General features: G+C 43.8%; 5 protein-coding genes, 1 non-coding gene and 1 pseudogene across 13 annotated transcripts; 3 read left to right on the top strand and 4 right to left on the bottom strand.

Annotated features, from left to right (window-relative positions):
• Positions 1 to 18,399: 18,399 nt before the first annotated feature.
• LOC118586468 lies at positions 18,400 to 18,503 on the top strand. Its single transcript, XR_004945352.1, has one exon. It is a non-coding gene; the product is annotated as a small nucleolar RNA U13 (small nucleolar RNA).
• Positions 18,504 to 99,459: 80,956 nt separating this feature from the next.
• Positions 99,460 to 102,080, bottom strand: Olfml3 (olfactomedin like 3). The gene is made up of 3 exons (XM_036190608.1): positions 101,829 to 102,080; positions 100,968 to 101,253; positions 99,460 to 100,709 (listed from the first exon to the last, which is right to left on the bottom strand). The coding sequence occupies exons 1-3, from the start codon at positions 101,976 to 101,978 to the stop codon at positions 99,889 to 99,891; spliced, it is 1,257 nt and encodes a 418-aa protein (XP_036046501.1). The 5' UTR covers positions 101,979 to 102,080; the 3' UTR covers positions 99,460 to 99,888.
• Positions 102,081 to 104,155: 2,075 nt separating this feature from the next.
• Hipk1 (homeodomain interacting protein kinase 1) lies at positions 104,156 to 155,312 on the bottom strand. Of its 3 annotated transcripts, none has more exons than XM_036189888.1 (16): positions 155,269 to 155,312; positions 141,261 to 142,338; positions 133,116 to 133,239; positions 128,345 to 128,464; positions 127,565 to 127,651; positions 125,947 to 126,131; positions 125,517 to 125,679; positions 123,639 to 123,864; positions 119,738 to 119,859; positions 118,799 to 118,933; positions 116,138 to 116,280; positions 115,581 to 115,763; positions 114,799 to 115,005; positions 112,252 to 112,490; positions 109,825 to 109,955; positions 104,156 to 108,940 (listed from the first exon to the last, which is right to left on the bottom strand). In XM_036189888.1, exons 2-16 carry the CDS (start codon positions 142,334 to 142,336, stop codon positions 108,452 to 108,454), a joined length of 3,630 nt encoding a protein of 1,209 aa, XP_036045781.1. In that variant the 5' UTR covers positions 142,337 to 142,338; positions 155,269 to 155,312; the 3' UTR covers positions 104,156 to 108,451. The 3 variants fall into 3 exon arrangements, with proteins under 3 accessions (XP_036045781.1, XP_036045780.1, XP_036045782.1); XM_036189887.1 differs by lacking the exon at positions 155,269 to 155,312 and adding an exon at positions 154,866 to 155,007; XM_036189889.1 differs by lacking the exon at positions 155,269 to 155,312 and having other exon boundaries at positions 142,154 to 142,304.
• An 18,722-nt stretch (positions 155,313 to 174,034) lies between these two features.
• Dclre1b (DNA cross-link repair 1B) lies at positions 174,035 to 182,557 on the bottom strand. Its single transcript, XM_036191419.1, is given in 5 exon segments — positions 174,035 to 174,310; positions 174,312 to 175,348; positions 179,483 to 179,665; positions 181,195 to 181,360; positions 182,063 to 182,557. Coding segments are annotated over 5 exon segments (1,620 nt in total). The 5' UTR covers positions 182,252 to 182,557; the 3' UTR covers positions 174,035 to 174,265.
• A 91-nt stretch (positions 182,558 to 182,648) lies between these two features.
• Ap4b1 (adaptor related protein complex 4 subunit beta 1) lies at positions 182,649 to 211,609 on the top strand. 6 transcript variants are annotated; one of them, XR_004945187.1, is made up of 12 exons: positions 182,725 to 183,209; positions 184,905 to 185,129; positions 185,588 to 185,718; positions 186,095 to 186,242; positions 188,410 to 188,906; positions 190,090 to 190,173; positions 191,033 to 191,136; positions 192,900 to 193,107; positions 193,324 to 193,605; positions 194,023 to 194,375; positions 200,139 to 200,274; positions 211,553 to 211,609. XR_004945187.1 is itself a non-coding variant. In XM_036190003.1 (11 exons), exons 2-11 carry the CDS (start codon positions 183,097 to 183,099, stop codon positions 194,451 to 194,453), a joined length of 2,223 nt encoding a protein of 740 aa, XP_036045896.1. In that variant the 5' UTR covers positions 182,708 to 182,771; positions 183,019 to 183,096; the 3' UTR covers positions 194,454 to 195,739. The 6 variants fall into 6 exon arrangements, 4 of the variants coding, with proteins under 4 accessions (XP_036045894.1, XP_036045896.1, XP_036045895.1 ...); XR_004945186.1 differs by lacking the exon at positions 211,553 to 211,609 and adding an exon at positions 211,074 to 211,332; XM_036190003.1 differs by lacking the exons at positions 200,139 to 200,274; positions 211,553 to 211,609 and having other exon boundaries at positions 182,708 to 182,771; positions 183,019 to 183,209; positions 194,023 to 195,739.
• Bcl2l15 (BCL2 like 15) lies at positions 209,495 to 217,616 on the top strand. The gene is made up of 4 exons (XM_036190005.1): positions 209,495 to 211,116; positions 211,553 to 211,674; positions 215,274 to 215,498; positions 216,796 to 217,616. The coding sequence occupies exons 1-4, from the start codon at positions 210,981 to 210,983 to the stop codon at positions 216,811 to 216,813; spliced, it is 501 nt and encodes a 166-aa protein (XP_036045898.1). The 5' UTR covers positions 209,495 to 210,980; the 3' UTR covers positions 216,814 to 217,616.
• A 17,458-nt stretch (positions 217,617 to 235,074) lies between these two features.
• LOC118586230 lies at positions 235,075 to 236,274 on the bottom strand (annotated as a pseudogene).
• Between the last annotated feature and the right edge of the window lie 555 nt (positions 236,275 to 236,829).

Below are 236,829 nucleotides of genomic sequence, written 5' to 3' on the forward strand. Positions count from 1 at the left end.
CTACAGCCCAACTTCTCTTTCCTGCCCTTCCTCAGGCCCAAAATGCTCAACCACTTCAGCGGCCTTAATTCCCATTACTACAGGTCAACCTCTTCTGCATGCACACAGGTATTTACTCATTCACTTACTCAGTAAACATGCTGAGTACCTTCTGAGCATTGGACATGTGAAGGCCAAGGATATGCCAGTCAATACCATAACAGCTAACATACGCTAAGAACTGATGATATGCCAGACTACATTGAAAGTATTTCACAAGGCATTATCTCATTCAATTCTCCTTTCAATCCTATAAAATTAAAGAGCTTGCCCAAGGTCACATAACTGAATCCAAATAATTAAAACTCATGCTCAACCATGATGTTAAGCTGCCTTCTAACGGAGCAGGGCTCTCAAGGAGCTCACAGTCCAGATGAGGAGACAGCCACATAAGTAGAAGTCAGTGTCTCTGTAACATGGTAAGGGCAATGCTAGGGATACACCAGAGATGTGAGGCCTCCCAGAGAAGGACTGCCTAATCCAGACATCTATACATTTGTACTTCATTGGGCATCTCTACAACTAACTTTGAAACCTCAGTCTCATCTTATCCATGACAGTGCCCTGCAATGGCCTCTTGGTCCCCAACATCAGTAATTCCCTTCAGGAGCTACTAAAATGTCATGGGATCTGCTCATCATGTGCCACCCTAGTTGATCACCCCATATACGTGCTCTCTGATGGATGATGCTGGGAAGGCAAAGCCTTGGTGTACCCTGGCAGCTGTGCTGGAAAGTAGCATGGAACTCTACAATGGCAAGCATACTCATACTCCTGTACAGCATGTAGCTCCACATAAGACCTGTGCCGTTAGACTCAAAGAACAGACAGCTGGATGGACAGCTTACCAGAGGTCAGGTAAGACAGTGTTTGGGAGACCTGGGGGAGTTCTTCAAGCTCAGGCACTCCCACAGATCCACTCTGTCCCCAGCCATCACGCATCTCCTTCCCCACAGTACCAGAATGTGATTCTCCTGCTGTAGGGCTCTCAGCTGAAGCCAACCAGCTCAGAAAATGAGTGTTGTGGAGGGCACTGAGAGGGTACATGACGCTGTGTCCTGAAGTGGCTCTCCTTTACTCTTGTAGATTGGGGATGTTTGGTGCCACACCAGGGACTACGCAGACACACAAAGAGCATCCACGTAGGCAGGCGCCTCAGGCTTTCCTGAGACATGTAACGTTTCTCCTCTCTGTGGCTTCTTCCTGAAAACCCTGCCGGAGCTAGGTGTGTGAAAACTCCTTCAGGATGGGGCATTGGGGAATGAAAACTTGTGGCTAGAAATGATAAGAGTTTCTGGATATGTGAGTCCCTAAGATGACAGGGAACTTGCTAATCACCAAAAAGTAAGGGACAGAGACATTTTGTATCCTGGCCTTTCATCTCCCTGGAGAAATTACTGACAGTGACACACAGCAGTTAAAATAGATTGTGAAATCAAAGAGCCATACAAGCTTCAGACATTGTCTTCCTTAAATTACCCATAATGTTCTCTTTCACATAATCCAAATATGCCCGGCTCTCTTTGCAGAGGTGCCCATATGCCTGTGGCTGCCCTTGTGCCCTTTGCTTACTAACCCTCCTACCAACGAAGCAAGGGTACAATTGAATTCTCCAGCTTATTGAATCCCTGTGGCCACCTGCCATGAGATGTTGTTTCCTGCCAGATCTGTCTAGTAGGGGTGGATTCATCTCTTTGATACCAATGTGTTTGGTAAACTCAGGAGCCAAGGGTCAGAAGATCTGGGTTAATTCCTAATTCCTGACTTCTTGGATTTCTTTGATCTTGCTATGGTTTGAATGTCCCCTCCAAAATGTGGTGTGTGTGTGTGTGTGTGTGTGTGTGTGTGTGTGTGTGTGTGTGTGATGTTGGGTACTGGAGTCCCAGCCTTATGCGTGCTATGCAAGCCTTATCCCACTGAGCTACATTCCCAGACTCCCCTGTTGGAACTTAACTGCCCTCTTAATGCTTTTAAGAGCTGAGACCTACAAGAAGTTATTAGGTCCATGAGAGTTGTGCCCTCATGAACAGATTAGTGTGGTTACCATGGGTGTGGGCTGATTATCTTGGGGATGGATTCCTAATAAAAATGTGTCTGCTAGACTTTCTGCTCCACCATAAGTGGTCACATGCCCTTCCAGCACAATATGACCCAGCACAAGGACCTTAAGCAAATGCTCTCTCCACATTCTTAGGCTCCCTGGCTTCCAGAACCATGAACCAAATAAATTTCTTTATAAATTCTCTAGTCTGGGACACTGTTGCAGCATCCAAAATGGACTAAGAGGACATGAGTCTTTTTTGGTGGATCTCTTAGCCTCTCAGAGCCTCCTTTCTATCCCTGGGAAGTGAGTTTCTGACAGCAGCTATGCACCGAGGACACACTGTCCCTCAGCACCTGCATAGCCTCCCAGGACTTTGAAGGCTTCCCTCTGGTCACCTCTCACAACTGGGGAACTTAGGAACAAAGGGAAGAAGGCACTGGGCTGCTCTGAAGCAGAGAAGTTGGTGGGGAGGACAGGAACAGGGATGCATGAGGGAAATAAATCAAGTGGCTGCGTAATTAATTTAGAATAACTTAAGCGCTACGCATTGAAGGGAGACAAAAGTGGTGACATTTAATGAATTGTCGGTCGATATCTCACTCATTCCAGCTGTCTTGTAAAATGTCAGCTATTTCACAAGTCCTTTTCCTTGCCGCTGAAAGGTGTGTGTGTGTGTGTGTGTGTGTGTGTGTGTGTACGTACAACAACCAGTAGGCCTGGCTTCTGCACGGTGGGTTAGCTTAGACACAATTTCAGAAGCAGGGGGTCCTGCCAGTTGCAGGGGAGAGAGACAATGCCCAAGAGAGCTCTGTGAGCAGCTGTTGGTTGTCTCCCCGCCCCGCCGCCACCCCCAACTGATTCATTCTCCAAGCCCTTCCCTCAATTTCCTGCCCGTCAACTATAATAATGCACAAGGTGTTTGTACATGTTCGTCAAGAAAGACAAGGTGGGGCTGGAGAGTGAGCTTTGTAGCTAAGAACACTTGCCACCGTGAGGACCTGAGTTCTGAACCAACGTAATAAGCCAAGGGTGGTCTCACCTGAGCCTGAAATCCCAGTGTTGATAGGAGGTGGAGACAGGATGATTGGTAGGTTCAAAACTCAAGTTCCAGGTTTAGGGAGAGATTCTGTTTTAAAGTAATAGAGATCAGTGGTAGAGGAAGACTCCCAACACCCTTCTCTGGCCTCTGCATGTACAAGCACAGTGCATTTGATGCCAGCAAATACATACATATCTCCGTCTCTCTGTCTCTCTCTCTCTTTCTCTTTCTCTCCTTCAAACTTCTAACTTCTCTTTTAAACAGAGCTTTGTATTTTCCAGAGAAAACCTTAGCTGAACTCCAGTGGGAGAAAATCAGGACATGGTTGCTCCAGAGAACTCTGGGCTCAGAATTCCCACTAGAAGCCGACCGGCCCTTGGTTTGGTCTTGATTCTGCTTCAGAGACCAAGCTGGTAACATACCAGCTAGATTTTCACTTTAGGAGAAAATGTGAAGACATGTGGTACCGAACTGTTCTCATCTCAGACATACAATCTCTACCCCTGAAAGGGCACTCCCTCCTCACTTTGGTCCCCAGCTGAGAGTTAGTCTCTCTGACTTCACAGGCTGCTTGAGGAAAAAGGAAACAGCTGAGTTCAAACAGAAACCTGGCTGCTGTTTGGTCAACCTGCAAGTTGGAGTGGCCTGGGCAGATGTAGAAGTTCCAGCAACCATGGCTTATGTACCAGAGTGCAGCTTCTCTGGCTAGTGAAGCAAAGGGCTGGGATATTCCAGGCCACTTAACAGCTCAGCCTCCGCTAAGCACAGCTGCAGGGAATACACAATGCCACATAGAGAACCAGCCACACCCTTCCATGATCAGCTCATATCCAGGTGTGCAGGGGGCCCACGCCGGCCCTGCAAATAAAGCCAGTCACACTGGAGCTCTATTTCCCAAGGACACACATTAGGGAGTCCGGCTAAACCACCTGAGTACTCATCCCACTGCCTCTCTCCAGCCTGAGGAACCAGTGGGTTATCACTAAAGAAAGCAGCCCCAACCTGTTCCCCTTGAGCTCTCTCTTTACAGGACTCTGATCTCCGTCACGGGATCCATCTTCACTGTCACCCCAGTTCACACACACCCTTACAAGTCAGAACCAATGGTCCGGTTCTCAGCCTCTCTCCAGTCCTCAGACCCTTTCACATCACCGACCACGTGGTGGAGAAGTGACGCACATCCTGGCTGAGTTCCCAAGTCCCCTTAAGCAAGGCCCTAAGATGTCCTGTGCAGCCTGATCCCAGCGTGCCAACAGGCCTCCCTTCTGTGGACTCCTGCAGCATCATCCACTTGGTGTAACTCTTGACTCCCCTCCCTCCGTCTCCACGTGCCGTATTTATTTAGTCTTTCTTGTTTTCCCTTTCATCCTTTCTCACTATCCCAATCTGTCTCCAGGTCTCATGAACTCCCTTCTGGATTAGTCCTGCAATCCCTCCCTCTTGGAATTTCAACTGCTCACCCTCCTCTATGCCAGTCCAGGAGCTGCAAACTCCAGTACCTACAGGGCATGAGCAGGTGACATAGATGTATAACCTATAAAATGTCTGCATTTATGCCTGTGTGAGGGTTTCAGATCTCCTGGAACAGGAGTTATAGACAGTTGTGAGCTGCCATGTAGGTGCTGGGAATTGAACCCAGGTCCCCTGGAAGGGCAGCCAGTGCTCTTAACCACTGAGCCATCTCTCCAGCCCCCAAATTATTTTTTAAATAATAAAGACTGAGCACACTAGTCATATTTGTCCCGTGGATAATAACTGTGTACTCAAGCCTCCCTGCACTTATCTGGTAGCTCAGCCATCATAAGACTTTGGCATACACCTCTCCATTAACAGGGAAACTTTACTGACTACCCTTTTGCCCACAGGAAGAGAATGGAATAAGAGAATGTCTGCAGAGAGCTTTAAAAATTAGCAAGGACTTTGCCGTCTGAGAAACTGGCACGCATTTATCTTCCATTCAGAGAGCGTCACAGGTCTCCATACTTGTTTCTCAAGCCTGTGACCCCTCTGTAATCAAGCTTGTCCTCCTCTACCCAAGAAACCCAGTGCCACTCAGAGACTGGGGCCTAACTCCACCCGCCTCTCTGGGGAACCCAGAGGGCACCACTGTTCCTCCCCCCACAGCTGAAGCTGGCCCTGACTCCACACACCTATTCCATCTCTTTCTCATCACATCTGTGCTCTACCAAGAATCCTGTCAGAGCCTTCTCATCATCTGGCTCCTTCCCGCCACTGCCCTGCACACTGGGGTCATGGGAGATTCTGCTAGAGAGCAGACTCCATGGATGGAAGGGGACTGGTGGTCGAGGACCAGGCTTCACAGAGACTGAGGGCTAGCTCCGGCAGCAGTGCTTGGACTTCCTGTGCACCTAACCACCGGAAAGCTTGGTGGACATGGGACTCGCGGCCCACAGAGATTCCAAAGCCGCAGTTCTGTGTGGGAGCCTAGCAATCTGTATCCCAACTCCTGACGGCAGGGTGAAGTCCAGGTCCATGCCTTCAGGTGCATTTGGTCTCAGAATTAGAAACTGGACTTGAGTGTGAATGGTCATTCCTGAGAAGGCCTTTACCCAGCCCTGGTTCCCATGGTGATACACTCTGAATTCTTCCCAGCAGGTAGTCACAGGAGAGGGGGGACTCGGGTCTACCCCAGGCTTAGAGTGCGGTTACTTTCCCCACCCTGGCATCTGTCTGGCAGCCCTTGTTCACAGCACAAACAGAAGAAGATCTTCAAGGCAGAGATGCCCTCTCTAGCAGCTCCGTCCAGGGCCCTGAAGGTCACCTCTTGCTCTCACCAGGGCTATACACCTCAGCCTCCATGACAGCAGGGTGAGCCATTAACTTCCCACAACCACATCCCTACTTCTGTCTTCCAGATTGGAAAACAAGGGGCAGACAGTTGGTCACGACTGGGAACATCTGTTTATAACCCACGCTGGGGCCAGACAGGAACGTGAGGAAGTCAGGGAGTGCCGCCCTGGCTTGGCAGCTCTTTTGGCTACCCTTCAGCTGCCCATCTTCTTCCATCAATCCTCACCTTCCCACGGACCACAAGCATCACCCAGGCTCCAAGAAACAAACCCTGGGGGATTTTATGAAGCAGATGCCGGGCGATGAGGGACCGATGGGTTGAGGAGCTAAAAGCGAAAGTGGGGGCCTGGGCGGACACTGGTTTCAGCCGCTGAATCCACAAATGGGGGTTTAGCTGAGCCCTCCACCTCTAGGCCCATGAGAAAATATTCCAAGCTGCCCAAAGCAGCAACCTCTTTGGAGCTCCCAGCTTCCTGCTGGAGAACGCCACACCGGTTCTGCAGGAAGTTTACACAGAGGACCCACCCTAAGGGACTACCAGTCTCCTTGGGTCTCCTCTCATGGTTGTAGCCCCATTAATATTCTCAAGGCCGGGCCCAGAGCCTCTGACTCTACTTCACCTTCTCCTCAGCCCAGTTACTCATCAAATCCTAACCATCCCATCCAAAGAAAGTTCTAGACTTGTCCCCATCATCTTCTGGACACCACAACATGCCTTAGTTCAGGCCTCTTCCTTTTGGCCCTGGGCAGTGCGGGGGTGGGGGTAAGGAGTGGGGGGGTCTATTAAGGGGTCTTCAGATCCCTGATATTCTACTGCTTCCTCCCTTGGCTCCCATACTTAGGAGTCATCCATGTTTGAAAGAACTGTCAGAAATGGTACATTTATCTGTGATTAGTAACAAATGCAATGGGTTAGATCAGTAGTTCTCAACCTTCCTAACACTGCAACCCTTTAATACAGTTCTTCATGTTGTGGTGATTATTTTCATTGCTACTTCAGAACTGTGATTTTGCTACTGTGATGAATCTTAACTAAACATCTGTGTTTTCCAGTGGCCTTAGGCAACCCCTGTGAAAGAAGCCCCCCCAAGGGGTCAAGATCCACAGGTTGAAAACCTCTGCGCTAAGTGTTTGAAACTAAGCTTCAGATCTACAGGAAAAAATTCATGACAGGGTTTTCCTGGCAGTAGAATGTTGGGACTCATTGACTATGTTCATACAGGCCTGGTTGGTGATTTCTCTGGAAGAAATGTCTAGTGTTGTCTTTCTTAGGCCTTCCCAGCAGACTCTCCCTATGGCATTTACATACAGAGCCCTGTGTGCTAACTTCCTCTCAGGCTGCTTTCACCAAATACCTATGCATTTCCACTTCTCCAGGAGCTCACCAAAACTCTTCCCTCCTTCCAGAACGTTCTTCCACCCCTCCTTTGCCCATCAAAGCTCTTCTCACCTTCCGAATTTGCTGTGGTTTGAACATGGCCCGCTCTCTCTGATATCCATGTCTAGTGATTTTGGTGGCCATTGTGGTAGTGTGGTTAAGTGGGTCCTTTGAGAGATGCCGTCATAAGGAGGGATTGCCTTTCCCACAGGAGTGAGTTCATTCTCATGACAGCAGGCTCATGTAGCAAGGGTGGGTTTTTACAAAGTGGAGTCACCCATTTTACCCTGCTTTTCCACCACGTGATGACACAATAGAAGCTCCCCACCCCCACAGTCACAGCTGCCGGATCTTAAGACATTCAGTCTCCAGAACCACGAGCTGAAATAAATATACTTTCATAATAAATTATTAAGTTTTGAATATTTGGTATAGCACCTGGAAAATGAACTAGGAGAATGTTCTTGCTCAAACATCCCTCCTATGTCTGCCCAGAGTTCCGTACCTTTCAGATCAAAATGAATAGCTCCTTTTTGTCCCTCTCTACGTCCAATGCTTGTGCCTTTCTTCTAGAGTATAATCTAGTTAGGCTCTCTCCCATCAGAGAGCTGCTTAAGAACTGAGGTCTCCAGACTGCCATGCATAAGTGCATGACATGGAATGGCTGTTTAACTAATGCTGGTTCTCTAAAGAGAGCTAGGAAGAAATGAGTAGACAATGTCTCCTATAGGCCAAAGCCAGCAGCATCACAGCAAACACAACCTGTCCCGCCCTGTGCACAGAGCACAGGGTCACTTTCAATTCTCTGAGTATGCTCCTATGGACTCCAGAAAGCCCTTAGAGCCAGGAGGGCTACCGTCTACCAGTGATACTAATCATATCAGCTGCCATCTGTTGAGTGATTATGATGTGCCAGGCACCATGCCCAGCCCTTCCCATACATTACAACGATCACTTCTGCTATCACCCCTGAGATATCTCCTGCAGTATCATCTTATCACATATATGAGGTTGCAGAAGAAGTATGGGAAATTTCCAGGCCATGAATGAAGCTAAGATTCCAGCACAGAAGAGTCTGGTCCTACCCACTCTATCCTGCTTCCACAGGCCCGGATCCTTCTGTCCACACCCATCAGTCCTGAGCCAGTAGCACAGATGGCAGGCTCATCTCTTGCCAGGGACAGCAGAAGTCTCACAAGAGAGATTGGGCCCCTGCAGAAGGGACAGCTCACTGACCAGGCTTTCCCTGCTCTGGTCAAATCACAGTTTCCCTCACAGATCCCTAACCCTTCCCAGAAAACCCGGCTCAGGCCACTGAGCATCACCATAATGAAAGCTCCTCTTCTGGCCCTTGCAATCCTTCCTCTCTCTGCAGGATGGTACCTGAGATATGGTGCTTCTCATGAAGGATGCTTTCAATATTCTGGCCAGTCCTACTAAGAAGGCTTGAATACAAACTGGGCCAGCGGAAAAGGGTAATTAGGCAGAGTTTTCCTGATGAAGTGGGAGGATCAGCAGGTGTAAGCTCAGGGACCTTGGTCCTGGTGTTCATTTAATTAAGTATCCACATTCGGTTCACACATTGGCTGCCAAGGCTTGGGGGGGAAATCCCAGCCAACCTCTTTCCTCATAACCTCTGGTGGGAACAGAGGAAAAAGAATGAGTGTGTGCTGCCTGTCTACCCCCCCCCCCCCACACCCCCCAAATCAACAAGACAAAAACAGAGCAGCCAGAAGCCAGCCTCTTCTTCATGCTCAGCCTTTGATTACTAAAAAGAACAACCAAAAAAGAACAGAAAGAACCCTGGGGAGACAGGCTCTAGACTCCCAGGCAAACAAAAGGATTGGAGGAATGGAAAGGCATGCCTGAAAATCAGTTAGGCAATAGCTTCCAGTCATCCCATTTAAATCCTAACAAGGCCGCTGCTCTGAGATAACAAAGGCCACTGTGTTTAATGAAGGGTATAAATGGTAGAAATATGAGACAGGAGCTTTTGCAAGCTGTTAATGAGGTGGATAGGAAACCTCTAAAAATAAGCCAGGACAAGTTGAAAGGGTAATTAGGGGTGCAAAAATAAACAGAGGGTGTCAAGCTGAAAGAAGTTCAAGGCAAAGGCTCCTCCAACATGTCCTCAGTAGGTAGGGCAGGAGAGGGGTAGCCCAAGAACACGGAGTCAGAACGTAGATCCTCTCTAAGGACAAAGGAGCTCCAACCAGCTACAGCAACCTGCTACAGCAAGGAGCGACAGCCACCACAGAGCAAGCTCTGCCTTATTTATCAAAGTGGCCCCAAGGAGACCTGAGCAAGTATTAGGTGATGGGAAACTCCAAACGCCAAATAGTAAAACCCAACCCGGTTCATACCTTTGAACTGACTGCTGGCAATTGTGCCTATGTGGGTGGGTGCATGGCTGTACAAACACACAGGTGCTTGTACCACATATTCAACCCACACAAACAAATCCCCACCTACCTATTGAGATTTCCAGCCAAGGTCAGTTGCCTATGAATAGAGAGTGGGCAGTTGCAAACCCTTGAGGAGGATTTGAGATGTTCCTGTATGCCTCCCACTTCCCACCTCCCACCTCCACAATGTCTTTCTCCCCTTCTCCATTACTGCCACATTAGAAGGCTGTTCTGAGGTCAAGTACATTTGGGACATTCTTGGTGTGCCCTAGTCTAGGAGATGTGTATTAATGCATCAAGAACAGACATCTCCTTTTGTTTAATTCAGCATTTCCCAAGTGATTTCGGCTATGTAAAATTTTCCCACAAAATACCATTTACTAACATCCTTATCCACTGCCCACTTCCAATTAGTAAAATTGGAGGCATTACCCTAAGAAGGGTGTGGGGATAGGACTGAGGAAGGTCAACTGTGGGGCTTCCCTTTGATTCATGAGTGGGCAGACAGGTTAGTGGGTCTCATCCAGACAGGATAGAGAGGAGTGAGGCCAGTGATAATGGGTAGAGTGGGAGAGGAGAACCCCACCCCCACCCCCACCCCCAAAGGAAATGAGAAACTCTGGGGATAAACGGCCCATCATTCACTTGCTCTCTTCCAACATGTCTGCAAATGTCAAGCAATGCCAGTCCCGGTGACTACAAAATGGTACTCTCTTTAGGAGAAGAATTGTTCCCGCAGATTCTGGTCCAGGGCACATAGCTCTGCCCTGAGAATTCTGAGTCCTTTCTGTTGCTAAGGAACTGAAAGATGGACTCATCCCAGGCTTTTACAGTTGCTCCTGTAGACTGTGTGACCCAGGCAAAGTAACTTCAGCCTTTTCCATCACTTAGCTCATCTGTAAAATGAGAGCGGCATCAGTAGCTTCCTCACGGAGCTGCTTAGAAGGCTTGACAGAATAAAGGCAAGTAGTTACTTTTTTGTATGTTCTACATAGTACAAGGCATTTATAATGACCAGAATAAGAAAGTGTTTCTTTCATCTACACTTTTATTGTGTGATTTCATACACTCTCAGGGTCTTAGGTACATGGAGATGTGAATGGATCTGAAAAATGTTTGCCTAGATTTTGCTCTTGAATTTCCAGTTTATGCTTATTACTATGCTTAGGCTTAAGTATAAGAAAGCAGAAGACAATGAACTTCAAGGACCCCAGAAGACCTGGAGAGCAGAGAAACCGGCTCGGCATGAAGCTCTCTTCTCTCAGGAGCCATCAGCTCCAAAGACTTGCTTTGTTCTTATCCCATACCTCACAACCTTCCTCAGCTTACTCCCTAACTTAGCAGGGTTTAGAACCTAACTCCAGAGCCTCCTCTAAACCCTATGGCTCTTTGCCCAGATCTTAAGAGTGTTTGGATGAGCCTATTCATTCATAAGTCTGGCTCCCCAGCATAAGAGATCCATCCCAAACCCCATACCTGAGGCATTACAGAGGGCGATGTCTACGTGATACACAGAACTGTCTCTTCCAACATCACTGGACAGGACAAATAATCCACATTGGTCAGTTTTGTTCTTCTGCTCACCTGCCTGACACACAGACTCTTTTCTCTGTTCCAGTATTTTCAGGGATGCTTTTGTCTAACTTGATCACATTTATGACTTCAAGCCATGCCTCTTCTCCCCACAGACGACAACTTGAAGGTATATAGTCTGCTCTCCGTTCAGAAGCAGTAAGTGTCAAGAAGTCATCACAATATTCAAATTAGGTCCATTCCTCTTTTATTCCATGAGATTCTGCAACTTCTTGTCTTCAACTTGGGAAGTAAATGGTGAATTGAACCTTGGCTGTACCCCTGGCACCCAGCACAGTTGCAAAAAGCAGGGAGGCAGAATTCACAATAATTATCTGCACAGGGAAAAAAAAACCAAAGGAGAAAGGAATAGCTCTTGAGGAACAAACAACAGCATAGCATTCTTATTCAAGCATACATTAAGTACTACTGCTACAAAGAGCCTTGGCTGCTCTGAAAGGACGGTGTCCTTGGGACAGTGCCTGTTCTTAATAGTTGAAAGAAATTGTGAGTGCCGTCTCCATAAATTTCCTGCTGTTTAGAATGCAGGATTAGCTTCCTCAATCTGACTTTCCTTCTCTCCAACAGTGATGCCATATTACATGAAGAGATGCAGCTGACAGGCAGGAGGTACGTCCTTCCCCATCTCCTCTCAGCCATAGTCTAACCTTAGCTACTTAGTGGAAAGGGGTCTTTTTGTTTTGTGGGGAAGGCAGAATAAGAAATGTCTTAGAGGAGCTTTTGAGGGTGTCATGGTCCCAGCAACTTCCCCCAAACAGCCCTTTCCCAACAGCCCCAATATCTATCTTTGTCAATCAGGGAGTTAGCATCGGCACTAGAAACTCAATGAGACAGAAAATTAGGACTAGACCACAGTTTAGCAAGGACCATTAGTTTCTGAACTTGATTCTGAGTAATCAGAGAGCTCCAGCTACAGGCAAAATGGGCTCTTTGCACCAAAATTATATAATCACTCTGCCCTTATTTTCTGATAGACAGGCCTTCCAGACAGAAGCCTGTCTCTCTGCTGCTATTCTGTAGCTAATGTCATAAGCAACCAATAGTTTTCTACATTCTCAGTTAATTCAGCCATCAAGCCGCCAATGGATTTACCTATGCATGCGCAGGGCTTATATGTGCCTATTATTTATTTCTCATCAAATATCACAGGCTGCAAACTTCCTGTCCTGTAGAATGTTTTTTTATTATATATCATTCCAGGGACATCATAGCTTGTTTTTAGATTTTAAGGCTTTATCACCTGAAGCCCCACTTCCGATACCAATTTCCTTTCTAATGACAACTCTGGCTATATACTCAGAACAACTAAAATGAAAAAATTTAAGTATTTGTATTAGTCAGGGTCCTTTAAGTAATGTAACTGACAGAATGAATATGTATTTATTTGGGGACTTAGTAGAGTGGTTTACAGGCTGTGGTCCAGCTAGTCCAACAATGGCCGTCTGCCAACAGAAAGTCCAAGACTCCAGCAGCTGTTCAGCACACTAGGCTGGATGTCCCAGCTGGTCTTCAGGATGCACTGGAGTCCTGAAGAAGTGACTCCAGCACCAGTGAAGGAATGGACTTCCCAGCAAGTGTAAGGGCAAGCAGGCAAAGAGCAAGGGCTTCCTTCTTCCATGTCCTTTATATGGGCTGCCAACAGAAGGTGTGGCCCAGATTTAAGGTGGCTCTTCCCACCTCAAAAGATCTGGATTAAAGGTGGCTCTTCCCACTTCAAATGATTTAATTAAGAAAAATCCCTCACAGGTATATCCAGCATCTTGGGTTTTAGTTAATTCCAGATGTATTTGAGTTGACAACCAAGAACACCCATCACATCACAGTATTCAGTATGTAAGCTATGTGAGAAAGTGTGTGTGTGTTTGTGTGTGTGTGTGTATGTGTGTGTATGTGTGTGTATGTGTATGTATGTATGTGTGTGTATGTGTGTGTATGTGTATGTATGTATGTATGTATGTATGTATGTGTGTATGTGTGTATGTGTATGTATGTGTATGTATGTATGTATGTATGTATGTATGTATGTGTGTATGTGTGTGTATGTGTATGTATGTATGTATGTGTGTATGTGTGTGTATGTGTATGTATGTATGTATGTGTGTGTGCGCACACGTGTGCGTGCATGCATGCGCACGCACACGCACTTTGTCATGTTCAAGGAATCAGGAACTCTAAGTCAGAACAAAACCAGGTGTCTCCTCATTCCCTGTCTCTCTGTCTATCCACCTTTCTCTTTCAGAGACTTAAGAACTGCGATTTGGTTTCTAAGTTCTTCATTGGTTTCTGTTTGTTCCAAAGCCCTCTCTTCTCTAGTCTTTCAGGAAGACAATAGGGGAGGGCAGCTCGCTGTCTTGTCAGCAATTTACACAACCACCCGACAGCTGCCACAGCCCAAGCCTGAGAGACAGTCTCATGCGGTTGTCTATCTGTGGCGGGAAGTCCTGGGTAGCTTGCTTGGTTGAAACTCTCCAGAGACAGAATCTGACTGACATTTGTATGACCCCGACCACACAAATGACTGGTTAGCCAGCATATTTGGTTGCTGTTGTTTCTGAAAGTTGTCCATGCCTAGTCAGCACTGGCAGTCATGTGAGAACCATGCAGTCTGTAATTCTGTCCTTTTTCTGGAATTACAGCATCCAAGAATTCATCATTAAAATATAAATAGCAGAATGTCTCGGCGTCTGTGTGCACACATGTGTGCATTTATTTCATCTCATGGAATCCAAAGTGCCCCAAAACATGTTATATCTCTCCACACCCTGGCCCTCCTTCTCTGTCTATGACTGTGATCTCAGTGGGTGACGCCATCAACCCTGTGGTTATCTAAATATAATGAGTGTTTTGCCCTTCACTCTTTCTTTTACTCCAACCCTTATATCTAATTAAACATCAAGTCTTATTGATTTTACATCCCAAATATCTCTTGAGTCCATCCCATTCTGTGAACCCTCCAGCACTATCTTGGATCAGGCAATTATATTCTTGACTGGTTTACCCTAGCAGCCTTCTACCTGCTCTCCCCTCGTTCATCTTTCTCCTTCCAGATATTTCCCACACAGCAGTGAGACAAACCTGCTTATGTGACCCCCTGCTTAAAGCCTTTCGGCAACACTCCAGTGTGCCCGCCCTCTAGGCTGTGGCCTCTGTCTGCTGCTCCAGCCCTCCTGTTCGACTTCACTCTCAGAGAGATCCTTTCTGAGCAGGTTTTCAGCTCTCAGAATCCCCATTTTCACTTCTTTAGCTGCACCATGCCCAGCACCCCTCCTTGACCTTCTTCAACTGAATTAGTATGCCTTCTGTGCGTTCTCCTAAGAAGCTTATCATTATTATAGTTCCTATCATTCTGTATTGCAAGTGCCTATTCCCTTGCCTGTCTGTGTCTTGGGAACTTTTTAGGTGGATGTGGTGGCAAATGCCTATAATCCCAGTACACAGGAATTCCACAAAGGCAAGAAGGATCAGAAATTCAAGGTCACCATCTGTTGCATAGCAACTCCAAGACCACTTCTGGGAGAGGGAGAGGGAGAGAGGGAGAGAGGGGGAGGGAGAGAGAAGGGGAGGAAGGGAGGGAGGGAGGGAGGGAGAGAGAGAGAGAGAGAGAGAGAGAAACTACACAGAAAAGTTGTCTTTTTATCATTATACTTGATACATATGCTATTCAATATTATAAAATAAAACATACATATGCACGCACACATATATGTATAACCTGCTCCATGCAGGTACTTCATCATCACAGTGACTGTTAGCATCTGTGGAGGGCCTTCTTCTTCTTCTTCTTCTTCTTCTTCTTCTTCTTCTTCTTCTTCTTCTTCCTCCTCCTCCTCCTCCTCCTCCTCCTCCTCCTCCTCCTCCTCCCCCTCCTCCTCCTCCTCCTCTTCTGAAAGATACAAATTGTATGTCCTTGGATCATCACTAAAGTCTTCCCAATCCTGGCACAATGTTAAGAAAAAGTAAAGAAGAAACGACACTCTTATTTACTTATAAGGAAATGTGCCTTAAATATGGCAAATGTCTTATCTGTCGGCAAGTGGCTGTGGTTGGTTTCTGTTAGGAAAACCCCATGGTTGGAAAGCAGGTCCCATTTCTGGCAGCAGAGAAAGGGCTAGAGGCAGTGTGTTGTAGAGAAAAATGGGCTGTGAGTGGTGAAGTCTGAGAACTTAGAAGCTACTGACATCATTAGGAGGACTGTGGAGAGCCTGTACCAGGATCCTCTAACTGCCACTTGGACACAAGGGAGGGGGTGACTTTTTGTTCCAGCCATTAGCATAGGTATTATGGTCCTTAAGTGGTGATTTCTAATGTTCCTAATGGCAGTGCGCATAGCTGGGGCTGAGTGCGGATTGGATACAACACAGCAGGGCTCAGTAAGCAGCTAAAAAATCATTGACCAGGGAAAAGTTAGGTGCAGGGTGACCTGATTTTCTAGAGAACAGCATGTCAAGGTAGGCCTAGCAGAGGGAGGAAATCAAGGGCCAGGCTGGATGACAGAGTAAATACAGAATGGATTAAGCGGCAGCTGCCTGTGAGAGGTGAGGTCCGTCTGCCTTACGTCTTAACGGCACTGTCCCAGCTATGTGCCTTTCCAGCACCACTCAGAGCCTCCTACCGAATCAATAAGACTACCACCAGTATTGCTGTTGTGTTATTATTTTAGTGCCAGGAAATCAGAGAATAATAGTAACAAAAATATTTCACATACAGGGGGTAGACAGCCTCAGGAATAAAAGACATTAATTAAATTAGGTTATATCCAGGAAACCCACGCTAATGGCCAGTGCATGATGGCAGAGGCACACTTCCATTTGCATTGTCCGTTGTCCAGGAAGGAAAAGAAAAGCTACACCAATAACAAATGGCTTACCAATAGACAGCTTTGCCTATAGGCAGATCTCAAGCTGAAGCTCCTTCGCTGGGTCCAAGACTTAGGGCTGGATGAAAAGCTCCCTAAATGCTTGACAGAATTGTTCTACAGATAAACATGTGTTCGCATAATTGGTCTAACCATGAGTAAATGTAAGACCTGTGTTTCTCAGCACTGTGCCCAAGCCATCCCTTATATCTGATCTGCCAGCTCTGTCTGTCACCGTTGCTCTCTCCACCTCACCCCTACCCTCTTAACCATCCCCTTTCCTCTTCAGATTACTGCATGGAGCTGTAAGCCAGCCTCTGCCTACTCTCCACTCTCCTTGTGATAGTATGACATATATGTTTTGTTTTCCTAACACAGATCTTGGATCGCAACTCCCATAATAACTCTTGTTATTTTCCTGAATGACTAGAACAATGAGCATGTGTTTTGTTGAAGCGTAATAATTGGCATCTCATCCTTAGGGGCTGAAGCGATTTCAGAGCAATAAAAAGAGAAAAACAGTCCTTTTTTTAAAACAGTATAGAGGGTAGTTTGGGACCCCAGAAGTGGCCCACAGAGCAATCTCTTTCTCTCTAACTTATTCCTTTCTCTCTACAAGGTGAGCCACAGAACTTACAATTTCTCTTCCCCAAAAGAGAATCCCAGGCCTTCTGCCTTGGAACCAGCCATACAGAAATCTTCCAACAGCAGGCCAATGGACCCTCATTTCAGAAGGGCCATTCCCTAAGCCCTGGAGGAAGGAATGCTGCTCAGTGAAGCCAAGGAGATTCTGGACACACATCCCTGCCAGGCTCACAGCTGTGTCTGTTAGCATTAGCTCCCACTCTCTGAGTCCAATCACCTTCCCACAATGGCACCTATATTTCAGTCCCACTTATCCAAAGAAATCTTTACAAAATCCCAAAGGACAAACCTGGGAGAACTTCTCATCAGCTTGACACACTGAGACTTACAGGAAGATGAACAAAAATTCATTTAGGTGACAAGATGGCAACCCATCCCAACTCCAGGATGAGATCTTGTGCTCAGGATGCTTCTTGACTTTTATCTCGTGTGTCTCTTCATCTGGCTGCTTATTTGTATCCTTGAAAATATTTTTACAATAAAGCAGTAAATGTCTTTCCCCAAGTCCTTTGAGCCTCTCTAGCAAATTAACCAACCCAAAGAAGGAGTCATAAGACCCTCCATCTGTAGCCAGTTGATCAGAAGTTTGAAAGGCCCAGGCTTGCAGTTGGTACCTCAGCTGGGGCAGTCTTGGGAGGTCTGCTGCTATCACCAGACCAATAGCATTGGAACTGAACTGACTTAGAGGACCCCCTGCTACCATCTGCTCCAGGAGTGGCTGCTTTTGGCCAGCAGAGAGAAAGTCCTGCACGTTTTGTGTCATAGAAGGATCTGTGTTGTAAGCATATCATGTGTGAAACTGAGTTTAAGGGTTGCTTTCCTTTATAGTACCGGACCCCTACAATTCATTCTCACCACACAATAGTCTTGTATTTGTAACTTATTCTAGAACCACATTTTGGGGGAAGGGCTCTGGAAAGATGGTTCAATGGTTAAGAGCATGTATTGCTCTTGCAGAGCACTTGAGTTCAGTTCCTAGCACCAACACCTGGCAGCTCACAACTGCCTGTCCCTCCAGCTCTAATGGATCTGATACTTTATTCTGGACTCCAGAGCATTGCATTCATCAACACACATCATCCCCATACATACAACACAACACATACACACTCTGTTTCTCTCTCATATATACATACATACATACACACACACACACACACACACACACACACACACACACACATTAAAAATAAAAGAAAATTTAAAAAGTAAAATGGCCCTCAGATATGTATTAGGGAGAATCTGAAACCCCAATTCTTGTGTTTTCTTTTTGTAGACTATTTCGAAGAAAATCTCAGGCATACTTAATAGCACATCACTCATATATATCCATGCATTTTTTATCTCCAGCTTCTACAGGCTTTAACCTAAAAATCATGGTATTATTGCACCTAACAAAATAAATAATAACATTATTGAATACTGACCTCTATTCAGAGTTCCTGGGTTCGTTCCAAAGATGCTTTGGAAAGGATGTCAATGAGATGGGACTCAGTGCTTGGTTTCCTCCCTCAGGCTTTTACTCTGTAACAGCCCTCCTCCTCCTCCTGTGTGTTCATGTCCATTGTTCTCTTGGAAATATAAACTGAGATCCTTCTTGTGATTCATAAATGTGATGATTGAGTTTTTGTGTCACTGTGACGATAGACTTCTCTCAAATGGTGTTACAACAGCAGGGCATTACTTGTCTGACATGTTAAAAAAGGAAAGAAATAAAATATAAGTCAGATCCAGTCTGGGCTTAATTCCCACCCCCCACCCCCAACAGACTCTTATTCTTGCAGATGGCATAAAAGCCCAAACCTTCACCACACCCTAGGCCCCTCCTGAAGGCTGCCTGGCTACCTCTCAGAGGCTCTCCAGCACAGTCCATCCCAAACCTGTTTTTACCCAGGATTCTGTGCTTACCTTTCCAACTGCCCAGAATGCTCTTTATCCTCTCCACATCTTGTAGAAGTGGCTTCATGCCCAGTGCCTGATAGGAGATAGATGACTTCCCTGTGACATGTTATAAATGAGCTCTTCTTCCCCCAGGCTGCCCTGCATCACATCACCTTGTTCCCATTTCTTCGTGGAGTTTATTACTGTCTGAAATTACATTCTCTTTAATGTGTTTGCTTCTCTGTGTAATGGTATGTTAGAATACAAGTCCCTTAGCTAAACACTGAAGAAATAAATGTGAACTGTTGAGGCTAGGTAACCACCTATAAAAATCTACAAAAGGAATGGTCATGAATCCTTCCCTGATTCATAGTGCCTTCAAGCTAGATCAAAAACTCCAGGGAAACAAAGGGGGGATTTATGGGGGATTTCCCTGGAAGGAGTTGTTGCAGTCCTGAGAGGCTAGTGGGTATTGCAGAGACAGGGCCATTTAGAGACCTTACAATCTGCTTTCCATGGTTAGTGGGATGGGAGATGTACATCAGATATGAGACTGTATTTGAGTCTTGCCTGAGAAGACTAAAGTGTGTATCCTGGGGAAACAGCAGAGCAGGTACTGTCCTGGACTCTGTCTGCAGCTACACAGCCTGCTGTGCTAAGAGAGGTCTGAGTATTTGCTATGGACCCATGTAGACTGTCTCAGTCCACTTTGGAGTCATTAGATCTGAATACTTGAGAATGAGAAATCAATAGAGAACAGAACTCTTGGTCTCATTGTGGTGGAAGCTGGGAGCCAAAGATCGAAGTGCCAGCAGGTTTGGATATCTCATGAGTATCCAGTTCCTACTACCCAAATGACACCTCAAATACTTTGGAGGGAGGAAAGGGGTAAAGGCCATTTTCCACATGGCAGAAGAACAAACTAGAGAGAGAGCCTGTTCCAACAAGTCCATCTCATAGCAGCACTAATCTTGTTATGGGGCAGAGCTCTCACATCTGCAGAATTGGGGATCAAATTTTCAACATATAAATGCTGCCATACATACAAACTATGCCCTGAGCCATGCAAGAAAAACCAGAAAAGGATTTTTGGGTTCTGGGTTCCAGAGATACAATGACCCAGCTAAGACCTGTTCTTCCTAGAAGCTGAGGAAGCAAGTGCAAGCATCACTCACCAGGAGCGTGCAGAGAGGCAGAGCCTGGACCATCTGCAGGCCCCAGACACAAAACCCCTCAGCCTGCTGAGAACAGTACGCTCCCTTGCCACTCCCCACACACATAAAATCTCCACCCACTATAGGAAGTCAAATACCAGCCAGGAAGAGGGGCAGGTAAGGAGGTAAATAAGAGAAAGCAGAAGCTGGCTATATCTGTGTTCCAAGAGTCAGAAGGTGAGCTACTAGAGACCATAATTCAAAGGTGCTGACTCAACTTCTGGATAGAATTGAAGGATCGTTTTAAAATAAATAATCCTTTCCAGAGTTCCTGAGGGGAATCGGCATGAGTTATATAAAAAATTCCTTTCTCTTTATTTTATTTCATGCTTTAGATTTTTTGAGACAGGGTCCCAGATTATGCTAGGCTGACCTCTAACTCACTATATATCCAGAGATGGCCTTGAATTGTTGATTCTCCTGCCTCTACTTCCCAAGTCCTGGGGTTACAGGTGTGCATCAGAGTACATGTATTCAAAATTTCCACAAACCGGTTGCTAACCCTGCCCCTCGACCCCCAGCCCTCTGCTGTTCCATGTCCACTCCCACTGGCTCTTGCCTGTGATTTATAGTTCCCACGCATCAACCAGATCCTCCACCGAAGCTGTTTTCTGAGCTTTTTCTGACCAGAGCACCCGGATTCAGGGACCAGTAGGCTGACCCTGGGGAGGCCTGGCTGCCCAGGTGTGTACCGGCTTGCCCGCCATCCCTCCTAGCCTTGTTCATTCAACATCAAACAGTTCAGAACTGAGTAAGAGATCTCCCTTGGGAATAGCTCGTGTCAGCCAGAGGGTGCTGCTCTGTTTAGCTACCACAGAAAATATCACTGTTAGATAGGTTCACCTACCCAGGGCAAGAAACTTGAGTGATTATATGTGGCCAGGAAAGTTCCTCACTGGGCAGAGACATGCCCCCCCCACAGCAGTTCTAGAGGCCTCTCAACATCTTAATATCTCTCTCTGCTGCGTAGTTGGAGGACCTCTTATAAGCAGAGGACATAATGGCAAGAGACTTGGTTCCTTCTTCAAAACTGGAAGCCGGGGTGTGGCTCGGTGGTGGAGTGCTTATTTAAGCCCTACGTTCAAACACTGTAAAACAGAAAGAAAAAAAAAATCAGCTTTTAGCTGGGTATCATATGTGTTTTCCCCTGTCAAAGTCCAATTCTTATGTTTCTGCATAATTATTTTGTTTTTACTGTTATTATTATAATGAGAGAATATTTGGAAAAATGATTAATGTGCTTTTTCTCATGCCTTTCAGTGGATCTGACCTTTTTCCCATGCTTGGTCCCAAGTATCCATCCGTCTGGGGAGAGATTAAATTGTTATAGAATGGTGTAAAACGAAATAAGAAGTTAATATTCTGCTATTGACATTTAAAGTGAGATTTCTGCGAAAGGCATTGATTGACCCTTGAGTCCAGGCAATTACCCTGTGAGGGGAAGAACAGAGGTTGGCTAAAATGACAGGCAGAGGTGCAGTATCCAGACCTAATCCAGGGTCTGCCACTTGCCAGGGTGTGACTTTAGTTTTTCTAAGACTCAGTCTCCTCATCTGTGAAGTGGGAGAAGTAGAAGTACTTAGCCCAGAGAGTAGTTAGGAAAAGTTAACCCACAAGAAGTGTGCATTCAACAAACACATGTTTACTTTCTTCTAGAGGCCAGTGCTGTGGCATTTAGAAAGAATATAAAGAACAAGGTAAATATTCCATAAACTCAGACTACGCTTTCCAGGATTGCTTTTCCTTCCCCTAAGTGTATCAAGCAGCAGCTCTTCCAGAACCAGTACAGCGAGGAAGCTAAGGCTACAGTAGATGCTACGACAGCTGAGCTATCAAGTTGATGAGCTCGAGAGTCCTGATTAGGGCAACTGAAGCCAGAAAGACCCGTCAGTGCGTGTGGCGCCATTCCCCGAAGTGGGAAAAGCTGAGCTGAGCATAGGCATTCACCATTCTCCTGCAGTGTGAGCAGCCGCCAGGATTTCCTTGCTGCCATGCAGGACTGGCTGGACCTTGGGATGTGAAGCAGAAGACGCCCTCCCTCTTCAGATGCTTTTGTCAGGGTGTTTTATCACAGCAGCCGGAAGGTAACTAACACACAGGAGGATGTGAGGAAAACCTCCCCATTCAGTCCTGAGGGACTGTGAGAAAGAGAGGGGCAGAGAAACACTGTTCTCCCATCACACACATCACACACATACCGCGTGATATACCATATACACACACAACATACACATATGCCACACACACCATATGTTTATATCAGATAAAATATAGTCCATATACCACAACATACCATATATACATACCACCATATACACATACCACATACACCACATATCATGCACACAAGATACCATACACTACATATATACCATATACAACACATGCAATCCTGTACCAAACAAACATGTCATAAACTAAACATGTACATTTCATGCACACATACCAGCATAACACATACACATACAAGACATATATACGATATGCTACATACCACATATATGCAGGCATGTACCAGACACCAAACCACATATTACACACACACACATACAAACACACACACACACACACACACACACACACACACACACACACACACACATATAATCCCATCCCACATACTATTGGGACTAAGCTTCTGAAATAACCAGAAAATGGAAAACACTAAGTACATTGAGACCTCCTTTGGCAACGCCTGGACACAAGGGCCACACAGCCTGCCAAGCAGGAGGGTCTAACCCTTCCTGGAGCTGCAGCAAAGAAGACCAGAAGCAGAGCCAGGACATGGGAATCAGAAAATGAAGTCATGAAAATTCAGAAGCCTACCACCCAGCCCCAGACACTCTGGAGCCTGCCAGGAGACAATGTAAGGACCTGACCAGTCTGAGAGAGACCAGATCACAAGTCCCTCTAGGGCCAGGACACGTGACCCAAGATGGAGCCCAGGGTCTGGGGAAGCAAGCATTTCTACAGGAAGGTTGGCTGTACCCTACAGGTGTTGCTTAGATTGTTGTCTTGTGAACTGAACCTGCATTTTACCGCCAGCTACCCTGAGGCTGGAGAAAAACTAGAGATTCCAATTCTCTGTGGATTTCCAAGGTATGAGTTTTATGGCTTTGATACAGCTTATATTATTATTTTACTGTTATTATATACAATCAATCCTCTGTGGAGTTCAGGAATTGCCCTTCCCATCCACAGAGCCATCTGGCAAACAGAGACTCCCACCCCCAGCCCATGGATGATTGCCCCAGAATGGACATGTGGCTAAAGCTGAAGTCATCAGAACACCTGAGAATCTGAGTCAAGAAAGATGAGCTGTCTGTTTCTAAGACACGTTTGTGAGATTTTTCATGAGCAGAGATTCCTACCCTGGGGCAGCAGCTCCCTACAGAGTCTCCCACCTCCCTACATGCAAGTATGTATGTGAACATTCTATATGCAAATGACCATACACTTGATATGCCAGAACGATTTTCACCAACTGGCTAAATCATCACTAGGGTTACTAAACGCTAGAATACTCAGAGGAAAATGATTATTGTAAGAGTCTCCCAAGAACTCTAATTTGGTATTCTGCTGAGGTCACAGCTGGTGATGAGATGGCATTCTCTCTGTGTGCAGACTCACAGATAGCTGGAACTCCTAGAGTTTGGGGTAATGGCATATTATTGTCAGTGTATTAAACAGTGTTACTTTGAATTGACTGTAGGCTTTGGTAGGTTAATAACGCTGGCCTTTAACTAAAATTTACATTTACTATAAATCACTATAAATTTAGTTTCAGGATTATTTACCTTTATAATTTTATGATTCATTATGGTTGTTGTGTGTTGTGATCTTTTGGGCCTATAATTTGTTAATAACTAGACTTTGAAAATATTATGTTTCAAATAAGGATCAGCCTGACTATTTAATGCAGATGTGTATACATCCCTCCTTGCAATTGGATTAATACGGCGATAATCTATGTAACATAGAGGTTTTTTTCAGCTCTGAAATTTGGGGTGATTGAAAGGTTTCAAGGTTTGTGCTGTTCTTCAATGGGTAACAGTGAAAAACCTAAGGTCTCTATTCTAGAGGCAGGACCCACATACCTGAGCGGGAAGATTTGTCCCTCTTGCAACGACGCTGTATTCAATGAGGAACCTATGCACAACAATGGGCCCATTAGGTTATAGTGGAGCTGACAAATTCTTATTGCATAGAATGATGGTTGATCTCCGCTGCCAACTTGATTGGATCTGGAAGCAACTAAAAGTCGGGCTGCGAAGCATAGAGATTTTCTCGATCAGGTTATTTGAAGTGGGAAGACCTATTCTATATGTGGCAGATCGATGAGCAGGAGGCCCAAGGAAAAACAAGGCTTTTGCCTGCTCGCCTTTGTGTCTTGCGGCCAGTTTACATACTCGTATGCTGCAATCCTTTGCTTCCAGCAGTACCCACTTTGGGACTCCAACATAGATTGAAGACCAGTGACGTGCCAGGAATCCTCCAGGCCTTCAGCGCCAGGTCAGGACAGATGAAGCATCAGTCTCATAGACCAAGTGGCTATCAGGTTCTCAGCCTGCCTAGTATGAAGACAGCCAGTATTGAACTATTCAGACCACATCGTGTAAGCCGATCAATAAATCCTCTTTTAATGTGCATTCATTCAATGTCAATGAATCCTCTTTGAAAATGCATTCATCCCACAGTTCTTTTCCTCCAAAAACCTTGACTAATGCACATTAAATGTTAGAATCCAGGCCAGATGAGTGTCCAGGCCACAACCCCTGCAGTGGTCCTTCCCTCTGACAGACATGGACAGGCACCTACTGAGGGCATTGTCTATGAATCTCCAGGTTTCTGGATTTCTCACCTGGAAAGGCAAGTCTGCATCAAAAGAAATATTGGTAACCACATATTCTGCTCCCCACCCCCTTCCCTGCCTCCTGTTGGGGCAATTAGAGAACCTGGCTGCAGCCTTCTTCTGTGAAACACGCCCGCACCCCCCCCCCAAAGAAAGCTGTGAGAAGAGACCTACTCCTGCTGCACGGGCTCCACCTACACCCCAATTCCTCTCTTGAGTCCCCAGCACGTTATCTTTCTCTGGTGCTAGGGCCTGAATTCTCCTCAGAGCCCCTGCCATGCTGTTTTCTGTCTGTTCTTAGTGTTAGCAACTCTTTTTAACAAATTCCTTACCCCTAACTATCCATCTAAATGTCCTTCTCGAACCTGAACCTAAGACCTTTCATGCACAGTGACTTTGTGCTGTCATAGCTCAACTCACCACTCATGCACTGTGGTGTGAACACGCCTGCCGTGCTGTGGGTCACATGCAAGTACGGTGCAGACAAGCTTTGTACGGTCCAGGGCACTTGATAATAAATGACCGTCACTGGTTCAGGTGCTGACTGTGTCCACTGTGTATGATGCAGGGGTGAAGGAGGAGAGAGGGTGGGAGGACTCTGCCAAGGGAGCAGGGAGCAAGCGGGACGAATTTGGGGCATTGTGCTGTGTGCAGGAACTACAGGAAAGTGCCCAGCTAGATTCAGTGTTAGCCAGGGTCCCACCATTGTGTGAGGCTCCTCCACTTGGGTCGAACTGTAACAATTTCTGAAACAGCAGCAATTTTGTTTTGAGAACTAAAGGATCTTCCTTTTCTAGTTTCTTGCTCACCCACCCTCACAGCTGATTCAGAGACAGTCTGAGTGCAAGCCGGTGCTGGGGACTGCTCGCTAACCTCTTCCCTCCCTCTGCAAAGGGACCTCCACTCAGCCACAGGGGCCTGACTCTCCTCTCCATGCCTGCCTCTCTGTCTCCGGAGTTAATAACCTCTAATAAGTCTCTTACCCCAGAGGACAGTCTGCCTCAGTGTCTCTTTGAATCCCCAACTAGAAACTTTTCATCCAGGATCCTCTTCAGTGTTCACAGATTTTCCCTGAAACAGTTGCAATGGTGAGAACCTAATTACTAGGTTATTACACGGAATTACAGTCACATTTCTACCCTACTTTGATGAATTTGGGGTGTTTCCAAATTTGTGAATATTATATTCCAGAAACTCTCCTATTATTCCCTCAGGGAATCATACTCACTGAAAATTTTTATTGTTTGTTTTTGAGACAGGGCCTTATCCATCCAAGCTGGATTTGACTTTTGAAACTTGCTATGTAGCCAAGAATGATTTCGAATTCCTGATCTGTCTGCCTCCACCTCTTGAGTGTTGGGATTACGGTTGTGTATCACCACATCTGCTTTATGCAGTCCTGGGGAGTAAACCCAGGACTTCCTGCATGCTAGACAAATGCTCCACCAACTGAGTGCCTGTCCAGCATGTGGGAAGCCCTGGGTTTACTTCCCAGGATTACCTCCCACCACCTGAGCCCCAGCTAAAAGTCGCTTTTATTAATTTCCCCTGTCAGCCTCAATTCCAAGTTTCTCAAAGGTTCTCACTCCTGCTAAGCTCACAATAGACATTTTTTGTTTTGTTTTGTTTTTCTGACTTCCAGATCTAACTGGACAACCTGTGAGCCCAACCACCAGCCTGGTCCCCTTCCCCCACTCCCCTGTCACCTCCCTCGAGTTCCGCTAGCTGCCAGATTGCCCATTGTATCAATCTAGTCAAATAGACGATCTACCACATAAACAGCACCATAAAGAGAAGACCCTGGGTTGGGGATTTAGCTCAGTGGTAGAGCGCTTGCCTAGCAAATGCAAGGCCCTGGGTTTGGTCCTCAGCTCCAGAAAAAAGAAAAAGAAAAAGAAAAAAAAAAAAAAAAGAGAGAGAAGACCCATTGGTTTGGCTGACCCTATAATGGTGACTGTTTGTTCTCTCTCTCCTCTCTGTGACAGAGTATCTAACAGAAGCAACTCCAGGGAGTGGGAGCTAGTCTGACTCATTGTTCAGGAGTTATGGTCCATCGTGGCAGAGAGGACATGACAGCAGAGAGGCTGATGGCTGTGGCAGCAACAGAAGCAGCTGGTTATCCCCAGCGAGCAGTCAGAAAGCAGAGCTTGGGCTGGAATTGTCACAATATGGTCCTTTGTCCCTCTGTCTCTCTGTCTCTCTCTCTGTCTCTCTCTGTCTCTCTCTGTCTCTCTGTCTCTCTGTCTCTCTCTCTCTCTCTCTCTCTCTCTCTCACACACACACACACACACATACACACACACATACACACACACATACACACACACACACACACCATAGATTCTAGGGCCCAATTCAAACTTAACCAAACATAAATTTTCCTGAGTGGCCCAGTCATTCAGGATGGGGAATCCTTCTTGGTGTGCTGGTTAATTTTCATCAACTTGACACAGACTAGAGTCATTTGAGAAGAAGGAACCATAATTAAGGAATTGCCTCCATCAGATTGGGATGTAGGCAAGCGTGTGGGGGAATTTCCCAGATTAAAGATTGATATGGGAGGGCCCAGCCCACCATGGGAGGTGCCATACCCTAAGCAAGTGGTCCTGGACTCTATAAGAAAGCAAGCCAAGTAAGCTACAGAGAACAAGCCAGTGTGCAGCATTCCTCTGTGGTCTCTGTTTCAGTTCCTGCCTTAAGCTTCTGCCCTGGCTTTCCTCCATGATGGACTCACAGGAACAGAAAGGCTAACAGAAGGACGGGTTCCCTCGCTCTTGAAACACTGCTGGCATGCGGGTTATTCTTCCTGATTGCTTCAGCATCTCACTGAGACAAAAGACAAGGAGACAGAGCTAGGCCCTAGACTCACTGGATCACCAGGAGCAGCCACAGCTGTTTATCCAATGTGTCCCAATCTAGCAGAGATACTCGAGACAATGGAAGACAAATTTCCCAAGAGTCAAAGGAGGAAGAGACCTGTGGGGGGACACAGGCCTAGTCCAGATGAGAGCTGACAGTGGCTTCACTGGCGAGGTGGTCAGGATAGGGGAGAGGAGCAGATCTGAGGCACAAGCTCTCTCTCAGACACGGGAATGGGAAGGGATGGTGAGAGAGGAGGGGCAAGGACAGCTTCCGGGTTTCTGTAGCTTGAGCAGCAGCTCTGTGTGGTGGTGTCACTCACCAAGAGAGAAACACTGGGAAAGAAGTAGTTGCAGGGTCCGGGGCTGGAAATCAAGAGCTTCACTCTGGCCCTGTGAAGTCTGCATGTCTGTGAGGCGTTCAGGAGAGCAGAGATGTCAATTAAAGGTTGAACATGCCGGCTGGGAGTTCAGAAGAGAAGCTGGGGCTGGGGATGGAAATGTGTGAGTCACCAAGCACAGCAATGTTATTTAAAGCCCCCAGCGGGCTAGAACCACCTACAGAGAGAAGGTAGATTCCTGCCCTGCCAGGCTCCCTCCACACTGTCCTCCCCACCTCTGGTCATCTAAAATGCATATGCAATCATGACATTCTCCTTCAAATTATGCAATAGCACTCAAAGGATTTTTTTCCCTTCCTCCTTGTGAGATGAAATTTTACTAAAATTGTGTTTAAAATGCGAAAGGAAAGCTGTGTTAACACGTTGTACATTGACCTAGTTTCTAGGAAGAAATTATATAGCGCTGATTAAAAGCCAGTACAATATTTGGAAAGTTAAGGAGAAACAGAGAACGCAAAGAAAAAATAATGAAGGCAAGCAGATAATTAAATTATTGCAAATGTGTTGCTTTTAACATTACTTTCTCAGAGTTACTAAGATAATTCATATACTCGGCTGAAGATTTTAATTGCTTAAAAGGCCACTGGCCACTGTGTGACCTTGTAAGCCATGTTGACCACCTCTGTCTCCCCTGGCTTTCCCTGTAAGATGAGGATAATGGTGTTTGCACTGGCTCTCTGCAAAGGTTGCAGAGAGGGCCAAAGGAGATAACAGAAATACAAACACCAGAACCGCTTACCAGAGAGGGGGAGGCTCTAAGCTCCTTATGTTGGAGAACTGTGACCTACTATGCTTATGTCCTCTCTGCCCAGAAGAGTGCACAGAGTGCTTTGCGGGGGTGTTATCAGAGACAGGGAAAGGGCTGCAAGTGCCCCTTATTGCTTCCAGAATAAACCTCAGCTGGGTTCCCCGAAGAACATCTAACATTAGGACTCTAATGCAACACTGTCTGTGAAGCTATCCAGAATGGGGGAGTGAGGGGACAGGAAGAGACAAAGAGAAGTAACAGGGCAGTGAGGACCAATTGGAGACAGAGGAGGGATGGAGGAGACAGTAGAGCGGTGGAGGAGGCAAAGGAGGGATGGAGACAGAGGAGGGATGGAGGAGACAGAGGAGGGATGGAGGAGACAGAGGAGGGATGGAGGAGACAGAGGAGGGATGGAGGAGACAGTGGAGGGATGGAGGAGACAGTAGAGCGGTGGAGGAGACAGTAGAGCGGTGGAGGAGGCAAAGGAGGGATGGAGACAGTGGAGGGATGGAGACAGTGGAGGTATGGAGGAGACAGTGGAGGGATGGAGGAGACAGTAGAGCGGTGGAGGAGACAGTAGAGGGGTGGAGGAGGCAAAGGAGGGATGGAGACAGTGGAGGGATGGAGACAGTGGAGGGATGGAGGAGACAGTGGAGGGATGGAGGAGACAGTGGAGGGATGGAGGAGACAAAGGAGGGATGGAGACAGAGGTGGGATGGAGGAGACAAAGGAGAGATGGAGACAGAGGAGGGATGGAGGAGACAGAGGAGGGATGGAGGAGACAGTGGAGGGATGGAGGAGACAAAGGAGGGATGGAGACAGAGGAGGGATGGAGGAGACAGAGGAGGGATGGAGACAGAGGAGGGATGGAGGAGACAGAGGAGGGATGGAGACAGAGGAGGGATGGAGGAGACAGAGGAGGGATGGAGGAGACAGAGGAGGGATGGAGGAGACAGAGGAGGGATGGAGGAGACAGTGGAGGGATGGAGGAGACAGTAGAGGGATGGAGGAGACAGTGGAGGAATGGAGGAGACAAGGAAGGATCAGTTCCACCAGAAGCTTGTGAGTCATTTCTCAAAGTGCCCACCTGGAAGGCAGGTTGCTGAAAGTTTACCCACCAGCTACAGCCTCTCCCCTGCATGATGTTGTCCTGGAGTTCACTGGCCAACCTCCCCTCTCCCCAAATGAACATTTCCCGTGGCTTTGTTGATACTCAAAGGCAGAGGCAGGGTGAGCTTGGTGTGGAAGGTCCTGGGTACTGAGCTGGAGCATGGTCATAGCCTTCCAACACAGCAGCAACTGGCATCAGAGGTGGATGAGGAGATGCCACGTGGTCGTCAAAAGCTGTCTGCTACAAACTCCAAACCTTCCAACTGCCATTCGCTGTCTGCTACAGTTTGAACATTTCCCCCAAAGTTGGTATGTCAGAAAGTGAATCTTTATATACCACAGTGTCATATTGTTATAGGAGGTGATCAGCTCTTGATGGCACATGAATGGACTAATGTCATTGTCACAGGAGTCAGTTAGTTATCCCAGGAGTGGATCCAATAACTCAATGAATTCAGTTCTCTCTCTCTCTCTCTCTCTCTCTCTCTCTCTCTCTCTCTCTCTCTCTCACACACACACACACACACACACACACACACACACACACACACACCACTTATCTCTTTCTGCTATGTTATTACACAACATAAGGTCTTCACCAAATGCAGCCCTTCAGTCTCAGACTTTGAAGTCTCCAAAAGCATGGTCCAAAGAGATGTCTGTTGTTTCTAAATCACCTTGGCTATGTTACTCTGGCAGAGCAGCACAAAATGACCTAAGACATCTTCCCCTAGATCCTCAGGGAACTGTCCTGCCATTGAGCTGTGCTGAAAAGGCAGCTCCATGGAGTTTTAGATCAAGGCTGTCCCAAGGGCAACCAGAATTTCGGGTTGCTTGGTAGGGTCTCTGCAACCCACATAGCCAACAGAGTAACTATCTGAGGAAGGCAAGAAGGTGGTTCAGTTCAGCGTGACTCAGTAGCCAGTGTTGGTTCAAACTTTGAGAGTCTGACTCCATGTAATTTATTTTAGGCATATTTAATTTCACAATTTTGTGAAAACTTTCCTGGTGATAATTAATTCAAACCCACATGCACACTTAAGACATGACTACACAGAAATGCTTTGTAAAATACATGTGACATCTTCCATAAAGATAGGTTCTATAGATTGACAAGCTCACCATAAAGGTCCAGAGAAGGATCCACTGTGGTCTTGGCCATACAGATAGTGCAAATGTCACCAGGCTATTAACCACATCCACTACCAGTCTCCTGGGTGGACCACAAATTATGTATCTTTTCCTTTGAAGGGACAAGTCTGTGTGTATAACATTCCTGGCTCCCTTGGTGCTTATCTGTGAGCACAAGGACTTCTGTGCCCCCCAATAGTTGCTGACCGATAACTCATAATTAGTTACAGATTGGGTTCTCTCTCTGGGAAGTGTTAACTGAGAACACCCAAGAGAACGAGTCAGTCCATCAGTGGCAGGCATCAAACCCAACAGGACGACCAGGAAGGATGGGACCAGGGTAAAGTGGGCCAGCAGGCAGGTTGATCGGGGCCATTCTTCCACTGAGTATTAAGGGGTGACTGTGTATTAACCAGACAAAGAAGACGAACTGAAGGGTGAGTGAAGGAAGACAATAAGAAGAAAAGGCAAGCTGGAGAGAAGTGCCCGAGAACGCCCCTGCAGACAGGTGGAATGAGACACCACAGGCAGAACAAAGTCCCTTAAAGGAGACCCAGAACCACAAAGATAAGGCTGCACTGCTGCTCCTGAGGCAGGTCATGAGGCTGTCCAACATGTGTCCCTCTCAGCAGACCTATCCCCTCCAAATAAAAGGGTCTAAGCTAGGGTTTCAGATACCCAGAACTCAGCCAGACTCCATATTTGCCCCATGTTCTCATGAGAGCCTGCCTCAATTCCCTCTGCAACTGTCTATCCTGTAAAACTTTGCTCAAGGCTGGGTGTGGTGGCATATGCCTATAATCCTAACACTTGCATGTAGTGGTATTGTGTTCCCCAAAATACTGTGCACCCTAGTAAACTTATCTGGGGTCGAAGAACAGAACAGCCACTAGATACAGAAGCTAGAAAATGGTGGCACTCATGCCTTTAATCCTAGCATTCTAGAGGCAGAAATCCCTCTGGATCTCTGTGAGTTCAAGGCCACATTGGAAACAGCCAGGCATGGTGACACACGCCTTTAATTCCAGGGAGTGATGGCAAAACCAGAAAGATATATAAGGTGTGAGGACCAGAAACTAGAAGCATTTGGCTGGTTAAGCTTTTAGGCTTTGAGCAGCACAGTTCAGCTGAGATCCATTTGGATGAGGACTCAGAGGCTTCCAGTCTGAGGAAACAGGATCAGTTGAGGAACTAGTGAGGTGAGGTAACTGTGGCTTGTTCTGTTTCTCTGATCATTCAGTGTTCACCCCAATACTTGGCTTGGATTTGATTTTATTAATAAGTACCTTTAAGATTCATACTACACTTGGGAGGCTAAGATAAAAGGGTTTCCATGAGTTCAAAGTTAGCCTGGACTACATAGTGAGATCCCAATTCAAATTTAAAAACACTATCAGCTCAGACAACAGACCTTTTCTGACTCCACCATCCTAAATAACCTTGTCATCTGTGGTACTAGAGCATCCTTTGAGTTGCTGCTTTTCCCATCTAATGCCCTGACTTTGAGAACTCCCTGAAAAGCACAATTAATTATTTGTCTATTTAACAGTTATAGTTCGAGTTCTGATTGTGTGCTAGGTGTTGGAGACATAAAAACAAATAAGGAAAATCAGGTATGGAGAGATGTGCCTGTGGTCCAGCAGGAGCCAGTTTCAGATGCAGGGCAAAAATCTCGTCTAAAAAAAAAGAGAGAGAGAGAGAGAGAGAGAGAGAGAGAGAGAGAGAGAGAGAGAGGACAAGGAGAAGGGGTGGGCAGCAGAGTCGTTGCTCTCACAGAACTTACATAGAACTTGTTGGATGGATGTATGGGTGGGTGGAATGATGGATGGATGAATGGGTGGGTGGGTAGAATGATGGATGGATGGATGGATGGATGGATGGATGGATGGATGGATGGATGGGTGGATGGGTGGATGGATGGGTGGATAGGTGGATGGGTAGAATGATGGATGGATGGACAGATGAATGGATGGATGAATGGGTTGATGGGTAGATGTTAGATGGACAGATGGGTAGATGGATGGATGGATAGAAGGATGGATGGATGAATAGATGGGTGAGTGGGTTGATGGGCAGATGAATAGGTGGGTGGATGGGTGAGTGGATGGATGGATAGGTGGATGGACGTGTGTGTAGATGGGTAAATGGATAGGTGGGTGGATGAGTGGATGAATGAAACAGTGACTGAAGCTCTTAAGATGGCATATCCCCCTATATATTCTCTTATAGAGGCATAAGGGAATAAAAGATCCCCACATCAAGTTTTAGTTAACTCAGTCTTAAGCCAGATATAACTCCATCTCTGGATGAGTTCTCCTTCATTATGGAACAAACCATCCTGTGACTGACAAACTTAAGACGATTTCCCGATGTCATAACTTTAGACAAAGTCCAACAGGAATGACTTGTTTCTGCTCTCCACTCTCTGGGGACACAGCTAACAAAGCTGAAAGCCAGGACCTGGCTGCCCCTGAAGGGCTTGACTGGGGACAGACACTGCTCCCCCCCCCACCCCCACATGCATGTGGCAAATGGATTACTGCCTGTGTGTCTCTCCACAGAGCTAGCTGAGCAGCCTCTCAAATGGCAGTTGGCTTCCCCTAAGCAAATCATCTGAGGGAAGTGGGTGAGAAATGTCATTAGTAACCTCTCCGCGGAGCTTACACACTGTCAGCTTCACCATATTCTAGAAGGTCACAAGAAATGTGTTGTTCAACCTAGCCTATATTTGTGGGGACAAAAACTATACATCACCTCGTGAAAGGAGCAGTTGAAACGAAGCTGTGAAGCAGGAGTAGCAGTGCATGCCTTTAATCCTAGCACTTAGAAGGCAGGGCTGTTCTCTGTGAGTTCAAAGCCAACCAGGTCTACATACTAAGTTCCAGGCCAGCTGGGATGACACAGTATGACCCTGCCTTAAAAAAAAAAAAAAACGATAGAAGTAGTGAGCATATTGGTTCATTTTATTTTCTCCTGAGGAACCACCTCTGTCCAACTCCTCCTCTGTAAACTTTCTCCTACCAAGTACGACAGAGACCCCCCCAACATCTCCCATACTAACAAGCAACCACCCTTTGCATTTTTAAAAGGTCATATTGCCAATTCCCACAGAAAATAGACGCAAAGGGGTTGAAATGACAGCTCTAAAGAAATTATAGAAATCACACGAACTGACAAAGCAGCAGAGATGGGGGCCCATGAGATCACCGTGTTCTGGTTCTGTGTCCCCGACCTCACTACAAATGCCTGCTGATGTTCTCACTCTGGACCCACCCACACTTCCTGCCTGGTGGATATGCTGCTGAGCTTCTGGGGCCTTAGCCCAAGGATATCTATCTGCTTGACTCTTCTACATCTGATAGAATTTCTGGTCTCTTCTAGAACCACCTGGAGTTATGAACTGTCTGGTTTCTGCTGTTGTCACTGTTCTGATTGTCGAGGCAGGCTCACCCTAGCCCAGACTGGCCTTGAACTCCCAATCTTCCTGTCTCAGCCACCCACGTGCTGGGATTCCAGGTGTGAGGTACCACATCCTGCTGAGCTATTCTGCTTTAGGCCCCTGCCCACACTGGCACTTCTAAGTTGTACCTTGATCCAGGGATAGTGACAAAGGATGTCTTGGCTCCAAACAGCACCCAAAGGTTTTCCCCCTGGGTTTTGGGTGTCCTACCTGAGGACCAAGCAACGTTATTTCTTTCTTAGAAAACTTCAGTAGCCCTATAACTGATCTACCTCCTAACAGCCTTCCGTCTGACACGGGCTTTCAGTCAATGGGGAGAACTAGGCCTACCATGTTCTCACTCCCTTGTGGGACTTCATCCATGCTGTTTCCTCTACCTGGAAAGCTTACCGCTCTGGCTGCCCACCCCTTACCAGGCCTCATGCTACTGGCTTTCAGGAGTCAGCGTGAACTTTTCCAGAAGTCTGTCTGCCTTTCCCCTACTCTATAGGACTTGCTCTTACTTTTCACACATGGCTTTATGTCTCTGCTCTATCTATACTGTTAAAACATTGAAGGTCAGCTGGGTGGTGGTGGTGCATGCTTTTAATCCCAGCACTTGAGAGGCAGAGGCAGGTGAATCTCTGAGTTTGAGGCCAGCCTGGTCTACAAAGCAAGTTCCAGGACACCAGGATTGTTACACAGAGAAACCCTGTCTTGAAAAATACAATTTTAAAAAAGAAAATGAAGGTCTAACCTAGACCCTATTCTTTTTGTTTGTTTGGTTTTGGTTTTGTTTTTGGAGCTGAGGATCGAACCCAGGGCCTTGCGCTTGCTAGGCAAGCGCTCTACCACTGAGCTAAATCCCCAACTCCGACTCTCTATTCTTAATGCATTTGGTGTATAGTATTTGCAGAGTGAACATTATCTGATTGGGTTGGTGAGTGATTGAGTGCATGAATGAACGAACAGAGGTCCTTCACGTCTGTCTCCCAGTGTCTGTGGTAGTCCTCTGGAAGGCCTTCCTTGGTCCTATTCTCCTGTGACACACAATTGCCTGAAGAACTCTGACTCAGGGGACAGATGAGTGCTAAGCAGGGTTCAGCTCTTCTGTGACCATTGCTGTTCTGGAGCACCTTCAGAGATGAGTCTTGTTAACTCTGAAATGTGGCACCCCAGCACCCCAATCATCAGTAACCACTGTGACCCATGTGTCAGGCCCCCAAAGAACAGGGGATCAACTGCCTTGTTTTTTGTTTTTTTTTTCATCCTCTCTATGTGACTATTTGAAGCTGTCATCCAGGTCTGCAGGATGACCATTGATTTTGGCCACTGTCCTTTCCTAACAGTTCTTTACAAGGCTATATGGCCCCACCTCTAATATCAAGTAAGACAGTCCTTCACCAGAGAAATCCAAAGCTAGAAAGCTGCAGAGCCCTGAAGGCTGTGACTACCATTGACGTAAAATAAGAGCTTGGGGGCTAGGGGTGTAGCTCAGTGGTACAGTGTTCGCCTAGCACACACAAAGCCCTGTGTTCAATGCCCAGGACTCGAATAAAGATCCTACTTTAGAACAAATAAGAAAAAGAAGTTTATTCTAAGCTATGAAGGATGATGGTCCAGGAACACACATGGCAGTCACTCTGAGTCACTGTAGAAGAGGTTATGTGAACTTTAACAGATACAGAACAAAGGAAAGGCATACATCAGTGGGTGCGTTCATCAGTTGCAGGGGTAGAGGAATCAGGCGGGCTGGTGGCAGCAGACTGGAGGGGTCTCTGGGTGTCACCTTTCTGTCACTGTGACAAGCACCTGGCATGAGCCATTTAGCTGGAGGCAACACTGAGATACTGACATTTCAGACCACGCCTGACTGGCTGGCTGGCTTTGGGCCTGAGGGGAGGAAGAAGACCTTGGTGGCCTCAGGCCTATTCAAGCAGAGCTGTTCACCTCACAGCATGCAGAAAGCAGAGGAACACATCTTTCTAGGGCACGCCCCCAGTCATCTACTTCCTGCGATCAGCCCTGCCTCCTTCTTTCTCCTACCTCCAACAATACCGACAGATTATTAATCTACAAGGAATTTAGTCATTGATTAGGTCAGAGCCCTTAGGATCCGATTACTTCCCCCAAACCTATCAGCTGGTCACTAAGCCTTTGGGGCGGGGAGATGGGGAGGACCCTTGGTATCTAAACCAATGGTAGTTAGGAACTGCTTTCCTATACAGCATTGACTCCACACTCAGGCTGACAAGTTTGAAAGGTTCTGGGTTTGGGGTTAGAGGGGGACACAGCTGTCCCTTTGGGCAAGAGATTTATCAGAAGAGTTATTTACTCCACAGCCAGGCAGGCAGACAGGCATGGCAGGACCCCTTAGGAGAGTTCAGGCTCCTGAGACAAGAGTAGAGGTCCTTTCTTACAGGATTTAGAGAGAGGAGATTGAAAAGTTTCCTTTTTTGGCTTGCTGGTGGTCGTTGCTAGGGGTAACCAGGGGATGGCAAGTTTAAGAATGTCAAGTGATGGATAAATATCTTTCCTGGCAAGCTGTTACTAGGGGTTGGAAGGGCAGGGAGGGCAGGAGCAAATTGCTTAGTTCTAGGAATCAAATTACATCAGCTTCTAGAATTGTCACAGTTCAACAAAAATGGAAGAGCTTTACAAACCAGTGTGGCTCCAGCTGACAACAGCACCAACACCTGACACCAATTTCTTGGTGTTTGTGTCTGTCTGCTTCCTTTATTTTGGCTGAAAACGCAGAGATCAGTCATTATCCTTAACTTTTTCAGTCACACCTTGGATTCCCACAACAGCTATGCCCAAGATGGGGGGGGGGGGCAATTCTCGATGCTGAGGCGGCAGTGCCCTGGAGCAGAAGACATTGGTGTCTGCTTTAGTTGCCACTGTCAACCAGAGCCACACCATTGTGTAGAGCTCATGAGAACCAGCTTACTCCCATCAAGCAAGGATGGTAGTAACAACTCCAAGACCACCTTGCACATCAGAACAGAGGCAGTGGTCAGCCAGGCCACACCTTGACCAGGACTGCTTAAGTATTCAGAACTTTTGATCCTTACCCTAATTTTTTCTCTACTTAAGCCTAAAGTTTGTGTCCCTAGACCCGTCAATTTGTCCTACCTCCCAATGTACCCACCTCGACTAAATCTCCTCTCCCGGCTTGGCACCATTAGTCACCTCTCTAATAAGCTTAGATGATGATGGGTGGCCCAGTCAGCATTTTGAGGACGCTGGCAGGGCTAAGGATTTTTCCATAAAAACTCCAGTTACAAAACCATAACACTCCTCTATGGGCTTCAGATGTTATCTTACAGCGCTATGAGCTTTAGGCTTCGTGGAGGTTAAGCTTCATAATACATTCTGAGGAATTTATCTATCAGTCATGAAAATGTTAGGTCAGACATAAAAAGGATTTGCCTAGAAGAGTTCCTAAAATAATCCAAGATAATTTTGACTTTGGACCTATAGCACTCCATATTTCCATAGCCACAATGGTCTCCAAGGTCAAGTCCAAGGTCAAGCAGTCCACCAGATCTTTAGATACAGCTTCTTCAGAGAACCTCAACTCATACTACCTCTCTCTGTTTCCTAGGACCATATGTGTATGATGGGAAGCCTGAGTTCTAGAGTCCCACTACCTGAGCTGGGCTGGGATCCACCGGTGACTTGGGCAAGTCATAGGAACTTTTTTTTTTTTTTTGAGATAGGTATGTTACTACATAGCCCAGGTTGGCCTTAATCATGGGTTTTTCTCATGGGAGAGCTGGCCCTGCCCCTTGCCTGGGCAGTGTGGGAGAGCTGGCCCTTAGAGCCTGTGGGCTGGCCCTGTCCCTCCCTGGCTGCAGCATTTGGGGACAGGGGGAGACTGCACCTTGCCTAGGCAACACAGTAGAGCTAACCCTAGCAGCATGGGTGTGGGAGAGCTGGGTCCTGAAGGGGTGAGCACAGAAGAGATGGCCCCACCCAGAGCTGGCCTTGGTGTTGTGGGTGTAGAAGAACTAGTGCCACCCCTTGCCTGGGCAAAGTGGGAGACCTGTCCCCAGTGGCATAGGTGCAAGAGAGTGGGTAGGCTGACCAACTCCGCTACCATCCAGGCTCAGATCTAGAGCTTTGAGTCAGTCCACCCCATCCATGAACTGCTGGAGTGCATGAAGAACCAATGCTGGAGGATCTGAATGACACAGAACAAAAACAGGATATCCAAGAGGAATCCTGGTAAGGACTCAGTATTGATAGTGAAGCAGAAGCCAGAGGCCTCGAACAATACCAATGACTCATTCGTAGCAATGAACATTTGCAAGTAAAGCTGTTTGGGCAAAGGGGTGCACTGTGTGCCACACAGTGACATGCTGCAGCTCCCACAGCGAGATTTCTTTTCCTTTGTTGGGGGAAGGTGCAAGGGCAGAGGGCAGATATGGAGGGATGGGGAGAAGGGTGGGATTGGGGTGCACTGTGTGAAATTGACAAAGAACCAATAAAAAGTTAAACAAAACTAAACATGTGCTCTTCCTGCCTCAGCCTCCCAAGGGCTGGGATTATAATTATTTGCTGCCACCTCTCAGTGTCAGGGAACTTTTTAATCCTTTGGTGCCTTCTTAATATTATTATAGAGCTAAGTAAGACCGTCAGTGTAAAGGAATTTAGAAGAGCGTAGGTCCTCAAATCGATGACAGCTACTATATTTGCACATATAGTATATGGAGGACCAACTGAGCATCCTTCACTCAATTCTTCTTTGTCTCACTCCATACCCTCTGCATCTTCCTTCAAAGCCTGTCCTCTGTTGGTATATTCGATACTTTTCTATGGCCATGATAAAACACCATGACCAAAGCAACTTAAGTTGGGAGGGGTTTATTTGGTTTGTAGTTCAAAGAGATACAGTTTACCATGGGGGATAGCATCGCAGTAGGTGTGTGAGGCAATTAATTGGTCACACTACATCCACAGTCAGGAAGTAGAGAGAGGTGAATGGTGGGGTTCACTTTCTCCTTTTTACTCACCTGGGCCCTCCGCCAATGGGATGATCCTTCTCATATTCAAGGTAACCTTTCTGCAAACACTCTTCATGGACACACCCAGGGGCATGTTTCCATGGTGATCCTAAAGCTAATCAACCTGACAATGAAGATTAGCCATCACAGGATGGAGCAAGACTCAACCATTTTCTTCTTGGTCCTGCCATTCATTGAGTGACTGTGTGTGAGGTCTTCCTACCACTGCGTTCTCAGCTGAGAACAACTCCTGTATGTTGAGGGAGAGGCATGATGAATTCTTTCCATTCTATTTCTGCTTTCCCCAGAACAGACTCTACAGTCTGCTTTTCTCTGGATGACCTGAAAACAAACACCTCTGGCTACACCAACAACTAATCTCTTTCTTTCCAAAGACTGCAGTAAGTATAGGATAGAGAAGGGATATGTAGTATTCTCATTAACACAGCCTGAATCCTGCTCTGTGGGAAATTATCCTAGTCTTAGGCTACATGAACATTCCCATCCTTATTAGCTTAGTTTTTGTTGCAAAATATCACCCCTTTGGCCCCCAAAGGCTTTCACCTGAAGCAGAGGCTGGTAACACTGCTCCCTTGGCATTATTTCACTGTTCCTCAATTTCTCCTTTACTAATGGTTGTTTTTCTTGCTGCATATCCCACCATCTCCCATCTTCCTACTTCCAAGCTCAGCCCCTTGTGGGAACTCCCACTCAGCGTTGCTTTCCAGCCTGAAAGGCACTGTTTGGTCTCAGCTCACTGCAGAGAAGATGAACACATCCTAAACCCAAAGATAAATCACCCAGGTTACCAGCTCCTGCCAACTATCTCTCAGACCTGGTGACCTCCTCCAAGGCCCAGCCTACCCCACCCCTGGTCTCCTGGAACCGTAGTTCCATCTTGTCCCCTGGTCTACCCACCCAGAATGTACCCAAGCCCACGTTTCTAGACAAGGGCACCCAGGTTTGGATTTTCCCCTTCTTGTTTTGTTTTCACTTTTATGCTGTGTGGTATTAATGAAGCCATCTTCAGGCAATGCTCAATCCCCAGGCCTGACTATAACAAGATCTTCCCACAACTGAGCAATACAATGCCCCCCACCCCCACATCCCATTGAGAACCTTCTCAATTATATTGTGATACCACAATTTCTCTAATTTTTTTGAGCACGCAATAACAACAAATAAAATTCCTTCCAGCGAAAGAGAATGCTCACCCCCACTTCACAACCCGCCCCCCAATTCTGGTGAGAGTTAATTCTACCTAAGTCTCAAACCCCACAGTTGTGGGAGCAACTAATAACCAGGCGCCTGTAATGGGCTCTCCAGCTCACCCCACCCCACCATCCGCCCCAATTTCCTCAATCTGCTCAGCAACTAGAGCCATTAAATCCAGAAAACTCATTTGTAAAGAAAACAATGAGAAGAGCAATAGTTTCTCCGTTGGATTCTAATGCAAAGTCCCACCAGGACTGGGGCCCGTTGTAAAGACCGGAGAGGGGTGCCTGGAGAGAACCGGCTATTAACATTCAAAGCTCCAGCACTTTGGAAGCTGACCTGCTGCAAAATGGAAATTTGCCCTAGCCCACGGGGGCCAGCACTCAGGTTCGCATTATTTATCCTGCAAACCGAGTTGCTAACAACAAGCATTCATGGGCTTGCTCCCCCGCTGATCAGGGGGAGCTGCGGGGTTTGCCGAGCCATCCCAGGACACGTGCCTGGGTTACTTGGGAGCGGTGCTATTTGGGAAAGGAAAAAGCTAGGAATAAAGCTGGGGAGTGGGAAGAGAGGAAGAGGCAGAAAGGCCAGAGGGGAGTGAGCCACCGGGAAGACAGGCTGGTGGTCTTTGCCCAGCCCCTCCAGACAGCTGACGTTGCCTGCTGGGAAACTCTGATGAGCTCTGTTCCCCATGGATGGGGGCGGGACTCGGAGATTGGTAGATTCACCTTGAGTCATCCGGTGAGTCACTAGCAGGAGGCAGAAATAGATCTTAGGGTCCACTGTTCTTGTCACAGCATCTTGTTTCTGCAACCAGGACTCCTAGGAGGGGAGGGATCCAAGTGCTCCGTGCAGCCAGGTTGGTTCATCTGGTGAGGTGACTGTCTGCTTCCATTCCCAAGGCAAATGACTGATTGCACACCAAGACCCAAACACATTTTCCTGGCCAAGTCAACCACTCTCCTCACATCAAGTGCACCTGTTTGCCACCCCCATCAAGGCCCAGCTCATTTGAGCCACACATCAAGTCCACCTGGAACTCTCACTTCTCACTGGGAGCGCACACATCCCAGAAAGCCGTCCTTGATTACATCCACTCAGTTTTTGTCTTTTCTCTAACTGTAGTCTTTTAGGGCTTAAGACAGAAAGGCAATTGTCTACCTGACATCCTAGGTACCTTCAGCTCAGTGTGCTCAGAAAACAGACTTGGTCTTATTATGTACCCATTCATGGTTTTGGTCTGTTTTAAAATATAGGCTTTATTATTATTCAAGTATAGTTGTCATTGGAAAAAATATAGTTTGTTCTCACAGTTTTCTAGAGAAAGCAATGTGCCCCACACTATCCAGCTCCACATGGAGACACCCCGTGGGCATTCAGGAAGAGACGGGAGCAGAGGGTAAGTCCTCCTAAAGCCTTCCACAGCATGGAACAGTTGAGTAAGAAGGTGTGCGATTAGCTAAATTTCAGCTAACTCTGGAGCCTAGAGACTGTCTCCAATTGCCTCCTGGCTGACTGTGGGGTGACTAGAGCAGGTGAAGCATGGCCGGAATACGAGAGCCTGATTTTTAAAAAAGTATTTTGGACCATGGACTCTGTATTGGTTGATTTGTATAAGAAAGGTGCACACACAGACCTGGGCAAGCAGTTTACCGTGTCCAGTACCAGAGGGACCCTGAAAGGAAGGTTTTCCAAGAGACAGCAACGTCCCCAGGGGACAAGGCATTTGTTGAAAGAACATCACGACTTCAGCAATTACCTTTGGGGTTGCTGCAACCATTTTATGATCCTAGGAGAAGCCAGTTCCTGAGAAGCCAACGGTTGCACTCCCAAGCTGAGCAGCCCTAAAGGGCCTACCTCCGATGTTCTCACGCCAGGAGCTAGCAAACGCCTTCCTGCCTTAGCCACTTCTGTCCCATCGTCATACTGTCCGCCGCTGACAATATCCTGAGACGATCTTTAACCCTTCAGCTTACTCGAAAATTCCTAACTCCGACCTGTGTTGCTGATCTAGAATTGCTCTTCAGAGAATGAGTTTGTTGCTTGAAATGACACCAGCCCCGGAGTTGAGTTACAGGAATAGCAGACAGCATGGGAGTGGCCCGGCACTTGTGTTCCCAGTTTTGTGGAATTTGGCCTCATGGTTTCTGAACCTTTCCAGAATCAAATAGAAAGTGAAGGCAGGGGTTTTAAACCCAGCTGAGAAGGGGGGAGTATCCTGTGTATATCTTTTTTTCTTTCCTGACTCCTGGATCTTCACAGCTGATATTTTCTCTTGAAGATGCAGTTGGCCTCAGGTGGGTGATGTGCTTAGGAGCGGGACATGATTCAGTGTGGGTGAGGGAATGAAATGTAATTTCTATTCAACTGCGGGAGCAAGTGAGTAGAATTGGGAACCATTAGCTTAGAAAAGAGAAGACAAGATTTCTTAGGGCTGCGGGACAACAGGCCTGTGGTAGAGAGCTTAGACAGAGCACCCGAGGCCTGGAGTTTACATCTTCAGCACTGAGGGGAAACACACACACACACATACACACACACACATACACACACACATACACATGAACATGCCCCCACACACTCACTCACGTACACACACATTCACACAAACACATATACATGAACATGCATACACACACACACATACACACACATACACAAGACAATATTTCTAGACTTGAACTGGCTATTATCCAGATATGTGTCCTCTGCCAAATCACATCACAATTCTAGGCTTCAGTCTCCTCAACCATGAAACAAGGGAATTGAACTAAATTATTTCTGGTCACTTTAGTTTCACTTTCAAAATCCCATGATTCTAAATCTAAACAGATCATCTCAACCTTTTAACTAAGTGTCAAGTGCATGTGACCATGTCCATTATTACAGAAAAAGACTGCCACTCAAATCTAAAGAACCAGTAGTAGATGATTTTGTTCTACCAAGATACAGAAGTTAGTGCTGGCCCTCATACTAATATCATCATGAGGAGCTGGAGTTATAGCCCAGTGGTTAAGAGCACTGACAGCTCTTCCGGAGGACCCAGGTTCAATTCCTAGTACCCACGAGGTAGCTCACAACTGTCTGTAACTCCAGTTCCAGGGTACCTGACACCCTCACACTGCTGCTGCAGACGCAATCAGTTAAGACAAGGTTGGCCATATTGGAGTAGGGTCTGTCTTTAATCTAAAATCACTGGGGTCCTGACTGAGCATGGTAGTATACACTTGTAATCCTAGCACTTGAGGGCTGAGGCAGGCAGGTTTCTGTAGGTTTGAGGCCAGCTTTTGCTAATGAGTTTAAGGCCAACCTGGGACACATAATGAAATCTCATTTGATGTTTATTTATTGTCACTTTGAGTGGACTTATAATCAAAGGTATCTGTCAGTGAGGACACTTCTAGAGAGGTTTAACTGAGGAGAGATGAGTCACCATGAATGGTAAATGGATGTCACCTCCTCGTTAGCTAAGGTCTCAGAGCTAATAAAAAAGGAAAACAGGAGGCTGGGTGGTGGTGGCCCAAAGCTACACAGAGAAACCCTGTCCAAAAAAAACAAAAACAAAAACAAAAACAAACAAAACAAAACACACACACACACACACACACACACCCCACACACACACACAAAGGGAAAAACATGACCATCAGCTTCTTTCCTCTCTGCTTTCTGACTGTGGATTCAGTGTGGCCAGCCATGTCGTTTCTGCAGTTTTCCCACCATGCAAGATTGCACTGTCTAACTGTAAGACGAAATAAAGCCTTCCTTCCTCCCCTTGCTCAGGTATTTTATTACACCAATGAGAAAATTAATTAATACACCCTGTCTCCAAGAAGTAAATAATGACAAATAATTCAATAAAGTACCGTGTCTTGATAGGTAGGGGGAAGATAGACAGAGACTGAATACCTCGTGAAGACAGAGGCACAGACGGAGACAGCTACGTGTCTACAGGCGCATCAACTGAAGGATGCAGCTCCAAGCCCAGGAATTCCAGACTTGCCAGCAAGCTCCAAAAGCTGGAGAGGCTGGAAGGAGTCCTGCTGTAGGAAGAGCACAGCCCCATCCTTACCATGATGGCGAGTTCCCAAGTCTAGAACTGTGAGGCACCAAAGCTCTATGTGAACCACCCAGTTGATAGCACTTTGTTACAGCAGACCTAGGAAATAAAGGTAGTCACCAACAGCTAGTATTTATTCAAATGCTTATTATGGACCAGGAGCTGCGTTAAGTGCTAGAGTGCGGCTCACTCAATCTTTGCTGAAATCTCGGGATGTCATCAATATTTTAGCCACATTTTATAAGTGATGATATACAAATATGCCCACAACCACCTGTAGTGGGTAGCCATCCCAGCATTGGCCTGGAAGTTCCAACCCCCACTGAGGCTTTGGTAATGGTCACGCCCACAAGGCGGGGCAGAGGAGGAAGCGGAAGACGAAGGATCGGGAAGTACTCACTCTCTTGGTTCCCGGACTCTGGACGCTGGAGGTAGACCGAGCAGAGTTCTCCAGAGAACAACGCCGGATTGTGCTATACCCTTGCCAGACCCTGTAACCTACCCCCTCATTTGTAAGTACCCCACAAAATAAACCTCCCTTTTAACTACGTGGAGTGGCCTTAATAATTTCACCAATATCTGGCGCCCAACGTGGGGCAAATTCCAAAGGCCCAGGCGGCTCCCTCCCTTAGCCTCCTCCCCGGCTGGCGGGTACCTAAACCCGCCTGCAAAGTTCCATTTAACCAGGGGACGCCTACACGGTTCCATTCCCGAAAAAGGGAGCAGTTTGTCCTGTCTCAGTTCCCTAGCTTAGCCCCTAGACCAGCGAAAACCGCTGTGAGTGAGGCATTCCCACTCCTCCCTGAGTGCCGGCTCCCCGCCATCTTGGCTCCTGCCTTCAGCTGCCGCCAGCCAAGGTTGCCAGCAGGCCTTGCTTTGGAGCTATACCAACGCCTCCTGCTGGCTGAAGAGTGCTACTGCACCTCCCAAAACCACGGAAAGGTAAGCTTCTTTCAAGTAAAAGTACCTGATAATTTTACAACTTAAAAACGACTAACAAATTTTGAGTAATTCTTGTAATATGGCTGACAACATTACCTCACAAGAATTTAATAACCTTTTTGCCTGTATGATGAATGACATTTTCCTGGAAATATACGACCTCCCTAAGACATATCTGGCCTGTACCATTTTGACATTCATTGTAATAATTCACACAGTGTTCAAACACTGGTTTAATAATAAGAACAAAGATGAGTCATTATTGGGACTGATACAGGCTTTAAAAGATAACAATGAAGGCTTACAGAAAAAGATTCTCTTTCTGGAATCTGCTAACCAGGATTTACAGGCTTTAAAAGTTAGCAATGAAGGCTTACAGAAAAAGATTCTGTCTATGGAATCTGCTGACCAGGACTTACATAAAAAGATTCTCTTTCTGGAATCTGCTAACCAGGAATTACAGGTTTTAAAAGATAACAATGAAGGCTTACAGAAAAAGATTCTCTTTCTGGAATCTGCTAACCAGGAATTACAGGTTTTAAAAGATAGCAATGAAGGCTTACATAAAAAGATTCTCTCTCTGGAATCTGCTAATCAGGATTTACAGGTTTTAAAAGATAGCAATGAAGGCTTACAGAAAAAGATTCTTTCTCTGGAATCTGCTGGCCAGGACTTACATAAAAAGATTCTCTCTTTGGAATCTGCTAACCAGAATTTACAAAACAAGCTTGTACCCAAAATTGCTTTTATTGATAATAAATATGAGTATTTAATGGATAGAACACTAACTCTCCAGAGTGAAGTTGTAGCTACTCAGACAATATATAAGGAAGAAAAATTATCATTACTTGATAAGATAAGGTCCATAGAATCATGTGTTTCAGAAGAACATAAAAACTTCCATGATTCCATGAAAAATCTGGAATCCCTTACAAGAGAGGAGGTTTACTCCCTGGAACAGACCCTAGGTGCTCGTTTACAATCCCTGGAGGAAACGCTAAATAAACATGACAAGGGACCTAATAAGCAGAAGGGCAAGACCATACAGGTTGTAACATCTCCAAATGGCTCTCATACAATGGCTTATCCTGTTATCATCCATGAGAAGCCAGCAGATGACACACACCCCGAGCCATATACGACATATACATTACAACCAATTTCAACAAGGGACTTTAAAAATATAAAGGAAGCAGTAGTTACATATGGGATACACTCCACATACGTAAAACAGATGTTAAATTCATGGTCTACCTCACATAGAATCATTCCAGATGACTGGCATCAGTTAATTTCATCTGTTCTAGAATATAGCCAGCAGTTACAGTGGAAAAGCTGGTTGAGAGAAGAGGCAAGAAATTTAGAACAACAAGGTAAACTCAGAGGTTTTGAGATCTCCCAAGATCAAATACTTGGTGAGGGATGTTTCGCTGACAGGAATGTACAAGCCATTTATGATGAGCATACAATATCCCTATGCCGTACAGCAGCTCTAAATGCTTGGGAAAAAATTCCAGAACCTGGAAAAGCAACTGAGGTATACACAAAGATATTTCAGGGACCACATGAATCCTTCACTGATTTTTTACAAAGGCTGAACACAGCTATAACAAAAGCTGTATCAGATAAAGAATTAAGAAAAGTATTAACTGAGTCCTTGGCATTCGACAATGCTAATGCAGAATGCAAAAGAATACTTACACCATTAAAGATCAGATCAGCTCCTTTGGAAGAATGGATTCAGTATACTAATAGTGTTGAATCTCTTAACTACAGTAATGAGGCTTGGATAGGAGAGACAAATCCCAGGGGTGTAAGAAGGCCCCGTGGTACCAAATGTTTTAAATGTGGTACACCAGGTCATATAAGTAAAAACTGTACATGGGGTAATCCTAGAAGTAATACTCCTTCTAGGAATAGCCTAAACAGAAGACCCCAACTACCTCCTGGATTATGTAGAAGATGTGGCAAAGGCCGACATTGGACCAGTGAGTGCAGATCAAAAATAGATATACGAGGCAACCCTTTAGTAGCGGGAAACGCCTCAGGGGGCCTCTTGCAGGCCCCCAAATCAAATGTGGTAAGAACATTCCCAGCTACTGTGGAAGACATTCCTCTCCAGGACAACTGAATAAACCAATGTCTAATTTAAAAACGGATACTGCAATGGATGATAAAACAGCTCTGATAGATGAATCACAGTTTACAAAGAACACAATAAAACAAATATTTTGGCAGACTTCCATAAATGAACAAAGGCCAAAGCTTAGAATTCGAATTAATGGCTTGGTTCTGGAGGGCCTGGTAGACACAGGTGCGGATGTGACTGTAATTACACCAAAATCATGGCATCCAAATTGGCCTCTTCAAGAGGTAGATGTCCAACTTTTAGGAATTGGCACCCTATCTCAGATAAAACAGAGTTCGAGATGGGTTGAATGCATAGGGCCAGAAGGACAGAGAGGAATGCTGAAGCCATATGTAGCAAATGTAGCAGTAAATCTATGGGGCCGAGATCTGTTACAACAGTGGAATACCCAGATTAAAATTCCTACACTCTCAGAAAAGGAATACAGGCCAATGCATGTTTCTAGGAATAATATCATAACATGCTATAAAAACCAGTCACCAAACATTCAGGCTGTACACAAACAGAGCACAACTGCTGTTGAACTCTCAGAAGTACCAACTGCCTTACCTTTAAAATGGCTAACTAATAAACCTGTCTGGGTTGGACAGTGGCCTCTGACAAAAGAGAAGCTACAAGCTTTAGAACAGCTGGTTCAAGAGCAGTTAAATGCTCAACACATTGAAGAATCTACCAGCCCTTGGAATTCTCCTGTATTTGTTATTAAAAAAAAGTCTGGTAATTGGAGAATGCTGACAGATCTGAGAGCTATTAATAAAGTAATTCAGCCAATGGGCTCCCTACAGACTGGGATGCCCTTGCCCTCTCTGCTACCCAAAGAATGGCCTATAATAGTTATTGACTTAAAAGACTGTTTCTTTACCATACCCTTACAAGAAAATGATAGAGAAAAATTTGCCTTCACAGTTCCTAATTATAACAATTCTCAGCCAGTCAAGAGATATCAATGGAAGGTCCTCCCACAGGGAATGTTAAACAGCCCTACCTTATGCCAATACTTTGTGCAAAAACCATTGGAGTTAATTCGTGTAAAGTTTCCACAATCCATAATTTATCACTATATGGATGATATCCTATTAGCTGATCCAAAGTTAGACACATTAGAAAGCATGTTTGAAGAAGTAAAAAAAGTTTTGCCTCGCTGGGGACTGCAAATTGCTCCTGAAAAAATACAAAGAGGAGATTCTATTAATTACTTAGGATATAAGATAGAGTTACAAAAAATTAGACCCCAAAAGGTACAACTGAGGAGAGATCGATTAAAGACCCTTAATGATTTTCAAAAGTTGTTAGGAAGCATTTCCAACTTATTGGGTATCATGGGAATACCCAAAGATGGACTACAAAATTTGGCTAATACTCTAGAAGGGGACAAAGAATTAAATAGTCCAAGAGAATTATCAGTTGAAGCTGAGAAGGAATTGGCTCTAGTAGAAAAGACAATTCGAGAAGCACATGTGGATCGTGTGGATCCAGAACTTAAATGTATTCTTGTCATATTCCCCTCCAGACATTCCCCCACAGGTATTTTGATGCAGAGGGAAGATATTATATTGGAATGGATATTCCTACCACGTAAACCAAATAAGAAATTAAAGACTTATATAGAAAAGATCTCTGATTTGATTCAAAAAGGTAAATTAAGACTTCGTCAGTTGACAGGAATGGACCCAGCAGAAATTGTAGTACCTTTAACTAATGAGGAAATTTCGTCACTATGGAAAGATAATGAATACTGGCAGAGAGCCTGCAGTAACTTTTTGGGAGAGATTAACAACCATTATCCCAAAAGCAAGAGAATAGAATTCATAAAGAAGACTGAATGGGTCCTTCCTCACATTGTACGACACAAGCCAATTTCTGGAGTCCTCACATTCTATACAGATGCAAATAAATCAGGGAAAGCAGGATACAAATCAGGAGACTTAAGTAAAGTGGTACAAAGTCCATACAGCTCTGTACAAAAGGCAGAACTGTATGCCGTTCTTATGGTACTGATGGACTTCACAGAACCCCTCAATATAGTCACTGACTCTCAATATGCAGAGAGAGTTGTTTTACACATTGAAACTGCTGAATTTATTCCTGATAATACAGAATTAACTTCATTATTCATACAATTGCAGGAAATCATCAGAAAAAGGGAACATCCTATATATATAACACATATCAGATCCCATACAGGTCTGCCAGGACCTCTAGCACAAGGTAATGATGAGATTGATCAGTTACTAATAGGTAATGTGCTAGAAGCCTCAGAATTTCGTAAGAAACACCATGTAAATAGCAAAGGTTTGAAGAAGGATTTCTCCATTACTTGGCAACAAGCTAAGGATATTGTGAAAAAATGTCCTACTTGTTCCTTCTATAACCAAACTCCATTACCTGCAGGAAGCAATCCAAAGGGTATACAAAGAAATGAAATTTGGCAGATGGATGTGTTTCATTTTGCAGAATTTGGAAGATTAAAGTATGTACACCATACCATTGACACCTATTCAGGATTTCAGTGGGCAACTCCTATGAGTTCTGAAAAGGCTGATTCTGTGATTACACACCTATTAGAAGTTATGGCCATCATGGGAATACCTGTACAAATTAAGACAGACAATGCCCCAGCATATGTCTCCAATAAAATGAGACAGTTCTTTGCTTATTACAATATAAAGCATGTTACAGGTATACCACACAATCCCACAGGCCAAGCAGTCATAGAAAGATCCAATCGAACTTTAAAGGATATGCTAAATAAACAGCAACAGGTAACAATGACTCCTAGAAATAGATTGCATAGTGCTTTATTAACCTTGAATTTTCTCAATGCTGATGAGAAAGGAACAACAGCTGCGGAGAGACATTGGACGACAGACAAAACTCCTGAGCTAAACCAACCGGTTTATTTCAAAGATGTGTTGACCTCAGAATGGAAACCTGGATATGTCCTACGTTGGGGAAGGGGTTTTGCTTTTGTTTCCACAGGAGAAGAAAAGCTATGGATACCAACAAAATTAATAAAAATTCGATTCGAACAGGAGAAACCCCTTGATGAGGAGAAATAAAAGATCATCCACCAATATGACATCTCTTCAGGTTGTAAGAAAAAATTAACAATCAAAGGTTGGGGTAGGGTTCTGTTTTTGTCTTTCCAGGATAATGGAAATACCCATCTTCCAGAAATCATAAGGCCTTGGATATCCGGATGTTTACAGCAGAAAGAAAGAATCTATTGGTACCAATCTACACAGGGTAAGATATCACTGTCTAACATCTATATCTCTATCAATCTAGAATAGTTGTGGTTCCAATTTAATCATAAACCAAGCTGGCTTTGGAGATGGAACTGGCTCACTCCTTCTCTAAACCCAAGCATATTGATAAAAGAAAAGGTTGAGAGATTCTTCAGTCCCATATCAGAAGAGCCCTCTGGTGTGAGACAGAAGGAAACCAATTATAAGGGACCATTATCTTCAAGCTTCTAATTCTCTCCATGCTTACTCTTGCTTTCTTGGAACCCTTTCTTACATGTCATGACATCTTTAAATCCAAGCCTTCCATTCTGATAAAAAATAAGTTTCTTCCAATAGCAATCTCTGAAGTCTCCAGAAGGAAGATGGGGCCCCAACAACAACAACTCTACCCAATCCAGAATGATGCCATGGTAATCATCATCATACTACACTTCTTGCCAAAATTTCAGACAGTCTTACCCATTAGTCTGAGAGTTGCTGCAGAATCTACAGTTAGTCTAACTGAGATTTAACTATCTGAGCTTTCTCACAATACCCAACAGAGATACCATCGCTCCCTAAACAGCAGGAAGCAATTCTAAGAAAACGACGCCCCTTCTCCCTAAGGTTCATATTTCTCAGGGTTATGGATAATGGTTCTAGGGTTGGGGGTGGAAGAAACTGTTAAACTCAGTACTCTCCTTAAGGAAAGAAAATATGTCTTAAAAAAAATGGGAAAAGAAGAAATGGAATGGATAGGTATAAGATATTATGGTAGACTGTCATATACATTAGTAAACAAATTTAGTAATATAGCAGCCTTTGCACTGTTATGAATTCTTATATGTTGATAAAATTATAAAATTTTTACATTCCTATTTAAGATAATTTGTATATTGATACAAATACAGAACTATGTTTGTTATATTGTACACATATTTTTACTCTTATGTGAAATATTTGTATATTGATACAAATGTGAATTTATATCTGTCATACTGTATGTATGTTCTACTTCTGTTTAAGATATTCTGTATACTGATATATATTTAGGATTATTATCATATTGCATATTGCACTATACATTCCTACCTCTGTTAAAGTTATTTTGTGTATTGTCACAATTTAAAGTCATTGTCCTTTTACTGTACATTTGCTTACAGACTGTTTGCCTTATTTATAGGAAGCTTAGTCCTTAGGTTGTTTAGGTAGATAAGACTTACATAGTTATTGTCACCTATGCTTGTCATCTCTATAATTATGTTAGTTAGGTTATCCAGATTTATAAATACATAGGTCAGATGGACAGGTAATCTTCAAACACTTCATGGACCTAGAGAACATGGCATTTAAATAACTTAGAATTCTGTTGACATGAGACATAATTGCTCCTGGCAGCACCAATTTGATCCCGAGAGAATGTTGGGCTTCTAAGACATTTCCATTTGGAAATTTGTCTTTGTCTTCTTGGCACAAAATGGCCTACTGGGCAAAGAACTGCCCTCGCCTCAACTGCTGACAGTACAAATGCTGTCCTTTCTGGACAAGCGGGACACAAGGAAAGCGACCACTATACTTTGCCAAGACAGGGTAAGATGGTCTTTCAGAATTCCTGCTTCTGAAAATGGTCTGCCAGATACTCTAGGCCTGTAGCCAATTTGAATGCACCAACGATACTGAGAAACGTTAGGTGACTGTCCAGGCTGCTAGCTGTCTCTGTCTACTCTTGCAAGACTCCCGAAAGTTGCTTGCGTCCTTCTCCCATTTCTCAGATATTATTATATTCCTTCTCAGGTCTTTGATGAGGTTGGAGATTAGCAGTTATAGTTACAACTTAGTATATATACATATATAATATCTTAGATAGGATATATTATGTATTAGACTCAGGTTCTTTAGGATAGGACACCTTTTGGAATGATCTTTGTAACACGCCACCTACCCATGCCCTAGACTTCCCTGGATTTTACTATGTGTTTTTTGCTTGATATTGTTTGTACTTATCGTAATTCCAACTTATCTAGGTCATTATCCCTCATTACTCCTGGACAATATTTGACAACCATCTCTTTGTATATAGTCTTGTATTAGGTTACAACTTTCTTATTTAGACAAAAGGGGGAACCACCCATGCCAGGGGTGGGGTTCAACTTTAAAAACTGGGATCCCATTATAAAGATCTTAGCGTAAAGGAAGTTGGCTGTTTGAAGCCTCTATAGACACCACACTTTCTAGACTTGCTGTTTCATTTTGCTTGATTGTGATGTGTTTGTTGAAACCATACAGTAAAATGCCTCTGATTTAGCATGTCCAAAACCATAATCTTCATTTTCCTTACTAGCTACCTTCTTCAGTTTCCCACAGAACATTTTTCTTCCCCCTTCTCTCCTGCCACAGTCGGTGGTTCTGTGCACTGACTCACGTCATCCTTTCTTTGACTTCCTTCTCCCTCAAATCCTGAGCCCTCTGGCTGTATATCAAATCCTACGATGCCTCACAATCCCATTGCCTTGGCGCTAGCTCCCAGTGTCCCTACTCCGAGCTCAACGCTCTTTGAAATCTCCCTGCCAAACCCTCCAAAGGGTTGTCATCACTCTTGGAGTAAAGCCAACTCTTGGGTGGGTGGGCACTGCTCAGTTGGTAGAGGACTTGCCTGGCATGTACAGGCTATTAATTCAGTCCCTAGCACTGCATAAAACTGAACATGGTGGTACACACCTATAATCCCAGGACTGGAAAGTCAGAGATAGAAGGATTACAAGTTCAAGGCCAATCGTTACATAGGGAGTTTGTGCATGGCCTGGACCACATAAGATCCCGTCTCAAAAGCAGGAAGAAAGAAAGAAGAAAAGGAAGGAAAGATGGACAGAAGGACAAGAGAAACAACTTTTTGCATGGTCCATGAGACTCCTTTGGCCTCGCCTCTGCCCTACCCCATTGGTAGTCCTTGAACATTTCTTGGGCCTTTGGTATGAAAATCTTGTCCTCATCTAGCTGCCTCCTCATTGTTCAGGCCTCAGAGTCCCTTCCTGACCCCTGTGTTTAAACTAGCCCCATTCCCTGGCTCCAATCCATTCTACTACCTGGTTCTAGCTCCTTCATTCTCTGAAAATCAGCATATTTTTTATGTACTTACTTTTTGGCTTGTCTTCCACGTCCCTCCCTGAGAACAAGGATCTTTTCAATCCTGGTCCATCACTTCCTTCTAATGCCCAGATGACAGTCTGGCTCACAGGTGCTTCTCAAGGCTGCCTGCAAGAAGAAACCTTGAGGTTCCAGCCTGAGCCTGCACCTTTGTGTCTGTCTGTCTCCTGTCTCTGCTCCTTGTTCACCATTGAGGTCCAAGCAGGTGTTCATCAAACCCTTATAGGCTGCACAGAGAGGCCTTTCTTCCACAGTTCCTGTTCTTCTTGGTATAGAATTTTCTGGTAATTCAAGGAGTTTCCATTCAGAAGCACATACATAGGAAAGACCCAGAAATACATACTTACCCTGATTTCTTTTCTCTAGCGGACATCTCCACTCAGGAAATGGGGTCACCCTCCACATGCACGAAGCCTTGACCTGCCTCAAATGTGGCACCTGACTCACCAACTAAGCTCAGATGTGTAAATACTTCCAGGATTTTTAATTACTTCCAACACAGAGAACACATTCAGAGCCCCTTGCCAGTCATTCAGCATCCCTTACCACCCCAAACCGATGAAGAAAATGAGCTTTTCTGCCACAGGAGACAAAGGAAAAAAACAGAACCATTTTTTAAAGTGAAGTCTGTACTTGGTGTCATTCTCAGATGCATTACATCTTTCGTAATCAATGGAAGTGGGTTTGTATTTCTCAAAATTGATTTCTCCATTCCTCCCAGCACTCTGTTTTGCTGAACCACTGACTTTAAAATTGTTATTACATTTATGTTTTTATTGGAAGGGACACATGTGTGAGGTCAAAAGACAATTTGCAAGCGTACTCCTCTCCCTTCACCAGGTAGGTCCCAGGAATTGAACTCAGATCTTTAGGCTTGCCAGGAAGTGCCTTTACCTTCTGAGCCATTTGCCAGCCCTGGACCACTGACTTTGAAACCTCTGTCCCCAGCTCAAAAGCCCCCAGGCAGGCAGGCCAGGCCCAGCAGTAAGGCCCATGGAAGCAGGTTTCTTGAGGCCCTTCAAAAGCCTGCAGGAAGCAGTGAGCTGAGAAAAGCCAAGCCTCAGAAGATGGGCCCTGGACATGGGCACTGCTATTCTGAGACTAAAGTCACATGGGGCTTATAACCCCCGATCTATTCACCCCCCTCCCATTTGGGCCTAATTACTCCAAACATGGATGGAGGGGGGAAATGATTTAAAGAAGGTTAACTAAGCTTGGCATTCACCTCTTAGAAGCAACAGAGAATTTGGGGCAATATTACCTCTCAGCAAAATCACTCAAATTCTTCTTGGTTTTATAAAAGGTATTGGGAAAAAAATCTGCCTTTCTGTGCATTTTGGTCAGGGTTCTCTTTTTAGCAAATAACAGCACCCATTTGGCTTACACAAGGGAGAAAAATGAACTGTGTAGGAACAAGTGTACCTCATAGAGCTGAGGATAAGGGAGGAGATGTGGTCTCAGCAAAGCTCCAGATGTGGAGCTGAAGTCCACCAGGAACCCAACCAACCCACCCCTTCTCTATCTTTCACTCTAGAATCATATCAACTCTTTTATGGGTTTGAATGTGACATGTTCCCCTCATTTTCATACGTTTGAATTCTCAGTCTTTGTGAGAGGGTGACATATTGAAGGCTACGGAACCCTTAGGAGATAAAGTCTCATTAGAAGGAGTGGATGACTGGAGGCAGGCCAGGAGATTTTGTAGCCAGGCCCTGCTTCCTGTCTGGTCTCTGTTTCCTGGTCCAGGGAGGTGTGAGAAAATGCACCCCTGTGGCCATGCCTTTTCTGCCATGCTGGCTTGTATCCTCAAACTGTGAGCTGATGTAAATCCTTAATCCCTTAAATTGCTTCTTGTCAGGTGGTGAGAAAAGTAATGTAGACTGCTGTCTCTGCTTCTCCCTGCAGTGTTAGCAATCAACCCCAAGTTCAAATGTCAGTATTTCTAAGCCCACACAAGATCTCTCTCCGTGAACCACAGTTCTGTGCAGAGGAAGAAGACTCTGGTGGTCTCAGCTTGAGTACAAATCTACTCATGATCCAATCCACTGCTGGCCAGGTAAACAAACAAGAATATGTGTTGGGAAGTTGTCACAGTGACTAGATAGACCAAACTGGGAGGGTTCTCAGGCAAAGGTTACTGAGATCTGGGCAGCACTCTCCCAAATGTCATTAACATACAACCACTAAAAAAACTATTTTTATTATTTATTTGTCTGTGTGTATGCATGTACAATGCACATATATATGCAGGTGCCCACAGAGGCCAGAGGAAGATGTTGGAACCCTTGGAGCTAGAGTTACTGTTAATTCTGAGATTCACAAGAGAAAAAACCAGTTCCACAATTTTGAGCCAATTTGAAGCAAGCTTTAATTAAATACTAAACAGGATGGACCTTGGTCAGGACCACTCCTGGTCTCCAGGTGAGTGACTCCAAGACACATGCCGTAAGGGCTTTTAAGGACAAAACCATGCGGCCACTGTATTTCCCATAGGGCTCTGTGGTGGTATTGTGTTCCCCAAAATATTGTGCACCCTAATAAATTTATCTGGGGTCAGAGAACAGACAGCCACTAGATACAGAGGCTAGAAAATGGTGGCACTCATGCCTTTAATCCTAGCATTTCAGAGACAGAAATCCCTCTGGATCTCTGTGAGTTCAAGGCCACATTGGAAACAGCCAGGCATGGTGACACACACCTTTAATCCCAGAAAGTGAGCCTTTAATTCCAGGGAGTGATGGCAAAACCAGAAAGATATATAAGGCGTGAGGACCAGAAACTAGAAGCATTTGGCTGGTTAAGCTTTTAGGCTTTGAGCAGCACAGTTCAGCTGAGACCCATTCAGATGAGGACTCAGAAGCTTGCAGTCTGAGGAAACAGGATCAGCTGAGGAACTGGCGAGGTGAGAAAGCTGTGGCTTGTTCTGTCCCTGTGATCCTCCAGCATTCACCCCAATAACTGGCTCAGGTTTGATTTTATTAACAAGACTCTTTAAGATTCCTGCTACAGGGCTCTGCACAACTCCCAGCATTCCAGGGAGTTCCCTGCTTCTTGGGCATGTGGGGCTTACAAATTAACTCTGGGTTTTACACAACCGCCTGACATGGGTGCGGAGAACTGAACTCTGGTTCTCTGGAAGAACAGCAAGCATGAGTCATCTCTCCAGGCCCACTTTCAGCCAATTTTTTTTTTCATTCTGCCTTGATTGCTATTCCCACACCTCTAACCCTGTTAAATGTTAAAAGTGCCTAGAAGATGGATGGGATGACCCTAGACCTTTAGAACTTGATGTTTATCCTCAGACACTGAGTACTGGGAGAGTGGTCCTGAGACTGGATTAAGGCTAAGATACTATGATGACAACAATAACAGTTGGGAGGGAAGTAAAGGAGAAACAGACATGGGGGAGGAAGAGAATGGACTGCTGCACTCTCAACCACAGGCTTGATAGTAAGCATCTGAGGGACTCTGGTCAATCCTTTCCACAAGCAATTCAGGGACACTGGCAGCTATAATTGCTGATCACCCCTAGAAGTCTCTGTGAGTGTTTAGCTTGATTATACAAAATATTACTGATTATTTTCATTTACACAAATAGCTTTCATTTATAGCTAATCACCATGCAGCACAAAGATGATTATGTGTTGATTAACTTTGCTTTAAGATTAATTTCAACATTAAACTTCTGCACATTTTTTTTTTTTTTTTTTTGGTTCAGACTTCTTTGTCATGTGTGCAGAATTGATTGTGTACTCAGAGTTAAAAAGAATTAGAAGGAACATCCTCTCCTGGGATACCAGGTTAGAATCCAAATGACTCACACAGCCTTCTCCTAGAAGTGAGGACAACTGAGTATTTGAACAACAGTTCTAAAGATATATAAATACAGGGGCTGGTGAGATGACTCAGTGGTTAAGAGCAGTGTCTGCTCTTACAGAGGACCTGGTTCAATTTCCAACACCAACTTGGCAGCTCACAACCATTTGTAACTCCAGACCCAGGAGACTTGGCACCTTCCTCTGGTCTCTGTGCATAGCATGAACATGGTACACGGACATTCATGAGAGCGAAAACATGCATATGCATAAAATGAAAATAAAGGACTAAAAATTTAAAGAAAAATATCTAGATATCCTTTTCAAGGACTTTGGGATGAAGGCATACACTGTGATCTACCTAATGACATTTTTAAGGGGCTAAACAGAGAGATGAGATGCTGTGCTGATCATTAATTGATATGCTGGGGTCAGCTTGCCTGAGACAGTAGTTGACCCATGACCCTTAAGAAAGTTGCATGTGAGACTGTGTAGGAGCTACTGACATTTGTTAGATGTGGACTAGCACCAACTGATACTTTGTAACAATAATGCAGACACAAGCTAGCACCTATGAAGCCCTTTCTTTCTATAGGCAGTGTGTTTAATCCTCATCACCATCCCAAAGGATGAGTGCTTTGCATCCTCAAAAGAAGACGACAGAGCTTTGAGATCCCTGGTGATGGCTGTACTGGTAATCAGAGTCTGACTTGAATTCAGGTCTGTTGGGCAACAAAACTCAAGGGATTTCAGTTATAGTTATTTCCAAGGTTAAATAATCTTTAATCTCCAGGATCTCAGCTTCCTCGTTTGTGAAGTGTGATAATAAATAAGCCTTGGTTTCTTTCTGCTGGGTGCCAGCTGCTTGCTGTTGAAATGGGCAAGTTCATGGAACCTGGGAAAGTGGCGCCTGTCCTGGGCTGGATTGCTAGATGCAAAGCTGCCATTGTGAAGAACATTGATGATTTGTAACCTAGACTGTCCTTACAGCCATGCTCTGGTGGCTGGAACTGATCGCTATTCTAGAAAAGAGACAGCTGTGGTGGGCAAGAAGAAAACTGCTGAGAGATCAAGTCCTGTGTGAAAATGTCTAACTACCATCACCTCATGCCTACAAGGTACTCTGTGGAAAGCCCCTTGGACAAAACTGTTGTCAACAAGGATGTCTAAGAGACTCTTGGAGAGCTCTGAAACCCAAGGCCAGGCAGGAGGCCATGGTCAAGTATAAGGAAGGATACAAGACAGGGAAGAAGTGGCTTTTCCAGAAACTTCAGTTTTAGGTATATTTTTGTTTCCATCATTAAAAATTTAAAGGTGGAGGGGATATTTTACTTAGCCAGAGTGGGAGTGTGGGTCAGTGGTACAGCATGCAAGTTTCAGGCCCTGGGGCCCACAAAAATAAAGCATATAGACTGGAGACAGTGGGTCTTTGTGTGACTGAACAAGATCATACACAAATACCATACAACACAAAGTGGTACCCAGTGCAAATTTGCTAGAAAGTTTCTATTTCCCTTGAAGTTCTTTCTCTCTTCCCTCCCTCTCCAATTCCCTCCTTCCTTCTTCCCCCCTTCTATTGCTTCCTCCCTTTCTCCCTTTCCATTCCCATTTTTCCTCAGCCCCTTCTATCTTTCTACACTGAAGCATCTCTACCCCCAGCCACTGCTCGGTTTGGGAAAGGATTAACCAGAGAGCCTGCACTTTAGTTAGTCATCGATGAATCACTGGAAATGACTTTGTCCCTCTGGAGCCAGAAGGAGACTTAGAAGTTTCTCGCTTACCCAGAGCTGGCTGCACACCCAGCAGGGGCTCAATGCACAGTTGCTAAATGATAGATGACACTGTTGCTCCAGGTAGTGTGCTCACTGGATGAATGTGAGCCATTTCTCTTTATGGAATCATTTTCCTACTGTGTCTGGGACACCAAACTGGGATTCTCCTACAGAGAAACAGGACACCTGCTCTCTATGGGATGTGATGCATAAGTCATGGCATGTGTAATCAGAAGGTCTAGATCTGACTCACAATGGTGACATTGTTTTGCTCTGCAACCTTGAGAAAGTGGTTTACCCTCTCTGAGCCTCCATTTTTTCACCTCTAAGAAGAGGGTAGTGGGGATAATGTGTTAGAGATGTGTGAAATGTGGCGATGGATACTTTGTACACAATGTGTTTGTGATTGGTTGCAACTATTAGTTGTGATTATACTTGTGTGTTTTTCTAGTAGTGGGGAGAAAACAGAGGTGAAAGCCAGTGAGTGAGCCCCTAGAGATGGTCTTGATATGGATGTACAGAGGACTCACCTCCTTTCTTTAGGACACTCACTCATAGTCCCTCAGAGTTTTCATCATTCAAAAAAAAAAAAAAAAATACACAGCCAGGTGTGCACCTTTAGTCCCAGAACTCGGGAAGCTGAGGCAGGAAGATCTCTAAGGTCAAGGCCAGCCTGGTCTACAGAGTGAGTTCCCAGGACAGCCAGGGCTACACAGAGAAATACTGTCTTGAAAAACCAAAAAAGAACAAAACATAAAACAAACAAAACAACAACAAAAAGACAAAACAAAAAAAAACCACATACATCACTGAGAAGAACTTCAAGAGTGCGTGTGCTCCAGAGAAAGAGGCCACAGTGATGCCAGGCAGATGTGAAAAGGCCAAGAGCCTGGGCCCAGGCTCTGCAGGGACAGAGCCATCCTCTGTGGGTCACCCACAAAGCTCACTGAAGGAGAGAGGGGCTAGAGCCCATCACCCAGAGACAGCAATCATCCCACAACCCAACCCACATGAATCCCACACTCAAGCTCATTCCCCAGGGCCCATCCACTTACTGTAACCTGAACGCAGGAAGGCAAGAAGGCCGGTACAAAGAGGACACCAAGTGAGAATTGCCTGGGAACCCCTGTCCTACAAAGGTATCCTCAGACCTCCACAGCCCTAGCTCAGTGTCAGAACACACCCACACTCAGAAGCCAGTATGGTCCCCGAGTAAGCCAAGAACTTAGAAGACCAGTGTCTTAACTACTTCTCATTTTGGTATAATAAAACCCCCTGACAAAAGTAACTTAGAGAATAAAGGGTTTATTTTGGCTCAAGTTTCAGGATGCTGTCCATCATGCAGGGAAGCCCTGGAACAGAAATTTGAGGCAGATGGTCAAGTTCCATTCGCAGTCAGGAAGCAGGGCTCAGCGAATGCTCATACTCAGCTAGCTCCGTCGTTTATGTGCAGTCCAGGACCCAAGCCTAGGGGATGGTGCCACCCACTCGTAGAGTGAATCTTCCCACCTCAATTAACCTGATCAAGATAATCCTTCATAGGTATGACTGGAGATTAACCTGCTCAGTCACAACCTGAAACATGGGTCTGCCACAAAAATGCCAAATAACTAATGGCAAGTCAATCTCTTGGAGCCTCAGTTTCCTCCTCAGTAAAAAGGGAGAAACTACCATTTTCCCTGAGTTCTTCACACTGCTGATATGAAGATAGACGTTTAAAACAAGAACAACTCAAAAGCCATGAGAACAAAGATGCTATTTAAATGTCTGGTATTGGGGCTGGAGAAATGGCTCAGAGGTTAAGAGCACTGGCTGCTCCTCCAGAGGTCCTGAGTTCAGTTCCCAGCAACCACGTGATGGCTCACAACCATCTATAATAATAAGATCTGGCGCCCTCTTCTGGCCTGCAGGCATACATGCAGACAGAATACTGTATACATAATAAATTTAAAAAAGCTTTTTAAAAAAAAGTCCTTAAAAAAGTCTTTATTAAATGAATGAATGAATGAATGAATGAATGAATGTCTGGTGTTAGGGAATTGGTGAGACAGATGAAAGCAATAAGCTGGTGTACAGGGTCAATAACACGTTAAAGAATGAAAGAAAGCCGGTTCCTCCTGGATTAGCTTGGCCTACAGTGGGCCCAGTTTGAATTCTCCACTTCTCTGTAGTTGTTTTTCACTTTATATTCTTTTTACTCTCTGTCTCTTCGGGGGCCTGCCACCCAGCTCCCAAATAAACCACATGGATATTATTCTTTCTTAAGAATGCCTGGCCTTAGCTTTGGCTTAGTTCTAGTCAGCTTCTCTTAAATTATCCAGCCAGGCAGCATGGCGTATGCCTTTAATTCTAGCTCTTGGGAGGCACAGCAAGATGGATCTCCATGAGTTCGAGGCCAGCCTGGTCTATAGAGCAAGATTCATGACAGGCACCAAAACTACACAGAGAAACCCTGTCTCAAAAAACAAACCAACAAACAAAATTATCCCATCTATCTTTTGCTTCTAGGCTTTTATCTTTTATCTTTCTCTATTCTACATATTTTTCTTTACTTCTTACTTCGTGGCTTTGCTATGCAGCTGGGTGGCTGGACCCTGATATCCTCTTTCCCTTCTCCTTTTCTCACTCCTCCATCTTTTCTCTCTTCTATTTATTCTCTCTGCATGTCAGCCCTGCCTACCCCTTTCCTGTCTTGCTATTGGCCATTAAGCTCTTTATTAGACCAATCAGGTGTTTTAGACAGGCACAGTAACACAGCTTCACAGAGTTAAACAAATGCAACATAAAGAATGCAACACATCTTTGCATCATTAAACTAATGTTTCATAGCATGAACAAATGTAACACATCTTCATCTACTATTCCACAAAACTTCTATCTGTAATCTGTAGTTACTGGCCTGCCTATAATCTGTCTGGTGTGTGTGTGTGTGTGTGTGTGTGTGTGTGTGTGTATGTGCGTGTGCGTGTGTGCGCGCGCACGCACACCTGATGTCTGTGAGCTGAGTTTGTCCCTTACGAAGAATTTTGCTCTGTATTTATTGAACAGCATAGAAAACACAGTATGGAAAAGGAAGAAAGAATTCTTTATAGAAATCTTTAAGAGTTTTACAAGAAAAGTTACTTCACTGATCCCAGTTGACCTTGAATAGCACTTAAAATTCTACACAAATGTCATCAACCTGTATCCATATGTTGCTTTCAACATTTATAGGATATTTGTTTTTGTTTAATGTTGCTTTCAACCTGTTAGCCATCAGCTACATCCATATCCACCCACACATACATTATTCTGGGTCAGGGACATTAAGAGTAAATTAAATTAAGATTAAAGCCATGTATTTAGCTTAAGTTGCAAAATCTGATTACATGGGAAATCTAAGGCACAGCAAGAGTGGTTACATTGCTCTCTTAAAGGCAGGCTGAACACCCAGTAGGTTATCAGGTTGAGTACATAGTTTAAAATTATCTCCAGGCAGATTATTAATTTGATGACAAGATAGAGAAAAGTTCAGTCTCTTTGGGGTCAAGAGATATTTTCAGAAAAGTATAACTTTACCCAAAATCGAGTTACCTGGAAGATGGAACCTCAACTATGACCTGTGGACATGTCTGTGGCAGCATTGTCTTGACTGGTAATTGATGAAGGAGGGCCCAGCCTACAGTGAACCTGAGCTGTTTAAAAAACAGTACATAAACATGAGCCTGCCAGCAAGCCAGTAAGCAGTATTACTCCACGGTCTTTGCTTCAGTTCCTGCCTTCTGGTTTCTGCCTTCAGTTCCTGCCTTGGCCTCTCTCAATGATGGACTGTAACCCATAAAGTGAAATGAATCCTTTCCTTTCCACATTGCTTTTAGTCAGCATTTTATCACATCGACAAAGAAGCACACTAGCACAGATAGACATACTCAAAAAACAATAGTGGTGTCTTAAAAACATGGCCATAAATAGATAATTTAAGAAACATTAAAAAAAAAAAAAAAAAAGCAAAACCTGATAGATGGCTCAGCAGTTAAGAGTACTTCCTACTTGTCTAGAGGACCTGAGTTTGGTTCCCAGTACCCACATCGGGCAGCTCATGAATACCCATAACACTAGTTCCAGAGGGCCCAATTCTCTCTTCTGACCTCTGGAGGCACCCACACACATGTAGCATACTCACATGTAGACACACCCATATACATAAAATAACATAATGAGTTATATCACAATACTATTCATATAAATTAAAATACATGCTTATAAAACAATCATTTTCTGAGGATTCAACATTAAATAAACACAATAGAGATGGGGTGAGGACTTGGTTTAAAAATGAATGAGTGAATGGCAGGGGTCTTGGATGGATCAATGGCCTAATGTGCCATGAAGCAAAGAGTAACCCAATCGCGTGAACCTGAGACCCAAGGGAAAAAAGCATTTGTATTATTGCATATCAGCTTTATAAAGTAAAGGAGAATGGACACTCTTTTGGGATGTAGCCATTCACTTATTTATTCATTGAGTAAACATTTGCTCAACATCTAGGGCAGGAGGCTGTAGGCCTAGTACCCGGCAGGTGGAGTTTTGTCCTGTTTTAAATTGCCTCCTTTACATTCTCTTGTTTGCAGACTACAGAAGGTAGTATCTCTGTGTGAATTACCTTTACATTCTCTTGTTTGCAGACTACAGAAGGTAGTATCTCTGTGTGAATTACCTTTGTGTCACTGTGACAGTACCTGGCAGAAGCAGGCAGGGAGGATGATGGGCTTTGGCTCACGGTTTCAGAAGTTTCAGTTCATTCTGGTGAGAAAGGAGGGTGGAGCAGCTCGTCCATGGCAGCAGGAGGCTGAGGTGGAGGACAAGCTGTTCACATAGCAGCAGGCCAGGCAGTGGGGAGTGCAGGCGGGAACTAGGGGTGCGAGCTAATATTCAAACACCACCCATTCTGATCTACTTCTGCCACCTTGTTCCATAGCCTCCCCCAAAGAGTACCACCAACTAAGGAACAAGTAACCAAGCATGAGCCTGCATGGGACATTTCAGAATCAAGCCCTGACACTCCATTCCCATGCCCAAAGGCTCGCAATCTCTTCCTAATGAAAAAAAAAAAAAATGCAGTTAGTAGAAGTTCCCATTGGGGCTGGAGAGAGGCTTAGAGGTCAAGAGCATTCGCCACTCTTGCGGAGGACCTGGGTTCAGTTTACAGCACATGGAAGTTCACAGCAGTCTGTAACTCCAGTTCCAGGGTGTCAGACACCTTCTTCTGACCTCCAAAGGCACCAAGTATGCGTGTGTTGCATGTACATAGGTGCAGAGAAAACATTCATATATATAACATAGAAATAAATAACAATTAGGGGAGACAATTCCTATAGTCTTACCAATTCCACCTCACGAACAGTCTTAACTAAGCACATGTCTATCAGCATTTAGGGCTTCCAAATTCCCACCAGAATTATAAGCTCCACTTCACAGCATCCAAGGGCTTCTCAACCACCTTTCCACGGTTTTTCATACTCTTTCTGCACATCAGTTCCAAAGGCCTAAAGATCACGTGGTCAGGTTTAACCTCGGTAACAGCATTTCCTGTGCCTGTCTTCAGTAGCAGCCCCCTTTGTGTCTGTGCAACGAAATGCCTGAACAACCTAAGGAAGGAATGAAGGGTTGAGTCTCTCACGGTTTCGTTCAATCTTAGTGGCCAGGGCAGGGGGGAGCAGCTCAGTCCATGGTGGCAGGCAGGAAAAGAGCCTTTCCTGTGCTAGCAGAACCAGAAGCAGAGAGCATGGGACAGAACAAGGAGGGAGGAGCTAATGTTCAAAGGTCACCACCTTTAACCTATTTCTGACAGCTAAGGCCACCTCTTAAAGGTTCCAAAGGTTCCATACTCTCTGAAAGCATCATCAACCAACTAGGTGGAAATCATCCATGCATGAGCTCATGGGGGGACATTAGAGATTCTATCCATAACAGTCAGGGGTCCAGACAGACAACCACAGGGACAGATGCTGCACTAGCCTGGGAAGGGAGTGGGCTGGACAATGAGATGCTTGAGCAGAGATGGAAGAAACACCACAGACTAGAAATCACAAGTTCAGGGCTACTGAAAAGTAGTGTGTCAGAACAGGCCAGTGACCCCCCCCACACACCCCTACCATGGAACCCAGAAGAGCTGGACCAGGGACACAGGAAGAAGCCCACTGTGAAGGACCTAGGAGAACGAGATAGGGAGTTTGATTTTCCCTAAATACAGGAAAAGTTGCCACAAACTAATGAAAACGCCGTGTTCAGAAAGTCATTCAAGCCTGCACTCCAGGCACTGTGTGGAGAATGGTTAAAAGAGGGGAGGCTGGGGATGGGGAGCTCATCCAGGAGCTGTAGGAGCTCTGACCCATACACTAATGTGTAGGTTAGAGATGGAGAAGCCCAGGAAGGTCGGAGGTAGAATCCAGAATTGTGTTCGTGGTGTCTGGCTGGGTGTCTTCCAGATCTTCCCCAGCATGAGGACCACAGGAGGAGGGACAGTGTGGGCAAGACACTGAATGCAGTTTGGGAGGGGTGGGGTGTGGAGAGCAGGAGCAGTGTATACACACACACACACACACACACACACACACACACACACACACACACACACATGACCAACTAGAGAGGGCTCTGAGCTGGAGTGTCTGCACCTGGAGCACTGTGACAGAGAGCCACGGGGAAATGGGGCCTCTAGAAAGAAGAGGGGAAGAAGGAGGGGCAGTCAGAGAAGAAATCAGGATGAAGGAGCCAGGTGCAGCGGCACACACCTGTAATCCTGGCACTTAGAAAGGGAAAAGATGACTTGAGTCCCAGAGTTTAAGGTCAGCCTGGGCCCAGTTGTTACTGAATGAATGAGTCAATCAATCAATCAAATCAAACAGGAGAAAGGTTTGGGGAGGAATCAGGGGCCGACAGGCAACACAGCCAAGTCAAATAACACCTGTGGCAATGCTTTATAATAAAAAACAAACAAACAAACAAAAACAAAACAAAAAACCTCTTACGTTCTAAGAGACTGGCGCTTTGTGCTGGACCTCATAGCTAGAGTTAGTAAATCACCTTGAAGTCACTTAAGACTATCCCATTGTGTGCTCAGCCTGCTTGTGTAACCTGCTTTCAAATGTAACAGTTAACCTCACTTGCCTTGGATTTCCCATGTAATCAGCTTGTACAACCTGAGCTAATGCATAGCTGTAATCTGAAATTACGCATTCTTCCATGCCCCTGACCCAGAACTATGCATGTGCATCATTTGCTGAAAGCTGCAAATACAAAGGTTGAAAGCAATATTCTAAAATGAATATTCGCCATAAGTGTTGGACACAACCTGTGTATATTGGTAAACAACAAATGATGTTTGTTGGCGTGGTCAGTCAGGGTCAGTCGGGGTCAGTGACTTAATCCCGTGTAAAATTCTGTTCAAGATTTCTGTGAAGTATCCCATTCCTTCCCCATGTGATGCTTTCTGTGCAGTTCAATTACTACAGAGCAGAGCCCTTTGTTAGGACAGGAGACACATGGAGCCTGAAGACGAGATTTAAAATCTGGGCTCGCTCTTGGTTAAATGACTCCAAGGGGAAGCACTCTTACTTCGTCCTTTAACGTGACACTGATGCATTATTGGTGACTTGGAGTTCACCACTGATGCATTTAATCCATGCAGTCATCAAGACCGAACTTGTAACGACCCAAAGGGCTCTGGTCACAGTAAGAAATGGCTCCCACCGCAGAGTGTTGAGAAACAAAGTAGATGCTTCAGGAGCAGAAAAAAATTTCCAAGAAGGGTCATGTGTGACAGATACATGGCTAGAGGGTCCACAAAGTGTGTTTAAAAGGATAAGAATACCTTGTGTGGATCCACAGGAGAGTACTAGGGGGAAATGGAGAGAGTGGAGCCATCGGTGAGAAGGGAGAGTGGATGGAAGGAGATGCTGGGAAGAAACCAAGAATGGCCCTGCTGGAGGGATTTGTGTAAATGGAAGAGGAACACTTCTTCCCTGGATGCAATGAGAGCTTTCCCAAAATGATATTCCCTCCACAGCTACTCACGCCTCTGACATGAGACAGGCACCGCTGAGGAGATTACAATCCCTCATTTCCTCCTGCAGGCTTCCTCCAACAGTGCCAAGAACATTGGATGCCCAAGAGCCAGGAGGGAGGGCCAACGTGGAGAGCCAGTAGAGGTGGGACTGGGAAAGAGAGCCCGGATTGCAAGGACACAGGTGTCCACAGCCCTCCTAACCTCAACTCAGTGCTCTGCAGAACCATGAGGCCACTAGCCTGGAAACTGTCCTGGCTTTGTAGTTTAAGGCTGTTCTCACTGTCCCCAGTTCCCAACTCTGGATCCACCTCTCAACTGTGTGTGCATGTTCTCCTGTGTCTAGGTACATGTGCATGTGCATACATATTCAGGGGCCGAGAATGACATCGAGCATCTCCTTTGATCACTCTCCACCTTCTGTATTGAATCAAGACTTGTTGCTTAAGCCCAGAGTTTGCCAGTCTGGCTAGTCTCACTAGCCAGCTTGCTCTGGGAATCCCCTGCCTCTACCTCCCATGTGCTGGGATTATGGTGGGGTGCCACCACAGCTGCCCAGCATGTACATGGGGGCTGGGGATCTGAGCTGTGGTCCTTACACTTGTGCAGCAGGTGCTTTACCTGCTGGGCCAGCTCCCCAACCCCCCCACCTCTCAGTTATTCAACTTAACCTGCCTTGGGACTCGAGGGTCCTTCCTCATTTCCGAGTTCTCACTCTTGGCTCCTGTTTAAGAGCTTTGTCTTCTGTTGTGTTTTATACCATCACTTTTGATGATCTTGGGATATATTCAGGTATTAATGCCCCTTCCCTATTCAAAAGGGGATTTGGGTTAGTTAACAAAGACATACTGACTGACATAATTTTATGTCAGCTTGATATAAGCTATAGTCATCTGAGAGAAGAGAACCTCAATTTAGAAATTGAGAGCATTTTTTTTAACCTTAGTGTTTGATGGAGTAGGGCCCAGCCAGTTATGGGTGGTAGTCCCTCTGGGCTGTAGCAGGAATCTTAAAAGTTCTTATTAATAAAAACAAACCTGGAGCCAGGTATGAGGGTGAACGCTGGAAGATCAGAGAAGCAGAACAAGCCACAGCTTCCTCACCTTGCTAGTTCCTCAGGTGATCCTGTTTCCTCAGACTAGAAGCCTCTGAGTCCTCATCCAAATGGATCTCAGCTGAATTGTTGCTAAAAGCCTAAAAGCTTAACCAGCCCAAAGCTTCTAGTTTCTGGTTTTCACGCCTTATATATCTTTCTGCTTTCTGCCATCACTCCCTGAGATTAAAGGCTCACTTCCTGGAATTAAAGGCATGTGTCACCATGCCTGGCTATTCCAATGTGGCCTTGAACTCACAGAGATCCAGAGGGATTTCTGTCTCTGAAATGCTAGGATTAAAGGCATGAGTGCCACCATTTTCTAGCCTCTGTATCTAGTGGCTGTTCTGTTCTTTGACCCCCAGATAAGCTTATTAGGGTTCACAGTATTTTGGGGAACACAATACCACCACACTGGGCTTGGTGGTTCTGGGTTCTATGAGAAAGCAAGCTGAGCAAGCCAGTAAGCAGCACTCCTCCATGGCCTCTGCATCAACTCCTGCATCCAGGCTCCTGCCCTGCTGGAGTTCCTGTCTTGACTTCCTTAGATCATGAACAGTGATGTGGAAGTGTAAGCCAAATAAACCTTTCCTCCCAAAGTTGCTTTTGGTCACAGTGTTTCATCACTGCATTAGTAACCTTGAGACACTGTGGCATCGGGAGTTCCTAAAAATGAGATAACGAATAAGAATGTAAGCAAAGTTCAAGGAAGAAATGTGATACAGCCAATGGTTAGGTGAAAATGCCAAGAATGCATCCCACTAGCTTCCATACATTTAATTTTAAATAGTCATACATCCAGTTGTGAGTTTCCTAACAGTCATTGTGAGGAGAGAGAGAGAATGATGTATGCAATTCATGGTGCTTTTTCTTTCTTTCTTTTTTTTTTTTGAAGTACTGAAACACAAGACCCAAAAATTCAAAATAAGAGAGGCTAAGAGAACCTCTAAGTTATGAGTGAAGGAAAACTCCAGTTGTAATTAAGTACCAGGCCTTTAGGACAGCAGAACCATACTGGAACCTTCTCAAAACAGCTATCTCCACTAGAGGAAACTGATGGAATACTTGATAAATTTCAAGATTTAGAAAGTCAGGAGAAAGTTTGAGCATAAGTGAGTTCTTAGTTAGGGTTTCTATTGCTATAAAAAGACACCATGACCATGGCAACTTTTCTTTTTTTTTTTCTTTTTTCTTTTTCTTTTTCTGTTTTGTTTTGTTTTGTTTTGTTTTTGTTTTTGTTTTTTGAGACAGGGTTTCTCTGTGTAGCCCTGGCTGTCCTGGAACTCACTCTGTAGACCAAGCTAGCCTTGAACCTACAGAGATCCACCTGCCTCTTCCTCCTGAGTGCTGGGATTAAAGGCGTGTGCCACCACCACCCTGCTTCATGGCAACTCTTATAAAGGAAAAAAAATCTAACTGGGACTGGCTTACAGTTTCAGAGGTTTAGTCCATTATCATCATGGTAGGACATGGCAGTATGCAGACAGGCATGGTGCTGGAGAAGGAGCTGAGAGTTCTATATCTTGATCCACAGGCAGCAGAAGGAGACTGTGTATGTACCACACTGGGTGTAGCTTGAGCATATGAGACCTCAAAACCTCTCTCCACAGAGTCACACTTCCTCCAACAACATCACACCCATTCCAGCAAAGCCATACATTCTAATAGTGCCACTCCCTATGTGCCAAGCATTCAAACACATAAGTCTATGAGGGGGGCATACCCATTCAAACCAACACAGTGAGTAAAAAATTGCATGGAAATTAAGCATACAATTGAAAACAACAGTTAACCTCAGCATTAAAAAAAAAAAAAAATGGAACTGTAACAGGAAGAGAAGCAGACAGTGCTGCTAGGAATGGTGTTCACACAGTGATTGATCATCAAATGCTGGTAACATGTCAATAGAAACGTTGATAAAGCTCACACTGTAAATATTAGGAAGAGAAGAAAGTGACTGTGAGACAATGCTCACTGTTTCAATCTACCAAATCCTGGGATAATTTACAGCTCAGTGGGAGTGGGAAATCAATAATGTCTAAAAAACAAAAATCAAGAAGTAGCAATCTAAACTTGCTATTTAGAGATATGAAGGACACACATATATTTACACACATATATGTATGTTTACAAAAGTTGGAGTATATTTATAATCCCACTTCTTCAGCCAAGAACAGAAAAGCAATCCATTCCCTCTGGTTAATTTCTGGGAAATAACAATTCCTGGCAATCTAAACTTGTTATTTAGAGATAGGAAGGATGTATACACACACACATACACATATACATACATACATACATACATACAATAAAAGCTTTCTAAAGTTGGAGTATGTTTATAATCCCAGCACTAAGGACACAGAATCAGAAGATCCTGAGTGTGAGGCTAGCCTAGGCTACATAATAAGAGCTTGTCTCAGAAAACAAAACAACAGGGCTGGAGGGGGCTCAGAGGTTAAGAGCACTAACTGTTCTTCCAGAGGTCCTGAGTTCAATTCCCAGCACCCACATGGTGGCTCACAACCATCTGTAACAAGATCTGGTGCCCTCTTCTAGCCTGCAGTTATACATAATGTATACATAATAAATAAATAAATCTTTTTTAAAAAGAAAGGAAAAAAAGAAAAGAAAACAACAAATTAAAAAGCTAGGGCTAGAGATCTGCTTCCAGGATAGCTCACCAACATGGCTGGCAAGTTATTGTGGCTGTCAACAGTAGACCTCCATTTTTTGCCACAATGACCATGTGTTGTTTCTTGAGTATCATTACAATATGGCACTTAACTTTCCCTCAAGAGGACAATATAAGAAAAAAATACAGTAGAAACCATAGTGTGTGTGTGTGTGTGTGTGTGTGTGTTGCAGAGGGGCCCTAGGGGCCAAAGGCAGTGCTTCTGAGCTTCCTGCCCACTAGGCAAGCACCCTACCACTGAACCACACCCTCAGCCTCTGTAACCACAGTATCTTCTATAGCCCAGCCTCAGAAGTCACACTATTATTTCTAGCACATATTAGTTAACACACATCAGCCCTATGTAGGACATGACTGTACAAAGGTATGAATTGCTAAGAGGCATGAATCCTTAGCATCAATAACAAGTACTCAAAAAAGTAGAAACTTGCCTGGTGATGTTCTTCTTTTTTAGATTTATTCACTTTATTTTATGTAATGAGTGCTTTGCCAGCGTGTGTGTGTGTGTGTGTGTGTGTGTGTGTGTGTGTGTGTGTGCACGCGTGCCATGAGTGCCTAGTCAGATGAAGGCATTGGATCCCCTGGAACTGGAGTTATAGGCAGTTGTAAGTCATCATGCAGGTGCTGGGAACAGAACCTGGATCCTCTGCAAGAGCAACAAGTGCTCTTACCCACTGAGTCATCTCGAACCCCCATTCTGAACACTCTTCATGACAAGTATATGAGGAGGTAGGACAATTACATAATAGAAATCTTAATCAAAAGTCCTTAGCTAGCCAGGAAGTGGTGGCGCACGCCTTTAATCCCAGCACTCGGGAGGCAGAGCCAGGCGAATCTCTGTGAGTTCAACACCAGCCTGGGCTACCGAGTGAGTCCCAGGAAAGGCACAAAAGCTACACAGAAAAACCCTGTATCGAAAAACAAAAAACAAACAAACAAAAGACCTTAGCTAAACAAAGACCCAAAGTATGTATATAGGCACCCAATTCTTTAAAGGCTTTTTTAAAAAATGGATTCAATTTATGGACTCCAGAGGAATAATGGGAATGCGTATATTTTGCCCCCAGTAACACTGCTTTTTTTTTTTTTTTTCAACTGAGCATTTGGTGAATGTTGGTGCAGGGATCTCAATGTTCTGCTATCTGACAAGTACACGGAGTTCAGCTCCTCCCTGTTAGCAGTTAAGGGCAGACCAATATTCTTTAATAGGCTGAGCTGGAGATGGGCTGTCAGCCACCTACGAAAGTTCAGGAGCCTGGCTAGGGCATCTGTTGGGCTGGCAGGAGAAGCTCTTCCAAGGAATACCTGTCCTAGATACAGACAGCCTTGGCATTTAGGGTGTTCCAACTCTAAATCCACACCCTTCTTTTTGGGCAAGAACAGAAAAACAGTTCATTCCCTCTGTTAATTTTGATGAACCCTCCAAACTCTAGAGCTCATGCAGCCTCTACAGCTCTGTTCTTCCACCATGCAAACCAGTGTCCAAGCATCTCAGACTCTCCCTGCTTCCTTGTGGACACTTCCCAGCCTGAGTTTATTTACAGAGGAGGCTCATGGAGACAAAGCTATACATGATACTACACACCTGTGATTTCAGCGTGTGGGAGCCCGAGGCAGGAGGATCTTAAGTTAGAGGTCAGCCTGGGCTACATAGCAGGACTCTGTTGCAAAAATAATCAACAATCAAACAGGAAAGGAAAAGTGAGTGTCAAGAGGACTCAGAGGTAGACGAGTTGACCCCACGCCAACTCCACGGTCTCTTTCAAATGTAGCTCACACGGTATCCACTTGCCGGAGCTCAGTGGGTCCCGTCTGAGATTTCAGCTCTCCTGTCTAGAAGCCCTTCTTCTTTCCATCATTGGAAACTGTGCCTCTAGGAAAGGGTGGTTCAGGGCAAAGGAACAACCAGAAACCATAGTCAAGATTTTTGTGTAAAGGCCGTTATCTGCTTCCCATCCCTCTGAAAAATGCCTACACATTTCAATCAAAGTCTCAGGTCCCGGGAAAGTTAAAAATCTTTGCAAAGGGACACGGATCACAGCCCACGTGATAGATGTGGCCCTCCAAGGGTATTGTTTGGACCTCACTGTGTTTTGGACTTTTTTTTTTTTTTTTTTTTTTTTGCCAACCTTTAGAAGTCAGAAGATTTCGCACACAAAATCAGATTTGTGGCTTTTAAAATACTTGGGGAAATAAGACAACCCTGAGCCCCCATTCCCTGGTGGGGAGAACTGGCAAGCTATTGACGGCAGCTGCCTTTCAGATGGGGCATGGCTCTGCATGGTCCCCACCTGGAGCCAATTTGTTTTTGATGACTCGGCTGCTCTACCCCAATTTATGTCTTTTGTTTGTGATCCTCATACACCGGCGAGTATTTCTTCCCCAGCAGTATTGCTTGTAAGGCTTTGGCCTTGTAGTGGACTTCAGCCTTGTGAAGCAAACAAGTTTCTGCACCTGCAGCACCCTGAGCATGAGTGGGCGGGGCCTTCCTGAGGGGCTGCCCCCTCTGACTCCTCCCTCCCTTCTGATTGGCAAATGAACCGATGGCTAGCAACCTTCATTTTGAGCTGGGACTACACCAACACAGCATGGCAGAGGCGGTGGCAGGGAGCCCTTACCCTCATTTCTCTCTAGTAAGACCATTCTCCAGCACCGAAGGTGACACTTCATCCTCACCAATCAATAGCTGTGCATTTTCTCTTGGGTTCAGGAATCACACTGCTTTCCACTCAACAAACTATGACCTGGCTCCAGCCAGGAGACTCTTAGCTGAGACCTCCCATTCTGTTTCTATGTAGTAACTATATAGTTACTGCTGCCGCAGTAACTGTTCTCCAACTCCTTGGACCCACCGTCAGCTGCCCGATTCAGCTCTTAAAAATACAATGCCTGTTCTTAACGCCTTCCACGGGATGCCAGAAGCTGTGCAGATTTCTCAGGGAGAAACTTTAAAATTTTAGACTGTGAGGTGGGCTTAGGCCGGCCATTCAGATTTTTCGTGGACAGACACACCATCGGAGCAACACTCCCTGCCCTGAGAAATGCAAGGAACTGATCTTCACTCTCAGGTGGGCCAAGGCGTCCCCAGCTTTCTCAGCCCACTTGCTTCCTCAGAACCGGGCACCCCTTGTCCTTTTGGCTAGCTGTTGAATCATTGCAGCTGGAGGTGGAGAGGAGCCTAGCCAGGCAGGGAGTCCCATGCCAAGAATGTCTCCTGGGTTATCCAGACTGCTCCAAACGAGATCTTGAAAAGCAGGACTGTGCCTTTTTCTTGGTATCTCTAGCATTCAGTAAAGAACATGCTAGAAACTCAATGAAATGTCTCTTCAGAAGGGAATTCTGTCTTTCTTGCCTTTGTAAAACCCAAGCCATTAAACTACAAATGGTCTCCCCACAATGCTTATGCACTGCCCTGGCCATTGTCACAGCCCAGTCCCTTCTGTTTGGTTTGTTCTTTTGAGACAGCGCCTTGTTATATAGCCTAGGTTAGCCCGGAGCTCACAGCTCTTCTGCCTTAGCCTCTCCAGTGCTGGGGTTCCAGGCACGCTCCCCACTCACAGCTTCCATCTAGTCTTTGCTGATTCTGTGTGTACAGGCTAAGTCCCCTCCTGGTGTAAAACCTAAAAACATACTGGAATTAATTTGTGTAACCACATTTCCGTTCATGCCTCCTCACTGCCTAGAATGATGCCTCCCAAGGGTAATCCTTATAGATCTAAGGGCACGGGCTTTGGAATCAGATTGGCATTTTGGTCACGGCTAACTGTCCCATGTGGCATTGGTTAGTCATTTGGCCTCTAAGCTTCTCCCTCCTGCTTTGCCAAATGGACCTGGCAATGATGATGCCTAGCTCCTGGTGCCCCTGAATTGAAATGAGCCACCACGCAGCATTTGCCCCTTGCTGAAAAGCTCTGTAAAGACAGTGGTTCCCGTTAGAAGCACTTGGGGATCTTCCTCAAACTTGTGTAAAATTCAGTCCTTTTACAGAGGGGGTTCTCATGGGCTCCCCCAGGATGCACACACAGAAACCCGGGCTAGCAATAAGTTTCGCATTGCAGTCTAAGAATTTTTGCACAGCATAACCTGACACTGAGAATTCAAAACTGAAGCACATTCTGGAGAGTTTGCAGAACCAGAGATGCGTCCTCTGGCCCCAGCTCTTGTTTCCTAAGCTGGAAGATGGACAGGGGACTGAAGGCACTTGCCCTCGCTGGCCTTGAGTGTCCCCTCTAGAAGACTTTCTTCACGTGGTGGGCTGCAGGGACCTCAGCCTTTTGATCTTCCCACAATGGCTGTGGGAGGCGGCTGAGGAAGAGCCAAAGGCCCCTGCTCTGTCGCTGGTGACTCTGCCTGGTATCGGGCCAACCCATGGCTGTGTGCATCCTTCTTCCCTACCCAGAAGCCAGCGGCTCTTTGCACAAGAGGGAGGGTAGCAGACTGCGGCAAGGGGAGGCCTCCTGGGCCGAGAGAGAAATCCAGTCCAGGGAAAACAACCTAACGATCTAACTCTCAAGCTCACATCTTTAGCAGATGGGGAAATCGCAACAGCAGGGGAGAGCCAGCCGCAGCAGACAGGACCTAGCAGTAAACAGAGAGAGGGTCTGTATCCCCTTCTACAGCCCCAGGCCCACGAAGGCAAAAGAGCCCTGTTCAACCTGAGGAGCCTTTGGGGTTTGCTGCAGAGACGGTCTGCAAACCTGGTTCTCAGCCCAGCCTCTGACCACATACTGGTCTCTCCTCTTCCCTAGCAGAAGCCAGCTTCTGGGAGTCACCCTGGCCACAGACCCAGAATGGAACCATCCAGATATTTCCATTGTTGGTTTCAAAGAGACCTCTCGGGCTCCCTCCCTACCAGTAGCATGTGGCAGCTTTTCACACACACACACACACACACACACACACACACACACACACACTCACACACACAGGTCTCAGTAGTAAACAACTTAGCTGCCCACCATTCTCTTTCTTCCAAACCTAAGAACAGGCCTAAATGATCATAAGGAAATTAGTACACTCATTCTGCAAACATGAGCAGGGATGGGTGACATGTGGCAATAATCTGGGAGACAGCAGCAGCCCTGCCTCGGGGATGCCTCCCTGAAGCTCTTTCTCCACTGGAGACGCAGTACACAGAGCTGTTGAGCTTGAATGTTATTTTTCTCACCCCAGGAGACTATGAAGAAAGAAGAAGAAGAAGAAAAGTAATGTTAACCAAACCCAGCATTCTAGAATGTCCCAGGGGTAACTCTGCAGGGGCACAGAGCTGCTGTCCCTTCAGTAACTGAATGGAACTGCTCTAGGGAACTCATCAGAAGGCTCTGGGTTCACCTGTGACAGCGCTGGTGGAGGCAGGCCAGGCCCACACCACTCCCAGAAAAGTGTGAGGTTAATGGATGAATTAGCTGAGCCACCTCACACAGGGCAGTTCACCACCACTGAGAGAGAGAAACGGCAGGGGAGCTCAGAGAACCAAGCAGAACTCCACAGCTTCCTTCCTATTGAGAAAGGGAAGAGTTTCCAGGGGGCAGCTAGGCAGTGTGTGCGTCAGAGGTCTTACTAGATTTGACCTCTAGGAATTTAAACCACGACAACAACCCGGTTTGTTTTCTTTGCATGGATGGCTTCTCATCAGTGGACAATGCTCAATCCCTGTTGTCAAGTTGACTAGATCAGAATCACCTAGGAAACCCATCTCTGGGTGTGTCTGGGAGGGCATTTCCAGAGAGGTTTGAGAAAGGAGAACTCATCCTAAATGTGGGTACACCATCCCATTGGCTGGAGTCCCAGAGCAAATAAAAAGGAGCCCACAAGCTGAGCAAGTCTGTTTCCCAACCGCAGACACAGTGTGACCTGCCACCATGCCTGCCCCTCCATGATGTGACCCAGGATAAACCCCTTCTTTCTCGAAGTTGCTTCTGATAGGTATTTTGTCACAGTCGCAAGAAAAGTCACCAATACAGAGTGTTATTTGCAATAAACATAAACGCCCAACAGTCAGGGATGGGCTGAGTGAAGGATGGGATTTTTATGCAGCAGAACACTAAGCAGCCATAAAACTCTCTTGAAGAAAAATTACTGATATGGAAAATTTTTTCCTAGTGTACACAGAAATACAAAAGCATCTCCTAAGACATTGTTTCTGAATATTTCCAATGGTATATATGCAAATAAAACAAAAATAGGTATAAAATGACTAGAAAGGCATATTGTTGTATAGGGGGGTGTTTCTTTTTTCCTTTCACATTTCCACATTTGGCATGTATTGTATTTTTAATTGGGCTATTTTCTTAAAAAAAAAAAAAAAAAAAAAAAAAAAAGTAACAACTTGTCTGTCTTCCTAAAGGCAAACAAATTTTTTCCTATATATATATTTATCCTTTTAGGGCAAACTTTTCATTATGTTGCCTCCTGAGAAGGGGCCAGAGCCGGCAGATGCCAAATGATACATGTTGACAAAAAAGAGTCCCAGGCAGGGCCAGCTATTAGCAACATCAGGGCAAAGTAAAAAGATGGGTTCCCGTTTTTAAAAACTAGGAATTCCCAGACCACACAGCCTGGAGTCCTTGTAAGCTGGGGACCTGAGTACGCATGTTACTATGTGGTTCACATTCCGGGGAAACTAACCTTGGCCACTGGCCTGATGCAAAACACCCTGGCCCAGCCGGCAAGGGGTTGTGGATGGATATAGCACCCAGAGATGCTGACACGGTGCCCGCCCCATGGCCTCCTCACGTGTCCCTCTGCACACATCTGAATTCTGCACAAGTCTAGCTTTCCAGCAATCAGCCCCCAGAACAGGGCCACACTTTATCATATACAAGCAAATCAGAGCCAGAGAGATTACTTAAACCCAAGATCACAACCTCTTATTTTTCTTAAAGGCAGGTGCTTATTTGTTTCAAGAATACCAAAAGAATGTCAAGTCACTTTCTACCTTGAAATTAATGACTGTCCTTAGCTGAGAACGAGATGTGGGTTTTTTTTTTTTCTTTTTGTAAGTGGTTTGATTATTTTTCTCTCCAGAGTCCTCAAGAACCCTGATTTATAGAGTTTCATGGTCTTTCTCTGGCCCAACATCCTTTTGTTTCCCCCCAAGTCTACCCCCCACCCCTACCCCTGTTTTTAGCAGAGAAATTCATTAACAATTTCACCACAGAGCGTTATTCATTTTTGTTGTCTCAGTGAGAGGTTTTTAATATCAGGAGTTACTGTAAATCACTCCTCAGTTGTGATCATGTGAGCAGGAGAGCCATCTAACAAGGTCCACAGGGCAGCTTCCCTGCTCCTAACCCTGCTCAGCAAGGCTGGAGGAGGCCCCTTGTCTGAGGGGAGCAAACTCATTACCTCACCCCTAGATTAAATCATGTGCAAAGCAAATCTCTCCCTCTGCAGCCCGGCAAGGTACTGCATGCCGCAGAAATACAAACAAATCAGCTTCAAACCCAGCCAGGGCTGGTGAGAAAACAATCGGAGATGCGGAGATGCTTCCGCAGAAATGCGGACGCGAAACTCCTCCTGAGGCCAAGCACAGAGTCAGGTCCGACAGAGCCTCCATGTGCCCCTGACTCCAACAGCCAGAATCTTCTGTCTTCTCTCTTTTCTTTTATTCAGGGGTTGGGGGTGGGGGTTCAAGTTTCTCTGTGTAGCCCTGGCTGTTCTGGACTTGCTTTTTAGACCAGACTGGCCTCATACTCAGAGATCTTCCTGCCTTTGCCTCCTGAGCGCTGGGATGAAAGGCTTGCGCCACCACACCTGGCTCTTCTCCCCTTTCTTAAAGGCAGTGGGTCTCAACCTATGGGTGGTGGTCCTTGGGGCGGGTGGTGGAACGATCTTTTCACAGGAATCACCTAAGACCATGAGAAAATACAGATATTTACATTATAATGCATAACAGTAGCAAAATTACAGTTAAGAAGTAGCAATGAAGATAATTTTGTAGCTGGGGGTCACCACAACACAAGGAACTGTATTAAAGGGTCACAACATTAAGGAGGTTGAGAACCACTGCTTAAGGTCAACACTGGAGGTTTGCCTGGTGACCACCATTCCAATGCCTGTGAATCTTCCCTCTCTCTGTCTCTCTCTCTCTTTGTCTCTGTCTCCCTCTCCCTCTCTCTGTCTCTCTGTCTCTGTCTTTGTCTCTCTCTTTTATGTGTGTGTGATATAGATGTGCCCATGTGTATTCAAGGTGTGTGGTCTAGTGCCTTGTTCTATTTCTCTCTCTCTCTCTCTCTCTCTCTCTCTCTCTCTCTCTCTCTCTCTCTCTCCCTCTCTCTCTCAGACAGTTTCTCTATGCAGTCTTGGCTGTCCTGGAACTCGCTCTGTAGACCAGGCTGGCCTGGAACTCGCAGAGATCTACCTGCCTCTGCCTCCTAGGTGCTGGGATGAAAGGCATGCGATACTACACCAGCTCTGACTTATTTTCTTGAGACAAGTAATCTCACTGAGCCTGAAGCTCTCCACTTTGGCTTGGCTGGTTAGTTTTATCAATCTGGCACAAATCTGGTGTTTTAGAAAGAGAGAACTTAAGTTGAGGGATTGACTCCATCAGATTGCCTGTAGGCAAGTCTATAGAGCATTTTTAAGACTGATGTGGGTGGGCCCAGACCACGGTGGCTAGTGCCACACCTGGGAAGGTCGTCCTGGGTGGCCTAAGAAAGCTAGTTGAGCGAGCCATCAAGAGTGGCATTCCTTTATGGTTCTGCATCTGTTCCTGCCTCCAGGTTCCTGCCTGGAGCTCCTGCCCTGACTTCCCTTTATGTAAACTGAGCTGTAAGATGAACTAAATCCTCTCCTCGAGTTGCTTTTGGTCATGGTGTTTACCATAGCAATAGAGAGCAAACCAGGACAGCTGTTTAGCAGGCTCCTGGGACCTACCTGTCTCCCCATCTCCCAGTGCTCTGGAAGCAAGAGCTCTTTCCCACTGAGCACCTGGCAGCCCCTCATTCTACTCTTAACCTTTCCTTTTTTCATCTTACTGAAAATGGGCAGAGGTCTGGAGAGATGCCTCAAGAGGTCAAGAGGTCCTGAGTTCAATTCCCAGCAACCACGTGGTGGCTCACAACCATCTGTAATGAGATCTGGTGCCCTCTTCTGGCCAGCAGGTATACTTGCAGACAGAGCACTGTATACATAATAAATAAATAAATCTTGAAAGAAAGGAAGGAAGGAAGGAAGGAAGGAAGGGAGGGAGGGAGGGAGGGAGGGAGGGAGGGAGGAAGGAAGGAAGGAAGGAAGGAAGGAAGGAAGGAAGGAAGGAAGGAAGGAAGGAAGAAAATGGGAGGAAAGCTGACTGCTGGAAAACAGTGTGAAGGACATCTAGTTTCTCTCTGGGCTGGCCAGTTTCATGCCAACTTGGCACAAGCAAGAGTTCTTTTAAAAGAGGAAATTGAGAGAATGCCCCCGCCAGATTGGCCTGTTGGCAAGACTTTGGTACATTTTCTCGATGGATGACTGATGGGAGTAGGCCCAGCCCACAAGGGGTAATACCATCCCTGGATGGTGGTCCTGAGTTCTATAAGAAAGCAGGTTAAGGAATTCATGAGGACCAAGCCCGTAAGCAGCACCCCTCTATGGCTTCTGCTTCAACTCCTGCCTCCAGGATCCTGCCCTCTTTGAATTCCTTCCCTGGCTCCCCCCAGTGATGGACTGTTCTGGAAGTATAAGATGAAATGAACCCTTTCCTCTCCAAGCTGCTCTAGGACCTGGTGCTTTATCACAGCAACAGAACCCCTAACTAAACACCTTCCTCAGCCATCGGTGAGTCCTCTGTACTGCTCTGCCCACCAATCTTCTGGCTTCTGCTGGAACACCCCAGGACCAGCAGGTGTACTCCCAACATGTAACAAGGCAACTGGGTGCATGGCTGGCTTGAACAGACCTAACCTACCTTTCCTTCCTTTTCTTTGCTCCCCCCCCCATTTGTTTCTTTCTACCTCCTCCTCTCCCTTCTCTCCTTCTTCATTAAACAGGACCTCAGGTAGCTCAAACTTAATATGTGGTGGACCCTGGCCTTGAACTCCTGATCCTCCTACCCCATGCTCCCAAAGTGCTGGGATTACATGTGTACCTTAAGTCTTTTGTAAAGATTTAATTATGTATGTGTATGTGCAGTTGTGTGTGTGTGTGTGTGTGTGTGTGTGTGTGTGTGTGTGTGTGTGTATGTAGGTGGCCATGGAAGCCAGAGGAGCTGGATGTTTGTGTGTTTGTGAATCACATCATGTGGGTACTGAGAACTGAACTCAGGTCCTCTGCAAGAGTGGTATGTTCTGTTAATCATGGAGCCATCTGTCTAGGCCTCCCTGCATTTAAATAGTTGAAAGGGTCATGAGTGGGAAAGATGCTATTGGCTGAGGAGGTAACTAGCATTTCCAGTTGACAATTCAAGAGGGGGGGCGGGGGGAGACTGGAGAAGGATCCACTGCCAATGCATAGCCTCTCAGCTCCACTCAGCTCAGCTTTAGTGGTTTTCCTCCTACACTGTGAGCTGTCTCCTCCTCACTCCAGCAGCTTGTTTCCCTGCTGTTTTCCCAGCATGCCTGGGATTTTCCAAGGCAAGGTCTCTCCAGTTCCAGGTGCTTTCTGTATCCCTTACATGTCCTTTTGCTTTGAGAGGCTGAATCAGGAAGGTTGCTATGAGTTCAAGAACAACCTGTCTCAAAAAACACAAAACAACAAAAAACTGTCCCTCCTCTGATAATTAGTAAAATAATAGCACTCCACATTCCCCCGGCTGGTGAAAATCAACACATAACACTAAATGGAGGAGTATTGGGAGCAGAGAGTCAGGAAAGAGGCAGTACCCTCATTTTGTGGCAGTGCCCAGGGAAGCCACAGGCCGACAACACCTATACCACAGGCAGGCTTCCACTTCTTGGCGGTTTTGATAGTTAGTGTTGTCAACTTGATAAAACCTGGGAATCTTCTGGGAGATGGGCCTGTGGGGAGGTTATCTTATGTTCATTGAGGGCGGATGACCCACCCTCTGGGGATGGTGCCATTCCCTGGCTGGCATCCCCTGAATCTACCAATGGAGGAAGGAAGTTGAGCAACAGTACACATTCATTGCTCCCCATTTCTGATTGCAGATGTGACAGATGCGTCAAGTTCCTCCTGTCATGGCTTCCCTTGACATGACGGACTGTCCCCTGAACTGTGAGGCAGAATAAACCCTGCGGGAGTTGCTTTCGTCAGAGTATATTATCTCCACAACAGAAAAATACCTAAGAAAGGGGTCCAAGGAATGACCCTCAGTGGGCACTGGGGACAGACAAGGTTGCTCATCCAGCACGTGCTAACAGGGAGCAATGGTAATGGCTGGAATGTATGGCAGTAGAGAAGAGAGCTGGTTTATTAATACACTGATGGTTACAGTCAGTGAACCAGGGACCAGAGACAAGCAGTTCACCTGGGCTTAACCACATAAAGGTACAAGGAGAGAACAAACTCCAGAAAGTTGTCCTCTGAGCTACACACACACACACACCACCACCACCACCACCACCACCACCACCACTGCCACCACCACCACCAAATAATAATGATAATAGTAATAATAAAGTTTTTAACAAGTCAATGAAGCAGGCTACATGTTTCATTATGGGCAATCTCAAAACTATCATGGTAAAAAAAATGTACAACTGTGTCTATAGATACTTTTTACATGACTTCAAGACACACGGTGACCAGGAGGTGGAGGCAGGAAATCAAGAGTTCAGGGCTGTTAGCTGCTTGCAGAGTTTCTGACACATAGAACTTCATGTGCCCACTTTCTGAGTTACTCAGAAAAATCTAACTTGTCTTTTTTTCTTTTTCCTATCCTTTTCTCTCAGATATTTGTTCACAGTCTGGACATGCTCTCCCTGAGGCTCTGGGTTTTCTCTTTCTCTGAAGCACTTCCCCCAACCCCTGCCCCTTGTGTCCTATGGATGCTTGCTGACCACCACTGCTGAACATCCATCCTAGCCTGACTCAAATGCCATGGCTTTCCCTATTCTTCTCCATCTCTCCTTCCTCCTTGCTGCTGAGATTTACAGCTTCCCTGACCAGTTGTGTACACACACACACACACACACACACACACACACACACACACAGAGGTATATGCAACAAACATATCTTTTAAAGGCCTGGGAGGGACTTGGAGAAATGGTTGTCTGTAAAGTACTTTGTCCTGGGTTCAATCCCCAGTACCCACATAAAAGTTTGGTGCTGCAACACAAATCTGTAACACCAGCACTGGGGGAGGAGAGAAAGCCAGACCCCTGGAGCTTTCTGGCCAGCCAATCTACCTGACCAGTAAGCCCCAGGTTCAAAGAGAGACCTTGTATCAAAAAGAGAAGGTAACTTGCTGTGGGATGTCTTTCTGTATGCTGTGAATATGTGTTGCTCTGATTAGTTGACAAATAAAATGCTGATTGGCCAGTGGCCAGGCAGGAAGTGTAGGCGGGGTGAGCAGACTAGGAGAAGGCTAGGAAGAGGAAAGGCAGAGTCAGGAGACACCAACTGTTGCCAGGAGAAGCAAGAAGTGAAAATACCGGTAAGCCACGGCCACGTGGCAACGTACAGAGTCCTAGAAATGGGTTAAGTTATAGGAGCTAGCTAGTGAGAGGCCTGAGCCATCAGGCCACACAGTTTGTAAGTAATATAAGCCTCCATGTTGTGGATATCGCTCTGCATGCTGTGGCTATGCCTCTATGTGTTTAATTGCGTCCGAGCGCCCGCGGGACCCAGCGGGACCCAGGAAAACATCTGACTACAGTAACTGATGCCAACTTTGGGCCTACAGTACACAGACAGCACACACACACCCCGTACAAAAGACTTGGGGATGACCCTGACTTAATGACCTTTGGTGAGCAGAGTGGGAAGGTGGGAGTGAGGAAGAGGTTAGCCATATCTAGATATTGATATCTCTGTGTAAGATAAAGATCTGCAGCAAGATTCACAAACCAACATATTAAGGCTGAGTGGTTCCAAGTCTCATTTTATTATTTTGTGTATGTTCATGATTCCTTCCTGGGTGCCCTCTCTGGGCATCTGTGAATCACCTTTTCTCCGGATAGCGGCTTCTTCACTGCCCTCTCTTCCTTCTCTTCAGCTCTTGATAGCCAGTGTGCCCATGCTGGCTGAGAGTCACAGGTTTCCGGCTCTGGAGGGAGCCCTTTTGAGAGGCAATGGTGTGTGGCCCTGGATATATAAGTTCAGACCTTTGTATCCTCATCTGTAGGCTTACGGTATTAAAGGTATTAAACAAGGCACGTTATTCACCGAGGATTCATTGATATTCGGTTTTAATGTGCTTACCTTGATTCAAGTGAGTTCCCACAGCAATGCAGCCTTGATGGTTATTTGTTCATTTGCTGTTGTTTGCTGGGATATTTCTTTTTAGCACCTTAGAGGCTACTTACAGCCCCACAAAATTAACTTAGTCCTGTTTTGCTATCAAACATGCTGCAGTAACCCACCCCACTGGCATGTGCAAACTCATCCTCCTTCCTGGGTACCCTAACCTTTCCTGAGACCACACCCCCCCAACCCTGTGGAGCCCCTTCAAATACAGCCTCCTCCTCCTCCTTAGAATTCTCGCCACACGCTGTCTCTTTCTCAGGGCATTTATCTTAAACTGCTGAGGTGGGCTAATTAGCAGAGAGAAACAACACTTTTTTTGCTAATCACCCCACTCTGAGCCTTTGAGCCCAACCCCTCCTCTGTGATCTTTAAGCTTTTGTAGGCAAAGAACTGTGGTGAGTCCTCCTCAGCCCCCAGCACAGAGCCTGGCTCTTGTCAAATGCTTGCAGATGGGATCAGCTGATTGGAGGATTGAGACGAGGCCTGCCCCACAGCAGTGTGTCCAGCTGCTCCAAGAAGCCAACAGTGCTGTTGTCCATTGTTTCTCTGAGTGGCAGGGGCCGGAGGTGAGTGTCCAGCAGAAGCTGTGGCCGGAGACAAAGAAGAATTCACAGGTGAATTCAGAATGTCCAGGGGATGTAAACATGGAAAAAAGAACCAAACAAGATAAAAAAACAAAACAAAACAAAAACAAAAACAAACAAACAAACAAAAAACAACTCTCTGCAACAGCAATGGGCTCTTTTCTTATCATTTCCTGGCTCCCTGGCCGCTGCCCACTGACACGGTTCTGTGTTGAGGGGGAAAAGCAACTGCTTCTGGAAGAATGTAGTCCCAGTGCCACACTCAGGGAGAGCATCCTCAGAGGGAAAGGACAGCCCTGGCGAGCCGAAGACCCTCCTTCCTTCCTTTGTGCCTCCCACCTGTGACATCCTATTGTATTCATTTTCTAATGAGCCAGACCACGGAGCACTAAAGGATGAAAAGATTTTATTACCCCAGACTACAAGAGACCGGCTCCCCACAGAAAGGGACAAGGTCACAGTCTAGTCTGAAGAACTGTATCTGTAAACAAATCATGATGGATGAGGAGGCAAGAACGTGGGTATCAATGTCAGGAGAAACTCTTGGTGAGGTCAACCCAGAGTTCCTGCAGTAGCCCAGTTCACAACAGTGGTGTGAGCATGGAAAAGAGTCTTCATGGGGCTCCTCAGCTCGGGCTAAGGGGCCTCCAGAGGTGACCCATTCCCTACCCCAGGCAAAGCAGGAGTAAAACATTGTCCCACCACATGACACCTGTCACACTTTGTGCCATGGTATGCAGACAAGTCAATGTTGGATTTCTTTTTCTTTTTCCGGCAGAGTGCTTCCTATGTTGCCCCAGGCCAGCCAACCACAAACTCCAAGCTCAAGCGGTCCTCCAACTACACAGCCCTTAGAGAGGAAAATCAGCCTGGTCTTTTCCAGGCTGCAAATTGGTAAGAGTGTTTTTCTGCCTCGCTTGCTCTCATTAAAAACCCTCAGAACATAAATCACAACTTATGGCCAATAATTTGCCTGTAATTTACAGGCTTTCAAATGAATGGTGAAGTTGGGTTTAAATGAGATTATTCCTATCTCAATTTAAAATCCACTGACACAAGTAGTATGTCCCCCATGTCTCCCCTTACTACTTAATTATACTAAGTGTTTCCGGTTTACATTTTTTCAGCTTGCCGTACATGTCTAACAAACACGTGACAGTAAAACATTTCACTTCAATTACAACTAAAGAGGGCTGGAAAGGACAGAGTGGGGAAGAAAAGCAAATCCGCCAGGTCATAATTAGAAACCAGTGGGGAACTCACATCTGTGGATATTTACTCCCCCACCCCACCCCACCCCTGTGCTGGGAGGGGAAGATGCCTGTAAATCCAGGTCACTGAGTAGCAATTCCAGGGCCCAGAAACCATTGTGTCCTCAGCCACTACCATCATAAAACACGCTCCTGCCTCATAAGTCAAGAGTAAATGAATACCACACATAGAAGGAACCAGACAGGGTGTGCCAGCTAGGATACATTTCCATGGCTTGAGGGTAGGAAGGGGTGGACCAGACGATTTTGAGTCCTAGCTTTAAACAGGTGGTGTCTTTATCTCTGGAAAGCTCTGCCATCCTTCTTGTGATCAATAAGGGCGCCTGGCACACACACGTCAGCTCTCAGTCTTTCAAATCCTTCCCGCTTCAGTTCTGCTGCAGACTGGAGTGGACAGCCGCTTTACAAAGTGAGACGGATTTCTCAAAGTTCATCTGCTGATTGCAGGGAGAGCTGCCAGGTGACAGTGACGGGCGAGGGGAGACACCGAGCAGAAACGCAGAAGCAGCTACATTCTGCATGGCCTAATTGGTTCTGATGGCATTTCGGCATGGTGGCACAGTCCAGTAATTGAACTTGGCAATAACTGAGTCATCAACAGAAGTTAAGTTGTGACTGTGTCACTGGGAGCTGGTCATCAAGTCATTTACAAAATACCACTCACGCCAGAATGCACCTGATTCTGTCTGAACACTCAGAGCTAGAAAGACAGATGAAGCACGGTCCCTGCCCTCAAAGGGCTCTGTGGACTTGAGTCAACAACAAAAGATGAGGGACTCAAAGCAGATGATCCCTAAGAGCCCTTCCCGAGAGTGAGGATGTTTCATGCATTGGGGCCTGAAACATGAAATAGTAGTTACTTTTACATCACTGTGATCAGAATCCTTAGCAGAAACACCTTAAGGAGTACTTGGGTTCATTGTTGCCATGGGGCCAGCTCACGTTCATGAGGCTGCAGAACAAAAACAGACAGTGGTCCATAGTAGGGGGCAGGCTATTAACCTTCAATGGCCCACCCCTGGTGACGTACTGCCACTAGCTAGGCAACACCCCCTAAAGCCTTCACAGTTCCTCCAAAATAGTATCACCAGCTGATGAACAACCGTTCAAAACGTGAACTGTGGAGGGCATTCCACTTCCAAGCACAGCACCCAGCCATCCCAGGAGCCCCCAATCCTGGTGATGGAACCTGTGTTGCAAGTGAACAGGCTGAGGCACGGAAGAGTCGGCACCTTGTCACGGAGCTAATGAGGAGCTGAGTCAGAACCCTCATGATCCATCAGCTACTGAGGCCTTTTGAAGGCCTGTAGAGATGGCTCAAGGGATGAAAGCATCCGACGCACGAGCCTGACAACCCGAGTTTGATCCCAGGAAGGGGTGGTGTCCTCTGCAATCCCAGCATGCCTGGGGTGAAATGGGAGGGGAAACCAGACAATCAGCAGAAGCTTGCAGGAACACAAGAGATCTTACAACACCAAGGTGGAAGGAGAGAACCAACGCCCAAAAGTTGTTGTCTGGCCTCCACAAGGACACTGTGGCGCGAGCGCGCGCGCACGCACACACACACACACACACACACACACACACACACACACACACACACCATACACACATCACACACATAATAATAAAATTTCTTTTTAAAGAGAAAGGCCATCTTATTCCCACCATGTGCTCTTTCTCTACTAACTCTCTCCCTCCAAAAAAGAGTCAGAATACATGGAGAACCACTCATTTAATAACTGCGTGGGTTTGCAGGTCTGAAAAACAAAAATTCTGCAGCTACAAAATAAAACTCATGTGCAACTGGACAATAATAAATATATGGAAGATGAAATGCAACTACAATAGCATTAAAACAGCTATCAGGGTGGGGATTAGCTCCGCGGTAGAGCACTTGCCTAGCAAGCGTAAGGCCCTGGGTTCGATCCTCGGCACAAAAATAAAATAAAACAGCTATCAAACCAAACAACAGGATTAATTAAAAAAAAAAAAAAGTCAATAGTGATGACCACAGGGACACATGCTGAACAACTGTAATATCTTAGAAAATGTTATAGATGAAAAAATCCAGGTTGGAAAAACTATGAAACTACACCATGCACATGTACACACACACACACACACACACTCACCTTTGGCAGAGTTGGTGCAGGCACAGAGATGTGACATACTATGACCTGCCTTGCTTTCTCCCCGATGGCTGGTGCCAAATGCCATCACCTCCACTGTTATGGAGACCTATGATGGGGACAGGTACCCTGTCTTTGGACAGAACAATGTGTAAATGGAGAAGGGTGGCAGCTTGAAAGCCACTGGTTCAAAGCAGATGGTTTATAATGCCCCACAGGGATGGCCACAAGCACACTGCCCAGCATCAAGACAGCAAGTGACATAAGCCTGGGGATGAACATTTATTGAGTACCTACTGGGTGCTCTGCTGGATATTTAATATGTGCTAACTCATCCACTCCTCACATCTAATCTCTGAGACAAGAAATGCCCACTGATGCTCAGAGAAGAGCCTTGTACAGGAGTGTATGGCTAGCTCATGGCGGAGGAAGGATATGAATTCAACCCAAACTCACGAGCAGCTGTTTACACCCCATCACACTGCCTTCAAGACAGATTCCAATCCCCATGGTTATCAGCCATATAATCTTTATATAACAAATGAATTCCTATAGTCCCTAATGTCTCAGGACCTGCCTGTCTTCTGGGATTATGGTGAAGATCAAAGAAGAAAACCATGGACATGTTGCTATTTTAAAAGGCCCTACACAATGACAGTGATATCTATTTGCAGAATACTGGACATACTGCTCCTCAGAGATTACTTCACTTAATTCTCATGACAATCTGTCACACTGGAATCACATCTCCCCGTAATTCCATGAGACGCAGATGAAATAACTTGCTCCAAAGTCACACTCTAGCAGGTAGAAAGAGAGTGATGTGAAGCCAGGCTTCACTACTCCAGAACTCCAGTGCTTCCTTCTACCTTCTGTCATTTCATCGTTTTCCTCCCTTGGAGCCACAGGCCATAGACAGGCATAAATAGGCTAGTCTTGTCTGACATGTCATCACCATAGGAAGACTGGCATGCCCTGCAGTTAAGCTGGGATCACTTTTAGTGTGTATACACTGCTTGTCTTTGTATAACTGAACAGAAAACTCAAGAGCATGTACTGCTGGTCTACTATGTGTCATTCCTGAGTCAGGTTCGGAGTTCCGGGGACAGCATGCTCCTTTGGGTACTCTTCTCAAAGGCTCACAGTGTATTGTGAGTGTTAAATACATACATACCAACACCTACTCATTCAGGAAGTACTTACTGATCCCCTCCTCTGGACTCTGCATTAGGCTCTGAGGACACAAAGATGAATCAAATAGCTGTGATAATAGGCTCAGAATGAAAGCAGACGCACCTGACTCTGTGTGCCTAAAAGCGGAAGTGATCAGGAAAAGGGCCCAAAGGAGGTGATAACTGAGAGCCACCACATTCTGTCTGCACTGTCTGAGTTTGTATATGCTATATTTACCCCACAGTATGAATTCTACTGAGTAGATATTATTTTATGAACTTAAATAATTTGTATTAAAGGGCAGGATCTGCCCTGAAATCTCTCCAAGTTGCTCTGACTCCAAAGATGGTAGTATTGATTATATGTAGATTGCCTCTGAAAACAATAAACTCTAGCTATGTGTTGTGGAATATTATTTTAAGTATGTAAAGATGTGTTACATTTGCTTATGCTGCATTTGTTTAATAATGTAAAGATGTGTTGTGCCTGCCTAAGTCACCTGATTGGTCTAGTAAAAAGCTGAATGGCCAGTAGAAGGTGGGGCTGGAAGGCAGAGAGAATAAATAGGAGGAAGAATCTAGGCTCAGGAGGAAAAGAAGGAAGAGAATGAGGGAGAAAGAGAAGCAGTCACCAGACAGGCAGACACAGAGTAGGACATGCAGAATGAAAGGAAGGTTTAAAAGGCCCAAGGTAAAACATAGATGAAGAGAAACAGGTTAAAATAAATTATAAGAGCTAGTGGGACAAGCATAAGATAAGGTTGAGCTTTCATAACTAACAAGAAGTCACTGCATCATGATTTGGGAGCTGGTTGGTGGCCCAAAAGGCCAAAAGACCCCCAATGTGGGGTCTGAATTTCCACATAGGGCCTGAGAAAGCTGGGGGGAAAAGATATGGCCCCTTTAAGGGGCTTTGCCATACAGCGAGCACTTAAGTAGCTGGCACATTAAGTAGAAACAAAAAGCTAAGTAAAAACTTAGCCTGCCACACTGCAGGCACCAACTTCCTAGAGCTGGGACAGTTGAATGCAGCTCCTGGGTAGACACAGCACACAACTGAACGCAGCTCTAAGCCAGGCTCACGGCATGGAAAGCTCAGCTTTCACAGACCTGAGCAGGGCAGAGCCAGCCACCAGTGCAAAACTACTTAGCAGTTAAGGTTTGGCTCACCTGGTCAGAAAAGGCTGGAAACATGCAGTTATAGTAAAGACAGGTCCAGATGGAGGGAAAAAACTTTAAGCAGATTACAGTGTGTGTAAGTGCTTAAGGAAGAAAATATGTAAAGACAGGAAAAATACATAGTTTAAAAATAATAGTCAAATATTTAAAGAGAGAGTAAAGTAATATAAAAGGAAAAAAGCCACCTAAAGATGGGAAATACACAGGGAGTGTGGATCATATATGGTGTTGCATTGACTTTAAATTTTTGAATGCTGATATGCAAATGGCAGCTGCTGAGAGACATGGGATTGTAAAACTGCTGAATTAAGCCAGTCTAGATGCTTTAGGGACGTCTTAACTTTAAAATGGAATTCAGAAAATGTATTGCACTGTGGAAGAGGTTATGTTTTTGTTTCCACGGGAAATGAAAAGCTGTGGATTCCTTCGAGATTATAATAGAGATCAGATTTGATCGGGTGAGACCTCCTGAAAAATCTTGGCTGCACATATAAAGAAATAAACCAAGAAAAACTACAAGACATGTGACGTATATACTGAACCCTCTGCATGGGAACAGCTCTGAGACTGGACAATGAATGTTATTAGTTTTCCCAGGACTTGAGCATTATCTCAATTTTCTCATAGTCCCCTAAAGATGCTGTTGTCCTCAGACAACAGGAAGCAGTCTCGAGAACACAATGCCCTCATTTCCAAGAGGTGGGGTGGGTGGTTTTTGGTCATTCAGTGGGTTATGGATGTTGGTCATCATTTAGGAGGGATACAGGAATATAGTGTAAAAAGGCAACTATTAACTTCAAATATTTTACATTGGTGTGGATTTGGGTATACTGATACAAATTTAAAGTTATTTATTGTTACACTATATGAGTGTTTCTGCTCTTGTTTGGGGTATTGTGCTTATGCAGCTCATTTAAAAATGTAATGTATAGGGGGCTGGAGAGATGACTCAGCGGTTAAGAGCACTGGCTACTCTTCCAGAGGTCCTCAGTTCACTTCCCAGCAACCACATGGTGGCTCACAACCTATACCTATAATGGTATCTGGTGCCCTCTTCTGACATGCAGAGCACTCATACCAAAAGAAAGTATTCTATAATTTAAAAATACAGGTTAGTAGTTAGTCATCTATAATAATCAAAACTGTAGTAATAGTAGGTGTGTTTTCAAGGTGAAATAGATATATTTTAGATAGATTGCTGTGGAATATTAGTTTAAGATGTGTCGCATTTGTTTATGTTGCAAAATATTTTTTAATGAAGCAAAGATGTGTGGCATTCTCTTATGTTGCATTTGTTTAATTCTGTGAAGCTGTGTTACTTTCCCTACCTAAAACATTGATTGGCCTAATAAAAAGATGAACAGCCAATAGCTAGGCAAGAGAGGGATAGACAGGGTTGCCAGGCAGAGAATAAATAGAAGGGAAAGAGAGGAGTGAGGAAGAGAAGAGGAGAGAAGGAAGCAAGAGGCCAGTCACCCAGCCACCCAGTCAGCCATGGAGTAAGAAGTAAAGAAGGGTATATAGAATAGAGATAGGTAAGAGCCCAGAGGCAAAAGGTAGACATGATAATTTAAGAAAAGTTGGCTAGAAATAAGCTAAGTTAAGGCCAGGTATTCATAATTAAGAATAAATCTTGGGCTGGAGAGATGGCGTGGAGGTTAAGAGCACTGGCTGTTCTTCCAGAAGTCCCTAGTTCAATTCCCAGCAACCACATGGTGGCTCACAACCATCTGTAATGAGATTTGGTGCCCTCTCCTAGCCTGCAGGGATACATGCAGGCAGAACTCTGTATACATAATAAATAAATAAATCTTAAAAAAAAAAAAAAAAAAGAATAAATCTCTATGTATTTATTTGGGAGCTGGGTGGTGGGCCCCCCAAAGAGTAAAGAGTAAAAACAAAAACAAAACAAAAAACAAAAAAAACATGGTCTTCAAACACTTCAAAGACCTATAGCATATGGAACTTAAAATGTTTTGTTAACATAGGGCTTTTCATGACAGTGAGACACATCTGATCCTGGCAGCAGCAATCTACTTCAGAAAAGATAATGGGCATCACCAGGTGGTGGTGGCACACACCTTTAATCCCAGCACTTGGGAGGCAGAGCCAGGTGGATTGCTGTGAGTTTGAGGCCAGTTGGTCTACAGAGTGAGATACAGGACAGGCAACAAAACTACACAGAGAAACCCTGTCTCGAAAATACAAACAAACAAACAAACAAACAAACAAACAAAAAAGGTAACAGGCATTAAAGAACCTCCATATGGAGTTTGCTTTCAAACTTGCCTTGACTGCTGACAGTATTTTGTACAAACTGGACAAGCAGTACACAAAGGAAAAAGACTGCTGAACTTTGCCAAGATGCGGGACAGTCCTTCAAAATCCCAGCTTCATAGAAAAGGGTGCCAGATATTGTGGGCCTATAGACTGAAGATGGATGCCCCAATGTTGCAGAGGAACCTGGGGTGGCTTTCAGGCAGCCATATATCTCTGTCATTTCTATAGTTTTGGAAGTGGCTTGCACTGCTCTTCCTGTTTACTCAGATAATATATTCTTTTGGGGTCTTTGATGGAGTTGAAGACTAGATAGTTATAGTTACATTTTTCCTTAGTTATGATAGAAGGTAAATTAATTGCAAAACTTTGGATTCACCAAGATAGGATAAATAATGGAGTATTTTCTCTGAATTTTCCAAATACAAATGAACTGTATATTATAAATGTAATTCTTACTTGATAGCTGTTCTTTTTTTTTTTTTAAGATTTATTTATTTATTATACATACAGTGTGGTGTCTGCATGTGTCCTTGCAGGCCAGAAGAGGGCACCAGATCTCATTACAGGTGGCTGTGAGCCACCATGTGGTTGCTGGGAATTGAACTCAGGACCCCTGGAAGAACAGTTGGTGTTCTTTAACCACTGAGCCATCTCTCCAGCCTGATAGCTGTTCTTATTGTATATAGTTTTACTATGTTAAAGTTAAAACCTTTTTTTTTTATTTAGACAAAAGGGAGAAATGTTGTGGAATATTTAACTATGTAAAGATGTGTTACATTTGTTTATGCTGCATTTGTTTAATGCTGTAAAGATGTGTTGTGCCTGCCTAAAGCACCTGATTGTTCTGATAAAAAGCTGAATAGCCAATAGCTAGATGGCAGAGAGATAGGTGGGCCTAGCGGGCAGAGATAATAAATAGGAGGAAGAATCTAAGCTGGGGGGTGGGGTGGGAGAAGGAAGAGAATGAGCGAGAAAGAGGAAGGTGTCCATGGTCAGACAACTGTCAACCAGACAGACACAGAGTAGGACATACAGAAGAAAGGCATAAAAGCCCCAAGGTAAAACATAGATGAAGAGAAACAGGTTAAAATAAATTATAAGAGTTAGTGGGGCAAGCATAAGATAAGGCTGGTGTTCATAACTAACAAGAAGCCTCTGTGTCATGATTTGGGAGCTGGGTGGTGGCCCGGAAGGAAGCCTTTTACAATGATGGGATGGAAAGACACACCACTATATTAGGTTTTGTCACTTTGATCAAATACATGAGGCTTCAGTCCATGGTAAGCTAGCCCTGCTGCTTTGAGCCTGTGACAAGGCAGAGCATCATGTTGGGATCATGTGATGGAGTAAAGGTGCTTCCTACAGTGGCCTAGAAGAGAGAGGAAGGGGCAAGGAGCCCAAAACTCTCTCCAAGGACCAACTCCTTGGGAACCAAGCCTTCAACACTTTGCAGGGGCATTCAAGATGCAAACTATGTGAACTAGAGTGAGGCCTCAGTGGCTGCTCTTCCAGAGAACTGGTGTCCAATTCCCAGCATCCACACGGTGGCTCACAACCTTCTGTAACTTCAACTCCAGGGGCTACAACACCCTTTTTTTGGTTTCAAGGGCAGCAGGCATACAAGTGGTGCACAGAGAAACATGCAGGCAAAACACCTATACACTTAAAACAAAATTTAAAGATCCAAACAACCATGAATGAATTATAGTAAGTGACCAGGCCATGTGGAAGGCACTGCAGAGGAGGCATAGCTTGAATGGAGCTTGGCTTAGGAGTCACGGGCCTGCTGGGTGGTGGTGGTGTACGCTTGTAATCCCAGCACTTCGGGAGGCCAAGGCAAGTGGATCTCCATGAGTTCGAGGCCAGTATGGTCTACGGAGTGAGTTCAGGACATGAGAAACCGTCTGGAGAAACTAAAAAAAAAGTGAGAGTCGCGGGTGTAGCACAGGTTCTTTGCCTGGGTTATGCTAAGGAAGAAAATTTAAAAGGGCGTGCCTCTTTTCCCAGTAGCTCAGGCATGGTACAACTGTTTTGGTTGGGAGTAAGGTGCAGATGAGAAATTGCGAGGTTATAGGAAACAGAAACCCAGTCAGACTGCGTTAAACAAAGCCAATAAATCCAAATGAGGAGGCCTGCAGGGATTCAGACATTTTATGAGACCTACGAGGCAGAATGTGTGTCGCCCTCTCCCTACCCCAGGGGTGGCTGCAAGCAGGCTGTGAACACTGGCGAGGGCCAGCCCTTCTCCCCTGCCTGCCTCTCTACAAATGTCCACTTCGGCTGCAGTCTGGTTCTCACTATCTCTCTGTAGCAGACAAAAGTGCCTCCAAAGAGAAGACAGTTTTCAGTTGGGGACAGGGAGTGTCCAAACGTCTCTGATCAGTCATTTTTTTCAATGCCCAGAAAGGAGAACCTGACCTACTCCCCCTGAGCAGCACAGCTGTGGGCAGGGAGTAAGGGAGTCTGTTCTCAGAGAGGCAAATATTCAAGAGTGGATCCCAGAGGTCCTGGGGACTGTTTGGAGAGGTGGGTGGCATTGGCAGTTTTGGTGGAACACCTCCTTTTTCCTGCCTCTCTCAGTTGCCCTTTAGATGATACACTGGCATTGATGTTTCATTCTCCTGCACAGTTATTAAATCCATAAATAAAGACTTAATCTCTGAAGCTCTGCCTCGTGAGTGTAGATGTTAAAGAGGTGGAGGAAACAAGCAGGAGAGGTGCCTCTGCAGTTAGAGCACTGGCTGCTCTTTCAGAGGACCTGGGTTCAATTCCCAGCACCCACATTGCTGCTCACAACCATCTGTAACTCCAGTTCCAGGGACCCAACACCCTCTTTTGGATTCTGTGGGCACCAGCATGTAACTGATACACAGATATACACACAGACAAAATACACATACACACAAAAGAAAGTAAAACAATTAGAGAGAGAGAGAGAGAGAGAGAGAGAGAGAGAGAGAGAGAGAGAGAGCGAGCTTTTACTAGCCTTGGTGGCTGCAGCAGAGAACATGACATCCTCTCCCAGGCTGCTGGGACCAAGAAGATCCCAACAAGCTAAACAGGTCTTGCCCTCCAGCTGAAGAAATGGCAGACTTACCAAGAGGAGCACGCTGCAAAGCAGCCAGACAGGCTAGATAGGAAGCCCTAGAGACCCAATCTAAAGGCCAGGAGGAATACTAGAGCAGTCTCTGCAGTTCTCAAAATGAACGTGTTTGGAAGTAAGCCAGCTAGACAAACAGGGAGCTGTGAGGAGCCTCAGGAGCAGGCACTGTACACAGACAGGAATCAAAAGGGGGCCTGGAAAATCTGAGGCTGAAGGGGGAAGCAGGGGAAGGGCTCTGCTTCCTGTTTAGCTCAGAGGCCCACCACGGAGGAGGCAGCTGAATCAATGTCATCCTGCTGTCTTTGCCGTGCTCCTCCCCACCCTGGGGCTCCTGGGCCTCCACTGACACGGACAGACAAGCACTCCAGCTTCTCTGGCAGGCACCAGGGAGGCAAGCACAGTAAAACCAAACAAAAGGGAGAGCTTAAATGGTAAGACAGGAAGTTTAGGGGTCTGGGGTGAGATGAGGAGGTCCTCCCAACCCTGATTCCCGGCGCCAGAGCACAGCTGCGCCAGTTGTTGAAAGGACAGTGTCTCCAGAGCTGCAGTCCTTCCTGGTTTTTAATGGTGATGGTCTTCGAAGCCTGGGATTGGGGGAAGATGGGGACCTTCTCTGTGGGCTTCCAACCTCGCTCTTCTCCACAAGGGTCTTTGCCCGCCATGCTCTTTTGGTCAACTACAAAGCTCATGGCCTGTTTCAGCCAAGGGAGGGCCGGGGAGGTCTCAGGGGTCGGGTAACTAAGGCTGTTTTTGATAGCATTCAGCTGCCGAGACAGTCTCCTTGAGCTGCAGATAACTTAGTTTAATGGATTTGGTCAGTTTACAGGACCTGCCCACACAGTCCATCTCACCTTCTCAAAGACTTCCAAAATAGCCCCAGCCACTGCTCAAGAGCCAAAAGAAAAGGAAAAGGACCGAGTGGCAAGGCCCCAGAGGTCTCTGCCCTTTCAGATAAGTCTATGCAAGCCTTTCCAGGGAAATCTGAAGACAAAGCAACGACAAGCAGAAGCCAGTTGCTTTGTTCTTTCCCACTGAGATTCTGAGCAAAGAAAGACGTAACACACCTGTGAGAGACAGGAGGCCGCAGTCTGTGTGAAACGTGAAAGAGACAGTCCACGCACTTGTTCCTGCAGTGATAATTACATACGCCATCTGAGCTAGTCTCATTAGGGTCACCAGAAAGCCACTCCTAAATCAACAAACCTCCACAGACTCAGTCCCACCCTCCAGTGGTTTCTGCCTAGGCACAGCCACACTGGGAAGGAGATAAGTACTACCGCCATGTGGTCTCACACACACACACACACACACACACACACAGAGTTACACAACACAGTGTCCTCAGACAGTGCTCTCCTCAGTCCCTCTCACACCCAGAACCCCACACAGCTGCGTGCACACGGATCATCCATTTGTACACACACAGCCTCACGCAGGACCCGTCTCTCACACTGTCGCTTGGACTCTTGTGCAGACAGACGGACGCACAAGCACATCACACGTGCTCACTGCCACAGCACCACACTGCACCTTCCATTCCCTGGCCCTGGTCTCGAGGCCTCCACAGAGAGCTCCCTCCTCCACAGCCCTCCTATGTGCCCTGCATTGCAGCCAGATGTTCCGTGGGCAGACCCCTCTATGGGCTGACAGGCGGTGATTACTGTTGCCAGCCCCACATTAGGAGAGAATTGAATGGGAGAGAGCCCCCTCCCGCCTCAGGCTCCCTACAATAGTGCCTTTGTGAGGTGCTCCTGCTGCCTTTCTTCCCTCTCCCTAACCAACCTACGTCAGTTGCAGCTCTGCCTGAGGAGAGAAGACAAAAGGAAGATCACAGGCCCTGACTGATCCACCCCATCCTGGGGAAGGAGGGCTGTACTTTAGAGAGAAGGCTGTGTTCCTGTCCCCCTTCCTCCCCAGTAAATAATCCAGAAGGCTGCCTGAGGTAAACTCCCCCACAGAAGCCAGGGCTTCTATCCATCCGCCAGCCTTAAGCTTGTGAGTTGAACATGGGGATGAGGCCTGGGAAAGGGACATCATGCAGAGCCCAGCAGATCCCCAGAGACTAGAGTCCAAAGCCTGGCTCCTCCAGTCCTTTCTGCCTTCTGGATTGCCCCCCTGCAACCTGGTGTGTGAGGTTAGGGGGATTAGACCAGCAGGGGTTGTTTGCAGGACTCCAGGGCAGACTTCAGTTGGCTTCCAGAACTGGGGTAGGAGGGTGCGCAGAGGAGGGTGGAGGGGAGGGTATATGTTGGGAAACTGGTGAGACCGACATCTGGGATGGTCACTGCCCCTCCTCCTGGTCCAAACCACAGACGCTGTGGCAGCAGGAAAACCAGAGCGGTTCAGACCAAGGATTGTGCAACCCAGACCCGGGAAGAGCCCGTGCTGGAGAAGGGAGCGGGGACTTGAGCTCAGAGACAGAATCTCACTTCAGAGGTGAGACTAGACACACTTGCATGCCTCGCGATGGTCTCCACACTAGCCTTCAAACCCAGTAAGATCTACTTCAAAGTCCACCAGGAGCTGGAATTGGAAGCCCTGCCCCTGGGCTCCTGGTCCAGCAGTCAGAGGCTCTCTGCCATTGGTGGTTCTCTGTGGCTGCTGTGGAGTGCTGTAGGCGTTGGAGGGGGAGGCCTTTTGTCCAACCTTCTACAGTGCCCCACAGTAAAATGTGTAACTAGAAAAATTCCCAAGGGAGTGAGGGCAGCCCAGGCAATCCCTAACATGGCAGGAGAGGAACTCTGATCTCAGGGTTACCCCAAACACACACAGGAGAGGAATGGCCAGTTTTCCTTTTAATGCAATATGTTGCCATACAAAGGGATGTGGGGGAAGCCCCCACTCTTCCCCACATTGGAGGGGGGAATGAAGGAGGACAGAGTTGTCTCCGTGAGTCTTTCTCTCCCTTGGGTCATACTGCTGTCTGGGGTTGACCCTATCCAAAGGTCAGAGCTCTGGGTTTGGGACTAAAATTTTTGGACACAGAGCAGGAGAGAGAGCAGGAGTGAAGATTTAGGGTGTTTGCTGTTTTGGTTCTAAAAGGTTACTCAAGATCCGGAGTTCTGCATAAAACAAAAAGGCTGTGAGAAGTTGGTGGTTGTTTAAAAGTGAGGGGTATGAGCCACCACTGGCCTTCATTTGAAGAATGAACAGCAGCTCTAACAAGAATATAAATGTGTGGAGATAAGAGAATCAGAAGCACCAGCTGCTTACACTTCCTCCTCTTTCTTCCTCATCTCCAGCTTGTAGACAATCTGGTAGCCATCATCCCAGGCATACAGCTGGCGCTCGCGGGGGTTATAGCGAAGGCTGGCATGAGCACCATATCGTCGTGGAAAATAGGAGAGTGCTGCCCGTTCAGGGGTCAGAGTACCACTGGCATCAAAGGAACACTGAATACGGGCCCGGCTGGCAGGGCGGGTATTATAGACAACGTACAGGGTTCCACAGATGACAAAGGCGGCCTCTGCATTCTCTCTGGGACATGGGGTGTCCCACTGCTGCTCTGTGTCAAGTGTCTGTGGATCTAACTTGGCTAGACACAAATGCCTGTCATCGTCCTGAGTGGCATAGACAGCCCAAAGGCCCTCCTCATCAGCTGCCAGGTCAATATATGTGTCTACTGTCAGCCCGTAGGGGGGTATCAACTTCTCTGCAGGGAACACTGAGCTGTCCACCACAGTTCTGTTTGCCAGGTGAAATTTGATCAGCTGAAGAGTATTCTCCAGTTCACCACCCCCTCCAGGACCTCCAGGAGGCCTTCGAGCATAATACAGGAAGCCACCATAGACCAGCTGCCCTGAGCCTACCCAGGGGAAGGGCACCCGAACTCGGGAAGCTTTCCGGGCCGCCATGGCAAGGGTGAAGTCACGCAGCCTTGGGAAGACGAAAGCTGTGTCGTTCTGTGTGCCGTCCAGCACGTAGATCTTCTCTGCTGGCCCCAGTGGGTCCTTGGTCCATAGACCAGAGGGGCCACCAAACCTCTTCAGGATCTTCATTGACCTCACCTGAGAGATTGTGTAGCCACAGTCTGGTGGAGAAGGAGCACAGGAGAATACAGACCCAAGAGTTAGACGTCTTACAGCAGGAACCCCCCCAGGGTTCGTGGAGGGTTAAGAGGTGGGGGTACCGATAAGGCATGGGCCTCTAGAAACTCTCTATGGACTTGTCATTAGGGGTTTCCTCCAAACATATTCTGGAAGATAGAGCCATGGTGGCTATGGACAAGGGGAAGAGAAGCAGGGAAGAGGAGTTCTGAGAGTGTTTAGGCCTCCTTGAGATCACTTACCAGTCACCATGTCATACTTCTCATTTCTTCGGCCCTTGCCTTTGGCCCCAGGGCCTCCAGGCGCCTTCTCCTCCAGCTCCACACAGGGCAAAGCTGGGTTCTGGGTCTCCAGATAGTCCACTTCCCGTTCGAGACGGTCCACTCTTCCTGAGATGGTGTCTGCCTCTGTTCTGAGGGCTTCCCGCTCCTTCTCTGCCACCTCCAGTAGAGGCAGCATCTTGTTCTTGAAGTCCCGCAGCTCAGCTGCATGCCGACTACTCTGGTCCTGGCACTGGGCCAGCCGTTCCTGAAGGGGTGGGGGAGTCAGGGGGAGGGCGGGCTGCTGGGTTATAATTCCCAGGCAAGCGGAGGCCCGACCAGGGAGTCAGGACCGGGAAAAGGAGCAAGCTCAGCTAGGCTCCAACAGCCCCTGCTGCTCCCACAGCAGAGGAGACTAGTTGTCAGGCGCTACCCATCCAAGGAACCTGCCTTAATTCACCTAAATCAGAGTCCTTCAGCCTGCTCTATCAGTGATCTGAGCCTCCAAGAAATCAAGATGCTCCAGACTTCAAACTGTTTAAAAGGGGGTGGACATGGGGTACCCAGAAGAGACAGACAGGGAGTTGCAGGCAGATTACCTGGGAAACTTTAACACTATAGGCATCTAGTTCTGAGATACAGCCGATTCTGACTCTCTTAATCCCAAGGGGAAAGTGCTGGGTTTGCTTGAGTGCAATTGTTTGATGTTGGGGAAATGGGAGTCTGTAATGAGGAGGCTCCTGGTCACTAAGCTGTGAACCTTTCTGCAGCCTCTTAGCGGAGCCCGATCTTGTCACTCCCAGATCATTCCTGTCTAGGCTAGAAGAGAAGCGAATCCCTCACCTCTAGGGCAGCTAGCCGGCGTTCCATGTACTCCACCAGGTGGTGCTGCTGTCCCTGGAGGGGTCCCGTCCATGACAAGAGGACGAAGAAGAGCAGAGGAGCCCTGGGCCCCATGGCCGCCTTAAGTAGGGCCAGAGGAGGAGTGTGCATTCGGCGGCCTCTTTCCCTCCAGCCCGTTAGCTTTGGAGGCGGGGTGGGGGCGGCGCCTCCTCTTTCTGATCTCTGGGTGTCTCTCACTACTCTGGAATATTTTTCAGTCTCTTTACAACCCCCACCCCCTCCTTCCCGCCTGGATTGATCAAACACAGATGGCCCCTTTGCACAGTCGCCAGAAGCCTTAACCAGCAGCAGCTTAGGTTTGTAAACTCCTTGGGATGGGGAAGGGATGGCAATCTAGAGGCCTCTGGACAGTCACACAGGGCTTGAAGAGAGGAAGCGACAGGAAGCTGCGACCCCGGGGTCACTCAGCAAACCCCATTCGTTTTAGGAGGGCTTCCAGTGCTGACTTAGGAAGAACCCGACACCCTTCATTAATCCTTCCCTTCTCCAGCAATAACAGAATGGATTTTCTGCCCTGCTCAGTGAAGCCAGAAACACAGGAGATGAGGTTTGAGGGGGTGGGGGGTTGGGGGTAAAGTGAAGTCAAATTTCTACAGCTCATTGGCGCCACCTTGCGCTGAGCATCTGGGGCCATCTCTCATAACAAATAGAGAAATCAGAGTAGGGCTTCACCCCTGTGGAAAAACTCTACCCAAGCAAGTCAAATGGGTTGAATTTGTAGGTTTTTCTTTAAAATACAGGGCTCCCTCTAGAGTACCAAATCTCTGACTTAGCCCAAGGAAAGAAAATTTTAAGATAAAATTCAACAATAAAACCAGAGGTTGTTGAGAAGTGGTTTTGTTTGTGGTGGTTTTTGTGTTTGTTGTTGTTTTAAACTAGCTGACTTAAATTAGAACCTGAGAGCTATTTAACATGACTTTCCAGGTATTCCCTCGCCAAAACGGGAGGGTGCATCAGAGACAAGCTAATTTACATTCAGATTTAGGGGAAGTAACCTGAAAAAATACATACAATGTAGTCTAAATCAAAACATATATATTCTGACCTTCCTATTACTGGGAGAGAACAGACTATTAGTCATTTCTCTTAGTTAGGGTTCAGTAGGGTATTTTAAAGTATTACGTATTTCTCTTTTTAATTATTTTTAAAGTTATGTACACTTTTGCATGGCTGTATGTAGGTATGTGCATGTGATACAAATGGAGACCGGGGGAGGGCATCAGATCTTCCAGAGCTGAATTTTAGGAGGTTGTGAACACTGAGTTACAGGAGCTGCCAGACATGACTGCTGAAAACTGAACTCCTGTCCTCTGCAAGAGCAGTCCACACTTTTAACGGCTAAGCCGCCTCTCCAGCCCCAGTGTTTCTCATTTCTACCCAGCTAGAACCGGAAATTAGTCCAAAGTAAATTAACTGGCCACTGTAAAGTTAGGCAGGAATATACATTAAAAGAAGTCAAGCTGGGTGGTGGCGGTGCACGCCTGTAATCCCAGCACTCGGGAGGCAGAGGCAAGTGGATCTCTGTGAGTTCAAGGCCAGCCTGGTCTACAGAGCTAGTTCCAGGACAGACTCCAAAGCTACAGAGAAACCCTGTCTAGGGGGTAGGGAGTGGGGGGGGGGGTAAAGAAGTCAAATAAACATCATCTACTCAGGGACCTGCAGTGATTAATCTAGACAAATTCCTGTTTCTTTTCAGGAGAAAATTTTGTTCACTTTGGAATCAAGAGAAATTTGATCAGAGGGTCTCCTTGTTTTTAAAGATTTCTTTATATGTCTGTGTGGGTGTGTATGTAGGGTAGAACCCCGGCAGCTGGAGTTATAATTAATTGTGAGGCATCTGATGTGGGTGCTGGGAATTGAACCCAGCACTCCGAAGAGCAGCAAATGCATTCCCATCTCTCAGGGCCCAGGTTGTTCTTTAAAGAGGCAACAAGCTCCACCAGGGCCAAAGGAGAGAAACAAAAACATCTTTCTCTAACTTGTTTTCACTCTACTGCTTTAAATGGTTGATGACACACACTAGGAAACAAAGTTATCTCAAAAGCCACCTGCCTTTTCAAAGGGCCAGAGTCAGGAGTCCAGGAGACACTTTCCTCTTGGCAAATACTTCCTACAAAATGGTATTCATTTCCATATGGAGCCTTGTACAAAGATATTCTAATGTAATAGCATTCTACTCATCTTCAAATAGAATGTTTACTCACCCCAAAGATGCTATTTATTGATCCCCTTTATGCCTCAATCAGAAGTAAAAACAGCCACAGTCAGAAAATTTACCCATTTTATTGATGCATTGCAATTGCTCTACTTTTTACCATATTATGTAGAAAATACTGAAAATACAAGCTACTTTGTAAAACCAAAGACAAACATTGAATCCAAAGATAAACTATGTTTTACACAATGGACCCTTTTCCCATAGTTAGTATTAAATTTTAAATAGCTATTTCTTTTGTTAAAATGGTTATTTTACATACTCCCTAAGTATACCTGCATTACAAACATAGCTCAGTAATTCTCAGAACTACCTGTTTCTAGAAGCTTGTTGTAAAAGGAAGCACACAACCAGGAAAGGGAGAAAGGAAAAAAAAGATTAAGTCACACACAGTAACTAGCATATCAAATACATTTAATAAAGTAGGAATTCCATTGCAATATCAAGGATTCAAAGCAGAAATACTAACATTACATATAATGTACATATAATGTACTGCTACATATAGTGAGATTATTTTTCAAGCTGAATTGGAACCACACATTATATAAAGTTTAGCAACAAACAACCATGGAGACATGGAGACATGCTGCACCATCCATCAGTTTTTTTTAAAAAAAAAAAAAGTCAAAATACAAAGCAGGCTTGGCCATTCCTGTCACTGAGAGGCAATTTCATTTCCTATCCTAAAACAAACCATCTCAACTAGTAGATCTCTGCATAATAATGCAGAATAAAACACAAATTTCTGTGCTTGCCTGGCTAAGGGCAGTCAAGCTAAGCCCCTCTAGTGGAGGATAGTGGATGAGCAACCACAAAAGCAGGCTCTGAAAGGCCAGAATTGTTTGAAATGGGCTTCTTACTCCTGGGGTTGGCATTTCAGCTGAACATGACAATGATAATCAGCTCCTAGGAGCGACTGGGAACTCTGGAGTGATTACATGTCCTGGTGTGCCTAGGTGGCTCTAAGCAACCCTTTCCACTTACTCTCATCTGGAGAGAAGCTGGAAATGCAAGTTCTAAGGGAGGGTTTATTTAAAGCCTTAAGCTGATCAAGGTCAGGCAATGCTGACTCAGGTCAGCTGCTCACTGTATTCACAGGGCTTCCTTCCATGCCAGCAGGGCAGGCAGTCACTGTTTACGCCCCAGGACAGAAGGAATGTAAAACCACGTCCAGCACATACATACTCAGCAGAGGTGGGTCATCTTGGGAAATGTGAAATGTCAGTTTGTAGACTGACAGCTTCCAAGCCTGTAAAGTCACACTGCTAGCCAGATGTTAGAGGTGATGATGCAAGCACTTGGGCGTTCTCTTTTCCCGTGGACTTAAGACTCCCATCTTCAGTAACTGCTGCTTGGGTGAGGGGGCAGGGAAGGGGTTGGTTTGTTTTTTTCCTGCATCTCATCCCTGCAAAAACAATAAATTTTGTCCCTTGCTGAGGGAAGATAAAGTACAAAAATGTTCCAACTAGAAACTAGAACTGTATTTAAACAAGAAAACCAGAATGCTTGGGGAAAAGGAGACACAAAGATCACACACACACTGACTTAAACTGTTTAACACTAGTGACAAACTACACGAACGCGTGGTTATCTCAACCAGCAGGCTGCTCAGCGCACAGCTACTATAATGATTACAGAAAAGACAGAAAATACCCCATGCTCCTGGCAGGCTGTACTGACTGCCTGCCCCGCCCTGGAAACTCTTACTCCCCGTGCTGAAAAAACTCCAAATTCGTTGACAGCTCCTCGGTGTTTCACCTGGTGCAGAGCTTGCTGACCAGGCTCCATGAAATCTCCCATCTCCATCCTGCACCTCCCTGACACCATCTCTATACAGAACCAATCCTAGAATTAGCGTTCAAATGTAACTTTCAACTCTGGTGGAACACATCTGTAGTTTAGGGTTAACCTCCTCCCCCGCACATCCTTCGTGGGCAGGAATGTCCTCATTCCCAGTACCTTCAACTTGGCCCAAATCCATGGAGGAGTTGAATACTAGGACAATTTCACAATTTGAAGGGCCCCAAGAATGTACATGTTGTTACAAAGAAACCTCAAAACCCTTGGTGATTCAAGAGGCTTTGGTTTCTTTTTAATATTCTTCACTGATTCAGAAGCCTTTCTGTGAGCTTCTTGTCACCAGTAGTTGTACAAAACCCTCCTCAGAGTATGGGGACATGTTAAGCAAAACAACAGGCTCTTTGGTATAAACACATCTGTTACATGCCTTTAACAAAACAAGCAAAGTTTACTAGTAATGTCACCTATGCGCAGGAAGGACTGCCACACGAGGAGAGAGGAAAAGAACCCCATCCTAAGTGATTGCACTTACTTTCAAATATGCATATGGAGGGCTGGCTCACTGCTCTCACCTGCTCCCTGAACTCTTATGAAGCCAGGTAGCAAGGCACAGTGAGAGCCACACGGGGGAATGCTTCCATGAGTGCTGAGCTGAGGATCCAAAATGGAAGAGGACACAGTGGCAGTAAAGAAGGAAAGCTGCTGTTTTGATTTTTCACTGTTGGCAGGGAGACTGAGAACAATGCATTTACACAACACAGCTACTAAACCTGTTCTGTTAAATCCCAGTGGACAGCTTGGGGTCCGCTGGGGCTTGCTGGTCCATCCTAAGGCAAGCTCACTGTAAACTCTATTAACCACTACATTATCATATAAGGCACTACAAGAAGGGAAGAGAGGAGAGGGGGAAGGAAAAGACACACTGAACAAACAACTCCTCACCAGACACACCTGTGCAAAACAATCCCAAGGGTCTCCTCTCCTTGCAGGCAATGCCCCTGCTCACTCAGCACTACAGTAATATGCTCTAATATAATTGCAATTAGTTCACATACATTCCAACAAGTATCAGTTCATTTTGGTTTAAATACAATGGAGACATAATCCATCTCCGGGGTAACACTGGAGGATCAGATACACACTAAATACACAATTCAAGTGTAATCACTACACAGTTGATTACAAATAACATTTTGGGTTAGAGGAAAAATTGTTATATTTTTCTAATCAATATGTACATATTTAATTATGCAAAATATTAAAACACCACCATTACAAAACTTCTAAAATATTTTTTCAATTCAGTAATAAACTTTTAAAATATTTTTTGCAGTTCCTACATGCACTTATTGTATAAGTCAATAAGAGAGCATTCAATTTGCTGTTGGCATACAAAGGAAGCTACTTGAAAGTATAAAAGCTATACACAACTTAATCTGGTTTTAGTTTCTTTAGCTTCCCCTCAAATAAGTCATATAAGACAGAAGGGAGAGACGAGGAAAACACAGAGGTGTGTTATTGAAAATTCATAGAAATCTTAGGCAAAGCTCACCATTGCCAGTATCTCATTCTAGAAAGATTCTGCATTCTATTGTATGCAAAAATCAAAAACAAAAACAAAAAAAACCCAAAACAAAACAAAAATAACTACCACCATACCCATCAACTCACTGGCTTTTCTAGTAGGAGAATTTAAGAATTTAAGTTGAACCAACAACAGAGAGAAGGAGGACTTTAAAAAAATAAGAAAGAATTCATGCTTCCATTTAAAAAGAATCCTTGGTGGGCACAGATCCTCTCACTGTGGTCCAGCAAGTGGTGGGCTGCCTTTTTAACACCACTCTGTAATGAACACAGAAAAAACTGCAAACATTTCAATACTTAGCCACTTTTGACAAAAGTGGTAATAACTGCTCAATAAGGAAACATAACATGAAAAAAATAACGAAATCACTTTAAGTTTTAATGTATTATTAGCAAAGATCAACTTTTGAGGAGAAATGCCTGACAGGAAACGTACAGCCTCGCTTAAGCTGCTTTTAAAATAAAAGGCAAGAAGTCTTGTTTTTTTAAACAAACAAGTAATGACTTCTTCTCATCTCTTACAAGATTTCAGATCCTTCTACCAGCATTTTTCCTCTGACCAGCAATCTTAATAAAAGAAAGTTAAGTAACAAAGGGCTTCACTTGTTTTCAAAAGCATTTCTAGAAATCAAGTCAAAAAGACAAAGTGTATGTCAGAGGGTAACTTCAGAGTGGTCTTTCTTCCCTGGTGACTGCAGAAGATGGGCTTCTGAGCTCCTCCAAAGTCCAAAAATGCTGTCACAAGAATAAAGAATTAAAAACACGGCAGACTTGGGAGACTACACCAATGCAGTCAACACCAAGAGCGGTTCCCCAGAGAAAAGCCTTCTGCTTCAGTGGGCCCCTGCAGAATGAGCTGCTGGCTAGGAACTTTCAAGAGAAGATGGAGGTGCTCACCAGAGCCCATTAATAACTCAGGGCCATTTGCAGGCAGCCATGAAGCCCCCCTGGTGCTCATCTACTACAAATAAGAATACTGACTGATCTTGGTAGGACTCAGCGGGTATCCAGTGTAAATTGTTGAGCCTCGGGAAGACCCAATGTAGGACTGGGTGGCAAACTGGTGCTGGTACTGAGCAGGGGCCACGCTGGCAGAAGTGAGGAGGTTAGGCCCAACACTGACAGGAACCTGGTGCACCAGAGTGCTAGGGTGAGTGGTATAAGCTGCAGCATGCCTTGAGGAACCCTGGGGGGAGAAAAGATGAGCAATGGAACTTGTGGAACCCAATGCAGCGGCAGAAGTGGGAGCAGCATACGTATACAGGTGAGGCTGGCTTGGCAGGTGAGCAGGGGCTGGGGCCAAGTGTGGATGCCCCGTCGAGTGCAGTGGGCTGCCATGCTGGAAGGCGTAGGGGGCTTGGGAGAGCGGGGCCACAAATGCCTGCTGCCTGCGGGGAGCAGGGTTGCTGCTTCTTTCCTGCGAGGTTGCAGCTGACGATGACTGCTGGTTCTGGAAGGAGGAAGAAGGGAATGAGGAATCTGGAGGTCACTCTGGTTCATAGCACCAAAGGCCTTGAGGTTCTGACGTGTACTGTTTCTGGACTGCCTTGGAACAGAATCACCCAAACTGGCAATCGATGCTGTTAGAAGAGAGCCAACTATGCCTCTGCCTCTTGGAAGAACAGATCCTAACTCTGTTCAAGAAGGCAACAGTTTGCTCCTAAGCATGACAGTGTGAGAGGAAGAGGAGAATCTTGAGTTCACAGGGGTGTCCATGCCCACACTGTCAGTAACTTAACACACCCTATCCTGGAGTCAGCGGCTTTTCTTTAGCCTTCCTTGCTGTTTTCTTCTGCTCTCCTCTCAGCTTTCCACAGCCCTCTTAGTGTGGAACCTCAGTACACACACTAACTCAGCTTCCATCTGCACCTGCATGTGTTCTCTACTCTCCCCCACACACGGCTAAATCCTCCTTCTCACATGAGCACCCAAGTTTTGGTTGAGAAAAGAGGGAAGAGAAATGGAATAGAGTACACCTTACTATCCCATCAGAGGATCACATGGCAGGGCAGGATTAGAACCAGCTGATTAAGGTGGCTTCTCTGTCTTGACTCAGGTAAACAGTATAAGGCTCAAGTTATTTACAGCCTGGAGATAAAGGAAGAGAATCTGGTCCCAAAGCACGTATGGTGATGCAGTACATAGCAAACGCACTCACAGATCAAATGAAGAGATGTAGCACATGCAGGTATGACGTAGGCCACAGAACACCAGATGTTTGACACAAAAGCAGCTTCATTTGGCTTTATTCAGCAGTCCAGCCAGAAGCAAGGTTCTCCAGAGAGAAACGACAGGGGAGACCTCAAACAGAAGGTAGCAGCCCCTAGCGCTTACCTGGCTAAGGTTGAGCGGCTGCACTGTGCTGGTCCCCCCTCGCTGAGCCCGGTACCCTGTGGGGGTGATACAGCATCCAGATGACTGCCCACTCACTGAGGCCACTGGCTTGGTCTTACTGCTAAGGAGACCTGAAAAGGGGTCAAAGGTTAGCATCATTGAACTAACCCTAGAGTCTCATATAAGTCCACGTTTGTCTGAAGTTTGCAAGAGTTAAGGTCTTAGTATCCCTTACTTCCTTAATTACATTTGTGCCTGAACAACAGAAACTATATTAGCTATTCCTTTTCTGTCTTGCCACAATGCCCACAAAGACCCTTAAATGAGTACTTAAGGAAAATTACCTAATCTATTACATATAAGGAAACACTAGAAAAACAGAGGAGACACACTCTGTATCCCCAATGAACCTATAGTTTTTGTTTGTTTGTTTGTTTGTTTGTTTGTTTTCCAAGACAGGGTTTCTCTGTAGCTTTGGAGGCTATCCTGGATCTCGCTTTGTAGACCAGGCTGGCCTCAAACTCACAGAGATCCACCTGCCTCTGCCTCCCGAGTGCTGGGATTACAGGCGTGCGCCACCACTGCCTGGCAAACCTATAGTTTTAGGTAGAAAAGGGATTAAGGAAATAAATGACAATGGGGAGCTCAGAAAGATATTTGTAATTCTTAGAATATGTAAAGGTCCAAAGAGTCTAAGATGAAGGCAAAATTCTGTCCTTTGAGGTACGTCTTCACATTCTAAGAAATTAAAGGATAGAAGAATACAAAAGTTGGCTTCTTTCTGTGTTCCCTGTAGAAAAACTGGAATGTGGACTACATTATTAGGGATCAATATTATTCATGCTTAAGTCCTAATAATTATATTCAGAAACCTGGTATTTGGATGTTCTACCTTGTCTCCAAGGCAGCTGACTATCTTTGTGGAGGAGAGAAGCATCTATCTTGACTTAACACAAGTTCTTAAATCAGAACCCTCTTATGGTACGTAGCATAACCCATAATAAAATACTTTTTATGTGTAAGGCCCAGAGGGCTATTCTGACACTAAAAGCCATCCCTCTCCTTCTGCTGGGGGATATTCGCTCACATTGTGATCCCCGGGTTTGCACTGTGTTAAATAAAATTAACCTTGGGTCAGGAGGCTGAGTTAGCAACTAGCTGACAGAAAATAATCAGAGAGCATCAGTGAGCATCTGGGAGAGATAGAAAGACACAGAAAGCAATAGGGATGGATTTGGAGTGGCACAGGTTTGTTTTTTTGTTTTGTTTTGTTTTGTTTTTTGGTTTGGTGGAGCGGAAGCACGGGGCTTTTGGAGATGCTGGCAAGGAGAGATGTTAGCTTTTTGCTTTAGTGGTAGCGACAAAGCCAGTGCCTGTGGGAACAGAATTCCCGCCAGGCTGTGGCCTGAGCAGCCAGGCGGCTGCTAGAGAAGCAGGCTGGTTAACTGTGGAGTTGCAATGCCGGCTGAAATAGCAATAGACTAGGATCTAGCCACTGTGCCTAAGTTAAAACCACACCCCCTTCCTTTGTAATAAAGTTGCCAATAGGAAGCCGCTGCCTAAGAAGACTATCTTTCCTGGGCCTCTTTGCATCAAGAGGTGAAGAAAGGTTTTTCTCCTGCAAGCTTCTGATAGCCTAGCAACCAGGAAGGAACACTTGCAGTGGGAAGTCGTATGAGTAAAAGTAAGCTTCTGTTATGAAATCAGAACTTGTTACTGCACAACTAACATAACTAAGTTAAGACCCTAAGCTCAATACCCAAGAGCAAAATCGATGGAGGTAATTAGGTAAAAATGAAACTAGCCAAGTATCTCTGCTATGACTGAAAGTCTACAGAGGATGTTAAAGTCATTTTAAAAAAAGATTTATTTTATTTTTATGCATGTGTATGTGTGTCTATGTTTGAGGGTGTCCAGAGTCCAGAAGGTAGTTGTTTCCCCCAGAGCTGAAATTATTATAGGTAGTTGTACGCTGTCTGATGTGGGTACTAGGAACCAAATTCAGGCCTTCTGGAAGAATAGCAAGCACTCTGAACCACTAAGCCATCTCCAGCTCAGTCATCTTTAATATTATCAAGTCCTTCCTATTCTAGATCATCAAATTCAAATCACCTGTAGCAGGTCAAACCGCTTACTAGATTCTTTCTGCTTTTAAGATATGTCTTATTAACTTTTTCCCACCAGAGGTGGGAATATATCTAAAACATTATACTGATACCAAACACAACCTTATTATCATATTAACCCAAGCAAATAAACATAGGGAGATAAAGTGATACAAACTTAACTATTTTTACAGGGACGAACTGATTTCTGAATTAAGCACTATTTAAGAATATCTATGCTTAGTCCTAACCACTGGCATAGTATAACTAAATATTAAACATATACACATCGAGGAAAATTCAGTGCTAAGACCCCTCTCACCTGAGGCCTGGGTTGCTACAGTGCAGTCGCCAAGCTGTGTTTTCAGTGGAGGCACAATGATGGTACGGGTGCCAGTGCCGTCCGTGGTGGTTCTGCCAGGCCCTTCCAGTGGCCCACTGTTGCCCCGGAGAGCACTCAGAGTGTCAGTGGAATATGGGCTGCTCAGGGAAGAGTCGGAGTCTGGAGAATCATTCACAGTCACATAACTGATGACATTAGACCTTGCCTTCAGGCCCGAGCTGAGGAGAAGAAAATACAATTATAACTGCCCTTTTAGACAATGTGTCTCACGTGGTCTGTGGTTCTCTCCTAACAATGATGACAGTAACTCCAACAGCAAATGGCTAAGAAGTATTTACTCTGCATCAGCACTGTTTTCACATACTATATGAGCCAAGGGATCCTTTCAACCCTGAACAATAAATTGGTACTATTACCCCCATCTTGTAGATAAGGAAATGAAAATTAAAAGGGATTCATTCAAGGTTACACAAAGAATAAACGGTAAGGACAGCACTCAGACCCAGGACACAACGATTCTGAAGTCCACAACTACTCCATGTTGCCTCTCAGTCATTCTCATTTAGAGTTCTTTCAATAACATTCTTCAAGCACTGCTTTTTCTCCCTTATCATTTTCTTAAAGTAAAATGTTCCTGACTATCTTTAATCTAACTTCTCACTATAGGATTTGTTTTTGTTTTTTGTTTCTTTGAGGCAGAGTCTTGCTATGTAGCCCAATATGGCCAGAAACTCAAAATCCTCCTGCCTCTGCGTCCCAAATACTGGAATACTGGGTGCGTACTGTACTACCATGCCAGCTTCACTATGTTTTGAAAAAAGATTCCTTCATGACTCTCACTTTACCATCTTCAGCTTCCTTAATTTTAATGGGATTGGCTCCAGGCAAAGAAAACATGCTGGCTATACCTCATATATAATTTTTGCTATTACCCTGTTACCAGGTTTTGTGGTTTTTTTTTTCTTTTCCCCAAATCAGTTCAATGACCACTCTCAACACCTGACTTGCAAGTTTACCATCTTTCATGCAGTCCTTTTGAACTAGAGGCTCCAAATGCTTTCTAACTTTGGTTTTCTAAGTTCAAAGGTCATGTAGCAGGTGGAGAGGCGGCTCACTGAGACTAGTGTTGCTCTTTCAGGTCTAGAGCTCAGTCTCCAGCACTGACGTCAGGCAGCCCATAACCACTGTAACTTAGCTTCAAGGGGTCCTGTGTTCTCCTTCAGTCTCCACAGGGACCCGAACCCATACGCACATGACAATAAATATATAACAAATCTTTATTTTATTTACTTATTTATTCATACATTTTTTAAGGCAGGGTCTCACTGTGTAGCAGCCCTTCGGCTGGCCTAAAAATTTCAATGTAGATTAGGTTGACTTTGAACTCATCATTGAGATCTGCCTGCCTCTGCCTCCTGAGTTCTGGGATCAAAGACATGTGGCACCAACCTGGCAATAATAAAGCTTTAACCCTCAGTTCTAACTCTTTAGTCTCTTAATTTAATTTCATATGTGAGTCATAGGTAAAAAGGTTATTGTTGTTCAACAATGTGTCACCACAGGTTATACCTAACACTGAGAGCTCTCTGTGAAGAACGTAACACAGATCAATCGAGGCATTAGCCATTCACACTGTGGAAGGTATCTTGCATATCTCCTAAACTTACTGGTTCCCTGCAGTAAACTGCCTAGTTAAGGACTTGATGAGGCGGCTTGAATGAGGGGTTGGTTCCCAGTTGATGGCTGTGTGTGGGAAGGTTATAGAACCTTTAAAAGGTGGAGCTTTTCTAGGGAAAGCACACCACTGGAGCAGGCTTTGAGATTTTTAAAGCCTGGCCTCACTTCCTGTTCCTCTCTATGGATCAAGTGTGGCCGGCCAGCTTCCTGTTCGTGTCCACACTCCTGCCCTTGCTTCATGTCTTCCCACCATGACGAAATGACCACATTATCCTCTCTGAAACTCTAAGCCAAAAGTTGCTTTTTGTCATGGTGTTCAATCACAACATAAAAATAACTAGTACACTTGCAAAAATGCTAGGATAAAAAGAAACAAGCTGATATTTAAGTTCTTCAGCTTTCAGAAGATATAAGGGGAAGGGTCCTACCTTCCCCAACACAGTCTTCCCAGATGAAGATACACATGAGTTTCAAATAATCTACCTATTCACTCCAATGAACTGTTCTTCATACACTCCTGTTATGGCTCGTTTTTGGGAGAGCTCCCTGAAGGCAAAGACCATGTCTGTAGTTTAACATGTATTTCAAGCCAGAGTTGCCATAGCAATGCTCTCTAATGTGTCTGAAAGACTGATTTATTTGATGAATAACATTACAGAAAACTTGACAGGGCTCAGTTTTGAGAACTTCTGAATTTGACTGACATGCTTACAAATTATTTTTGTTTGTTCTTTTTGTTTTTTTCAGTCAAATTTGCCCTTGAATAAAGCTATCAGTCAAAGACCAAGGGTATATACTGACACTAACAGTCAAAGACAGACACTGCCTGGCCACCATTGCCTGGCCTACCTATTGGGCTTGTATTTGTTGTCCTCTTCTTCATCAGTGTCGCTACGGATAGTGATGACGCTCACAGGAGGGCTGGGGGTGTCTGGAATGATGATTGGCTGATGCTGATCTTGGACAGGGACTAAGGAATTATAAGAAGATGTGGTACGTAGAGGACTACTCCCAACCAGAGAATAAACTTGGGAAGGCAGAACTTCCAGAGAGGATCTGTAGAAGAAGTTCACAAGTTAAGACATTTGGTCCTTGCCCTTACCCTCCTAACTATACATCTTTTCCTTTGACTTTCTAATTGCTTTCTGGTTTTTTTTTTTTTTTTAACCTAATCATTAAGATAGAACATTTAGTTATAAAAGTTCTAATGAAAAATCTGGCCAGTGCTCCCAAGGATAAGAACGGCAAAATACAAAAGAATTTACATTTTTATGCACCTTTGTCCCCAGGTTAAGCTTCACTCTGTAAAAAGTAGGCAGAAAAATGAAAACATGTCTGACCAGATGGCTCAGTGAGTAAAGCCGGATGACCTGAGTTTGATTGCAGGGACTGATATGGTAGGAAAGAACTGACTCCTGGACTTTGTCCTCTTACTTACATACATTTGCCAAGGCATGTGCATCAGAAATAAAGGATGACCATATCAGGACACATCTGCACAGATGAAAAGGTCAGCTCATGCTCAATTTGGCAGGCACTTGCTTCACAAACCAATGCCTATATACTTCAACACCCTGAGTGCTAGACAACATACTCTCAAAGCCTTACCCATAGCTCTAACACAGACTTACTTGGATGAGACTGGAGCAGATTGCTTATTCTTCTTTGAAGGGAGGGAACTAGATTGCTGTTGTCTGACAACATGGGCAACACCAACATTCAGAGGCTGAGCAGTGGCCAACGTCACATGGTTAGTCAGCAAAGATGGCTGCTGCATGATAGTGCTGTACTGGTTGCCATGGGAGTGGGCGTTCCTGTACCAACATAAGGAAACACAAGAGTGACTCCCCATACAACTAAAAATCCCAGACCAGGGTATTAGAGAGAGTAAGACACTAAGCATAGCTGTGTCTTACTTTTACAATCAGTCACTGGGATTATAAGGCTTTAAGAACTCACTATGTTCTCTCTAATCACTTAAAGCTTTGCTTAAATGTGAAGTAAATGATTCCTGACCACAGAACCTGCATTTTTCATATGACTCCTTTTCTAGACTGGTGAATCCTTTTCTCAAAAGATTTCAAGTATCAAATGTCCCTCATTCTCTTTTTAGTCTCTTCCTAGAAAGTATCCCTACTCCACAGGATCCTACCCACACCTATTTCCCAGAGAAAGAGAGTGTGCTTGCCTCCAGTCTGCTAGCTGCTGACCACTCCCCATGGCCTCTGGAATCACTGCAGTAGGCTGGACAGAGTTGTGGAGAGCTACCCCGGGCAACTGCTGCCAAGTTGAAGGGAGGAGGATTTGTTGTGTTCCTCCAGGCCAGGCTTGCTGCAAGGAAACACACATAGAAAGATCCAGACTTGACTCATTCTTAGCTTTTTATTTTGTGTTTCAGATGAAAGAAAAATTTGTATCTTAAAAAAAAAAAAATGTTTGTAGATTGTTAACTTGCAGAGATAAGATAATAAAAAGGAAGACATACAGTGCAGAGGGCTTACTCATGGCTGCAAGAGTTGTGGATGAGAAGAAGCAAGCTGCCTCCTTTGCTATCACCATAACCTGAGCAGCGGGTACTAAGAAACCAAGGTCCCTGCAGGTATAGGTTTCTGTGCCATGAGAAAAGAAACTTGAAGGTTCAGGTAAACTTTGGTGAATAAAAGCCTATAAAATACATCCCTAGGAAGGGTTGAGAGGGCTCTCTCAGGATTAAAAAATAGAAATTCTAAAATTTGAAAGCCAATCAGATAAGACAACAAATCAACCCATAAACATAGGGCAGAACTGCCCCTTTATTAGGAGGGTAGAAAAGGCAGCAGCAGAAATGGTGACCAGATACCAAACCCTTTGGTAAATAAGCTTATGGCAGCAAAAGGGCTACCCACGTTATTTATAGCTATATGATAAAAATAAAAATTAAGTCAATGAGCAAATATTTCTTAAAATAATTTTAAAAGCACCACATTATTCTTAAAAGTTGACAAAAAGTATCTGTTTTATGTATCATTAGTAAAATGTATTTTAACACAAAACTAAAATAGGGTGCTCCTAGTTTTTAAGAAACAATGATTGTGCTTGCGATAGACTGAGTAACAAAATATGTTTTCTGTACTTCTTACAGAAACTCTGGCATTTTCTGCAAAAATATATAACAGATTTGGAAGTTTCCCTTTTAAACCTGAGTTCAGTAATGCAATTACCTACTAGGGTACATATGATTCTATTTCATGAATTTCAAGTTGCAAGGCTATCAAAACAGTTTTAAAAATATTTCTGCAAGTAACAGATCCACTTGTTACAAATACTGGTTCCAAACAAGAAGCCCTCTGAGCAGAGAAACTGCAAACACGTCTGCTATCATACGCAGAATTGAAAACGAAACAGAACAGAACAGAAAACAAGAGAAGATGTTAAGTCACACCATGCGTCTTTCCATAAGCCAACACCTGCACAAGACAAAGCATGTAGTTTAATACAAAGCAAGAAATAACATTCCAATGTGAGGCAGAAATCTGGCGTTCCAAGCGACGAACTGTTTTGACAGAGGAAGAACAAAAATATGCAAAGCTTAACAAATGGCTAGAGCAAACTTAAAAAGAGCAGCAAAGGTGAAGGGTCAACTGACATGTCCAATCTCAAAACTACAAGTGAGCAAGTTAAAATATGGGCCAACCACGTTGGAACTATATCTGACTCCCTAGCACTTGGGTTTTATGCGTTTGAAACAATCCATAAGTGGCCAAGACTTTTAAACTGAAAACCAAACAAGTTCCATCCAAGTATGTTTCTGTGTTTTCATTCATGAGTATTTGATAACAAAAATAATTTAAATCCACTGTGAAAGACAAGAAATACAAGGAGATTAAATAGTATCATTTAGGCTTAGAGAGGCTTACCTAATTGTACATTGCAAATAATGAAATGCTGAATTTAAAATAAACAATTCTAACTCGCCCAAATAAGCCAAAACAAAACACATCCAAACTCACTCTGAAGGTTACAAGTCATGAAATACACTTCAAAGCAAGCCATATTTGTTTTTTCCATCTCTAAGCTGGACTCATCTACAATTGCAGCTATCAGCACTGACTTCTCCCTCAGGACTTCTAATAACAAAGATACTGTATTTGCAAGTTTGTCAGCCATATTTCCATCTTTGTATGAGAATTTATTTATAAAATCTTATCTCAAAAACATTCCTACAAAGAAGTTCACTTTTAATTTTGATCAACAATATGATCTATAAGTGTGTTTTAAAGGGAACATCTTTAAATGGAAGATAAAAGGCACCACTGATCATGAATGCCAGAAGCATTATCTTCAGACAGTCACAGAAGGAAGTTAATGTTAATGATAAAAACAATACCTGAAGACCATTTTAAACATTTCTGTATATTAAAATAACAAAAGGAGGGCAGCTAGCTTGACAGGGAGTTCAAAGTCTGGCATCTGGATACCTGTGGCAGGGCCAAATGGAAGGCCATTTTCTTCCATCTCAAGGGTCAAAGAGAAGAGAGCAGAAACAGGTGAGAGTATGGATGCTCTCCTGAGGCTACACAGAGAGCTTTAACCACACTAGGCTGGCAAAGAAGAACCACACTGATCCTCAGAGTCAAACAGTGCTTCGAAAAACATCGGGGAGGAAATAATGAGACATTAAAGATGTAGCAAGAACATAGCCACAAGATGGCACATGCTTCCATGCCCTCTGTAAAGACTAAGCTAGTTCTGTTTTGTTTTGTTTTGTTTAATGAGAAAACCAGAACAGAACAAAAACAAACAGGAAAAAAATAAAAAAGAAAGAAACCAAAGAAACTCCGTTAGTAACACAATCAAGTGAGGGAATTACCAGTACAGCAGCAGTCTGTTCAACCAGCGCCGGCCGACCGGCTGCGCAGCTCAGGGTAAAGGGCACCGCATACTGCGGTGTGATGGTGGCTACTTGAGGATGGAGAGTTGCTACCATTAGTGGTGTACAGCTTCCCTGAAATGTAGATCAGGCAGGTGAGTGAAATCAACACCGAGGCAGCTTATCTGGATTCAGAAGGGCTCTCATTCCCCCCAAGTTATTACTGACAATGTACTAATTCTCTATCACCTGAATGGCATCTACCAAACACAACTTCCTTCTCAGCTGTGTGCAGCTTTGGCCCACTAGGCCCAAAGTCAATGGTAGCAGGCAAAAAAGGTGTAGGAATCTTTCTTGGACCAGATTCAGAGCATCCATTCTATAAAACATAGGCATTTCATTTATGAAGAAATCTTCCTCCTACTCAAGTTTTAGATTTGAGAATTTCTTCTACATCACGGGCCACAGACATTAACATATAGATGTTGTCTATGACCTTAGTTTCTCAATCATCTGGCAAATAGAACACTTTAAAGTTTTTCTACTAAACACACAGAATGAAGGATCATATTTTAGGAGGTAGCCTGATGTGATCTAGCCTTAACTGTTAGAAAATTCTAAGACTAAACAGAAAAGAACACCAAAGGGCAAGAATGAAACCCTAATTTTACAGCAAAAAACTTACGCATGTTTACTATCCTGACGACTTCTCAAGTCTAAAATGTCATCTCTACCAGTCTAAGGAGATAACAGAAGAGTTGCAAAAGACAGGAATAAGTATTCTGTTCTAGTATAGATGCTTCATTTTAAGACCTCTGAATCATGAGCAAGAAAGATCTTATAGTCAAAGCAAATACCTTTTTTTTTTTTTTTTCAGGATAAAATATCTGATTCTCAATAGTGCTTCAGCAATACTAAGCATATTGTTCTTGCTTTTACCTGAGTAAGTACTCCTGACTGTATCTGTAGTGGCTGAGCAGCGGGCGCCTGGGGTACAATTGGCACAGCATTATCCATCCTCACAGGGAATCCAGAATGTTTTGTTGTTGCTTGTAGCCCAGCTGGTGGAAAAAACATCATAGCTAAGTTGCTTTGCTGGGTCTAAGAATACTGTGGGTAGGTGGTTGTGGTTGGAGGAGGGGTACTTTTAGCTTTTTTTTTCCCCATCGCTAAGGTTTTTATTCTAGACACTTAAGACAAAGAAAGCCCTTTCATTCACAGAAGTCATTGGAATTAAGAAAAGGAGGCTCTGTTCTCTTCAGGTTAAATTAGTGCAAAGGCATTTCATACAGGGAAGGCTGACTTAGGGGAATGTAAACTCTTAATGTTACGATACTATTACATCCCCATTATTAGTTCAGGCAAAAGCCAAACAATCTCCACTCTGAGCCACATTGATCTCTCAGTCACTAGGGAAGTGGGGAGGAAGACAGTGCTTTTAGGACTGTAATCCATCAAAACCAGAGACTCAACCATAGCTTTACCTCAAGAATTTACAGCCTATTGCGTAGAATAACTTAAAGAATAGTTTCCTCCTCAAAAATATTACCTACTTCAAAAATTAGTCACATGTTGTATCTAAACATAAAAGTAAAGCCAACAGAAGATGAAGAACTAATGGCTAGAATAATAGGCATGTTGGCTTAGAGAAACCTATTTCTGATTCTAGAAACGCATTCTTGTTGGTAGCCTCCTCATCTGACTCTTCTAGTTAAGGGGCAGCTGAGAAAATGAACTGCCGCTGGAAAAGACTTATCTCAATTTATTATACTTTTGTCAAAAACTCCAAATAACTACTTCCTGTGCACAGCAATGTCTTGTGCTTTTTGTCAAGACTAAAGAGCCAGGGGATTTCCTATGACTTACCCTCCAATCAGCATTTTCACTAGAGTCTCAGTTCCCATCATGCCTATCTACTAATGCTTGCAATTCTGCTGAGTGAAGAAGATCTTCAATCTGAGTGAAGAAGATCTTCAATCTGAAGATGCTAAAACCACCACCAGTGTTAATCTCCCTCTGCCTCTTCGCCCACTCCCACTTGGCAATGCCTTCTTCTGTAACCCTGACTAGTTTACAGGGCTGTGCTCTTACTCTTCCAATCCCCCAAATGCTGGGATTACAGCTATGGGCCACTATCCCTGGCCTTACTGTTGCCTTAACATTACTATCGAAGTATCAAGGGAGCATAATTTATAGGACATAATTCTGCTAATTTCAGTCTTCCAATTTTCTATGTCAGTAATTTGTGAGGAATTTAGTAACAATTTGTGATTAAGAAAAAAGCATTCTAGGAATGTTCAAAGAGTGACTAGTAAAATCATTTAAAACTGCTTAAAAATGCTTTTTTTTTTTTTTTTAAAAAAAGTGCTACTTAGATAAAAAATAACAACTAATAAGGATATTAAAATTTAAAAGTTGTCAACCATGCTACCTTAGGCAATATTATCCAATAGGAAAGCCAAGTCATGCAAAACTCCTTTCTACAGTCTCTGATACATTATTAACTCCAGGCAATGTTGTGTAAGAGCTTTCCAAAAGCTGCAGGGACTGAGGAAGCAACCTTGGGAAGAAATGTTCACTATAGGAGCTCATCTATGGCCCCCAGAGTGATGAAGTAAAAGGGGGGAAATTACAGACTAGTTACCACTGGGCAAAATATGTACACTAGTCAACTGGAGTAGTATGCGAAGTAATTTCCAGTACTGTAAATTACTATAAATTACTATAAATGCTTGACAGCTGCATTTCCTTACACTGAGGCCATTTTGTAAAAGACACAAATGTGAGCAATCTGAAATAGAGGACTGTTAAATAGAATCAGCAGATGGCCAAGGTTGGTAAGTGAACCAGCAACTTTATACAACTGTCTGGGTTTAAATACCAAAAGGCAGTATGGAATATTTCAATGCATATGTGATGAACCCCACTGCCTAGGTTCCAATCATACATAAGAATGAACTGTGAACTATAGAAGGACTGCCTGGCAAATACAATAATGCATTTCAAGTATCACCATTACTGCCTTATTTGCAAACTCCCCCAAAGCATATATTTATCAAATTATACCAAAAGGAGTTCCCCCACACTCCTCTGCTACTGCCTCACTTTACATTTTTTCTCTTAAAAAACTCAAAAGTTCCTTATTTGTCTAAGTATCACCTGAGAAGCCGCAGAGAACCTCAGAATCTCACATCTGAGAATTGTTCTGCAGAATTTACTTTGGAAAGGGTGGAAGGAGGGATGGCTAATTTTCTAAGTTCTATAGAAGCATCAGTTTATGAAAATACGAAGTTTAGAATTACTCCTATGAGATACATATAGAAAATAATTTTGTAAGTTAGGCTAAGTTTGCATTTACGGGTTGTGAATCTGCTCCTCCGCTCTCCCTGCGGTCTCTCCCTGGTTTACATCGCTATCGCTCTCCTGGCCTCCCGGTAAGCTCTCAGTCTCCCCCAGCCCCTCATTTCCTTCCGCTTGCTCCGACTCTGTCAGAAACCAAACAAACAAAAAGTCACAATCAATATTTAACTGAGGTAAAAAGATAAAGATGCTACCTGCTTCTATATAAAAAGCTAAGAGAAGCCTAGATCCTGGTTTATTCTTACAGTGATACCAAGTTTTTCTTTCTCTTCTTTCAAAATTAGTATTTTAGGTTTGCATACAAAGTAGTGGGTTTCATCATGGCATCCTCATCCACATGTCAGGATACTTCCTTCTCCTTCACCCTCCCCACTCCCCTGCTGGTGGTTCTCTCTTCTCCCAGCTAGTCTCCCCTCTGCTTTCCAGTCACATGTACTCCATTGCTCTCTCTACTTCCCACCTCCCCTAAGGTCTCTCTCTTCTCCCCACCACCATCCCCTTTCCAAACTGAAGACCTACAGACACATATATAAATACACACTCACATGGCAGAGGGACAGGGAAGATTTTAAATCTAGGGTCCATACATAAGAGAAAATATGGTGTTTGTTGTCTGAGCCTGGCTTATTTATTGTTTTTACTTTTACTTTTTTTGGAAGACATCACCTTACTATACTGCCTGACAGGCTCCCCAATCTTCCTGTTGGGATTACAGATGTGAGACACTACACTGGCCAGACTGACTTCCTATTGGAAAGCCAAGTGTATTGTCAGAAAAGACTCAAAAATAATTTAACCTTCCAAATAGCTTACCAAAACAATCAACACACATTTCCCATACTTTGGGGGCGGGGGTATTAAACAGACTGGATTATAAAATAATAATGAAAAAATAAGGAAGCATGGAAATGTGAAAATTAATCTTATTGGAATATGGAGTTTGAAGAATATGAGTCATAAGCTGAAGCAGATGTCTTAATGCCTTCCCCACAGTACTTCAGCTGGCTTGTAGAATTTTTCAGTTAAAAAACAACAGTCTGTATTACTGAATAAAATTTTTTAGTTTTTATATTCTTAATTGTTTATATCCTATAATAAAATAACATTTTATTTTAGTTTAAAATGGAATGAGATTAGATTCAATATATAACAATTCTGATTATAGCAATTTAAAGATGTATATATTCTACATACTGAGACATATACGCTTCTACAAGATAAATGATATTTTGCTTCAATGGGCACAAACACGTTATGAGGCAATTCAGTTAAGGAAACACAAACCGAGTTCCTCTAATCTGTCAGGCAGTATCATAATTAGAGAAAAATTTCTGTAAAGGGAAATCTACTTTGTGACAGCTCCCAATTCCAACATCATCCAAGTTTAAACTTGTCAGAGATCAGAACTAAACAACTAGCTCTCCCTAGAGGGGGCAAGTCCAGTGTAATACTAAGTAAGGACAGGAGTTCCCGAACTTACTCTGAAAAGCAGGTGGACACACTATAAATGTTTGTGGGAACGGATCTGTCTGAGTGCAGATCTGGGTGGTTCCAGGTTGTAAAGGAACACCCTGCTGGGCAACTCCAGGAACTGGTGCAGCAGATGATGGGTACAAAGCTGACTGGTAGTTCAGTAGTGAGACATCTGAATTAGCCAGAGAAAGAGTAGCAGCTGCTGCAGTAGAGCTGGAAGCTAGAACACTGGCCTAAAAACAAAAGGATTGTGCACAGACATTAGTATAACATGGAGATAAACAATATGCATACAGTCTTAAAATTTGTTTTAGAAAAATAACTTTTGAGGCTGGGTCTCAGGTAGCCCAGGATGACACCAAACTCCTTATGCATCCAAGAGTGACTTATGAACTCCTGATCCTGTCTCCACCTCCTGAGTGTGGGATTTATTAGCAGGTACCACCACACGTGCTTTATGCAAGCTGGGGATATAATGTAGGGGCTTTATGCATGTTGGCAAGCACTGTGTCAACTGAGCTCTCCCTAGCCTCAAAAAAAGAAACTTAGAACAAAGAGTTGATTTATTTTGTTTTGTTTTTTTGAGACAAGGTCTTCCTGTGTAGTCCTGGATGGCTGAAATTCATTATGTAGATCAGGCTGGCCTGAAACTCACAGAGATCTGTCTACCTCTACCTGGGATTAAAGGTGTGTACCACTACATTCGGCACTTAAAAAACAAAACAAAACAAAACAAAAAACCACATTTATTCATTGCACCATAAGCAAGCAGAAGTCAGAGGACAATCTGAGGGAGAGTTGGAGCGCTCCTTCTACCATATAGGTTCTAGAGATCACACTCAAGGTGCCAAGCTTGGCAGCAAGCACCCTTACTCATGATGGAGCCATCTTGCCAGCCCATAACAAAACTTTAAATGTAATATTAGCTATCTTTGAAATAACTCTCTACTTACGAAATTTTCCAAGGCTGGGAATACACAGCTTAGTGATAAAGTGCTTGCCTAGCAAACAAGAGGTCTGAGAGTCAATCTCCAGTGTAAAGACAATTAATAATAAGGAAATACTATGAAGGTGAGTAAGTACCTAAAGAGTGGCAAGTGGTTATTCTTTGGTGCTGTACTGGCTGTAACTATATAAAACTCAGCTACTTCTGCACAAAAATTGCTTCCTAGGAGATTCCACTAAAATTCATAAGCATTTCTATTTAAAAAGTAGACAAAACTAAGAAATTGAGAAGCTTACATTTTTAGAAACAACAACAAAAGATTAAGTATTTATTAGCAAGCAAATACAATGCCACCCTTCTAAGATCATTATTCAAAGAACCCTTGAATAAAGAAAGTAAAAGCCTACTGGAAAGAGTGGGTTAATTGATTAACTTAGTAAAAGTAGCAGCAGCAACAGTAATTCACTATTCAGAGCCCATATACGCAGACTCCTAAGCGTATGGGGTAGGCCTGTGGTTAAATGCTATCAGCACAGGACTGACACATGTCAGTCTAGCTGGTCTTTTATTACATTTGCCAAGTAGAAAATTCTTTTTTTCTTTTCTAATTGGGAGATCGAATCTCAGAATTGACCTTTATTATTACTGAATGTGTATGTACATGATAATACTTGTGAGTATGGGCATGTGTGTTCCACAGTCTGGAGACAACTTTTGGGAACCAGTTTTCTCCTTCAACTGTGAGTTCTCATGATGAAACACAGGGAGGGCATCAGGCTTGCATGGCAAGTACTTTTTTTTACCTGCTGGGTTATCTTGCCCAGGCCCTGGAATAGAAAGTGCTGAAGAAGCAAAAAAAAAAAACCCACCAATACAAGGACTGGTTTCTTTGTCTTACTTCCCCACTTAGGCTTGTTTCCACAGCCATTCCCTCAGTACCTGATTGTGCACTGTGTTGAGCTGGTTGCTGAAGCTCATGGTTAGATTTGTGCTTGTATTTGGCGCAACATGTGTAGTGAAGGGACTCTTGATCTGACTCACTGTGTCATACATGTGAACCCTCCGCTTGCAGATCTCCATGTTCTGGAAACAAGACTTAACACTGAAAAAGATTAAGAATTTATTGAATGAATGCTGAAATTTAAACAATAAAAAAACTCAAAACAAACATGGAACATAGTATTTCTTCCAAATATTTTCAAGAAAAAAAAAAAAAAGAGTCAAGGGTTTTTATGGTAACAAGAAGAAAAATAAAGACCTCTCTAAGTCACACAAGTTTTCAGAAAGTCACAGCTAACTTGATAGTTCCCTGTATAGAATGGCAACTAAACCATAGCACATCATGGCAAAAGGATTGTACCATACTCACTGGTTACTGTGTGGAAAATCCAGAAGGTGAGTCATTGTCACAAACTGATGGTTAAGAGTTTTCAGAGGAGTGATTCTCTTATCTGCATCAATCGTCAGCATTTTCTTTAAGAGATCAATGTATTCTCTCCGATCTGCCTTCTCTGCCAACATGTCTGTTCCCTCTAAGTCTGTAGACATGTTTACCTTCCAAAGAAAATTAGAAATATTATTATTCCTCTACTTAAGTTAAATAGTAGATTAAGGATTTACTGTGTCTGCCTTTCTCTCCAAAAGAGAGAAAGCAGATATTTAATAATAGCATTTCAGAAAGGAGAAAACCTGGGGAAATGAAGTATAATCATAGAATAATCATTTCCACAGGAAGAAACTCTTCTGTTTATGTGATACACCAGAACCATTTGGCATTAAATTTTTGATTCTTGGCATTAAATTTTTGAAACAAGTTAAGCAAAAAATCTTGTTATTATTGAAATATACAGGTTTCTATTGTTGAAAAGATTAAATGGCATAGTACAAAGTGTTTGAATTAGGAATACAATAAGCATTCGCAGTAACTATGAACTCTTAAGCAATTTTTATTTAGTATAGAGAAAGTGGGACAAGAAAGAACCCTTTATAAATACTACTCTAAAATAACTGCATGAAACAAGACTCAGCGAGCAAAAGCAAGGGTGAGACAGACAGGCTGACACTTGTTAAAATGCCTGGGGTCAGAAGTGTTTCAGACTTCAGAGCCTTAAGATTTTGAAACATTTATAGCTGGGCAGTGGTGGCACACGCCTTTAATCCCAGCACTCGGGAGGCAGAGGCAGGCCAGCCTGTTCTGCAGAGCGAGTTCCAGGACAACCAGGACTGTTACACAAAGAAACCCTGTCTTAAAAACCAAAGAAATTTTGGAATATTTGCACAGACTTCACCAGTTGAACAGCCCTGACACCAAAATCTCAACTTTGAAATCTGCAAAATCTGAAAGTTTTTTAGTACCTCTTAGTGCTCAAAGAGTTTCAGATTTGAGAATATTTTTTAGTTTGTTGTGTTTGAGTTAGAGAAGCTCAATCAAATATCTTTAAAGTATCCACTGTTAGCATTCAGACCTTGGAGACTCTGCCAATAAGCCGGCAATACCTTGGCCCGCCCAGCGTCCTGACAACATCATCCTACCTAAAGTCCCTTTAAGAGAAAACCTCTCTCTCTCTCTCCCTCTTCACCCACTCACAGGTCGTGGAGGATGCACCTGCACCTGCATGCTCTCTCTCCTCTCTCTCTCCCTTCCCCTCTCTTCCTCTTCTCCTTCTCTGCACCTCCTCTCCTCAACCCCGTGAGTGAGTGCCGCCTGCATCCTGTCATTGTGCGTCTTTCCTCGTGGCTCCTACCCACCGTGACCACCACTGCCGCTGCCATATCTGGATGGTGTGTCTCTCTCACTCACAGTGGAACCAGCCCCTCAGCTCCAACTCACCAAGGTCTCTCTCCTGCCGTTTTACAAAATCCACTGCTAGGATTCAAATGTTCTTTTTAACACATGGCGTTAAAATATTAGCGTGTATAACCCTCAGAAGTGTGTCTCTGGCCGAAGCACCACATAACTCCTGCCTTTCTAAGCTTGTCACACTTACCTGAGCCATGTCATCTAAACAATTAAAGATGTACTTCCGGGCTTCTTTTGACTTTATTCCAGTCTCCAATTCATGTTCTTCGGGTGTCTATAAAACATGGATTTTTTTTAAAAACTCAACATTATTTTTACATTTTTATTTTAATCTGAAGCCAGAAAACAGACTGTACTGTCACCTTGTCAACTATAGATGGCAAAGAGAGCAACCTGAACTTACAGTGGAGAGCTGTGACCCTACTATGGGGCATCCTTTCAGAGGTGCTAAAACAGGTGTGGCAGCAGTTGATGCCGCACACCACTGAAGGAGGTCAGGTGACCGGATGTTACCATTTCCTCTTACGCTCTGGACATGGACACCCTACCCCACCCTACTACAGGCTCAGAGGCAGAGTATCAGGAGATTAAGTGATTTCTTACACTGAAGGGGTAAGCTCAGAATTAAAAACAGACCCTTATTTCAGGACAGTCCCTCAGGCAGGCCTGAAGGTGACCAGTTAGAAAATTAGGTTGTCTTACTGTGCGGTGAGAGCTCTCTGTCCCAGTCACTGCGCTTCTCGAGCCCTTCTTCCCACCACTTCCTGAGCTCGCATTTCCCTCAACTGCTGGCCTAAACATGCGGCACAACCTCCGCCAGCTTAACTGCCTAAGGACTAATGGGTATAATAAAATCACTTTTCAAAGGGTTTTCTCCTTCAAACACACCCCCTTCTCCCTACTTTCCTTCCTTAAGTCAAGAAACTACTAACTAAAATCTAAATTTAAAGTTGTAAGGAAGACACACCTTAAGCCGCCACAGTGGGTACCCCAAATTAGGATCTCTGTTAAAAAACCTGGTTGTTTTTGTTCCGGCACTAAGAAGATATTCAGCTGGCAGGCCTTGTGTTTGTGAAATATAACGAATCTGAAAAATTAAAACCAAACATCAATTACAAGTGCAAAATATCAAAAGCTTTTACACTGAAATATTAACTCTAGCCAGAAAAGGGGTGTATTATGATGAAATTAACTCTCTGATCAACACAATTGAAATATACCTGTAAACAATCTATTCACAGAATACACAGTCACAGAAACATCCAAATATTTACTTAGTAACACTGTGGAGTCTATTTCAAAGAGAACTCACTTTTGTAATATTTTTAGTGAAATCTTTTTTTCTCTCGTGTCAGACTTTTAATAAAAAGTTTAAAGTTTAAAACAAAACAAAAAAACTAGATTTCTGGGGCAGACCAGAATAGTTTCCAACTCAGAATAAACAATGAAGACAGCCTAGACCAGTGCAAGAGCAATAGAAAGCAGTGACTATAACTGAGAGGTACTTGGGACATATGCAGTCAGAAGGTATGTCCTGATGGATGCAAGTCACACACATATGGAAATTGCAAATTACATGTTTCTTCACAGACTATCAACTGTGGGGACTAGAGAGATGGTTTCACAGTTAAGAACATTTGCTGCATTTCTTAAAGTTTATTTTGTTCAGTGATAGGATTCTCAAATATGTAGAACAGTGCTATGTACAAGGTTGGCACTTGTATTTGTTCAACAAATAAATTAAGACACTTTAAAAAATAAATATATGCATTTTAATTTAAAGATTAAAAAAAAAAAGAACTCTTGCAGAGGACCTGGGTTCAGTTCCCAGCACCCACACAGCATTTTACAACCACTGTAACTCCTGTTCAAAGGGACCTGATGCCCTCTTCTGACCTCCACTAGCAACAGAAATACATGTGGTTTACAGACATACATGTAGATAAAACATTCAAACCCTAAAGCCAAAAAAAACTTTTTAAAGAATTTATTAATTGTATTATACAGTTATCAGTATGTAATTTTTTAAATGTCTTTCTTAATGTACAGTCTACCTGGGGGCAAATAATAATGTTTTACTCATCAATGAGTTCTTACAGTAACTCAAACAGGATGGCCAACCTATAAGGACAGATCAAGACCTTAAGTGTAAGAACTTAGAATTATAAAGCTATTAGAAGAAAACTGGGGGTTGGGGATTTAGCTCAGTGTTAGAGAGCTTGCCTAGCAAGCTCAAGGCCCTGGGTTCGATCCTCAGCTAGAAGAAGAAGAAGAAAGAAGAAGAAGAAGGAGGAGGAGGAGGAGGAGGAGGAGGAGGAGGAGGAGGAGGAGGAGGAGGAGGAAGAAGAAGAAGAAGAAGAAGAAGAAAAGGAGAAGGAGAAGGAGAAGGAGAAGGAGAAGAAAACTGACAGGGAGGCTGTATAATACTGGATTTTGCAATTCTTTCTTGGATATAAAATCAAAAAGTGCAAAAACAGGCAAACTAGGCTTCTTTTTTAAGAAATAATTTATTTTATTTTATGAGCAGTGATTGGTATTTTGCCTGCATGAATGTCTGTGTGAGGGTGTCAGATCCCCTGGAATTGGAGCTACAGACAGGTGTCAGCTGCCATGTAGGTGCTGGGAACTGAACCCAGGTCCTTTGGAAGAGCAGTCATTGCTTTCAACCTCTGAGCCATCTCTCCAGCCCCCAAACTTCAAAGTAAAAAATATTTGTGCACCAAACACTATCATCAACAGCTAAAAAGGCAGCCCACAGAATGGAAGAAGGAATGTGAAAATTTCATTCAGCAATAATTAACAGTTAGAATAGAAAAATCTACAACTCAGCAACTAAAACCCAACCACAGTTTAAAAAAAAAAAATGGGCAAGGATCCAAAACAGACATAAAATATCCAAATGTCCAAGAAGCACATGGAAAATTATCCAGTGTCATTAACCATTAGGGAAATGCAAATCTAAATCACAGTGAAATAACACTTTACACTCACAAAAATGGCTAATTTTAGAAAAAAATAACAATAAACAATGTTTACACTGTGAAGAACTAGAACCCTCAGGCACTGCTGGTAAACTGTTGAGATCTCTGTCGAAAATACTTTGGTGGCCCTTCAAAAAGGTAAGCACTGTTACTATATGACCCAATGATTCCACTCCAAGCTATATGTTGGAGTTTTTGCCCATTTGGCAGAATCATTGCCTAGTATGTACAAGGCTTTATGTAGCACTTTTAAATCAGAGGGGAAAAAAGAAAGGAAGGAAGAAGGAAGGAAGGCAGATTTTGATATTCCGATTTTTTAAAAAAGATTTATTTGTTTGTCTGTTTATTTGTTTGTTTATTTATTTATTATGCATACAGTGTTCTGCCAGCATATATGCCTGCACACCAGATTCATTACAGATGGTGTGAGCCACCATGTGGGTGCTGGGAATTGAATTCAAGACTTTTGGAAAAACAGTCAGTGCTCAACTGCTGAGCCATCTCTCCAGCCCCAGACTTTAATATTTGTATACCAGTGTTCACAGAAGTATTATTCAAGATAGGCAAAAAAGAAATCATGTGTATTGCTACTAAAAGATAAACAAAATGTGAGATATATATATATATATATATATATATATATATATATATATATATATATATACACACACACACACACACACACACACACACACACACACACACACACACTGGAATATTATTCAGCCATAAAAGTGATGTTCTGATACAAGTAAAATAAATCTATCACAGAGCACAACTTCCTATGTGATGAATATTTATGATATGCCAGAGTAGGCAATTTACATAAGAGAAAAAATAGCTTAGTATTTGTATAGAGGTAAGAGGAACTGAGGAGTTTGGAGGAAAATAGGCATTGATACTGATACTAAGCGTCATTATAAAATGACAGAATGTCCTAAAACTGGTAACAATTGCACATTCCTGTAAATATACTAAAACCCATTAATCTGTACACTTCAAATGGTTGATACATATAGTATGTGAATTCTAACTCTATAAAGTTATTTTTATAAAAAGCAAACAAAAAACCTCACCTGGACCCTGCTGTATGAATCCTTTTTTATAACCCAGATGTACCAAGATAAACTATCCCCTTCCTGGTCCCCAGCAGCATCCTATTCATTCAGCACAGGCAAACTACTTCCTCCTATGGCCCATCAACACATTACACAGAAATGTTCACAAGGCCCATATCCTTTTTCTTTACAAGGAAAGCTGATTGCTATCTCAGCTTCCACTTCCTAGGAAATTTGCACCAATCTGCTGCTAAGCTTGAACTGGTGCCACTGAATAGCTGGACTACGAACTGCATTCCTGGAGGCTGTAATTGGTTGGAACAGCATCCATGAATCCCCTCAAGCTGTACAAAAACAATGTGTGTATATTTTTGGGAGTGGTGGATCTACAGCTTCATTAGATTCTCAAAGTGTTTAGAAAGGACTAAGAATCCATGTTTGGTTTAATTCTGATTATGAATTTGCATCATTTCCTATGCCTCATTACTTTTTTCTTTTAAATTAGAAATTCAGGTTTTTTCCTTACAAGGAAGGAAAGATTAAAAACTTCCAAAGCACAACATAACTGGTTACTTGTAACATGAGCAACTTATTTTATAATTTATTCCAAGTCAGTTCAAAATGAACAGAATTCTAAGCTAAGAGAAAACAATGTTTTGCTCCTTCTTTACCTTCTAATTACAAATAAATATTTATTTCTCAAAAACAAGACAAAAAACATATATATTTGGCGTGTGTCCAGGTGGTGTCAGCTGATGATGGACTGGTGAAATGCATGTCTCTATACTCTTAAAGAGCTGCCAATATTGTGTAGTCTTTTTTTTATTTTTAAGAGCAAGAAATGGGAATTCAAATTATTTCCACAGCAAAACTTTCTTCAATGGACCAATTTCTTAGAAAACAGTCTTCTAAAACTTGTCAGTTTTAACACAGTAGCAGTATTTTACAGCTTTATGAATAAGTCAAAGTGGCACCTACCTGGAATCTCAGTACTTGGGAGAAAGGACAAGAGTTCAAGGCTAGTCTCCACAACATAAGTTCAAAAAATGTTTTATAACTCAGATGACTGCTCTCATAAAACCTATTCAGAAGAGACCTAATCTGCAGTACAGCTTCTGGGACCTAATGTGTTCAGTTACTGGGTTCTGAGCTATGTATAAAAAAAATCATGACGGTTCTGAGTGAGCCAAAGTTTACTCCCAGAACTCCAGTTAAACCTTCCTTTACTTCTTTACTTCTGTCTTTCAACTCATGAGACACGGTTGACTAAACTAGAGTTAATCAGTATAGAGCTAGAAAAATGCCAATCATATATACTATAAATAAAACCTTTCTTTATCACAGAGACGAAAACACAAGTATAGATCAAATGGATGGTAGAAAGAATTATTTTTGTTTTTGTTTTTGCTTTTCAAGACAGGGTTTCTCTGTGTGCCCTGGCTGTCTTGGAACTCACTCGGTGGACCCCATAGCTAAGAAATATTTTTAAAAGAATAGATTAGTACACATTTTTGGTAGGTGTTAATATAATAGACTATTTGTCCATATCTATATTTTGCACTTAGGACACCCTTGACTTTTTCAATACTGTGTGGTCTGTCTTGGCAAACTGCTATAAAAGCCCTCTTTGTATGTGTGGCTCTGTGCAGTCTGAGTTTATGTCGCTGTCCATGTCATTCAAAGAAGCCCTTTTCCTTACCTGATCATACTCTGAAGCACCAGGATAAAGAGGCCATCCCAGGAACAGCTCAGCTATTACACAGCCCAGAGACCACATGTCAATAGCTTCACAGAATGGTAATCCAAGAATAATTTCGGGGGCTCTAGAAAATACAAGGATAAGATAAAATAGCAAACATTACTTGGGGAAATTAACTATGGATGGTGACTAAATCCTGCTGCAGTATCAGCAACAGGCACATTTGTTTAAGGAAACTAAAAACCACCAGTATATAACTACTCAGTCAGAACTCAAATTCAGAAGCTTTAGCCAGGCAGTGGTGGGCACATGACTTTAATCCCAGCACTTAAAGACAGGCAGATCTCTGTAGGATCTCTAACTTACAGAGTGAGTTCCAGGACAGCCAGGACTACACAGAGAAACGCTGTCTTGGGGGGGAAAAAAATTCAGAAGTTTTGAACTGCAAAAGGCTAATATAGAATGTAATGTGTATCCCACAATCCCAGCAGAGTTCATAACAGTGCTCCAGAATTGAACACATTAATATCTCTGTAATAATACAATGAGTAAGCATATTAAGTTGGCTAAATAAAGACATTAACCAATCTTGTAATAGTTCAAGGCAGGTCCTGATGATAAAGGAATTTATATTAAACTTGGGAACATGTCTGTTTTGAGAGCTTTTTAAATATTAGAATTACAAATAAAAGATCATTGATTTTTCTTCTGAGTACCTTAGTTGTTTTTGCTACCTTCATGACAAAAATAATTTCTGACAAAACAATATTTGCAAAAGACTCAAGAGCCAACCTAAGAGAGTTTGAACCTCAGGCCCATCATTTAGTAGCTGTCACCGTTAACTTACACTCTGTGCCTTGGGTTTCTGATATACAATGCAGACAGCGGGAGTACTCACGCAAGGTTGTTACAAAGTGTAAATAAATTAATAAAGTCTTGGCCCAGTACTTGGCACATAATAAGCATATGCAAATGTTAGATATAATAATAACTATTATTATTACAGTACTATTATTTTAACCCTTGAAATATGCACTTTTAGAAATTTGATTTTCATTAATGCTTCAAGTACAATAATCCATAAAGCACTAAGAGTGCTCTATAGGTGAACATAACTGCAATGAAATTACTACTCCCATTGATAGAGTAGGAAACTGAGACAGGGACAGACTTCCTAAACTAGTCAGGAAGTGATAGAGCAAGGACGGCTCTCAGCACTGACTCCAGAATTAAATTCACCAAACTGAACTACATATTCGTCTTCATTCATCTATTTGGGATGGTGGCATGCACACATGGGCTTTTCTCCAACAATGACTAAAATGACAATGAATACTATGTGCAGTGGATAAAAGGGTAAGCCAAGCCTGTGGACCTGAGCTCTAGTCCCATAATCCACATGGTAGGAGGAAAGGACCAACCTGCAAAAGTTCTCCTATAACCTCCATATACATATTTCCCCCACAAAATAAATTAAGAAGAAACAAAACACTAAAATCTCAACTCCCCAAATTAGGAGAAAATAGGTTCAAAATGAAATGACAAAGACTAAGAGTACACCTCAGTGGTAGGACATGTTCTTTCTTAGCATATGCAATGGGCTGATTTGATCCTCAAACAACAAAGACAGGTAGAGTGAATGGCAACAGGTAACACGAATATCAGTAATGATAATGATAAATGACAGTGTATACTTTTGTTTGTTTTGTTTGTTTGTTTGTTTTCGAGACAGGGTTTCTTTGTGTAGTTTTGGTGCCTGTCCTGGACTAGTTCTGTAGACCAGGCTGGCCTCAAACTCACAGAGATCCACCTGCCTCTGCCTCCCGAGTGCTGGGATTAAAGGCGTGTGCCATCACTACCTGGCGCATGTCAGCAATTCTTAAGTGGCACATGTTTTCACTTTCTAACGTCTTACAAATGAAGATATATTTCAGTTTAGTGGCAATGCTGTTACTTTCATATGACATATAATGCTGCATCCTGGAGCCAATTAGGGCATTTTAGAGTCAATGAGATCAAACACTGTCTCTATCTGACAGATGAAGAAACTGAGGTTAAATTAGTTGTATGAGGCTATACTACCAAATGATGGTACCTAGACAGTCTGGATCTAGGATCTGAACTCTGATACCTTCATTACTTTCTCTAAAAATTTCCTTTCCTTCTGATAAATCTAAGAATTTTGGGTCTGAAAATATATTTGCGATACAACTCCCTCATGTAAGAGGAAAACAAAAAAGCAGATCCCTCCATGAAGAGCCATCTAACTGGGTATATATCCTCACAGACTGCCTAGGTTTTCCATATGTTAGTTTCAGGTAATACATGATTATTGCTATGCTTTGTGTATGTATGTGTTGAGCTGTTTGAGCAAAAAGAGTAAAAAGATGCATTGGTTACTACTGTTGTTGAGTTTTGGCTGTCTGCTGTTTTGGTATTTTGAGACAGGGTCTTACTATGTAGCCCCACTTGGCCTTGAACTCATTTTATAACCGAGGCTGACCTTGAACTTGGAATCCTCCTATCTTGGTCTCCCAAGTGCTGGGACTGTAGGCGTGCATCACCATGTCTTGCCTAGGATATTTTTCCAAAGATAGCTTCTACAAGTAATTAAACAATAACCCCTTAGGAAATAGGTAGGTTGTAAGACTCCATGGATTCTAAGACATTTTCTGACCCTTACCCTGAAATAGTAGAAGATATAGGCCTGTTCAGACTCATTCTGCTAGAAAGCTAGAGTAAATCAAATAATATCACCAGTTTTTGCAGCATTTGATATGAACTTCAGTTTTGTTCACTAAAAAACAATCCTACAGTCTCATCAAGAGAATCACTGCAAATTTGAGGCCCATCTGGTCTACATAGTAGTTCCAGGACCTTTCTTGAGAGAGAGAGAAAGAAAGAGAGAGAAGAAGAAGAAGGAGGAGGAGGAGGAGGAGGAGGAGGAGGAGGAGGAGAGAGAGAAAGTGATTCCTCGTGATGTTGAAAGTTAACTATAACCATTTATGACTGATGGAATTTCAAAATTCAATTAAATTCCAACCATTATGGCATGTTCTTAAGATCACACAAGCCTAATAGGAGAATTAATAAAGCTGAGAATAGGAGTACCCAGGAAAAATATAAAAGCTTTTCTAAAACTGAAAAGAAAAGCAATGTCTTACTTTTAGTGAGCAGCAACATCAATTTCCAAGTTCATGGCAGTGCCAGAAATAGCTGGCAGGGGAGTGCACGTGGCTTGGTGCCGAAATAAAAACTGGGCTGAGCGCATTCCAAGGCGTCCGCTGAGGACCCAGAGGTCTTAGCAGCCCTGCCCATAGGAAAGCATTTCCGAAAAGGTAGATCGGGAGGGAATGGCCAGCCCGCCCGCCCAGTTTTTAACTTCTTTAAAAAAGAACAGCATTAGGTTTCAAAGGAAAACACTCATCCCAGCCTCATTTTACAAAACCAAACAGTGAAGGCTGGCTGGCATCTGCTTTTCATCCCCGGGTCTCCTGGTTCTGGAATGACGACAGAAGCAGCTACGGACTCTCAGCTCACACACGACAGTAACTCTTCCCTTACCCAAAGGAAGTACTAAAGAAAACCACAAATACAAGTGGATTTGTGGGGGAAGGAAGGAAGGAGAGAATCAGAATAAGAATGAGAAAAGGAAAAAGAAAGAAAAGAAAGCTGCTGCAGTGGGAGCTTCTCATCACTAAACCTGTTCATCTGCACCTCTAGTTAGTGAGGATGAAGTGTTTCCCCTTTACTGAACAACTACAGCACCTCCAAATTGAGATTGCAATTGTTGAATTATTCTCATTGTATTGTCTTCCTGGCCTTCTTTAGACTCTCCAGTCTTAATATAAGTCTCTGGAGGGTTTGGAGGGGATGCTCAGTGTAGGGAGCATTTTTAACATGCACTAGCCCTGAAAGAAAGTCTACAGACTGGACCCTGGTTCTACTATCTGTGTAAGAAGGCTGAGCCAGGCACACACCTGTTATCCCAGCACTTAGGAAACAGAAGCACAAAGATTCAAGGTTCAAGGCCAGCCCAAGCTCTGTCTCAAAATAAAAAAAAAGTAGGAAGAAAGGAAGGGAAAAAAAATGAAGGATGAGTTAGACAATCATTCATCTGGTCTGTTTCCAGTCATACCATTGTAATAGACATAAGGCAATAAAAAGACTATCTACTCAAGTGTAGGAGAAAGCTAGAGGACAACAACAAACTTGGCAGTATTTATTGCCATAGGAAAATGCTGCTAATTGTGCTTTGGAAGTAGTGGGACTCCCTTTAACAGTGGTTCTCAACCCCTACAGGATTTGCATATTAGACCTGCCCTGCATATCAGATATTTATGAATCATAACAGCAGCAAAATTATAGTTATGATATAACAGCAAAATCATTTTATGGTCAGGGGTTACCACCACATGATGAAAGGTATTAAAAGGTTGAAGCATTAGGAGGATCAGTTGAGAACCATTGCCTTAGAGGACACAACCCCCATCCTTAAAGCACAAACACCCAAGGTACTAATTACAACAGCCAAGTGGCAGCAACAGCAGGCCCTGCACGTTCATCTCCCAACTTTGAACTTCTTGACACCGAAAAGCTCCTCCAAGGTCATAAAGCCCTGGTTCACTGGCACCCACAGCAAGCTGAGCACAAATCATTCTCTGGTTGTTTTCATGAACATTCAGTTTCTTTCTTCCCTTTGCTGAGGCACCAAACCTACTTATTTACCAGATTAGAGATGTTACATAAAGTCCAACTTCCTGCATCTGTGGCTTAGATTGAAACTGTAGTTTCACTGTTACAGGAAATTAGATTGTTTGTGTAGGATAAATTAAGCTATACTTTTCTCCTCTAGGCAGTGTCCATCCATAAATAACAAAGTGATCTGAGCTTGAAACAAATGCTAGCTAGTTTATTTAGAAGAGTAAAGCACTGGACTGTAAGTGTGGCAAACCCCTGTCCCTAAAACTCAAGCCCAAAGACAGTAACTCCCCTTGGAGTCAGTCTACATTTAGCAGGCTAAATCACATTCCACTGCCTATCATTTAAGCATACCGATAGCTAAGTGTGGCAAATTCCTGCCAAACGGCAGCATCTGGGCATGCCTAACATTGGGACAAAGCAATGTAAACTTAAAAGAAGGTTAAGAAGGCTGGACTTGAAGGCAGCTTCACCAGCCAAAAGTGTTTCACAGAGCTTTGCAAAAGACAAGAATGTGCAGTGTTGGTGAATTCTAATGTGGCAACGGAGCTGTGAGGCTGCTGAGGCCCACTGAGGACAAAGCAGTATGGATGAGGGAGGGCTGCCGCACGGCTCTTTCACCTGATCACACTGGCTATCAAGCATTACTGCCAGACAACAGGGCGTTCAGGTAAATCCCAGGCTGAACCACAGACCCTGAATACTGACCGAGCTGCTTGCACAGTGATGGCTCGGGAACAAAATGAACTTTTAAGAAATACACTTACTTCCCCTTGAAATTATTCTTAAAGTCAGCAACCAAATTTATAAGTAGCTTTAAAGAATGCTTTAAAACTTAGGCCGGGTGTGGTGGCACACACCTTTAATCCCAGCACTCGGGAGGCAGAGCCAGGTGGATCTCTGTGAGTTCGAGGCCAGCCTGGTCTACAGAGCGAGATCCAGGAAAGACACCAAAACTACACAGAGAAACCCTGTCTCGAAAACAAACAAACAAACAAACAAAAAAGCAAAAACAAAACAAAAAACTTAGAAAACCTTATTTTTTTATAAAATGAAAACCAAAATTAAAGTATAAGGAAAGTACAAAGAAAAAAAGTAGCCTAATACTAAAAATTAGTCACATGGATTGCAAATTAGAGAAGGCTAGGCAGAATAATTTGTCCCACAAATTACTTTTAGTCTTTATGTCAAGATCCTATCAAAAATGATTTCATAAAATAACCTGCATCTCCTTTTGTCTAAAACTGCCTGGTTATCTCTGTGGGGACACCAAGAGTTAATGAACACCTGCAAGACTCCGAGCTGATAAGCTCCGGCCTGAGCTAGTGGGCTCTCACCTCCCCAGCCTCAGAGAAAGGCAGTAATGGGGCAGTGCCAGCTCTTCAGGCCGCCTGGAAGCATGTGGCGCACTTGTACTATGTAGGGGACTAAAGGGAGGATCAGAAGCAGATGTAGTTGGAGCCTAAATCTCCCAAGTCATAAACAAGTAAACTGAAGTGAAAATTTTCAAAATTAGCCTAGGTTGCCTAGAGCAGGATGAGACCGGAAACCACAGGCCCTGCGAACTCCTTTGCCTCCTTTCAAGTAAAACATGTCATAGTTTTATAAAACTATAGATTTTTTTAAAAGTGAGAATGGATTAAAAGACTATCAGTAGCCTATCAGTACTGCACTACTCAAAGAAATTTGCAATGTCAATGTTATTTTTATTAAATCCTATGGGTTTGTTTGTTTGTTTTAAGAAAAAAAAAAAAAAAAACAGAAAAATCTATCCTATAGACCAGTGGTTCTCAACCTTCCTAATGCTACAACCCTTTAATATAGTAGAATAGGGTCCCAGAAATCAACTCTTAGATACACAGTCGAATGAACCTGACAAAGGTGCCAAGACCATCCAATGGGGGAATAGAGAGCCTTAGAGCAAAGGACATTGTTTGAACTAAACGGTCACAGGACCACTTATACAATAAAAACTAACATGGTGCGGTATCCCGTGCCTATAATCCAAGCACTCAGGAGGCTGAGCCAGGAAGGAGACTGCTGAGTTCAAAGGTAGCTTGAGCTACCAAGTGAGTGCTGGGTCAACCAGAGATATACAGCCAAAACCTTGCCCCCAAAATAAATTAACTCAAAATTAGGTAGTTAAACACAGGAACTAAAGTCTAAGACTTGTAGGGGAGACCAGGAAAAAAAGGCCACAGTGACGGTTAAGAGTATTGACTGCTCTTCCAGAGGAGCTAGGTTCAATTCCCAGCACCTTCATGGCAGATCACATCCACCTGTAACACCAGTGCCAGAGGACTGGATCTAGCTAGCATCTGTGGGGACCAGGCACACTCTTGGTGCACAGACATACATACTGACAAAACAGTCGTAACACATAAAATAAATAAAATTTAAATAAAATAGATATAAATCTATTAATTCTAATATTCAGGCAGATCACTCTGAGTTCAAGCCCAGCCTGATCTGCACAGCAAGTTCCAGGCCAAACAAGGCTACATAGTGAGACTTTGTCTCCAAAAAAGACACACACACATACATAAACACACCTAAGAAAATACATATAAATACATATTTGTGTTACCTATTTTTGGTGGATGCTTTTTATTTTGGGGTGGGGGGCACTAAACAGCCTCATGCAGGCTAGGCAAATCCTGTATCTGAGCTACATACCCAGCGCATGCTTCATTTCTTGACTGAATGCTTGTACAATCAATATTCAATTTACATATATTAAGTATCAGATTCTTTAAGATTAATAACTAGATAAAATAAAGATCTGAGAAGTAAAAGCACATTTTAAAAGCCGTGGTTATAGTACACACAAAATCGTATATACCAACATAAGTACTATTACAAGAATTTAAATTATAATAAAGGGGCCTTGTACTAGAAGTACTAATCTAGAAATATAAATCACTAATGTACCTTAGGTCAAGCTATCCTAGGATAACTAAGTTCAAAGTATTGTAGAGATGCTCAAACAGAAGAGCACAGCAATTATCTAATACAATTTTTGCTATAATAAAAAAATAAATCAGAATAAACTGTTGCTAGGGTTAAACATAAAGATGTTTCCAAGACATTTTTACATTCCCAGGTAAGAGCTAAATAAAATCCTGCAGCATCTGCCCCGATGGATTATCTTGTTCAGTCAGTTCTTCAAGTGGACAAAGGCAGGTGTAATGGTAGTCAAGAATGAACCAGATACTAACACAATTCAGCTAGCAACAACCTTCAGAATTAACTTTGCTACTACTAAATAGGATTTCAGCAAGAAAAGCATGGTACTTATAGGAATGCCACATATACATGTAAGAAGCTAAAAGAAACCCTGCTCTCATCTTGGAATCTAGAAGTAAGTAGACTCCGGATGATATAGTTAGAACTCTAGGCTATGCATGTTAAACAGGAGGCAGATCTCCAGTATTTTGCACTTGCCTGTAGTAGCGTGACTGCAGGTAGGTTGAACACACAGCTTTGGAAACGTGACTAGCAGAACCAAAGTCAATGACCTTCACTCGGTAGGGTTGGCGAACTGGATCAACCAGCATTATGTTTTCAGGTTTAAGGTCAGCATGAATCAGACCCAGACTCTTCAGCTTCATCAAGGCTGTGGCCACCTGCTGCAAGATTGGTCTGATGTACTTGAGTGGCAGTGGGCTGAACTTGTTCTGCTTTAGGAAATCATACAGGTTCTGCTCCAACATCTCAAACACAAGGCAGGTATGATTCTTGTGCTGAAAACACTCGTAAGAACGGACAAAATTATACTCGTCAGCATTTTCACTGCTTAGGCGGGAAAGGATGCTCACTTCAATCTGTCCTTGTCTGGCATAGGAGGGATGGTTCTTCAAGATCTTAATAGCCACAATTTCCTTGGTGCTCCGCTTCCAGCACTTTGCCACCTGTCCAAATGTCCCTCGGCCTAGGAACTCCAAGACTTCATAGCTGTTGGTCATAGAGCAAAGGATCTCGTGCTGGACCAGCTGGTAATCCCCTTCTCCGCTAGAACTACTACTCTTGGTGGTCACAGTGGTGGTCGTGGCAGCAGCACCCACCACAGTTCTGTTTTGCAGCATGAGAGGGGGATGTTCTTCTATGATCTGCACACTACCGTTGCTGTCGACTTCCTCACTTTTTCTTTTCAATCCACATTTTTGATATGGCTCAAGCAAAGAAACGTTGCCCCTATGAGTCAGGGCCTGGCTGCTTTGGAAGGTTGCCGTAGCGGCACTGCCTGAGCTATCAGCAGCTGTTACCACAATATGCTCCACTGCAGGAGCAGGGAGGAGGAGGCCCTGGTCGTAAGCAGGAATATTGAAATTGGCTACCTGGTGAGAGGAGCTGGCTTGCCCTTGTGTAGCTGGGAGGGTTTTGCTGTGGGTATAATATTTGTCGTTGCTGCTCTGTCCTGAAACATCCCAGCCAGAGGGCTCTATTTTCAGTTTCTTCGCACTGCAGAAGGCACTCGACGACACTGATGGGGGGGAGAACACCTGCAGCTGTGATGCCATACCTACATGGAGAGAGGAAGAATGAGACCACAGGGCTCGAAATGCAAAGCTTACCACCGCATATACAAAACACTTGCAGTGACAAAAGACTGATACTGGACTGTCCCGCCTCTCGAAGGCTAAATCTGTCTTAACCGACATTCACAGGCAGAGTGTCCATAATGTACCAAAGTGAAGGCTGTCTACCCTGCACACGTCACACGTAAAATTGTGCTCTGCTGTCCAACACTGGAGAGACTGCCACCGACCAAAGTCAACCAGGTTGACAAGGCGGGAGTATCCTCCGAGGAAAAGAACTTTCTACCAAAGTTATCCTTAGAAAGACAGGGTCAGATGGTGAGATACTCAGTGGGTCAAGGCAAGTGCCAACAACCTGAGTTTTCTTCTGAGGCACTCATGGAAGAAGGAGACAGGAGACTTTCACAAGTTGTCCTATGACCTCCAGTCTTACCATGACATACACGCCCAGACACATACATGCACATCTATGTAAAATCATGCTGGACTACACCGTGACATGAGTCAGAGAGAAAGAGAGAAAGGAGGAGGAGGGAAAGAGGGAGAGGGAAATGTGAAGAAGGCAGACATGGGAAGAGAGGTGAGAACAGTCCGCTGTCCTGAATGTCCCGCAGATGCCTGAAGTTCAGTAAGCCAAGGACTAAACTCAAAGCTATGTTTTCCTAAGACTAAAGCCCAAACATTTACACAGAACACATGCCACATCATATATCTGCTCTCTTCTCACTGGTTGGACCTTCAGAGGCCTTGGGGCTTTACAGTAGTAAACTCCTTTCCTAGCTCTATACTTGCCCTCTTTATAACCCAGTAAGTTATCTTTAAAAAACAAAAATAAAAATTTCTATCTCAAATCCAGATCCCTCTCTCTCCTTCCTCCTCCTTCTATCCCTCCCACCAAATCTATAAATCTTATCCAAATGTCCACTTGATTCTAAGACAGACACCTCAAATTCAACATGTCCAAAATTAAATTTTACGAGCCTCCAGTACACTTTCAATTTTCTATCACAGTTATGGTATGGCACCAAACACCCAGACTCACGCCAAAAATCAGGGAGCAATGAGCCTCAGCTTCCTCATCTATAAAATGGTAACAGCAATAGCCATCCCATGGAGCTGTTCTGAGAACTTAGTATTTAACACAGGTGAAGTGGTGGCTCCTGGCACATTCTCATCATCTGGGTTTACCCCTCTCCCTTTCTTCACAAAGTACTACTTGTCTGATCTGTATCCTAAGTACAGTTCAAATCAGCCATTTTTCTCTACCATTCTAATTCACAACGCAAACAACCTCCAAAGAATTGTCTTAAACATACTCAGGGGATTCTTTGCTTTTATTTGTTGTTGGGGTTGTTTTCTGTTGTGGCTTTGGTTTTGAGACAGGACCTTTAGGATCCAAGCTGTCCTCAAGTTTTCTACATAGCTGAGGAGGACTTTGAACTTTTACATCTTTGCTTTTCAACAGCAAGCTAGATAGGTAACTGTTCTCTTTTCTTAACCATCTCTCCTCCCACTTCCCCCAGAAGTTTTCCATTACTTTGGTTATAAAGTTAAAGACCTTCAAAACAGGTCTTGTGGCACAGGCATTTAATCCCAACTACTCAAGAGGCTGAGAGATGGGAGAATCACAAGTTGAAGGCCAGCTGAATTTAAGGCCAGTCTGGGTAACTAAGTGAGAGACCCTGTTTCAAAATAAAGCTGAAAAACAACAAGAACAACAAAAAAATGAGCAGGTGGGTGTGGCAGGATCTAGGGAGCTAGCTCAATGGTGGAGTGTTAGCTTAGCATGTGTTGCTTAACATGTGCAAGGCACTGATTCAATCCTCAGTACATGGGGGTAAAGAAAAGCTTCATCAAGGGGCTAGGAAGATGGCTCCATCAGTAGGTGTTTGCCATGTGAGCATGAGGACCTGAATTAAGATCCCTTGCACCCACAAAAACAAGCCAGGCACAGCAGTATGCATCTGTAATCCCAACACTGGGAAGGGAGACAGGATTCCTGAGGCTTGCTGGCCATCCAGTCTAGCTGAATCAGTAAGCTCCAAGTTCAGTGAGACCCTGTCTCAAAAGAATAAGATGGGGAGCAATTAAGACACACACACACCCACCCACCCCTGTACCAGCAAACACAAACATGTACACAGACTCAAAACCGCTCAAAAAAAACTCAAAATGTTCTTGCTGACCAGCATCCCCCACTTTGATCTGTCTCCTCCTGCCTCAGTATCATCCTAAGGAAGGAGATTATAGATTAGAGACATGCCATCATACTCAACTCTTCAGTTCCTGCAAGGCCACTCCATTTTCTCAACATCAGGCTCCTAACACAAGCCTCTTCTCTCCCTACACACACACACACACACACACACACACACACACACACACACACCACAGCTATCCCTTTATGCCTTCCACTATAAATTTGCCATTCTTCTCTTGTAATTTTAAATTATTTAGTGCCACATCCCTGCCCACAGTATAAATTCCATGAGGACAGGTACCATCTGTTTCTTCCTCACTTTTATCACCCAGCCCTTCCAGATTCTGTTAATGTAATATAAACACAATATTTGCTGGAAGAAAAATTTGACTCCTGCCTACCAACTGCATTATCTACAACTCTCTAATATAAACTGTAGTATTTTCAAATGCTTGGCTTTGGTTTTGTTTTCTTTACATACCCTTCTCTTTTGATTGCATGGTTCTTAAGATATGGGTGAAGTCTCCATTCCAACTCACATAGTACAGTTTTAAGAGTCATAAGGAAATAAACATACAATTAGAAAGGAAGGAAACGTGACAAAGGATGTTACAAAACATGAAAAAGCATTGTGTAGGGGCAGGAGCAGAAGTCAGAGATAGTGTCTGCCTAGCACAGGGCCTTTGATTTGATCCCAGGCACTGCATATAAAGGAGAGAGGCAGGGGAGCAAAATGTGTGCACTTCTTTGTGCCTGATTATAGCTTAAAACTATCTGCACTGTAGTCAGCTGCAAAGAAGAAATGTATCTTCAACCTTCAATTACTTTTTTTTTTCTTTTCAAGTCAGGGTTTCTCTGTGTAACAGCCCTGGCTGTCCTGGAACTTCACTCTGTAGACCAGGCTGGCCTTGAATTCACAGAGATCCACCTGCCTCTGCCTCCTGAGTGCTGGGATTAAAGGCGTGTGTCACCACTGCCCCGCTATAACCTTCAATTTCTAAAATGTGGTTTGGATTTACTTTAAGCAAGAATTTCCATAATTTATATGAACCTCAAAGAGGAAAAAGAAGCGCGTCGGTCCTCAGCTTGGGGGCGGGGCACAAATTAAAAGCTAAGGCCAGTGCACTTCAATTTACGAGCTGCTCATGAATATACAAAGCATTTTGGCCTACCAACATCACCAATGTAAAACTGAATATAATAAAGTCTTGGGGCTGGAGAGATGGCTCAATAGTTAAGAGCACTGATGATTCTTCCAGAGGACCTGGGTTCAATTCCCAGCACCCACATGGGGGCTCACAACTGTCTGTAACTCCACTTCCAGGGGATATGACACCCTCACACAGACAGACATGCAGGCAAAACACCAATGCACAGAAAATAAATAAATCTTTTTTAAAAAAATCTAAAAAACAAACAAAACAAAACTGAAACAAAGTAGTTCCTTTACAAAATTTGCCTATTAAAATATATGCAAAGTATTACTTGCCATCATAAAATTGAGCCAAACTTAAAAAATAAATCTTCCAAATTTGTTTTCCTTATTGAATATAAATTTAACAATTCATCCGAAAACATGGAGCACAGTACTAATGTAACTAAAAGTAGTGACAATTTTTAATATAAAATTTACAGTTTGCAGCGGCTATAGAAGGGTGGAGGATCACGGGCCAGTGGTGGTACATACTTGTAATCCTAGCACTTTAGATGGTTGGAACAGGAGGATCAGAAGCTGAAGGCCAGCCTTGGTTACAGTGTGTGAGACCAGCCTAGTCTTTATGACCCTACCTCATATAAACAAAAACAAGGGGTTAGGGATTTAGCTCAGTGGTAGAGAGCACTTGCCTAGCAAGCACAAAGCCCTGGGTTCGGTCCTCAGCTTTGGAAAAAAACAAAATAAAACAAAATGACAAGGTCATAAAGTAATTATTGGAAAGAATTCATGAAATACTTGTTTGTTTATTGTTTGAGTTTTGTTTTTTCCGAGACAGGGTTTCTCTGTGTACCTTTGCGCCTGTCCTGGAACTCACTCTGTAGCCCAGGCTGGCCTGGAACTCACAGAGATCCACCTGGCTCTGCCTCCCCAGCAGGGCTATTGTTTGAGTTTTTAAAGACAGTTTCTTACTGAGCCCAGGCTAGCCTCAAATTTACTATGTAGCTGAGGATGACCTTGAACTCCTTCTCCTCCTCCCTCTCCCTTCTAAGTGCAGGAATTACAGGCATGCACCACCACTCTCGGTCAATATTTTTATAGTGTTTATAACTAGACAGTCTTTAAAAATACATTTACCAGAGTGATGTTTGTTGTGATCTGTTTTTGCTCTTTTACTCTTTTGGGGGGCCGCCACCCAACTACCAAAAAAATAACACATGGAGGCTTATTCTTTGTTATAAAAGCCTGGCCTTAGCTTGGCCTGTTGCCAGCCAGCTTTCCTTAACTTTAAATTATCCCACCTATCTTTGGCCTCTGGGCTTTTACCTTTCTCTATGTTTGTATACCTTTCTTTCTTACTCCGTTGCTGGTTGCATATCTGGGTGGCTGGCCCCTGAAGTCCTGCTCCTTCTCTGGCTACTTCTCCTTTTCTCCCAGAGTTCTCCTTCTATTCATTCTCTCTGCCTGGCAGCCCTGCCTATCCCTTTCCTGTCTAGCTATTGGCCATTCAGTTCTTTATTAGACCATCAGGTGTTTCAGACAGGCACAGTAACACAGCTTCACAGAGTTAAGCAAATGCAACATAGATAAAAGTAACACCTTAAAATAATATTCCCCAACAGATGTTATTGCCAACGTTTGACCCTATAACAAAATAACAAATATTAATGACTTCAAATTTTCACTCAACACTATTGTGCCCCCTAAAAAAGGGAAAGGAAAGAAAACATGTTCTAGGATATTTTGAATATAACATACTCAGAAAAACACACCTAGTCCATGCAAGGGGAAAAAAAACAAGCAGAATTTCATTAACCTTTCTCACAGGTACATAGTTTAGCACCAGGATTCTTCATGTGGCTGACACTCACTCAGACCTCAGTAATAAGGTGAGAAGAAAACAGAATCAAAATGGCCTAGAGAAATCAACACTGTTATTTATACTCCACTCTGAAATAAGGCTTAAAAAGGTACAGATACCATCCCACAAATCTGCCTTTCCACCAATGGGGATCAATTACTTTCTAGGCAAGACTTCCCAAACAAAAATATGGGACAGAATTAATGACTGTGGGTATTTTACTGTAATATAATGCTCTGTTAAACAAATCACAAATCTTTTCAATGTAAATGAAGATAGCTCCCAATAAAATCAAATACTATTTCCAACTTCCTGAAATATTTCATCTCTTGGCTCCAGCAATGAACAAAGGTTTTTGGTTGGTTGGTTGGTTGGTTTGTTTTTCATTCCAAAATTCACTTTCCAATGACTTAAAGTGATATAATGACAAATTTGCTCCCTGCAATAATCCCAAACTAGGACTAATAGGCAATGACTGTTTAGTACTTGTATTTACTACTCAAAAGAGAACCGTGCCTTGCTGTAATGAAAGGCTTTCAAACATGGCTATTGAAAAGCAAGCATCTCTGCTCCCTGGCATGTACCCCACACTGCAATTACTATAGGCATGTGATCCTGCAACAACTAGAGAATTATAACACTGCATGGAATGGTGGGTACCACAGGCAAGGTAATCATTTTTCAAAGCTTTGGTCCTTTTTTTTTTCTTTGAAGACAGGTTTCACTGTGTAGCCCTGGCTATCCTGAGACTTGCTCTGTAAACCAAACTAGACTCAGAGATGCCCCTGCCTCTGCTTCCCAAGAGCTGGGATTAAAGGCGTGCATAACTTCCATTTCTTCCCATGTACCTACAATAAATCTGTGCTTTTTCTCAGTGTCATCTTTCTTCTCAGACACAGTTTAACACCTGATGACCTAAATAACTAAAACCAATACATACTTCATACTGATTCTTCTCCCAGGTATCTGTCCTGGCTGGCACATGCAGGGAAGTACACATTCTCCAATATACACTCTGACACACATTCTTATCAGCAGATTAGACAGGTATGTGTAAGAGCATGCTTTGTTTATTGTTTTTGTTATTAGTGAGTGTGTATGGCATGATGTGATGGTGAGGTCAGAAAACAACTCTGTGGCATCAGCTCTCTCCTTCCACCACCAGGGATCAGCATCAGGCGGCCAGGCCAGGCATGGACGGAAAGCATTCTTCCCCAATAATACATGGTTTGTAAAAGTAAGACAGGGGTTAGGGAGGTGACTCGGGAAGGAAAGTGCAGTCATGAGGACCTGAGTTCAGATCCGGAGCTCTCACATAAATATGAGGTGCTGGGGTACATGCTGGTGCTAGGGGGCAGAAATTGGTGGATCCCTGGAGCTCTTTGCCCAATTTGAGCACTCCAGTGAGAGATGACCTAGTCTCAAAAAATAAGATGTCTACTAATAAACACACCATCAACCTGGTCTCTACATGGGCGTACATAGGTTTCATTCACCTACACACATAAAAGTAAAATAAAAATTTGAGAAAAAAATTCTTTTGCCAGAAACCTAAATATCTCTCTACCCCATTCAGTTTTCTCCAGCCCTCCTGCACTAGTTACTTAAACAGCCTTATTGGTCTCCCCTAAACTGTACTCTTAAGTACCCTGTCCATGCTTACTTTCCCAATTCACTCTCCACTCCCTAGCTGAAGGGTGCTTTAAAAATGTACATCTGGCCAGGCGGTGGTGGCGCACACCTTTAATCCCAGCACTTGGGAGGCAGAGGCAGGCGGATCTCTGTGAGTTCGAGGCCAGCCTGGGCTATCAAGTGAGTTCCAAGAAAGGCCCAAAGCTACACAGAGAAACCCTGTCTCGAAAAAAACAAAAACAACAACAACAAAAAAAGTACATGTGGAAAAACATTAGACATCTGCCACCTCCCCCATCTAAACCTTCAGGATAAAGCCCCAAGCTCACATTTTTATTACCAGACCTTACAGAGTCTGGCCTATGGCTACTTTTATAGATTTGTTTTATCTACTCTTTTCTCAGAGACTCTCTAAGTTTCGGTGCTTCATTGAGTGGGTGGGCCTTGACTTCTCCAGCTCAAGTTCCTTCACCTGTAATGTGCTTTTCTGAACTGAGAGTCATCTCCCTTCTTAGCCTTTTCTCTCCCTAACATCTACGTATCCTAGGCCCCACCTAAATATCACTTTGGCATGTTAGGGCTTGTTGATTTGTATTTAAAAAATCGACTTTCTCCTTTATTGGGCACATACTAGACTATGTTGATCAGTCTTCCTCACCAGTGGAGAACAATGAGCAAGTAGGTTTTCAGAGAGCCAAGCTTCTTCTATCCTGAGACAACATCAAGTATGGCAGAGTAACAAGATGGAAGAAGCATGGGTCTTTGAGTGACTGTGCAGCAGTGACAGACCTAGAACACCACTTGGACACAGAACATTGACTTTAGGCTGTTATATAAAACAAACATTTTTCCTTCTACTAGATTATTTAGTCAAACAAAAATACTCAGAAGTCTTCCCTAGGGCTACTTTATAGTAGGTCAGACTCCTGATAAATGCTCCCACAGCACATTTGCTACTTTCTTTACAGTTGCACTTATTTAAGTTAGTCCCTTAACAAACATACAGTGAGGACCTGCTGCCTGTCTACCAGAAACTGTTCTAGACACAAGAGACAAAGCGCTATTCAAGATGGATGTGACCTTTTACCTCTTAGTTTACATTTAACTGGGGATAGTTTGTTCTCTCTCCCATAGCACCCCTACAGGAGAGAGAGAGAGAGAGAGAGAGAGAGAGAGAGAGAGAGAGAGAGAGAACGAACTAGTGATAACTATGAAGAAAACAAAATAGAATAGAGATGGCGGTCAAGGAGAGCCTTGTATGGTGCTGGCATTAAACTGAGATCTAAACAACAGGGAAGAACAGTTAGGACACAGATAGGGATACTCTGTGTGGACAGAATGGAAGAATGGAGGAAGCCAGTGTAGGACCCAAGGAGGCAAGTAGGGCTAGTTCACCTAACTTGTGGACTACTCTGGAATTTAAGTATCGCCATTTAGACTTAATTATTTAAAAGTTAACTCTGGGGATGGGGGGAGGCGAGAGTTGGTTCCATGGTTGGCTCACTTGTTGCTCTTGCAACAAGTTCCAGCTCTCAGGTGGTGGCTCACAACCATATACAACTCCAGTTCGGTAGATCTGACCCTCTTCTGATCTCCTCAGGTACTAGGCATACACATGGTACACATACACATTCAAGCAAAACATTGATATACATAAAATAAATAAATCTAAGAAACAAAACATTTTAAAGTTGACTTGTGGTCCAGAGACATAACTGAGCAGATAAAAGTACTTGGTGCACAAGCCTGACTATCTGAGCTTAATCCCCAGAAGCACAGAGGAAGAGAGCTGTCCCTGACAAGTTTAAATTCTATAAGGATGATTCTAACTAGTAGGGTAGTGAGACATTACAGTAGTTTTCCTTTCTTTTCTGTTATCACTAGCCTCCATTATAATGGCTGGCATACAGTATGTGCCAAGCATTTCCTAGCATGACTGACTATAAAGACATCACACTACTGCTTCATACATGAATGTAGGGGAATCTCAGAAATTATTCTGACTGAATTAGAGAAATACATGATGGGACAGAAATTATAGTCTTCTGTCTGTAATAATATATTACTGTACTAAGCATAGTAACACTGAAGCAAAAAAGTAAGCCTGAAACCCTAAAGAACAAACTTGAATCCAAGTTTGCCACCCCTTGGCAGTACTTCCTTCTTTCATATGGGACTGTATATGACAGCCAGTTTCCCAACTGGTATTGCAAAACAGGGTGTGGGAAAGGTGGTGTTAGCTGCCAGGACAGCATCTACAACTCTGTGTACCTTCAGCCATTTCAAAAATGCTCTGATGTTTTGGTAAACTGGCTGTTTTCCCAAGTTTCAATACCTGCTTAGACTGGGTCTGCATAACAAATCTATAATAAGAGAACAAAAGAAAAGTAGGTCCTTTGTGTTAGCAAAGTGCATTGTTTTTACTATGTATGCAAGAGTTGACAAGGTTTATAAAGTTTGAAATAAGGAAAAATGATAGCACGAAGAGTTTCCAACATAACAGCAAAGTCAAATTAGGCAAGTACAGATCACTCTAAAAGACAAATAATACCAAGTGAAGGAGGCCTGTTGGAATCGGTCAGCAAAGATCCAAAGGAAGCAGGGTTCAAGTAAGGTAACAATGGTTTGGCAGATGGGAGGTAGATGAGGTTCTTTCAAGAAGAATGAGGCGACTTTTGCCAGGATCCAAGGGACATGGAAAATGAGGAACTGTGTAGAGGAAGGAAATGTATTTGACTGGAGAAGAGGTAGAAGAAGAAAAAAAAAGTACTGGACTTTTATAGCTAACAGACTTGAAAAAGAGTCTTTCTAAAATCCTCTAGTTCTAATATGGAAAAAAAGAAACTCAAAAAGGTCAAGTAAGTTTTACAGAGAGCTAATGAGCAAAATGTTGGCAAAGAATTCAGGTCTCCTGGTTCCTTTTCATTAAGCAACAAGGAAAAACATGGTACCAGGTGCCTTTAAAGAATTCAAAGAAATACAATGTTTTATTCAATAACCTTAGAAGGCTGCTGAAGTGATATGCACCCAAAAAGGAAAAGGAAACTATAAAAGGTACTAGCGGGCCAGCAAAATGGCTCAGTGGGTAGGGGCACTTGCTGCTAAGCCTGAAAACATGCGTTCTATCCCCTGGACCCACATGGCAGAGAACCAATTTATGCAAATTGTCCTATTCAGCCACACACACACTTAATAAATAAATGTAACCAAGTATGTACTACAGAAATACATTATGTACACACCACCTGAATTTCTACACTTAAAAAAAAAAGACAAGGTAAAATTAAAGCCAAAAATAGACCCACATTAGGCACCACAAAGTTTCAGTGACACTGACTCAGGACCATCCCTTAAGCTCTGGAGTATGGAGTCAGCCTGGTCAACAGGGCATTAGTAACAAACAAAAAACAAAAAATTAAGAGTTAGTTCAGCTGGGCGGTGGTGGCGCACACCTTTAATCCCAGCACTCAGGTGGCAGAGCCAGGCGGATCTCTGTGAGTTCGAGGCCACCCTGGTCTACAGAGTGAGTTCCAGGACAGGCTCCAAAGCTACATAGAGAAACCCTGTCTGGAAAAACCAAAAAAAGAAAGAGTTCAGGAAAATGATCTTAATAACTTGTGTGCAAAACAGCAAGATTTGTAAGGGAAGAAACTGGAGAGGATCTAGTTGGGGAAGAGGGCTAACAAAACATAGATTGTTGTCACACTGTCAAGAAAAGGGAAGTTGACAGATCAGGCTGCAGGCCGCTCAGGCTTACAAAATTATTCAAATTACAACAGGACCAATTAAATACATAACTAACAAGCTGCACAAGTTCCAAGTAAAAGAAGTCCACAGGCAGGTTTGGCTCACTGATTTCTACCAGCAAACCACTGGTGGATCTGTGCTTATAAAAACAAAAACAGAAGGAAAGAATCCTGTTTTCCAGAGAAATGTGAACTTTGACCTATTTTTTTTCCAGGAGGAAGATCTGGTTTGATTTTAAATCTCATTACTAATCAGCTTGCTCTAAAATCTGTAAAACACAACTGTCCAGTGATCAACTGTCCATGAGGCTATCGAAAACTACTAGCTAACCAGAGCTGACACATACAAGATCGCAGTCACCATTTTTGTCAGATGCTTTACCCGTTTTGTCAGAAGCCTCCGGCTTCAATCTCAAATACTTTACCAAAATATCCTTCAAGCCAAGAAGAGTATTTTAAAGCCTTTAGCATATGGTAACACCGACTCCTAAGGAAACTGCATGCAAATATCCAAAATAACCAGCTGAATAACAAGGATTAGATAAAATGAGTTGTTAGGTTTTTAGTTGTTTTACAGAAAGCTTTCGGCTTTTAAATGAAAAAAAAAAAAAAAAAAAAAAGCTGGCAGTGGTTTGCATTCTCTATAATCTTAACCAAAAAAAAAGAAAAAAAGAAAAAAACCTTACAGACCATGAATCAAAAATAGCTTTACACAAAACGAGCAAAATTGTAGGTTTTGCTGAGGGCATCAGCCACTTAATTTAACCCCACTTCATCTAGAGCAGGAAGCCATGCTGCTGTTCTCATGAGAGTTACTAAGAAACAAGATAAAGGGCGGTCTGGGCAGCAGAGTCTACACTTGAAACTAGTATGTGGCTGCTCTACACTACTGAGACTTACCAATGTGTCACTAAATAGACAAGAATGAGCATCTTATAATGAGTCTCCACAACTGAGTCAGCGGCTACGTAAAAGATTTACTTACTGGAGCGGGGGTGGGGGGGCTGGGGGGGGGGGAGGTTGTCCACCCCACCCCCGCTTCCAGTCCCAGTTCCCATCCCCAAACAGGAAAGAAAGCGCGCCCAGCATAAACACACAGGCCATTGCTCATGGTTCGTCACCACAACAAACTGGAGGTTAGACCAAGGCTCCTGGAGACCAAGTTTCAGGTCTCGGTTGCCAAGCACAAAGGGGACTCTTCCCCACAGAGCTGTTATAGTGTGGGCCCTACCCAAGAATTTTGGGTTGTTTCCACCCTCTCCTTTAACGTTTTTGGGGGCTTTGTTGTTGTTTGGGGATTTTGAAAGTAACGACGAGCTGCAAAAGTTTCTTTTGAAAAAGACCTCTAGCTTTGTCTTGAAAAGATAAACATATAGGTGGGCTGGTCCCCACAAAGCCTCAGCCCCGTCACGAATTACAAACTCAACGATTCCAGAACAGGAGCGAAGAAAACAGGAAAGCTTCCACACCAACCCGACCATCACGATTTCCTCTAGACACGGCTTCCCGGTCCCCAAAGGCACAAATATGCCCGAACTACCGCGACAGGCAGCGGGGTGACATGCACCCGCACAAGCTTCAACGTAGGGAACCTGCCACCGCAGCCAGGGGTCGGGGCGGGCAACCGGAGGGTGGGGAGATGCCCGACGGGCCCCTGTCACCTGAGGACAACAGCACGCCCGGGAGGGAAGTGGCAGGAGGCAGGGGGAGTTGCCCATTTCCCCGGGCACACCGTCGCGTCCCGCCGCTCGCGGCCAGGCAGTGGGGGGGACACGGCGCCCAGGGCCGCGCCGGGGCCTGCCGAAAAGAGGCGCCGGGTGCAAGCCGGCCGCCCAGGGGAGTCCGCGGCCCGCTCGGCCCCACCTCGGGGCGCCCACCCCAGGGCGTCCGGCCCCATCCCCTCGCCCGGCCTGACTCACCGCCGGTGTGTGTAGTTCTCAGCCGCGAGTCGGGGCCGCCGCGAGGAGGCGGCGGAGGAGACGCGATCCGGGGCCCCGCCGCCGGGTCATCATACCCCCCGCACGAGCCGGCCCGGGCCCCGGCCCCCGCCCCCCAGGAGCCGTCCCCGCGCCCGTCCCGCGGCCGGAGCCTCGCCAGCCTCCCGCCTGCCCCGCCGCCCGGCCCCTTCCCGCCGCCGCCGCCGCCTCAGCGCCGCGCGCTCCCGCCTCGGCCTCCCGCTGCCGTCCGGGGCCACGGCCCGGCCCTTCGCTCCGCAGCCGCCGTTGTCGCCAGACTCGACAAGTGGAGCCCCGAGCGACCGCCCTCATCCGGCCGGCCCCGCCTCGCCGGAACCATTCAGCCACCTAGCGCCATGACACCTACTGAGGCGGAAGTGCGGAGGAGCGGACCGGTTGGGATCATTGCTTCGAGCCGTGGGCCGCGGGAGCGGGTGGGCCTCCGTGGGGAGCCAGCGTGGACCGTGTGTGGGGACCGGATCCCTCGCACCCCCCTCCGCTCAGCAGTCTCCGAGGTGGTTTACCGGCCGGCGTCCGGTGGCTGTCGGGTTTCCCGCTGCTGGATGTCATCTCAGCCAGTGTGACATCACCCCAAACCAGTGTGATTCCCCCTACACACACACACACACACACCACACACACCCGCATCCCAGCGATTGGGCAGCGCGGGGAGACACTGACTACCCGAGAAGCCCCTGAGGATGAAGAATTATCTCACTTTTTAGGCTTCAATTGTTCGCTGCCGCGTAGAGCACTTCATAGCAGCATAGGGATTTGAACGCCTCCCGGTACTGAAGCGCACCCATTGCGGTGTGTTAGGAAATAAGAAAACCACTACTCCGAATTCAGCTCCTCAGTGCACCCCCACAAACAAAAATTTTCTTACCTCCACAGAAGGTAGAAAGGCAGAGACTCTGGAAACAGCGCTCTTGGCACAATGTTCTAAGAAAATAGACACTGCAAACTAGGTTATCTTAGCAGACAGTTGCCAACTCAGCCTCAAGAGATTCTGTAGGACTTCAGATATGCCTTCTGCTGTGTAAGATGTTGACTCCTAAAATGGGGAACGTTTTTAAAGACTAGTATTTAAGAGAGTAGGGTGTGATGGTGCACGCCTTTATTCCCAGGACTCAGGAGGCGGAAGCAGGTGGATCTCCGTGAGTTCGAGGCCGGCTGATTTTTTTTTTTAAGGGTGGGGAGGGTCCGGGGGGACTCATGTGTTCCATCTCACAGGTACTAAAGTCAGCAACTGTCTGAATCCAAGAAGAGACTGTCTACCACCATGGATATTTACATGTCCTCTGACAAGAGGAGCAGACCTAGGAAGTCTTCCTATCCGTTATTTTTCTCAGACCTCACTCATTATACAACCTTGATTTCTTTAGATCTTCACCTCACAAAATTTTTCTAGACTATCCTATAATACCTTTTAAGGAAAGTCTTTGAGTTTCTCTTCTTAACACTGGAGCAGAGAAGTTCATTTCCCTGGAGAGCCAGGATTAGCAAAAGCATTCAGTCCCACAGGACAGGTTTGTTTGCTTATTTTCACAGAAACTTCCTTCTTGACTATTTAGAGAACATAAAGTCCTCACATTGGCCTGGCCCTGGAAATATCAAGACAAGAATGAATGAGCAAGCCTGCTTAGTGAGCCAAGAAACTTGAGGCCGGGAATTGAACAGATCCTGCTTTTTAGCAGGATCTAACCATGAATTGCATATTTTGCCCTACTTCAGCAGAACTCTAGGACTGGTTCCTAATTTATGTTATGTCCCTTTTGTGTTTAAAACGTCGCAAATTTTACCAGTAGAGCACCTTCTCTGACAGACTCCTGAAGTCTAACTTGGCGCCATCAACTGCCTGCTTATTTGTACCTTTGTTATAATAATTAGTCTGGCAGGGCGGTGGCGGCAGCGGCACAGCCTTTAATCCCAGCACTCGGGAGGCAGAGCCAGGCGGATCTCTGAGTTCGAGGCCAGCCTGAGCTATAGAGTGAGTTCCAGGAAAATCGCAAAGCTACCCAGAGAAACCCTGTCTCTTAAAAAAAAAAAAAATTTAAAAATTAGTCTCTATTTCCATTGTTCTTAACTCCCTTCCTCAGTCAGTCTCATTCTTCAGGGAACTTTTGTTTGGTTTTGCTTTTGCTTTTTGTTTTTTTCAAGGAAGAGATTCTCTGTGTAGTCATGGCTATCCTGGAACTATGTAAACCAGGCTGGCCTTGAACTCACCGAGATCTGCTTTGCTGGGATTAAAGGTCTGTGCCACTACAGCCCATCTTAGATTTTTTGTTTTGTTTTGTTTGTTTGTTTGTTTGTTTGTTTGTTTTATGATCTTCAGGGGACTTTTAAAAGTCTAGTATTTTTTCCTTGCTAATGTCATTCGCTCATTCATCCAACAAACGGCTTCACGGCAGACACTCCCAAGACATTGGTTCAGATGAAAGGTGAATAAGATACAGGCTTTTCCCTTCCAGAGTTCCAATCTAGTGAGGAAAAATGAATATAAATATACATGACTTGAAAAATGGAGTCAGAGAAGCTCATCTCTGAGCATGTTTTAGTCAACAAAGCTTCAAAGTTTAGTGCATCTGTTACCCATTCAACAAGTCTCTACAGGGCAGCTCCTGTGTGCCAGGCACTGCCAGATGAAACAGCACAGACTATATGCACTAGCTCGCGGTTCAGCTCCCCCAGCTGGATACCGGCTTAGTCAAACAGGCAGACTCAGGTTTTGGGAATTAATGAAGAGCTGTTAGAGGCTTAATCAGAGGACTAATAAGGGGATGGGGCTATTAGAAGTTGGAAGGGCAGAGTAGAGCCTGAGGTCACTTGCAGACAGACCTGATGGCACAGGCCTGCAATCCCAGCCCTTGGGAAGCAGAGGCAGGAAGATCAGGAGTTCAAGGCCAGCCTGGACTACATGAGATGTTGTCTGAATAATTTTTTTTGTTATTTATTTATTTATTTATGAGTAAAACCAAAATGTATTCTTAGCCACGCTCATCCTAGGTTCCCCCCTGCCATATAGCCTCCCTGGTTCTGTGGGTTGAAATCTGATTGTTCTTTGCTTTATATCTAGTACCCACTTATAAGTGAGTACATACCATGTTTGTCCTTCTGAGTCTAGGTTACCTCACTCAGGATGATATTTTCTAGTTCCATCCATTTACCTGAAAATTTCATGCTGTCATTGTTTTTCTCTGCTGAGTAGTACTCCATTGTGTATATGTACCACATTTTCTTAATCCATTCTTCAGTTGAAGGGCATCTAGGTTGTTTCCAGGTTCTGGCTATTACAAATATTGCTGCTATGAACATAGTTGAGCATGTGTCCTTGTGGTATGATTGAGCATTCCTTCGGTATATGCCCAAGAGTGGTATGGCTGGGTTTTGAGGTAGTTCGATTCCCAATTTTCTGAGAAACTGCCATACTGACTTCCACAGTGGTTGTACAAGTTTGCACTCCCACCAACAGTGGAGGAGTGTTCCCTTTGCTCCGCATCCTCTCCAACATTGACTGTCCTTAGTGTTTTTGATCATAGCCATTCTGACAGGTGTAACATGGTATCTCAGAGTCGTTTTGATTTGCATTTCTCTGATGATTAAGGATGTTGAGCATTTCTTTAAATGTCTTTCAGTCATTTGTGATTCTCCTTTGAGAATTCTGAATAATTTTTTTAAAGCCACTTCCCCAGGAGGCAGAGACAAGATAATCTCTGAATTTGAGGCCAGCCTAATGGACATAAAGTCCCAAGCTAGCTAGAGCTACCCAGTGAGATCTAGTCTCAAAATAAAAATCATGGTGGCTTAAGATGATCAAGTTTTATTATTTAACCCATTGGGGAGCTGGGGTGTGAGGATCATTACGCTCCATGACATCATTCAGAGATTCAGGTCCCTTTCAAGCAGATTCTGTAGCTCTGTTGTTTTTAGAGCCTTTCACTTCTCCACCTAACCCTTTATCTGACCACAAAAAGGGAAGGAAGGGGTTGGGGATTTAGCTCAGTGGTAGAGCACTTGCCTAGCAAATGCAAGGCCCTGGGTTCTATCCTCAGCTCAAGAGAAAAAAAAAAAAAAAAAAAGGAAAGGAAGACTGTAGATTGTGTAAGGATTTAAATTTTTTAAGAAAGATTTATTTATTTGGGGCTGAGTGTAGTGACACAGCCTTTAATCCCAGCACTCAGGAGGCAGAGGCAGGTGGATTTCTGTGAGTTGAGGCCAGCCTGGGCTACAGAGTGAGTTCCAAGACAGCCAGAGCCAGTAAAATCCTGCCCCCCACACACACACACAAAAAGTTGCTTTTATGCCTATGCTTTTTTCCTGGGTGTATATATGTGCACCACATGGCCTCAGAGGTTAGAACATGGTATTCGATCTCCTGAAACTGCAGTTACAGATGGTTGTGAGCCACCATGTGGGTGCTGGGGCCAGAACCCTAGTATTCTGTGAGAGCATCTGTGCTTTTAACCTCTAAGCCATTGCTCCAGCCCAGTGTGGGAAGATTTTGTAGGCCTGTGTGCAATAAACATATAAATGCTGCGCACCTTCAGTGATGGGAACTCTAGGATATGGATGTTGCTAATGCAAGGATGTGCTAAGAGATATAATCGAGCCACATGCTCAGGAGAAAGAGATACGACTTTAAAAGGAAAAAAAAATCCAGCCTCTTAACCCAAAGCCCTTTTCTAGCAATATAATCCCAGCACTGTAAGGTAGAAGAAGATCCTTTGATTTTAAGGAGACAAGTCTGCCATCCAGCTCAGAGAGCAGGCTAGTAAAAGCCACCTCTGGGAATTCTCTTTCTCTTTGTCAGTGCAAGATCTGGATGTGGGTATAAGATCCAGCTCTAGCCAGGATAGTCTCCTGGAGAAAATTCTTTTTGCCTGAAAAGATAACACTGGCCAAAACTGGGTATGGTGAATGCATGCTTTTAATCTCAGCACTCAGAAGACAGAGGCAGTCCATTATATCAAGTTCTAGGATAGCCAAGGACTACATAGTGAGACCCTCTCTCTCTCTGTCTCTCTCTTTCTCTCTCTCTCTCTCTTTTTCTTTCTTTTTTTGGTTTTTGAGACAGGGTTTCTCTGTGTAGCTTTACGCCTTTCCTGGATCTCACTCTCTGTAGCCCAGGCTGGCCTCGAACTCACAAAGATCGGCCTGCCTCTGCCTCCTGAGTGCTTGGATTAAAGGCGTGCGCCACCCCCGCCAGGTGAGACCCTGTCTTTAAGTGGAAAAAAAATGAAGAACAATAGCACTGGCCATGCCTGTGTGGTAGATGCCCATAATCCTAGCATTCAGAAGGCAGGAGAATCACCACAGGGTTGAGGCCAGCCTGGTCTATATAGGGGTAGTCAAGCTAGTACAGGCTACAAAGTGAAACCCTGTGTCAAAAATTAAACCACTTTGAGAGGAAAAACTCTTTTTGTCCTGCATCTGTCCACTTTCTGAGAAATTCAGACAGGAGTCTAAAGCTGCCATGAGGAGCAACAGCGACAGCATTTTGGGACAAGAACAGTGGAGTGACTGGGTCGTTGAGCTTCTGAGTAAGCCTAGAACTGCCCCATTTCTAGACTTTCTCTTAACTAAGCCACTGTGAGATACATTTTCTATTTGCAGGGATTTTAGCTTACCTGATAACAGGAGAAAGTCTCTTTAATGTTTTCTAAAAGAAAACGCTGATCTGTGGTGTTGAAAGATTCAGAGAAGTAAAGGAGGATGATGGTGTACCCAGTGGATCTGGCAATTAAATAGACACTACTAATCCTGGTGAGATCAAGCTTAGCAGCACCATGCAGGTAGAAGCAATGTGCTCCCGAAATGATGGTTGTCAGCTGGGAAGGAACTTTTGATCCAACTGCGTGACAGGGTTTATTCTAGGCAATGCCTTTTTCTGCTCTCAGAATGGAAAAAGACTACTTGGGTCTGTGCTATTTACCTTAACTACATCTTAGCAGTCATGAAGAGAACTGGTTTGATTACTTTCTTGGTCACTTACCCCAGGATTAATGAAGACAAGTTTTGATCACTTAATTGGTTTCATGAAGGCCAAATCTAGTATGAATGCTGGGGGTGAGAAGGTATTTTGGTGAACCAGTCCCAGAGAAAATGACAGTTTGACGGAATAGGAGTCTGGGAGAAAGGCATGCCTATGAGATTGAAGTAGAAGGTTGAAATACAAGGAATCAAAAGAAGGGAACATGAAACTGGAGAATGGTGTCCATTGTACAACGTGAATGCACCAAATGCCGCTTTACTGTACACTTTAAAATAGCTAGCTAGTTGTGTGTCATTTCAATTTCACCTCAGTAATAAAAGGAGGGGCAGTGGTGGCCCACACCTTTAATCCCAGCACTTGGGAGGTAGACAGGTGGATCTTCATGAGTTCGAAGCCAGCCTGGTCTATACAGTGAGTTCCAAGACAGCCAGGGCCACAAAGAGAAACCCTGTTTCAAAAAACAAAACAATAGATAGATAGATAGATAGATAGATAGATAGATAGGTAGATAGATGCTAGATGGATAAATAGATAGATAGATAGATAGATGTTAGATAGATAGATAGATAGATAGATAGAAGTTAGATAGATAGATAGATAGATAGATAATGATAAATAAAATGGGGGAAAGGAGGCTTTCAGACTTTGACTGTGCATGAGATTTGTCCCTGGTTTTCTTAATTTTCAGAGGTCAAACCAGAGAGTAGTCCAGGGAAGGGTGAAGTCTTAAATTCTTAGTCCACATTCACTGTGTAGACCCTCCTCCTAATGACTTCTAAATTCCTTACAAAAGCACTACCCTTTCCCTTCCGTCCTATGCCAGCCCTTAACCAAACCAAGGCCACCGTTGTTCTCTCCTTCCCTTGGTCATCACGTTCATTGTTCCATTTCTGCCGGTTCTGCAGTGTCTCACCTTTGCTTTGACCAACTGTCCCAAAGCTTTAGTACCTACCTTCCATCTCTTTCCTTACCATGACTCCAAGCAACACCCCAAACCAAAATTAACATTCTGAGAGGCACACAGGGACCCACCATGGAGAGGCCACTGGATCAGAACAAGGACTGGAATTTTAGTGCTTCTGTATTACTTCCTCTACATCACCCTATACTTCCTACAGTCCCAGAAAGCAAATAGGCCCTCTGAAAGGGTCCCTTCCACAGCACAGTTCCTGACACATGGTTGGTATGTGCTGCTGAGTAAATCACCAAGTGCTTATTCACAGTGCCCAAGCTACTGAAATTCAGCTGACTATAAAACAGAGTTGCTGAGCGGTGGTGCATGTCTCTAATCCCAGCACTTGGAAGGCAGAGGCAGGCAGATCTCTGTGAGTTCAAGTCCAGCCTGATCTACAAAGTGAGTTCCAGGACAGCCAAGAACACAGAGAACCCTAACTTAAAAACCCTAAGCCTCAAAATAAGGAATTTCCATTGACAATTGAAATTTTAACTTTCTTTTTTTAACTGTTATTTTTGAAAGTCACTTTGAGAGGTAGGGAGATTGTCAGTTTCAGGCTTACCTGGGTTAAGAGATAGTTCCAGGTCAGTCCGGGCTACATAGGGAGACCCTGTCTTGAGAAGTGGAGGGGAGAGAGGAAGATGAGTTCTTTTTAAAGGTGTCCTGTATCTACAACTGCTACCACTGTTCATTTCCAATGATACCCACTGTTTAATCAGAAAGTCTGAGAGATGTGAACCACAAATACTTCACAACTGTAACTGGGGGCCAGTGAGATGGCTCCATGGGTGAAGTGCCTGTTACACAAACATGGTGGACCCTGCCAAGCAAGTACGAAAACCTGAGTTTGGATCCCAAGCTCCCATGTAAAAGAGAGGCGCACCTTAACACCAGCACTGGGGGTTGTGCAGGAAGCAGAAACACACACACACACACACACACACACACACACACACACACACACACTTACCCAGGTGTTGCAGCTCACACTTGGGATCCAAGCACTCAGAAAACAAAAGCAGAGGCAGGAGTGTTTGTTATGTGTTTGAGGCCAGCCTGGGTTATGCAATGAGATCTCATCTTACAAAAAATTTAAAAAGTCACATATCCTAAATGTACTTGTTATTTGTCAATTAACCCTCGATAAGGATTTCTGCAGTCCTATCTTAAGGAAGCAGAGATTAGAGCCTTACAAAGAAGGACTGCAATCTCTCAAGCTCCTTCATTCAGGTCCTCTTCTAAATGGATGTAGAATATTACAACTTGATGAATTAAATGAATAGGCCCAGTACACACGGTTTGACAGGATATATCTTCCCTGATAGTATTGTTTTAAGAGATGGATAGCCCTATGCTACCCAGGCTGGCCTGGAACTCACAGAGGCCCACCTGGCTCTGCCGCCTGAGTGCTGGGATTAAAGGCGTGCACCACCGCCGCCGCCACCGCTGCCGCCGCCGCCGCCACCACCACCTGGCTTGGCCTGGAACTCTTGAGTTCAAGCAGTCTCCCCACCACAGCCAGCAGAGTAATTAGAAAGAAGGGAGCACACAACAGCACCTCCATCTTACTATACTTACAGCTCTCTCTGCTTAGATGCAGATACTCAAGATCAAGAGTTGCATGTTTGGGGGCCTGGAAAGATGGCTCAGTGATTAAGAGCATTGACTGCTCTATCAGAGGACTCAGGTTCAGTTCCCAGCACCCACATGGTGGCTCACAGCTGTCTGTAACTCTAGTTTCAGGGGACCCAACACCCTTACCCAGATACCCAGACACACAAGCAGCAAAACACCAACATACATAAAATTTTAAAAAAATCTTAAAGAGCTGCATTTTTCTATATTCATACTATTAAATTTCATGATCATTCAAATAACTTTAAAATAATATTAAGTACTCTCTAATAAATTGTTTGTTCACTGAAGAATCCTAGTCTTAGCCAGGCATAATGACTCAGACTGATCCCAGGGCTCAGCAGATTGAGGAGGAGGATTGGTGTAAGCTTGAGACTAGCTGGGTTACGGTGTACGATGACTGGGTGTGCAAGGACACTGGCTGCCAAGCCTGAGACCTCAGTCCGGTATCCAGGACTTACATGGTAGAAGGGGAGAACTGATCACCACAAATGGGCTTCCGACTCCACAAGCTTGCCACAGCATGCACATACACAATGCAAAACAATTTTTAAAGGAATCCTAGTCTCTCAGGAAATGTAACCTCTGACCCCAAGCCTATGGTGACTCCCAAGACAGTCAAACGTGCTTTTGCTTGTTTTTAAAAGTTAGGAAAGATGTCTATTGTAGGAAATAGTGTTAATCTATAAACTATTTGTTACTGATAAATTGGCTTGCTCTAGCTGGATGTGGCATTGCAGGAGGTGGTGCTCAGGCAAGAGGATCAGAGTTCTGCCAGGGTACAGAAGAGGATGGATGGATGGATGGATGGATGGATGGATGGATGGATGGGTGGATGGATGGATGGATGGATGGATGGGGGGTGGGGGGTGGGTGGATGGATGGATGGGTGGGGGATGGGTGGGTGGGGGGATGGGTGGGTGGGGGGATGGATGGATGGATGGATGGATGGGTGGGGGGGTGGATGGAGTTAATGTATACTTTTCCGTTGTGAGAGAAAAGGTATGTTCTTGAAGCTGCTTCTGTTAAAGAGGAGACTAACAGATTCACCTCAGGCCTGTGGTCAAGCCTTGTCCTAAACCAAGCAGAACTCACTATCATCTCTCACTACTACAAGAGTTTTCTGGCTTTGTATCCTGCCTTCGTTCTTCTCCCCTCTCCATCTGCTGCTTTAAAAATATATACTTCAGATCATAATGCTCTATTTTAAAGCATCCCATAGCTTATGACATTTAGAAAAGTCCAAACTTCTGGCTTTAACCTATAAGCCACTTCTGAGATCTCCCGCCTCCCTCTCTGAGTTCATCTTTCCTTCTTCCCCCACTTCTTGAGGTTCTTAGGCACGAAGTTCACTACAACCCAGTGGCTTTTGCTGATGGTACCTGCACTCTCTACACAGGTCTTTTTTTCCATAGTGTCCAAGGCCTTGAACATGCTAGGCAGGCACTCTACCACTGAGCTATGACCCGAGCCAGTTCCCAGTTCTTTACCAAGCTGGCTCCTCTTAACCAGGGTCTCAATTCTCACTCCCACAGGGATATCTCCATTGACCAGCTTATCTAAACTGCTTCCCACCACTATTAGGTAGTTGTGTTTATTTTCAGCCCCTATCAATATTTTGTTTAGATGTTTGTTATCTATCTCTTATCTCTCTTTTGGGATGTAAATTCCATGTGGACAGGACATTTTCTGTTCTAACTGCAATGCTTAGAACAGTGACTGATAAATATTTAATAAACATTTGTTGAATGAATTTATGGATATGATTTTTCTCACATGATAGTAGTAAAATATAATACCTGTCAAAACCAAACAAAGCATTCAATCGTTGTTAGTTTCTCTCTTTTTCTTTCTTTCTTTTTTTGGGGGGGTAGTAGTGGAGGGGGTGAGACAGGGTTTCTCTGAGTAGCCTTGGCTCTCCTGGAACTTGCTCTGTAGATCAGGCTGGCCTCAAACTCAGAGATCTGCCTGCCTCTGCCTCCCCAGTACTGGGATTAAAGGTGTGTGTATGCCACCATACCCACCTGGCCATTGTTAATCTCTTGAGAGCCAAGAGCCCTGCTTTATTTCCTGTTTAAAAGAAATGGTATTTGTTGAAGAACAATTGTCTAAAGATGTTTGTGACTTGACACACCTGGGAAGTTAAACCTTGCTGGGCAACAACTTAAGATGAGGGAGCCACATGAGTGTCTGAGCGGAACACTCTAGAGAGGGAGCAAGTGAAATGGGTGCTGCTTCCCACACCGGAGTAACCGCAAAGTTAGTCGGTGAAGATGGCAAGTCACACGGGCCATGCAGAACACTCAAGAAACTTTGACTTCTAAAAAGCCTTTGGAGGCTTTAAACAGAGAACTTGTGGGCCCTGATGCATGCCATGCCTGCTGCAGGGCCAGGACTGTGTGCTTGGGGAGCAGAGAGGAGCAAGGGTGGGGGCAGGGTGACTGCTTAGGAGGCTACCGAGGTGGCTCAGAGAAGACGAAAGGTTTCCTGGACAAAGGTAGTGGGGGAGAGGGTAAAAAGCAGTAAGATTTAGATTGTCCCCAGGCAGAGGTCACAGGATTCGCTGGCAGTGTGGGTGGAGAGGGAAAGAAAAGAGAAAGGACTTTGGCCTGACGGCTGCACAAGCTAAAGCCAGCACCCAGGACAGAGACGGGTGATCTCTGTGAACTGGAGGCCAGCCTGGTGTACAGGACAAGTTTGAGGCTAACAAGGGTTCCACAGAGAGACCATCTAAAACAAAACAAAACACCAGCAATAACAATTCAAGGGATTCTGGAACTAGAGAGATGGCGCAATGGTCAGAGCACGTGTTACTCTTGCAGAGGTCCCCGGGGTCAGTTCCCAGACTCACAGGGCAGCTCACCGTCATCTGTAACTCCAGGTCCAGGGGATCCAGGGCCCTCTACTGCCTCCCATCAGGTACCAAGTACATACATGATACACACACATACATGCTGACAAAACACTTACACATAAAATAATTTTTGATTTATTATACTTATTTATTTACTTTTTTGAGAGAGGGTCTCATATTATGTAGTCCTGGCTGGTTTAAACTCAGAGATCCTCCTGTCTCTGCCTCCTGAGTACTGGGGTTAAAGTTATACACCATCATGCCTGGCCTAAATTTAAAAAAGAATTTTTTAAAAAAGTGTAAGAATAAACTGGACAGTGGTGGCACAGTGGCACCTTTAATCCCAGTACTTGGGAGGCAGAGGCAGGCGAATCTCTGTGAGTTTGAGGCCAGCCTGGTCTACAAAGTGAGTTTCAGGAAAGACGCAAAGCTACACAGAGAAACCCTGTCTCGAAAAACAAAACAAACAAACAAACAAAAAGTATAAGAATAAGAAATAGACCCCACTGGAGAAACATAATGGGATTTGTCAGCAGTGTAGAAGGCCATTTTAATGTATGAGATCATGACATTAACTGGTCATGTTAGCACATGCCTGTTATCCCAGCACTCAAGGGGCTAAGGAAGGAGGATCCTGAGTTTGAGACGAGCCTAAACTGCACGGTGAGATCCTGTATTAAGACAGAAACAGAGGGCTGGAGACATGGCTCAGCGGTTAAGAGCACTGGCTGCTCTTCCAGAGGACCCAGGTTTGATTGCCAGCATCCACATGGTGGCTTACAAGCATGTGAGACTCCAGTTCCAAGAGATCCAAAACCTTCTTCTGGCCTCTAAGGGCACCAGATAGATATATATGTGGCCATAGACACATGAGAAGGCAAAATATCCACACATATAAAATATTAAGAACAATTTTTAAAAATTAAGGAAGAAATAAAGAAGGAAAGGGAGAGGGGAAGGGAGGAGAAAAGGAAAGAAAAATGAGAGGGGAAGGAAGAAAGGAAGAGAGTTTCGAGGCTAGATATGGTGGTGCCCATCTTTACCCTCAGCATTCAGTAGGCTGAGGCAAGAGGACAGCAAGTTCAGGGCCAGCCTGGGTTTCATGGGCAAGACTGGTGTGTGTGTCCCTGTGTACACACAGACATGGAGGCAAGAGGTTGATATCAAATGTTTTCCTCATTCCCCACCCCCCCAGGCAGGGTTTCTCAGTAGTTTTGGTTTCTGTCCTGGATCTCACTCTGTAGACCACCACTGCCCTTTCCTCAATTTTTTGCCATCTTATTTTTGAGACAGGGTTTTCCGCTGAACCTGGAACTAGACTGGGTGGCCAGCAAACCTTGGGAATCTGCCTGTCTCCACCTCCTCAGCACTGAGATTACAGGCACATGCTACCACATTCTACATTACTTGGGTACTGGAGTTCTAACTTAGGTCTTCATGTTTTCAGGTCAGACATTTCACTGACTGAACCATTTTCCAAATTCTTGTTTTAAAATAAAATGAAAATAGCCTGGATGAGTTATTTCTCAAAAAAAAAAAAAAAGTCCAGCTGCTCCAGTGAAGGCATAATAGATAGTATGATTTATCCAGATGTGGCGTCTTTCAAGGCAAGACTGTTTTCATAATACCAAGGAAGTGGTATTATCCTGATGGATCACGGGATACAGTCAAGTAAAGGCAGGAATTAAAGCTTACAGAATTATGAAAGCACAAACACTGGTCATGCAGGTACTTGAGCAAAATCAGCTGGGAGAAAGAATCATTTCAAGTTAAAATTCCAGGTGTAGAACCATTTCTGGTACTGACAGGGTGGGGGAGACAGAGATCAAAGCGTGGGAGCTGAGAAGTCAAGGACGCTGGGCATCTGCGGCACTGACATCAGCCACCATGATGACAGAGGTATGAAGGAGAAGAAAGTTCTGAGTCAGTGACTCCAGCCTTCACAAACTAGGAGAGGCAAGGATGGTCCAGCAGGCGGCGGCCACTCGAAGAAGAGATTTTCACAGGTAGCAATAGCCAAACAGTCGGGAAGCAGCAAGAGGAGCTAGGAGGACCTCAACTGCACTTCCTTACCTTAGGCTCTGGGGAGAGAAAAGCGGCTTCTACCGTTCTGTGGGAGACAGGGTAAGACAGGGCTTCATGTAGGTCAGGCTGGCCTCAAACCTAGGATGTGGTGGAGGATGACCTTGAACCCTTGGTCCTACTGCTTCCACCTCCTAAGAGCTGGAATTAATGGGAATGTTCCATCACATCTGGCAAAAACAGCTTGTCTTGTACAGGCTAGCCAGTCTTCAATTTAGCAACGGGAGGTAAAGGAGACTGTAAGACACTGAAGACAGAGGGATTTGCTTATCACAGACTCAGACCTAAGAGCCTGGTGGAGAAAGGAAGAGATGGGTGAAGATAAGGCCTTAAAGACTGAACTCCCAAGTGACTGGGATTTAAATTAAGCTGAAAAGTACAGAAGTATTCAATTCTGCCATCCTTGGGGTGAGGGTGGGCAACCACACTTATTTCTGTTTCAAGGATATTGCTTCAGGGTGTCATGGCTTGGTACTCTAGATTTTTTTTTCCCAACGCTTCCTATGTTGCAACAGTTTGAATCATAAAGGTTTGGGGTAACCACTGAGGCACACAGAAGAGGGATCAAGGACACATGGAAATGAAGAGCAGCGTTGAAGATACTACAAGCTAAAATCTGTGGTGATGCTAGTGTGTTCTGTTCCAGTGAGTGGTTCCACCTTCCTTATGTAGGAGTTGAGAACAAAGCTAATGATTTATAAAGATGGTGTAGAACCCAGAATCAGATCAGACCACCTAGCCCCACTTACCTTCAGTGTTCTCAACACTCATCCCAGCCTCCTCTGCTCTGTGTAACTCTGGATTTGGAGCCTTGGGCTTACCTACCACTTGTTCTTCTGCTGGCTCCTGGCCTTGTCTGAGAATTTTCCAGTTAAACTCACTCACCATAACATTTTAAACTTACCATGATTTCACTCCAATCCTTTTCCACTTGGACAAATGTATCCTTGGGTGCTTCAGGTAACAGCCCTTCTGGTTATAATGACTAACTTAAACCCAGCCAGAAATTTTCTATGATTGAAAGGTGATTCATAAGCTATCTGTCTAGATAGAAACAAGGTCAAGATTTGGGGAAATCCTTGTGATCTATTGGGCCACAGTTATGTTTAAAGATGAAAAAGCAGAGGCTGGAGAGATGGCTGTTACTATGAGCATTTGCTACTCTTCCAGGGGACCCCAGTTCATTTCCAGAGCCCATGTTTTGCAACCCACAACTTCCTATAACCCCCAGTTCTAGGCCTCTCACCTCTGTGGGTACTCACATGCACATGCCCACATGCTGATAAAGAAACATAATTTAAAAGAAAGAAGAAATGAAGTTAAACACGAATAGTCAAGGTGGAGGAATAGTGAAATAAAAGCACTGTGGTCAAAAGAGAAACTGAACCGTTCTGAGACTCCCTCGCGGGCAGTGTAAACTCTGATGATAAACGAGAGAAGCACATTCAATAGAGGCACAGGTGGGATGGATGTCCTGCAGGAAAGGGGAAGCACCGTGAACCCCTGATAAAGGAGTTTCTGGTAGGGTCCTTTGGGAGGCAAGCAATGGACAGACAATTACTCACCGGTGGTAGCAGCAAAACAGTGCATGTGAACCCTCGCACAGAACATCTCCTTAAGAACTATTCAAGAACTGGGTGTCGTGGTATGCACCTTTAATCCCAGCACTGGGGGTGGGGGCTGGGACAGGTGGATCTCTGAGTTTGAGGCCAGCCTAGTCTCTTTCAGGATAGCCAGGGCTACACAGTGAAACCCTGACTAGAAAAACAAACAAACAAAAAACAAGAAACAAAACACTTAAAAAATGCAAAAAGAAGGGCTGGAGAGTTGGCTCAATGGTTAAGGGCATTTGCTGTTCTTGCAAAGGACCCAGGTTCAATTCCTAGCACCCATATGGCAGTTCACCACTTCCTCAGGCACCAGGCATATATGTGGTACACTGACATATATACATGCAAACCACTCATACACATAAAATAATAAGATAAAATTTAAAAATGCAGAAAGAACTCTCTGGGAGTTGCTTTGGGGGGGGGACCTAGGTCAGAATATCTTTTCTAAAAAACAAAACAAAACCCAAAAAGCCAATTGGCATGTCTTCAATTTGCTATCACGAAGGGCAATCTGGGTCAGTATTGAGAGACAGTCCCTCAAAGCCTGCCAGGCAGACTTTTTCCCTAAAGTGGCTTGAGCCTGTGGGAAAGTACAAGTTCTCCCCTGGTCACGAAACAAGTCACTAATGAATCCCCAGGGAACTTTTTTCCAGGCACCTTCCAACCTAATTGCAAGACTGTCATAGATTTGGGAGTGGTGGTGTCATGCTCAGACTCTAAAAATAAGGTAATTTTAATTGGTGACAACTGATAGATGGGACACAGTGTTGTTACATGTGAGAGTTCTGAGAAATCAAAGCAACTGCCCATCTCTATTACGTCAGACAGTGTTACTTCAGTAAAATCGCATGGGATTTTCTCGTTATTAAAGCAAAAAGATACTACCAAAACCTCAGTTACTCAAAGCCCTCCCTTCTGCTCTCCTCTGCATTCACATAAGTACTTCAAGGAACATGTATGACATAACATGTGCCAGAAGTGAGCAGGCCCCTTTGCTGCTGGAAGATAACAGCAGTATGGTGGCCCTGATGCCAGGACCAACTTTATCTCCTTCAGCCACCTGTGGGTCAGTCAACCAGACGGGAGAGAGCTAAAGAAATTTTAAAGAAGGGCAAGCACTAAATATTATTAAACTATTTCTACTAAACATTAATCATCAACACAAATGAACTGACACGTTAATGTGTCAATCTGGTGATTTCATTTGAACTTGCTATAATCTTCTGCAGAAATAATGGAAACTTTTCTGGAGGGCAATTTTACATCAAGAACAGAAAACAACAATTCTTTAATTTACTCTACGGATATAAAGATGCCAAGATATATGTATAACTATGTTCATTGTGGGGCTGGCAATGTGGCTCACTGGCAGAGCATTTGCCTAGCACGTTCAATGACCTGAGTTTGATCTCTGGCACTGCCAAGAGAAAAGTTCATTGCAATATTTGTAATTAAGAACAGTACAAAGGGGCTGGAGAGATGGCTCAGCAGTTAAGAACATTTGTTGCTCTTGGAGAGGACCCCCACGTTCAGCTTCCAGCACCCATACGGTGGTTCATAACCATCCCTAACTCCAATTCCAAGGATTCAACACTCTCTCCTGACTTCCACAGGCACCAGGCATGCATGTAGAGCATATAACATTTACAAAACAAAACACGTATCCACATAAATGATCTAAAAAACAAATAGTATACAAATGTTGAATAATTTGTTATAAATCATCATTTATGTTGAGAATGGTTTATTAACGTGTATTCACATAACATGATCCTATTAAAATAGGCATTTTTGATACTGGCATATTGAATTCCAATTAAGGAGTTGGGTAAAATGCAGGATTTAAAGTCATATACAGTGTAATTCTATTGTTTGTGTAGAGGCATGCAGGCCAGTTGGGTGGAGGACAACTTTATGGACTCAGTTCTCCTTTTCCACTTAAGTTTTTTTCAAGACAGGGTTTCTCTGTGCAACAGTCCTAGCTGTCCTGGAACTAGCTCTGTAGACCAGGCTGGCTTTGAACTCAAGACATCTGCCTGCCTCTGCCTCCTGGGAGCTGAAATTAAAAGTGTGTGCCATCACTGCCTGGCTCCTTTCCTACTTTTTTTTTTTCGAGACAGGGTTTCTCTGTGTAGTTTTGTGTCTTTCCTTTCCTACTTTTATGTGGGTTCTGGGAATTGAACCCAGTTCACCAGTTTGTGTGGCAAGTACTTTTATCCACTGACCCATCTCATTGGATCCTCTGAAGCCTTTTTAAAAGCTATTTTTATGTGTATTGTGTGAGGCTGCATATGCAGTTGTTCAGGGAGATCAGAGAGCATCAGACCCCTTGTAACTTGAGTTACAGGTGGTTATAATTCACCTGATGTGAGTGCTGGGAACTGAACCCACGTCCTCAAGAGCACAGTAAGAGCTCTTAATCACTGGGCCATCTTTCCAGTACCCTTTACATTAAAAAAAAAAAAAATCATTGTGTGTGAATTATTTTAATTCTGAAAATATACAGATTTAACATCTTTAAGTCCTCAGAAATACTAGAAAAAGGTCCATCAACTAGTCTACATGGAAGACATTTTACTTTACTTTGTATTTCTTTCTTTTTTGGGGAGGTGGGTTCAAGGGATCCACCTGCCTCTACTGTGATTAGAGCCATGCTCCACCACCACCCAACTTAATTTGTATTTTTATAGAAAATTGTTTTGAAGACCAAAGGCTAAGAAAATCAAGTCTTTGTTGTATTATTACTAATTTTTCTGTGGAACTCAGGATAGAACCCAGATTTCAGCTTGCTAAATACCAGAGCTATACTTTTAGCTACAAAAACCAATTATTAGAAATACTGTCATGAGCCAGACACCAAGCAAGGGAATTTCACCAATAATTTAATCTGCATAACTATCATGGGAGATAGGCATCTCAGCTTCCACTTTACAGCTGAGTAAGGATCCTCTATTTAAACTACTTGTCAGGTGCCCTAGATTCCAGCAGACAATGTCCAGGTTTCCTGCTGTACCACACACCTCACTCACTTGCTGCAGCTCCTGTGAGGCCCTTAGAGGTTTATAGGAAGGTCACTGAAAGGAACAGCACCGAGCACTAAACCTCACTTCTCCTTCCTGAGGGTAAGAGACAGTCTTCTTCATTGCTAAGGCTCAAGGTTCACACTGAAACTGCTTTGACCCTAAGCCCAGCTCCTCGCCTGCATCCTCCTAGAGCACATTTCCTCAGGGCCATGCTATCAGCTGGCTTGCTTAATGGTTTGGCATTTTGTTAGGTTATGAGCAGGGCAGCGTAAACTGCACACTTTGACCTGTTCCAGCCAGCTGGCTCCTTGGTCTCTCCCCTGGATACTAAAACAAACAAGCTCTGTGCTCTGGCTTCCTAACTCAAATTGGTGGGGGTGGGGGCAAAATCCCAGCTATGTGAACAATCAGAGGAATATCTGGCAGCACATTTCTCTTTTATAGCTTTATTTTAACAAAGTAACGTCTCCAAGTATCCAGTAGCTCGGACATATTCTAAGCCTTAATGTTCAGCTTATTGCATGCACCAACTTGGTTGTGGGGTCCCTAACCCCCAAATGGCTTTGTTCCAGATGGATCTTTCATGACTGTTACTAGCCCCTTTCATGAAGGAGGAAGGGGTTATTTTCTCAATAGTTTCAAGGCCTCTTTATGGTTTTCTGTTCCCTCCCTGAGGGCAGAGACAGGAAGTTACCTGGATAGGGTCACAGGAAGTCAGTGACATTCAGAATTAGAACATAGAGCCTGGGATACCACTTTATCCTCCAGCACCATGATTTACAATTTGAAAATAAACAACCTAAGGACTTTTTATCTAAGAAGAGAATGAAGGGGACTTGAGGAATAAGACGCATGGGACAAACCTGGTTCTTTTTTGAGTCAGATTCTACTTTTTCCACTTTAAAAAAAAAAAGTGCATATTGATAAAAGTTTAAGAAAAACTGGGTTAAACCAAGTTGAACAGATTAAGTTGCTAGGGGACTTCTAAGAACTTTTAATGTGCTTATGAACACTGAATAGTATATAATGACAAGTTTTGTTAAATATAACAAAACTGATATAAATAATAATGATGAGCTATAAAGCTACGGGTTTCATCGGCACCAGAACCCCATAGACAAGCTTCAGAAGAGGTCCTCCAGGGTGGAACCGCAGGGCTCTGTAACAGAAGACACCAAACGAGCTTCTGCCACTAGCCATCATCCAGTTTTCAAAACTGGAGCGCTGATCCAACAGGATTGTTACACTGTACTCTCCTGGTATTTTTCCACTTGCTGGTCAAAGTTCCTGGAAGAGAACCCTGCTTGGAAGAAATTCACTGGAGTAAGAAGGTATTTTAGCGCCAGGTCCCTGGACTCAGTAGCTAGATGAGTGTCTTTGTTAACGTGAGACCGGGGAGAATCATAGCCTATCCTGTCACTTTGGTTCCCTCGAGCTCGTGAGGCATTGCCTCCCCTAGGTATCACGGGAGACCCCAAGTCAATTTCCTCCCTGGTTTCTGGAGAGAGAAACTCATCTACAGGCTGTAATTGCATTGAAAATTCCAAGGGGGCAGGCAACACAGTCACTATCTTCTCGGAGTCACAAAAAAGGATTGGCTCATCACATTCTTTTCCGCAGAAGTCTGGGAACAACTGCTTCCTGGCCTGCAGAGGATGGGGGCAGAGCTTCTCAAGGTCCCCAGGCCAGGGAGAGAGGTTTTCTTTCTTGTGCTTCTTCGAGTCTCTGTCAACTTTAGCCTGCTCAGCTTTTTCCTCCGGGGATTCAAACACAACACCCCGGATTCTTGGCCTCTTTAGTCTCCTTTCTAACTGCCAAAGCATGCTCGTTTCCCTAGAGGAGGAACACATGTATTGCTGCACAGAGGGTGGAATCAGGGGTATAGAGAGCTGGGGACTCAAGCTGTCCTGAAAGAACTCTCCACAAGGCTGCTGGCGAACAATGGGCACCACCCGGCAAGGCCTCAGAGCGGCAACGAAAGCCCGAAGCTCGGAGTAAGATGAATGATCAGAGTAAGGGATGGTGTGGATGTCTGGGTGAGGGCTTCGTATCTTCCGGCTTGTGGGGAGAATAGCAATGGTAGGGTGAGTCCGGTTCCACTGAAGCATGGCAGAATGGCAGATCTCCATGTGGTCTACAGCATGGATGCGCCCCGCTTTTTCCTCGACTGTGAACACATCTGCGAGGCCCAGCAGCTGCACCAACTCCAGGCGCTGAGGACTCAATACCACCCAGGTCCGAAACTCAAGGGCTAGCTGTTCTAGCAGTGCTTCTTTTCCTAGGCTGTAGAGTCCTAAAGTATGTTCAGAGGGGTGGGGAGGAAGACAGAGAAGATGATGAAGGGATTCAAGACTCCCAGTCAACCAAATGTTTAACTAAGATTCATAACATCTATGTGCAATCTAGGAAGTGTATCAAGGAAATGCATTTAAGATACATAGCAGATGCAGGTATGGAGCACACAAAATCCATTCACCCTTTCAGTTCCACAAGAGAAAGCATCTACCAAGCGTTAGGCACCGTGGGAACAGACAGATTAAGAAGGCTTAAACTCTCCAGGAGTACCACCCATCTGCAGACTCAGAAACAATGTAATGAAGGGTAATGTCACACACAGGCATACAATGTTATAAAGGCACAGAAGTAGCTGCCAGTTGATGAAATTAGGAAAAGCTTCTGTACAGCTGAGCCAGGTCCTTTTCTTTTCTTTTCTTTTCTTTTCTTTTCTTTTTTTTTGGTAGGTGATGGAAAATTTAAATATTTCTTTGGGGGAGAAAACAACACACTTCCATTTAATAAAAAAATTTAAAAACAACTCACTTGTGCTCACTTTGGCAGCCCATGTACTAAAACTGGAATCAGTTAGCAAGACTTCTGAACAAGGATGACATATACATTCATGAAGCATTCCATTTAAACAACAACAACAACACCTCACTCGTACAATCCAGAGGTGACTTATTTATCTATGTCTATTAAGTCATGAATTCACAGATCAGCTCGGCTCCTTCCCACTGGTTCCCACAAAGAGTGCTTCTCTGGGTAGCACAGGTGAGCACTTCAGCTGAACCCAGTACTTTCCTGTTTGACCTTTATCTTTCTGATCGTTTTCCTTCCCTGTTCTGTATGTTCCCTCACTCCATCTAGTGCTTCATGTGCTCAATGTGTTCAGTTCTCCTGGAGAGAATCTTATCTCTAACTTGCTTGTTTACAACAATGCCAATAGCCTTCTGGGTAGAGACTCTTCAGCTCTGCCACTGTAACAGTCACAGGACATTCCTTTTTGACTAGAACCCAATCCCTTAATGTCAAATATCCCTCTGCCCAAACATTCACATATACGTAGCCAAAGGAACAACTCCATGTTTTCCAAAAGGCTTAGAGGCTATACATAGTCCATTTCCTCTTACCTTTGTGCTTGCCATTTTGGCAAATTAATGGAAGGTGATCATTCTGGCTGAAAGGAAACTGAGCCATATCTTAAAGGATGGGTCAGGGCTGGCCAGCAAGGAAAGGGTATAGTGGAAAATATTTTAAGAGGAGCCACCTCAGTGTTACTAAAGTAAAGATGATTAGTGAGGTATGACACTAGAAAGACAAGCCAAGGTCATTTATTAGTGGGCCTTCCAAGTAGTGAAAAGGAGTTAGGACTTAATGCTGTAGATGAAGCAGGGGCTGCTCTCAGTGTGAGGTAGGAAAGTGATGAATTTTAATCATCAGAATACTATGATCAAAACATGACTTTATGAAAAAATATCGCAGGACTGTTAAGTGCCTGGGTGAGAGGTGGGAAACAGAAGTTCCATCTAGAAGGACAAAAGGTGTACACACAGAAGAAATGAGATGTGAATTTTAGCAATGGCTATGGTAACAGATCCAGCAGATGGTATTTAACCACTGTTCTCAGACTTCACCACCTCACCACTAAACCGCAACCTTAAAAAATGTTTGTTTTATATCCACTCCCCTGATTGTGCTTCTAATTTACCCTTTTGAGCAAAAGATTTTCTGCTCTCTCTCTTTTTCCTTCTTGGGGCCCTTCCTTAATAAACAGGGAGCGCTTAAAGCCAGACACCATATTTCTCAGGTTTGTATCTCTACTGCCTTCTGGCTATGTGGTACATTACAGACTAATTTTATTTTTGCAAAGTCAATCAAGCCAGCCTACCACAGGGACTCTTCTAACCAGCTGTGCTTCTCTGAGACAATGCTGCATGCCGTACTTCAGTCAGACAGTGTTTCTTCATGAATAGTTAGGTAACCCTGAGGGCAGGGGACATTTCCCAGTTTGGTCACTCCCTGGGAGGTATATAGTTCTTCATTATCTTTATTTAAGGCCATCTTGAAACTCCTTTCAGAGCTGTGACATATGCTTTAAGACATTCAGTTTCCTCTCTTGAGGACCGACAATTTTTGGAACAACCAAAGAAGTTATTTAGAACAAAAGCTGGTTTTTTTGTTTTTTTTTGTTTTTTTTTTAAAGAAAAGTTGATTTTCATAAACTATCTTTCAAAACACAACTTCAAGAGTCCCAAAGATATTGGGTACCACTGTGGAGTTACCAGAACAAGCAAATAGCTGTTTTCTCTACACACCTATTTGAAGCACAGCAATCCCTTTGTTCACTCACATAGCAAATATGTACTGACTATCTCTCTCTCACTATGTAGGCACTTGGGATGTACCTTAAGAAATAAAGAACCTTGTCATGTGAGAACCTACATTCTAGCAGAAGAAACAGTAAAAATGAAAAGGAATGAACATGGAAACTATGGAATATATACTATGAAACAATTAAGTGGAATACCGTTCTTCTTCTACTTGAAACTACTCAACAGCTCTTTATTCAGATTAGAATCAATTCCAAGCTGGGCGGTGGTGGTGCATGCCTTTAATCCCAGCACTCAGGAGGCAGAGCCAGGTGGATCTCTGTGAGATGGAGGCCAGCCTGGGCTACAGAAGGAGAGCCAGAACAGGCACCAAAGCTACACAGAGAAACCCTGTCTTGAAAAGCCAAAACAAAACAAAAACAAAAAAAACAAAATCAAAAGAACCAGTTCCAAGGGCTTAATACTCCAATTACTCCTGCCTTTCAAGTCTCCTTGCCTACTCTGCATCTGTCACACAGGCTGCTGCTTCTCTGACACACAAAGCTTCCTTAGTTTTTGGGGGTTTCTTTTCTTTTTTAAAAACTATTTATTTATTTACTTTATGTGTATGTATGTGAGCCTGAGTGTATGGCTGTATGCCACATGTGTGCAGGAGCCCACGGAGGTGAGAAGAAGCACTGGATTCCCTGTAACTGGAGTTAGGGGGCAGTTGTGAGCTGCCATATGGGTGCTGGGAATTGAACCTGAGTCCTCTGAAAGAGTAGCCTGTGCTTTTAATCAGTGAGCTGTCCCTCCAGCCCTCTTAAGGGTTTCTTTTCTCCCTTTGTCTGTTTCTTTCTTTCTCTTTTTTTCTTTTCTTCGAGACAAGGTTTCTCTGTGAAGTCCTGGCTATCCTGGAACCCACTCTACAGGCCTCAAACTCAGAGATCTGCCCGTCTCTGTTTCTCAAGTGCTGAGATTAAAGGTGCATGCCACCAGTACCCGGCTATCTTAAGGGTTCCTTAAGGAGTTATAGTTCACGTTGGTGTATGTGTACATTATCAGGTGTATGTGTACATAAGCAACAGCATATTTAAATATGTACCAATACACCGGGAGGTGAAGAATACTAAAAAAATGAGTAAATTTGGAGCTCAGGGTGTAGTTCAGTTGACAGAGTGCTTGCCTAGCACGTACAAAACCCCTGGGTTCAATCCCAGCACCATGCAAACTGGTCGTGCTAGCACATGTTTGTAATCTTAGCACTAAAAATACAAACATTTTAAAGAAGAGACTGAATGGTACAGTACCTGCCTAACATATGTGAGACCCTAGATTTAATGCCAGAGCTTGGGGAAGGGATGAGAATGAAGATGGGCAGGTTCAATTTTATTTAATTTTATTTTTTTTGAGACAGAGTCTTTCTCACTGGAACTCACTATATAGAATAGGCTGCTTCCATTGAATCCCAGCCTCCTGAGTGCTGAGATTAAAGGTTTGGGCCACCAGGCCAGCTGGGAGGTTCAATGTTAAATACAATTATCATAGGAGGTTTTACAAGGAAGGCAAGACCTGCACAAAGACTTGAAAACAATGAGAACCTTCAAAGAGTTTAGATTCACTCAGCATGAGTGAGAGAAAAAGGGGGCCGGGCAGTGGTGGCTCACGCCTGTAATCCCAGCACTCAGGAGGCAGAGGCAGGTGGATCTCTGTGAGTTCGAGGCCAGCCTGGGCTGCCAAATGAGTCCCAGGAAAGGCACAAAACTACACAGAGAAACCCTGTCTCGAAAAACCAAATAAAATAAAATAAAAAAACAGAGAGAAAGGGAACCACTCACCAATCTTTATGTGATGCTGTGGGAACTGTCGAATGAGCTGGACAATCTGCCGAGTAGCTTCTTGTCGGGAAGGAAGAACAAGGGCTGGATTGCAATTGGTGTTGTCTAGATATAAAGTATGAATCTGTTTCCCCAGGATCAGGGCAGGCTCCTTCAGCATGGATGGTGTAAATCGAAAATCACCTAGAGGATCAATATAGGAGGTGGGAGCAGGGGACAAAGACCAAGGATAGGAGACCAGCCTCTCCCACCTTTAGCAACAGATGGGCACTGGTTCCTGGTTTATGGAAAAACTGTTTCCTGGCACCGAACTGTACCTACAATATATGGAAAAACTGTTTTCTGGCACCGAACTGTACCTACAATATATGGAAAAACTGTTTCCTGGCACTGAACTGTACCTACAATATATAGAAAAACTGTTTCCTGGCACTGAACTGTACCTACAATATAGCTTCTTTGTTTTTAAAAAAAAAAAAAAAAAAAAAAGGTCTATCCTGCTCTTGTGGCACTTTTATTTATTTGGTTGCTATTTTTTGGATTGTTTTTAAGATTCATTTATTATGTACATTGGGGTTTTACCTGCATGTATATCTACACAAGGATGCCAGATCCCCTGGAACTGGAGCTGCAGACAGTTGTGAACTGCCATTTGGGTGCTGGGCCTTGAACCAGGGTCCTTTGGAAGAATAGCCAGTGCTCTTAACTGCTAAGCATCTCCCCAACGCCCTTGTTTGCTGTTTCCTGAGAGATGGGCTTTCTCTACATAGGCCTGGCTGTCCTAGAATTCACTACGTAGACCAGGCTGGCCTGGAATTTGTAGAGATCGGCCTGCCTCTGCCTCCCAAGTACTGGGATTAAAGGTGTGTGCCACCACCACCCTGCCCTAGTTAGAAGAATACTTGCATATTCTTAACAGGGTTTAGATGGTCAGTCAGTCGAAAAGGGTCACTGTGCCTATAAGGGAGGAAGCTTCAAGGCCTAGTCTTCTGAGTGAAGGCAGAAATCACACAGCTGGAAAGTGAGAGGGTCTGTAGCACAAATCCTAATTGGCCTTAATAAAAACCTGGCATCAGGGTGAAAGCTGAAAGATCACAGGAGCAGAGCAGCCGCCCTAGTTCTCCTTTTTTTTTTTTTTTTTTTGGTTTTTCGAGAGAGGGTTTTTCTGTGTAGTTTTGGAGGTTGTCCTAGATCTCACTTTGTAGACCAGGCTAGCCTCGAACTCACAGAGATCCACCTGCCTCTGCCTCCTGAGGGCTGGGATTAAACGTGTGCGCCACCACCGCCCTGCCCTAGTTCTTACCTCTATGAAATCCTCAGACTTTAAAAAGGAGGCAAGATCCTGTCTCTACAAATCCTCAGACTGAATGGGGCCTGAGCTCCAGTCTCTTCCCACCTTATATTCCTCTCACTGCCCAGCCATATCACTTCCTGTATCCACCTCCCTAGTGCTGGGATTAAAGGTGTGTGCCACCAGTGCCTGGCTCTGTTTCTCTTTTAGACTGGATCAATCTTGTGTAGCCCAGGGTGGCCTTGAACTCACAGAGACCCATCTGCCTCTGCCTCTCAGGTGCTGGGATTAAGGTGTGTGCCACCACTGCCTGGCCTCTAAGGCTAACTAGGGGCTTAGCTCTGCACTCTGATTTTCAGACAAGCTTTATTTGTTAGAGCATATACAAATTATCACCAAGGACACCTTGGGGGAAGCTCACCTGTGTAGAGAATTGTTCCAAAGTATCCTTCAAAGAGAAACATGACAGAACCGGGGCAGTGATTGGCATCTATAAGGGTCACAGTCATGGTTTCTTGCCCAATTTCGTCTAGAGGCAATACATGGCTCTCACCAATCTCCAGAGCTCGGATCCACTGCTTAGACACCTGAGGAAAGAGTTGGTCACCCTAGTAACCACAGACTCCTCTCCTGGACCAGGGACTAACATCCCAAGGAAAGCTGACCAAGTCCTGAAACACTCTCATGTAAGCTGTTTACAGGGATTCCCAAACAATCTGTCCTTCCTCTTCTGGCTCCCCACCCTTTGTATCGATTTAAACTCAGAATCTGAAAATCTAAATAAAGATTCTCAAACTTTCTTCCATCATAATCCCAGCAGGGGTGGGAGGCAACTGTCAGAGAAAATTCCAATCAGGCTGCCAGGGCTCATACCAGCCGTATCTACTCAATCAGACAAAATGAGGCGAGGTTAGATAATGTGTTTTTTATCTAGTGCAATAGATGAATTACTGGGAATGGGCGGTGAGTGTTGGGAATCTAAATTACGGTACCTGCACATGTTTAACAAATGCTCTAGCAATGAGCTAAATTCTCAGTCTGGTGGATTCTTAAAAACAAATTGGGGAGACACTTTATGAAAAGATAGGGATAATCTCCTTGTCTAAATTTACAGCTAAAAATCTCTAAGTCAGCTAGCTGGAGGCTAGTCTCATTCTGGGATCAACTCCCACATTTGCAAAAATTCAGTCTTTAAGGCGCCCACTCTGTGATCCCCAAGCTGGGACTGATCAGAAGTCCCCACCCAGATTTCTGAACTAGGTCTCAGAGGCCAAATCCAGCCCCAGTACCTGTAGATGACGATGCAGGAGGTGGGCAGTGATTGGGGAGCAGTAGAGGGGCCGTGCCCAAGTGCTAGACAGGCCCACCGTGTGGTCGGAGTGCATGTGGGATAAGAAGAAGAGCCGCGCGGCACCGGCGCGGCGCAGGCTCCAAAAGTCCACAGCGATAGGCGTTTGGGGGATTACGACCCCGTTCATGGTGGCAGGGTTGGAAAGTCACCAGCGGGGGCTTCGCTGGAACAGCACTCCTGCGCGAGGCGTCCACGACAGCGTCCCGACGACATGCGGACGCAAGGACAAGGGGAAAACAACCCAGAAGTGGAAGGAGTAGACAGAGTGAGCAAAATGAAGGTGGCCCGCGCTCGGGACGGCCAAAGCGAAAGAGCCCGACGCGGAAGGAGCCCTGAGAGCATCACTCAGCCGCGCGGGAACCTAGGCCCACACTTTGGACAAAGTGCGCGCGGCGGCGAGGAGACAGACCCGAGTAGCCGATTTCCGAGGGTCGGCCGCGGCTCCGGCGTAGCCAGCTGCGCGCCTGCGCCAAGAGGCGAGTGGGGGGGGGGGGGGGGGGAAGAGCGTCCTAAGGTCGGTCCTGCCTGCGCTCGGCGCTCGGCGCCACTAGGGCGGGGGCTCAGTGAGCTTCAGGGCGAGGGGGCGGGACTTCCGCAGGAAGCTGGCTGGGGCGTTGTGCCGTGGCCTCGGCGGCTAGTGCTGCTGGGTAGGAAGGCTGTGCTCCGTCTGCCTCTAGCTGGTGGGGCAGCGAAAGCCTGGCTGGGCCTAGAGATAGTTGAGGAGAGGGCCTGGGCGGAGCGAACGGCCCGCGGGGCTCGGGTCGGCGCCTGAAGGGCCGAGGTCCGGGCTCGCTGGAGGCCCGAGGGGAGAAGTATGCGTTCCGCTCCGACAAGGCACTGCCCAGGGACAACCTCGCCTTTAGTGTTTTCACTGACCACATTTCCTTTACTCAGGCTCTCACCTCGGGACTAGAAGGAGCCCGCGAGTTCCCCCTCGGGTCTGTGGAAACTGTCCCGTGACTGTTGGCGAAGATGCCATACCTTGGCTCCGAGGACGTGGTGAAGGAACTGGAGAAGGCTCTGTGCAACCCTCACATTCAGGCTGATAGGCTGCGCTACCGGAATGTCATCCAGCGAGTGATTAGGTATCGCCGGCCTAAGGATTCTAACTCCCGCCTCCACCTTCCCCACCCCGCCCTACTTTTCACCCTCTTCAGGGCTCTCTTCCCGCCACCACTCTGAAAAAGTCAGTGAACCTTCCACACATGGCAGCTGTGTATCTTTTGGCTTTGAGACTGCATTTCTGCATTGACACTTCGGTCTCCCTACCCAGCTGAGAGGTTTCCTTCATGTCACAGACTTCAGCAGGTCTATGGCTTACCTAGTACCGTTCTCCATTTTTGTAAGATTCAGACCTATATATCCCTCTGCTTGCTTGGTATTTCTGCCTGGCTAGTTCTTCAAAGATATGATCAAAATAGTACCAGCATTCTTCTCAAACCTGCTGTTTTGCCTGGATTTGTGCTATGAATGTCATCAGGCATCCCACTAAGCATGATAGTCAACTTTGATGGCACTGCCCTTCAAGTGTCAGGTAGTATGAAAAATTCTAAATATCCTCTCTTTATTATTAATACTGTAGTGTTGGCTCAGACTAACATTACCAGAGCCTATTGTGGTAGTTTATTAATAAGTGACATTGTCTCTTCACTTCTGTTAGGATTTTTCTATTATATACATTTGAACACATAATCTGTAACTATAGGTCAAAAATGTTAGAAGGGACAAAAGTCCCTTGGGATGAAAAAGTGTGACCTAGGGATTGATTCTGATTTTGTTAGGATGAGATAGAATCCAGGGACTGTGTTTTAAATAAACATCTTAGCTGATTCTATATAGTAGTTTGGTTCCACATTAGAAACAATAATCAGTGGAATGAAGTCCAAACTCTATCATGTCACCCAAGGAACAAAATGAATGTTCAGTTCTTGTTCATGCCCAATGGCATGTATGGTTAACTGTATCACGTTTGCCTTGGGAGAGCTGGTCAGTTAGCTATTCTGTGAAGAAGTGTTTTCTGACTGCCATAGCAGCATGTGGGTGTGGATCTTCTTGGTCTGTGTTCTGTGCATTAATTCAAGTACTTACACTGGAGGTTTGAAATCAGTGATGTTCTTCGCTGGCTTCTTAGTTCCTAAACATCTGAGGCTACATCTGCTCTGTTTAGTTTTATTTTCCTCTGAGACAGCCCTGGCTGTCCTGGGAACTCACTTTGTTGACCAGGCTGACCTCAAACTCACAGAGGTCCACTTGCCTATGCCTCCTAGTGTTCAGATTATAGTTGTATATCACCATGCCTGGCTTTTTATTTTTACTTTAAAAATAAGTTATGCATATGAGTGTTTTTCCTGCATATGTAAGTGGGTATGCCTGGTGCCTGTGTATGTCAGAAGGCATCAGATCCCCTGGAACTATAGTTATGGATGGTTATGAGCTACCATGTGGGTGCTGGGAACTGAACCCAGCTCTTTTGCAAGAGCAACAAAATGCTAGCTAACCATTGAGCTACCTCTCCAGCCTGTACCTTCAAAAGATGTCCCCATATCATATCTCTGAAATGTTAAAGTTAAATGTACCATCCCCATATCATTTCATTGCAATGTACTAAGGATTGCAGGCCCATAACAGGAAGTTTTGTGTGATGTAATAGACAAGGTAGACCCAACTATATCTCTCTGAAAGATCATAATTTAGTTAGATAACCAGAACATAAATAAAACTCCTCTTACAGATTGGAGATTGTGTGTTTTACTTCTTTCTGCTCTGTATATTTCTTATAGGCACATGACTCAGGGCTTGGACATGTCTGGTGTTTTCATGGAAATGGTGAAGGCCAGTGCCACTGTAGATATTGTTCAGAAGAAGTTGGTTTATCTGTACATGGGCACATATGCACCTTTGAAACCAGATCTGGCACTCTTGGCCATCAATACGCTATGTAAAGACTGCTCAGACCCCAACCCAATGGTGCGAGGACTGGCACTCCGGAGCATGTGCAGCCTCAGGTGAGCACTTTACTCCCTGCTTGGTCCTCAGTGGCTGATGAATTAGCAGATTCTTAATGAGAACAGCTTCGACTCCCTAATACTAAGGAAAGTACTGTTCTTCCTTGAACTCAGATTTTCAGCCATTGCTTTGGTTTTCTAAACTGTATCTAATTGGTTTGATTAAAAGTAGTTTTCTTTATCTTGGTAAAATAGTTCTGAGTTTTGGTTAAAGATACTTAATCAGTTATTACTATAAAAATTTGTGCTGACTCTGCAGCATTATTCCAAACAAAAAGTCAAATTATGGCTTTTTAAATTTAATAGAGGCTTTCTCCAATTTCTTGTGATCTAATAGATATACATTCAAACATGACTTATTAAATCATATTTAAACTAAACCTCTGTTAATTGAAGAAGAGCTTAATTATGTCAAAGCTAGTATTTCAAGATCTGCCTGACTCTAGGATGTTTCTTAGGATGCCTGGTGTGCAGGAATATATCCAACAGCCTGTACTTAATGGTCTGCGGGATAAGGCTTCCTATGTCAGAAGAGTGGCAGTCCTTGGCTGTGCCAAGATGCATAATCTTCATGGAGACTCTGAAGTGGGTAAGATCATCTGCCATGCTCATAATGTATTTGTGTCTCTATTGTGTGTGTAATTTTGGAAGAAAAAACTGTTGCTTGGTAGAAAATAATAATGTGTCTCCATGACTATGCATGTCTTTCTAAATCAGATGCTTGCTTTTTTTAAAAAAAAAAATTTCATCTGTTTTTGTTTTAGCTCCTTTTTTCAGCCTTTGAAAGAAATTAATTTCTTAATTTATGTGTCCTGTCTGATACTGAAAATGATGTTTGTTTTTGCCTTTGGTTTTTGTTTTTATTTTGGTTTTGGTTTTGTTTTAGCAGAGACATAGCTTGTTCCTTGGTTCTATCCATGTGACTTGAGCTTTTCTTGATTTGTAATCTTTGGTCTTTGTTTTAGATGGTGCTCTGGTCAATGAGTTATACAGTCTTCTGCGTGACCAGGATCCAATTGTGGTTGTGAACTGCCTGAGGTCTCTAGAGGAAATTTTGAAACAGGAAGGAGGTGTTGTCATTAATAAGCCCATTGCACACCATCTCTTAAATAGGTTTGGATGCTCTTTTTATTATGAGATATGAATCGTGGTAAGATCTTGTTGATGAATTAAACTAGGTCTTACTTTATTGTTGTGTATGATGGATGGGGCTGGGGATGTGGGTTTAAAGTGTGAAGGTCAGTAGAAACTTAGAGTTCTTGATTCTCTCCTTCCATTTTTATGTGGATTCCAATGGAGTTCCAATCATCAGGCTTAACACAGCACACACTTTTACCCACTGGGCCATTTTGCCAGCCCAGACTTCAAGTTTACTGCAATTATTAATTTCCTCATATTTCATTGAGAGAAGTTCTTTGATATGACTTACTTTTCTTAATATGTAAAGATGGTAAAAACAAGCTGTGGAGATAAATTCGTTCTGTAGTACCTATTATGCCCCTAAGACTAAGCCATTTACCTTAAAATTTAGAAAATCTGGGGTCTTGGAGAGATGGCTTAGTGGTTAAAAGCACTGACTACTCTTCCAGAGGACTCAGGTTCGGTTCCCAGTACACACATGGTGACTCACAACTGTAGGGGGAAGTTTGTTGGTCCTGACTAGACCTACAGTTGGGACAAATCTCTGCCACCTGAGCACTCGAAGCCACTTAAAATAATCACTCAGAGGCTTAGATTAATTACAAACTGTATAGCCTGTGCCTCAGGCTTCTTGCTAGCTAACTCTTTCATCTTAAATTAATCCATTTCTATTAATCTATATGTTGCCATGTGGCCATGGTGTTACCAGTCTACTGGCATCTTGTTGCTTCTTAGGCATCAGGCTGGCATCTCCCCCAACTCTACCCTTTGTCTCTATCTTCCCATCTTCAGTTTGAATGTACCACCTAACTTTATTCTGCCTTGCCATTGGCCAAACAGTTTTATTTATCAACCAATGAGAGCAACACTTATTCACAGTATACAGAAAGACATCTTACAGCACATAACTACCTATGACTCCAGTTTCAGGGGGTCCAACACCCTCTTCTGACCTCCTAGGGGATCAGGCCCACATGCAGTGCACTTAAATGTAGGCAAAATACTCATACACATAAATAAAAATAAATAAACCTTGGAAAAAATATAGAAAATGTGAAATTAGAGGTATAATATAGTTCAGCAGTAAAGTATTTGCTAGCAATAGGTGCGGTGTCGCACACTTTAATCCCAGCACTTGAGAGGCAGAGGCAGGTAGATCTCTGTGAGTTCAAGGCCAGCCTGGTCTATAAAGCAAGTTCCAGGACAACCAAGGCCACACAGAAACCCTGTCTGGAAAAAACAAACAAAAACAAAACAACAAAAACCCCAGTACTTGATAGCATGTGTGATCCCTGAGTTCAGTCTCCAGTACTGGGAAAAAATTAATTCAGAAACTTTGGATCTGGTATATATTGATCATATCTTTAGTTTTAGACAGGTATGCATTGTACCATCAAGTTGTCTTGGAATTTCTTTTTAAGATTAATGTTTGATTTTTACTTGTGTGTATGTGCATGTGTGGGTGTTTGTGTGTGTGTAGATATGTGCATGTGAAAGTAGATGCCCCCAAAGGCCAGAGGGGTTGGATCCTCCTGGAGTAAGAGTTATAGGTGATTGCCAGCCACCTGATATAGTTGGTTGCTGGGGATCAAACTCATATCCTGTGGATGTATCCTGGGGTCTTGGAGAGATGGCTTAGCATAACATGTGGTACATGTTCTTACCTATTGAGTCATATCTCCAGTCCCCTTAGAATAAAAAAAAAAAAAAAAAAAACCAAAAAAACCCAAAAACCTCATTGTTATTATTTGTGTGTGTGTGTGTTTGTGTGTGTGTGTGTGTGTCTGTGTCTGTGTCTGTGTGTCCATGTGTCCATGCAAGCATGTGCCATGGCATATGTATAGAAGTCAGAGGACATTTTAGGAATCATTTCTTTCTTCTACCATGTGTGTTCTGGAGAATGAACTTAGGTAGACGGGCTTGGTAACAAATGCCGTTCCTCATTAAGCCATCTAAACACCCTTTGTTGTGGACTGTAAAATTTATGTTTCAAAGTGCAAAAAGAATTTGATCATGGCATAATCTATTTTAAGAATTCTCTCCCCTTTTGTTATGATGAACAGCTATTTGGTTTATGGCAGTTGTATAGAGAATGTTCCATTTGTTATTAAAATAGTGCCTTTGTTTTCATTTTGGACAGAATGTCAAAACTGGATCAATGGGGCCAGGCTGAAGTATTGCACTTTCTGCTCCGCTACCAACCCCGCAGTGAGGAGGAGCTGTTTGATATTCTCAATTTGTTGGACAACTATCTCAAGAGCAGCAGCACAGGTGTGGTGATGGGAGCCACCAAACTCTTCCTGATCTTGGCAAAAAAGTTCCCCCATGTACAAACTGATGTGCTTGTACGAGTCAAGGGACCCTTGCTAGCTGCCTGTTCTTCAGAGAGCCGTGAGCTCTGTTTTGCTGCTCTCTGTCATGTCCGCCAAGTCTTACATAGTTTGCCAGGTCACTTCAGCAGTCACTACAAAAAGTTTTTTTGCTCTTACTCGGAACCCCACTATATCAAGCTACAGAAGGTGGAAGTGCTGTGTGAACTGGTGAATGATGAGAATGTGCAGCAGGTGCTAGAAGAGCTTCGAGGGTACTGCACGGATGTGTCTGCTGACTTTGCACAGGCTGCCATCTTTGCCATAGGTAAAGTACCTGCTGCTTTTTTTTCTTGTGACCCCAGTTCAGCCAGCTAAAGAGTATAGTCAGGGAAACCATAGAGGACAGCAGTAAATGAATCTTGTTTCAGAGACCGAGTATCATGCATTTTGGGTCAGTGATTACATGTTAGGGCAAAGAGTTATTTTGTTTTAAATCAAGGCAGATGTTTCTCAAGGTAGACAATACAGGTAACTTGGACAACAATGCTTAAAAATTTGTACTGTCTTTATGTTATCTTCTATCCAAAATGTGTGTGTGTATATATATATATATATATATATACTTTGTTATTTGTGCTTTCAGCCTTGTGCTATGGGGATTTTTTTTTTCTTTTTCTTTAAGATTTCTTTAGGTCAGCTGAAAAAAACTTAATTTATTTTAACCATAGTTCACTGTGCCTCAGTGAACGTAGATTCTTACTTTATTGTAATTAGTGATTTTTTTCTTTTAAAGATGTCTGTGGTTATTGTATTAATTATTTTTCTTGTTCCTATGACCAAAATGCCTGATGTGACGCTGCTTAAGGAGAATTTATGTTGGCTGTAGTCTGCGGGCTACAGTCCAACGTGGCAGGAGTGTGAGGCAGCTGGTCACATTGCTTCAGTCAGGAAGTAGAGAGGGATGAATGCTGGTGCTAAGCTCACGTTTCCTTTTAATTCATTCTGGGGTCCCAGCCCACATGATGGGCTTTCCACATCCAGGATGGGTCCCCTCTTTTTCAGAGAAACCTTTGTGGAAACACTTTTACAGACATACCTATAGGTGTGTTTCCATGATGGTTGTAAGTCCAGTCAAGTTGACAGAGAAGATAGACATAGACTTTGTTGTCTTTTTTGTTTCTCCTTTTTTGTTTGTTTTTCAAGACAGGCTTTCTCAGTGTAGCCTTGGCTGTCCTGGAACTCACTGTGTAGACCAGGCTGGCCTCGAACTCACAGAGATCCACCTACCTCTGCCTCCCGCTGGGATTAAAAGCCTGCGCCACCACCACAAGGCTTGTTTTTCATTTTTAAACCATAGTTTAGTGTAGTTCAGACTAGCCTCTAATTTGTGATCCTGCTGCAGTGTCTCGGCTGCTGGGATTACAGGTGTGCAGTTTGTGTTCTCCTCTGACTAGTGGGAAATGGTTTTAGAATGACATGCTAGAATTTCACCTTTCCATCCTCTGTAGGTAGCATTGCCAAGACTTACACAGATCAGTGTGTACAGATTCTAACAGAGTTGCTGGGGCTCCGACAAGAACACATCACTACCGGTAATGCCTGCTTTCCTAGAATCAATCTATCTATCTATCTACCTACCTTCCTTCCTTCCTTCCTTCCTTCCTACTTACCTACCTACCTACCTACCTAACTTTCTTCCTTCCTTCCTTCCTTCCTTCCTTCTTTCCTTCCTTCCTACCTTCCTATCTTCCTTCCTTCTTTCCTTCCTTCCTTCCTTCCTTCCTTCTTTCCTTCCATCCTTCTTTCCTTCCTTCCATCCTTCCTTCCTTTCTTTCCTTTTTTTCTTAAATCAAGTACCTAGCTAACAGTAGTTGATTAAAGAATCTCTTTTCTTAAATGAGTTTCAGTTATGTAGACTTAAACTGGATGTCCTTGCATCATCATCATCTGTTGCAGGGTAGACTCTTCTGGCTTTTGGAGTGACAAGGCTGTATTGTAGATAATGAAGGTACTAGGAAGCTCTCTATCTTTTTACTTTATCCAGCTTCCAAGGCTGGCCTGAAGTGAGGCAAGGAAGGCTCCTACAGTGTAAAATTTATTCTCAGGCTTGTATACGCGCCAGTCTCAGGTGTCTTAAATCTTGCATTTAGATACTTTGCTCATTCCACCAGTCTCAGCGCTGTGTTCAGTGTCTGTCAGCAACACTACCCCACGTTTGCCCACAACATTGTATTTACAAAGCACTTTGCTGTTTGTTCACTTACCTTCATGTCAATTTGATGTGCATAAATTCATGTGTATCTTCCATTTCTCAATTAATTAATAACCACCCTTCCAAACCTGTTTTCCAGAAATACAGTTAGAAATCTAATCTGAATACACAATTCTTCTTAAGCTTCTTTCCTGCATGGACTCTCACCCTGTGCTCTTGTGTTCTGGGCTCTATTGTAGTGGTGGTGCAGACTTTCCGAGACCTGGTTTGGTTGTGCCCTCAGTGTACGGAAGCTGTATGTCAGGCCCTGCCCGGCTGCGAGGAGAACATTCAAGACAGTGAGGTAGAATGTAATTCTCTTTCTTGTTACTTGTAATCATAGAAGGGATTATAGGACCCTGCCTTCTGGAGTCTGTATTTGGTTTGGTTTTGTGGTGCTGGGGATCAAACTCAGGCTAGGTAAACACTTCTACCACTGAGACAGTATCTAGCCCTGAAATGGAAGCTAATTACTGTTTAACATCCTGTGTCCAAGTAGGAACTCAGGCTTGCTTATGTCTCTTTGGGACATAAATAACCCAAAAATTATAAAAAGAGATTTATCTATAGTTTCAGTTATAAATTCTTTGATACCATTGTCCTCTTGAATAATTATGAGTCAGAGATTTACACCATGGAATATTTTTGTTGCTAGTAGTTTTTTTGTTTGTTAATTTTTGAGACAGGGTCTCACTGTAGAGCCCTGGCTGGTGTGGTACTCGGTATATGACTAGACTGCCCTGCCTCTGCCTCCGCCTCCTGAGTGCTAGGATTAAAGGAGTGCATGTATGGCCTGTTTGGTATTTTTTGTTTGTGGGTTTTAAGAAACATCACAGATGATTCTGGTATATATTCTAAGTTAATAATCACTTTCATAAAAAGATTTCAAGAAATTCTTTTAGTAGTTTTTTGAAACATGAAACCTCACTTTTTTTTTTTTTTTTTTTTTTGGTTTTTCGAGACAGGGTTTCTCTATAGCTTTGGAGCCTGGACCATCTCTGTAGACCAGGCTGGCCTTGAACTCACAGAGATCCGCCTGCCTCTGCCTCCCGAGTGCATTACAGGCATGCGCCACCACTACCCGGTGAAACCTCACTTTTGATTCCAGCACTTGGGAGCAGAAGCTAGTGGATCTCTGTGAATTTGAGATCAGCTTGGACTACATTCTGAGTCCACAACAGCCAGAGCTACATAGTGGAAAAAACAAACAAAAAAAGAAACATTAAACCTTAAATTGGGCCAGGCAGTGGTGCACACGCCTTTAATCCCAGCACTCAGGAGGCAGAGCCAGGCAGGTCTCTGTGAGTTTGAGGCCAGTCTGGTCTACAGAGTGAGTTCCAGGAAAGGCGCAAAGCTGCAGAGAGCAACCCTGACTCGAAAAACAAAAACAAAACAACAAACAAAAAAAATTGGGGCAAAAGGCCCAAACTGAGAAGGCTTTATTTGTTGCTTAATCAGCATAGGCTAATGAAAAGTTTTGAGTTTCCCTTTATGCATTATTGCATTTTTCTTTGTTTCTCTCTCTCTCTCTCTCTTTGCCTCTTTTTGATAGTGTCTCCCATAGCCCAAAATAGTGTCTTACATATAGCCCAGGCTGTCAAACTCACTGTGTAGCTGACTTTGACACTGGACTCTAATAATCCTCCTGCCTCTATCAGCTGAGTGAGGGGTTATAGGTGTGATCCTCATACCCGACAGCTTTTTTTCTGTGTAGCCGTGGCTGTCCTGGAACTAGATCTGTAGACCAGGCTGGCTTCAAGCTCAGAGATCCGCCTGCCTCTGCCTCTTGAGTGCTGGGATTAAAGGCATCAAACTCAGGTCTTATGCCTGCTAAAGTTGGCATTTTGCAAACTGCACTGCATCCCTAACCCCAAAGTCCACGTGCATTAGAATTTCATTCTTGTTTATTTTAGAGAAGTAGTGGAGCAGGACAGCAGGTTAGCACCAATGAAAGGGTACAGTGTATCTGCTGGCACTAGGGAAAAAGCAAAGCCTGTGACTGTATTGTTTCTGTTCCCTCTGTTTGGGCAGCCACATAGTAGGCATTTATTATTTTCTCATTCCTAGGGGAAACAGGCACTTATTTGGTTACTTGGGGTTCATGGAGAAAAAATCCCCAATGCTCCTTATGTGTTGGAGGACTTTGTAGAAAATGTGAAGTCAGAGACATTTCCTGCTGTTAAGATGGAGCTGCTGACTGCACTAATACGCCTCTTCCTTTCACGCCCTGCGGAGTGCCAGGACATGCTGGGACGTCTATTGCATTATTGCATAGGTAGGTTTCCGAGAGCATAGTACTTTCTGAGACTCATGCTAAAAGCCGTCATAGTTTTCATTGTCTAGTACATCATGTGTGGGACTTGGGAAGGAAATGACACTTTCTAAAGGATCTTGCCTTCTTCATTTTTTTCTCCTCTTATGTTGGCACAAAGGTTGGAGGAGAGTAGGGTGTTTGTTTGTTTGTTTAACTCGATCCATTGTTTTCTCTCAGAGGAAGAAAAGGATATGGCTGTACGAGACCGAGGTCTCTTCTATTATCGCCTCCTGTTAGTTGGCATTGATAAAGTTAAGCAGATCCTGTGTAGTCCTAAATCTGACCCTTCTCTTGGACTTTTGGAGGATCAACCAGAACGACCTGTGAATAGCTGGGCTTCAGATTTCAACACACTGGTGCCAGTGTATGGCAAAGCCCACTGGGCAACTATCTCTAAATGCCAGAAGGTAGAGCGTCATCGCCTTGAGCTACCTCCCAATGCATCTTTGGCCAAACCAGGTAAAAATAGTGTTTAGCTTACATCTCGTCGTGGTAAAGCTTTCTACCACCCCTTGTGGTAACTGGTGGAAAGTAAAATACTGTAGCTAAATTTCATACTGTTGTCTGAATGTGAATCCTTTGTGGGCATGAGGGGAGTTCATCTTTGGTTATTTAAGCCATTTAAAATTATGAAGATAGAAGTCATAGTATAAATGTGTTTTGCTTTTGATGTTTATGAGACACAATAAGGCCTTGAGCTGGCTGTGTACCCAAGACTTCCCTTGTAGCCTTGATCCTCCTGTTTTCATTCCCCACCCCAAGTACTAGGAGTACAAGTGGGTACCACCATGCCTGGCAATACATTGGGTATTTTGGAATGTAAAGTAAAAATGCTGATTAAGAGCATCTCTTATAAAAGCTTTCTGACTCTTTTAGGTCACTTGATTTCTGAAGAGAACAAACAAGGAATAGAAGAATCTCTTGATCCTGAAGCTCTGATGCTGGTCCCTAATCTCCAGCTTACTGCTGAGTATTTTGAGAAAACATGGCTTAACCTCAAAGTTACTCATCAACAGGTGTTTCCTTGGCAGGGAGAAGTCCAGCCCGACACTCTCCAAATGGCTCTAAAAGTAGTGAACATTCAGACCATCGCAATGAGCAGGGCTGGGGCACAGCCCTGGAAAGCCTACCTCAGCGCTCAGGATGAGACTGGTTGTCTCTTCTTAACTGAGTTACTACTGTTGAAGCCTGAGGACTCAGAAATGCAGATCTCTGTGAAACAGAGTGAGGCAAGGACTGAAGCACTGCATGGTTTTGTTTCTGTGTTAGAAACTGTGATCGGAGCAGTTGGAGACATAAAATCCTGAGAGTCTTGCTGCTTGCCTGCAGTAGATGAGCAGCTTTCAGAGTTCCTTCATTTTCTAATAGAGCTGCTTCTGAGTCCACATAGCAAATGCAAAGAGAATGGGCAGTCTGGGAATCCCAGCTTTTGTGTTTACCCAAAGGCTCCTCCCTTGTTCCCTTCCAGCCTGTCAGGGATTGATCCCATTTTAAAAGAGAACGTTACACAGTAGTATTGATAAGGGGTAAGGTGGGACAAGGATAGGATAGGGATCATTTTAGGAGTAGTATTTATTAAATATACGTGGTGACTGTGGAAATTGGTAGCTGTCATTTTTGAGGGTGTTTCTTTTCTTCAGTAAAGTGTTGTATTTTTAGGCATGCTTTTTAGGTTAGGATCCAAGAACCCTTACTGTGGCATCTAAAGTACCTCTTCAGTGCCGTGGCTCACCACTCCTGAAACAACCTCTATTCTGACAAGGTGGTTTACAAAGAAGAAAAAAAAAAAACTGGTTTATTGTGGTGCTCTGAGTGCTTTTTCATCCCGGACCTTAACATCTACTTCTTCTCCAGAGCAGTTCCTTGCTCTCGTGTCTCAACCCTTAGTGTGTCTTTCTTAGTTCTGAGCTCTTCTGGGATGTTTTTCTGTGACACTCATTGCCTTCATTATTTAAGCTATCAAAGCTGCCATGCAGGAACTGAGGATGTAGCTCAGTTGTAGAGTACTGGATTAGCATGCACAGACCCCAAGTTCATAAAACGGAGCATAGTGATACACACCTTTAATCCCAGTGCTCGGGGTGGAAGCAGGATGATTAGAAGTGCAAGGTCAGCTACAGTAGGATGTTTGAGGCCAGTGTGGGATACATGAGACACTGTGGAGAAAAAGAGTCCTGGTGAGATAGATGGCTTAGTAGGTAAGGTGCTTGCTGCCAAGCTTGGAAAACTGAGTTCGATCCCCCTGACCCACATTGTTGAAGGAAAGAACCAACTTCCATATGTTTATTCTCTGATGTCCATCCACACGTATGCTGTGACACAAAGTATGTTCCACTACATTCAATAAATACATTTTTAAAAACTAAATTAAAAATAGCTTTTAATGATCTGGCATGATGACTTAGTGGATAAAGCACCTATCACTATGATGACCTCAGATCAATTCCCAGGACCCATGTGATAGAAGGAGAGAACTAGCTCCCAGAGATTGTTGTCTGACCCCATTCATACACACTCATATGTGTGTGCCCCTCACCCCAAATAAATAATAACTATTAAAGATGTTCTTCAGTTGGTATTCATACTTCTAGCAGCTCTATTGTCATTGTTTTCTTATTGTTTGTGCTCAGTTTTTATTTTACTTATACTCGACTATTTTATACAGTGATATCACTAATGCTGTAGATGTAACAGAATAACAGCAAGCTGTCTTAAGACCAAACTATCCAGAAAGGGGAAAATAAAACATCAGTTAATCCCAGTGTGTTGGAATGGGGATACAGACAGATATTTTGAGTACAGAGCTGAGACATTAGCCTCAGAATTGGGTTTATAAGTGATTTGGTAGTCAGACTGAAGGGAAGCATTTTTTGGTCATCAGATTTTTTTTCTTACTATGTTTTTTTTTTTTTTTTTTTTTTTTTTTTTTGTGTGTGTGTGTAAATGTGCCATGGTACATGTGTGGAGGTCAGAGGACAATTTGCCCTGTGGGTTCTGGGTATCTTCAAGTTTTGTAGTAATCCCCTTTGCTCAGCCATCTCTCCAGCCCTGTCATCAGATTTTAGTTTGTAAAAGAAATGTACATTTAATTCCATGGGTGACATGAAGTGATATATATAAGATCCTAAAGGAAGTAAGGCATTTCATATGACAGACTTTCACTATGAAATCAGAGAACATAACAAACTGAGCTTAAGGCACATCTTTGAGGGCTTCTGGGAGCATTTCATCATCTAGCTTAGTTCAAGAATTTCTATCTAGATACATAAATTGCATGATGGGCTTTGTTTTTTTGTGTGTTTAAAGATTGATTTATTTATTATGTATACAGTATTCTTCCTACATACATCTGTACCTATAGGCCAGAAGAGGGCACCAGATCTCATTACAAGTGGTTGTGAGCCACCATGTGGTTGCTGGGAATTGAACTCAGATCCTCTGGAAGAGTAGACGGTGCTCTTAACCACTGAGCCATCTCTCCAGCATCCTTGCTTTGTGTTTTTTGAGACAGGGTCTTAATGTATAGCCCTGGCTACCCTGCCACTTGTTATGTAGACCATTCTGGCCTCAAACTCAACAGATCCTCCTGCCTCTGCCTCCTAAGTGCTGAGATTAAAGGCTCATGCCATCATACCTGGTTAAATTATCTTAACAGATAATTTTTCAGTCATGATTTCTCTCAACTAGGTTCTTCATAGAGTGAATGGTAGGTAGTAGTGAATTTGTTTAATAAGGAAGAGCCTATTTTGGGGAGTTGCTTGTTAAGTAGTCTTCCCAGCTGGATAATTCTAAGGGCAGTGAAGGTCTTGTTCCTTTATGTCTACAATACATTCACCATAATATTTCTTAGTGAATGTTTGTTGAATGAATAACTATAAGTAATTAGACGGTGGTATTCTTAAACTACTTATTTTGTGCATGTATATGTGGGTGTAGGAGTGCCAGAGTGTGTGCTTAGAAGTCGATACAACTTTTTTTCTCTTTCCATTGTGTGGGTATTAGGAATTGAACTCAGTACATCAGGTTTGGCATCAAGCAGCTTTACTCACTGGATCATCTGAGATTGATGTTTGAAGTATGCTTTATTATATTCTATTAACTATACAGAAAGTAATGGAATTCCATCTAGGCCAGGATTTCTTTCTTTTCTTTTTGTTAATTTGTGTTTGTTTTGTTGTTTTCAGACTGGGCCTCACTATGTCACTATATAGACCAAGCTGGCCTTGAACTCAGAGATGTGCTGCCTGCCTCTGCCTTTAGAGTGCTGGGATTAAGGCATGTGCCACCACTCCTGGTAGACCAGGATTTCTTAAAAGTGGCAATAACCAATTTTTGGGAGAGGTGATAGCTAATCTTGGTTGTCAACTTGACACACCTGGAAAAAGGGAATCTCAATTGAATAATTGCCTCTATCCGATTAGCTCGTGGGGTTTCTGTGGGATATAGAAGGCCTCAGCCCACTATGGGCAGTGCCATCCCTAGGCAAATGGGCCTGAGCTGTATAAGAAAGGTCACTGACCAAGCTAGGGAAATGTAACACGAATCTTTTTTTTTTTTTTTTAAAGATTTTATTTATTATGTATACATTGTTCTGGTTGCATGTATCCCTGCAGGCCAGAAGAGCGAGCCAGATCTTATTACAGATGGTTGTGAGCCACCATATGGGTGCTGGGAATTGAACTCAGGACCTCTAGAGGAACAGCCAGTGTTCTTATCCTCTGAGTCATCTCTCCAGCCCGTAACACGAATCTTAAAAGGTCTTATTAATAAAAAGAAAAACCAAAAACCTGGAGCCAGATATTGGGGTGAAAGCTGAAAAATCAGAGAAACAGAACAAGCCACAGCTAACCTCACCTCTCCAACTCCTCAGCCGATTCTGTTTCCATGAATCCTCAGACTGAAAGCCTGAGTCCTCACCCCTGAGGGTCTCAGTTGAACTGCTCCTTAGTTCCTGTCTCCTCAGGCCTTATACACTGTTCTTCACCCAGCCATGTCACTTCCTGGGTTTAAAGGCATGTGCCCTTCCCAAGCAAAGAGATGAGACCTCAAGTACTGGTATTAAAGGCATGTGCCACCACTGCCTGACTCTGTTCCTAGTGTGGCCTTGAACTCACAGAGATCCAGGAGGATCTCTGCCTCCCAAGTGATAGGATTAAGGGTGTGTGCCACCACTGTCTGGCCTCTATGTCTAATCTAGTGGCTGGCTCTGTCCTCTGTTCCCCACACAAGTTTATTAGGGAACACAATATATCACCACAGGGAAAGCAAGTCAGTAAGCAGTGTTCCTTTGTGGTTTCCGAGTCAGGCTCCTGGCATGAGTTCCCTATCATGGTTTCCTTTGCCTGCTCAAGTTGCTTTTGGTCATGGTTTATCATAGCAACAGAGAGCAAGTAGGGCTTTTTCTGTAGACTCTATGAAGATTATTAGCAGTATGCCTGGTCTCTACTTGATGTATGCCAATATATACCCCACTTGGGACAACTAAAAATATCTAGACGTTTTCAAAAGATCCATGGGGTGGGTAACCTAGCCCCTATTTGAGAAACCACTCATCTAGATCATGTATCTCCAGGGACTGTCAAAGGAAGTAGAACTTCAGAATGATTTTTTTACATATTTTTATTCAGTTAAAATAATGAATTATCTCTGTAGGTACTGAAGAAAATCCCAAAAGTAACGTTTTGTCAGTGTACAATGAGTGGGTACTTGGAGTTTTTAAAAGGAGGTCAGAAGAGGGCATCAGATTACCGGAGTTGGAATTATGGGTGGTTGTGAGCTGCCATGTGGGTGCTAGGAATCAAATGTAGGTCCTCTGCAAGCACAAATGCTCTTAATCTCTGAGCCACTACCCCACCCTGGGAATTTGCTTTGGAAGATGTACTTTTATTTATTTTGGGTTTTGGAAACATGATCTTGCTATGTATCCCTGGCTGGCCTGGAACTTGCTGTCTGTAGTTCAGGGTATCCTGCTTTATGGCAGTCCTGCTGTCTCTCTGAGTCATGGGTGTTAGTTCTTTTGGCGCTCTTACCCCGCGAGGAACACATCCCGAACACGACAAATCCACAGAAGAGCTGTTTATTAATATAGGATAGGAAGAGACGTGACAGGCCTGTGTGAAGCACACACGTGAGTGAGGAGAGGAGGAGAGGAGAGAGGAGAGAAGAGAAGAGAGAAGAGGAGACCTGTGTAAAATGGCGCCAGCTTTTTAAAGAGTGAGCTGCACATGCGTACAGGACCACATGTGGTTACTCCACAAATGCGCATAGATTACATGGCCTCGCGCGCTTTACGCAACCATGTAAAGCCACGGAGTCATAGTCACGCGAGATGTTCTGACCTGGAAATGGCTATTTTGAACTGGAAATAACTAGACGGTCCACCAGGAAAACCCAACCCTGTGGACATGTTGTGATTTCCTATCAATGGGTTCTGCAATTACAGATATGCAACACTACACCTGACCTGGAGGGTGGACTTTACTTTTTTTTTTTTGCCGAGACAGGGTTTCTCTGTAGCTTTGGATCCTGTCCTGGACTAGCTCTGTAGACCAGGCTGGCCTTGAACTCACAGAGATCCACCTGCCTCTGCCTCCCGGGTGCTGGGGTTACAGGCATGCGCCACCACCGCCCGGTGAGGACTTTACATTTTTAAAAAGCTTAATTATTACTGGTGGAGAGCAGTGGCAGGGGAGGTGGGGGGGTGCTGTGTGCATCTCAAAGGATGCTGGTGGAGATTTTAGAAGACAACTTTTGAGAGGGGGTTCTGTCCTTTCACTGTGTTCTGACGATACAACTCAAGTCTGATATCAGGCTTGCTCAGCAAATGCTTTTACCTACTGAGCCATCTTACCAGCCCCGGGAAAGTGTGCTTTTAAGATGATCTCAGGGAAGTACTGATTTTTCCAGTTGCTTGGCTTTGCTAATTTGTAAGCAACATGACCAACATTCATGTATACCAGGGACTTACTAATTCCTAATATTTTTCACCTTAGGAGCTCTGTTTAGCTTCTGTGAACAAGTGGCTTGATGATGTAATATAAATGAACACGTGCTTATCTTTTAAAATCCCGAGGGCACCTCATTGCTGTCTTCTAAGAACAATGATCCAATCTCAGCCTTAGATGATAGGTAAGTGTTATATATCTCGTGAAAAACACTGCAGAGGCAGTCATTTTTGTGTTAACTGACCATAGTTTTATTGCTATGGACTAGTGACAATTATATATCTTTTTGTTCCCTCCATCTGGATGAGGGGTCTGGTTTTTTGTTTTTTGTTTTCAGCTACTAGATGTTTGGGGGAGAAAGGTAGCATGACTTATTTTCTTAGAAGTTTACATATTAAGAGAGCCTATACCTGAGGATTCATCCATGCACACTTGGTGTTGCAGATGAAAGAACATGAACTTGGGGCCAGGAACCTATAATGAGACAAGGCTTTGAGGGGGTGATGTTAGCTGTTATGGTTAGAGGGTAGCAAAAAACAAAACAAAACAAAAACCCAACAACAACAACAAAACGACTAACTATGAAAGTGGTTTGGCTTCATCATTTTTCAGTACTGAACAGGAACATGGTATGAGGACTGCAAGTTCGAAGGGAAGTGGGCTGCAGGGAAGGGGTGGTTTGTGATGGAGCTGCAGTGAAGGAGGTCCAAAGAAGTAAATAAGGCATGAAAATTTATTCTACACTATCCCTGAGAGCCTAGACTCTTTCTATGGCCTTATTATTTATACATTATTAATTACATAAGATAATGCGAAGAAGCTGAGATTCCATTCCAAGGATGACATTTACCTATAAGCATATCAGTAGTGAGATGGAAAGGTGGTTCACTGTTGTGAAAAAAGCTTGTGTTTGACGTAAACAGACTTAATTTTTATTACTTAGGGGGTGTATATGTGTTTGGGTGTGTGCACACATGTGCAGGTACATAGGCATGTTTGTGCATACCTGTCTAGGCCAGAGATCAGTATTAGATATCTTCTGCAATTGTTCTCCACTTTACCTTTGTTTGTTGGTTTGTTGGTTTGTTTTGTTTTGTTTTTCCGAGACAGGGTTTCTCTGTAGCTTTGCGCCTTTCCTGGAACTCACTCTGTAGCCCAGGCTGGCCTTGAACTCAGCAGTTAAGAAATACTGAGGGTCTTCCAGAGGGCCTGAATTTGCCCCCTATCACCCACATGGCAGTTCACAACTGTTTGTAACTCCAGTTCCAGAGGATCTGACACTCCTCAGGCACCGGGCATGTACATGGTGCAGACATACATGCAGGCAAAACACCCATGCACAAAAACAAAATAATAGAAGATTTTTTAGATTTTATGTATGTTTGTGTGTCATGTGTGCAGGGCCCATGGAGGCCAGAAGAGGGTGTCTGATTAACTGGCACTAGAGTTACAGATGGTTGTTGGGCGCCATGTGTGGGTGCTGGGAACTAACACTTAACTGCTGCGCCATCTCTCCACCATAGAACTGATTTAAAATTTCTATCTGGCCAGGCAGTGGTGGCTCATGCCTTTAATCTCACCCTCAAGAGGCTGAGGCAGGTGGATCTCTCTGAGTTTCAGGCCAACCTGAACTACACATCGAGTTCCAGGACAGCCAGGGCTACACAGAGAAAATCTTGTCTTGAAAAAAAAAATTCTATTCTGCCACCTTTTTAAATTTTATTTTTACTTTTATTTTGGACCCCAGTTTCCCTTTTTTCCACTCCTTCCAGTTCCTTTCCCCATCTACCTTTCTACCAGATCAACCCCTCCTCTGTTTCTGGAAAAAAAAAAAAAAGCAGCTCTCCCAGGAATCCACCAAACATGGCCTAACAAGATACAGTAAGACTGGGCACAAACCCTTATCATGGTGGGATGTGACAACCCAGTAGGAGGAAAAGGATCACAAGTCAAAAGAGTCAGAGACACCCCCCACTCCCACTTATTGGAAGTCCCATAAGAACACCAAGCTACACAACCATAAGGAATATGCAGAGAACCTAGCTCAGTACCATACAGAGTCTGTGTTTGTCTGTTTGGTCTCTGAGCCCCTATGAGCCCAGGTTAGTTGATTCTGTGGGTTTTCTTGTGGTGTCCTTGACCCCTATGGTTCCTACAATCTTTCTTCCCAATCTTCTGCAATGTTCCTCTGGCTCCATCTAGAGTTTAGCTGTGAGTCTCTGCAACTGCTCCTATTCATTGCTGGATGACACCACTGTGATGCCAATTGGGCTAGGTATCAATCTATGAGTATAGTAGTATATCATTAGGATATCATTGGGAATCATTTCATTGACTTTTCTTCTTTTTTATGCTAGTCTATTTTAGGTCTATCCTGGGTCTCTAGGCTGTCCTGCCTCTGGTTCCTGGCCATCTAGGCAGTGTCAGGTGCTTGGGCTCCTTCTCATGGCATGAGCCTCAAGTTGCACCAGTCATTTGTAGGCCACTCATACAAGTTCCACATCACCATTGTCCCAGCATGTCCTACAGTCAGGACAGATTGTAGGTCAAAGGTTTTGGGGCTGGGTTGATGTCCCAGTACCACTGCTAGGAGTCTTGCCTAGTTACAGAAGATGGCCAGTTCAGGCTCCATATGCCCTATTACTAGGAGACTTCACTAGGGTCACTCTTGTTGATTTCAGGGACTTTCCACTGCACTAGGTTTCTACAAATTCCAGGCATCTCTCCCAGTATTTTCTCCTTCCATCTTTCCACCACGTTTCTGCCTGATCCCTGTTCCCATCCCCATCCATCCCCAGTCCACCTGCAAAATCTATTTCCCCCTTTCCAGGGAGATCCATGCATTCCCATCTTGAGTTCTCCATGTTATGTAGCCTCTCTAGGTCTGAGGACTGTGGTATAATTATCCTTTACTTTACAACGAATATCCTCTTATGAGTGAGTACATACCATGTTTGTCTTTCTGGGACTGGGTTACCTCACTCAGGATGATCTTTTCTAGTTCCATCCATTTGCCTGCAAATTCCATGATGTCATTTTTTTTAACAGCTGATTAATACTCTATTGTGAATATGTACCACATTTTCTTCATCCATTCTTCAGTTGAGGGGTATCTAGGATGTTACCAGTTTCTGGATATTATGAATAAAGCCGTAACAAACATGGCTAAACAATGTCCTTGTGGTAGGATGGCACATACTTTGGGTATATGCCCAAGAGTGGTATAGCTGGGTCTTGAGGTAGATGGATTCCCAATTTTCTGAGGAACTGCTGTATTGATTTCCATAATGGCTGTACTAGTTTGCACTCCCACCAACAATGGAGGAGTGTTCCCCTTGCTCCACATCCTCACCAGCATGAGCTGTTACTTGTGTTTTTGATCTTAGCCATTCTGATGGGTGTAAGATGGTCTCTCAGTCATTTTGATTTGCATTTCCCTGATGGCTAAGGATGTTGATCATTTATTTAAGTACTTCTTGGCCATTTGAGATTCCTTTGTTGAGAATTCTCTGTTTAAGTCTGTACCCCATTTTTAAATTGGATTGTTTGGTTTGTTGATATTTATTTCTTGAGTTCTTTATGTATTTTGGGTATTAGCCATCTGTCAGATAAAGAGTTGGTGAAAATCTTTTCCCATTCTGTAGGCTGCCTATTGACAGTGTCCTTTGCTTTACAGAAGCTTTCCAGTTTCAGGAGGTCCCACTTATTAATTGTTGGTCTTAGTGCCTGCACTATTGGTGTTCTGTTCAGGAAGTTGTTTCCTATACCAAAGTATTCAAGGCTATTCCTCTCTTTCTTTTCTATCAAGTTCAGTGTATCTGGTTTTATGTTGAGGTCTTTGATTCACTTGGACTTGAGTTTTGTGCAGGGTGATAGATACAGATCTATTTGATTCTTCTACATGCTGACATCCAGTTAGACCAGCACATTTGTTAAGAGGCTTTCTTTTTTCCACTGTGTATTATAGTCAGACGTTTTCTGTCCCAACCACCTGGTCCAAAATAACTGACTCAGAAGCTGAATATGAGTTATAAATGCTCAACCAATAGCTCAGGCTTGTTACTAACTAGCTCTTACATTTTAAGTTAACCCATATTTCTATTTATGCTTTGCCATGTGACAGTACCTTTATTAGCATGGCATGTTCATTTCCTGCTCCCTCAGCATCTGGCTGGCAACTCCTGACTCTGTCCTCCTTCCCATCATCCTTACTTTGGTTGCCCTGCCTATAATTCCTGCCTGGCTACTGGCCAATCAGTGTCTTCTTAAACCAATTCAAGTGATAAATCCTCACAGTGTACAAGAGGATTATTCCACAGCAGTGTATTTCTTGCTTCTTTATTAAAAATTAATTGTCCATAGGTGTGTGGATTTACTTGTGGGTCTTCAGTTTGATTCCATTAACTAACCTGTCTGTTTTTTTGCCAATACTGTTATTTATTAGGCGATGCAATGTTATTTATTAAGCAGTGCTGTTTACCATACGAGAGAAGCCACAAGGCACAACAAAACCCACTATAAGAGTTTGTTAGGGACCAAGATGTCAGGAACCAAACATGAACCATAGAAAGTACTAGCTAAACCAAAGAACAACTCATAAGCCCCTTCCCAGAGCAGTAACCAGAGGCCTCCCAAGATAAGAGAACATCCCACAGTCAGGTGCCATGACAACCGAAGGTAAAGAGCATTCCAGGGTCAGGTAGCCTAGCAACAGAATATACTGCCCCTGACCAGTGACCTTAGCCGATATCTCGCAGGTGCACTATCTGCCTCACACGTCTTGCACCCCTTCCATGTTCTACATGCCCCTTTTCCCTTTCCCTCTTTCCTGCCCCTTCCCCCCTTATGCTATATAAGCCATGTGGAGAACAATAAAGATTGGCGGCTTGATCAGAATACTGTCTTGCTGCTGTCTCTTTGTGTCGCCCTGTCCTTTCATTCTCTCCCACAGGTGGGTGGCCCCGTTGACACCCCGCTGGCCGGGGCAAGAGTTTATTAAGGGAAGGGAATAGAAAGGGTGAGCATAGGCCTATGGAATGACTGTGTAGGAAGAGAGGGAAGGAATAGGTGGAACCTGCTTTTATAGGTTACCCTCCCCCCACACATGTGCATACGGGCTTACATAGCTATGCCATGCATGCACATAGATTACATGACCACACTGCATGAAGATTACATGATCACACAGTGCACGAATTACATAGGATGTAAGGCCTTAGAATGACTAAGCATCTTGCATGGCTACTGGACAGCACATGTGCGGTCATGTAGCTGGGGGAGTGGCTGGTAATTCTAACAAATAACATACAGATTTTATTACTATGGTTCTGTAGTAGAGCTTAAAATCAGGGATGGTGATACCTCCATATGTTCTTATATTGTGCAGGATTGTTTTAGCTATCCAGTTTGTTTTTTTTTTTCCCATATTAGGTTGGGTATTGCCCTTTCAAGGTCTGTAAAGAATTCTGTTGGAATTTTCATGAGGATTGCATTGAATTGCATTGCTTTTGGTAGAACGGCCAATTTTTACTATATTAATCCTATCAATCAATGAGCATGGAAGGTCTTTCCATTTTCATATATCTTCTTCAATTTCTTTCTTTAAAGACTTGAAGTTTTTGTTGTATAAGTCTTTCACTTGCTTGGTTAGAGTTAACCAAGATATTCCATGTTATTTGTGGCTATTGTGAAGAGTGTTGTGTTCCTGATTTTTTTCTCAATCCATTTATCATTTGTGTATAGGAGGGTTACTTTTTTTTTTTTTTTAGTTAATCTTATATCTGTTACTTCACTAAAGGTGTTCATCAGTTGTAGGAGCTCTCTGGTAGAATTTGTGTATACTATCATATCATCTGCAAATAATGATACTTTGACTTCTTCCTTTCTAATTAGTATCCCCTTGATCTCTCTTAGTTGTCTTATTGCTTCTTAGAACTTCAGTTACATATAGTAACTGGATAGATAAGGAAAGAGTGGACACCCTTGTCTTGTTCCTAGTTTTAGCAGAATTGCTTTGAGTTTCTCTCTATTTAATTTGATGTTGGCTATCTGCTTGCTGTAAATTGCCTTTATTATGTTTAGATTTGTCCCTTGTATTACTAATCTTTCCAGGACTTCTATCATGAAGTGTAGCTCGAATGTTAAAAGATCTTTTAGTAATTAACCTGTAGCCAGATATTGGGGTAAATGCTGAAAGATCACAGAGACAAAGGGACAAGTCACTGCCACGTCTCACCTCACCAATTCCATGAATCCTCCGAGGTGCCAGCTGAAAAAGCTCTAGCTGAAAGGGAGGCTTCTGCCGAAAAGCCTGTTCCTGTCTCTTCACGCTTATACCTTTCTCCACCCAGCTATCATTTCCTAGGATTAAAGGTGTGTGGTTCCCAGTACTGGGATTAAATGTGTGTGCCACCACTACCTGGCTCTGTTTTCTCCCCTATACTGAGTCAGTCTCATGTAGTCCAGGGTGTCTTTGAACTCACAGAGATCCATCTGGATCTCTGCCTCCCGAGTGCTAGGATTAAAGGTATGTGCCTCCACTGCCTGGCCTCTATGTTTAATCTAGTGGCTTGTTCTGTTCTCTGACCTTCAAGCAAATTTTATTAGGGTACACAATATATCACATTTCCCCTTTTTTTGGTCTAAAATAATAAAAGGTTAAAACTTAATAAAAGAAAAACTATATACAGTAAGTACAATAATTATATACAGTATATATAGTCAACACTTACATTAACAATGTCCAGTCCATAAACATTTGAAAAATTCAGAGAAAATACTCCATTACCTATCCTATTTTGGTGAGTCCAAAATGTTGTACTTATTTCACTGACTTAATGGTTCTTTGGATTTCTTTGGTATCTGTTTTGTCTCCCTTTTCATTTCTGATTTTGTTAATGTGGATATTCACTCTCTGCCTTTTAGTTAGTTTGGATAAGGGTTTTCAAAGAACCAATGAAACTCCTTATTTCATTGATTCTTTGTATTGTTCTCTTTGTTTCTATTTTATTGATTTCAGCCTTCAGTTTATTTCCTGCCAAATACTCCTCTTGGGTAGTCTTGCTTCTTTTTGTTCTAGAGCTTTAAATGTGCTGTATGAGATTGCTCCAATTTCTTTCTTTCTTTCTTTCTTTTTTTTTTTTTGGTTTTTCGAGACAGAGTTTCTCTGTGTAGCTTTGCGCCTTTCCTGGAACTCACTTTGTAGACCAGGCTGGCCTCGAACTCATAGAGCAAAGCTTTCAGTTTAAACATCCACAAGTGACCTTTTTTTCCACATAAATTTTCATTTCTTTAGGTAAAAAATCAAGGAGTGCAATGTGATGTATTGTGTCCCCCAATATACCATGTCCCCCAATAAAATTTATCTGAGGATCAGAGGAAAAAGCCAGCCACTATAGTAAACATAGAGGTCAGGCAATGGGAGCACATGCCTTTAATTCTATCATTTGGGAGTCAAGGATCTGTCTGGATCTCTGTGAGTTCAAGGCCACACTGGGAACAGAGCCAGACGTTGTGGCACACACTTTAAATTCCAACACTAGTTAACCATGGAGGTCTGTAGGTCTGTACAGACAGACAGAAAGTGACAGAGCTGGGTGGAAGATGAAGTGATGTAGCTGGATGGAGAGAGTAAATGAGATAGCAGAATAGAAAGGCATATAGGCATGGGTATACAGAAAGTAAGTCTCTTTGGAGACTGAGTTATCAGTGAGGGGAGGTTAGCTTATGGCTTTCCCTATTCCTCTGATCTCTCAGGTTTTCACCACTATATTTGGCTCCGGGTTTTTATTTATTAAGACTGTTTAGTAATTCGTCTACAGTGTAATTCCTATATTATATGGTAATACAAATGCTGTAGGTTTTCTCTTTCTTTTTTTTCTTCAAGAAATTGCAAAACTCACATTCCCACAAGGAGTGAATGAGAGTTCCTATCACTTTATATCCTCTCCAGCATTTGGTGGTGCCCCATTATGGATTTTGGCCAGTCTAATAGGTGTATATTATTTATTTATTTTAGAACGGGCAGAAAAGAGAATATATGGTTATTTTGTAGGAAAGAAATCCCATTCTGAATAACTGGCCTACTGTTTATGCTTGAATCTGTTATTGTTACAGTTGAAGCTGTTAATTTCACTTGGGTGATAGGTCTGCTGGGAGGAATTTTGCATCTGAGACTCAGACCTCAAATCTGGGGTTAGCTGCCTTAAGAAGGCACCCTAGGGCCGGAGAGATGGCACTGCCATTAAAGGCTAAGGCTCGCAAAAAGACATGTAGGCAGCCACTGCAGATGAGTATTCAATCCTGAGATCTTCTAAAACAATAATGAAATTTAATCCTTTAGGACAAACTCATTGTTAAAAAATGAATCTCTGTTTCCTAATCACTAAATATCGGGCTAACCAGAGGATATTTAACATCTACCACATACCAGATAGTGTCAACTCATTTCCCATCATGTTATCTGAATTCATATGATTTCCCTTTGAAACACTTTCTCATCTCTCTGACTCCTCAAAAGCCTGAGCAGGGTTTCCACCCTCTTTCCTAGCCTTTACCTTGTCATCCTTCCACACCAGCCTCATTCCTTTATTCATTTTGTTTCTGTTTTACTTTTGCTCAACAAATCCCTATTATTCTTTAGAACCAACCCCAGACGGTACTACTCTAAGGAACCTTTCCCAGGCCCCAAGCTTTGCTTCCCTTTTATACTCTCCTAGTCCACTGCATCTCAGGAGCACAGGAAGTTATGTGACTTGTCACCAGCTGTCACTTCTGCTGAAGTGTAAGCTTCTCAAGGAACCATGCCATTTTTCTGTGTTGTTGATAGTGCCAAGTATAGTATTCTACACGTAAGTGCTTAGTGAATAGTCACTGTCTAATTGTGCCAAAGGAATGCCCTAATCAGAAGTTGAATGCTGGTCTTTCATAGCTTCAAAAACTTCCCTTTAAATTATATCAGATACAGAACCCAACAGGAAGTATTTCTCTTTTTTCTTTTCTTTTCTTTTCTTTTCTTTCCTTCCTTCTTTCTTTCTTTCTCTTGTTCTTTCTTTCTTTCTTTCTTTCTTTCTCTTGTTCTTTCTTTCTTTCTTTCTTTCTTTCTTTCTTTCTCTCTCTTCCTTCCTTTCTCTTTCTTTCTTTCTTTCTTTCTTTCTTTCTTTCTTTCTTTCTTTCTTTCTTTCTTTCTTTCTAAGACAAAGGCATTCTGGGGACTAGAGAGATGGCTCAGTGGTTAAGATCACACTGGCTGCTCTTCTAGGGATTCTGAGTTCAATTCCAAGCAACCACATGGTGGCTCACAACCATCTATAATGAGATCTGGTGCCCTTTACTGGCATGCAAGTGTACATGCAGGCAGAACACTATACATAATAAATAAGTGAATCTTAAAAACAAAAAGGAAAAGGGACTTCTGGTTTTTTTGTTTTTGTTTTTGTTTTTTTGACAAGCAGCAACATGTTTGTCATTTTAAGGTAGATACAATTATTAGGTTATTGTCATATTATAATAGTTAAGTTTTTATTTTATGTCCTTTAAGATACATTAAAAAATAAAAACAAAAATACATCAACTGCAAACATGAAGAGGAGAAAGCATGGTACCCAACAAAATTCCACATTTCAGCAATACTTCTTTCAGTTTTCTAGTAAAGTTTTAAGAAATGTCATAATGACATGAGTTGAAATAGCTCTAGGCATTCACTCTCTTTGATGCTCATGATGTGGCACTGGTGATGTTGTAATCAGCAGAAAAATAGGGGCTACCAAATGACCAAAGTATGGAGGCACAGGCCTGCTTTTCCCCCGCAGGAATACACCAAATGGTGATGGCAATAATCTAACACCCGCACCAGGACAGGGTGTCGCACAATGTAACTATTCATGTGCAGATGCCTGACTGTGCTCAGTGTAGTGCTTGTCTACCAGAACTACTGTGCACTTCTCAATCATGCTGATACTGGGATTGAACCCTGCTCTTGACTGGCTGATGACCTCTGGAATGAGGGTATTGTGCCAAAGCAGTTTGTGTGCTTTCATGATGTGGACGATAGCAGTTTGGAGATACAGAACTTCCAATCTGTTCCAGTTCTTGTGGTGTGTCCTTCTTCATTGATGTAGTAATTTAAAATTTTGTTCTCTTACTGCTGAGCTCATATTTCATGAAAATGAAGATTCCATATCGATATTTTTCTTTTCTGAATCACGGTTAATCATCTTCACCTCAAGTAATGCCTTGACCATTTTGGTCAGCTCCTTTTTGTTCATATGGCTACTGCCTTGGAGTTAGTTCTTCATAGTTGACCACTTCACTGTTGCCGAAGGCAAGAAGAACTGCCATGTGGTAGGTCGTAACCATAGCTACATGCGTTTTTGCCAAATAGTTCATTTTAACGTCACCTGTACAGAACAAATTTAGTGTTGGAACCTTCTGCAGAAGCAGGGCAAGGCAAGGGCCTGGGTAGGGAGGCAGCCTGCAGGAGGCATAAAGGACAAAGCCAGCCCACCTGCCCACCTGTGCCCCCCAACCCCTGCCCCCTCACAGCCCGCCCGCCCCTCCTCCAGTGGTAGCGGTGAGCTCCAGGAAGTATTTCTTAAGAAAATTACTCAAGAGACTCTTCCTCAATTCCATTTTAGTTACAGATTCTTTATCTATAGAAGCTACTCATTAATCTTACATACTGGGTTAGGGTGTGGTCCAGAGACGGAACTACAAATTCCTTGTCTTGAGAGAATGTGTACCTTTTTGAGCAGTTACTCTTGAAAAAAGTTAGTGGGAACGACTCTAGGACATCTCCAGTCAGGAAACAAACAGTGAGAAGTAGGCAGGCACAACTGGTGTGCCAGGTTCTCTAACCTTCTGCTGAGCTGAAGCCTACTTGTTTTGTGGAAAATGTCTAAAATGAAGAACCCCCGGACTTTTGAGGAGCAAACAGAATGCATCATGAATGCTCTACTCACAGACTTTTTGACCCCAACATTACAGGTTGCTAGCCGGAACCTACCGGAGGCAGATGAACCATATTCAGGTAAGGCTTCTAGTCTGAGGTGATTACAGGTGGGTAATGGAATCAGAGTATGCTGCCTCTGCTTCCTCTTCAGTTTTAAAAGGCAAGTCCTAAAATTTTGGCAACATTTGGAAGAAAAGAGCTTCTCAATAAAGAAGATTGTCTGACTGCAATTACTGAGAACAAACAATGCCAAAATTGTTTTAAAAACTTGAGAATGGAGCCAGTCGGTGGTGGCACACGCCTTTAATCCCAGCACTCGGGAGGCAGAGGCAGAGGCAGGCGGATCTCTGTGAGTTTAAGGCCAGCCTGGGCCACAGAGTGAGTTCCAGGACAGACAGGGCTATACGGAGAAACCCTGTCTCAAAAAATAAGACTTGAGAACATTTCTCTTTTGCCCAGATTAAGGAGACTTCCCATTCCTTCAAGCACGGTGAAAGTAGTTTCTCTGTTTTAGGAGAGGCTTGCTCTTTTGATGTGTCTATTATCGCTGGCCGCCTTCGAATGCTGGGTGACGAGTTCAATGGAGAACTGGAAGCTTCTGCCAATAATGTCATTGCAAAAACCATTCAAGGACAGGTCAGGTTTTTTATTTTTAATATTGTCTGCTGTTAGTTCTACTTCAAACTTAAATTTTCTCCTTCCTTCCTTCCTTCCTTTTTTATTTCTATATCCTAGGAATAGAAATGTTCTGTGAAGATTTGGAGGTTTATGTTTCAAGAAGCTATAGAAGGAAATGTGATTGCTAATTCTTTTTATACATAAAAAAAGCCAGTACTATAGAAGGAACTCATAGGCTTCATCAGAGCTGCCATTAGTGTGCATAGATGGTGCTCATAGTTTTTTATTCTTAGAAAATAATCCTTTATGTATATTTATTATTAGGTGTGTGTGTGTGTGTGTGTGTGTGTGTGTGTGTGTGTGTGTGTGTGTTGTGGGGAGAGGGACACGTGTATATCCGTGGAGGCCAAAGGACAATTTTATGGTATTCTTCCTTCCACCTTGTGTAGGTTTCAGGGATTGAATTCAGGTTACCATGTTAGTGTGGCAAGTATTCTTCGGCTATCTCAACAGCCCCATTATTCATATTTTTAATGCTTAACTTTGCTGGGAGTGGGCTTCTCCGTTCATCCTGGGGTCCAATAGTAAGATTCAGAAATATTGGCTAGTTTAGAAGTCTGGTGCAATTTGAGATAAACCCTTAAAGAAGTCTGCTGGCTTTCCACCAGAACTCCGATTACTGGCAGTAGCACTTGGGCTCCATGTTAGCTATAAAGACCATAAGACAGTTCCAGTACATGTTGCTGATTAGATCAAAAACGACAGCTAGTACTTACTACTTCGCATGATCACATTTCATTGTTTAATCATTGCACACATGTGTGGGTTATTATAGAGCTGCTATTCTTAGAGCAACCTCTCTGAATTAGCATATAACTCCATGAGAGCAAATATCAAACCTGTCTTCCTCCTTCCTGTATTCACATAGTTTTGGATTGTGCCTTATATACAATAGGCCCACAATCTGTACTTCCTGACTTGGTACCATGCAAGTACACAAAGAATGGAGGCATAAGGAGACAAGAAAGAAACTTACTCTGTAGATGTTGAAGCTAAGACTTGAACCCAGTCTGATTTCAGAAGCACACTTTATTCTTCCTAATGGACAGCATAGAGGATGTGCCTGTGTTACATCCCGACAGAATCTTACTTCCAGCTGCTGGCCCTGAGACTGTCTTATGTGGCTGGTAGCTAGGTCTACTTTTTTATTCTGTATTTAGAACAATAACAAAACAAAACAATAACAACAACAACAACAACAAGGAAAAAAAGACATTTGAAATAGTTTCAAACTCGAGTTGGAAGCATGGTATAGATTATTGGTTCTCAACCTTCCTAAAGCTGCTACCCTTTAATACAGTTCCTAATGTGGTGACTCCCAACCATAAAATTATTTTTGTTGCTACTTCCTAACTGTAATTTTGCTATTGTTATGAATCATAATGTAAACATCTGTGTTTTCTGATTAAAACAGGTGACCCATGTGAAAGAGTTGTTAGACACACTGCACAAAGGGGTGGCAACCCATAGGTTTAGAACTGCTGGTATAGAGAATTTCTCCAGTCATTTGGGAGTAATTAATAGGACAGTTCCTCACTCTTTAATACTTTTATACTTCCTTCAAGTAAGAACATTCTTTTATAGAACCATAATGTAACCATAAAACCCAGGAAATTAATAGTGGTATAGTAGTATTAAATCCTTAGAGTCCACTGATTTTTTTGTTTTGTTTTTTGAGACAGAGTTTCTTTGTGTAGATGTGGCTGTCCTAGAACTAGCTCTGTAGACCAGGCTGGCCTCACAGAGATCTCTCAAGTTCTGGAGTTAAAGATGCCACCATTGCCTGTCTAGTCCACTCAATTTTTGCCACTTGTCCTAACAATATAATTTTTTTTTTTTTTTTTTTTTTTGGTTTTTCAAGACAGGGTTTCTCTGTGTAGCTCTGTTCCTTTTCTGGAACTCTGTAGACCAGGTTGGCCTCCAACTCACAGAGATCCACCTGCCTCTGCCTCCTGAGTGCTGGGATTAAAGGTGTGCACCACCACTGCCCGGCTTCCAACAATGGCAACAAATCCAAGCTGGGTTCATGTGTGTCATTTAGTTACATGTTTTCTAGTCTCCTTCAGTCTATATTGATCCTTCAGTCTTTTCTTACATTTTATGACCTTGACATTTAAAGATGATGGGAAATGTTTGTTGTTGTTTTTTTTTTTTTTCATTTTTCTTTATTAAGCAATTTTCAGGGTTGGGGATTTAGCTCAGTGGTAGAGCGCTTGCCTAGTGCTCCTCAGCTCTGGCAAAAAAAGAAAAGAAAAGAAAAGAAATTTTCTACTCATTCCACATGCTATCCACAGATATCCCGTCCTCCCTCCTCCCACCCCTCAGCCCTCTTTCCCAAGCCACCCCTCATCCCCACATCCCCCAAATTGAGGTCTCCCATGGGGAGTCAGCAGAGCCCAGCACACTGAGCCTAGGCAGGTCCAAGCCCCTTCCCACAGGCACCAGATTCTAGAAGCCTGCCCATGTGGACAGATCCCGATCCCCCTGCCTGGATCCCCCCCCCCCAAACAGTTCGAGCCAAACAACTGTCTTCCGTATCCAGAGGGCCTAGTCCATTCCCATGGGGGCTCCACAGCCACCAGTCCACAGTTCATGCATGGGCTTCCACTAGTGTGGCCAGATGATGGGAAATGTTATTGAATATCCCTGAATAAAGTGGATTTTGTCCTGTCTTGTTGACAGAACCATATGACTTGTCTCTTTGTCATGATTCAAATTTGCTTAGTTTCTAGCAGAAGGTCTTATACAAGCTGGTAGTCAGTGAAAAATGATACTTAGAAACTAAAATATAGGGCCAGTGAGAGTGACAGAGTGAGCTTACTGGCCGCTGTGAGAGCTTGAGTTCAGTCCTCAGGACGCACATGTGGAAGGAGAGAACTAACTCCTGCAAGTTGTCCTCTGACTAGCACATAAGCACTGTGGCATGTGCACACACATTAAATATGGAAGGAAATACATAAATGTAAAAACAACAAACAAAAATCCTCAGATACAGGCTCCTTCCAAAGCTATTCCTTTTCTTAGCTTTTTTTAGGATTTAACATTCTGCTCTAACCAGTACTGGGCCCCTTTATACCCCAAAATGTACTTTGGCTCCACCTAATAGCTTTTGTACCAAATTTATTTGGGAGGGGAAAAATAAGAAGTTTTGTTTTTGTTTGTTTTAACTTTAGACTTTGCTATATATTTCCTAATCATAGAAATAATGCCTTTAGGGGTTGGGGATTTAGCTCAGTGGGTTCAGTCCTCAGCTCTGGAAAAAAAAAAAAGACAAAATAGAAATAATGCCTTTATAGTCTGATGTGCTCACTATCATGTGCTTAATAGGTTTCTTTCAAAATACTCTGTTCATTCTACCCAATGATATCTGAAATTATGAGCTTGACAGGTTAATGTTTTTTCTAATATTAAAGTAACAAAATGCTAAAATTAAGGAATGTGTCCATCTGCCCTCTAGTATTCCCTCATATGACCTGTGGTACATTTGCCACATCCTGAATTAGACCTGAAGACCCCAGTACTGTTGGAGTGATCCTGACAGCCTGTCCCCTTCCCAGGCAGGAACTATACTCAAGGACACAGTCCAGTCTCTCAGCGTGGCCTGGTGTGCTCAGAACCCCACCCTAGCTTTTGAAAGAGCCTTTTTGGCAGTGTCTGTGAAACTTCTTGAACATGTGGTCCAGAAGGCTCCTGAGATGGCAAGACAGGTGGCTAATTTCATGACGGGCATGATCAATGGGAACACAGCCATCCGAGAATTTATCCAGGGCCAGGGAGGATGGGTAAGTTTTTATTAAGCCCCACACTTTGCTAGGCATTTGTGCTGCTTTGGGTTTATAATTGGGACTCTTAATTATTAACCTTTTTTGTAAGTTGTCATGGAAAAAGGAAATAAAAACTCAGTCTGTGAGGGTTGGATAATACTGCCTGAAATGTTGACCACTGTAAAAGTGGCTGTAAAGCTAATCTCTACCATTAGCTGTAAAGTATATTGATGGTGGACTTCTCATCTCAGCCTGGCTTTATTCTGATTCCTGGTAAATTTCTGAGTCTTTGTTCCTTAACATCTTTAATATGTGTTGAGGAAATTTCAAATAGTCTTGTGTGTGTTGTGTTGTGTGTCTGTGATATGTGTATTTATGCTCCTGAATTCAGGCATGTGCCTGGCACAACTCACATGTGGAGGCTAGAGAACAACCTTGGATGTCAGTCCTTGCCTTTCCCTATGTTTGATACAAGCTCTCCTTGTGGTTCCATTGCATACGCCAGGCTAGCTGGTCCATGAGTGTCTGGAATTCTGTTTCTGCCTTCCGTCTTGCTGTAGGACCACTGGGGTTACAGACATATACTACCACATCCATCTTTACATGTACCTGGGGATCTAAACTCATTTCCTCATGCTTGAGCTCATGGTAAGCACTTTACCTACCAAGACATTTTCCTAGCTCCCAGAATCATCTTAATGTTACCAAGAAAAACAAGTTTGTGAAACAGTGTCTTTCAGACATAACAGGACTAATGCACAGATGAACTCACAGAGACTGAGGCAGCCTGCATAGGTTCAAGCCAAATGTAATCCTAGCCCTGAGACAGGGAAGTGGACACAGACTCCCACCCCTATCCAAGAAGCCAACCACAGTTGATACCTGCTGGCAAAGTAAAATTCAGTTTTTTCTTATGGAGTCTCACTGGGTATATTAACCATACTTCAAGGTAGGCTCCATGCCCAGGAGTAGTTGGTCAATACAAAACAAACTTCATGGTATTTTTGTAGACTTTATGCCTTATTTTTCTTTGTTTGGGAATTTATTTCTCTTATTGGTCTACACCTCCCCATCCACCCACTCAAATTCACATCCTTTCTTGTTGTCTCTCATTAGAAAACAAACATTAAGCCTATATCTTAATAATTTGCAGAGTTTCCGCTATCTTAGAGTAATTTTTTCCATTTCTGGGATCAATAGAAGTTGTTGTAAAAGCTGTGGTAGTCCCTGGAGGTATTTGCAGATGTTTCCCTGGATTCTTAGATAGTTCTTAAGGACCGTCTGTTTTGACTAAGATTCTCACTGTTCTTCCTAGGAAAACCTGGAGAGCTGAAGAAGTGGGGTGTGACCCAGACTGAGCATCACTTCCTCTGATGTCTGACAGTTAAAACACCTTTCTTCAACGTGCCCAGTGTTAGGTTTACTGACTGTTGACTTTGGCCACCTCCAGTGGTGTCATATTTCCGGTCCTTGCTTGAGCTTCTGAAGGAGTTGGTTGAAACAGAGACCTCTCAACAAAGTCATTTTTTAGTGGTGACGTGTCGAGCATGAGACAGACCTTTGATGGAGATATTTTGAAGGAGACAGTACATCATAAATGTTTTCTTCAGATTTAGCCCTGTCCTTTGTTGAGAATTTTGTCTGCTAGTGATTTTGGAATCTAAAGGATGTCAGTTTTCAGTTAAAAATCTTATTTCTTCAAGTAAAGGATTTTCTTTCAGGTCCACCTTAAGTTTCACGTTTATTTCCCCTGAGCAGAATTTATCTATCCATTCTAGAGATTGGAGGCCATAATCAGCAGCTTATTCATCTAAATTCCTAATATCAAAGAAAGATGAAACAGCTGTTGTGTTTTTATTGTCAGGATGTAGGAAGTGCTGGCCCATGTGCAGGACCACTGGTCCGCCCCAGCTTGGCTGATGCTAATTGCATACTGTAACAGGGCCCCAGACCTAAGTGGGCCCCCAAACCAGAGCACAACCGACTCCAAGATGCAAGTACCCTTCAGGCTATAAAACTGCATCTTAAGTTATATGGCCAGTTATGTATCAGTCCAGTAAAATTAATGTTCCTTAGAAACAAGTACACCTCTTTTTGAGACAGGGTTTCTCTGTGTAGTTTTAGTGCCTGTCCTGGAACTCACTCTGTAGACCAGGCTGACCTCAAACTCACAGAGATCCCCCTGGCTCTGCTTCCCGAGTGCGCCACCACCGCCCAGCTAAGTACACCTCTTTAAAGCAGCATGAGTCCATGATTTGACTCGTTCACTAAGATCAGTGGGGAAGGTAACAGGGCCCCAGACCTTAGTTGGCCCCTAGATCTTAGCACAGCTGACTTCATGATGGAAGTACCATTCAAGCTATAAAACTCAGCATATAGACAGCATCATCTGCCAAAATGAAAACAAAGGCCTAATCCACCGAAGGCCATAGTTCTGGGAAGCCTCTAAACGTACTAACCTTGCTTTCTGTTCTGCAGTTCCACTTCTGGCTCACTGTTCTTATTAACTGAAGTATGTCGACCCAGGACACAGTTTTTGTGCATAAGAGCTCACCCTGAGAAAGGCTTGGTGCCACACTGGAGTCCCAAACACCTGGTGTAGTCCTTGACCCACCAATAAAGACTTTCTATTGGTTTAAACCCATGTTCAAGCAGTCTTCTCTGGTGGACACCCTACATCATTTCTGGAGGTTCCACCAAGATCCTCAGAGACAAGACCTTGAGACACCAGGGGTCTCAGCCCCTTGGAGCAAGAAAGAGCGCAGTGGCCAAGGAGCTCCTAGGGAGTGCACAACCTGAGTTCTAGGCCCCCAGAAGTCTCTGTGACCACTCCCTGCCTAACACTTTAGAGGAGTCTGACACTTCTACCTCCAAAGGAGACAAATTAGAAAGTCGCCTGGTCTGTCGCTTCTGGAGATGAGTCTGGTTAAGGTGCCTTCTGGTTAGACACATAGGAGAGGTCAGACATGGCTGCTGATCCAGTGTCCAGGATCTGTGTGAGATGTCACTGGATTCCCCTTGGTTCATTCAGGTGTGTGAGTGTGTGGTGGCCACCCCTGGTTGTTTTTACTGTGTGTCTCTCTGGGTATCTTTCTATGTGTTTCTGTCAGTTCTGTTTCCCATTGTTGACCAGTGGCTTTCTCTGGTCTGAGACACCCCTCTGGCTTAAGACCTGTGCCTCCTCTTGTTGGGGACCTGATTCCTTTTGGCTCTGCCATGTCACCCAGAGGACCCACACACACACATACACACACACAACCCTGCCTGTCTTACTCTGGAGCACTCTTTTGTTACTTGAGTCCCACTCACAGGGACCAGGTTGGTCTCTGTGTGGAGTCAGGGAGAGGCTGGCAGTCTCATCCTGGGCCCCCTGCCTTCTGAGCTGAATGTTCCCTTAGGTGTGCACTCTCCTGCCTGCTCTAAGTCCCAGAGAAGGGAGAAGGGGAAGTCCCCTCCTTCCTCTTTCATGATTTTTGTCTTTTTTTCAGCCAATGATCCATATGATTAGAAAACTCAGAATCCACTATTCATTGAAAAAGAAAAGAAAAACTGCCCCCAGGCTGGTGGGGGTGGAATCACTGCTGGACAGTGCAGCCTGGACAGAACAATTTTCCCTTCCGTCCAACACTGACCAAGGAGTCCTTTCCAGAAGATTAAATACAGCCACTAAAAATATTTCCTTTGTCACCTGGTAGGCCCCAGATATTAGAAAAAGATTTCTAAGAGTTAAAAAAGTTAAAGGGATAAGTAGGTTCCAGTTGCTGGAGGTAGCTAAATTGGTGTTTAACAGCAGAGAACTGATTAGGACAAGACCTTTTGCCTAACACCATCACCTTCTCTGATGATGGTATGCAATTAGACTTACAGATACCCAGCAACACTTGGTGCCTTGCCCTCTGTTGAAAGAATATCTCCTCTCTGAAAGTCCTACCCACAATCAAAAGATACAATGGGCTATCAGATTGACAACAAAGATTCTCAGGGCTATGGGCAGGGACCAACCCCTCAGGACTGGCCGAACACCAAGTCCCTATAATTGTTCAACTAACCATTTCAGCTAACCCCATCCAATTAAACAAAAAGGAAAATTGCAGTCCATATTGCCCAAGTTAGAGAGACAGGCATCCTGGTGCCCTGTCAGTCACCTTGGAATATACCTCTCCTGCCTGAGAAGAAACCTGGGATCTCTGATTCTCATGAGTCTGATTCCTTCAGAGAAACAGGTGTACACTGTCTTAGATCTGAAAGATGCATTCTTAAACCTCCCATTGTCAGAGGTGAGTCAACCCATCTTTGCTTTTAAAAGGACAGATCCAGAAAGAGGTTACAGTGGACAATTTATATGGACCAGGTTGCTCCAAAGATTTAAAAATTCTCCAACCCTGTTCAATAAGGCCCTGAATGCTGACTTCCTGCCCTCTTCTGTCAGAGGTTTCCTGGGAAAACAGTTTATAAAAAGGCTACTCAGGGACTGCTGCAAGAGTTAGACCCTGGGCGACAAAACATCAGCTAAGAAAGCCCGACGTCATCAGAGCCTGCCTTACCAGCTGAGCGGAGGCCGAGGGGCCTGTCTCAGAGTAGGATTGCTGCCATCCCTCAGACCCCAACTCCAAAGACTTAAGAGGCAGGCTTGAGAGTTCCTAGTGCAGCAGGATATTGCTGCCTCTGGACACCAGTTTGTAGACTAGTAAGGCCTCTACACACCAGCACAAAGCAGAGCACCGAGCTCCTCCTGGACCAAGACTAAACAAAAGGCATGTGAGGCTTTAAAAACAGCTCTGACTTTAGCCTCAGCCTCAGCACTTCCAGATGCCTCAAAACCTTTTCATCTGTTTGTCTGTGAAAGAAAAGACATTACAAAAGTAGTTTTAACCCAAACTTTGGGGCTGTAGAAACATCCTGTGACATATCTCCCTGTAGCCACAGGATGGCCCACTTATCTAAGAACTATGGGGGCTACTGCTAGTCTAATGAAAACAACAAGTTAACTCTGGGTCAAGAGCTTATAGACACCATGCCATTGAGACCCTCCTCTGGGGAACACCAGAGCACTGCCTGTGTGCCCCAGTACCAGGCCCTCCTCCTGAGCCATGCTTGAGTCCAGTTTGAGAAACACACCACAATCAGTCCTGCTATCCTCTTGCCTGATGATGACCTACAAGTGCTCATCCATGACTGTCATGAGATGAAAGATGAGATCAGGTACATGGGAGCCACAGTAGTTACTTTAACTGAAACAATTGGGGCCCAAGCCAGGGACCTCAGCCTAGAGCTCAGAACTGATTGATCTGACCCAGGCTCTCAGGAGGGAAAAATGAGAGTCCACCACTATACATAGTCATCGTGCTTTTATTACTATACATGTCCACACTATGATCAATAGAGGAAGAGGGCTTCTCACCACTGGGAGAAAGGACATTAAAAACAAAGAAAATATTGGTCCTCCTGGAGCTTCCCTCACATATTGCTATCCTCCACCAGTCCACTTCGAGGACACCAAAAAGATGATTTCCCTGAAGCAAGAGGTAACAGGGCAACTGACATGGCCACCTGACAAAAGGCCCTAAGACCAGTGGAGCCTATTGATAGTCTGATGACATACCCCAACCAGGTGTAGCCTGAGACTCCATGGTACAACCAAGATGAAGGAATGGACAGCTTGACTCCACAGGTTGGTGGAGGATGCCGAAGGGAAAAATCGGTCTCCCAGAAACGACGGGAAGGACTCTGGGGACTGACCTTCACCAGGCTGCTCATCTGGGGTCCACAAAACCTTCTGAGTGGCCTAGACCAAGGTATGTTATACCTAGACTGGACAGCCTAGTGGGGGAATATCTCAGCCAGGTGCCAGGTTTGTGCTCAAGTGAATCCAAAGCAGAGAGCCCTTACCCAGGGAGGAGTCCAAATGAGAGGCCAACACCCCAGTGAACTTTGGGAAAACTGACTTCATTGAGATCTGGCCTAATAGGGGAGGACAAAAATACTTTCTAGTTTTTATAAATGCCTTTTCTGGATGGGAACTGAGAAAGACTGATACAGGGAAGCTATTAGCTAGTATGACTATAGACTAGCAACTCATATTCGTCTTGACCTTTGTTCACTGATGCCTACTTTAAATGTCTGGTTGTACTGGAGGAAGAAAAGATAGGGAGTTTATCTTTTGAGATAAGAATACAGAGTTCACAATTCTATGTGTGCCCTGTGGCTGCCCACCCCTCACTCCTACTTGCCAAGAACAAGGGAGTTTCTATCACAAAAATTGGAGTCGTGAAATGGAGGCTGCCTGGAAAATTTCTTAAAAAGTTTTCTGGCCTTTGAGAAACAGGGAAAACCTGGGGAATCAGACTACCCCACAGGAAGGGACTCTAGGGATAGATTTACTAGAAATTGCTCCCCAGTCAGGTCCCTAGACCTTGGGTCCTAGGCACACCCAGGGCCAAAGTCCTACCTCATGATGTCCAGGAAGCGGAGGGGTCCCCATCCCTGTTTTCCACTTTTGATCAGTTAGTTAATGATTCCCAGCCATAAATTGGCCAGGATTTCTGATTTTGCTTAAACCCCACAGCCCACATACTACATAGGGATAGGAACTAACTAGACTGTCAGTCTATTGACTGGCAAAACTCATTGTGACTTGAGGGAGAACAGCCCAAATTAATGTTAGAGGGCTGAAACTTGTCTAAAATATCCAAAACCTTTCATCTAGACACTTCTCCTTATTCTGATGTCTGCTGCTCTACCTTATGGGTTAATTCATCTGGATTGTAGCCATATTACTGAGCCCCGAGACTGGTGGATGTGTGCTAAGGGTTTGACTACATGCATCTTCAGATGCTTTCCAAGTAAGTAGACATGTTTATCGGGATCTAGTGGTGTTAGAAGTCTCCATTTCTGAAGTAAAACAGCAGTTAGATTCCCTTACAAAAATGGTCCTACAAAATTGGAGAGGCCCCTACTTCTCCTGAGACAAAGGACTAAGTTTGACTTTGGGAAAACCAGTTGCTTCTGTGCTAATTGATCAAGAGTATTTTGTTTTGTTTTGTTTTGTTTCGAGATAGGGTTTCTCTGTAGCTTTGGATCCTGTCCTGGACTAGCTCTGTAGCCCAGGCTGGCCTCGTACTCACAGAAATCCACCTGCCTCTGCCTCCCGAGTGCTGGGACGTCATCTGCCAAAATGAAAACAAGGGCCTAATTCATCAAAGTCCATAGTTCTGGGAAAGTCTCTAAATGTACTAACCTTTTTGGCTTTGATAGTTCTGCTTTGGGGCTGACTGTTCTTGTTAGCTGGAGTGTGTTGTTGTAGTTAGGGTCACTATTGCTGTGATGAAACACCATGACCAAAGCAACTGTGGGAGGAGAGGGTTACTTCACTCACAGTTCTATGTAACAGTTCATTATCAAAAGCAGTGAAGGCAGGACCCTGGAGGCAGGAGCTGATGCAGAGGCCATGTAGGGATGCTGCCTCCTGGCTTGTTTTCCATGGTTTGCTCAGCCTGCTTTCTTATAGACTACCAGCCCAGGGATGGCACCGCCCACAGTGGGCTGGCCCTTTCCCACTGATCACTATTTAAGAAAATGCCTTACAGCAAGATCTTATGGAAGCATTTTCTCAGTTGAGGCCCCCTCTTCTCTGATGACTCTAGCTTGTGACAAGTTGACATAAAACTAACTAGTATATATGTCAGCCCAGAATATGTTTTTGGGGCTTAAAAACTCACCCTGAGAAAGACTCGATGCTACACTGGGATCCTAAATGTAAATGCCAGTGCTTACTTACCAAGCCAGGGTCTCTTGATACGGTTGGTGAGAAATGAAAATCATATTAACATGGGATAGAGGGGTCCCAACAAGACTGAAGCTGAGGTAAGTTTATTGTAAGCAATCAGGGTTGTTTGTTTGTTTGTTTTTGTTTTTCAAGACAGGGTTACTCTGTGTAGCTTTGCGCCTTTCCTAGAACTCACTTGGTAGCTCAGGCTGGCCTCGAACTCACAGAGATCCACCTGGCTCTGCCTCCCGAGTGCTGGGATTAAAGGCATGTGCCACCGCCACCCGGCTGCAATCAGTTTTTATACCTTTATCAGAAACAGAATACAATGGAAGTTTCTAGGATCAATACAATTGTAGTTGTCTGGCTGCAACGATATTTGCAAGCTACACAGGGTATATAAGATTACTGTCTAAGATTAAGTGTCCTGTCAAGTCTCTATATGCTTCTCTGACTTCTAGGGAACACAGAAACACAGGCAGTCTGAACACTGCCTAGGGGAGCGCCTCGGTTTCTCAGGAACTGAGAGATAGATGCTCAGTGCCCCAGGAGTCACGGACTCTAACCTGAAAAACCTATGATGAATGCCTCTTAAGGCAGCTAGACAGGCCAACATCATGATTTCCTGCACCCAAACACCCAATGTACTTACCAACCAGCTAACAAAAGTCTTTCTTTCTTTCTTTCTTTCTTCCTTTCTTCCTTTCTTCCTTCCTTCCTTCCTTCCTTTCTTTCTTTCTTTCTTTCCTTCCTTCCTCCCTCCCTCCCTCCCTCCCTCCCTCCCTCCCTCCCTTCCTTCCTTCCTTTCTTTCTTTTTCTTTTTATTCAAGACAGGGTTTCTTTGTGTAGCCCTAGCTGACCTGGAAGTAGTTCTGTAGACCAGGCTGGCCTCTAACTCACAGAGATTTGACTGCTTTTGCCTCCTGAGTTCTGGGATTAAAGCTGTACACCACCACTGCCCAGCTTAATGAAGACTTCCTATTGGCTTAAACCCCATGTCCAAGCAGTCTTCTCTGGTGGATATTCCACAATAATACTACAGAACTTTCTGAAGTATGGTTTATACTTGAACCTCAGTGAATTGATCATTGCCAGAAGCCATTCTTAGAGACCAGTTTTCTAAGGGTGGCTAGGGCCATAGGACCCCACATTTTCAATTTCACAGGTGAGTCTGATACATACAGTCTGAGAACATCACTTTAGAACAGGAATTGATGCATCACACACCACAGACTACATCTGGACTGCTGTCTGTCTTTTCATTGAGTGTATGCCCCTGGACACACGAGTGGAGGTTAGAGGCTGAGGCTGAGTATCTTTTATGCCTCTCTACCTTACTTTTTGAGACAGATAGGATCTCTCACTCAACCTGAAGCTTGTGGTTTCATCTAGGCTGACTAGTCTGCACCTCCAGGGATCTACCCATCTAGGTCCTCCAGTGATGGGGTCACAGGCACTTATGTCTATTGCCTGGCTTTTAGATGGTTCTTGGGATTTGAACTCAGGTCTTATTCATTCACATCAAGCACCTTTATCCACTGAACCATCTCTTTAGTCCTTGCTTTCTGTTTTTGTAAGTAAAGTTTTACTGGAACGTTGTAATACTCATCTGTACTCACTTATTCATACCTGTCTTCATACGGCAACAGCAGAGTTGAATATCATTATAGCACACACCATATGACCCATCAAATCTAAATTATTTGTTACCCAGCCTTCTGTGGACACAGTTTCTGATCCCTGCTCTAAAGCAAAATTGAGCACTTAAAAATCTATTATAGAGGCTGGAGGTATAGCTCAGTGGTTAAGAGCACTGGCTGTTCTTCCAGAGGCCTGAGTTCAATTTCCAGCAACCACATGGTGGCTCACAACCATCTGTAATGAGATCTGGTGCCCTCTTCTGGCCTGCAAGCATGCATGTAGGCAGAACACTGTATCCATAATAAATAAATAAATCTTAAAAAAAAAATAACTATTATAATGTTTACAATTTCTGTAAAACAGTAATAGATAGGGTTTAGGTTTAAAGATACTAAAGCCTTTAACTTTTTAAAATTATATTTATTTATGGGGTGTGGGCACATGCCGTGACACACATGTGGAAGACAAAGGACAACTTGTGTAGGAGTGAGTTCTCTCCTACCATGCGAATTCCAGAATTGAACTCTGGTGGTCACGCCTGGAGGTAAGGCCAGCACCTCTACCCACTGGGCCTTCTCACACTTGATTCCTTTCTTCACAAACTTAGTTTTGCAGAGTTGTTTCTCGTACAGTCCATGCTTTCTCAGAAGTTGTTAACCAGTCAGAAATCTCTCCTGAGCAGTTGATAGCATGCATTTTATTAGTCTTACAAGTAATGGCGACATGAAGCAAAGCTTATGTTTTCTATGATCTGTGTATCTCAGTGTCCTTAATAACCTAACAAATTAGAGGACAGTAATCAAAGTGGATTCCAAAGAGCACACTTACCTTTTACTAAGAAGTAAAGCACTGGTAACTTGGCTGAAGTTGAACAAGGCTGACCACTTCCTCCCTTGGCTAGTCATTTGTAGAGAAATGAGCACATGGTGCTGGTAGTATATTTTTACTTTACAAAACTACCCTGATTTCCAGTATCCCTAGACAAATAGCAATAGGTTAATAATCCGGAAATGAAATTTCTTGTTACTCTTTAGTAGAGGTTAGCTCTTCTGCCAATATTTAAGATGTTTGATGTGCTCTTTTGACCCTTACGTTTCTAAAGATTTAAGATGATGAACTTTATGGTATTTTTTTTTTTTTTACCCCTTAGGCAGAAATAATTCAGATTGCCTGATTTTAACAATTTGGATTCACTATAGGTTAATAATGTGATATTGGGCAAATGACCTCATTCCTCTGTGCTTTGATTTCCATGTCTATAAAAGAGATCATTAGGAGCCACAGGATTGTTGAAAAAATAAATGAAACAATATACTTTGAAAAGAGCTTAACCCACTGTCTGGGATATTTTAAGAGCTGTGTACAATTTAAAACTCTTGTGGGTTGGAATTAGTTCCTAAGGTTCTAGTTTGATGTTTTTTCTTAAGTCTGTCCCTTACAGATGCAAATCAGTACATGGAGAAAAAGGGAATTCCTAAATATGATTTATGCCCATTCTTCCCAAGTACGTATCCACAAATTCTGGCCTTGAACTCCCTATATAGTCCAGGCTGGCCTGGAACTCATGATCCTTCTGCTTCAGCCTCCTCAGTGTTCTAAACACAGGGATTTACCACTATAGCCAGCTTCTGAACTTTTTCCTAGAAACTTTTGTTTCTGTTGCTTTTGTGATTCTTATCATGAATACTCAAATCATAGCTACCTGTGTGTTTATCATCCCTAGTTGAAAGAATTCTTAACTTCTGTAGCTGTTGTACCTGTCCCTAGTATCTATAAGGAGAGTATAAATATTTATTGAATGAATAAGTGATTGACATGAGACTTCACATTCAAACATCATTAAACCAAGCTACATGAAGAACACTTTCTCTGTACTTAAGAAAGAAGGGTAAATTGCTTCAACTACAAGAACTTACCAGCTGACCTTTGCCTACTGATATTCTGAAACCAAAGGTAAACGCAAGACTGTGGAGTCTGGTGGGGCGCGGCGAGGAAGGTAACTCACTGAAAGTCTGTGGGGGAAGGTTACTGATTGAAAGTCTGCAGTGGTAACTGAAGAGCTTGATGACGGTCCCAGAATGTTGTAGAAACAAGAAACAGATTAAGGGATTGTCCCGCCATGGATGATGCGAAAACATGACAAATCAGACACACTTCATCTGAGGGATATTAGAAGGTTCTTCTGCATCTATTTATCAGTCTGTCCTGAGGTTAAACAGTTGTCTTTGTGTCCACTGTGGCCTTTTTGAGCTGGACTCTGAACTTTAGTAGGGGCGTGCCTCCCTCTGCAACAGTAGCCCTGCTGCTTGGGCAGCGGCTCGGGGAAGAACCTACTGTTTGCCTTGTTCCCAGGGCCTCCGTGTAGGGAAGGCCCATCTTCTGGCACAGCAAAAATGCCTTCCCAGAGAGCAGAAGTCTAGACTGTGCCAGGCAACAGAGCTGAGGCACTGGTGCCCTAGATACCCACGTCAGAGTGGATTTCTCACCAAGTAATAGAAAATACTTTATCACCCAGACTTCCAGGTGTACTCAAAACCATGTTAAACACTGAGTTTCACAAATGCATAGAAGACAGTGTTCTTGCCTTTGATAAGTTAAAAGTACAGGACATGTTCTATGTGTTCTCTTTGGAATAAACTCTCAAACTTAGGAATAAGAACTATGAAGGAACTCAGAAGACGTACATAGCTGAATGTAATTCTCTTACAGGGACTCAGACTCAGAAGACAGTGGTGAAATGCTGCAGGAAAGAGCTCTGAACAAAGTAAGTAGGTGTGATGGCTTTATTTTTATTGGTGAAAATTGGGGGTGCAGGTAAAAACAACAAAAGAGGTGGGGTGGAATGGAACAGTCTGTGGGTGATGTGGTTGGGTAGTGTTGGGTGAGGCTGGTCGATGAAGAGGGCAGTTGATACTGACAAGCTAAGCAATCTAGATTAGTTCCCATAGCCTACTAATTTTTTTCATTTTTTAACAAAGGTTGTGTGTGTGTGGTGCATGCACATGCATGCATTCATGCACAGAAGTTGACCTCAGGCATACTTTTATATCACTTTCCACACCATTCTTTGAGACAGGGCCTCTCACTGAACCTAGAGCTCATCAACTCAGCTAGACTAGCTGGCAGGTGAGTCCTAGGGATCCCTCTGTCTGTCCCCCGTCCCCAGTGCTAGGATTACAGGCACAGATCACAGTGTCCAGCTTTTATATGGGTGCTGGAGATGCAAACACAGGACCTCATGTCTGTGCAGCAAGCACTTTACCAGCCCAATAAGTCATCTCCCTGGCTCTGTATTTTGGTTCTGTAACATTAAAACATTTCAATCATTTCAATCTGGCATTTACTGTTACCTGCTAGAATGGGAAAGAGACATAGATAAGAAGATAATCTAAGAGTTCATCAGTGCAAGAGAATGGATTTGAAACTGGGAATGTTAACACAGAAATAAAAAAAAGACATTAAGGAGTCCCATGGGCAATGGTGGCGCACGCCTTTAATCCCAGCACTCGGGAGGCAGAGGCAGGTGGATCTCTGTGAGTTGAGTTGTAAGGCTATACAGAGAAACCCTGTCTATAAAAACAAAAAAGACATGAAGGAGAAAGGAGCAGGAACAATAGAACCTGGTGACCAAAAGAATGATTACTAAGGACTGTATAACACAACACACAGTCCATGCCGAATCACTGGCCCAGCAAAGGACGTGAATAAGAAAATGAAAGCTAAAGTTGAGTGGGCAAGTTTTCCAAGGTAAACTCATCCCCTCATAGAGAGAGAAGGTTGCTTTTCTTTTCTTTTCTTTTCTTTTCTTTTCTTTTCTTTTCTTTTCTTTTCTTTTCTTTTCTTTTCTTCTTTCTTTCTTTTTCTTTTTAAGACAAGTTTTCTTCTCTGTGTAACAGCCCTGGCTGTCCTGGAACTAGCTCTGTAGACCAGGCTGGCATCAAACTCAGAGATCCACCTGCCTCTGCCTCTGGAGTGCTGGGATTAAATAACCACCACCACCCAGCTGTACTTGTTTTTTTTTTTTCATTTTTGGAGACAGGGTTTCTCTGTCGTTTTGGTGCCTGTCCTGGATCTTGCTCTGTAGACCAGACTGGCTTTGAACTCACAGAGATCCTCCTAGCTCTGCCTCCTGAGTGCTGGGATTAAAGGTGTGTACCACCACTACCTGGCAAACTTGGTTTTCTTACAGACTGTTTTATCCTGTCCAAATGATCATCCCTGAATGGTGTGTGTGTGTGTGTGTGTGTGTGTGTGTGTGTGTGTGTGTGTGTGTGTGTGTGTTTTACTTCCTAATCTCCATGACACTGAAGTTTTTCCTGTAAACCGGCATATTCCTCTCTTGGAACAGGTGACTGTCAGTGGAGTTTCTGTGTTGTCTTCTTCCTTTGAACTCAGGAAGGAGTGGCCATGGTGAGCTGCGGCTCCTCCCTTTCTGCAAGTGCTCACCTACTAACCTCAGGCCTCATTCTTGATGGATTTCACTGCACCTGTGAGTCTTTTATTGCATGGAACTGTTCTGTTCACTTAGGGTTTATGACACACTGGTTTAAGTATTTTGTGACCAATTCATAAACTCTTTTAGATACTTGCTGACCTTGGCTCCCCACCCCAGCGCTTAACCTTCCTACAAATAGAAATGAATCAACACTGCTTTCATCCAGTAGCCTTATGCCTTCTTGCCATTCAGCATCTATAAAAGTGTGGAAATTAAGTAGATTTGTTAAAATTAAACAAGTTTTTTTTTTTCCTCCTTAAGTTTGATTTCTGCTTGCTTGAGTGGTCTCATCAGGAAATGGCTTATAGCTAGTGGGGTTTTGCGGTTTCATTTTCTCACAATGTTTCTATAATATTTTTAGATTTTACAGTAGAGCAAACTTTTGAGAGTTGATGCATACTTAAAAAAAATTCTGTACTTCTGCAACCAATCATAGGATGCCCAGCCCCATGGCTGCATCTACAACACAACTCTTGCACCTAACGTTCAGGGACCATCACAGGCAAAGGGCCAGAAAGAGTGTAAGGGTTAGAGAACCAGGAAATCTACTGTGAGACTGTGTCTCCTAGGAACGGCCGGGAAACTGTACCCATGATACCTCAACAATGTGGCTGCCTAGCTAGACAAAACCTGAACAAGGACAAACCGACAGACACACTAGCATGGAAGGGGAAATCTCATGAGGCCCCATCCCTGCACAAGAACTAAGAAACCCTGAGGACAAGTCTCCTAATCGGCTAGTCCTTCAATACCAAGTGGTCATCCCTGACGTCAGATACCTAAGCAGCACTAACTGGACTCAGTCAGTTGTTTATATATTTGTGTGTGTGTGAGTATGTAACAATAACAATAAAAGAGGCCAGGAATGTAAGAAGGAGTGGTGCAGTTAGAGGAAGGAAAGAGAATGGTGTGTGTGTGTGTGTGTGTGTGTGTGTGTGTGTGTGTGTGTGTGTGTTATAATTACATTTTAATTTAAAAAATTATGGAGTTCTAATAAGACACTACTTACCGATACTTAGGTTTTAGGCTAAAGATAAAGCAGCATCTAAGAAAGTTTTACTTTATAAAAAAAGATTTCTTTTTAAGTGTGTGTGTGTATACGCATGATTAAGCAGGTACCCACAGAGGCCAGAGGCTTCAGATCCCCTTTGGAACTGGAGTTACAGGCACTTGTGAGTCAACTGATGTGAATGCTAGGAATTGAACTCTACCAACTGCTAGCCATCGCTCTAGTCCAGTTTCTTATTTATTTCTAGTTCCTTCCTGTTGTTTGAATCTTAGATGGTCTTTTAATAAAAACAAAAACAAACAAACAAACAAAAAACCCAGAGCCAGATATCAGGGTGAAAGCTGAAAGATCAAAGAAGCAGAGCAGCCTGCCACTAATTCTTACCTCAACAAAATCCTCAGTTCTGTTTCCTCACGCCTTATATACCTTTCTCTGCCCTGCCATACTACTTTCTGGGATTAAAGGTGTGTGTGCTTCCTAAGCAAAAGCGTGAGATCTCAAGTGATCGGATTAAAGATGTGGGCCACCACTGCCTGGCTCTGTTTCTCTCCTGTACTGAGTCAATCTCATGTAGCCCAGTGTGGCCTTGAACTCACAGAGATTCAGATGAATCTCTGCCTCCCAAGTGATAGAATTAAAGGTGTTCACAACCATGCCTGAGCTGTATGTCTAATCTAGTGGCTGGCTCTGTCCTCTGATCCTCAGGCAAGTTTATTAGGGTACACAATATTACCACATTTCCCTTTTTTGGCTAAAATAATAAAAGAAGGTTATAACTAATGTAAGAAAAACTATATACAATAAGTACAATAGGTATATATAATATATACAGTCAAGAATTACATTAACAATGAATGTCCAATCCATTAACATTTGACAGATTCAGAGAAAATACTCCATTATTTATCTCATTTTGGTGAGTCCAAAATGTTGTACCTAATTCACTTTCTATCCTAGCTTGTCTTACCAACTGAAAACTATCTTTTGATGTCTTTCAAACTTATACACTTTACACATCTTTAGTGAGCTTCTTTTCTGAATTTGTTAACAAGGAAAACTATAACTATCTAATCTTCAACTCCCTTAGAGACTAGAGAAGGAAATAATATTACCTAAGTAAGCAGGAAGTGCAAGCAAGTGACTATAAAAAAATATGAGAAATGACAGAAACATCTGGCTGCCTGGACAGTCATCCCAGATTTCTCAGTATTTGAGGAAAATAGATGTAAATAGTATTAGATATTTTCCCAGTTAAAAATTGATATTTTATAGATTTAGAATAAGAGAAAAATTGTGATGTGGTAGAATTAGGGTGAGGTGGAATTCCTTACTAGTCAATAGATAAACTAACAAAGTTTTTATTTTAATGGAATGAGGGCATTTCAAAGGAACAAAGACATTTTGAAACCTTATCTCTTACTGACCCAGAAAATAATTTTCCTTTTAGAACTTCATTTTGTTACTCTGAACTAAGCAAGTTAATTTAAATGTTTTATTTTTAAGTAATAGTCATGTCTACCTGTTTAGTTCTGGGATGCTTTAGTAGCTGCTGCAGGTCTTGCACCATATTCTGGCTCCCTTATATAGCGAACCGAATCCCTAACCTACGCCTTTGTACTTCGTAGGTGGTTGGTAACTCTGCTGAACATATTATTGGATTTTGTTGTGTTTTTTTCTTAATTAAAGTAATATAATTGAAAGCATCCTTAATCCTGTCATACACAATTTATTCATTTTTATTCTTTTATTCTTCATTTTTAATTAGTATTTTAAGTTAGTATACATAGTAATGGGTTTCATTGTGGCATTTTTATACCCAGCTGTTATACTTTGTGTTCATTCATCCTTTCCCCTACTGCCTTCTCCCATTCCCTATGTCCCCTTTTGTTTGTCTCCTTCCTCTCCCCCCAAAAAATCTTCCATTCTGTTTTCATGCTACATTATCCTCTCTTTTCCCCACTTTTTAAAGATTTCTTCGTTTAGCATGAGAGATCCCAATATCCCAATCAGTCTTGAGCAAAAAGACTCATGCTGGAGGTATCAGTATTCCTGATTTCAAGTTATACTATCGAGTCATAGAAAAGAAAACAAAACAGCAAGACACACAGACTAATGGAGTAAAGTAGATGATCTAGAACTAATACCAAACAGAGATAGCCACCTGCATTTTTACAAAGCTACCAGTATATACACATTCACAAATAGTGCTGGGAAAACTAATACCTGTATGTAGAAAAATGAAACCAGATCCTTATCTCTTGCCCCATATAAAAATAAACTCCAAATGAGTCAAAGACTTATGTTGTACTATGTGAGGTATTTCAAACTCAGAAAGACAAATACCATATGTTCTCTCTCAGATGCAGATTCTAGCTTTTAACTGGTACATGTGCATTTATGTGAGAGTGAGTGTGTGCAGAGTCCAGGTACCTACAGGGACAATCAGAAGGGAAAAAAGATTCTGTAGGGGTTGGAAACCAGTAGAATACATAAGACCCCAAACTCTGAAATTATCAGATTTAAAAAAATAGTTCAAGATATAGATATGAATCAGAGGCTGGTGAGTTGGCTTAATGCTAGCCTTCCCACACATACCTGGTGACCTGAGTTGGATCCTAAGAGAAAACCAACTCCATAGAAGTTTTCCTCTGACCTCCACATGCCTTATGTGTCATTCATACCCATGCACACACATATCACAACACATATACTAATAATAAATACAAATTTTTAAAAAGATATACGGTCAAGTAATTCTGAGTAGGACCCTAGTTGTCTAGGAAATAAAGCCAACAACCAATAAATGAAACCTCATGAGATTAAAAACTTTTGTACAGCAAAGAAAACTGTTTATTGAGTGAAGAGACAGCCTACAGGATGGGAGACAATCTTGTCTGATGGAAGATGTAATATCCAGAATATACAAAGAACCCAAAACACTAAACAACCAGGACACAATAACCAAGTGAAAAAGTGGTCTAAGAAACTGAACAGAGTGTTCTCAAAAGACATACAAATGGCCAGTAAATATTTTTAAACATGTTCAACATCCTTAGATATGAAGAAAATGTAAATAAAAACTGCTGTGCAATTCCATCTCTGTTGGGGAATATTATTTTAAGGTGTGTTACTTTTGTTTATGTTGCGTTCGTTTAACTCTGTGAAGCTGTGTTACTGTGCCTGTCTAAAACACCTGAGGGTCTAATAAAGAACTGAACAGCCAGTAGCAATTCAGGAGAAAAGATAGGTGGGGCTGGTAGGCAGAGAGGGTTAATAGAAGGAGAAATCTGGGAGGAGGAAGAAGAAAGAGAGGAGAGGAGGATTTCAGTGGTCAGCCACCCAGCCGGTCAGCCACCCAGCCACCCAGCCACCCAGCCATGGAGTGAGAAGGAAAGAAAAGGTACACAGAAGTAAGAGAAGGATAAAAGCCCCAAGGCCCAAGATAGATGAGATAATTTAAGAAAATCTGGCTAGAAACAAGCCAAGCTAAGGCTGGGCATTTATAAATAAGAATAAGACTCTGTGTGTGATTTCTCTGGGAGCTGGGTGTCAGGCCCCCCAAAAGAAAAAGAACAACTAACAACACATCTCAGCCAGTTAGAATGCTTCTCATCAAGAAAACAACAACAAAAGCTGACAAGAATGTGGGCAGGGGAACTCTTACCACTGTTGGCTGGAGTGTAAACTGGTACAGCCATTGTGGAAGTCAGTGTGGAGGTTTCTAAAAAAATAAAAAATAGAATTTGTTTATGACCCAGTTATACTACTTCTGGGCATATACCCAGAAGACTGGATATCCTGCCACACAGATATTTGTACATACATGTTTAATGCTTCTGTATTCACAATAGCAAGGAAATGAAACCAGCCTAGATGCCTATCAGCTGATGAATGGGTAGTGAAAATGAAGTGCAGCTACACAATGGAGTTTTATCAATTGCAAAGAAAAACAAAATTGTGAAATCTGCAGGAAAATGGAACTGGAAAATATTGTATTAGGTGAGGAAGTTCAAACTCAAAAAGCAGATATCCCATGTTATCTCTCATGTGCAGACCCCAGCTTTTCACTATCACTTGTATGGGGATGAGTGTGTAGAGACAGGAGCCATGAGAAGGGAGAAAAGGGTCTCAGGGAGTGGGTATGTTGGGAGGGGATGCTTTGACAGGGACTGGGAAGGATGGGGGTGGAACCAGACAAAAGTGATAGTGTATGCTCGAGAGAGGTGGCTCAGCAGTTAAGAGTATTGACTGCTCTTCCAGAGGACTCAGGTTCAATTCCCTGCACCCACACCCATCTCACAACCATCTGCAATTCTTTTCCCAGGAGATCCAGTGCCATCTCTGGCCTCTGTGGGTACCAGGAATGCATATGGTATGCATACAGACACATACGTGTGGGTAAAATATCCATAAAACATAAAAATTAAATAAGATATTTTTAACACAAGCAAAATAACTTTTTTATTTTTATTTTTATTTAGTTATTTGTTTTCTTTTTTTGAGACAGAATCTTACTATGTAGGCAAGGCTGGCCTCAAACTCACAGAGATCTGCCTGCCTCTGTCTCCTGATGCTGGGATTAAAGACATACACCACCATATTTCACAAATAAACATTTTTTTAATTAAATTTTATTAAGCATTACATATCATGCACATAGTATATAATGTGCTGCATTTGCCTTCTAGCAAGAATAGCTGACCATAGCTGAGTCATTTTTTTCATCAGCCAGGAAAATGCTTCCTTCGTCAATATTCTCCAAGCCCCTGGACTCATAGTAGCGACTGACTCCAGAGACACGTCTATCTCTTTTCATCAAATACCACTCTTTTTTTCCTTGCCCCCACTGGTGAACTTGTGGATGTACGCAGTGGACACCCCAGGAATGACCAAGCACACGCCCATGATGGCAAGGCCAGGGAGAATCTTGAACCATATCTCCTCTCCGCTACTCACGCTCCAAACCACAACCGGCTCCTCAGTCAAAAATAAACATTTTAAAAAACCAACAATGTGCCAGGCGGCGGTGACGCACGCCTTTAATCCCAGCACTCAGGAGACAGAGGCAGGTGGATCTCTGTGAGTTTGAGGCCAGCCTGGACTACAGAGTGAGTTCCAGGAAGGCACCAAAGCTATACAGAGAAACCCTGTCTCGAAAAAACAAAACAAAAAAAAAAAAAAAAAAGAAAGAAAAAGAAAAAAAGAAAAAACAATGTATGAAAAAGCCATAAAGAAATCAAGTAATAAAATAAAATAAAATAAAATAAAATAAAATAAAATAAAATAAAATAATTTGAACAGATATAACTACCTGGGTGAATAAAGCTGCTGTTAGAAACCATAGGTTATTAAATGAAAATTCCAATGCCAGAGGCAGGCTACCCCCTATGAGTTGTTGGCCAAGAAGGCCTCTGACCCTAAACATACACACACACACACACACACACACACACACACACACACACACACACACACACATGCATACACACACATGCATACACACACATGCATATACACACACATGCATACACACACACACTAACACACACACACACACACACACACTACAGGCAGTTACCACTGCTGCTGGCTTTTCACCAGAACTAAGACCCTGTTGCCAAACGTGCCACACACTTTGATTGCAGGCCACACAGATATCAGGCTGGTGTTAAAAAGCTTCCTTCCTGTTGGGCTAAACCTCATAGTGCTGAACGCTGCTCTGCAGGCTGTGGGGGAGGACTGTCCTCAGCAGTGTTGTTTAGCTGTGGACACTGTGTGCAAGAATACCTACTGGACGGGTGATATGAGCCCATGGGTGCAATAGCAGCATGTCTGTTAGGTGGGTAACCAGCAGCTTTCTGATTGGATTTGATGCCCTCGCCATGTGAGTGGTACAGTAAATCTGGCTAAAAGCTCTGGCTGGGAAGGTCCCGGGCCCTTGGAAGGCACCTACTGCTGTGGTTTTGCTAAATGAACATCACATACCTGTCAGATTGCCTTCTAAATAACTTTATGCCCACAGACTGGTGATGCTTTCAGTTTCAATCAGACAGCTTTCTGCAGTGACTGTAGAGACAACTGGTCAAAGTGCTGAGGATAAATGACTGTTGAGTGTTCAGTAATAAATGGGACACCTGTACCACCATTCACCTCCCTACCGCAGACCCAGGGAACCTCACCAAAGAAGGGACAGAAAGAACATACGCACCATGGGGAGGGGGTTGAGGAGGTGTGGGATGCTGATTTCTGAGCATGACTTGCGTGCTGTCCTCTTGAACTCATACACGCCATATTACTTGCACAGGATCTACACAAGATTGAGTATGTCAACACTCTGTCACATGTGGTCCTAACCTGAAGATATATCTGAAGTTAGGGGTTGATGGTGAAGAGAGAATTTTCTTCAGTGTGCAGACCATAGTAGGCTACCAATGCCCCT

The sequence above is a fragment of the Onychomys torridus genome, chromosome 6 (assembly GCF_903995425.1).
Source record: "Onychomys torridus chromosome 6, mOncTor1.1, whole genome shotgun sequence".
NCBI classification, from domain to species: domain Eukaryota; kingdom Metazoa; phylum Chordata; class Mammalia; order Rodentia; family Cricetidae; genus Onychomys; species Onychomys torridus.

Excerpts from the sequence above, each read along its gene's own strand:
- Bcl2l15 (XM_036190005.1), top strand. The coding sequence starts at position 210,981 with ATGTCTAAAATGAAGAACCCCCGGACTTTTGAGGAGCAAACAGAATGC. Across the intron at positions 211,117-211,552 it reads GGCAGATGAACCATATTCAG|GAGAGGCTTGCTCTTTTGAT; the intron begins GTAAGGCTTCTA and ends TCTCTGTTTTAG. Across the intron at positions 211,675-215,273 it reads CAAAAACCATTCAAGGACAG|GCAGGAACTATACTCAAGGA; the intron begins GTCAGGTTTTTT and ends TCCCCTTCCCAG.
- Ap4b1 (XM_036190001.1), top strand. The coding sequence starts at position 183,097 with ATGCCATACCTTGGCTCCGAGGACGTGGTGAAGGAACTGGAGAAGGCT. Across the intron at positions 190,174-191,032 it reads ACAAGAACACATCACTACCG|TGGTGGTGCAGACTTTCCGA; the intron begins GTAATGCCTGCT and ends GCTCTATTGTAG. Across the intron at positions 193,108-193,323 it reads TCTATTGCATTATTGCATAG|AGGAAGAAAAGGATATGGCT; the intron begins GTAGGTTTCCGA and ends GTTTTCTCTCAG.
- Hipk1 (XM_036189888.1), bottom strand. The coding sequence starts at position 142,336 with ATGGCATCACAGCTGCAGGTGTTCTCCCCCCCATCAGTGTCGTCGAGT. Across the intron at positions 118,934-119,737 it reads AGTCAGGAGTACTTACTCAG|GGAAGCTGTACACCACTAAT; the intron begins GTAAAAGCAAGA and ends TCTACATTTCAG. Across the intron at positions 115,006-115,580 it reads TCTGCTCCAGTCTCATCCAA|ATCCTCTCTGGAAGTTCTGC; the intron begins GTAAGTCTGTGT and ends CTTCTTCTACAG.
- Olfml3 (XM_036190608.1), bottom strand. The coding sequence starts at position 101,978 with ATGCACACTCCTCCTCTGGCCCTACTTAAGGCGGCCATGGGGCCCAGG. Across the intron at positions 101,254-101,828 it reads GCCGGCTAGCTGCCCTAGAG|GAACGGCTGGCCCAGTGCCA; the intron begins GTGAGGGATTCG and ends CCACCCCTTCAG. Across the intron at positions 100,710-100,967 it reads GAAGTATGACATGGTGACTG|ACTGTGGCTACACAATCTCT; the intron begins GTAAGTGATCTC and ends CTTCTCCACCAG.